Source organism: Poeciliopsis prolifica, unplaced genomic scaffold (assembly GCF_027474105.1).
Source record: "Poeciliopsis prolifica strain line A6 unplaced genomic scaffold, Auburn_PproV2 SCAFFOLD027, whole genome shotgun sequence".
NCBI classification, from domain to species: Eukaryota; Metazoa; Chordata; class Actinopteri; order Cyprinodontiformes; family Poeciliidae; genus Poeciliopsis; species Poeciliopsis prolifica.
The window spans coordinates 6,044,455-6,288,247 of record NW_026562402.1 but is presented as its reverse complement, the minus strand read 5'-3'; the positions used below and the strand labels follow the sequence as shown (position 1 = coordinate 6,288,247).

The window sequence follows — 243,793 nt, the reverse complement described above, 5'->3', positions numbered from 1 at the left end:
TTGGGTAGTTTTAGTGTCATCAGTGCTGTCCTGGCCTGCTGCTGTCTCCTGTCTGTTAGTGTGGTTAGGATGCAGCCATTTGTTGTGTTTCTGTCCACAGCCAGGCACGTTGCACACCCAGTTGCGCGTGCAAATCTCAGCACTGTGCCCAATCATGAAACAGTTTTGACACAGGTTTTTTTTCTTGAACAAACACCAGGCGCTCTGGCACCGTTAGTGATCGGAAGCCTGGGCACTGGTTTAAGAAATGCTGTTCTGAGCATTTAAGACATTTTAAATAAGCTGGCTGCTTGGTGCGTGTAGACTTACTTTCACAGACTGCAGCGGCTTTGACAGTGGTGGGGTAGCTTTGACGATGTTTCTTTGAGACTTTGGTAGGTGACGTAAAGTTGTTTGGTTTCTCATATTTCTTGAAGCCAATTAGCCCACCAAAGACTGGATCGGATCTCTTTTCAGCTTCTGTCTCCACAAAGTTCACGACGTCATTAAGTTTCGGTAGATGTCCTTCCTTTGTGATGTCGTAGTTTTTATTTAGCCACTTGGCCCTGAGATCTGATGGTAGCTTGCTAATTACCTCAAATAATGTGCGGCGGCCGCTGAGCTCTTCCTCACATTTCATGGCAGCAAGCGTGTCTTTACAGCCTCTCAGCAGGTCTGCAAAGTCTCTGAGTTGCATATTGTCTCTTATCTCTTTAAAGTTCAAAACCTTTTCAACCCAAGCTTGAGAAATGGAATGAAGATTTCCAATCTTGATTTTAGTCGGTCTAGTGCTTCTTTGAAACCTGCGTTGGGATCAGAATTGTATAGACAGTGACTAATAGCATCTCGAGCCTTCCCTTTTCTGTACTGGTGCAGACGAGTTAACTTTTCTTCAGCAGAAATGGACTCTTTGTCCACCATAGTGGTGAAAAGCCTCATGAACTTCCAATACTGAAGGGGTTCACCGTCAAACTTGATTAGATCAGTTGGTGGGAGCCTGAGAGTGTCAACTTGCGCTTGATAATGCTGCCTTAACTCTATCAGTTGTGAAATCGAATCATCTGCCATCTGAAATGGCGAGGGTTGTTGTGTAGTAGGAATTTTGCCAATTTTCGGCGTAGAATGGAGATCTGCTGTTAAAGCTTGCATCTTTTGCTGATTGTGTTGCATCTGTGCATCCAGCTCAGCTTTGTGATGTAGTCGCTGAAGTTCCAACTCAAATTCCTCTTTGTTACGTCTAAGCAACAGCTCAAAGTTTTCCTTCACTTTCTTTCTTAGGGCTTGGATTTTCTTTAGTTCTGCTGCTGCGGAATCTTCATCATTTATATCAGCTGGAGGCTCTCTGAACATGGCTTGTGTAGTAACATCCAGCTCATCATCAACATATGAATGCACACTAGCTCTATCTTCTTCTTTTTCTTGCAGCCAGGCTAGAGCTTCGTGACGCACATCGTGAATGTTCATTATAATAAGTCTCTCATAAGCATCAGACTCTTCTCTGTCGATGTCATCAGTGAGCCAAGAATGATAACATTTATGTACCTCCTGAAGATGTGCAAGGGCTAAGTCGAGGCTCTCTAGCACTGACTTCAATTCTTCTGGCTTGTTTTCTCTAATTTTTTCGTTCGCTGACGTCATCATCTTAGTTACGGCTGCTTTAGCTTGTCCTCTCTTCCTCTTTAGCGCAGCAATGTCTATTTCTCCCGCGGATTCTTTAGTTTCAGACATGATGCCACCGTGTTTAACTTTATGTTACAAAGAACATAAGGTAGTCGTTGTTTTTGTTGTTGTTATTTTATTGCCCCGTGCTTTTACACGGACATGCCGGTTAAACTGTAAATAAAAAATAAAACAATACATCAATATTTAGTAACATAACGAGAACTAATCTTCGACAGCTCACAACATTGATGTAACTCACCACGTTGGGCAACACTCATAAACGTCGATTAAATATCCGTTTGTAGTCAATAATACCGTTAGCTGCAGCTAACGGCGATCTCTGTGCCGTTGCTTTTCTGCCGTAAATTTCTTCTCTCACTTAACTGACGCGAAGCAACTACAGCGCCCTCTAACGGAACGGAGAAGGAGTGAATCCAACAATTACGTATCTTTAAACTTTAATTTAGGGGAAATCTGTAACGGTGCTGGGGCAACAGGGGAAACAGATCAGTTCGGTTTCAAAAAAAATTTGAAACGTTGGGCAAATTTGCTTTAACAGAATAGTTAACTTCTTAAATAAAAGTAATTTATAATGGCAATACTTTGAAGTAAATCAATCAGAGGATTTGTGTCCAGTATCAGCCATCCTGGTAGGAGGTAAAAAGTCGGCAAAAAGGAGGCGAGAAAGGGCATGAGAACTTCTTTAGGAACGGCGTCCATAACGATGGCAAATTCCCTATACTCGCTCAGACAGCTATCGTGACGCAGTTTAGAAAATCTGACAGGTAGCACAGATCGTCAGAGCCGGTTGTCATTATGACGCAATAAATGTTGGTGACGTAGAATTTCGAACAGTTTGTTCAGCATTCTGTTAAGCATTTCTCTCATTTGAAACTGAGCGACCGCTTTAGGAAGAACGTTTAAATCGTAAGAAAAATCGATAGTTTTACAGCGAGAATGGAAAGGAATCAGGTTTGTGAGGCTACAATTTCAAAAGAAACAGAAGAACGTTTATTGCAAAAGATTTTATACTTGGAGGAGAAAACTGAAAACTTGAACAGCTTGAGTTTAAGAAAGAGGAGCAAGTACATAGACACAAATTGATCAAAGACAAATTTAATACTGACAGAAAACATACAAATTTGCTTACAACACAACAAAATCGACTCAGACAGACAATTTGGCATCAGAATTTAAACAACACACAATGGACAAATCCACACAGACACAATTGAGACTTCACCCGAACACAAACTTTTAAAAGCAAACACCAGAAGGTCAAAAATTCAATCAAAAATACCATAGCTGAAAAAACATCGCAGTGTGAAACAGCTACATCTGAACGTAAGAGCTGGTGGAATATGTTCTGGATGGGCTGTTATTTGCTGGAAAACACACCCTGCTGGGTGTTGTTCAGGCTGCGATAACAGCAAAAGTGTTTGATTTGGCATACGAGTTCTATATGGAAAGAGAAGTTCCTTTCTAAGGAATAAACTGCTGGTTTCAACAGTGGACTGGGGGAAGGAACTCAGGCAACTAGTGGACTTCCACAGCGTCACGAGGAAGGTAGGTTTCTGGAGACCAGGGGGAAAAAAAGAATATGTTTTTCCAGTAATTAAAGATAATGGAAATATTGTAATAAACAATAAAAGTAAAGCTGAGTTATTAGCTAAAGCATTTGAAAAGATACATAGTACATAGGATTATTTAGCTAAATAAAGAAAAAAGAGGACGTTCATAATGATGTTTAGAGGATTTTATTGAAGTTTTTTTTGATAGAGTTAAATAATACACTGAAGAATTCCAGTAAATCAATTCCTTTACTCCAGTAAATCAACAGCAACATCAATAATATTGACTTTATTGATAGTTTTCTAAAAAGAACAGGTATTATGGGGAGATTATAATAGTTAAACGTCCTCCAATCTGGAAGGTGGCAGTCATGCACCTACAAGTTGTTTGCCAGCCGCCATAATAAAAGGAAAGAAGAAGAAGTGCGAGTTTTGGAAAAGGAAAGAATCCAAGTACTGCGCATGTCAGAAAAGCTTGTTGTCAGCGGTGGTGATGGAGATGAGATGGGAGTGCGATCCTTCATTAATACGGTAATGTTGCTGGTAAGATGTCTCCAAACCCCCAGCAGAAGGTCTTCATACGTCGAGCTGCGCGCTTACGAGTTGTGAATAAAGACAATCCGCACTGTTGGTCTTAATCGCATTTTAGCCGGTAAGTTTTCTGTACGTAATGTCAGACAAGATGACGTTTGCTGTGCTGTTAGATTAAACAATGTTGACACGTTTGAGTCAGCGAAAACGAGTCGTTTCTTGTGTTTAACAATGTTATCTATAGCTAGTCTGTGTTGCCTTCATGAAGAGAAAATTCTGCATGTAAATGTCACGTAAACTGGTTTTGGTATGCACCTGACAAGCTGGAGACTCTCCTGTCAACCCAAAAGTTGTCTCCCTTTTATATTTTCTAATATATTTACACAATTATGAAATTAGTTGAAATGTGTTAAATGTAAAATATAACATTTTATCAGATTATTTGAGCCCAACAGCATTGTTCAACCAGCTCTTACACGTTCAGCTTTACACTGTTTCTTTTGTTTATATTTTGGTAACTCCTTTGAACAACAATAAAAAAATTAAAAAAATCTCTTAGTTTTTATCAGAGGATGCCCAAGAAGACAGAATTCACTACGGTCACCTCTTCAAGTCATGAGGATAATTTTAGTGCCGAGGAGCTGATGGTGCATGCACCCACTGTCAGAGGCTGGAGATCCAGCAGGTAATTTAAACTAGATTAAACTCTTTTCAGAAACGTAGTTAATCTCTGATGCATTTTTCATTTCAGCACTCTAAACCATAAACCTTAGATTTTGATAGTGCAGTATGGGTTCAGAGACCTTGCTCATATTTTCCTCCCTGTGGAATAAAATTGGTCTTGGCCTGCCATATCAATCTACTATTAAAATGATGGTGTATTAAGTTTTATCATTACATATATTTCTTGATGGCAAATAAGAAATGTATTTTGTTGGTCTCTTGAAGAATAAAATCCTTTATGTCTATTATTTAAGATTTAGAACAATTAAAAATAGATTCTGAATTGAGTTGTCCTTACGTATGAAGAATGAAGAAAAACAGTAAACAAAATGAATATTTCTTGGACTCAATCCCATCCTGTTCTGGAAATTATGTTCAAATTTTTCATCAAAACTGCCCAATTTAGCTTTTTAAAATAATTTCAGTAAATCACTCTGCTCATTCTTTATCAGGTAAGACACTGTTGATGTTTTGCTTGATTTAGAAGAGGCTTAGCACAAGGAATGTGTCTGTTTTAATCTATGTTCATCACATCTGTGCCAGCCTTGAACTTCAGCAGCCGTCCATGCTGAATGGACGGCTTCTGAAACTCTTAATAAAGCTTTTTTTTTTTACATTCGTCTTAAGGCTGTTGCTTTTTCCATCGTTCCATTATTGCTATGAAATCCATCTCGGTGTTGCATACTGAAAATTCAAGATGATGATCGTTAAAGCTATCATATTACTTTGTTTTCTTAAAATCAGTGGTGGAGCCAGAGGGGTGGCCGGGGTGGCACTTGCCACCCCCAGCAGACCCCTGGCCACCCCTAGTGCCACCCCACTGGAAATGGTAATTTTAAAATATAATACTTATGAGATCGGCAAAGATTTGCCAGGAAAACTGTAATTTCCGACTGTCCCTGAAGGCAGCCCGATGCCCGACGCTGTTCATTGGTGGGTTAAACTGACATGTGGTTCCTGCTTGATCAAAAACACATCAACGGTTTTAGAGTTACACCATCCAGGAGTTCTGCAGGTATTTACAACATTTTACCGCTCAGCGGTAACCACTGTTACCTTCCTAATGAGAGGCCACACTTGTCATACATTTCTAAAAAGAAAAAAAAAAAAGGTTGCGCACCGCTGCGTAGTGCCTCGTTTATTATATTAGCCATGCTAGTGCTGATAGATCGTGTTTTAGACAGATTCTTTTAACATATGTTTTAGTGACATGCTGCCCTCTAATGTTTAACGGAACCCTTAAGATTAATTGATTGAAATCCTGGGTTAAAAATTCTCAATTATTTTGGTATTGCATCCCTAATTATGTATTTAACAAAATTGGTGGTTTAAAACTTGTTCTTCTAGCTGATTTCAATATTCATAAATTGCCAATTAAACTATCAGAGTTCCATAAACAAGTATTACTATACTGGAAAATGCTCTATGTACATAACTATTCGCCACACTCCTCTATCATATGGAATAACAGATTCATATTACATCGCGGTAAATCCTTATTTTACAAGGATTGGATGAAGAAGAATATTTGGTCCATTATACACTTAATGGATGCTAATGGTTGCATGTTAAACTATGAACAACTATGTGAACAATATCAATTCTTTCCCCCAAGAGCTGAATTTACCAAATTAGTTAGTCTTTCCGAAACAATTTATTAACCAAGTAAAAAATTTGATAACATATAATCCGATGACCCTACAATTACCCAATTTATTTATTAATGGAATCTCATTCACTGACCAAAAGTTTGATAACCACACAATTAGAAACTGTCTAAACAATACTTTGTTCCCTGGGAAAATAAATAGAAATAACATTCTTTGCAAGTTTGATAATAAATCAATTGAGAGGTTAAGATCCCTTTATCTTAAACTCCCTATTCAACCTAAAGCTAAAGAAACACACTTTAAAATTTTAAATGCAATTTACCCTTCAAAAGAATTATTAAAAAATCGATTTAATATTGATGACAATAAGTGCTCCTTTTGTGAACAAGATATTGAAACGATTGACCACATCTTCTATGAATGCAACTAAACCAAAACATTTTGGATTTGCTTAGAAAGATGGATCAGTTCCAAATTCACACTTCCTGAATCCTGTAGAACCTCAGTTGAATTGCTCGTTCATTTTGTCAGGCGAAACCCACCATGCATGAGTAGGTCGATCAGCTGTGCCGCTAGACGGATGGCCTGTTGAGGTGAGTCTGAGGATTTCAGGCAATCATCCACGTAGAAGTTTCTTTCTACAGTGGAGATGGTATCTGCATTGTACAGATGTGCGTGATCTGATGCACACTTCTTTAATGCAAAACTTGCTGCACTTGGAGACCACACTCCACCAAAAAGGTGGGATGACATCCGGTAAGTAACTACCTCATTATTAGGATTGTGGTCCTTCCACCAGAGGAACCTTAGCACATTTCTGTGTTCTGGAGTTACATGTATCTGATTGAACATGCCCTCAATGTCTGCCATTACAGCGACTGGACCTTGTCGGAAACGGATCAACACGTTTATTAATTTGTTTGTTAGATCTGGGCCCTGATGGACGACATCATTGAGAGATACTCCGTCATACTTTGCTGCGCAGTCAAAAACGACTCGCACCTTTTCAGGCTTGCGAGGATGAGTTACTGCGTGATGTGGGAGGTACCAAACTTTGCCCTCATTGTGATCAGGTGACAAAGCTGGGACTTCTTCTGCATATCCTTTATCAATAGTTGACTACATTGCTTTAACATACTTGTCTTTCAGGTTTGGGTCCTTTGTTAATCTGCGTTCCAGTAGTTGTAGTCTCTGTGTCGCTAAGTTGATATTGTTAGGCAGTGTCACTGCTTTGTTCTTAAAAGGTATGTCTAAGGTATAATGTGAGCCATCTTTGGTAACTGAGTTTTCCCACAGTTTAATCACCTTGTGGTCATTTATTGACAGATTTTTCTCTGGAGCAGGGTCGTCAATTTTCCAAAACCTTTCCACCTGTGTTTGTAGATTTTGATCTGACTTGAGGAAGTAAGTCTTAACCTTCCTAACTTCTTTGTGATCAATGGGACCATTAATGGCCCAGCCGAGAACTGTTCTGCTAGAGTAAGGGTCATTATCACCTCCTACGCGGTACTCTTCAGCTCTAAGGAGACGAGGAGCATCTTGTCCAATGACAAGGTGCACATCGTTGGACTTGATGCTGGGAATAGGGGTATCTGCTAGGTGATTCCATCTGGCTGCCTCGTCTGGTGTCGCGAGACAGCTAAGTCCAATGTTTAATTTCTTAAGTGTTCTCACCCATTAAGTGTGTAGGTGCTGCCATCGTGCAGAGAGTCAATCTCAAGATTGGCTTCCTCCTACTGTGTCAAGCTCTAACCTTGCAGGCTTGCCTTTGACCTTTAGCTTCTTGGTCAGCTCTTCTGACACTAAACTGGTGTTGGCGCCAGGATCGAGTAATGCATATGTAACAGAATTGATGTTTGTAGCTTTACCCCTAACGACCACAGGAACTATAGGTAAACAAACTTTACCATTTGCAGCTCCAGCAAATCCACATGTGACATTAGGTGATCTGTTAGGTTGCGTTCTTTGGGTAGTTTTAGTGTCATCAGTGCTGTCCTGGCCTGCTGCTGTCTCCTGTCTGTTAGTGTGGTTAGGATGCAGCCATTTGTTGTGTTTCTGTCCACAGCCAGGCACGTTGCACACCCAGTTGCGCGTGCAAATCTCAGCACTGTGCCCAATCATGAAACAGTTTTGACACAGGTTTTTTTTCTTGAACAAACACCAGGCGCTCTGGCACCGTTAGTGATCGGAAGCCTGGGCACTGGTTTAAGAAATGCTGTTCTGAGCATTTAAGACATTTTAAATAAGCTGGCTGCTTGGTGCGTGTAGACTTACTTTCACAGACTGCAGCGGCTTTGACAGTGGTGGGGTAGCTTTGACGATGTTTCTTTGAGACTTTGGTAGGTGACGTAAAGTTGTTTGGTTTCTCATATTTCTTGAAGCCAATTAGCCCACCAAAGACTGGATCGGATCTCTTTTCAGCTTCTGTCTCCACAAAGTTCACGACGTCATTAAGTTTCGGTAGATGTCCTTCCTTTGTGATGTCGTAGTTTTTATTTAGCCACTTGGCCCTGAGATCTGATGGTAGCTTGCTAATTACCTCAAATAATGTGCGGCGGCCGCTGAGCTCTTCCTCACATTTCATGGCAGCAAGCGTGTCTTTACAGCCTCTCAGCAGGTCTGCAAAGTCTCTGAGTTGCATATTGTCTCTTATCTCTTTAAAGTTCAAAACCTTTTCAACCCAAGCTTGAGAAATGGAATGAAGATTTCCAAATCTTGATTTTAGTCGGTCTAGTGCTTCTTTGAAACCTGCGTTGGGATCAGAATTGTATAGACAGTGACTAATAGCATCTCGAGCCTTCCCTTTTCTGTACTGGTGCAGACGAGTTAACTTTTCTTCAGCAGAAATGGACTCTTTGTCCACCATAGTGGTGAAAAGCCTCATGAACTTCCAATACTGAAGGGGTTCACCGTCAAACTTGATTAGATCAGTTGGTGGGAGCCTGAGAGTGTCAACTTGCGCTTGATAATGCTGCCTTAACTCTATCAGTTGTGAAATCGAATCATCTGCCATCTGAAATGGCGAGGGTTGTTGTGTAGTAGGAATTTTGCCAATTTTCGGCGTAGAATGGAGATCTGCTGTTAAAGCTTGCATCTTTTGCTGATTGTGTTGCATCTGTGCATCCAGCTCAGCTTTGTGATGTAGTCGCTGAAGTTCCAACTCAAATTCCTCTTTGTTACGTCTAAGCAACAGCTCAAAGTTTTCCTTCACTTTCTTTCTTAGGGCTTGGATTTTCTTTAGTTCTGCTGCTGCGGAATCTTCATCATTTATATCAGCTGGAGGCTCTCTGAACATGGCTTGTGTAGTAACATCCAGCTCATCATCAACATATGAATGCACACTAGCTCTATCTTCTTCTTTTTCTTGCAGCCAGGCTAGAGCTTCGTGACGCACATCGTGAATGTTCATTATAATAAGTCTCTCATAAGCATCAGACTCTTCTCTGTCGATGTCATCAGTGAGCCAAGAATGATAACATTTATGTACCTCCTGAAGATGTGCAAGGGCTAAGTCGAGGCTCTCTAGCACTGACTTCAATTCTTCTGGCTTGTTTTCTCTAATTTTTTTCGTTCGCTGACGTCATCATCTTAGTTACGGCTGCTTTAGCTTGTCCTCTCTTCCTCTTTAGCGCAGCAATGTCTATTTCTCCCGCGGATTCTTTAGTTTCAGACATGATGCCACCGTGTTTAACTTTATGTTACAAAGAACATAAGGTAGTCGTTGTTTTTGTTGTTGTTATTTTATTGCCGTGCTTTTACACGGACATGCCGGTTAAACTGTAAATAAAAAATAAAACAATACATCAATATTTAGTAACATAACGAGAACTAATCTTCGACAGCTCACAACATTGATGTAACTCACCACGTTGGCAACACTCATAAACGTCGATTAAATATCCGTTTGTAGTCAATAATACCGTTAGCTGCAGCTAACGGCGATCTCTGTGCCGTTGCTTTTCTGCCGTAAATTTCTTCTCTCACTTAACTGACGCGAAGCAACTACAGCGCCCTCTAACGGAACGGAGAAGGAGTGAATCCAACAATTACGTATCTTTAAACTTTAATTTAGGGGAAATCTGTAACGGTGCTGGGGCAACAGGGGAAACAGATCAGTTCGGTTTCAAAAAAAATTTGAAACGTTGGGCAAATTTGCTTTAACAGAATAGTTAACTTCTTAAATAAAAGTAATTTATAATGGCAATACTTTGAAGTAAATCAATCAGAGGATTTGTGTCCAGTATCAGCCATCCTGGTAGGAGGTAAGAAGTCGGCAAAAAGGAGGCGAGAAAGGGCATGAGAACTTCTTTAGGAACGGCGTCCATAACGATGGCAAATTCCCTATACTCGCTCAGACAGCTATCGTGACGCAGTTTAGAAAATCTGACAGGTAGCACAGATCGTCAGAGCCGGTTGTCATTATGACGCAATAAATGTTGGTGACGTAGAATTTCGAACAGTTTGTTCAGCATTCTGTTAAGCATTTCTCTCATTTGAAACTGAGCGACCGCTTTAGGAAGACACGTTTAAATCGTAAGAAAAATCGATAGTTTTACAGCGAGAATGGAAAGGAATCAGGTTTGTGAGGCTACAATTTCAAAAGAAACAGAAGAACGTTTATTGCAAAAGATTTTATACTTGGAGGAGAAAAACTGAAAACTTGAACAGCTTGAGTTTAAGAAAGAGGAGCAAGTACATAGACACAAATTGATCAAAGACAAATTTAATACTGACAGAAAACATACAAATCTGCTTACAACACAACAAAAATCGACTCAGACAGACAATTTGGCATCAGAATTTAAACAACACACAATGGACAAATCCACACAGACACAAATTGAGACTTCACCCGAAACACAAACTTTTAAAAGCAAACACCAGAAGGTCAAAAATTCAATCAAAAATACCAAAAATGTTGTAATCGAACGTGAGCTATCCAACGGCATAGCTGAAAAAACATCGCAGTGTGAAACAGCTACATCTGAACGTAAGAGCTGGTGGAATATGTGTCTGGATGGGCTGTTATTTGCTGGAAAACACACCCTGCTGGGTGTTGTTCAGGCTGCGATAACAGCAAAGTGTTTGATTTGGCATACGAGTTCTATATGGAAAGAGAAGTTCCTTTCTAAGGAATAAACTGCTGGTTTCAACAGTGGACTGGGGGAAGGAACTCAGGCAACTAGTGGACTTCCACAGCGTCACGAGGAAGGTAGGTTTCTGGAGACCAGGGGGAAAAAAAGAATATGTTTTTCCAGTAATTAAAGATAATGGAAATATTCTAATAAACAATAAAAGTAAAGCTGAGTTATTAGCTAAAGCATTTGAAAAGATACATAGTACATAGGATTATTTAGCTAAATAAAGAAAAAAGAGGACGTTCATAATGATGTTTAAGAGGATTTTATTGAAGTTTTTTTTGATAGAGTTAAATAATACACTGAAGAATTCCAGTAAATCAATTCCTTTACTCCAGTAAATCAACAGCAATCAATAATATTGACTTTATTGATAGTTTTCTAAAAAGAACAGGTATTATGGGGAGATTATAATAGTTAAACGTCCTCCAATCTGGAAGGTGGCAGTCATGCACCTACAAGTTGTTTGCCAGCCGCCATAATAAAAGGAAAGAAGAAGAAGTGCGAGTTTTGGAAAAGGGAAGAAGAATCCAAGTACTGCGCATGTCAGAAAAGCTTGTTGTCAGCGGTGGTGATGGAGATGAGATGGGAGTGCGATCCTTCATTAATACGGTAATGTTGCTGGTAAGATGTCTCCAAACCCCCAGCAGAAGGTCTTCATACGTCGAGCTGCGCGCTTACAACGAGTTGTGAATAAAGACTCGCCACTGTTGGTCTTAATCGCATTTTAGCCGGTAAGTTTTCTGTACGTAATGTCAGACAAGATGACGTTTGCTGTGCTGTTAGATTAAACAATGTTGACACATTTGAGTCAGCGAAAACGAGTCGTTTCTTGTGTTTAACAATGTTATCTATAGCTAGTCTGTTGCCTTCATGAAGAGAAAATTCTGCATGTAAATGTCACGTAAACTGGTTTTGGTATGCTCCTGACAAGCTGGAGACTCTCCTGTCAACCCAAAAGTTGTCTCCCTTTTATATTTTCTAATATATTTACACAATTATGAAATTAGTTGAAATGTGTTAAATGTAAAAATATAACATTTTATCAGATTATTTGAGCCCAACAGCATTGTTCAACCAGCTCTTACACGTTCAGCTTTACACTGTTTCTTTTGTTTATATTTTGGTAACTCCTTTGAACAACAATAAAAAAATTAAAAAAATCTCTTAGTTTTTATCAGAGGAATGCCCAAGAAGACAGAATTCACTACGGTCACCTCTTCAAGTCATGAGGATAATTTTAGTGCCGAGGAGCTGATGGTGCATGCACCCACTGTCAGAGGCTGGAGATCCAGCAGGTAATTTAAACTAGATTAAACTCTTTTCAGAAACGTAGTTAATCTCTGATGCATTTTTCATTTCAGCACTCTAAACCATAAACCTTAGATTTTGATAGTGCAGTATGGGTTCAGAGACCTTGCTCATATTTTCCTCCCTGTGGAATAAAATTGGTCTTGGCCTGCCATATCAATCTACTATTAAAATGATGGTGTATTAAGTTTTATCATTACATATTTCTTGATGGCAAATAAGAAATGTATTTTGTTGGTCTCTTGAAGAATAAAATCCTTTATGTCTATTATTTAAGATTTAGAACAATTAAAATAGATTCTGAATTGAGTTGTCCCTTACGTATGAAGAATGAAGAAAAACAGTAAACAAAATGAATATTTCTTGGACTCAATCCCATCCTGTTCTGGAAATTATGTTCAAATTTTTCATCAAAACTGCCCAATTTAGCTTTTTAAATAATTTCAGTAAATCACTCTGCTCATTCTTTATCAGGTAAGACACTGTTGATGTTTTGCTTGATTTAGAAGAGGCTTAGCACAAGGAATGTGTCTGTTTTAATCTATGTTCATCACATCTGTGCCAGCCTTGAACTTCAGCAGCCGTCCATGCTGAATGGACGGCTTCTGAAACTCTTAATAAAGCTTTTTTTTTTTTTACATTCGTCTTAAGGCTGTTGCTTTTTCCATCGTTCCATTATTGCTATGAAATCCATCTCGGTGTTGCATACTGAAAATTCAAGATGATGATCGTTAAAGCTATCATATTACTTTGTTTTCTTAAAATCAGTGGTGGAGCCAGAGGGGTGGCCGGGGTGGCACTTGCCACCCCCAGCAGACCCCTGGCCACCCCTAGTGCCACCCCACTGGAAATGGTAATTTTAAAATATAATACTTATGAGATCGGCAAAGATTTGCCAGGAAAACTGTAATTTCCGACTGTCCCTGAAGGCAGCCCGATGCCCGACGCTGTTCATTGGTGGGTTAAACTGACATGTGGTTCCTGCTTGATCAAAAACACATCAACGGTTTTAGAGTTACACCATCCAGGAGTTCTGCAGGTATTTACAACATTTTACCGCTCAGCGGTAACCACTGTTACCTTCCTAATGAGAGGCGACACTTGTCATACATTTCTAAAAAGAAAAAAAAAAAGGTTGTGCACCGCTGCATAGTGCCTCATTTATTATATTAGCCATGCTAGTGCTGATAGATCGTGTTTTAGACAGATTCTTTTAACATATGTTTTAGTGACATGCTGCCCTCTAATGTTTAACGGAACCCTTAAGATTAATTGATTGAAATCCTGGGTTAAAAATTCTCAATTATTTTGGTATTGCATCCCTAATTATGTATTTAACAAAATTGGTGGTTTAAAACTTGTTCTTCTAGCTGATTTCAATATTCATAAATTGCCAATTAAACTATCAGAGTTCCATAAACAAGTATTACTATACTGGAAAATGCTCTATGTACATAACTATTCGCCACACTCCTCTATCATATGGAATAACAGATTCATATTACATCGCGGTAAATCCTTATTTTACAAGGATTGGATGAAGAAGAATATTTGGTCCATTATACACTTAATGGATGCTAATGGTTGCATGTTAAACTATGAACAACTATGTGAACAATATCAATTCTTTCCCCCAAGAGCTGAATTTACCAAATTAGTTAATGCCTTTCCGAAACAATTTATTAACCAAGTAAAAAAGTTGATAACATATAATCCGACGACCCCACGATTACCCAATTTATTTATTAATGGAATCTCATTCACTGACCAAAAGTTTGATAACCACACAATTAGAAACTGTCTAAACAATACTTGTTCCCTGGGAAAATAAATAGAAATAACATTCTTTGCAAGTTTGATAATAAATCAATTGAGAGGTTAAGATCCCTTTATCTTAAACTCCCTATTCAACCTAAAGCTAAAGAAACACACTTTAAAATTTAAATGCAATTTACCCTTCAAAAGAATTATTAAAAATCGATTTAATATTGATGACAATAAGTGCTCCTTTTGTGAACAAGATATTGAAACGATTGACCACATCTTCTATGAATGCAACTAAACCAAAACATTTTGGATTTGCTTAGAAAGATGGATCAGTTCCAAATTCACACTTCCTGAATCCTGTAGAACCTCAGTTGAATTGCTCGTTCATTTTGTCAGGCGAAACCCACCATGCATGAGTAGGTCGATCAGCTGTGCCGCTAGACGGATGGCCTGTTGAGGTGAGTCTGAGGATTTCAGGCAATCATCCACGTAGAAGTTTCTTTCTACAGTGGAGATGGTATCTGCATTGTACAGATGTGCGTGATCTGATGCACACTTCTTTAATGCAAAACTTGCTGCACTTGGAGACCACACTCCACCAAAAGGTGGGATGATCCGGTAAGTAACTACCTCATTATTAGGATTGTGGTCCTTCCACCAGAGGAACCTTAGCACATTTCTGTGTTCTGGAGTTACATGTATCTGATTGAACATGCCCTCAATGTCTGCCATTACAGCGACTGGACCTTGTCGGAAACGGATCAACACGTTTATTAATTTGTTTGTTAGATCTGGGCCCTGATGGACGACATCATTGAGAGATACTCCGTCATACTTTGCTGCGCAGTCAAAAACGACTCACACCTTTTCAGGCTTGCGAGGATGAGTTACTGCGTGATGTGGGAGGTACCAAACTTTGCCCTCATTGTGATCAGGTGACAAAGCTGGGACTTCTTCTGCATATCCTTTATCAATAGTTGACTACATTGCTTTAACATACTTGTCTTTCAGGTTTGGGTCCTTTGTTAATCTGCGTTCCAGTAGTTGTAGTCTCTGTGTCGCTAAGTTGATATTGTTAGGCAGTGTCACTGCTTTGTTCTTAAAAGGTATGTCTAAGGTATAATGTGAGCCATCTTTGGTAACTGAGTTTTCCCACAGTTTAATCACCTTGTGGTCATTTATTGACAGATTTTTCTCTGGAGCAGGGTCGTCAATTTTCCAAAACCTTTCCACCTGTGTTTGTAGATTTTGATCTGACTTGAGGAAGTAAGTCTTAACCTTCCTAACTTCTTTGTGATCAATGGGACCATTAATGGCCCAGCCGAGAACTGTTCTGCTAGTAAGGGTCATTATCACCTCCTACGCGGTACTCTTCAGCTCTAAGGAGACGAGGAGCATCTTGTCCAATGACAAGGTGCACATCGTTGGACTTGATGCTGGGAATAGGGATATCTGCTAGGTGATTCCATCTGGCTGCCTCGTCTGGTGTCGCGAGACAGCTAAGTCCAATGTTTAATTTCTTAAGTGTTCTCACCATTAAGTGTGTAGGTGCTGCCATCGTGCAGAGAGTCAATCTCAAGATTGGCTTCCTCCTACTGTGTCAAGCTCTAACCTTGCAGGCTTGCCTTTGACCTTTAGCTTCTTGGTCAGCTCTTCTGACACTAAACTGGTGTTGGCGCCAGGATCGAGTAATGCATATGTAACAGAATTGATGTTTGTAGCTTTACCCCTAACGACCACAGGAACTATAGGTAAACAAACTTTACCATTTGCAGCTCCAGCAAATCCACATGTGACATTAGGTGATCTGTTAGGTTGCGTTCTTTGGGTAGTTTTAGTGTCATCAGTGCTGTCCTGGCCTGCTGCTGTCTCCTGTCTGTTAGTGTGGTTAGGATGCAGCATTTTGTTGTTTTCTGTCCACAGCCAGGCACGTTGCACACCCAGTTGCGCGTGCAAATCTCAGCACTGTGCCCAATCATGAAACAGTTTTGACACAGGTTTTTTTTCTTGAACAAACACCAGGCGCTCTGGCACCGTTAGTGATCGGAAGCCTGGGCACTGGTTTAAGAAATGCTGTTCTGAGCATTTAAGACATTTTAAATAAGCTGGCTGCTTGGTGCGTGTAGACTTACTTTCACAGACTGCAGCGGCTTTGACAGTGGTGGGGTAGCTTTGACGATGTTTCTTTGAGACTTTGGTAGGTGACGTAAAGTTGTTTGGTTTCTCATATTTCTTGAAGCCAATTAGCCCACCAAAGACTGGATCGGATCTCTTTTCAGCTTCTGTCTCCACAAAGTTCACGACGTCATTAAGTTTCGGTAGATGTCCTTCCTTTGTGATGTCGTAGTTTTTTATTTAGCCACTTGGCCCTGAGATCTGATGGTAGCTTGCTAATTACCTCAAATAATGTGCGGCGGGCCGCTGAGCTCTTCCTCACATTTCATGGCAGCAAGCGTGTCTTTACAGCCTCTCAGCAGGTCTGCAAAGTCTCTGAGTTGCATATTGTCTCTTATCTCTTTAAAGTTCAAAACCTTTTCAACCCAAGCTTGAGAAATGGAATGAAGATTTCCAAATCTTGATTTTAGTCGGTCTAGTGCTTCTTTGAAACCTGCGTTGGATCAGAATTGTATAGACAGTGACTAATAGCATCTCGAGCCTTCCCTTTTCTGTACTGGTGCAGACGAGTTAACTTTTCTTCAGCAGAAATGGACTCTTTGTCCACCATAGTGGTGAAAAGCCTCATGAACTTCCAATACTGAAGGGGTTCACCGTCAAACTTGATTAGATCAGTTGGTGGGCCTGAGAGTGTCAACTTGCGCTTGATAATGCTGCCTTAACTCTATCAGTTGTGAAATCGAATCATCTGCCATCTGAAATGGCGAGGGTTGTTGTGTAGTAGGAATTTTGCCAATTTTCGGCGTAGAATGGAGATCTGCTGTTAAAGCTTGCATCTTTTGCTGATTGTGTTGCATCTGTGCATCCAGCTCAGCTTTGTGATGTAGTCGCTGAAGTTCCAACTCAAATTCCTCTTTGTTACGTCTAAGCAACAGCTCAAAGTTTTCCTTCACTTTCTTTCTTAGGGCTTGGATTTTCTTTAGTTCTGCTGCTGCGGAATCTTCATCATTTATATCAGCTGGAGGCTCTCTGAACATGGCTTGTGTAGTAACATCCAGCTCATCATCAACATATGAATGCACACTAGCTCTATCTTCTTCTTTTTCTTGCAGCCAGGCTAGAGCTTCGTGACGCACATCGTGAATGTTCATTATAATAAGTCTCTCATAAGCATCAGACTCTTCTCTGTCGATGTCATCAGTGAGCCAAGAATGATAACATTTATGTACCTCCTGAAGATGTGCAAGGGCTAAGTCGAGGCTCTCTAGCACTGACTTCAATTCTTCTGGCTTGTTTTCTCTAATTTTTTCGTTCGCTGACGTCATCATCTTAGTTACGGCTGCTTTAGCTTGTCCTCTCTTCCTCTTTAGCGCAGCAATGTCTATTTCTCCCGCGGATTCTTTAGTTTCAGACATGATGCCACCGTGTTTAACTTTATGTTACAAAGAACATAAGGTAGTCGTTGTTTTTGTTGTTATTTTATTGCCCCGTGCTTTTACACGGACATGCCGGTTAAACTGTAAATAAAAAATAAAACAATACATCAATATTTAGTAACATAACGAGAACTAATCTTCGACAGCTCACAACATTGATGTAACTCACCACGTTGGGCAACACTCATAAACGTCGATTAAATATCCGTTTGTAGTCAATAATACCGTTAGCTGCAGCTAACGGCGATCTCTGTGCCGTTGCTTTTCTGCCGTAAATTTCTTCTCTCACTTAACTGACGCGAAGCAACTACAGCGCCCTCTAACGGAACGGAGAAGGAGTGAATCCAACAATTACGTATCTTTAAACTTTAATTTAGGGGAAATCTGTAACGGTGCTGGGGCAACAGGGGAAACAGATCAGTTCGGTTTCAAAAAAAATTTGAAACGTTGGGCAAATTTGCTTTAACAGAATAGTTAACTTCTTAAATAAAAGTAATTTATAATGGCAATACTTTGAAGTAAATCAATCAGAGGATTTGTGTCCAGTATCAGCCATCCTGGTAGGAGGTAAGAAGTCGGCAAAAAGGAGGCGAGAAAGGGCATGAGAACTTCTTTAGGAACGGCGTCCATAACGATGGCAAATTCCCTATACTCGCTCAGACAGCTATCGTGACGCAGTTTAGAAAATCTGACAGGTAGCACAGATCGTCAGAGCCGGTTGTCATTATGACGCAATAAATGTTGGTGACGTAGAATTTCGAACAGTTTGTTCAGCATTCTGTTAAGCATTTCTCTCATTTGAAACTGAGCGACCGCTTTAGGAAGACACGTTTAAATCGTAAGAAAAATCGATAGTTTTACAGCGAGAATGGAAAGGAATCAGGTTTGTGAGGCTACAATTTCAAAAGAAACAGAAGAACGTTTATTGCAAAAGATTTTATACTTGGAGGAGAAAAACTGAAAACTTGAACAGCTTGAGTTTAAGAAAGAGGAGCAAGTACATAGACACAAATTGATCAAAGACAAATTTAATACTGACAGAAAACATACAAATCTGCTTACAACACAACAAAAATCGACTCAGACAGACAATTTGGCATCAGAATTTAAACAACACACAATGGACAAATCCACACAGACACAAATTGAGACTTCACCCGAAACACAAACTTTTAAAAGCAAACACCAGAAGGTCAAAAATTCAATCAAAAATACCATAGCTGAAAAAACATCGCAGTGTGAAACAGCTACATCTGAACGTAAGAGCTGGTGGAATATGTGTCTGGATGGGCTGTTATTTGCTGGAAAACACACCCTGCTGGGTGTTGTTCAGGCTGCGATAACAGCAAAAGTGTTTGATTTGGCATACGAGTTCTATATGGAAAGAGAAGTTCCTTTCTAAGGAATAAACTGCTGGTTTCAACAGTGGACTGGGGGAAGGAACTCAGGCAACTAGTGGACTTCCACAGCGTCACGAGGAAGGTAGGTTTCTGGAGACCAGGGGGAAAAAAAGAATATGTTTTTCCAGTAATTAAAGATAATGGAAATATTCTAATAAACAATAAAAGTAAAGCTGAGTTATTAGCTAAAGCATTTGAAAAGATACATAGTACATAGGATTATTTAGCTAAATAAAGAAAAAAGAGGACGTTCATAATGATGTTTAAGAGGATTTTATTGAAGTTTTTTTTGATAGAGTTAAATAATACACTGAAGAATTCCAGTAAATCAATTCCTTTACTCCAGTAAATCAACAGCAACATCAATAATATTGACTTTATTGATAGTTTTCTAAAAAGAACAGGTATTATGGGGAGATTATAATAGTTAAACGTCCTCCAATCTGGAAGGTGGCAGTCATGCACCTACAAGTTGTTTGTCAGCCGCCATAATAAAAGGAAAGAAGAAGAAGTGCGAGTTTTGGAAAAGGGAAGAAGAATCCAAGTACTGCGCATGTCAGAAAAGCTTGTTGTCAGCGGTGGTGATGGAGATGAGATGGGAGTGCGATCCTTCATTAATACGGTAATGTTGCTGGTAAGATGTCTCCAAACCCCCAGCAGAAGGTCTTCATACGTCGAGCTGCGCGCTTACAACGAGTTGTGAATAAAGACTCGCCACTGTTGGTCTTAATCGCATTTTAGCCGGTAAGTTTTCTGTACGTAATGTCAGACAAGATGACGTTTGCTGTGCTGTTAGATTAAACAATGTTGACACGTTTGAGTCAGCGAAAACGAGTCGTTTCTTGTGTTTAACAATGTTATCTATAGCTAGTCTGTGTTGCCTTCATGAAGAGAAAATTCTGCATGTAAATGTCACGTAAACTGGTTTTGGTATGCACCTGACAAGCTGGAGACTCTCCTGTCAACCCAAAAGTTGTCTCCCTTTTATATTTTCTAATATATTTACACAATTATGAAATTAGTTGAAATGTGTTAAATGTAAAAATATAACATTTTATCAGATTATTTGAGCCCAACAGCATTGTTCAACCAGCTCTTACACGTTCAGCTTTACACTGTTTCTTTTGTTTATATTTTGGTAACTCCTGTGAACAACAATTAAAAAAAATAATTTCTTAGTTTTTATCAGAGGAATGCCCAAGAAGACAGAATTCACTACGGTCACCTCTTCAAGTCATGAGGATAATTTTAGTGCCGAGGAGCTGATGGTGCATGCACCCACTGTCAGAGGCTGGAGATCCAGCAGGTAATTTAAACTAGATTAAACTCTTTTCAGAAACGTAGTTAATCTCTGATGCATTTTTCATTTCAGCACTCTAAACCATAAACCTTAGATTTTGATAGTGCAGTATGGGTTCAGAGACCTTGCTCATATTTTCCTCCCTGTGGAATAAAATTGGTCTTGGCCTGCCATATCTATCTACTTTTAAAATGATGGCGTATTAAGTTTTATCATTACATATATTTCTTGATGCAAATAAGAAATGTATTTTGTTGGTCTCTTGATGAATAAAATCCTTTATGTCTATTATTTAAGATTTAGAACAATTAAAAATAGATTCTGAATTGAGTTGTCCCTTACGTATGAAGAGTGAAGAAAAACTGTAAACAAAATGAATATTTCTTGGACTCTTAATCCCATCCTGTTCTGGAAATTATGTTCAAATTTTTCATCAAAACTGCCCAATTTAGCTTTTTAAAATAATTTCAGTAAATCACTCTGCTCATTCTTTATCTTGTGTCTGTTTTAATCTATGTTCATCACATCTGTGCCAGCCTTGAACTTCAGCAGCCGTTCATGCTGAATGGACGGCTTCTGAAACTCTTAATGAAGCTTTTTTTTTTTACATTCGTCTTAAGGCTGTTGCTTTTTCCATCGTACCATTATTGGTATGAAATCTATCTCGGTGTTACATACTGAAAATTCAAGATGATGATCATTAAAGCTATCATATTACTTTGTTTTCTTAAAAATATGTTGACATATAGTTTCATTATTTACATAGTAGCATGTTGTTTTCTCAGATTATGCTTGAATCCACCTTTTCAACTGAGCCTAATATTTATATGTATCAAAATTTCTACAGGCTATGTTCGTATCCTCAGCACCTCACCCTCCAACTGGCGGAGAGATGTAGAATAAGAAAGTTGCAGTTGCTGGCTCACCAGTACATGATCCCAGCCAAGGTTGAATTTCATGTTGGTGACTGCGTGCCTGAAGCCAGCCCTCCAGGCTTCTCTGGACAGTTTCACAGACTTGGGTAAGACCGCAGACTTTACCGGGCTTAACTCTGACAAGTTTATTGATCATGCACAGTTTTTACACAATTTGGAAGATTCCTCAATTTTCCAAACCTTCTTTTATCATTCAGACCATTTTCATGTTGAAATGCCACAAATAAAATAAACACACTAAAACTGGTGATTTTTGGAATTTCTACCAACAAAATAAAAGGCACTAATGTCCATAAACTATCCTTTGAAGAATCTGCATTCATCACAGGTCACTTGTTTGGCAAATAAGTGTTAAATATTGTGCAATCGCTCTGATCTAATTTAGTCCAGATACAAAGAAACCTGTGAAATGGCTTTATCCCCACTCTGAAAATCAAGAGCCAGTTTCAGCACTGCATGGTTTCAGGGTTTACAGAAACAATTCCAGCAGTTCAACATGAATCATTTCTACCCAAAGTGTAATAAAAACTACATAAAATTAAGTTATGTCACACAGTTTATTATATAAAAACTGTGTGACCATTTAATCACAGTAAATGTGGATACTCACAGATGATGCACATCAGCATTACATGATGGTTACTCACTGGGATTGATAATGGATTTATTTATTGAATGCATGAGAACAAATTGATGAATTGACATTTGCATTCTCCAGCGCCTGTTCAAAGTATGATCTGAAATAGCAAAGTTGCGCTTTTTCAACAGGTATGTGTCTTTATCGGATAACGAGAAGACCGGCTTCAAAGCGCGGGAGCTGAAGTCGGTCCACGTTGACGCCGTCGGGACATATCTGAGAATAACCCTCCACAGGAACCATGCAAACCGTTACAATCGCTACAATCAGGTAATCTGTTGGGGCATTTCTCCCAGATCAGAAACAAAGCTACTGCGGTTGCTTCGGGTTGGTTTTCATTTGGTTCTCTGCTAGAGATAAAAATGTTTTTGCACATTTCCTTTTTTTAAAAAAATGACTTATTTACTGATCTTAACTGAGGCCTGCAGTATTTAAGATTTAGATTTTTTTTTAAACCTCAGTGATGAGTCAATGGAGTCATTTTGGGAGATGGAGTGATCCTGGGAGGATTCACTAGTTTTTTTTATGTTTCATCCCTTTGTGGAGAATGGTTCAATGTGTTTCATTTCAGGCCAAAATTTCCCAAAAAGGAATTTTTAATTCTTCTCAAACTAATGTCAGTAAATTTGACTTCTTCAGGTTGCGCTGGTTGCCATTAACGTTCTGGGAGATCCTTTGGATAGTATCACACATCCCACAGGGGTAAGTGAACAGTTTCTCTCTCTCTCTTCGCTGCATTTACATTTGCACAGCAGTAGGGGGGGATGTTGAGCTGACTTTGGACTCTTACCGTTGACTGGTTGTGCAGATTAAATAGATTTTTTCTTTTTATGCAACCACAGACCATACCTGAGACACATTTAAAATTTTAATTCTGCAATGTTAAGAAATCTTTCTTTTATACTTTATTGCATAACATTAACATAATGTTGGTCAGGTTAGCATTTTTCTTTTTTTAACTTAACAGCAGAAGCCATTAAGTTTGAGATATTCCTTTTTTGCTGAAGTAATGGCAGGTAATTGACAGAATACTGCAGGATGTTGGTGAAGGGGACTCACAAAATCAAGACTCGCACAACATATTCATATGAGTTATTAATTTAACATTTTGGCTCAATATTCAAAGTATTTATTGTCACATTGGTATAGGCATATATATTTAGTCAAGTCTCTGGGCCAACTAAACTCCATAAGTGCCCAAACTTATTTGTACAAGTGTTTATGTATGTCATCCATGTAGTAATGAGACACAAAGAGAGGGCACTATGTAATCAAACAGGAGACCTTCAGTTGGTGAGTGTAATCAGATAGTCCTGCAGATGGACGGCTCCTGGAGGAGCGAGACTGCCTTAAAACACACACGCGCACGTACATGCAATAACACACAGAAACGCAAGGAAAGCGTGGACTCCCCTTGCACAGATTCCAGTGAACAAGCCGTGCATTGTTGCTTCTCTAATCCGACTGAGCACCTTCATCACAGCAATGTTCTTGCCTGTTGGCCACAGCTGGTTCTCCTGGATCTGGTTTATGTTTGTTCTGGATGTTGAAACTGTGATGAAGATATGTAAAACAATGATTATTTATTTCTTGGTTAAACTAAATTTGATTAAGAGCATCTCATCTCTACCTTGTCTCATGTCAGCACTCCTTCTTTAAGAGTGTGTTAAAGCATCATTATTTACAAAATAATGCAAAGTTGGCACTGAGAGCAACTTTGCATTTAAAATGTTATTATTTACCAAATGACATTTCATTACAGTCTTTTTCTTTATGTTCCTTCACACAAAATAGTGGCCTTCAAAAACATGAAGTCCTACTCATAACTGTGCAGTGGAAGCAACAAATGCATTGTTTTCAAAATGTATTAAAAATGCATGTAAAGCAAGAAAGTGTCCCACTGCGTCAGTACTTTGTAAAATGTTTTTTGAAGTAGTTAGAGCATTTGAGTATGCATTGGGAATCAGATTTTCTCACATAGAGATTTATAATTTTCCCATTCAATATGCTCAGTCTGACTGCAACATCATGGTGTAACACGATCGCCAATTTTCAAGTAATTCAACAAATTTTCAATAGCATTTAGGACTGAACTTTAATACATAAATACACCTTATGTATTAAACCCTGACTTTGACACTCAGGGTTTGATCTTAACACTTTGTTGGATTAAATTATGGCTCTTTATAACAGGAAAAACAAACTTTAGCCCTGCACAATACAGAAATAAGTGTGCAGCCAATCCACTTGTGTAATTTGTCCATCTGTTTACCCCCAGCCAAGCAGAGACCAGCTGATTGAACTGTATCCCAACAGTACCCAGCAAGAAGCTGCCCTGGACATGACTTACATGGGGTGAGACTCGGCCGTTGAACCCTGGTTTCTTTGTCTTGTGACAATAACACAGTCCACCGAAACCATTCAGTCTGGGAGACAACCAGTAAGCCATTCAGTGTCGCATACATTTGAGGACAATGCAGGTAGTTTTTTTGTACGAGGAAACAAAATCCACATTTGAAATGTGGATATACAAACTTGTTAGCATTTTAATCTTTGTAAATGATGCAATTAGATTATTTTTACACACTCTGATCAAGACTTGTACAGGAACCTTCTGGTGATTGTGATAAAAATAAAGGACAGAAAAAATTGTAACGAGAAATCCTGTCAAATAGAGAACAATTTACTATGTTTATTACGTAATAGATGAAAAATGCATCCATCCATTTTCTGAACACCGTTGGCCCCAGTGGGGTCGGGAGGTGCTGGAGTCTATCTCCAGCAAACGTTTCGGGCGAGAGGCAGAGGTCACCATGGGCAGGTCACCAGTTTGTCGCAATTTGATAAATATGACTATTCATGGCCTTGTTGCATGTCTCTGACCATAAATTAATCTGTGTGGAGTTACCGATGCAATGTTGCCTGTGGAGATGCAACTTTTTATATAAGCGATCTCAGTCTTTTTTTTAACATTCTTTACCAAAGTGCTACCAAGAGATTAATTGATAATAATGTAAACTGAATTCCTACTCCAATCATGCATTTTCATGCTTTCTTTCACATTCAGCAAATGTTTATCAATCTCCCAATTTGATGATTTGGCCTTCGACATGTACCAGGATCCGGAGGTCGCTCACATCATACGTCTCTTGGACCAAAAGAAGCAAGCCGTTGTCCGACAGGAGGACTTTGAGGAGGCTAAGAAGTTGAAGCAAGCCATCGCAGACCTTCAGAAGGTAGATTCCAAAACATTTTATTCCTTTCACATTTGGGGATAAAGTAAAGGGAGACGAATACTTCTACTGCACTACGAAAATGTATTCGTAGTGCAGTCAGCACTAGACCTCGTTGGTGCAACTTATGTTGTTCTTGGACCAATAATAGAGTCCTAGTGTTACATTACACCACAGGTCCGAAAATTAAAACATGTTTTGAAGTAATAAACAAATTATTTATATCCACATATTACCAGCTTGACCTTTTCACGTTAACTATGTTTTGTCTCCTGAAAATCTCAATTATTCTGCAACTTTGTCTCTATTTGTAACAGAAGCTGTTAAACATTGTTCAGATACCTGCTACAGACCTTTGTGTTCAGCGTTACCATGCAGACCATGAATTCTTAACAAGCTCGACAGCTGCTGTCAGGATACCTGGGCAGTGTGTGTCCAACTCCCAGTTGAAAGACTGTTTGTAACCAGATAACACACAGTCTTACAAATGCTAGTCGCTTGTTAGCATGGCACGTTAGCATTGTGGACACAAGTTAGTCATGCTGAAAATCCCCTGTTGTCACACCCTCATGATGTCGGAGTTATCCAGTATGAAGAATCTGAGAATATATGAATAAAACACTCAACAAACTGACTCGCTCCGTTTTTATCCGTCATCAGAAATTCAGTTTATTATCACAAGGACACTTTTCAGAAATCAAATAATTACAAATAATTAGAAATGAATAAGAGTAGACGGGTGTTTTTCTGTCTCCAGGAGTGACAGTACTCCTAAAACCTCAGACATACTGAACTTTTTCTTCAGATGCATTTAGAACCGATCGCTCTTGCAGTGAGTGAGGCTTGAATGTAGACCTGTGAAGGCCGTGCTGGCTGGCACCTCGTTAGCAACTTTATTCACCTCGAAGGAATTTCCGTGCGCAGAAATTTCATGTCCAACTCACTGGAAGCTGTTGTCAAGTTTCCACACTCAAGGTTTTAATATCTGGCAGTCCTGCATTTTTTTTTTTTTTTTTCTGAACCAGGGCTGGAATATCATCTGAGGCATTTGAACTGGCCATGTTAAGAAACACTTACCATTAAATGTTTTGTAGAAATAAAACATTTCAATTTTAGCCACTGAGTTGTACTAATAAGCATTTAAGTTAGACATTAAAAAGACATAAGATACATCAGATAGCTTAGCACAATCTAATGACTTATTTCAATAATAAGTCATTATTATTGAAATAATAATGACTTGTTTCAATAACTCTATTAAACTCTATTAAAAACTATTCCCAGATTAAGTAAGAAGTAGAGCAAAACATACAATAAATGCTTTAGTGTCTATAAAACATTTACTCTGCATCTTTTTGTTTAGTTATTAATCAGGTCCAGAGGAAGGGTGCACCAGTACAAGATTCTCTAAATGTGATAGATGCCCTTCGTTAAAAACACCACAGTATCATGATGCATGCAAGAAACCCTCACATTTTGGAAATATTGTTTCATTTAAAAATGAGGAGAATCGTTATTGCTAGTGCAGCTAATATAGTGCTACACTGATGATTGCAGTTTTTATTAGTGGTATTTAAAACAAATTTATCTTGCTACAGCGTCTTAATGGGACATTTACTCAGTACTTTTGGGTTAAACGGTATAGGATTAATTATCCTTTTTATAATATAAGTTCAAGAAAATAGTTATCCAATAAAACCCCTAAACATGGGAAATCTGAAACCAATTTCATTATATAAAAAACAGGTTTCTTGATGAACTTTATAAACATGCTGGAAAAGATGCTTAGTCTCAGAATGGTTTGGGCTCTTCCAGGTTGGAGAGCGTTTGGCTCGATATGATGTGGAGAAGAAATGTGCGATTGAAAAGGAGAACTATGACCTGGCCAAGACGAAGAAGGAGCTCATGGACGAGTACAGGAAGAGCGTCTACCAACAGTTGGAAGTTCACAACCTGCTGGACATGACAATGGTCAGTCTTCAGCAATTAATCATCATGCTCCAGCTACAAAGTTTTTAGAGTTTCCATAAATGATTCTGTCCCTTTCATTGTGTGGTCAGATCACCAAGACCTCAAATTTGTCCTCAGCCCAACGTCCTCCACCTCTTTTGCCTTCTCCTGCTGATGGTTCAGCCCCCACCAAGCCCCCGTTGTCCACAAATGTCAGTAGGAAGGGGAAGAAACTAAACGTTCAAAATCAGCAAACAGTCACACAGTCTGCTGTACCCAAACCTAGCAGTCAGCCTGACAAATCTGTCAGCCCTGCTTCCCTCCCTGCTGTTAACGTAAGTATTTTTCCACATCAAAATTGTTGCTAATTAGCTTCTAGAAAAGAAAATCTTCTATGAAACTATTTCCTAAGAGGATCAGTGTTTTCTTTAGAATAATCCAGCGGTATTTTCTTCTTTACACACACATTCCTGTAAACATACCTAAGCTCGGAAGCACCTTTGAAACATGTTCCTGACTAAACCTGAGCAGTGTTTGAACCCAGAGCACACATGGAGATTATGACCAGCAGGGGCCTTTATGCTCTACTCACCGCCTACTAAGACCAGACCTACTTCAGGTTTGGGTTTCACTATTTAATTAAAAGCGTGCAACAGTTGGCTGACTCTGGCGGCTGCCAACCTGGCCTCAAGGCAGTGCTTTGGGACTTTTGTTAAGCAGTTGGGTGCCAGTTGGCCCAGAGGCACAAAACGCAGAACTTTCTGGCTAGAGCTTTGGTTTGTATCGAGGGAGGCAAGCGGTCATTGTTGTACGAATGTTGAATGAAACTGAATCTCTCCGGTGTTCAAATGCTAAAGTTGTTGTTTGCAGAGATTGCATTTTGACCTTTTAAGCCCCCACACAGACAGGCTTCTGAGAAATGCATTCGGTTTTAAAATATTTTCATTTTGTTGAAAATGAGTGACAAAAATCAAACAGTAAAATATTTTCAGGCATGACATTTCAGCTGAAATGTTTGTTTTTGCTTTTTGCTGACAGGTCATCGGTGTGCCTTATGACGAGAGGCCTCTGCCAGCACTTCAGCGAAAAGACAGGGCAGTGGAAAGCGTCCAGACGCCATCAGCGGGGAACTCCCCTAAATCTGACGTGCTAAGGTCTCCATGTGGCACTGACCTGAGTGGAGAGCCAGAGCCCCTGACTGAGAAGGCTCTGAGAGAGGCTGGCCTTCCTATTGAGGCCTTTGGAGAGAGTCTGGTGAGACTGTCATGAGTTCAGCCATGGGCAAGTTAGGCTGGGCTGATTTCAGTGACCCTTTTTAGTTTTAGCTGATGAGGAAAAACTTGCTTTGGTGTTTTTGAACCGTCTCCCAGAATGGCACCTTGAAAGAATATTCAGATTTTGAGCTTTTTATTGTTGAGAAAAGCTTAAGAAATAGTAGTTCTTACAAGGCTTCAGCTGGTTTTCGAAATCAGAATTAAGTTTTACGGTCAAAGTCTGTAGATGCCCAGGCTGATGCTGACATCAGCCCAATAATCATAAGACCTCTCCTGGAATCATTCATATGAAGCTCCCATTAAAATAGTACATCATAAAAGATGGGGAGCTTACTTATTAATGAGTAAATCTTTGAAACTTCTGTTTTGGTATTTTTAGGGTTTATGATCCTGAACATTTATTTAACCAGAAGATCAAGCTGGTTTAAAATCCAGCAATGTGATATGTAATTCTTTTGTTGTTTTTTTTTCCATTTTAAGGTTCTGATCCGTGGTGTATGTAGTGCATTATAATTTATGTGAGAACGATTTTTAAAAGGTGAAACATGAGAAAAATTTCAAAACGTTGGGTGCTATCATTGCTAAGTGTGCTTTCTGGAGTTTCCTCGTTTCCCATAAGCTGTATTTTTAAATCATCCCTCTGAAGAAATGTATTCAATTTAAAATTTAAGGGTACCGCTACAAGATGTGATCGACAAAAAGCATATATTTTATGGATAAGGTGCGGTGTATCTACAATATTAATGAGAAACATGCTTTCTCAGGTGGCTGGTGCGTACTCTAAGACCTGGTGCTACAGAGAAGACGCACTGCTTACTGTGCACAACAAACTGCTGGAAGTAAGCGCCACAGCGCCCAAAGACGAGCTGAGAAACTTGATAAGAGCGGCAGTCTTTCTGGTTAAGAAGGCCCTTCTGGATAAAGTTTCATCTGTGAGTCAATTTACTTGAAAGAAGATTGCTTTGATACAAAATGCAACTCTGTTAAAAGACAGTGGATCATTGAAAAGGCAGTATCTTAACAGGCAAATTTATTAATTTTTGCACAACAAAACAAAGTACCAATTTGTTAATTGGTAAACTAAGTGCCAGTTTACAACTAAATGGATATAACAATACTGAAACCAAAAACAATAATGCCACTTATTCAACATTAATTATTGTTAGGAATGGTCCTGCTAGCAAATTGGCCTTAGCAGCTCTAAGCAGGTTTCAAAGTTCCCCAAAAACCCGGTCAGAAGGTGAGCCTGCCAGCAGAGCACAGCAAAGGAAAACTGGATTCTGAAGCAGAGACCCCACCTCTGCTGTCTGCCATCTGTCTTTCCCCTCCCTCCTTTTCTAACCCCGCGTGGCAAAGATGAGAGGCGGCGGATCGGACATGCTCCACAAGCGACTGCTGGTGGATTTGATGGCCATAAAGCCTCTATATGATTCTAGATTGTGAGAGATTGACATAAAAATACTCTGATTGCCTCTGATTAGTTGTTTTCTATTTATCAAACACGCAAACAGAAAACAGAAAACAAACAGAACAATTGTTGGCCATATTTACATAAGATTGCAATATTTCCATACTAAAAAAGATAAACATAGTTGGATGTGTCTTCCTTGCTCTTCATGGCACCAGTGTAACCTTCCCTTGCTCACTTGGTTGTTTGTCACCTTCTTCACTAGTTTGACACAGAATAAAACTCTCTTCACAATGGGACTTCTAACTGTATGGAAGTGGCTCCACAGCTCCACCAGCAAGTCTGGTGGGGAAGCCCTGAGCGTGCCTGAAGGACCCGTTGCATACAGTTACTCATCACATCACGAGGTGGCTCTAAACATACGCATCGATTTAAAATATCATTAGAAATACATACTATTATTATTTTGGGTAAAATTCACATACACATACTTTTCTCTCTGTTACACGAGTATGAAGTGACTCAGATTTACTTTACAGTTTTTAAAGTAACATGTAGAATTTCAACGACTAAGAAATGACAACTACTTCGCTAATTGTTCTTTACAAATCTCATCCATTGCTCCATGTTTTTCTATAAAGTTCAAACTGCAGGCTCAGCATGAATATTAACTTCTCCATTTTGTGGGTTTCGACCATCAGAACCAACCGTTCCTTCAGCATCCGTGGATCAGGTTGAAACCATTTTTAAGTGGTTGCAGAATTTATAAAAATTATGTCAAAAGCTCTAAAAACAACAGGTTATTGTTGAAAACATCCTTGTGTATTAGTTGAAGTAGCTGCTTTTACCTTTATGCTAGGACTGGACAATAAATCAATAACAATACATATCGCGTCAGAAATGTGATCAATATCAGTCGATAATATGTCCAATAATTTCGCTGAACTTTGATTAAGAAACGCACTGCATTCTGGGGGATGTAGGCAGAGGACAGACAGTAGCCACTCAACGTCTCACAGCTTATAAACGTGGCATCAAATAACTAACTTGCTCTTTGTTTAGCAAAGAGCAACAACCTGATGAGTGACTTGAGCAGCTGCTGTTTCAGGTTTTGCCACCATGGCTCATAACAGCTTAAAAATAACTTAAAAAACAGCAGCGTGGAGTGAAAGCAGAAAGGAGAAAATGTGTAGAGCAACTCGAGAGGAAACTGTACAAAAACAGGAAGAGTCACATTGCCAATTTGGCAGTAGTTCAGGTTTTTAAGACAGAAAACTAATCAATAATTATTGATATCAACTAGGAAACACTTATTTCGTGGTATATTTTTCAGTTATATCATTCAGCCCCACTTTGCACTATAACCAATGTATTTCCTGTAAAATAGTGCCATGTTGCAGGATTAATGGCAGAGATGTGTGGGAAGTGTAGTTTTCATCGGGAAATAGTAGAATACAAACAGTGTTTTAAGAAATGCTGTTGAACATTCTGCAGTGTTTTTCCCAACCCAAGGTAAATTTTGCTAAATTTTTTTGCAATAAATTCCATAGCTTCCTGGTTTAAGTGTCACATTGATGCAAAAAGGCTTTGTGTGCTGTCAACATACTTTCTGTGCTACATGCAAAACATTTCGCACAGGCTGCTTCATTACAGCAGGAAATTTGACAAGCTTGACCTTTTATCCTTTCTGTGGAAGCTGATTCCAGTTTTTCATGTTGACGATAAGGGAAGTATAATTATAATTGCACTGATTTCTTTCACACTGATCCTGAAAACTCCTTTAAAGATCATTGAAAAGTCTTTCTCAAATGCACATTGGTGTCCCTGATTCTATTTGGTTGGCTATTTCTGTATAATACCTCAGTAATTTTTTAATTTCTAAATCTACAGTGTGAATCAACATTAATAAGCAGAGAAATATTAAATTTATAGTCATTATTTAAATGCTTAGTTGCCTTTTTTCTTTGTATTTTCTTTCCTTTTAAGCTTTTATTAAATAAATACCAAACACACCTGTAAAATATTTCACTTATTTCAAGTTAATGATTCCTTAAGATATGTAGTTTTACTTTGTTGCTACCAGGTGATTTTTAAAAATAGCTCACAAAGTTTTAAGTCTAACTTGTCTAGTTCCTACCTCAGGTTTTTCACGCCTCACTGAAGCTGCTCCAGTTGATGCTGAGCCAGCTGATCCCAGGTCTGGGCCTTGGCCGGGTCGAGGTGACCCACTGCTTGGAGCAGACCTTACCTAATTTGCTGGCGAGGACGGGAGACTCTCCTAACCGTCTACGGGTGGCTGCCATCGCCCTCATACAGGTAATGTGACACTTCAAGTGACGTGTTTGCTTAGTTCACAGAATGGGTTGGTGTTTTCCTTCTGTTGAGCCTGACTGCTCCGTATCTTTATTTTTCAAGCCCAAGTTGTTTTCTTGTACATCCATGTAAACCAAAGTCAAATGTCATATTTGTCATTTCCAGACAAATGACAAACACAAGGCATTTCCTTGTGCTTCCAGAACACAAATGCAAAATATAACCTGTGTGACTGATTGGCAGACATTCCACTTGCAGCTTGCTAATCATTGTTAGCTAAATCCGTTTCTCTTGAAGCAAAGGAAAACTGTGCGGCCCTTACTTCAGCCAGCATACTGGCAGTGCAGAGCAGCTTGAGAAATCTTTGTTCGCTCTACCATTTTTACTGAGCTCACATCAAAAATATTGAAATGCAGGAATAGCAGGAGATTTCTTTCAGTTGTACTTAAAACCTCAGTCTGCTGTTGCACTTACTACACCTTTGAGGAAGGGAGCTGTTAGTAATCTGATTTTACTGGGTTTTTATTCTGTAATTGACTCAACAGTCTTTTATACATTTATTTGTTTTTAATTTTGTTGAAATGAGAAAAAGTGTTCTTGTTTCTTTTTTCTTTTGTGTTGCTGGGAAGAGGCACGTTATGTGTGTGCGTTCTGGTTTGTTTGAGTCGTGAGTGTGTGGAACGAGTCGGTGCATTTCTTGATGTCAATCTGAAAGTCATTTTGTGACTCAAAAGCAGGCCTGAAGGTCTAAAGTAAGAGGAATCTCTGATCTTAATCTTGCTATGTATGTGGACAAACGGGATTGGATTGCTTTAAACGTGGCTGACAAGCTGCTTTCTATGCCCAGTTGATGCTTGTTTTCAATTGCCCAATATCCCAGCTCCTCCAGTGGGAAAGCAAAGAAGCTGGTGGGATGTGGGCAGAACTGCTTTTAGGTATGCATGATTGGAATCCCCAAAAACCACAATTAAAGTGTCAGTATAACAGTTTGAAGCTGGTTAATAGTACCAAACGGTTCCTTCAGGGCCCTCTGGGAGAAATCTCTGGAAGGAATGTAGACACCACCAGCATAGCTGTGAATTCTCGTGGCTAATGAAAGGACTGGCATTTCCCAATAGCTGCTGCTGTATCAACCGAGAGCTGTGACGACAGCGTGTTACAAATGTCCACCACCTATATTATTACTGGAACTCTCGTCTCTTTTGTCTTCACATAAAGACACTGGCCCATCAAGCCAGATCAGAGACACTGATGTTGTAGAGCCAGGTTTCAGTCAAGGCAAAAAACTTACACAAATTTTGTACTGTGTGTTTTTACTTTAGCATTATGACTTATTGACGAAGAATAAATGTTGGCAATGCAAAGCAATACTGTAACTGGTTTGTGAGGTTTCGCTTAAAGCCGCTCTCAGATCCCTGCCCTGTTGGAACATTTCTAAATGCTGCTATAATAGTTTCTGTCTGTCCTTCTTTAATAAGCTGGACATTTCCTATGTAATTTTACTGTATCCCATTTTCCACCACAGCAAAGGTGTATAATATTTCACAGACCAACGTGTTTCCCTTTGGTTTGTGAAACGGTTGGTGTGATCAAAATCTCTTCTCCAGACTACTGGCAGCTGTTCTGTATTCCTGCGCTGCTCTTGATTGAAATGCAAGTTATGCTTGGCATTGTTCAGGAGAAGATTTTGTCACTTTTCTCCTTCCATATTTGGAGAATCAGACTTTCAGTTGTTCAATACTTTCTGAAACACTTTGTACTTCATTGCAGTATATTTTGTTGGCATTGCGTATAAAATGTAAAAGTATGCTGCAGTGTGCTCCATATTCTACCAAAGACAAGACAACCACAGCATAGATGAACTTGGTTTTGCTTTTGTTACAGTATTTTTACTGTTGGTGAACACAGATTTTTGAGCAGTCGACGTATTGTTTAACAGGATTATTTGAGAGCTCATTTGAGGGTCATCACTGAATTTCAGAAATGTTATCAAAGCAGTAATCCAACACTAAGGCGCTTGTTCATTATGCTTGATTGTTAGGCTTGTCTAGGTTCTTATGTTGTACAACTACTGCACTCAGCAGCTCAAATTTGTCAAGCCTTATAACTTTGTTCAAACAGATAAAGATATTTCCAGTCTACTAATCACAACAATCCCCTTTTAAAAGTGTACAGTGAAGCTAAACAGGAGCTTTGTTTTTAGTGTTAAATTCTTTGAATTAAATATTGATCCATTGTGTTTTTCTATATATTGACTAAAACAAAAACAAACGTCTCAGTTCATTACTAGTGCCAACTGCCTGCTGTGCAGGATATCGAACCTTTTTGCCTCAGCTGGTTAATGAGTCAGGCTATCTGCTCAGGTAGAGCCAGCAGTCAGCTGCTTAACAAGCTCACCAACTTTATCTGTAAAAAAGGCGCAAAATTCATAACAATCTTTAGTTTCCATGTTGTACAACTACTGCACTGTTCATATTTTATCAGACTGTTCATATTTTATCAGACTGGAAAAAGCTACCGAACCGCCCAGATATTCCGTGTCTTTCCAATGCCGTGACTTGTCCTCCCGTGATGAGGTATGCCAATGATCTGGTCAGGAACAGAGCTTCAGGAAGCTGGTCAATGTAAGAGCCCATTCTTTTATCAGCAAGAGAAAATTTGCAGAATATGCAAAACTTAAACAAGAAAATCATGCTAGCATTCACATTTTTAAGCTAAATGATTAAAAAGTTGCTTTGCAAAACTGTATTGCTTTTTTTCAGATTTCAGTTTGTGTTAATCTAAAAAAAAAAAAAAGCTTACTGTAAGCATGATTAATTTCTTGCCTCAGTGTCTCCATCCTGTGCTTTGGCCTAATAAACAGTAAGAGGCAAAGAAGGAGGTGTAGTCATGGTCTCTAAACAAGCCTGAGGTTGTTTTCTCCATGACTCTCCACACTGCCTCCTTTAACTATAATTGGGATCTACTGGAACTGTGAGTTCATCAGAAAGCTGGATATAATTTTCTGTGCCAGGGTGAGACTTAAAAGTGTTTGTGCATGGAGAGACGGCGTGTTGTGTACAGTACAGAATGCTGTAAAAAAGTTTTTTTTATCCTGTTTCAGATTCATTTGGCACTGAAATGTTTCAGGTACTAAATAATCTGAGTTAAGAGAAAAGGCTAGCCAAGCTAATCTGGCTTTATGCAAAAACAAAAAGTGATTATCCCACTCATTATATCAGGATTTGTAATTGTGATTACCTGCATTTTTTGCAAAGGAGAGTTGAATGTTGTCATTTGCAAACAGGCCTGATTACTGTCAGACCACTAGAGTAAAGAAATTAGTTAAAACATTTCCAATAACCCTCTAAATTTTGGGCAATTATTCAGAGGACTGGCAAGAAAATAAATCTTGTTAAAAGTTTCATGACATTTCTAATATACTAATTTAATTCTACACAGTATATTAATACTAATGCAGCAATTCAGAAAAGGAACATTTTACAGACTGTAGTAATGTGATGGGCTGAGGCTGCTTTGTTTTAATTGATGATCATTAAATTTTGCTCCAGAAGATGATTGTCTATCCATTAGTTTGTGATCAAAAGTGCAAGCTCACATGGGTTATGCAGAAGGAAAGCAGTTTAATGTACACTACCTCTAAATGGCTAAAAAGAACAGAAAATCCTTGTTTTGGAGGGGCCTAGTTAAAGTTAGGACCTAAATTCTATTGAAATGCTATTTATACTGGTATTTATACTGAAAAGCCCTACAGTGTGATCGACTTAAAACCGTTCACTGAAAAATCCTCAGCAATATGAAAGATTTGTAGCCGTCATCAGGAATATTTGATGGCAAATATTCCTGTCAGGAGTGATTAATCTCATTATTAGATTTAAGAGCAGTTTCCTTTTTTCACATAGAACCAGCTATATGAAACAAGACACACAGCCTTTTTCAGGCACATAGCCTGAAAAAAGATGACTTAATAAATACTTGTCTTTATTAAGAGATTATCTTTTTCTCTTAATAAATGAAAAAAAATATATTTCACAACTTCTTTGTATTAATAACGGTAATAAAGTTTGTCTGATTATTTGAAATACTGAGGTGTGACAAAAGTGAAAAATAAATCTCTAAGGGAACAAATATATTTTTTATGGCACTGAATATTCTTGCCCCATGGGATTTGTGGCAGTGAACTCATTCAAGGGTGTGAGTGTAAGAGAGGGAGTTTCCTTTAGCTCAGCAGCTCACAGACATTACCAATCCTGACTGCTTTCTACACTGTGCTCCAAACTATGCAAATTGGAATTCAAGTGTCACAAAGACAATTTTTCTTTTGTTGTGCTATTAAATTTATAGATGGTATTGTGTGTCAGGGCTCTTTGAATCACTATAACAGTGACTAACCCCAGAGCTCAAAAGCAGAATCGGTCGCAGTGATCCCAGCTGCACATCTAATCCAAACTCTCTGCCTTGTCTTTAATGACACTTTAGCTGCAACTTCCCCTTTTCCTTCTCTGGGCAAAAAGGAGAAGTGTCTTCGTCTCTTCTGCTTTCTGTGACATGAACGGGGCTCCTCTGCAGGGGAAGACCTGCTCTTCTAGCAGTTGTCACTGTGTCCATCAACACCAAGAGGTACTTCTCACCTCTATTTCCTGTTATCCCCTTTGGCTCTGCTACATCCATGCAGGCTGGACCCCAGGGGACTGTGCTCTCGATGAACAAACCTTCCATCCGTTGCTCTACGTTCCCTGCGTACCGACCACATTCCTAACAGTCCCGCAGCTGCTAAAGGGACATCCAGAAGCTTGCTCAGTTCTTCATGGCTGCGTAGTACGCCTGAATCTCCGAGTGCCTTATGCACGCACCGTACTACTTCACTAGGACCACCATCCTTAGGTGTTTTTGTCCCACCTCGACTCCCGCAGAGACAATCTCTTGGTTGCTTGATGCGATTTTCATCCTTGCCCCTCTGTAGGGCTTCTTTTCAAGTGTGCGCCCTGTCGCTGCACCTCGAGTTTCAGGCAGAGCCTCAGTTCAGTTTTGCTTTCTTCTTCCAAAAGTTGTGATGAGCTGCTTGTTTTCCTCTTGCGCTGTCAAAGTGCTTTTCTCAGGTACTTGTGGCCTTGATTCCGTGTGATGACTTTACCCGGCTTTTTGTGTTGATGTCAGGTGCTGGTGTTCGTTCCTCTGTTGCTGGAGGTCTACTCGACGGCCGCAGCGGAGGATGTCGTGTACTTCCTCGTCATCGTCAGCTGATGATGCTTTTCTTTGGTTCTTGTGCATGCTTGCAGGCTGGTCTTTTTCTTGTCAGCAATACATCACAAAACACTCCAGCAAGAGTGAGCCAGCATTTCTTTGTCAGGAGTTGAAGTCTCAGTTCCTCATTCTTGGAACCAACTTCCCACTTGCTTCAGGTCTTGATTCACAGCAGCTGTGCAGAAAGCTGATGCAGTTCTGCTGAGTTCTCTTCATTTTCCAAGGGATCTGGGCAGCCGGCTTCCTCCAGCTTCAGATTCTCCTCCCCGAAGTGATCATCCGTCACTCAGTCTCTCTGTCGGTTCGAGTTGTCCTTTTGCAAAGCCCCCTTTAGCGCCTCAGGTGGGGATGCAAAATAGACGACTTTGCTGCTAGCTTCACTGTCTGGATCTGGTCACTTATCCTCAGTGACTCGGGTGAGTCCCAAGGATGTTGTTTTAGATTTGGGCTAAAGCAACTTATAAAACATTACCTAGTTTTCTTCCCCAGAATCAAACATCACAGCTATTTTACTACCATCAAAGAACTTTGAGGTGACTCATTAATTGAATGTCCACAACATCTTTTACATTTTCTTTATGCTAAATATTTTATCAGTAAAGCAATTTTGCAAGGGTCAGTACAGCTTAATCAAGTAGCAGAAATAATCAAATAAGTAAAATCAATCATCTAGCCTATCTTTCCCTAACGCTGATACTAAGAACTAAAAAGGGAACCTTTGTGAGACGGACGGAGTTTGGTGTTTCGAACCAGAACTGGCTTGGTGATGAAGAAGGTGTTGCAGGAGGAAGAGGTGGCTGATCAATGAAGGCAGGGATCTCTGTTGGTCTGATGAGCTGTCATCTCTGCCTCGATGGTGAGGTCACACAGGACTTGGGTCTTTATCTTTGCCTTGATCTTCATCTTTGTCTTTGGGGTCTGAACCCAGCCGATGAGAGAAGTGCGATTTGAAGCCACATGGTGCTGAGGGATTGGTCCCCATGCGCAGGACAGTCTTCGGCTCTGTGGCCCCGGCTCTTCTTCAGCTGCAGAGTTCTTTGTCCATCTCGGTCTTGACTCGAAACTGCCTGGAGGATCCAACCAAGGATTCCTCTTTTGCTCTCCCCTTATCAAAATAAGGGGAGATGCGCTTTCAGTGCATTTCCATTGGCTAACACTGTTGCTGGGCTTGCTTTATTGGGTAACTTGTTTGGACAGATGAACTCATGTCATCTGTTCATCCATCAGGCCAAAAGGTCTTAGAGCTCTTAGAGACCTTTTGTCCTGATGTCTTGGCTGATGTCTCAGGGTTACTCAACGTTCCTCCCAGTTTCTCTGACACGTTTAAGTTGTTCAACAATCTATGTCCTAATAAAGCATTGCTCATCTCTGCTTTTCCCGTTAGTCCCCATTTTACCCCTAACCTTTCACCTACTATCTACCTCCAACACATCATCAGTGATATTTAATAGCAGTTACATGTTTTACACCATTTCAAGTTCAATGTCAAAATCACATTCATAATCCTTTTAGTTTCTTAGATTTAGCATTAATTTATAATTTTATAATAACCACAACTTATTACTCTTTTATTATTTGATACCAAAGTTACAGTTACTTGTTTTATTTGTACATTTTTCCACAAGTGAGAGTGTAAATTTCGTATTGTTATAAGTAAACCAATATTAATATAAGTACTTTACTTTAAATCTTATCTAATTACTCAAAATGTTTAGATTTCATCCTTTAAAACTTTTATGCTTTTAAACAAGGACTGGTCTCACCTATTTTTATACTGCAAGCTGGAAACTTACTTCCTCTTTTTCCAGGAAACCTGCTCTTCCTGTCTCATCTTTCTCTCTGACTATGATTTCTTATGATTAGATAGAAAAAAAAAAGTATAATTAAAGCTAAGTTTGCAGGAGACAAAAACAAACACACACAACCAGATTTATTTTATTGCAGTCTGGCTCTACTGTTGAATCTAGATCTCACTTGTGTGACTAATTTTAAAGGTAACTTTATTTGTTGTTACTGTTAACTAAAATCTTCAGCATGGGGAAGTGGGATGATCTCGGATTTTCTTGACAACATGAAGATTGATTTTCAAACAGACTTGTTCACCGATGACTGCTGTGCAACCCTGGATGGTCCAGATGGTCCAGTAGTGGATTGGAGGTGGATGCCCACCATGTTCCAACACGGCTGTGATGTCAGCAAGGAGGTGGTGGAGTCATGCTATGGGCTGAAATCATGGGGAGAGAGAGAGAGGTCGTCCCCTTCAGAGTCCCTGAAGGTGTGAAAATGACCTCAGCAAAGTATATGGACTTTCTGACTGATCACTTTCTGTCATGGTTCAAAAAGAAGAGCTGTACCTTCAGTAGCAAACTCATCTTCATGCATGACTATGCACCATCTGATGCTGCAAGGAATACCACTGTGTCATTGGCTGCTATGGGCATAAAATCGAAGAAACTCATGGTGTGGTCACCATCCTATCATGGTGTGGTCACCATCCTATCCTCCTCTGACCTCTGACCCTATTGAGAACCTTCGGAGTTTCCTCAAGTAGAAGAGCTGAGGGTGGGATGCAGTTCATATCAAAACAGCAGCTCTGGGAAGGTTTTCTGACATCCTGCAAAGAAATTCAAGCAGAATCTTTCCACAAACTCACAAGTTCAATGGAAGCAAGAATTGTGCAGGTGATGTCAAAGAAGGTCCTATGTTAACATGTAACTCTGCCTGTTGAGATGTTTTGGTTGAAATAGCTTTTGATTTTAGCACATGTGAAAACGTAACATTGCACATTCAAAGAATGACCGTTTGCAGTTCTTTATAACCCATAAAATGTTTAGAAAATCTGCTGTGCATAATAATTTGGAACAGTACATTTTGAGTTTTTATTTTTGAAAAAAAAATACAGTTCTCATGGGGAGCTTTGTTCAGTAAAATTTGATTTATAGTGTAATGGTTGATGACTTGAAAATTATACTGGCCATCATTTGCATGGACCATTTAAAAAAATCTGACAAAATATCACTTGCATTACACGGTGTAGATTGGTTTCTGATTTCTCATTCAAACTTTATTTCTTTGATGGACAAACACAAAATTCACTATTTTTGTTTTATATTTCAAATACATGTAGATCTGTAGTCCTCAAAAGTGAGAGAGGGTTTTAGCAGAGCCTTGTTTTGCATATTACACTTGGATCATCTGCCACAACTTGTCAACTTACAGGATGGTTGTGTTGAAAGATAAATTGCTATGTGGCAACAAGCAGATATTTACCAGGAGCTTGCAGGCCACATTTTACCTGATAAAAATCTGTTGGTCTACAAACGCATCAACTAATGTCAACAGTGTAAATCTCATTCTTTCTCTTGTCTTTTGTTTAGGAAATTGCTGTTTTGAAGGATGTCAGAGCCCTTCAGATGATCCCCAGTGAACTAGTGAAACCTTTCAAATCCAACTTCCCCCCTCGTCTGGCTCAGAGTCGGGTTGAGCTGCTCGAGAAACTGCTTGTTGACCTGGGCATAAACAACTCTGGCTTCACCCTAGAAAATGTCATCACGGTAAAGAACCAAAATAATAATAATAGAAGTTTGTCTTATGTTTTGTTTTGAGTTTTTTTGTTTTATGCAATCTTGAATTATTTGAAGTGTCTGAAGTTTGACAGAGTATTCACAAAAAAAAAAAATCTCAACTGGAAATGACTTAAGTAGAGTCTGTTTTGCTTCCTTACATATACTAACAAACATCGGTTGTATGATAGCCTGTGATGATAGCTTCACAGATGGAAAGAAACTTTCTTCCCTTGTTTTGGAATGAATACTGAATGTGGTTCATACATTTATTTTAAGGACACATAAAAGCATCACTCTTACAGCATCTTGTCCCCAGTTATGTTCCTGTGCTAAGTCAATTCTAGTGTTTGCTTTGCATTGGTTCTTCACAGACCTCTTGCTCTGTCAAGCTTTTTCTTAATTTGTCATCAGTCCATTGCAGATCCCACGAAAAACACCACTGTGGTCAGGACTAGAGTCAGGTTCTTGGAGACCAACAACTAATCGAAAAAATGTGACCATTATGTTTAAACTATGACTTATATTAGTTATTTGTATTTTTTTTTCTAAAACCTTGCTGGCAGAGCGACTTTTTTTTGACTTTTTATTTTACCCAGACTTCCAGTAAACTCCTCTCAGCTGAGCCTATGTTGGCACAAGTGACACGCTTCGCTTCATTGGTTTCCAATGATGATCTAATCTTTTTACGTAGTTGTTTTAGCTCCAGCCCTTTCGGGACGATCCAAAAAGCTGCCCAGTCCTCTTTGGTCCACCAACGAAAGTCTCTGTAATCATGTTTGGCCCTCCTCTCGACCCTGCTTGACATTTGTCAGAGAGAGCAAATTGTTAGTTTTGTCATCTCAGTTTCAAGTTTGGGCATTCTTGGAACCAAACTCCTTTTCAGAGGAGGGGAGAGAATGTTTGCTTCGAAAACATTCTCTACCTAGATTGGGCTGTGCCGTATCCCACGGCTCATCTCCTCCTCTGACTAGATTTAGTGTTAGAAATAAGATTTATTTACCTTTAAAATGAACTGCTTGAGTTGACAATAAGTATTTCATTTTGATATTTTGAGATATGATAGGAGAAATGAAGTCTGGTTTTGTTGATTCTCACTGCTTTGGATGTCAACTTTATTAATTTTAGTGGGAATCAGCCATAATAATGGACGGAGTGAAAATGACACATAAAGGTTATTGAAGTATTTTATAATAGACATTGTTACTGATTCCAAACTCATAGAAAGGAATGACCCCATTAAATTGTTTATATAGAAAAGTATTTTTAAAATAAGGTTTTTTTTAAAGTCTAAAGTTTACAACTCAAGCCTGATGAACTGCATACATTGATCTATTTATTCTCTGAAATACGCACATAAACATATTTAACAGCGTCACATTTTCCTAACAACTCTCTCAGCTTGTGTGACGGGCACGCTGTGCTACTCTACAGCGGTATCTCAGTGATAGTTCAAACATTTTTTCTTTTTCCTGTTCTGTTACTGTGGCGATTTGCTCTAAGGCAGGGGGCCAGAGTCAAGAAAAGGGAATTTCCTGCAATTAAAAATGAGAACTGGTCAGCGGAGACAGCAGAGTAATGGTATGTTGTCCCTGAACCTGTTGAGCAAAGGATGGTTGGTCTTTTGACTCTGTTATCTCAGAGAAGAGAATCACAGCACTGAGGTAATACTGCCAGTGGGAACATTACCATTTGGACAGGAGCTCACTACTGAATGCATCCTGATATGTTGGCCTTTAGAAAAACAAAATTACTATATTTTATATTTTCTATGGACACAAGAAGTTTAAATTCTAAGTTTGTTTGTGTATCAAATAAACTTATACAAAAACACTTTAGCAAACCAATGTCTGTTTAGTGAAATCTTTGCAAACCATTTTTCTACAACGTTTAGGATCTGCAGCACAAGATTGAGTTTTGAAGGAAGGTAACTTGTAACTTCTTAAGAGATGAGTGTGAGTCTATGTTTGTTTTTTCTGTAATGGCTGGACGGGCATCGGGATTACATGTGATGGGCTTTACGTGGCCAACGAAAGCACCTCTGGCTTGTGATGTTACAAGAGTAAAGAGACCAGATGTGAAAGCACAGAGTCCCTGGAATGTTGCAGAGAAAACAGCATGAATCTCCATCTCAGGGCTCCAACCGTGTGCAGTATTGCACAGGAAACAACAGGGACAATTGTAGGGTGTCAGAGAACCCCCTGGGGTGGTTTCTGTTTGCAGCTGTAAGACTGTCAAACTACCTGGTACTGGCATGTTTAATCATGTCTTTACAATATGTGATTAGATCTATTTGCCTTTGCATTTTTGTAACAAAAAGAAGGGAAAGATAACAAGGACATTATTTATTTTTAGAAAACAACAAAAACATGTCTTATTTACTTGTGCTTTGCTCCCCAGTGTCACATCTCCACACTTCAGTTCCTTTTTTTTTATTCTTTGGACTAAAACTACAAAATGTATCTTATTTATTCCATTCACGTTGATGTAATTTCTCTTGTCACTTGTCAGTTTTGTACAGCGGCTTTGGAGCATAGTGCAAAAGGGGTTCGAGAGCTGGCAGTAAGCATCATCTTATCCTTGTATGAGCAGCACAGAGGAGATGTTCTCAGCTACCTTCCGCCTAATGATGCTTCCACACAGAAGAACTTCCTCTACAAAACCCTGTTTGATGGATTTGGGAAGATTGACGGAAAAACTGCGGAACTTCAGGCAAATGTTGAATTTATTTATGTATTTTACGTTTGATTTGTTCTTGGGTGTTTTTACTGTGGCTAACTTATTTGCATCAAACTGACAGACAAAGGCAGTATTCATTGTTGTAAACAGATAGTAGGCCAATAAAGCAGCTGCTAGATGGGCAGTGAAACTCTGAGACTCTTAGACATGCCAGATGGGAGTATTCTTATAATCTGAACTTGCAGGATGGGTTTTAGATGAGACTTCATCAAAAAGACAGATTAGAATTTCACAGACGGTGTAGATCATCTGACATATCTCACTGCGTTTCACCCTTTTTTGGTTAACAAATCAGCAAAAGATGAACGCATGCTAGTTCATCATGCGTTCTAATGTTCTTTGGAAGCTTTTATAACATCACTGTAATTTTTAGAAGGAACAATTACCCTGACTTTTTCTACACTAATACTGTGAACTTGTTGTGTAAACTGCAGTGATACGACAGGAATGGACTCTTTTAAGAACCATAGCTGTCTTGCATTTTGCATGCGCATTGTGACGCTGCTTTTGAGTTTAGTTTGAAGAATCTTTTAAAAGAGCATCATAAATATAGACTCAGCAGAACACAAGATTTGACGTGGGCATCATGTACTCAAATTGGCTAACGTTGTGCTGGTTTTCTCTCAGGGTTTGAAAACAGATGTCAGACAGCAGCCTGGACAAAAGGAGAAGAAAGAGATTCACTTCCTTCAAAAACAGCTGGCCGCCTTAAAAGACATCACAGTGGGTGGAGCTGTCATCAGTCTGCAGTTACATCAGCTCTCCCAACATTTGATAATTTCTGTTTATGACTTCAGTCACTTGGAAAGTGGCCACATGCTCTGACATGCTTTTGTTTCCTCTGATGTGTAGGAAAGGGAGAGCGAAGGCACCACAGATGAAACACCCAATCAAGAACAAGGCAAAGCTGGAAAACAGTCCCCAAAAGGTGCCAAAGCAAATGTATAGAAAATAATATTTATTTAAAACAACAAAAAGAATATTATATTCATCTCATAAAATTGCTATGGAATATTATAAGTGGGGTATGAACTTTAAAGAAGTGCATAAACATACAGATGTCAGTCTTTAATGGATGTTTTGTAAGTAGCTATTGTGTATTTTAATGAGCAAACATAAACGATTCATATTATAACTTGCCCTCACAACTTAACTTGCATGTTTATATAAACATAATGTACTATAAATAATGTTCACTTTTCTGTGTCTGATATTTTAACATGTATAGCTTAATTTCCTGCTAAGTCAGATTGCCACCGATTTTTTTTTTAATATCTATTAACAAGCTGAATAGAGTGAGCATTTTAATCAGATACCAAATATTTTTTTATTCTGCGCACATCTGCCACAAATAGAGAATTTACACAAGTGCTAGTCAAATGTCACATTCTAAAAGAAAACTTGAATCATTGCAGATGTAACACACAATTTTTTTTTTTTTTTTTTTTTTGCATGGATTAATTTGCAGGTGTCACAAAAGGGCACCAGAGTCAGACAGCTGACTGCGCCGACGTACAGGACTCCATTGAGTATCTGGATAAGTAAGTAATGTAAAACCCAGTGCAGGCTTGCAAAAAGCTAATTAAATTAAACTAATTTAAATGTGGTCGAGCGATAACGTTTGAAATCCATCCCATAACCTAAAGCTCAGTTCCTTTTGCTGCTGATTTGTTTTATGTAAATTCTCATTTTCACGTCACTGATATTGCACTACAACATCGTCTAATAGGATCTCTGTCTATTCTAGCATGTGCATTTTCTGTGGCAAAAAAGATGAATCGTTTACAGAGGATGGATTGGACCTTCACTACTGGAAACAGTGTCTGATGCTGCAGCGCTGCGATGAGTGTCGACAGGTACATCCATACGTTGGTGCTGTCCGACGTCCCATTGGTTTGGGGCTTGTTTTTACTAACCTTCCTCAAACTAAATCACTTGACAATCTGCTTTAGAGCCACCGTGTCCGTGTGTGTCGTGTTCACAGGTAGTAGAGATAGCCAGCCTCACAGAACACCTGCTGCGGGAATGTGAAAACAGGTCCAAGTTCAGCCAGTGTCCACGCTGCTCAGAGGCCGTGCCCACTCAGGATCTCACTGATCATGTTCAGGGTTCAAACTGTAACCGTAAGTTGTATTTCACCTGGATGGAAAGTCTAAATAATTAATCACTGATAATGATGTTTTGTAATATGTTGTTTGTTCTGGTTTTTATTTTTTTATTTTACTTTTATTAAAATATATAGGTAAAATGACTTTAGGAGAATTTGGGCTATTCATCAAAGACCCCCCAAAAATTGAGGATGAGGTTATGAATGTTTAATCCACATGTCATATGGCTTAACTCATGCATCTGGGACAGAAAACTGAATATAAATCCATCATAGCAATGACTAACAAACAAAAGGTAAAGCTAGAAATTGTCACAACGACGGCATGAATGATGTCTTAGTTCCATTAACATTAAACCATCATGTCAAGCTAGATAATTAGGTGGGCTATGTGCTTGTGTTCAGTGTGTAGTCAACTCCTTAGTGGACATTCTGCTTGTAGCTCGCCAACTGTGGTTTTAAAACTGCATGGAGGTGGTCGTTTAGTTTCCATACTGTAACTATTACAGTTTTTTATTTTCGCAGACTAATAAAAAGTAGAATTGGTTTCGAAGTTTCCACAGTTTGGACAGCTGCATACATTTCCTCAGTACTGGGTAGAACTGGCCTTCAGACTTGAGTCAAACATTCTGAAGTCTGAAAACTATATTTGAAAATATTTGCTTGCGGTTCGGCCCATTCCGTCCGACAGAACTGATGTCACTGGAGATTCATGCATTGATGGCTCGTTCTAGCAATAGAATTGCCAGAATTTTATTGCTCATCCGCAACAAGCAGATAAGCATGTTTGTGATGGATGCTCTAAAACTGCAAAAACAACCACAAGGTTGCAATGACATCACAATTCACTTTCCTAATGTCATACATTCCAACCCTAATGGTTTGTATTTACTCCAGTTACCAACTTCATTTAAACAAAATTACCTTTATTTATGCAGTTTTATTTTCTGTTTTTAACTATTTTCCAAAAATATCTGTTTTCTAGTGATGATTGATTCAACTCAATGAAGTTATTGTGTGTGCTTATTAAATTTATCCTTAGAATAATTATGTGTTAGCAGCTCCAACTTTGATGCAGAGTAGTTCTTCTAGTTATTGTCAGGTGAAATTATCTTTCAAAAGCCAATGTACTGCAATGAGTGGCATCAATAATTAATAGCAGTGATGTTGTCTGCTTTTTTTTTTTCAGTACAAACTGATTAAATTAGTGTTTTTAGCAGTTTAAATTTAGCAAATTCAGCAAATGTAATCATTAAATTAAATTTGTGTTCAGAGTTAAGTTCAACTCCATTCCCAGGCTTAAGAAAATATCCTTCAGTGGGTATTTTTCTTTTAAATTGTGGGGCATTTAACATGTGGTGTTTTTGTTCTCGCAGTTGTTTCAGGTACTGTCTCCGCCTCCAACCACTGTCCTTTGTGTCACAACAACTTTCCACCTGGAGAGGAGGTGAGATTTTTTTGAAGCAACTTAGTTATTCACCAATGAACAACAATGGCTTGAGCATTACTAAAATGAAACGGTGGTGTCATATAGCAAGATGTGTGTTTTTTTGTTTTTGTTTTTTTTTCCCTTCGCATCAAAACCCGTTGAAAAAAACTAGATACTCTACTTAGCACATAATAAATAGGCTTTAGGCAGCAACAGATGGTCAGGGTAAACAACTGGCTATTATCACACCCTTTGTTATTAGGGGTGTTTGTAATTCTCTCCTGGTAAAGAAAATACCATCGCACACTTTACATTTCCATTGCTTCCAAGAATCAATTTATAAAATGTGTGGTCTCCGCTGTCTATGAGCTAATTTAATCATGATTCCTTTGTAAATTAAAATAGGTTTGACTGCGTGTCATCTGGCCAATTATTTAATCTGAAGCAAGACAGAATAATTACAAATGTATGCTTTTTTGTTCTTAAAGCTGCAGTTATAAAAGACACTCACCAACATTAATAGCAGCAAGGTGAAATGTCACAGAAAGGTGTCAGATTTTGGACTTTCTTGAATCCAATTTTAAAGTGCTTGTAAAAATCTCCACAGTTTGTTGAGTGTTGATGTTTACACTTTCATCCTTTACAGTTTGTGGTGTATTGAGTTAAAAAGGGCCCTTAGGTCCACACAGTAGCAGAAGTGATATTTTGTTTTTGCACCTTGAGAGAGAGTCTGTGGAAATGTGGAATATGTTTGGGCCTTCATTTTTAATTGTTGTGATCATTATGCTTGATTGCTTCTGGCATTTTCTGGTAAGTTTGAATTACAAGATTTGAATTTCTGTTGTTGCTCCTAATCTATGGAACAATTTGCCTTTTCAGATTAGATCTGCTAGCAGCCTGGATCATTTTAAATCGCTTCTCAAAACTCATTTTTATTTGTTGGCTTTTAACTGAAGCAATTTTTTAATATTCTGTTTTTATCTATTTGTGTTACTGTTGTTCCTGTGCAGCAGGTTGTTTTAAAGTGCTATATAAATAAATTTGACATTGACATTGACAAGATGGATTTCTAAAGTTGTATTATGCAACAGCGCTACCAGGTTAGGAATAAATTAATCCAAACAGGAGGAGAAACTTTAGACTTTAGACTCCGTTATTGTCCATTTAAACTTACATAAAATGGAAATTTATCTTTGGCAATGGCACAAGAAACACACAACACAACACACATCACAGTCGCCACAAACCTGCATGCACAATGAACAATCAAGATCTGTAAAATAAAATCAAGTCATATTACTCTACTCATGTCATTCAGTTAAATATTAAAAACCATTTAAAATTTACTATAATACTGCTAAGAGAGCACACAGAACTTCTACACTGAGTCACAATGCACTGTTACTTTGTGAAATTTAAAATCGGTGGAATACTACTAGCAGACTTAGAGAACACATAATCTTATCTATTCTCAATTAATAATTAATATATTCAGATTTTTATTCAGAATATCCACAGCTGATGGAACAAATGATTGTTTGTAGCCATTCTTCCTTGCCATTGGGACTTTAAATCTACGTCCAGATGGCAGCAACTGGAGAGAACAATGAAGAGGATGAGTCGGGTCCAGATAGACTTGATGTGCCTTCTTTGTTAAGGCCCGCATGTGAAAGTTGCCGCTGTTTAAGTCCAATAATCTTTCCAGCCTGGTTGACAATCAGTCCCAGTTTGTTCTTTTGTTTGACAGAGAGGTACCCATACCATGACACGATGTTGAATGTCAGCACACTCTCGGTCAAGGACTTGTAAACCATGGACATAGTTCGCTGACTGGTGTTAATCAATCGATCAATCAAATTTTATTTGTATAGCACATTTCAGCTACAAGGCATTTCAAAGTGCTTTACATCATAAACACAAAACATAAAGTCATGTAAGTGTTTTTTTTTTTTAAGGCCCCTGAGTCTTCTCAGGAGAGCCACCTGTCTACCTGTCTACCTTTTTTAAATGTGTAATCCACATGGTCTTGAAACTGTAGGTGACTGTCTATGACTGTCCCAAGGTATTTAAACTGAGTCACCTGCTCCACCTCCTGACCCTTCATGCTGATTGGCCTGAAGGTGTGCCCCTGGTCTTTATTGCCTCCCTTCTTGTTGCTTCCGAGCCACATCTCCTTGGTTTTGGAGACATTAAGGTCCAGGAAGTTGCTGTCAAACCATGCAGATATGGTGTTAATATACTGCAGGTAGGGGCAGGTATCTGCTTCCCATAGGCAGGCAATTAGAGCCATGTCATCTGCATACCTGATCTGACGCTGACCTTCGACCCTGATCTGATGCTGACCCTCGACCCTGATCTGACGCTGACCTTCGACCTTTCTGCTCGTTATGATAAACATACATATCTATAATTCTTTCCTCTGAGCTTCTCGTGCCTCTGAGAAAAAACTCCTCACCTTCCAGCCTTGGATTATTTTGATTTACAGAAACGTTTGGGAATAATTTCCATTTCTTTACTAAATTTGTATATGCAACAGCGCTACCAGGTTAGGAATAAATTAATCCAAACAGGAGGAGAATAAAATAGATGTCTTGTCTTCGAATGTATTTATTTGGGTCGATGTTTGTTTTGTTCCTGTAGTGCACCAATGTAAAATCTAGAGTATTTCTAAGATGCTGAATAAAGTTAGATTAAATTTGTCACAAACAAATTTAAGACAAGCGGGGGGTTTTTTTGTTGTTGTTTTTTTGCTCATTAGGGAATGCTTCTCGTCCAAAAAAATACAAAAAGGTAAAATAGAGAAAAAAAGTAGAGCTGAAAATTCCTTTTGATATCTCACCTCTCATAACCTAAAAAGGGTTGCAGAACTTCACAGATTCTCTTTGCCTTGTCTGCGAGTGTGAACCCAATGAAAGAGGGCACTGTTGGTAAGAGAGAGGGCAACCAGTCAGACTTTGACTGGGCCTACAGTCACCTGTGGTGGTCCGGGTCAAGAGGGTTCCTGGTGCGGGAATAAACTCACTGTGCCACTTTTGTCCCTGCTCCAGGCCTGGAAGACTCACCTCATGGGCAGAGAGGGCTGTAAGCAAAACTCACGCAGGACTGCGGTGTCCCAAAGAACCCAGCCAGCACAAGGTGAGGCATTCATCTGCCTCCTGCCTGCATGGTGTAGGGTGCAAGAGGTATAGAGTTCACACTTGTCGGTAAAAGTTTAATGGTGCACCTTTTCCAGTACCATTTTCTCCCTCAACATTGACAATTGACACAATAGCAAGATTAGCTAATGAACCTTTCTGTCCAATGTTTTGTAGGAGTTCTTCGTTTTGTTGTCTTCATTGGCTCAGTGTCTGCTTGTTTTTTTTTATTTTATTTTGGGGGATTTGTAGGTACTTTTTCAACAAGCCTGGTGCAGACAGACCATTAGTGTTTCCCACTAGAAAACAAGCTGCAGATGCATGTTTCAGATTGAAAATGGGGCTGCATATAAACTAGTATTTCATAAGTTTTGTCTGGATTGTTTTGCCTTCTGTTATATCCTTACTGTTTTCATCAGTTTCCATATGAAAAATGCATGGTGCGATGAGTGCTACTACACCTTCTGCCAACACTAATAACAGCAAAGTGACATAATGAATTTTTTAATGTCAGCTCTGCACATCAGAGACCTGAATTTGCATCCATTCGGATTGAGCTTCAGAATGATCTTCCAGTGAACTCTGACCAGCTTCCTTGTACCTGCGGAAGAACAGCATTCTCACAGCATGATACCGCCATCACTATATTTTGCTGTTGAGATGGTGTGTTCAAGTGTTTTGCATGCAGGCCGTAGAGTTCGACTACAACACTTTCTTAAACTTGTTCTTTATGTAGTTTATCTGGACTTCTGTTGACTTTTCAACAATGGATTTATGGAGTGCATGACTAATAATTGTCCTCCCACCTGAGTTTTCTGGGACTCTTCACAGATAACCTTCTCTGCTTCTCTTATGGTAACTGCTATTTGGAGCTTTTGGGGGAAAATGGCAATGCTAAAAAAACAAAACAAAAAAAAAACAACACTGTGTTCTGATGACAAAGTGCAGACGTTTTTGTGCTTGTGTTATGTATACAAATCTTCTCATGTTATGTTTCATGGTGTGATAAAGTTCTGGAAAGAAACCGTTGAATGCTCCACAGAACAATTGCATTTCTGTTTTGCCATCATGAACTTTTACTTCATAGACGCTTCCTGCTTATAGTCCCATCATCAGGAATGCGGGCTGCATTCATTGGAGTCAACGTTGGTGAATTTCCCTTTTTATTGTAAATTTAAGGATGACATTTGTGGGTGTGTTTATTTTTCCAGGTAGGGCTGCTGGAGGAATAAAGCAGTCGTTGTTGGTCAGAGCCAGAACCAGAACTGGGCCCGGGGGCAGAGGCAGCCGGATCCCATCCCTGACACCCATGGCGAGGAGAAACGCTGCAGGAAAGCGCTGAAGCTGGTCGCTCCCAAACTCCATCATCCAAAGACAGTATATAACCAGAAGAAACAACTCCCCCTGCCCTCTCATTTGAGAGCTATTGACAAAGGGTGTGCACTCAAGTAGGTGGACACAAAACTGTGATTCACCATTAAGTCGATCTAGTTCAGCCTGTTGGGTTTGAAACAAAAGCTTATTTTGTGTAAGAATATCGGCTGACTCGCTGTCCTGTCCGGAAGTGAAACCTCTACCAGTAAACACCTGTGAGGCCAGTAAATATGAGCGCACTGTGTGCTTGTAAGTGATACGCCCCTACAAGGCTTCTCATCTCCTACAGTATTATATTTGTCAATGCTGTTCAAAGCCTTTATATGTTGCTTAAAGGGAAGTCTCACCATTCCTTACTGTGGAACTATCAATAATTTTAATCATAAAGATCACATTGGAAAATGAAGCCATGTTGAGGGTATGCTGATTTATATTCCCAGCGACTGGTTAAAATTCAAAAGTATGTGATGCAGCATTTCCAGTTATGCAGCCAGCTGCATCTTTTCAGTCCAACTTCTCTGCTCAGTCACTGCCTACATTTTACACAATGCAAGCATTCTGCTGGAAGCAAAGTTTCACCAAGCTGAGACAACACTGAACACATCAGTCTGACATCACCAATGACATGTCACGTCTGTTAACTGAATGCTCTGTGCAAAAACGCCTAGATGCCCATTACAGCAGTAAAAGCCCTTCAGTGATTTCTCTCTCCTATTTAAAGAAAAAAAAGTTTAACTGCATTGTGAACAGACATAATCTTATTTTATGTCTGTTTGGTTACACAGCAGAAAAATGAGAGATAGGATTGGTTTGCTTTTTCTCAAATTTTCTGCATATTTAAAAGCTTGCATACATGGAGATTGTCATGCCTTTAAACAATTTTGGAAAGCCCAGGTGCCAGGTTAGCCTCTACTTGAAGACACATCACTGTATTTATTGTATAAATTTTGCTACTTTCCTTGAGTGACATTATGGAAAAATCTAAAGGAACCAGCCAAGATACCAGAATTATTGATCAAATATTCAGAAGTATAAGCAACAAGGAAAGATCCACTCATCATACAGATCTAGAAGGATATAGCTCCTACTTTGGGATATTAGCAACAACCAACTCCAAGGTGAAGATGCTTGCTGAACCTGCTGAGAGTCTTTGTCCAGAGGCAAATGACACCTATACCAACACGGGTCGAAAGGTCACCTTGCAAGGCAGAGCCCATTCCTCCAAACTCAGCATAAACTACCAGATTACAGCTTGAAATTGGACTCCGAGAAAATAACGTTAGTCTCTGAAAACATCTTTGATGGTCAGATCAAAATGCAGTTGAAGTTTTTGGCTTCGGTGAAGATTCTAGGAAAAAGGGGGAAGCTGAGAACACTGTCCCTAATGTGAAGCACTTCACCAAATAAATGGCGTCATGAGAAATATAGAAGCGGTATTTTATTCGATCAACAAGGAAGTTCATGACTTTCCACAAAAGGGCCAACTGTTACAACTGTGGGGAGAGTTGAAAAGATGTGTGTGTGAGCAAAGCGACCTGCAAACCTCACTCGGTTAAACCAGCGGCGTCAGAAGAGCAGGTGAAATCTCCTGAGCCTTGTTGAAAAGAGATTCAATATTTTAACTAAATCCTGGAGCTTAAAAGGGAATTTTCTAAAGACTAAAGAAATTAATTTGAATATCAGAATTTAAGAAAAGTACCAAAAAACATCTTAAAATTCAATTAACCCAAATTCATTGAAATGGCATGTCTGAAGCATCCTAATCTGAGCTTTTGAAAATAGTTTCAAAGGTTTAATCATCTTAATGTGTGTAAACGTATGAATTTAAAGGAAATGGTCAAAGATTCCTCATTTAGCAAATAAAAATGCATTTAACTAATACAAATAGTGTTTCTAATTTTGACTGAAATTGTCAACACTTAAGTCCGATTAAATGTCTGCCCTCACCAGACAGTGAGGGCAAAAAGGTTAAATTTTTTTCATGCTGTCTATGCAAATACCTTATTTGAACTTTGGCGGAAACCGCTCTTCCGCACAAATCTAAGCCTCTATTTGCAAGCGTGTTAAAACAAGCAGAAGTAACAAGTTACTGGCTCTGTGGCAACAGATCTGACAGGCCTTTCTTCTTCAAGCCATTACAAAGCTGCCCAAGCTTTACTACCACCATCAGTGAGCCGTCTGCCCTCGCGTTCCCCAACTATGTCTTTCTTACACAGGGAATTAAGTAACACTTTGCCAAAGAAATTTTGTTACCAGTTGTTTTCCTGAAATTTCCGAATGACAATCTTGCAAATGAGTGTTCTGAACTAAACCTTAGCTGTAGAGGATATTAAATTAAAAATAATGAAACAAAGGAAGATTATTGCACCATTTAAGTCACACTACAAAGGTTAACAACTGCCTAGAGTATTTATTCAGCTATTATTTTAATGTGCAAATGTCTTTTGACAGTGCTAACTGAAACACATTAGGAAAATGTGACAGAATGGATTTGAATATGAAATAGTCAGAAACTTTTGATGTGTTCTTGAGCTCCAGCCTTTCGCACTTCATGAAGCTGTTCGTACAATGTCAAAGTTTAATGACAGAGCCACCACCGATCAGCTGCTGTTTTACAACACGCAGCATATTTAGTTTCTAACACGGCATGCTTTTGTGTGGACTTTAATATGCTGTCACATTATAACAGTTTTCCTGGTGCTTTCTGTGCACTGTAGTCAGTAATTCTTATGACATGTTTGCTCAATAGCTATTTTTCTATGGAAGTGTATGTGTGTGTGTGTGTGTGTATATAAAATAAAGCTGAATGACAAATAACCAAATGTCTCTGTGAATGTTCCGGTCGTTGGCTGCACCAAAATAAAGAAGAAAATAATCTTATTGTCTGTTGAGAATATAATGAGTTTAGTCAAATTACAGCTGGGTTGCTCTCCAAACATTTCTGTTAATCAAGTGATGACACCAGACATGCTACATTTCACAAAGTGACTTTGGGATTCCAGTTTTATTTTCACAGAGTACAAGAGCTATAAACATGAGTTCCTTTTTCTTTGGTCCTGAACTGAGGAGTGGTGGAAGGAGTTTTAACCTGCAAATTTAAACACTATTCCTCCAAAAGTCCAAAAAAAAAAAAAGCGTTGCCTCTGCTTTAGGACTTCAGGGTTTTAAATGGCACAGACTGAATTTGAAAATGTTCAAGTCTTATTAGTTGGAGCTTTAGTGGTTTTACAAATTACAAATCAACCAAAAGAGGTCCAACTCAAAGGTCCACGGTGTTCAGTCAGCCAGGTTTCACACAGTTTCATCTGACCTGCAGAGAACACCGACAGTTCCTCTCCACTCAGTCCGCTGAAGATCAAATACAGTCGGAATGATGAGAAAGAAAACTTCCGGACGATTTAGTTGATCGACTAAAAGTTTATCTCATAGCCTGCTGGCTATAAAGGTCCGTCGTGCGCAAACCAGATCCTTGTTGTGCACTGTGCTCCACATCCTGAGCAGCTCCTGCGCGCTCAGCTTGTGCACCACGATGAGGCTCTTGTAAAAGCACGGCTCCCTGTTCATGGAGCTCACCTTCTGTCTGGCGATGCCGAAGGTCCTGAAGCCCGAGTGGAACTCCGGAGCCACGTTCAGCCTCTTCAGACACATCCCCAAAAACACGTCGTCGATGGGGTACAGCTCCACGCCCTCCGAGGCCGTCAAGAGCCTCCTGGCCAGATGGGAGGACATCACGAACCCGCCACCCCCTACGTAGGGCGGGTACGGCTTGTCGTAGAGCTCTTTGGGTATGTAGTATTTGCTCTGGCGGTTCCGGATGGGGGTCGCCTTGGAGATCGTGTCCCCCACAAATAAGTCGGCGTCTTTGCCTTCCTCCACTTTGAAGCCGATGAACTCCAGCAGGTTGTAGGTGTTCACAAACACGTCGTCGTCTCCTTTGAATATGAACTGCACCCCGGGACAGTAGATGTTGAACCATTTGAGGAAATTCACCTCCTTCAAGGTCAGGTTGAAGAAGGTGTCCATGAAGTCCCACTGCAGGATGTCTTGGTAGATCTGGTCCTCGTACTCGATCAGTTTCTGGAGGTTCTTGGTGTCTTTACCTGTCGTCGGAGTTCCGAGTAGAAATAACGTTTTGATCTTCTTCCCGTTAACTGTGCCCTCCCTGCCCCAGGTTTTACGCACAGCTTCCCGCCGGTCGTGCTGCTCGATAACGGACTTGATCACCATGATGAGGTGCACCTGTCCGTCCGCGCATTTCTCCGGGTGGTTGATGAGCATGGGGAAGTACCTACAGTTTCTGTGCAGAACAAACTGGTGGAACCTCGGGTCCAGACGCTGGAACCAGTCCTGGCTCTTCACCAGCTCGTCCTCGCTGCAGTTAAGGACTCGTACTTCCCAGCTGCTCGGGGTCCCGTTGGACGCCCGCTGCGCGTCCACTCTGTTGCTTTGCGCCGCGGCATTTAGTCTCCAGAAGTTGGACTTCACCGGCGCCTGTCCTGGAGGGAAACAGTCCGAGCCGCACCAGCTCGCGTCCTGCACGCCTTTTTCCGACAGTTTCAGCTTGAGGATCATCAGAACAGACGCGAAAACAAGGCAGAGACTCAACAAGGACTTCACCAAACCTGCCCGCTTTCTCCGAAAGATGTGATCCATATCTGTCACCGTGGCGCCCCGGGACCCTCAGATGCTGCGCGTTTGGACTTCATGCTGTTTCTCAGCCGTGCGTCCTATTGGAAGCATCCACCGCCGTCCATCCTCATGCGCTCTTGCAGCAGAGTGAAGTAGTCCCTCTGTCAGCTCACGTGGACGGTTGTCACACATCAGTGTGGATTGTGGCTGGGTGGGAGGGGGGGAATAAAAAGATACACATGGCTCGCAGGCGCGCTCATGACCCTTTTGGTCTCCTAGCAGACTGGAGACCTGCTGGAGGACCGCCTCACCCAAATATCCCCCACCTCCCCGGGATCTGCCCTGAACCAGGGCAGATCATCATCAGGTGCCTGACACGTCATGTTGGTGTCTGTACTGGATTTATTTTCTACTGATCAGAAATGAGAAAGTCGGAACTGTTTTGTCGAACTGTAAAAGACAAGCAGAGCATCCTTAAAAGACTGTAGCTTACAGTTCTGATCATCGGTGAAGTGATGAAGTGCCTTAAAGAACATATTTATGCATTCTGACCAGTTCGGGTTCCGGAAACTGAGATTCTGCATAAATACAGACCGGATCATCTCGCAGCAGTTTGTGTGATCAAGCTGAGATTATTGATCTATAGATCCCTTTGATCTGCTGCCAGTTTGGTCTTTTTTTCTTTTCTTCCTGCGGCTGAATCCCTGGAGTCACTGGCCTGCAACACAATGAATCTGCGACTGACCAGATGATCTCTTGCACAGAGAGACAAGACTCCATTCCTTTCAGCTTCTGTGAATAGTAAAGAGTTTACATTTGTTTAAGGGACAACCTGTAAAACCTGCAAAAAAAAATGCAATTAAATCTATGTCTCTAGATTTAATTGCATATTTTGCATTGTTTTACACTAGACGAGCACACGCCATTTACCTTTCATTATTAATGTTTTTTTTTCCTTCTTTCTCGCAAGTCGTTCAATCTTTGTTTTGCTGTAGTGGTTAAGCTGTAAAATTAAACTATATTTCGTCTGAGGGTTTATTATGTGCTTGTCATTTCTTTGGGTTTGTTACTGAGAGAAGTATTGTGACATGTTGCGGCGCGGTGATCGGCGCTTCGTATTTCTGGTGTTTGAAATGTTGTATTTTGGTGCTTTTAAGTAACTGAAAACAGGTAGGTACTCCATGTATTAACTGGCAACCAAACGAAAACAAGCTGCAAGATTATCCTCTTGCCCCCTCTTGTGGACAAATATGTGAACTACATTGATCACGAGGCGTGATATTTTTTTCAACCTCAGGCTTCCTCGCAAACCACACGGTGACTTTTCCCACACACTTAGACCAAAGATAAAAAAGAAATTACCTCCACGTTAAGATTTCATTTCAACACATAATAATAATAATATGAATAGTTAGGGATAGTTACGTACTCAGTTGCAACTTGCAGATGTTTAGTTTAAGGATCGTCGAGATTACTTTGAAATAAGATGACACAATCTCATCTCGAAGTTTCAAACCAAAAGGCTGTCTGGTTTTTCTCTTTTTCAACAGGAAGACTTTGGAATCAGCTAATGCGCAGTTCAAATGCGCGTTTGTGTCATACTAAAAAACCTCCCTAACAGGGATAAATGTTCGTTCAGTATTCACAACCCGATGTAATATGTTTGTTTCATGTAGAAAGAGATTGACCCTCCCCACTGTAAACTCTTTGGTCGATAACGTTCAGGACTCATATTATTTATTTACATTAGCTTCGTCCGCAGACGCGGGCTGCGTTCCAACATTTTCACTTCACCTCTTCCTCTTTCTAGGATGTGACGTGGCTGGGGACACACTTATTTCTTCGGGCTGAATGAAGACTAAGTTAACATTTTGTTGATACTTCTCGCAACTACCCGAGTCATAGTCCGGAGGAAAGTCGCCAACCCTTCGTAGTGCACCTACCTAGTGAACGAGGGAAGAGATTTGGGACGCGGCCCGGGGGAGAGTACGCCGCAGTGCCAGGACAGGGACGCGATGACCTCAGCTTGAACCTGACAGCAGGAAATACACGGAGCAGGCGGCGGTTCACACGCAGACAGACGAGCGGCATTCAGCGACGGCGGCACAGGTTTTCAATTTCCACCGCCTAATAGTTGCTTATCGCTGTCATTTTTAGTCACGAAGCGAACAAAGAGCGAGATATTTGGAACCGAAGTGGCGCCGGCGGCGAGCGATGCACACGGTGAGAGCTAACCGAGTCAACCCGGGGACGTCGTGTTATGTAATTAAATAAAGTATTTGAGCTTTCAGCACGAGGGCGTAAAAGCAGAAAACAGTTTTTCGACGTGTGGTTTGGAGCGCACAGCGACTCTTTTCGGCTGTAAGCCGTCCTGTCCCGGTTGTTAGCCGGTTGATGGTCTTGCTAAGTTAGCAACGTTTCTGGACAAAAGGTGTCGAGATGGAGAAAATGTTTCGGCGTCCGGAGCCGCGACTGTCCTGTAATTTGAGACTTTGTCTGACATTTCTCGCTTTTTGTTGGTCAAGACGGGATGGGCGGGTGTCGTTGGGGCTCAGGAACAATCACTGTGGTTGTTTTTGTGATAAATATTGTAGGGAAAATACAGTTAAAGCCGTTCAGTTAGCGCGAGCTCTGCTCCTGCCTCTTGTTGCTTTAATCAGATAGTGGTGAAAATGTCACAGAGAAGTGGGACTTTTTTATTTCTAGTTTATGGAAGAACATAATATATTGTACTAAACAAAGCCTGCATTCTTTATCCATCTACTTTGTCCATCTGCAAATGTCACATTACCTTTGAAAAAAAAAAAAAAAAGCTGTCTTATCATTTTTTATAATTATCTACCAAGAAAAGTGTTATTTTGAAAGGTTAGTCCGTTTATTTCTGTTTTTGGTATTAAAATGAGAAAAACTTTTTTTTTTTTAATGTAAAATGTTTTCCTTAAATGGGATGTCTCATCCCATTTCTTCTATAGGATGAAACATATTTCTGGAATATATTTGGGATCATAATGTTGTATTTTTTTGTGTGAGCGAGAAGATTACAAGGGTTGGGAACTTCTGCTATAAATTTACCGGCAGATGGAAACCTTCAGCCTCACCAAGAGTTATACAACTGAAGTGTGTGTTGCTCTTCACCTGACAAAACGTCTTAAAACACTCGTCAGTGAAGTTTTACTTTGTTTTTGTTTCTATTGGACTCAGATGCTTGATGGTCTGAACAACTGGAGCTTTTGAAGCTTTCTAGTAGCTGCAGCAGTGGCGCTCGGTAGTCTCACGTTCTGGTTTTTGTTTCTTTTAAATCTCAGAGGAACCAGAGTTTGCTCAAAAATGTAAACACACTCGGAAGAACTCTTAAGGGCTGGATTCAAGTCTCGTTCTCCATATCTGAGACATCTACAGCACAACTCACTTTTATCCTGACTTTTACCCAGCCTGTAAAATCTATAAAGTGATCAGTTTGTGATGCTGAACATTAGATAAACATATCGCTTAAGATTAATTTACAGGCCGAGTCAGACGTCAATAATCTGAAGGTAATCTGAGTTGCCAGGGAGGCTTTGTGAAAACATTTCGCTGAATAACTTCAGCTCCCTGCGATCTGCTAGTGTTAGAGCAGCTGCACTGAAGCCAAAACATTTAACTAACTAGTTGCTACAATGATATGTGGTTACTGAGGAATGTTTTTATTTATGTATTTCTTTTTCCAGATGCCTAGTCAACTTGATAACATGACGTCTAGAAAAAGGAAGCGCAGCTCTGAGGTCAGAGCCTCTAGGAAGGTTGGTTTTGAGACCACAGCTTTTGATCTGATTGGTTTGTTTTTGTTTTAAGTATATTTATCAACCACTTGATCTTTCTGCATGTGCACATTCTGTCACAGGTTTCTGCTTTGGAGAAGAAAAACTGTAAAAGCCAGAAGATGCATTTGTCGCCAGAGGACAGTTCAGCGCTGAGAACATCCAGATCCACAGATAAACTGTCTCGTATCAGCTGCGAATGCCACGAGACTGCTAACAAGAGGAGGTGCCTGGGTTCACCCGAGCTCGAAGGTCAGGAGGGCAAAGAGAACGAGCTGAGGTCAGAGCAGGAGGTCAGCAGCTGCAAAGCTAACAGCGTCATGGAGGAGCAGGTTCCTGAATGTGTGGAACTTGAAAACAGTAGCAGAGTCTTATTCCCAGATGACGACAGTAATCAAATCCTTCCTGTGGAGCAGTTCTTCGGGAACTTGGATATTGTACAGGTTTGTGGTCTGCAAGTTGTGTAAGTTGCTATTATTACAAGTTAAAAAGCCCAAATGTGTCAGAAAAGGTCATGTTGAACAAGTCGTATCAGTTTGTTTTTGTGCTTACGCAATTTCTGTAGGGACTTACAAAGTTCAAAATTTAGTAATCATTCAATAACAATAAAGAAATTGAAGTCCTTAAATATGCCTAGATTTTTCAAGCAAGCATCAAATTGCCGTTATTAAGGAGATTTTATTTATTCTGTCAGATGTGTTGCATATTAAAAATGGAAAGCCACCTTTGTTTAAGATTTAAAATTTGTTCCTGTCAATTGAACATACAGTAGTTTGCTGTCCTGCTTAAACTGGGCCTTGGCCAAAACTCTTGTACGAATCTCTGTTTCTGCAGGACTTTCCTCAGAGATCACCTGCTACTTCTCCCAGCGCTCGAAGGAAGGAGAGGTTTCGGCATTACTACGCACAGGAAGACAGCGATGGCGAAGAGGTGAGCCACGGCGGCCTCCCACAAGACGACAGAGCCGGCACTTAGCGAAGAGCCGGTCAAAATGGAACAACATCCCAGCACTTTGGAACAAGCGACAACAAACTACCTGCTGATTCTGCATTCAGTCGGTCCTCTTCATCTGTCGAAGTCTCAGCGCCATCACTGATGCGAGGATAATGAAGGGTGGTTGGTGGTACTGGCTGTCAAATAAATACTTCATTGGCAGTGTTTCTAGCTGTGTTAAAGTGCGATTGTAAACACAGAAACGTTCTTCACTGACAGCATCCGGTTTGGTGCCGGATGTTTTTAAGCTGTTTTCTCACATGCCAACAATCAGTAAATAATTTTAATATGTAAGCAAACACACAAGTGCTTTTTGAAACCGTATTAAGATTTGCATATACTCTCATAAATCCTTGCTCGATTGTAGCTTACTTTCTTCAGAGCTCTCAGCGGCACTTCAGGAGATATTTTAAAAAGAACAAAATATAATGACAACAGATTGACTAGAAATGCATCATTCAGAATCTTCCTGCCAATTTCCAATTTTTGCAAAGCTCCAAGCTTAAGTTGAATGTTGATTGTAGCCAATTAAGTTTTCCCTCCAGGAGCTTTCAGAAGATCCATTTGTTGTCCTTCCATAAGCATCTTAAAATTGAAAGCGTAGAGTCTTCTTCTTTCTTAACTTCCATGCTGAAGTGTTATTGTAACACCTGGCCTGTTTTTTTTTTTGTCGCACTTATTGATGTGGTAAAAAAAAAAAAAAAGATTAAATTTGTCTGGTCAGAGCCAGTCAAATTGAAAATCTGCTGCTTCTCTTTTTGAGTATTGATTAGCTGATGCAAAATATCAATGTCAAGGTGCTCTGAATGACAATATTTCTGCTTCAGGCAGTGTACTTTAAATTCTGGATTGTGGAAGGGCTGAACACAAATCTGATACGGCATCGTTTTCCTATCATTTGAAATAAACTACTCACTTAAAAGTTGAATAGTTTCAACCCAGTCCTTTAACTTTCTACAGGCAGTTTGTATACGTGCTGTATACTGTACTGTCATTTCAGGATTGCTGTAATGTTACATAATCCTGCTGTATCATATCAGGATTCAATCACTTTAACCTTCACTCCAAGATGCCAAATATTGCTGAATTAAACTTAACATTTTAAGGGTGCTTGTATAACAAATTAGTTTATGGACTGATGAAAATGTCATTCAAATTACAGCAGATTGACAAATATGCAAACTTATAACTCCTCACAACTTAAATGTTATGAGGAAAGAAAGATGGAGAACACCCAAAGAGCAGATCTGTTTATTACAAGGTCAGAGATGAATGTCATATTCCAGCCATTTTTCACCAAGTGTCTAAAATCCATCCTTAAAGGTTTTTGGCAGCTTTGTAACATAATGTCTGTATGTAGATAAAAAAATGTATATATATATATATGTAGACACACACACCAGTGCAGCTAATTATTCTTTATATTCCTACTGTTTATAGTTGCTAAACTTATTAGATGACAAAGTTGATTTTTCTGCCTAAGAATCTGCAGTTTAACTAGATTTGAACAAACTTGATTGAGAAATATAACCTTAACAGGTTATCTGCAATTGCACTAGAACTATAGCCACAGGTTTTTGTATATAGCTGATTTATCTGACCACTTAACAGAAATATTGTATATTACTGCCTTATTTATGTAAAAATAATTAACATTTGTCTTCAGTGTGTAACTCAGACTGCTTGAATGTCTCATTATTTGGGCAACATTCTTAATCCATCCATATATTTGACATGATTGTGCCACACAATACAATAAAAAGCTTTTCATGATTTACAAAACTGTTTTGTTTCATTTTGTTCAATGAAAGACAAGTTATAAATTTTACAGCAAATAAAAACAAATTTAAAAAACATCAAAATAAAAATGTTTCAGGTTAAACGCTTTTTCTTCCCTTTTGTATCTCCTTTTGCTTTCCTTGCATTTTTACTAGTCCTGAACATCTTCTTGGTGTCACACGTCAGGTTGTGCACTCCCTTTTTGTGGCAGACGATGTGCACTAGCTTCAGGTTTTCCCTGGTGAACAGCATTTGGTAGAAGTAGTTCAAGTTTATGTCTGTAGTCTTACGAGTCTGCAGAGCCTCCAGCAGAGCGGGTATGATCGTTCTCTTCTTTTCAATCCTGCAGAAAAGGGGAAACAAAAAACATGTTTGATTGGCTGCTGTTTTTACTACTCCGGGAACAGGAAGTATCCACCTGTGATCAAGGTTCCAAGTGCTGAAGACGATCCTGCTCTCTCTGCTGCCGTACGGGTTGATTGAATGGAGCGAGTGGCACAATTTCTGCTCAAATGATCCCTGAGGAGACCACATAGAGGAAGAGTGAGGATTGTGCAAAGCAGTTCTAGGTCTTCAAAAAGTGGTTTGCTGTGCTTCTCACAATATATTTCTGTTCCTAATAAACAGAATCACAATTGTCTGATAATTGAAGCAGATGCTATTAGGTTGCAACTAAGCTGAAATTCCACCATACCTGACAAGTAAACCATCCTTCCTTAGTGCAGAGGCGCCCTGACTCCTTCTCTGTCCTATCGAAGTATTTACCGTTGTACTTGTCATTTTTCAGCATTTCACCCAGGCACTTTGATGTTTTTAAAAACTCCGCTTTCACTTTAGCTTTCTGTATGCCGTTGGTCGCATTGTCCACCTGAAAAATCGACACAGGAAATTGAAACGTTTAATTTGCGCAGGGAAACGTGCTGGGTCTCAGCGGGCCTCGGGTTCACCTCCTTCATGTAGCCCCGTATTCTGCTTTCACAGTTGTACTTCATGTAGGCAGACTTTGTTTTGAATCGCACATCAACACCTGGAATAGAGCCAAAACAATTCAAAGGGCTGTTAAGTTTAATACAACTTTGGAGAGAATCTTTCATTGAGAAGGTGTGTGTGGACATGTTGTTTTAACAGTCAAAAAGCATTAAGATTTGGCCTTTTCACAAACCATAAAATGTCAAGCCCTAAAAAACCCCCAAAATGAAGTTTAAGTTAAATAAATTTGTATTGCTCTACATCTTCTATGTCTAGAAAATTAAGCACATCAGATCAATAATCCTTAAAGCACACAAACATGTTCAGTCAAGTATGCTGATCAGATGAAAAGCTGGTTTTAGGCACTTACAGCTTCCAAGCAAAGTATTATGCATCTCACACAAATTCACTAGAAATCTTTAAAGATGTTCTGTTTAAAGTTTTTGATTAGTGCCAGTTCATTCTTGTTGGACGTTTAGAAAGTGGACTCACCCAACCACTAGTAAGTGTAGAAAAAAATCTACCTTATTATTTATATTTTGGGGAATATATACAATCTAAGTAATTGATTTATTGGTCTTAGTGTTGTGATGCAAAAAGTGGGAGAATCAACCAGCTTAATTTATTGTTAGACACTATGTACCAGTGAACCAGTCTTCATCCTCCTCTCTGCTCTCCAGATCTGATCTGTCCTCCAGGTTCTGCAGCAGGTCAGTAAGGACTTTGCGCCTCTTGAAAGATTTCTCGTCAGAGATAAGACCCTTCGCTGCTTCAATGAGACCGTCAGTGTGGCGATCGGTGTTCAGCAACCGACCAATGTCACAAACAACTAAAACAAACAGTGAAATGCTTAAAATAATAACACACACACACAAAAAATATTTTACAGATGATAAGGAAGAAAAGTACATTTTTATTTCACGTACCTCCACTCCATGTTTGATCCCTTGACAGAAGAACTAGTTCGCAGTTATCAGGCAGGGTGGGAAAGAACTCCTCCGTCACTATTGTCCCATCTTCATATAAACACACATGAGCACCAGAAAGTGGCAGCTGGGACGGTGAAGAACATGAAAACGTCACATTATTGTAAGCTCAACAAATACACAAACACATAATTAGGTCAGATCGGCTGCTTCACTCCAGACTTTAAACGTTGCACATGCAGACACAGACTTGAGAGTTTGTGCATGACAAGCTGATGCAGACAGCTTCATTGGAAAAAGTCCAATTTGCTGGTAAAGATGTGTAAAAAGCCAAATAAATGTGAGAATCTCGCACTGAAATGATCATCCCGAAAACAAGTTTGTCAGGGGAAGGCCACAAAGGGTCCCCAGAACTGTGATATTTCAATGCAACTTTGCAAAAATGATGATGTTATCAGATGTAGACTATTCCAGGCAAACGCACACAGAATAAAGAAACTGAAAGTAAATTAATCCTTTTATTCCAGCAGGAAAATCCTAACCTTGACATGCATTCAGTAGAAGAAAGGATAATTCACCAGTTTAATTCATACAGTACTTATAAATGTGTTTGCTACATTCAATTTGTTCGTGGATTACTAAAACGATCTTGTTTTCAATTAATCCCTAAATAAAACTGTCCAGCGTCCTCGTTTCCCTCTTCATTCTCGTGAGCTCAGAAAAAGCGGAACTGACAGCGACGAAAGTTTTTAAGTTACAAAAACATCCGGCTTACCTGTAACAGCTTGCAGCCCTTTTTAATCAGCTCCTTCACATCTTCAGAAGCAATGCCGTATTTTCTGTCCCCGCTGTGACCTCGAAGTTTAACAGGTTTGCTTTTCTTTAAGAGTCTGGACATTTCACTGTTTATACATACCGCTTCCTCTGTTTTTCTTCCTCTTGACGCTCAGTAGCGCGGCGGTAGTGATTTTATGCTGCCCTCTAGTGGTTATCTTTATACATTACGTCTATTGGTGACGTAGAAAGACAAAGTCAAAGACGTTCCTTAAACAGCTAATTTTGGATTTTTAAATAAAACGTATTTTTAATAAAACGTAATAAATTACGTTTTATTAATTTTAATAAATTGCGCAGCCACCTTTAAAATAAATAGATCAAATCATCAAATCAAATAAACTTACAATGTCCTGTTTCTTTTTGAGTATCTGCTCTATATGATTGTATTGAAATTACTTTTATTATAAAGTAGATTGAGACAATGACAAAACATGGTCTTATTTGGCGATATGTAAACAAACTGAACTTCATTGAACTGGAGCTCTTTAAACGCAACAATCAATTGTACTTTTACATAACTAAACTTGCACCTTCATTTAAATCTTCATTTAAATGTAAAATTTCAGCATTTTGAATCTTTTAACTTTTTTGTGCTAAAATGATCAGATCGAATTTAATATTAGTCTCATTTTCAATAAACTAATGTAAAAATCTTAGGACTATGGTACTATATTCAAGAAATTGCCTTAAAAAACTTTATTCTCATACATCATTGATATTATATTATAGGCAATGATATTTTGTCATATTTTCTCCAAATGTCGGAGAAAGGTGAAATACTGATAACTGTAAATTCACTTGTAAAATATGAGAACACATTATTACCATGGCAACTGACGCATCACGGTGGGCTCTACCAAAGAACAGGTTAAGACCGGCTAAACACCCCAATTGCGAAATAAAGTTTTTCGTGATCATTCACTCTTTGAAACACAGTTTGCTATATTATAGTATTTAAACTAATTAATATTAGGATAAAATAGTTTTTCTTATGAAGCAAGGCTTCTTTTTAAAATGCTTGTCTTGTTCCGCACCCCTCTAAAAAAGTATAGTACAGCCGGATTTCCAACATGGCGGCCGCCATGCATGTTTGAAAATCTGAAATGAAGAGAAATTATATTCTAAAGTAGAACCGCAGGTCAGTTAAATAATTTTTTGTTTTATGTTTTTTTTTGTTTTGTTTATATTGATAATGATATGGTGAAGGCAGAAGAGTGAAACAACATGGCTGACAGCTGGGAAGAATTGTTTCACAAGAACCGGTTGATTCCCCCGTCCAGCCAAACAGTCCGCCTGGCTGTGGAGAACCACCTCACCGCTAACCATGGCTTTCAGCTCAGCTTCAGCCGGCTTACCGTAGCGCATCTCCCGCAGGTAATCCCAAACATTAGTTGTCTGTGTCTGTATGTGGCAGAAATGTTCTGGAGTTTAAACCAGTGGTCTCAAGCTAGTCCTCAAAGGCCAGTGTCCTGCAACTTCTAGACGTTTCTCTTGCTTCAGCACATCTGGCTCTGATATTAGCTCATTAGTAGAAATTGATTGCATCCTAGCAAGGCAGGTTAGCCATGTAATTGTGTAGGACTAAAGTTGTAAAAGAACGAGGCATTCATTTGTGATATTCTGTTGTGAAGTCAAAGAAATAATAATACGTCGTTTTTTCTTTTTTAATAACAATCTTTAAAGTATTGTTTGCATGTATCCAGCCTAAGTTGGTGGTTTTAAAAGTCTACTTTTGAATTTGGCTGTGTATTTTCTTTTACTGATTTGCTTACTTAGAGACTGACTGTTTTGCCCATATTTGCAAAGTATTTTAAGCTCAGACCGGTTAGCGCATCCTGCCTTCTAATTGCATGTTCATATATTTTATTTACAATTTGCTTAACTTATTTGAGGCATCAAGAATAGCATTTAGTTGTCCATCTTCTTTTGTTGACCCACAGGATCTGTCAGCTGGGGAAGGTGTGGCCTACCAGCTGCAAGTGACCCTTTTTGATAGAAAACTCCAGCACTTTTTTGGAAAAACATGGAAGAGCTCATCCCAAAAGATGAAAAGCAACAAGATTTCCTTCAACGAGGTAACTTTTTGTCTTAACGCATTTCACTGAAATAACAACTGCAGCTGCAAAGTGCTAAGCACTTATAGGCTGCAAAGCTCTGAGGATCTGTAATGAATTCTTCTCATGTCGTCTTCATAAGCATTCAGTCAATGACTATTTGTTGAAATCAATCCCTATTCAAATGTTAATTGTGTTAATTGAGCACTGCCATTATTTAATTATTCCTCAAAACATTTAAAAATCAACTCTCTTTATATGAACACTTGTGACTGGATTGTGTTCTGCTGTGCTCTCCAGAGTGATATGAGCATAAACAAAACTAATCACAATAATTTGGCAATCACTTTGGTGATTACCAAACATTGAGCCCAGATGTATTGCACAACTTCCATATTTAAAACTTTCAGAAGGAAACAAAACCCAGATCTTTTAGCTGAAAACTGCATTTAACTTTTTTACCTTTCCTTTATTTGGGATTCTTTTGTTTCTGTTGAAATGGTGAATTGATATTTGTCCATCTGAGTTCATCTTAAAAATAAAAAAGACAGAACGGCACAGATTGTTGCAGCATAACTGATATAAATTGTCTCAAATGTTCCTGTTTAGCTTCTTTGGGTTCTGGAGAACATTGAAAAGTTTGGTTTTAGATACTTTCCTTCCTTCCTTGTAGAAACTCTTTTCTTCCACTTTATATCTTGGCTGTGCTATTAGATTTCTTTAGTGGTGTTTGGGATTATTCGGACACATGTATATTGAGTCAAACAATGTTTATAAATTGGTCCTTAATTATATGTTCATTGCTTCTTTGTGATGGACTAAATCTTTCCATGGTGTTCCCAGTGACAATCAAGTGTTTGTGTCCCAATATCCAAAATCTGAATGGTAAAACATAATTGCAACCAACCCATAGAAATGTGGGGGGTGAGGTTTCTTTTATTGTATTTTAATGTTGTATTAGCAGGGTAAAACCCATTAGGATGAAAAACTTATTTTGAGCCAGAAGGACAACTTCTGCTCTGTTACACTGATGATTAGTTGAATTGATTAATCAAATCATCACTTTGAACTTCGAGTTAGTGATGTGCTGATTATGCAGCTCAAAGGAGAGAATGTTTTCTTCATTATAATGACAAACACTCAAGATGGAAATGAGTTTTTCTACATCTTTCAGGTTTAAATTTAACCATAGCCACATCTTCAGGTCAGCCATGGTGCAGCTGACACTGATGACTTGTCTGTGCCGTGCTGGTGTTTTAAACTCGCTAACTTCAAAAACACCCAGCTTTAATCTTTGAGCCACCTCTTTGGCATCCCTCTGTTCATTCTCTGTAATTTCTCCGCCATCATTCTTTTGCTCCTTTGTACTCTGCAATCATCATTAGACAAAGGAAACGGAGAAACCATTTTTATGTCACACTATCTCATGTCCTCTCTGAAAGATGCGCTTTGATGATGAAATTCCTCAGAACTTATTGAAAGTGCTAAATAGGATGTTGTAAGAATCAAATATGTGAGATACAAAAACTAGTACCAGGTCGACTACAGAGAAATTAAACTTGTCTACAAGTCAGGATTCTTTATGGCACTCTGACTTATTTTACTCCACTGAACAAAAACCTGATGGTCAACAATGTTGTTTTTTGTCCTGCAATGAGCATTAACAAATTGATACTATTGTAAATTTCAAGCCAAACAAAAAAAAAAACAAAACCTTTTTATATTTTTTATGAGTTGTTAGATGGGGAACTTGAATTGTGTTGAATATTTTAGGGTGTCAAAAAGCCAATGTCTTCGTGGACTTTACCGTTTGCTTTGTAGTCCTTTTATCAACTTTTTAAATTTTTAAAAAGGTTTTATTGGCTCTAGTATACCGGTATTTTACTTGAATTGATAAGAAAATGGGTCATGAGAGAAAGGGAAAGGCATGTGGCAAAGGTCACCAGGCCTTGGTGACCTTTGAGCCTGCGACACCTGCCTGCGACACCTGTGTTGAGGAATAAAGCCTCAACGCGGAGGGTTTTGCTTAACCCCTTCGCCACCACAGCAACCCCTTTTATCAGGTTACCATTTATAAACAACAAACTGTTAAAAATGGTGGTACATTTAAGAGTTTTAGGTGAAAAAAGTAACAGCTTTAAAAAAACCGAAGTAAATGAAACTACCATTTTGGGTGACTTTTTGTTACTAGTATACTTTCATCATTGTATTTGTCAACCGCATTCAGTAAGATTGTGCTCAAATTTGTTCACAATTCACTCATATGGACACTGCCTCAAGTTCATCATTATATTTCATATTATACAAGTCATATTGGATATAACATGAACATTATGAACTGAAGTAGATTTTTTAAATTTATTTTTATGTTTTACTTGCATCCAATGTGCTGAATGTAGTAGTAAACTAACACCACATATTGCCCTTAACAGGCCATCCTCTGGTAAAACATGGTGGTACCGGCATCATGTTGTGGGGAGATTAAGAAGATGGAAGAAGCTAAATGTGGGGTCAGCCTGTAGGAAAACCTGTTAGACTTAATGTTCGAGTGGAGATTCAGCTTCTAACTGGACAATGATCCTTAACTTACAGCAAGGCTACTATGGAATATGTATGTCTCAGAATGGCCCAGTCAAAGTCCAGATGCAAGTCCAATAAAAAATAGTTTTTTAATGATGTTTTATCACTTTTAAATGCTTAAAGGATGTGTATTATAATTATTTTCTGTATTATTGCTATGCCTCCAGCATCACCATTGCTTTGAGCTTCATCTCTTTTTAGTGACCATTCTGCTCTCCACCACTTCATGATGACAACCAGCCAGTAGCAGATGCAAAATCCTTATTCAACTAGTGCAGTCAACACCACTTTTGTGTCTGCAATCTATTGCACAATCAATTTTTTTCCTCAAGTCACATGGCCCAGGAGGGTCACGAACCACAGTTTGAAGAGCCCTGGTCTAAACAGATCTGTTCTGTTTCATGTAGCATAAAGAACATTGATATAGTGTGGAATGGATCGATAATAGAACAGTGGCAGGTTGTCTAAAATGCCTTTGAAAAGTCATCTGCACACATCGCATCTTTGCCATAAAAGGAGGAAGAAGAGAAAAAGAAAATTCCCCTTTTTTACACAATACACATTTTTTTTTTAATGTCAACTGTCTGTTTTTCAGTGACATGCTACAAAGTAAATGTTTAGCTCTTTTGATAACGTATTCTTTTTTTTCTGTGACTGCAAAAAGCCAGTCAGATGCAGAATTGCAGTCTAACTGATGGCAGGATTTTGACATCTTGAAGTCGAATAAAGTTTGACATTGCCTGCCAGAGGGGTTATTTTTTACAGCCAACAAATATCAACAATAAAATGCAACATCGTGTAGTGTAGTTGAAAATTTATCCGAAGGCTTCATGTTGTTATATTTGAGCCGATCTCTGGGGAGCAGCTGGGTGCCCATGTTCTCCCGCAAACATCTAAATGTCTCTGTGAATCCAGGCTAGAGGCCAGTCACCCACTGCTTTATAAATGGATCGGAGCAACGATGAGCCTTCCCGTGGCTTCCAAATTTGAAACCTGCTGAGGGCGATACAAATTTGTCTCCTCACCTTGCAGCATGTTTCTGTGTAAAATACGCATCTTTTAGTGACAAAGAGAGTGTTGCAAAAATCTTTTAGCAGTGACATAAATGAGTCACAGCAATGGCACATTCTGATTTCCATTTTGCCACCATCAGTTTTCTTCATTTCTCCCCACCATCTGCTTGATGTTCTTTTGATCCAGCATTTTCGCTGTGCACGGCCTTACTTTGATCCACCACAATAGTCATAGCCGCCATAAAAATCCACTTGGTATCCCAATCAGAATCTAAATCCCATTATCCATCCAGGCTAATAATATAAACCACATCATATCCTATAAGGATGATAAAGTAGGTCTGGTCCTTTCTCTGCCACGCGGCGACAGCTGCAGCCGCTTTTTTCTTCTTCTTTTTATTAGATTTGGTGCGTTGCTTTCATGCTCATGCTCGTATTTATGAGTGGCAAATTGCTGTTTCATATCCAAATAATGTCAGTGGGGTGGGGATTCACTCCTAAGCTGCATTAGCACGTTGAAAATTGCACCTCCCTCCCCACTCAGGCCATGATGGATTGATTTTAATATCCACTGAAAGCAAAGATGTGCAGTGATTAAAGGCAGAAAGAGAGAGAGGGAGCTCCATTTTAATTTGGTTTCATTTTTTTGTACCTATTTTTTGTCCCTAAACAGAACTCATCACACCATTACAATGTTACATCACCTTTAATTAAATGTTTTTTTTTTTTTGTCTTTTAGTGACGTGCAGTTTATTTTTTAAGTAAACTGCATGGGCCTGTTTTTTATTTTGTTGGCCCCACATGCAGAAATCACAACCATTGACTGTAAAAGATCAACTCTTAGTTTAAAAAAAAATGGGAGGTTAATTTTTAACCTTCATTGTCTGTACTGTTTTAGGATTTTTGATACTGTAATGTTGCAAAATTTTCTGAATGCTCTCTTTTTAGGAGCAGTTACAGATTTTATAAAATTTGCTACAGATTTTATTATATCCTGACTCAGATCTTTTGGATGGTGGTTAAAATATCGCACTTCAGATTTGTCTTCTCTGCAGATTTGTCAGCAGAGGGCAATGTTGTGCTATCAATGTGCAGACAAGAGAAACAAGAGGAGGAAAGGGAGAAATGTGCATCATTTTTGCATTGTCTCTTTCTGTGATCACTCCATTTGAGCTCCCTAGCCTTTACAGGAAACCAGTGGTTTCTTCTCACATGTGCAACATTATCAGACCGACAGCTGGGCTTGGGAGGAAAAGGCCAAGCTCGGTTCATGACCAACACAAACCTCTGTTTATCTAGGTCTCCAAATGCTTCAAGTTAGGACGAGTACATCTAAAGGTTTATATTAAAGTTTTCTGTTAGAATATTGAAAGAAAAGCCTATGGTTATGCCTTTTAGCGACAACAGAAGACCTTCAGCAAGATGGAGTGCCATGTATTAGATACAGATGGTGATTAAAAACACTTAGCTTCACTTGCTTATGCATCAACATAACCGTCAGCCATCAGATAGCCTTATTACACGACTTCAAAGAAGTGAGAAGCAGAAGACAGAATCTTACCGATGGGGAAAGTATTTGCATCAGTCCTGCAATTTCTAATTTTGTTTCGTAAGGATTTTTTTTTTTATTACAAAAATGAGCTAGTTTAAAGTGGGGCTTCAGTCACAGTCGGGCTGTAAAGCATGAGTTTCCACTCTCTGAAAGCACGCAATATGTTGTCAAAATGAAGCTGCTGTTGCTGTAACAAAGCTCCAGTCAAAGAAGCTTTCATTCTTTCCATTTTTTTTCACCACCCTCTCTAAAAGCAAAGACATGTTCAGCTGAAGGAAAAAAGAAAATCTCTTTGAACTCAGCTGCATTTCTTTTTTGTGTGCGATATACTGTTTTGCAGTCTACCGTATTTTTTTTTTTTGCTCCTGTGTTTCACAGCTTGTCAAGCATGAACATTCAGCTGTTACATAGGAAGGAACTGTGGCCTTTGCTGCTGTGTTTAGGGAACAGGTGAATACCAAGTTCTTATGTAGGACCCCTGTTTCATTCCATTTTGGAAAGAATAGTCATTAGATAATATATAACCTTACTTGGCTGCAATTTTGTTTCATGGGTTAAAACTTTTCATTCTAGGTTTAATCTGGTTGTCCTGCAGCTAAGGGGATTTCTATCTCTGCAGTTGGACTCTGCTCTAAGATAATCTTTTGAATTTATTATTTTTAAGTTCAGTAGTCTACTTTTAAAATCTACAGACCTGGAGGCAAGAAACAAACATTTGCAATAAGGGGTTTGAAGAAGAAATAAACAGAATATTTTAGGAGGACACGCTTGTTTGTTTTCAATGTTAGATTTATACTTTTTTGGTTTTATTTCAGGTCTTTGTATGAAAACCGTCCACTCAAAGTCTTTTTGGGTATATCTGCACAGCTTTGTAGCCTGAACTTTACATCATTTTAACACATGAACATGTTTTCCATTCCATTTTAGTGTTACCTGTTTTGGCTCATTAGCTTGCTGGAAAAGGAACAATGTGACAATGGTTTTTTTTCCAGCTTTTTCTTTCAGTTTTACTGTTTTGCACCATCCAACATCCCATCAACCCCGACCAACTTTCCTCTCCATGCTGAAGAAATGTGGCCACCACAACATGTATGGGGAATGGTGTGTTCAGGGTGATGCACAACTACAGTTCTGCACTATGGCTAAATAATTTAGGTTTGGTCTCATCTTACCAGAGCACCCTCTTCTTCATGTTGGTTGTGAGAAATTGCAATCATGACTTCAATGGCTGTATTTCTTACCACTCCAAAGAGTGACGATAAATTTGTTGAGGACTTGCCTCCTAGCTGCTCCTTAAACAGTTACTTCCACCTCAGCTCTGAATCTGTGCAACTCCCCCAGAGTTACCATTGGGCCTCTTGGGTACTTCTCTGATGAATGGTCTCCACTCGTTGGTCAGTTTAAATTTACAATGCGCTTCTTTTTCGCAGTCAGAGGATGACGGCACATAATCCATTGGTTTGCATTGATCAGTTAGGGTGAAGCTGTGTGTGCAGTTGTTTTAATGTTGCAGTCACAACCTTTGGTTTAACTTTTGCTTACATTTTACATCCCATTGGTTCGTCAGCTCAGTGTTCTGTAATCACCACAGCAATGGAGATTTAATGAAAGGTTAGCCTATTCATTTAGTGTGGATTTTAAAAAATCGTGCATTTCTATTTGTCTGTCTTTTGTTTAAATGATCAAGCACGTTTGTATTATTGCTCAGTATTACTTCGAGCATTTGTGGGTGCATTACACCTGTTCTGTGAGTCAGTGTCGTATCTTTAAACCCCAGAGCTTTTTAACAGTCTCTTGTGTACCTTAAACCATGAATTGGAACCAATTTGTTTATCGGAAGTATGTGAAAGTCACAAAATTTTATTTGTGCCCTGAGACACAAGCATATTTTTTATTGCATTGCAGATTAACAAAAATAACTTCTCACACACTTACTGTCCACATCATTAGGCAGACCTTGTGGTACTGGCTAAGACCACTTTTTGTCTTCAAAACTGCCTTAAAGATGGAATGTTTTAACTTATTTAGCATCTTTAGTCTATATGATCATAACACTGGCTTTGTACACAAACTATACAGTGGAATTTCCAGCAGGTGAAAGTAGATGGCACTAATTAAAACATTCAAATCATTTTTCTAAGGTCAACTTCCAATCAAGACGGAAAAATAAGGAACAGATTTTTCTTATTAATAGATTTCATTCTTTATTCAGAGCTGCTAAGTGCTCAGATAAATGTCTGGCTGTAAATTATCAACCTAGATTGAATCAGAGTCTGATCTGTTCCCTTTCTCTTCCATTTCATGGCGCTTCTCCGAGCATGAAAACCCCTGTGCAAAAGGTCGTATGATTGATGGACAAAGGAGCCTCCGTAGCAACAGGACCCATCTCCAGCCTTCCTCTGTGCTTAATTCCTTCTCCCAACTGGCATTCCACACTAAAAGATATACACTTCAATTATACATGGGGACGATGGGGTTGAAGACTGCACGCCTTGCTTGAGAACTGATCAATATTTCAGTTCCGCGGGGACCAAACACATCGTGGTGCAGCTGCTGCTTAACAGCTTTACACAGTGGAGTGGCACATCCCCTAATACACAGCTATACACTGTGGGTGTGTGTATGCACAATCAAAGGAACTGAAGGGCCCACAAGAGCTACTGCTGAGGTGACGGAGAGAGATGAGAGCCTCAAGGAGGTTTTAGCTGTGTGTGTGTGTGTTCATTTTTAGTGTGTGTTGGGTATTCATACTTGCCTTGTATTTGACTGTTCTTTCTCCATGCCTGTCTTCTTCTCTTGCTGTCCCCTCTCCCTATCGCATCAACACGCAAACACTTGGATTCTAAAACACACATACAAGAGATCCACGCACAGCAAGCTCGTTCCAATATTTCTGCTATCAGCTCTCCCTGGGGTCTGCGCTGACTGTGTGTGGGCGTGTGTTGAGACTGAGGGGAAAGAAAAAGATTCTGCCTGTCTTGTACTTTGTTGTTCCTGGCTTTGACGTGTCAATTCCATCTTTGCCTCTTTGTGTCTGAAGTCTGGCACAGAGACACCGTTTTCTTTCCTTGTTGCCATCCTGCAGCATTTTGTTGCCCCTCCACTGTTCATCCAGCATCCAAAGACTGAAACATGTCACTCAGAGTTTAGCAAATGTCAGGAGACCTAAACCTCTGTTAGAGAAAAAATTTACCCAGCAAGCACTTAAATTTCTTGTTGGCAAAATTGTAGATGCTATCGAGTTTTGTTCGAATCAGATGGAGAGCTTTGGACAATAGGGGCACTGAAGAAAAAAATTCAATTTTTTTTTTTTTTGGTGTTGTTTACAGATTTCTTATATTTTGTATATTGTCATTTTCTGGAACAGAAGCCAGTTTTGATGTTTACAACTAGTAAGACTGTCAGTGTAACAAACTTGATTTAAGATAAAATCAGACATTTTGGCAACATCGCTCAAGTTTAGTGTTTTTTTTTTTCTTTGTATATCTGTGATTAGATTTGACCTCCTTTAAAACATTTACATTTCCCATATTGTGTAATTTATTTATTTTATTTTTTTAGAAAAGCCTCCATTGTTTTTCTCATGTGTGAGACATTTATTTGCATGCAATTGTGAGTTTTCATCCTCAGTCATTATTTTGAGTGTTGCGAAATACCCAGTCATTTCTATTGCTTCTTCTCCTCTTTATGTGCTACTTTGTGCTTGTGTGTATCTCCATAAATTTTAATCTCACCCATTGCAGAGTTCTGCATTCATTTTGAATGAATGCAGATCAGTGCAATATGTTACTAAATATTTTTGGATCTCTTGATTAATTTTGCATATAAATACTAATTCTATAATAATTTTCAAAAGGTTTAGCATTACTTTGCAGTTTTGGTTCCCATTTGTTTAAATTAACTGCTTTGACAATGGTCACAAAAACAGCTACAGTCAACCTCCTGCTGGGAGATATATGGAGTAATATTTCCATATGTTAAACCATGAGAAAATGATCATTTTTATATGAAACTCGGTGGAGTACAGTAAAAGACTTGTGGTGTTGACAAGAATCCCTCAAGGCATGAGCAAGTCTGAAGAGACTAAAACTTCTAATGTAGGAAAAGGCAAAAAAGCAAAATGACCAGCATCTGGATCTCTCATGTATTTGTATTTGCTGCATATCAATAATTTTCCAAGTGCTGCGTAACTATCTAGTGCATATAATGTTCACAGAAACCGTTGGATGGAAAAATCTTGTCTTGTTGGAATTCTTTTTTTTTTTTATTATTATTATTTTTATTCACCTGTCACACATACTGTATGCATACCAGTCTTATCTCTCTTGCTGCAATCCAGTGACATATTGGCCATAAGGGAGCCTGAAGCCTCAATTCTTGTCATTTTCTTAGCCTCTCTATCATCCACTCTGCCATCTCTCATCTCTACTGTGCTTGTGACTGTCACAAAATTTCACACCAAAAGGATTTGTGATACTGATACCCACTGGTTCTGTGCCTGTAAAATGACTCGCTGAATCTTTCCTCCTTTCTCTTTCACCTCCTCTATCTCTTTTCTCATCGTCATCCTGCTGCCAGACTTGTATCAGAGATCTTCATATATAGACTTTGATATCAAAGCATTGCAGCCAAGAAACTGCCAAAAGCATGTGCTTTCTTTCTGAATCTTTGATTTTAGCTGGATGACTTGAACACTTGACAGCAAAGTCCCATAGTATAGGCTTTTGAGATGCAGTGGACGTAACAGTTGTCTAGTCAAAACATGTCCAGAAGTAGAAGCTTTTTTTTTTTCACATTTGTGAAAATAATGTGCAGCAGTGTCAGTCTTGAGCTCTGGAATTTAGATATTGTATCACTACTTAATCCAAGCATGTAACTTACTTATGTTCAAGTCTCCAAGTCAATGAACAGTGTTGGTCAAATTCATGGTACCCCAAGTAAAAATAAAACAGCAATAAAATCAACCCAACTTTTTAAGCAGGAGCGTTTAAAGCCCCAGAAACACAAGTATTACTCTTGGAAAACATACCCATTTTGTAAAATGTTCCTTTAAGTCATCCATCACATAAAGAAGTGTTTATTACTAGACTGCACAGTCACTGCATTTAATTATATTTTCAAAATTACTGATATTTCTTGATTCTTTGTTTTGAACAAACAGTGGAGGTGATTGTAAAGTTAACAATCCTGACAGTATGAGCAATTTTTGGAAATTGGAATTTATTGTATGAATCAAACTTCTTAGTATAGAAAATTTATCATGATAAATGATACAATAAATGCCCACTGGTACCCCAGTCCCCACTATATCGAACAATATACAAATGGGCTTTTTACAAACACGTGTCCTTTGTTTCTTTTCAGCTTGTTAAAATCTAATGGTTCATATAAATACGTGGTTTGGCTTCTCTGCCACATTGCTCTAGAAATAATTTTTTAAAAATTTGTACAAACCTGCTCACTGTATGCTGTGGTATGATGAATATGAGTCCTTTTCTAGAGACTAGTGATGATTTTGGATTATGTATTTCCAGGTTGAGGGGCAAATTATACTTGAAAGGTTCCTAATCGATTCATTTGGCACCAAAAGACAAATGGTAAAGCAAATGAAGCTTTTATGGGTTAGGGCTGTATACCAAAAGCAAGTTCTAGGTCAGTGCAGGTGGTTGTTCCATTTCCCTAAAATCATTTTCTTAAAATCATCTTGGTCTGATATGAAATTCTAAAACGGCATTCTACCTTGAGAAAATTGATTATTTCAGTTAAGAGGCAGATTGGCATCCAGTTTAATGACTCAGAACTGTAATATTTTTTTCTTCGCTGTCGAAGGTACATACCCAAAGTAATTGAAAGACTTTTACTTGAGGTGTTTTGCTGTGCTTTAATTTTCCACAGTATTGCTTTCTCTAACTTCCATTCACCTCTTGCTTGTCATAGATAAGTTCTCTGTCACCCATAAATGAATCTTCTTAGCATAATGCTTCAAAAGCTGCTGACGGGTTGGTTGTTGACAGTGACTTCATATTACATTATTTTAATATCACCATATTGCTCCTCTTCCATCTTGACTTAAGTTACAGCTCTTGGATATTTACCCCTGCGAGAATCAAGTGCCGCTTTGTTGCTGCAAAGCATAACCTCTCATTAGGCCAGACATCTGCAGCCTGGTGTTGCTGCAGATGCAAGTTATTTCTCTAAATGACTTCTCCCAGAACTTCAGTGGCATTCAAGTAACAAGAGCTCACAGCATTGTCTTATTGTACAGATCTGTTAAAAACTTGTTTGTTTTGGTTGGGGAAACGTCATGAATATGGAGCTTTGCAGAAACAAACTGTCTTCTGTGTTTAGTACAAACCTAGAGGTGCAATTGAGTGCAAAATAGAACAACCTGTTCTCCTATTCCCTTAAAAATCACCTTATTATGTGGGACAAAAACCCAATTAATTGCATAACTATTGCCAAATTTTACCCCTTAATAGTATTGCATGTTTATGAAAAAAAAATAGACCAGTTGCTTAATTGTGCATAAAACATGAAAAGTCTTTTTAATTTGGATCATTGCAAAATGTATGAACATTTAAGTCAGGGAAAGCTGTCCTTCACAGTGCTTTGCAAAAGTGTTGATTGTGCTCTTTCACAGTTTATAGTGGTACATTACAACTATAAACTTCAGTGTATTTGAATGGAAATTTATGTGATCAACCAACAGAAGTAACTTATAGTTGTAAAGAGGAAGGTCAATGATGTGTGGTTTTCAAAATTGTTCACAAATAAAACTGTAGCGCTTCATGCACACTTTGTCAACCTTTTTCAGTCTGATTTCTAAATGACTTAAAATGCAACCAACTGCTTTCAGAATGCTTCTAAAAGATACTTGGAGGCAAATTATGTGCAATTTAATTGTCGTAAAACCCCATCTGTTTTGTGAAGCCCTGCGAGGTCATCATGAAGGCCCAAAAACACAGCAGGATACACAAGAAACACATGGATGATACTTTTTATACTCCAATCCATAATATGAACATGGAAAGAACATATCACCATTGCAAATCTAACAAGACATGGTCGTCCACCATAACTGATAGGCTTAGCATGGAGAGCAGTTATCCAGAAAGAAGGCAAGGAGGTGCCAAAATCTGCATCCTAAATAAGACAAAATATTACCTTTGGCCTGCATGTCCAACCAGAACTGTCCCAAATGTGCCAAGAGAAACTAACACTCTGTTCCTGACCTGGAAACGGGTTAGTTGATGGTCAAAATTGATGCTTTAGAGCAATATCTCTTTAGACTTTTCACAATGGCTCTTAAGAAACGGTGAACAGTTATAAAAGACCAACTGATGTTTTTGGTGATTGTTAAAATATGCTATTTTTAATAAGTGTGCAGCCTTCTTTTTGTTTTTTTTCCCTTTCTGTTTCTTTCATTAGGTCTGTAACTAATACTTATTTTAGTAAAGGATTATTCTATTAATTATTTTGACGATTAATTAAATAAAAAAATGGTGTTGAACTTTGTAACATCCATCTCTTTTTCCACTGAAAGGAAACATTTGTCACACTAGTCATCATATCATAATTTCTTTTTCTGAAATCTAGAATCTCAAGCAAATTAGTGTTAACAGAAATTTAATCCTCATCATTAAAGAACAAAAAAAAATCCACTGTTTGCTGAAAGTTTATTTAAGGTATAGCATAACTTCCCAGTGACCCTTTTGTGTGTTTTCCCCCTCTGCAAAAGAGTAGTTTTAGAGAAATATGGTCAACCTTAAAACTGCAATATATGCCTGAGCAGAACTGGTTATGAGAATTTCTTTCTCAGGTCCTGGCTCTGCCTCTGACACTAAATCAAATTTTAAGAATGGCCATAATTCTCAGCACAAATCTTTCATTTTTACAGAGTAGTCTGATCAGTTCAGGTCAGCTGTAATGAGCTGAATCATTTAGCATCAAAAGGAACTTTTCATATAAAGCAATTCTATCCTGTAGTCTTGATTATGTTAATTCAGAGCATATTCACTGAATGAGTAATCCTTTCTGTCCAGGCTGAACTTTCGTGGCTGGTTCTTGGTGTTCTAGCTTTCTCTGGACTGAAGAGCGATGAGACAAAGTTCACCAGTTATGTGGTGTTATATTATACAAATATTTAAAATATGCAGCATTATGTTATATGCCACACAAATCATTAACCTGAAAGCAAAGTACAACTTGCTTTAATCGTTTCATCATTTTTATTTTACTTTACTGACCATGAGCTTCTTTTTGTGAACATTTTCTGTAAATTGAACTGCATCTGTTTCCAGGCTTTTCCTGTTTTTAATTCTAGCCTTCTCCAGGCCACCCTTGCTCTTTCCACTTTCCATCTTCTAAACACAACTGGCCGAGTAAATGTCAAGGTGCCAGTTCTCCAAAATATCCGAAAGCTGCCAGCAGAGGAGGACATACATACAGGGACAGCGGGAGAAGCGTACATGATCGTACATGATGACTGCACACCAGCTCGAAAGAAATGCATGCAAAAAAAGAGGGAAAACGGCCTTTGTGGCCCAAGCATCAGACCAGCCCACTGGGAAATGTCCCGTTCTTCCCCGTTTGAATCCAGTCCTGTGTATTCGTAAAAGATGTAGTGGGACAGTGAAGGGAGCTCATTCTTTAGAGAAAAGAAGAGAAATCCTTTGTCACTTTCATTTTAGTTTATTGCTCCTATACAAACATTGACGTTATTACATATCTCTTCGATTGTATTCATAAATTTTCCGTATTATAAAAAACTTGATTTTTTTTTCTTTTTAATAAAACAGATCAATGACTGCAATGTTCCATTGTTCCTTAAATTTAGCCAGATATTGTCTTTTTAGCTTCCAACAATGAGAAGACAAAGGAGTTGTTTACGAGCCTTTTTCAACGTATTCTAAATACCCCCTAAGACCTTCAAACATTTGGCTTTTGTCCTCCGACAATCTGCTTTCATTACCAAGTCAAATGTCTCTGCATTGATTGGAGCAGTTTATCAGCTTCAGCCTGCATTGATGGAAAGCTGACACTTGGCTGAACACTTCCCACCGTTTTTTTATGATGAAATGGTTTGAGGAGAAGGCTTGATGCTTCATTTAGTGACTTATGTAGCTCAGTCAGATAAGATGCAAATCTCCAATCTTTCTGCAATAGCAGCATTTGAACACTGTGACTGAACTGAATGTGAGGTGGAGTCAATGAGTACCATAACAAAATTATACTTTTCTAAGCAGTGCCAAGAATATAAGAGCGCAATGTTGGGCATAAGACTGTTTTTACCCTTTCTGCTGTGTCCAAACAGGCTGGAGGCCATAATTTTATACTGAGAAAGTATATTTACTGATGGAACCCATTCAAGGTCAGACTAGTCTTACTAGATGATGTCTATAAAAGAAAAACAAAAAAAAAAAAATAGAAATAAAAAAAACAACTCCTGCAGTCTGTGTTATTTTACATGTGGGTTAAATGAACCTTTTTGCATCTGAAGTTACAGAATTTATTTCAGAGCAGCTCAGATCAACTTATTTTCTGACAATGGCATCATGTTATTGTTGGTGATTTAGAAAAATAACACGAGTTGTTCCCCGCAACCAGTGGATCAGAGAGAATTTATAGGTCTCCTTATGCTATTCAGGCCTTTGTGCTGTGTAAAACAGGGTGGCTGTGGCACAGGAAGGCTATTATTTCCAATTTGAGCACATCAGAGCCTGTATACAATTGCATCTACCTTGCGCAGACAACAAAAAGGCTCCCAAAAGGTACTACCATCTCTGAGCTTGTACAGAAATAGCAGGTCAATGCAACTCATCCACATCCTGAAAGAAAGATTTTGATTTCTGTTCCTTTAGGATGACATAAAAAATCATACTGATTTGTCCCAAACATCAAAACTCAAGAGTGCAACAGCTGTAATAAAGTTAGCTCATTCATCTTTCTAAGATAAGGATATTCTTTATTAAGTAGCAAGGTACATGACTAAAATGGAGATAAATCGATCCAGCAAGGTTGGTAATTTTTTTGTTTTTGTTTTTTTGCACATCTCAAATTAAATTCCTTACAGTTTTGTCACAACAGCTTTCAGGTTATTCTATTGTGAATCTGCAGTGTCCTTGGGATGTTAGGAATTGCGTTGCAAATGCTACACTGGTGTTATATTTTTTATTTTGAATGTCCCTGAACTGCTCGAGTGACAGCAACAGTTGATGCTTCCAGCCAAACAACGTACCCTGGGACAGTGCACCATCTGTCCTTGTTTATAGGTCATTCCCTGATGTGATTTTCAACATGCCGTTATTGGTCATTATTATTTTACATGTCGTCTTCATCATGCTTCTTTCATCAGTGTACTCAATCCCATTCAGGCTTAAAACAAAAAGTTTCTATGTGTGTCTGCATTCTTTTCCTTTATTCTTATTTGCCAGATCATAATTTGTTTTCTTTATTGCAAGGATGCAATATACCCTGCTCACATATAAAATCATGGGATTGTGTATTAGTGCCCTTAGCTAACACAGTCCTCCCTTCTGTGATGGCAGAAATAATGTAGATAAGGACATTAATATTTTAACACAACATATGTGGCCTTCCAGACCAAACCTTTTCCATCCCATTGTTCTCTATCACAAACACATGGCTAAAGATGTATTATGATGGACAACTAAAGGTGTTAATGAGCTGGCTCCAATGCAGAATGTGTGAGTTTTAAAAAGGAGAGAACCTGTGCGGTAATTGGAATATTTATTTGCTGGAAAACTAGGTCATAAATATACTTGAAATTCTTTAATGTTGGTTATTCTCAGTCCAGGAGTTTTTTTTTTTTTTTTTTAAGTGTTGTGAACAGGAATGACAAAAAAGTAAAAATACCTAAGAGACAAGCTCTTTTGTATGACAGCACATTTGAGCCTTTGTACAAATTAAAGAAAACATGAACTGTAAAAGGTGAAAACTAAACTGCAAAGCAGAACTGCAAAGTGAAATGGAAACCATGTATATGAACCTTAAAGTCTTGGAGGACTCGTCACTTTTTGTCCCAAATGAATTTACAATCTCAGAAAAAGTATTTTTACTTACTAAATTCTTACTTTACAATGTTGGTGAATATTTTACCTTCAATACTGTATGTCTATTGCCTTTCATTTTAAAAACTTTAATATTTACTGCAAATGTATGGCTTTTGTCTTTAAGATATGGGAAATTAATCTCAAAGCATTCTGAACGACTAAACACTGTAAGTCAGATCATTTCTTTTGGTGTTCCATGTGTTTATTTCTCAGGTTTTGTACCTGCATACGTCCTTGCTGTTGCCCAGCACTCTGGTCGTTGTGGAGCTGGTGTCGCTGTCAACCAAACCAGACGGCTCCTGTCTCTCTCTGGGGAGAGGCTTCTGCATTCTGGAGCTTTCTACCAACAGACCAGAGGGTCTAGGTACTAATGGAGACAGAAGGTGATTATTGAACTCTTAATTACCACATACATGGATTAATGAGCCTTCTCAATAGGACATAAAGGACAGGTGTATTTATAATGCAGGCGGTTGATGCTTTCTATTCAGCCAGGTTGTTTGGTCCTGTAATGTACATGTTTTTATTTATTGTAAAAAATAGTTCTAATATTTGAGTTTTTTTACAGCATCCACGGAAGAAATGCTATAATCGGTGTGGGGTTTAAAGCCACCTCAGTCTGCTCTGGTGTTGGACACTTTAATTAAATGTAGCTGGCATGATAACAGACACATTTAATATTGAAAAGGTTATAGACTCACAATATTAAAACATGACGTTAAACTGAAGCCTGTCTCCGAAAGTGCCACGTTGCTGCCAACAGGATGGAACGTCATATGGTAAGATGAAGCTATTATTATGAGTTATGAATATAAACGAATGCTTTGAGCTTTGGTGTCCTGTTTTGGCTGACAAAATGGATTTTAAAAGCATATGTAAGGTTCCCTCTGCACTTTTAAATAATTTATATGATTGCATTTTTGTTAACTGGTAGAAAACAATGGAAAAAAGTCACCTGTTATGAGCAACTGTAATCTCTTCAGAAATATGATTATTAATGGCTGCAAAGATTGCTGCTATATAATTTTCTATTCAGCATCTGGTTAGTGACTGATGCTGCAAGGCATCGCTGCAAGACACTGGAGAGGTTTAGAACCTCTTCCATTCAGATATCTGTGACTGAAGTCCAGTATTAATCTGTTCCAATTCACCACGTCAATTAATGAGAGCAACTGCATCTCATTGTGGGTTCCCCTTTAGAGTTTTAATTGGTGCTGAACTAAAGGCATATGTTTTAATGAATGTGAACTTCTTTTGATAATTAGCTCACAATCTAAAATCCTTAGACTAAAGCTAGATGTAGATGGCTCTACTTTAAAAAACAGAAAAATATATATTTTTATGTTCTTTGCCATTGGGACCAATTCAGATTATGGAAAGTAGGGAAACAGTCATACTTTTACCAATTAAAATGAATTAATTTTATTAAAATAAGTTAATTCAGGTATTCTTATACCTTCCATAGCAACTGGTGAATAAAATCAAGCACTTAGACTTTCTGCACAGACTGCTTCTACAAATCACTGAAAGCATGGGTTATACTCTCAGGAGCTCAGGGAAATCTAGTTTGGTACTTTGGTAGGATGTCACCTGTGAAATTGGTCCAGTCATTTAATTTTCTCACGACAAAATATTCCACATTGGGCTGTTCTAACAAAATAGAAGCAATTAGGAACAAGAGAGACTTAGCCATGAAGTGGTAGGCCATGAAGAATCACAGAGGCAACTCTTAGTTTTCCTAAAAAAATCGATCTTGTTCTTGTAAACCTAATATTGTGTATCATCTTTGTTGGTGATAGTTACAACCGTTAATAGTGTGAAAAATTGTGACCACAAAAATGATTAGTATCTTGTTGGAGAACCAGAATTCACCCTGATTTATTTTTCTCCTAGAAGTTTTGAAAGGAAGCAATAAGCCTTATGTCCTACTTTAAGCTTTTTACATGATTTTCATTGTCTTGCTGTCATTTTCCATGTTGGCTTTTGTTTATAACAGTATTTGATAGGTTTCTGCTTTTTTTAGTCCTTCCTGTCATTCTGCTGACTCTTCAGTCAGCCTCTCCAATAGATGAACTGACCCCAAATACCCCCTGTCAGATGGCAGTTGGTGAAAGCAGCTATCTCGCCGCAATCTATACTGCAACCTAAATTACCTTTGCATTGCAGCATGTAAAACTGATTTCTACCTTCTGCATGATAGCAGGTTTTGAGGAACATCTCAGTAACTGCAGTCCGGTTGGATTCCAAGAAGGTGGAAGGGTGTCTTTTTAGCAAGGCATCTTAATTAAGCGGAGTACTACCTCAACAGTAACTGTTTCTGGCTGAAAGCAGGCAGACTAAGACATAAGAAGCGCAACCTATCTGATTACTGGCAAATGTAATACTTTGATTTTCAGCTTTCCTAATGATGCAACCAGTGCAATGCCCTTAAAAACGGGTCAAGTGCTAAATTAAGCTTGTCAGATCTACTATGGCTTGCAGGCCTGCTTTTAAGATCTTTTCCACTTTATTTTATAGGCTGAATCTACACCGCGGATCACCACGAGGCCTCCTCCACCCCTCGCTGAAGGACTCAGTTGACTGTAAGAATAATTTGTCCACCATTTTTGTAGAGTAATACATGCAGTAATACATGCATCTATTTCTAAGGTGTTAATAGATGCCTTTGTTCCTTTGTTTTCTGAGGTGGAAAAAGACACATCCACATGATCTTTAGACATGTGATATGATTCAAAGTCAAGATATCAAATGTTTAGGACAGTAAATAAAAATCGCTTACTTTAAATCGACTTTTAAATGCTTATGCCTCTTGATCCACCATTTTTAGCTGTACTAGGCTTAGAGAAGTGCTCGCAGCCTGCCTCATCCAGAATTGGAAAGTTATTGTCAGACCTTTGGATGAGAGGTGATTTTCTTTTATCCTTGAAAATCTGATTCAGCTTAATTTAAATTTTGATATATTTTTTAAAACTACTTCGCTACTGCTGAGGCTCATGGTTGGTTTTGATATGTCTATGGTTGGCTTAAAACCAGGGCTATGAATTACAAAACACTGCTGTGCCTTACCGTGTGAAGAACATCTTGCCCAGTGAGAGCCAGAGTTCCTGTCTTGGCTATCATGTCACATGAATATTAGAAAGCTTGCTCTCAAACGGACTCTTATGCTCTCTGAATTATTCAATGTCAGCCTGTTGTTTAGTGGAATGCTGCTTCTCTGTTTACGAGTCATGTTGCTGGCATTCTTGTTTACCTTTTATATGGTTCAAACCCCTTTTTATCACTTTAACTTTCATCCACTGTGGCAAGGGTACATGCTTTTTATCTTTTCACTGTGAAATACTCGGGTGTGTGTCTTATGTTTAAAGACTGCATAATGTTAAAGTGAATAAGCGCCATCGTTACGGTGGTAATTTCCTTCCTGATTGTGTGAAAGAATTTTGAAGGGAAAAAAATCCCTTGGGGTCAGACGTTTTATTTACTTAGTTTGTAATAAGTTCAACATTATGCAAGAAGGAAAAGGACATTGTTAATGCTGCAGATACAGTCGAGGTTAAAAGTTGAATTTAATAAAAGTGACGCAATTATAAACATAAATTGTCATCCATCTCCTACCATAGTTCAATTTCAAGCATTCAGCATAATCATTATACTGCTGGAGTCTGTCACGTTGTCTGTATGAAAACCCATTGGTCAAGACATTATTTTTTACAGAGAGTATTGTAGTTTTACAGCATTCTTCATTCACTTGCATTCAGAATAACGCTCATTACTTTTAATGAGACCTTCTCTCTGACTTCATTTTAAATATTTGAAGTCATCGACAGACAAAAATAAATCTCATTCTAAAACCCCATCCGGACGAGTTCATGGACATTTGACAGAATGAAAAAGCAGAGTTAACTTTATATAGTTTATAGTTGCATGGAACAAACAAATATCCCTAATGCTATTTCCTTGTTCCTGACAGCTATTCATAGAATTTCCTCAGTTTATTAAATTTCTGCACCTTTCACATGGATTTCAACAATGAGTTGCACACCGATTAATCAGCTTTAAGTCCACTCTTAATATTTATAATTCCTGACACATGGTTGAATTTTTAATGATAAACCTCAACCTATTCATATGTGCAACTCATAAGGTGAACTGATTCATAACTTTACATTTTGATTATGTAGCTTCATGGTTTCTAAAACATATTTTTTGTTTTATTGCTTAAATTTGGATTAAAATCATTTCTGAATAATTACCATCATGTAACAACTACAAAGCGATAGATACATGATTGTATGTCTAAAGTGGAAAATCTCAAAATATTTTGTTTAAAAAAATCACTTATGACTACAATACTTATTTTTGAGATATGTTTTGTCGGCAGTCAGGAAATTATGACAAAACATGTTTTACTGGAAGAAAACTCCAGTGACATAAAACACTGATGCCAGTATCTCTGCCAAAGCACTAACTGATTGAAGTTTGTGTCGCCCATATGGCACCTTTCCTTTCCTCTTCAGATGGCAGCCTCCTGTCGTCACCATATTCTGTAGCGTGACTAAGTCTGAGATTCTCATCAAGGTTACTGCTATTGGCATAGCACCTCACAGTCTTCCTCCATGATTTGCAGAAAGCACTGGTCCTGGTTTATCAATTGGAAAAGTCTTTTAGCTCCTTTCAAAGAAGTTTGCAGGAACTAATAAAATTGAGTTGAGAACTGTCCAATGTATTATTATGCATTATATTGGAATCCATTGTCTTTGAGGAAAAACAAAACAAAACCCAGTGATCACTTAAAACTTTTGGTGACACCAAATCAAAGACAAACAAAAGTAGAATTGTTTAATATTGAAAGTGAAAGGATTTTTCTACACACAGTGTGGAGGGAATTCAAGTGATTCGAACTGTAGCCATGAGAAAACCAGTAATCAGTGAGGCTAATTGATTAGTTTGCAGGAAAGCATAAAGCCTGGACTCTAGCACAAGACATTATTTTCACACATGGATTAGCCGCAACAGAGTTCTGATCTTAAGCCCATTTAGATTCTATATGATGTTCTGGAGAAGGCTTTGCTCAGTGGTTGGACTCTCCCATCATCAATACAAGATCTTGGTGAAAAATTTATGCAACACTGGATGGAAATAAATCCTTTGACATTGCATAAGCTTATCGAAACAATGCCACAGCAGATAAGTGCTCTCATCAAAGTTAAAGGCGAGTGTGAAGCCTTTTTGCCTTTAGAGGCAACTTTTCTTTGGCCAGGCAGTGAACTTCAACTCAGAAATAAGAATCCTTTTTTGCCTTTCACAGTGGAAGTCAGCCCATCTCTTACACAAAATATAAACAACACTAATATAATTTGCAATAATAAGAGTAAGAGGCTTACTTACTGTTGCTGAAAAGTAGATTATGTATGAGGCTACTTTTCTGTTTTAGTCCCAACAATACTTTCAGACAATTTCCCCTAAAAGCACCCAGAAAATACCTGTAAAAAAAGTTTTTGTTAAAAGAAATATGTCTTGCTTTTTCTACACCGTGTTCCAAATTATTATGCAAGTGATATTTTGTCAGATTTTCTTAAATGGTCAATGCAAATGATAGTCAGTATTTACTTCCATATATTACAGTATAAATCAACTTTGACTGAACAAAGCTCCCCATCAGAACAATATTTTTTTCAAAAATAAACTCAAAATGCACAGCAATTTTCTAAGCATTTTATGGATTATAAAGAACTGCAAATGGTCATTCTTTGAATGTGCATTATTAAGTGGTCACATGTACTAAAATTAAAAGCTAGAGGTCAGAGAAGGATAGGATGGTGACCACACCATGAGTTTCTCCCCTTTTATGCCCATAGCAGCCAATGACACAGTGGTATTCCTTGCAGCATGAGATGGTGCATTGTCATGCATGAAGATGATTTTGCTACTGAAGGTACAGCTCTTCTTTTTGAACCATGACAGAAAGTGATCAGTCAGAAAGTCCATATACTTTGCTGAGGTCATTTTCACACCTTCAGGGACTCCGAAGGGACAGAGCAGCTCTCTCTCTCTCTCTCTCTCTCTCTCTCTCTCTCTCTCTCTCTCTCTCTCTCTCTCTTCATGATTTCAGCCCAAAGCATGACTCCACCACCTCCTTGCTGACGTCACAGCCATGTTGGGACGTGATGGTCATCCACCACCAATACACTACTGCGTCCATCTGGACCATCCAGGGTTGCACAGCAGTCATCAGTGAACAAGTCTGTTTGAAAATGAATCTTCACGTACTGCTGGGATCACTGCCACCGATTCTGCTTGTGCAGGTTCATGCACTGCAAGCCTCTGGAGGATCCTCCACCTCCAGGTTCTGGAGGCACCAGCAGTTTTGCTGCTTTGTAAGGGCATTTTAACAGCTGCTCTCTTAATCCCATGAATTTGTCTAACAGACCCTTCCTCTTTATGCCTTTATCTGTACAAACCCATCACACAATATCATCCATAAATTTAATAGCACAACAAAAAATTTAATCTTTATGACACTTAAATCCAATTTTTATAATAATTTGGAACATGGTGTATAAATTTCAAATTACTTGTTATACCTGCTCAATCTAAAGGATCAGGATCGTTATGTAGAAGCCACAAAAGGTTGAGCTTGCAATTATACCTTCAATGGTTTTTCAAATGTTTTTAGTTGTTTGTATAATTTAGAGAAAACCATGCTTGTTTCATCATGTTATGTAAATAACATTAAAAACACCCCTTTGAAGATTATGATTTAATCACAACAAGACACATTTTCTTTTCTTTTTTTTCCAATGAGATGAACATTTTGGAAAAAAAAAGCCCAGTAGCTTTTGTGTTGCATCTAATTTCATCATTAAGTAATAAGCCATCATGACTCTTGGGTCTGCTCTATGACCTTAAGGCAACACATGCATGTCTAACACTGTTAGCTTGATGTTCCTTGATGAGAAATTCTAATTTTCAGTCGGTTGATGTTCTCGTCCTTGTTTCTTATTGATATTTTTGTTTTATAGTGAAATAAAAAATTAAATATTTCAATTTATCTCAGAAGACTTGTTTTGAAGCGCTTTTTTTCAAAGGTACTTCCATAATAAAATTATCAGAGCAGTTTGCTTCATAAATTTGCAGTGGCTTTTATCTGAAGATAATACGAGATTACTTATTAAATGAACAATTGTTCATATCCCTTGAACAGTGTAAGGGATGTGAGTACTTTTGCAAGGCACTGTTTGTAGGAAGCTTTGTTGTTGAGAAATAGAAATGAAACATGTGTCTTACTCTTTAAATTTTGGTGCTTGTTTTCTTTACAAGGTCAGCTGTATTAGTCTGTCCACAGGAGATCTCTGGTTGGTCGGCATTTATCCACTGACTGCGGTAAAATGTAGCGTTTGTGTTTACAGCACACAAGAAAGTGCCACAACATTCAGCAAATCAGACAGAAAGAAAAGGTCAAAAAGGAGAATGTTTTGCCTCCTGGAAGGCAGTGTTATAACTTTTGCATAAGAAAATGTTCATGTTTTTTTTTCTCACTGTGAAACTAAGGGAAAGTAATTGATCTCAGTGAGTGCATGGTGTGTGCGCAAAGTGACAATGTAAAATGTTTTAAAATCAGGTTGTGCTGAATGAATTCACAAAGTAAAAACAATGTCACAGAACTCGATTGGAAACTAATGGCATAAACATAGAAATGCTGACAACACACTGATTCTAAAGCACACTTATCTCTTGAAAATATTCCCTTTCATAGACGGGGTAAGAGCAGAAACACAAAATGATAAAATGTCCAAATTCTCAGTAGTGAGTCAAAATGTAATTATTATTGTTTCTTAAATGTTATTACTTTAGATAATTCTATCTGTGCCAAAGGATTGAGCTGAAATACATCAACTTATCATAAACGCAGGGAGAACTGGCTGTTTGTGTTGATGCTGACAGATAAAGAAGCTTAAGTATAAAGATAGACTAATCCTGGCAGACAAATCAAAATTCTGTCCAGGTCTTCAGACAGAAAAGGAGGGAGGACAACAGAAAAGAAGTTGCATAAAGTTTATTGCATCCACGGATGCAAAAACAGGAAGGAGAAGAAAGTGCAAAAGGAGGCATAAACGCATTGGTTTGATCTGAGTTTCTCTTCTTACCAACTGGGAGGAAAGGAACAGAAAAAAGACTAAATCAGAAGGAAGGGGGGCAACTCTGGAGACCTCTTAATATTTTAAACAGATGGTAGTTTGTGTTCACATTAGCATATCTTTATCTTGTGCCATATCATTCACTTTGTGTGTAGAGGAAGAAAAGAGTGCTGTGACATGTTTTGTTTCTAGTGAACAGAAATGCTTCCTTGTAATAAAGATGAAGAAACACTTTGAATAAAAACCATGTTAAAGAAGCCATACATTTCTCTTCATCACCTGCACAAAACTTTCTACTTCTTCAGTGAACTTCAAAGGGATCTTTTACTTGTACGGCCTGAACAGCTATAGTTTTTGTTTTTGATTCTGTTAATAAGTATGATCTGTTTTGCTTTAGCCACACAGTATATATTTGTTGCCAACATAAAACATGTAATTTAATATTTAATTATTAATCATTGGTGATTTTAAATAAAAAGAAAACAGTTTTGTGCATAAATCCAACACAAATAGTATTGAAGAAAATGTTTATCAAAATGATTTACATTGGGAATAATTTGTTTTATCACAGTTTGAATGATATCAGAATGGAGTTTAGTGTGATTTGAGATGAAAGCCATCTTAAGGTTGAGTTTACAGTGAATAAATGTATTTCCTTCAGGAAAAGCTCTGGTATACTTTTTTTTTCTTTTAATGCTAATAAGCTCATATTAATGTATGCTTAATCTTACCTGAATTGCAAAAACACAGAGATGGCTTATAGAAAAGGACGCATTGCTGTGACTTTTGTTTCCTGGTGCAAATCAACATAAGCTGTTACTTTCTTTACTTTAACAAATCTTTGTTGAACGTTTACATACAGAGAGGCATGGTCCGATGGAGTTAAAATACTTCCCTGGTAGAAAATCTTAAAACTGTGAATGATCAGGATGGAATGAATTTTCTCTGCAGTGCAGATGTGGATTATTCATATGTTTTTTGAGCACTGTTAGACTCTGCAGTTCCATCTTGTGTGCTGTTGTACGATTTCCTCATCCCTTCAACATGAAGCGGGTAAAAGTATTGAATGACGTAACAGCAAAAAAGCATCGGTATGTTTTTGGACAGCTTGAGGTTCCTTAAATATATGTATATAGCTGAAACTGATGAATATAAATATTACTTCATGTCATGCTCACATGCTTTTTCTTCCGTTTTAGTGTTTTCCTAGAGTTACGATTTCTTTTATCCTCATTCTGAGGCATTTTTGTCCCCCAAGCCTTTCAGGTTCCCTTTTTTTTCATCTCTTGCCAAGTAGCTGCTCAACCAACTCTGAGGTACCACACCACTGGTACTGCTGTAAGGATATTTTGGAATAGTTTCCTAATATATGCACAGCATCTGACTGCAACATGAGCCTGATGCATAATAAATACCAAGACATAAATGATGAAAAAGAATCTGACACCTGGGCTCCATCTGTGTCAAGAAAGTTTTATGATTTTTCTTTTTTTTTTATTTCTTTTTTTTTTCTTTTTTCTTCATTCATCTTTGCTGTGTTATGGTAAAATATGGCTTTTCAATAAGAGCTGCTTCTGTGACTCAAAGTGTTTGCAGAAGAGGTTAAACTGTGCTGCAACCATGGAGGTTTCCATTTTCATTTTTAGAAGTAAGCACCTTTCTTGTTGTAAGTGAACTGCAAGAGAGAGTCGAAGCTTTTTGACAGAGATGAGTCACTAGCAGGGGGAAGGAGAACGCAGGGATCCAGTCCATCATCATCCTTCTCCCTCAGTCTCCCCCACAGTGACTTAAAATATCAAGGCAGTTGCTTTGTCCTCAAAATGGCCAAAGTATTGCCAACCTCTTTTTTTGTTGATAAGCTATTAAGTGTTCATGATTTTTCAGTCCGTTTGGTTATTTGAAAAAGGAGCAGGTTTATAAAGAAAAGATTAATCAATTTAACCTTGGACAGTTTCATATTTCTGAATGATATGTGTGATTCAGTTGTTCAACAAAATATAAATTAAAAAAACTCATTAATAAATGTAAATATATCTGTAGCATTGTTTATGCCGCTTCAGTACACATAATTATGGTTGATTTTGAAGTACAATTGTAGAAGAAGAATCACAATGCCTAACAGAAATTTTCTCTGGCAAATTGAATGCAAGATTTTTACACCAAGTCCAAAATTGGAGAAGCCTAAAGTCACAATGTCCTCTGTTGGATCTTCCTGTAATTTTATGTTGATCACAGCTTAAATCCTGGATTTCATCCTCCTGATGTTTGACATGCTTTACTGTGAGGTAATTGAGCAGCATTTGTGTGATGTTCAAATGTGTCTTGTTGCTTGATGTGGAATGCTGGAGACTATATATGGAGGAAAGGTTCTGCAAATCAGCAGTGCTTGTTCTTATTTGAATGTCAGACATTCATCATGTTAGTGGATGTTCATAGTGACAGTGCTATGTGTCGTTCTTAAACAAAATGCTGTAAAGCTGCAATTAACTGTTTGTATGGTCCCCATATACAGGTCTTCTTCAGATGTTTTTCTCGATGTAAGCTTTTCAATTACGACAGACGCTTTCTTCAAACAATCTGTTAGTCCAATAGTGCTTTTAGACAGTAAATGTTTACCACTCTATTGATCAACTGTGTATTTAGTTTGCAGAGGAGTGCAGCTAAAGGGAGTGGGAAATTGCATATAATAGAAAGAATGGGATGTGCCAAAATTAATGGGTCTCAAAGTGTTCAGTTGAAGTGGTAGTTTTTCAGCAGTGCTGACAGAAAAATAAAGCAATAACCAAGTTTCCGAAACGATTGGAAATCAAAATGGTGATCTCAGGTTGCAGCATCATTTCTGCATGTACAATGTTTCCCCTACCAGATTGCGCTGCACCAACTTGAGCCACTCATGAGAGTGAATGAAGCCTGGTCTGTCATAACCAGGGCTGTTCAAGGTCCAGTCATTAACCCTGCCACGGTGAAAGATTGTTATGCTGGTCAGGCTTGATCGAAGCCAACGTACGCCAGCGTATCAAACACTAGTACTTTCACCTTCCAAATAATCTGTGCTTTGTGTTGATGACAGGAGTTATGGGTTCCTACTTGTCTCTGAATGACCTCCGTGAAAGATGACAATGTCTAACTCATTGCTCATGTCTCGCGCCTCATCTATGCCACAGCGGTTCTTTGGGTTTCGAGCTGAATGGCTGTCATTTCAGTTTTAGTCTGTGAAAATGATGCCTGCAGCGGAGTGGAACATTGCAACTATGTCACAAACAGCCAAATGAAAGATTGAAAAATTGGGTGCACTTTGGACGCCATGTTGCCAGGTGACTTCCTTGCTTCTGGTGGGGATATTAGAACCTGACACTGAAAAGATGGATAACTTTTATTTGAATGGGCTGATGCTAATGGCCAGGTTGAAATATCATATTGAACTCGTTTGTATTCAGCAAAATGTTTTGGTTGCTTCTCATGAAATCATGCATTTTGTTGTCTTTTTGCAGATGGCAGCCTACTGAAGGTAATTGATGGTGCACATTTGGACTGTGTGATGAAAACACATCCTTCACTGAATTCTGCAGTGCATCTGCTTCCTGAGCATGCTCTTGTGTCTGGAGAGGACAACATACCTGGGCTCATTCCTTCTCCAACAGGTGAGCTTTTTGCATCTGGTAAAACATGAGGCTTCAGTTTAGGAGGATAAACTGTGATGGCATAATAATGAGTTTTAGGAAATGTATGTGGGAATTTTTCCATAATCTAAGAGCACACATTTTCAGTCTGAATGCAGGACTTTATGTCTTCTCAAAACTTGGAATGCTTGTACTTGAAACTTTTCCTCGCGCTCAGACTTGCACTCTGCTCAGAATCTATTCTCGAATTTGGAAAAGCTCCTATTATAGCTCCTATTATTCCTACTGCTACTGTAACAGTGCAATACATTGCTTTTCTCTGTGGCCTTTTGAAGAAAAACAAGCATAATAAGCTGATACATACTGGCTAATTAGTTTAGCATTCAGCCAACCAACATGCATTATGTTGCTCAACCTACATGTGGTTATTGGGTTGACAGGTTTGGTTTTGAAACAGTGTTAATGAGAAACATTGCTGGAAGGCCTTCAGTTTTCACATTATGCTTGCATGTGTTTTTCACTGTTGTAAATGTTTCAACCAGCTCAATTTGTTGAAAAGTGTAGTAGTTTTTTTGTCAGTGTTTTACCTGCATCATCTGAAATATTAAATTATCTGTGTATCACAATGAGAAAATATGTTATCTGGGCTTCCAGAAATACTCTAAAAATCTATTATTTTGAGCCTGTAAAATATGCCAGTATTTTTTGGCCTCACCAAATAAATTTGCTGGTGGCTTTCATTGCTTTAGTTTCTTATGGTGTCGGACAAATCAGTCAAGCAGATTCGTCTGGTGCTCATTATAAATGCCTGTGGATGCCGCTGCTGTTGGACACTCCTGTCTTGCTTTAACGTTTGGATTTCCCAGATCTGCATTACCAGATGAATTCTGGCTGGGTAATTACATTTAAATAGAAGAATAATATCACAACATTCAAGAGCAACCATTATCCAAACAGTTGACATAGTATTTTATCTTTTTTTTAATTTTTTTTTTTATTTTTATTTTTTTGCTTGCGTGAATAATCACACAGTGAACATTTATTAAAACATTCTTTACTCTGGTCTATTAAATGATTTTTACTATTGATAGCCATTCATAACTTGTTCATTTGTTGAACAATTATTTCTTTTGTTGAAAGACGTATTGAGACGATATTTTTTCAAATACCTTACTGTGGGAGCACAAATCCTGTGCTTTGATAGGATTTGTACCACTTAATTAACATAGTTATGATCACAAGTTGTTTTCTTAACAAAAATAAGAGTAATATTTGTGTTTTTATGAACTTCTCATTCCAAAATTACAGAAGTACAGATTTTGCAGCATTGCTCTTTGCGGCCTCAGCCAAACTGATGAACAAAGAAGTAAACTAACTAAATAGGTTCTTTTGAATTTAATCTAGTCATTTATGACTTGGCTTAATTTATCATATTTTGTGCATCAAGTGTAATCAATTATTGCATACAAAACTGCACACTCATCTTCCTCCAGCTGTCACAATAACATACAAGACATTCATCACAGTGGTCTTTTTTTAGAAACTTGGTTCCAGCATAAGTTGAAATGTCTGTAGTACTTAGAAAGTAAGTTTCTAAGGAGGAACGTAATGAAGTCTGACAGAGCAGAGCTATAATCATTGGGAGTCAGTGGGAGGTATGGTAGCAAACTAATCCTCTTCATGTTCTGGGGCTGTGAGCAGCAGAGACCTAAGCTGCCTTTTAAGACCACAGCCACCAGCTTCATATTCACACAGCATTCAGAATAAGTAGACTTTGTGCTTCAGAGTCGGCGGCTGCAATGAAACACTGGATGGAGGCATTACTCTTTAGCCAAATATAATAAACTTGCCTGCTTTTGTTGTGTCTGGAAGTCAGACTTTCAAACTTCATCTATTGGCTGAAATACTTCATTTAAATCAGTTAAATAAAGAAAATATTATAATATGGTCTCTTTTTGTTAAATTTTTATTATTAAAGCACTGATACTGAAATGATTAAACTACAACTCTTCCTCACTCGGTATCAATATCCAGACTAATGACTGTTGTTTACAGCATCCCCTGATTAGTCTCTGGTCAATAATGAACATGCTGAACAATTATCATATTCCAACAGAGGATTTCTTGGCACACAAATTATACACATACCTTCAGAAAATAATTATGTGACCTTGTTTGTCAGAATCAGTCACATTATGTTTATACTTCCAGTCATTCATAATGCTAGAATTTAATTTTGGTAAATTACATGTAATTTTCATGAATGTATAGATTGGCTAAAAACAAGTGATTCATTGCTTTATTTATATTGAGTTACATTTCTGTCATGCTAGACTTCATTATTATCACACCATCTAAGATGGTGTATTACCCTCCTTATCCGCCTCAAAGAGGAAACCCCTCTCCGCTCAAAGGGTTTTGAAGGTTATTGAAAAGAGTCATGTAAATATTGGGTACATTTGTGTGCGTGTATGTTGACGCCATACTCTCTCTGTTCTCAGGAGATGCTTTGCTGAGGCCTCAGCTGCTGAAGATGACGCCCTTCACCCTGGATAAACTGACCATTTCCCTCCAGCCTTCCCTGGAGAAGTTTGAGAGCCTTCTGTTGCAGCTCATCAATGCTGACTGCCAAAACACAGTAAGGCCAAGACTTCACAAGCAACACAATCATTTCAGTTCTCATATGCCTTTGACACATTTTGTGCAGCCATAATAAAGTTTCTTGCAATAGGTATGTAATCATCTTGGGGGATTTAAAAAGAAATAGAAATAAAATCTTGGAGGATGCTACAGCTTTCACAGCTGACTTGCTTTTACTACTGAATAGAAATTCAGTGAGAAAAACGAGCTCCAAGTACAGACTGAGAGATGCATTCTGGTTTATCTATACTCCTAAAGCAGTGTCTCTTTTACCTTATCTTACATCCTACAGCATTTTCATGGATATTATGCAAAATGTGTTTACAAGGGAGAACAAATTACCTCAACAAATAGTAAATATTCCTGTCGCTCTCCTATCTAGGTTCACATAGAATGCCTGAATATTATCTTGCATACAATTCATCACTCTGAGGTTAGTGTTTGCCTCACTTTTTAAAATTACAGATGGGCACAATGGCATTGACACACCTTTACCAATACTGCTTTCTGGAGCTTGATGATTTCCTTGATCCCACTTTTCATTTCCTTGGCATACAAGCACAGGCCCACTTTACAGCTGCCACTGCAATTTAGGCCATATCCTTTGCAAAGTAGATCGAGCTTATCCGTTTTCTTCCCTTTTTCTTGTCTATAGCAACCCTGATGGTTAACCTTATTTGACAGGTGCAGCTTTGGACTACCAAATATATGTAAAGTGGCTGCACACTATCTGTTCACTTGAGCTTAAATGAGATGTGTCCTTGGGAGGGATAGAATTGTTTTGACAACGCTGTCCGTCATTGTAACCGTCTCACTGCTGTTTGCTACTCCCGGGCTCGAATCCTCAAAGTCAAACGCAGGGCACCGCGAGTTGATTATGTTAAGCGTATAGTCAACACTGGACCACCACCTGATAAATTCATGCTTAGCATGTCAGAGATAATATTTTCTCCTTCAATTTTTCTTAAATGAAACTGGCCTTTGTCTTCCTATTTGCTTATTTTAATTCATGTCTCAAAATATTAAAGCTTCAAGTACCTTAACTCATGAAAGCCCTCAAATTCATCCTTGCTTATTCTCATCATGCCTTTTATTCCCCCATCATCTTACTACTTTTCTGTATAATAGGCTTCACTTTTCTGTAATCACATTCTTGTCTTTTTGACAAACCATTGAGTTTTGCCTATGAAGTTGACGCAGCTTCGCCATGCAGCTCAGCTAAATTAGGGCTAATAAGATGAAACTTTAGGAGTGTTTATATTTCAAAACAGGACTGCATAAAGAGCATTTTCCATCCCACATTAAAATCTGTTTAGGACATTTCTCTTTTTTTTTTCAGCTGGTTCAGTGTAAGGATAACCAAAGGTGCCCACACTACAACACTTAAAGATGGTCCAAGTGGACATTACTAGTTAATCGATTAGGACTACTTTTAATTTAGTTGACAATGAATTGGGTGCTTTCCTTCTCATGAAGGCATTGTCCATGCACTAGCAAAACTAACTAGCATGCAACCGCTAGGCGAACAACTTAGCCAGACCTTCAGAAGTCAGAGTCAGCAACACTGAAGTTCCTGATCAAATATGTGTTTACGTATGTTATCTTTTGGTTTGGTTTGATGCTCTGAAGCATTGAAGTGTGACAAACATGTAAAGGATAGGAAATCAGGAAGGGGACAAACATTTTCACACCACAATCTGTAAAAGCATTAATAAAATCTTGCATTTGATAAAAGATGATGATTACCTACTCTTTTGTACAAATATGTAGAATGTCTTTGCCCAAGTAATGTAGACGTTACTTTGAGTCATTAATGTGTTCATCAGCCTTTTGAGCTGTTGAACTTATTTTCAAACATTAAGCAATTCAACTTTTATTCTTGTGTATGCAGTCAAGTCTTTTTGTGGATATGTGTTTTACACTTTCCCTATGTCTAAGTGTAGACAATGAAAAGTCAAGTACAAGTTTCACTCTGTGAGCTAAGTGGCATGTTGGTGTGAATAATTTTCTCTTTTTGGTATTCACAACTCTTTCCTTCTTTATAGCTACTGCTGTATGACGGCATTCTCACGTCTATGAGAAGTGTTAATACATGCAGAAGTCAGCTTGATTACAGGTTTTAATTAAAGTGTGGGTGTGTGCCTGTGTGTATATGCGACAGAAATAGCTAGAGAAGGAAAAAGGGTGTGTGCTTGATATGTGTGTGACCTTTAAACGTGTGACTCCGCCTGGATTGTCATCAAGCTGTCTACAAAGTGATGCTGACACCTCACTCGTCAACTCAGTTTTCCTGTTGCTTGAGTGAATGTGCGTGCATGCAAGTGTTTGATACCAACGTATGTGCTTACTCTGGTTACAAGGGAGAAATGGGGCTGTGTGGTGAAAATGACCCTGGAAAAGGAGGCAGATGATTGGACAGCACAGCATCTGACAAATTGTTAGCTGTAGCTGTAACAGTTTTCACGTAATGTCCCTAGAAGTGTTGCTATTTTCAGCTCAATCGACCAATCCAGCCTCTTCTATGGTTCACTTTCCCATACGTTCCACACCCGAAGCTGACATGCAAGCAATCTGAACTACGTCCCACAGATTTATAGCACACCTTTGTGAGCCTTAGACTGAGTTAAACTGCTGTCCAGAACCTCTCCAAACACACCGTAACCTCTTGTTGAAAACACTGCCACGATTCATCTCCAGGGGCAAAGCCAGAGGGTTTATTACCTTCAATGACTTGTAGCGCAACTGCTAACCTTCTGCCTCAATAAAATCTATTTCTCTACATGAAAGCGCCAGAGATATTGTCAGAATATTTGTAACACCGCAGCTTTTGATCAGAGAGAACAGAAGTGGATGAAGAGGAGGAGGGGAGCAGGCAAGGACCAATGCCATGCTGCAGGCAGAACAAAACGCCTAAGGCTGATTTAATGAAACGAGAAAGAGTTTGGTAACAAAGCTCCAGGAAGTTTTCACTTGTACTGAAAGAGCAAAACTTGCTCCAAGTGGGATTGCCCCTGTGGATGTGCTACTACAAAAAAGACAAAGGAGGTTGAGCAGTTCTGAAATAGGAGGCGTGTCGCACATTGTTCTTTGAGGACGGTTTGGCCGCCGGCTGGTCACCACTATAACCAATGCAGTGTAAAACAAAATGGGGCTTAATGGCATGACTCACATCATACATTCATGGAATGCAGCTCTTTGTAATGACAGAAGATCCAGACATTGGTTGAAATAAACTTCAAACGATTATAGTCTCTGAGCCAGACAAGTCAGAGGATTCGGTGCAGGTGAGTGAGGAAAGATACATTTATCCACTTTTAACTATACAATACTGTTTCGACGATGGTGTAAGTTATATTATCTACAGTTTCTAAATATTTTGTTAGAATTTTTTTTAGGCATCTAAGAATCTACAGTTGTGATTAATGCAACATTTGGGTCAAGATTTGAATGCCATGACATCTATATGCATGAGCTGCTTCGAGGTTGACCCGGAGTGAATATCAACAGTTTTTACTCAAAACTTTAAAACAAAATAGTATGTTATCTAATTTTTTAAATTGAAACCAGAAAACTGACACAACAGTATAACATCAGTAATTGGTTGTAATGATGTTGTTTGGATTATCTTTTTATTGATTTGGTTTTGATTCATATAATTAAACAACACTACATAATGAGCATCTGCTAAATTTAGAAGTAGTTGTCAAGCCCTTATAGAGTCATATGTGTTTTTACTTTTTAAAGAGTAACACAAGTATTGTTGACATTAGCTCCAAGTCTTAGCACGCTATTAAATGGCAATTAAAAAACAGCCAATTCAGGAACAATTAATGCATGTTTAGCAATATTTGGTGTTTTTAAAGAGAGTTTTGAGTTATCACAGGTTTAATTTAATGACGATTCTACTGGGCAGATAAAAAATATCACTTTTACAAAACAAACATTTGTATTTAGAAATGGTAAACTTTCTTCCAATAATGTATTTTGAACCTTTTTAAAGAGATAAATATCTTTAACACATGCACCTTGGACCCACTGCTGGAAGTTTGTTTCTGTGTGGAACCAACTTTGCTGTGACCCGTTAGTCTCATGGTTGTGCAATTTTTACATATGCTGTGTATAGCAATACTGCTCAAGACAAATGGTCGGAAACTGAACGGGAAACAGACTGGCAGCAGCACGACTGTGTTTGACTTAATAATTTTGGGCTGGAATTGCGTGTTTCAGCAGCAGGACACAATGATTTATCAGTGAGAGCTCACAGCCAGTTAAAATTCGTTAAGGAGTGGGGGCAGTGGGAGGATGAGAGCAGCCTGCTAATGATGCTGCAACTGTTTCTTGCCATAGATGACTCATGCTCAATATGGGGGAGCTAATATCCAATGTGTGAGGAGCAACTCACTCTGTCTCTCACCAACTCACTCTCATTGTCATGGTGACGGTAAAGACCTTGGTCCGGATGAGCAAAAATCATTTTTTTAAGATATCGTTGGCTTCACAAGTGTTGTTTCTGAATTGATTAGCATGTGGAAGGAGGTATATTCACAGTCTGGCTTTTAGCCCAGATCGTGTGAGATCTACGATCGCTAAAAAAGAAAACAACAACAACAACAAAAAAGACAAAACAAGGAGCTGTTGCCCTTGTTTTTTCTTAGAGCTACTTGCCACTGTAAGATAACTACCTTGTTAATTGGGTTATGCAAAACTCATGTGGGGCATAATTTTACCGGCTTTGCTTATATTTTCTTGCTTTCTCTCTCACTCGCACATGCTCCTGACAGTTGCCATCTGCAGAGTTATTATTACTTTTTACCTTAGTCTACAAGATGATTTCAAAATCTGCTGACAAGAAAACTAATTGAAAAACTGACTTTAAATGGTAAATAGAACCATTTACTAAAAGCCCTTTTAGATTTTTCGCTGTTTCTTTCTTAATAAGCTTTGAAATATTGTTGCTTCGATCCATATCCACTCAATATCGATCCATTGTCTATACCTGCTTATCTGTCACAAATGAGATGTTAGTCCAGATTTCTTGCTGGTGCATGGACACTGTCAACTAAATTAAAAATATTCCTAATCAATTAACTAGTAATGTCCACTTAGACCATCTTTAAGTGTTGTAGTGTGGACACCTCTGATTATCCTTATCTAGCAACCTTAGAGCCGTAGGGAGTGGGTGAGTGAACTGGTTGGATGACAGCTAAACACCCCAACCCCACTTCGCCCAGCTCATGATGTCACAACGTTCATTCAGATGACACTAAATACTCCCACTTTTATTCTTATTGTGACTCTCAAGGACACTAACTTTTTCCACAATGATAGCTATGCACGAAGGCGAAACTGTCCAGAAATTAGCACAGATGCCTTTAATTATCCTCCCTTGTAATCTCATTTGTGGCTTGTGTAATGTTTATTGAACTGTGTTGATTCATGAATGCTAAACATTTTTAATAATCAAATTTGTACACTAGGTAGTTTAACACAGTTGGATTAGTTTGCTGCAGATCAAATTCTCCGGTCACATTTGATTTATTCCTCAAAGGCAGAAAGGTGTACGCTCAATATGCACTTTACTGGGAACACCTAGGCATGGCTTAGAATAAAAATCTCACCATATGATAGCATTGAGTAAAAATACATTTGTTCCAAGGCCTTAATAAACTTTTTTTTTAATGTGTAAAATAATCTAATTGCTTTTATATTGAACAAACAATTATATATCTATTATAATGCACAATGTCACAAGGCCCAAATCGGCTTTTTTGTAACTTGATGCTTCACATCAGTAGCCTGTGGAGCGACATGTGAAACCAGTTGAGCGTCTTTGGGTTTTGACCAGCAGATTGTTGTCTTTTACTGGGAAAAGAGAATTTTTTTCCCCAGTGAAAAATACTGGGGAAGTTACAACTTGTAGTATGTGTATTCTGAACACATTATGTATTTATATATGTAATGAGTTCTATTATATATATAAACAGTCGCACTCTCACACACACGTCTGTGTATATAAATAAATGGTAAGCATTTACATTTCTTTTAAATCATTTGGAAACTGAAAATCAACAAACCTTTAGGAAGACACGTTTTAGATTAAACAACCCAATGCATGTTAAAGATAAAATCTTCAACAAAAATTAGCATGAGTGCTGGAAAATTAAGAGTTATGATCATCCTACATGTCCCTCCAGGGACACCTTTCATCCACACACAGGTGTGGATGAAAGGCATGGATAATTAGGATAATGAACGTAATTCACAACCCACAGGCTGTAACAGTGCCAGTGGCCCTTGGAGATGCAGAGGGTCAAATTGCTCTTTTTGCCTTTATATGATTCCATGAAGGGTCTGATCAATTCTCCAAAACTGAAATGACATGAAATAGGTAGTGGAGCAAAAACAACACCTTTGTTGTAAGGTGACCGGTTTCTTTGTGTATACATTATAAATAATTCATTGACAGGACTTAAATATGATAATGTCTTACAGCCCAAACAATTCAGTTTAATTTAACTTTCCTGAAGGTGTCAAACATTTTGCAATCCTGACCCTTGTTCTCTGTTCTGAGTATTTAGGAGAACTTTCCAACTCATTTAATATTATTGCAATAAAGGTATTAGCTTTTCTGAAATTTTCCAAGAATGTACTTTAATTTATGTCAAATCTTTTTTTAAATTTTTTATAAACTCTAATTTCATTTTTCAGCAGGTCCATTACATTCCACGTGTCTCTCTCTAAAATAGTTTTGCTTACTTATATGTCGCCCTCACTTTTTTCCCCACCTGCCTCACTTAACAGTTGTAGCAGTAAATTGCATCTTAAACAAGCTTTGTTGGTAAGATGTAATCTCCTTATTCTGTTATGAAAGTGCCATTTGAAACTTTAGAGGACTTCAGTTTTTAAAACAAAAGTGGAACGATGTAAGAGACACAAACCCTTATAATCCACTGTTGCTCTTTACAGCCTGTAGTTCAGACACAATGTCTTTTTCTGGTGTTGTTCCAGCATATTTTCTTTCATATGTTTTTTTAATGGTTTTTGGCACTGGTGGCCTACATTCATTAGTAGCTTGACAGAAAAAACGGCAGAGAGAGAATGGAAGTACATCTAGTACATCCAGGGCCTGGAATCGACCCTTGAACAGCTGTGTTGTGGCCTGTAGCCTACATGTGGTGTACACTCTACCACTAATCCACCTGATGATGACATTAGTTTTGTTGAAGGAATATTTGTAGAAGGCATATTGCATGTATTAGAGTGAAACTTGCTGTCACTGCAGTATACAATCACGAGATTAGTGGTGTATTTAAATATTTATACATGTCTTTACTTTGTGTAACTAGACAAACAAAACAAACAAATTAATTAAGACTACCAGCAGTTGTGAACATATTGCCCCACCGTTCCTCCCAGTGTCTGTCACTCGAATCAATACGACAGTTTTGTATTGATTAACACCAAAGAATGACATCAGAATTTTGTTGCTGATTTTTGTGTATGTTGCTGATTTATATGAAGGCTGCATGTTTGTAAGAGCAAGTTAATATTAAAAAGCAAAGACAGTGATTACAGAGTTGATTTTTTTTTCTTTTTTTTATAGGTTGGTAAATAGCATGAATAGCATGAACTGGATGAGTAAATCATCAGTGACTGTGTATTCATAGATGAGTTGTTCTCAGCCTTTTTTCAGGTCATAGCCCTTTTTTCCCCAACAACATTTGTTCCCTTGCCAACGTATCCCCCAGGAGCACACTTGTAAAATAAGATGTGCATATCTTTGCATTCGCATATCTATGTGTGGACATTAGTACGTGAACGCCCATATGAGCAATAGCCAAAAAAGTTTTGTAAAGTTTTTCTTTCATACTTCTGGACTAAATGATCTTGATTTAGATGACCAGCTCTTTTGGAAAAGAGCTCCAACATGGCTTTTTTGTTGTTTGTGTCCCGGAAAATATTTTCTCTTGTTAAAGCCTCAAATCTCTTTAGTTCATTTTTGCAGGTGTTCTGTGTTTTGTCTTCAGCATCGCACTGCCTTTTGGTAAGCAAGCCAGGTTTAAGTTCAGCAAAACAAGTTTGAATTTCCTCCTAAATTATGTTGCAAGGCAGGACTTTCTCACTGCCTTGGTGTTTTGCAGCTTGAAACAAGAGACATGTTTTGACATTTAGAAAATAGTTTTCTATGTCATTCTACTTCCTCTGATAATATAAACACATCACTCGCAACACTCACACTGAAGAGTGTTGCTGTCGGATTCACCTGGGACTGCTTATGTGAGCTGCATTTTCTGAATGGAAAAACTGACTGGAGAAGTACTTTGATGAAGAGCCAAAACCACCAATGCTTGAATGCTTAGAACTACCGTAAATGGCTTAAAGTTAATTAATAAACACAGTGCAAAAGGTCTGAGCCCTACTGCGGAAAGCAATATCTAAACGTCAGCCAACATATATCAGCTTCTCAAGTTTCATTTCTGTTTGAATATTTTAGATATGCGCCTAGAAAAAGCATCTGTTATATGTTATATATCAATGACAAAAAAAAGTTGAGCAATTTAAGTTGTAGTTACTGACATATCAAACACATGAACAAAACCAAATTGGATAACAGGCTTGTGCCCCTCAATGAATATATTGAGGGGCACACCCATGATCCACTGGTGTATTCATCACTTTGAGAATTCCCTCTTCAGTGACTACAGAAATGGAGTATAATTTAACTTTGGGGCCATTTCATTGTTCCTGTAAGCTTCTTAGCCCTAAAATATTCATATTCCAGGCAGGGGAGGAAGAAATCTGTGATGACAAGAGGCAAGAAGGGGAAGAAAGAGGATAGTGTGCAAGATAGGTAGAGAGAGAGAGAAACTGACAGAGTGAGGAAAAAAGGAGCAATGAAATAAATGAAAAAGGAACTTTCAAGAAAGGATTGACAAAAGGAGTGGAAAACAGCATTTTAACTGATGCTGTCTTCTAAACAACTTTTTCCCTGTCTTTCTTTTATTTTTTCTCTGACACACTTCATGACAGACCTGTCCAACAAAAGACAAACCCATTTGCCTGTCATCCTTCACAGGCTGCAGTGAAGGGAAATAGTGAGCGCAGACAATCTGTGGAAATATACACCATCATTATGATGTGAATGTCACTGAAAGCAATTATTTACAAATATCCTGTCACACTTGTGCTGATAGCTGCAACTCTGTCACAGTGAGACTAAAGCCTGTATAACATCTTAACTCTATAATGCGTAGTTACATCAGCTGCATGATGCAAAAACACCACAATCTGACATAACAGTGGACAAGATGAGTTTTCCTTATTGTTCTGTACACAAGGTGTTCCATACCTTGTGTACAGAACAACTACTTAACCTATGCGTGGTACGATGTACATGTTTATATATCAATGACAAAAAAGAAAGCTACATTAAACAAGCAAAAGCATGTGCTTCAAAACATTTAATACTTGAAACCAAAGTCAAAATGATGTGGAGCTAATATTTTCAACTGACTTCTGCATTTTGTATTATTGGTTAATATAATTAGCCTGGCTAACATTGCCAAATGTTCACATCAGTATACATTTGTATACCCAAGAAAAGTAGATATTTTGTCTGACTGTAAGATTTCGATAGTCCTGCAAACGCGTCCAGTATAATTCAAAGCATTTTATATATATATACATATATATAAATAAAAATTTATAGCACTTTTATTTTATTCCTTCCGTCTTTTGTGCTTCCTCAAATACCTTGTGGATACTGAAAATGGCTAAGTTTCACTCTTACAGTAACAACTTCCACACAAAAAAATACTATTTGCTTATTTCTGGGTGGATCTTTATTATTTTATTTCAGTTTAGTTTATTCTGGTCGTATCAGATCAGTTGTATTGCTGAAAAGTTAACCTGCGCAGTTAAGTCTTTGAAGATGAATGTCTGTATGAAAACTGCTGCTTTATTGCTTTTATCAACACATTTGTACATCTGCATTAGAGGAGAAGCACTTCAAAGCCATATGAACAATCAGTTATCAATTTAAGTCTGAGATAACAGGCATGCAAAGAAAACTTGCATTATATGGAAAATATTTGCTATTGACCTTCCTGATTATACTAATATCTTTAAAATAAATGGTCATAGATTAGATTAGACAGTTAAACTCAACACATTTAATAATAATAATGATTGTATGACGGCAATCCAATGACAGTTTTCAGTTTACAGATCCTGGAGGCTCATACTAGATTCATTTTTTTTCTCCAAGTGGACCTGATATGTCATAAGTTTAATAGTAAATATTGTTTCAGTACTTTTTATGTGTTCAAATATGACCTTAATGACAGACCGATAAACTAAGTAAAATATGCTGATAAAAATCAGCTCAAAGATTTCAGTTATTCAAAGCAATGACGGGAATATGTACATCAGTTTGCAGAGAACTCATGATGTGGACTTTGTACACAATATTTACTTATTTAGGGTAACTATAATGTAACGATACCACCTGCAGTTTCTGATGCATCCTAACTCTTCTAACTCTGCGATTGATTGAGGCGTTAGCCTGTGTGAGCAAACTAAAACAGTTATATAATCTGCCCTAAAGTCAAATTACAGCCAGCATGATTCAAAATAGAATGCTGTTAATTTGATAAGCATATTGCAGTACTTGTCGAGCATAGTGACACAGAAAACCTCAAACACATAATAAAGGTAAAACAGTTGATAGTTTTGAATGTATATGTAACCAAAATAATCATTTATTGAAAGAAAATATCGCATTTGTGTTTAGGAATTGGGGTGTTTGTCTATTTTTATTTTTATTTTTTCAGACAGGATAAAAGGCTAGCATTTGACAGAAACCTTAATCTCCCATAACCAAACATAAAATGTCATAAGTTGTCGAGCTTTTGTGGAGCTTGGCTTTAGAAGAAATGAAAAATACAAACGGTGGGTAGGTTGTAAAAAGGATGAGATGAGGATAAAGTCAAGCGTTGCGTAGATGTAACCTGAGAAGAACAGTAAGTAGTTAGGCATGTGGGCTGTTTGGTATCCAGGCAAGCTCGGCTGCTGCTCCTGCTGTTGCTGCTTTAAAAGAAAACCCCCGACTGAATTGATATGCTAATTTGATTGAGAAGGTGTGGGTGGATATGGAGAAGGTTTTAAGCTGCGAGGGGGACCGAGAGCGAGAATGACAATGGAAAGAGAGAGGAAAGAGAAAAGGCGAGTGGGAGTAGGAGACATTATAGGGAGAAGAACACTGAAATGAAACAAATAGGAAGGAGTGGGAACGAGAGGCGAGCATATGGTGTCTTTGCATTTCAGGGTTAGACAGTTTGCAGTCAGTCAGTGGACTACTGTCAATCAGTTAACAAATAGCAGCAAGTATGTAGTCCCTTTCTACAATTACTTGATGCACATGCCTTTTCAGAATCAGATTGTGATTTACATGTGTTCTGTACACTTCAGCGATCGGCTGAAAGCATCAATGCAAGGAAAATACATCAATGGATGTTTAACTAGGCCTTCAGCAGCTGTTAAGGAGAATGACTGCTTAAAGGCTGTCTATACAGGTGAATTAAAATATATATATATTGAAAGGCTAATTAATTTTAGTAATTCAGTTCTGAAAGTAAAACACATTATTTGAGATCATTATGTAGTGAGAAAGTGTTACATTTATTTTTGGTAATTTAAATGATTATCACCCACAACTAATGAAATTGCATTTTTCAGTTCCTTGGAAATTAACGTGGCACAATATCAATCAAAGGGACTTTTAGTACATGAATGCAAACCTACTGAAAAATGTCCATGTGCTTTACCATGATTTGTGACATCGGTCCATTAAAGCATGGAGGCAATAATATTTGTAGCTAAGCTAATGGGTTGCGCTTCTCTACATTGTTGCTTCTACGATCTCTCACTTTCCTCTTGAACAATGCTGTGCATTTTTTAAAAATGTTAAACTATTTACAATAATTAAATATTTAATAGCATTCTCAGTCTCAATAAACAAATATTAAAATTTAAACATTTATAGTGCAGTCGTGAGCCTTAATACCTTTCAGTAAACATTCTTAATAGACATTTACATCTTTGTAAGAAATTTTACTTCATCTCTCAGCAAACCATTGCTATAACCAACTAATTCAACCTTTCAGCAACAGATTTTCTTGTCTATGGAAAGTCTGTTCTTAAAAATTGCTCGCTCCTCTATAATTGCGGCTCATGGAGTTCGAAAATTGCACAAGGCCCCTTGACTGCCAGTCTTGAGAGGAAGAAAACACAATAAGCCGACAGTAACATGAGGACATGATTGAACATGAAGTTTCTAGTGTTTTCAGTATGCCTCTTTAAAAAAAATAAGAGTTCAACTTTTTTCTTTTTTTTTGCTTTACTCACACCATCAGATACATACTTTTAAAAAGTTTTTTTGTTTGATTGTACCTGTGAATCTGATATTACAAAAGAAGGGATTAATGATATATATTTAGTTCTAGCAACAATTACAAGCTGCTGCTGTCTCTTCTCCTTTTACAGTATTTTCCAAAAAGCAAGATGAAGAGATTTGTCCGTTGCCTTAAAATCTGTGATGTTATAATGGTAACTCCTCATCATAAACACACCTGGTATTGCTTGTATTCTTTCATGTAAGTTTAAGAAATCCATGAATCTCCTCTGGCAGTCCTTTGTGGCGCCTAAACACTTACTCTCACTTAACGCCGCCTATTACCCTGGAGCTGCAGTCTCCCCCATACCTCGTTCACTCTGCTCCTCTAGACTAGCTGTAGCAGCAGTGAGCAAACATCTGGTGGAACTGCTCTTCTGCAGAGCTCTGCAGAGCTAACCCATACAAACTACTTTTCAGTCCAATGTTCCTAAGAGCAATTGTAAATTACATAATGGAGGAACATTGTTGTGATGAGGTGTTGAATATTACTGAAGGTAACAGTCATTTAATGGTGCTCTCAAATGGCACTCTGGAAAATACATAACATCCCCCACTTTAAATCTTTGTTAGTTGGAGTTTAGATCAAGGCTCTATCAAACTCTCCATTTTCTTTATGAGCATGAAATTGAACATTAGACAATAATATTGTTGAAATCAACAAGGTCATCCACATGCACTGTTCATGCGAACTGCTTTAGCTTTGTGTATGATAACCCCAATTTGATCTTCTCTGTTTCTTAGAAACAACCTGAACCAGAGGAAGCACAAAGAACAGTTGTCATTCAAGAACGGAGGCTTCATGTCGGTGTGCACAATGGCTGGTGTTTCCTTGATAAGCCCCAAGTGGTGGTCCTGGAGCCCATTGCGTCAGGAGTCAGAGGACAAACAGACAGCACCTCTAAGAAGAGCACGCTGCTCAAGGACAGGTGAGCAGAAGTTACAGGCATATGTTTTGTGGAGCTGTAAATGTAGGCTGCAGAGGATGGTGAAACTGAACTCTGATGTCGGACAAGATCTGCAGATGCGCAAAAATAGTTTTTGGAGTGCTTATTTCCATGGCATTTCATCAGCTTCTCCAAGCACTGTTCTTTTTGCTGATCGAGAAATGATTGAAAGTTTATCTAATAAAGTCAGCAAAAAAATATATATATATTTGAAGAAAGCTTGCTAGGCATTAATGTCATTTGAGTATAATACTGGCAGATATCAGGGTTAGGTACTATTCCTGGTGTCCATTTCTGCTCTCACTTCTCTGGATCTGCAGCACACACTATATTTTGCTCTACATGCTGTCCTTTGTTTGTGTAGATGGCTGGGACAATTTTTTTCTTTTTTGAATTTGAATTCAGAGAACAAATCAAACATTTGGACTGTATTTAGTAGATAGGTGACATCTAAAGGCAGCTGGTTGCACTGGATTTATTTTTTAGGGTTATCATGGTAAAGGAGGAAAAAAGCATGCCACATATATATTAAAAAAACATTTTGAGAACCATGAATAATTTTCTTCCCCTTCATAATAAGGTTCAGCTTTATGTTGAATCCCAACAAAACACACTGAAGTTTCTGATTATAACTTAACAAATTGTGGAAGAGGTATGAATACTTTTACAAAGCAAAGGTGGTATCACATTAATACAGAGCTGCTCATAGGTCACATTATTTTAATGCTTGTCTGTTTTAACCAGACTTGGACAGTTTTTAATGGTCACAAATTGAAGTGTATTATTGTCATGGTGAAAACTGTAAAGTCTTGCTGAAGTAGCAGTTTTTACTGCTGCCTTCTCTCAAACCCTGGGATGTCCTAAACAACTTTTGTTGCAGAGTTTAATGGCTAATAAAAACCTGCTGTTGCATCATTGCAGTCCGCCACTCCGTAACACTATTCTTTGCTGCATCCAGAGGCAACAATGGTAAAAGAAAACAAAGAAATGAATGATGAAATCCAGTCAGTAGAGTTTTGGTACATCCATTGGAACCAAACTAAGAACAAAATGTAAAAAAAAAATAATGCAAACAGATTGCGTTCCCCAGCTCAGATCAAATGTTTGGCAAATTCTTCAAATGTCTTCTTCTGGCATTCCAAATAAATTTGCATAAATGAAGTATCCTTCTGTTTATGCACTTCCTCCTCCTGCCTGTATTGCTCATTACCTGCACCTCCTCCACACAGTAGCTATATCATCTGTGTCAAGGGCGTAATTTAAGATATGATTTTTTTTTTCCTCTGGTGAATAATGCTGCAATTAGCAGTCAACTCCCAAGCAAAGTTAGTTAATATTGTTGAATTTATTCAGATTCTGATGTTTCAGAAAGTATTCAGTGTGTGAATGGAACAGCTTTATTTATTTATTTATTTATAGTTTTTTTACACCAATGTTTTCGGATAATTATGTAACAGTTCAGAAGAAATGCTTTGGCCTTTGAGTCTTATTGAGACCACAAAAAGAGTCATTGTCAACCTTTCCAAAGCGGGTGTTGTGATGTAAGGTCATCAATCCACTCAGTGAAAGAAAATCTCATCTCTGACAGTACAATAATTTCTGAAATCTTTTGGAGTATTTTCGGAGTAACTTTTTTTCTTTTAACTGAATTGGTCTTTAACTCTCCTCAACGCATCATGTTCCTATGTTTTTCAACGTGGAAACATGATGGCATGTTCCAAATAAGGTTAATAAACACACTTCTGAAAATTTGTTAAAAGATGGCTTAATGTTTACCTCCAGAGGTTTTACATGTTGATACTCAATATGGATGTTGCATATAAAATGCCTATTTTACTGCATTTCTTGTTTGCATGGAGAACAATTGTAATCTAATGGATCTCACCGGCATCCATTTATATGTCCTTCACACATTACAGCTTTCCAAAATTCTTCTATTTAATGTATGTAAAGCAAAGTATATTCATGTTTCATTCATCTCGATCTATTAAGACGTTAACATTTTCATGAGCTTAATCACAGTTTCTCATTTCAATTTCCAATGATTTTGTGCAGAATTACATTCATGTATAATGACCTGTTGACACAGGTTTGGCACGTGTGAATTTTATGCACTTTTCTGTAGGCTTCTCGGATTTGTGGCTGGATTTCTGCCAGCTGTCCAGAAACAGCACAACTCCTCTGTTACGTTTTGCATTACAGCTCACTTTGTTCAGAATACACCAATTGTCCCCAGAAACCCATAGTCGCTGCTCTGGTGACGGCACAAACCTCTTGGCTCACACAAATAGAAGTTCCAATTAATGAGTTGTGTGGGCGCATCAGCGAGCCATTAAGGAGCAGGTCTGAAATTTAAATTTTTTTTTTTTTTCAGAAATATTAGGAATATGTGTCATGACAGTCTATTAAATATTTTTATACTGTCTTGCACATTTTCCTACCCACAAATATTAATTTTTGTTTTACGTTTCTGCACTGCTTTTTTATGAAATGACACAAATGAAAATATTTCTGATTAGTATTCTACTTTGAAGCAGATTTGGAGGTGATGTGGAGGCTCTGGCTTTGGTTGCAAACATAAAGTTCGCAGCTGAAGCTCAAACAGTTCCTTTCCGATTTCTATACGATGCTCTAATTCTGCTATATATTTTTTGCTTGAAGTTTGTCCTTTCTTAATTATACCTACTGTGAATGGCGTTAGGAAATGTGGTTGTGCTGACAGCACTGTCTCCAAAATACCTAATTGGTTGAAAACATAACACTGTTCGCCCACATGCTGTCACTGGACAACCTTACTAGAAACCTCTGCATGCACCGAATGTGTGTTCTGACATTTTTCCACACATTCTTGTCAGTGTGAGTGCTCTTATTTAAGCTGTGCCTGTCAGGGTAATTGGCTGGGATATTTTATGCAGTTTTATAAAACAGTAATGCACAAAACAGTAACGTGAAGGATGAAATAATTCCATTTAAAAGGTGAGAAAACTGGAATGGCAAAATAGGCTAGGGAACTCAAAACATGACACAAATTCTTGAAAGTGGGTATCCACAACAAAATGTATTGTTTTTTTTTCTCTGTTGCATACCAGGCCCTTGGAGAAACTATGATTATGTGTGATGACACGGCTCTCTTAACATAACAAAAATGTATGTACAAACATTTAACTATACAACAAACTCATCAAGATGCTTACCCACAATCTGTGCCTGACGACTCGTGTTTTATGATCACAATAATCATCATCTCCTCCTTACGAAAAAATATTTTGTGCTTCTTTTTTTTTTTTTTTTTTTTTTTTCTTTTTGAAGAGGGGAATGTCTGTTGGAAATCTGGTTTGATATACCCCTATAGTGTAGGCAGTAATTATGGTGTTTTGACTCTCACTGGTGCTGTCAGTGATAGCTGACAGTCTGTCTGGCTTGTGTTATGCTGGATGGTTTTAGAAACTGGAGAAAAAGAAGGGGAAAACTGACTGCAGAGAGTCTGTGATGCGAAAGGAAGAAAAGGCACTCGGCCCCACCTCATGACACGCGAACGCTGCACAGTATGCTCCCGCCTCTGGTGTATGCAAACTGTGAATGACGAATACATAGAAAGCCATTTCATTTCTCACACAGGAGGCAAGTGCTTGCCAGGAAATATTTAGTAAGGGATTGTAAATCTTCCAACACATTGATTTTGTTTCACTTTTAATGGAAAATATAGCTATAGGAGGAGAAATATTAAAACCTTTCACATTTTGGAAAAGCATTGTAATTTCTTCATTACCGCCTTCACATTTTTCACGCCCACGTTATACATCAATATCTGTTTGCTTTCTCTTTAGCTTTGCAACATCATCACGTCCTCAGATGCTGGGCCTTCGCAGCAGCTTGGAGATCAAAATGGCCAACAATCAGGCTTTGGCAATCGTCTTTCAGCTAGAGTACGTCTTCTCCGCTCCTATTGGCCGAGAGACTATGGTAAGAGGGACACACATGTATTATAGAGTGGGTTAATCCTAAATCAGTTCCTGGCTTGGTATCAACTTCTTCTTGAAATGGGCCCCAGCCAGGAAGTTATCTTTATAGAAAACATCTTTACATGAATAAAAATGAGAGGAAAAAAAGCTGTCAAACACTCATTTCTTCCCGTCTTGCTGTTTGAGCTTCCTGTTCTTGCAGATACATATCAAGGAGTTTGAATCCAAACATTTTCTGTGTATGGTTTCAGCAATGGCCCCCAAGTCACCAACTATCTCTGAGCTATTATGATTGGAAGAGTAGACGACATGCTGGTGTTCTGTTATCAATCATTTATTGGTTTTATAGTACAAGTTTAGATTTCTGAGTTATAAACCAGATTGCAATATTTAACATAATGTCAGATACAACTCTTAGGAGGGGGGGGTCATTAAAAGCAGTGGGTCTCATTTTTAGATCATCCAGGTAAGAGACTTTCTTCTGCTAAGAACAGTCTGCTGGAAGCAGACTACATCCCAATCATATCCACATTAAGGCAGGAGCTCTCCAATTAGCCTCTTATATTTATTATATCTTTTTGCACTTCAGCTGCTGTGCCAGGAGGTCCTGTATAACCAAAAATATCTCAACAAGCAACTGAAACAAACAGTCGTGTTTTTGAAAATATAGGAAAAGAAATGATAAACACGAACTGCTCTATGATCAGGTTGCCTGCACATAGTGATTAGGATGCATAGTGCTCTACTTTAAAAAGGCCTCCAGCTAGGGCAGATAGACACACACCTCCATGTTGTGCATGAGAAACTAAAACTTTGACACTGTCAAATAGACTGATTTGACAAGAGAGGAAGAGGGAAAAAGTGTGTGCAGGGGTTGCTTTTCTTGATTCCTTTTGACTGCACTAATCATAGCAGAGTATTCATCCTGTGGTTCACATTGCAAACATTAAAATAAAAACACTATTACAGACATGGCAGAACACCAAAAATCCCTCATTGTACATGTGACAAACAAACTCTTATTCTAATTTAAAACCACAATATTCCAATTCTTCCCTGTATTTGTAATTTCTACTGCATAACTGTTGACTCTATTAAGTTAGATGCAGTTATTTTATGGATATTCATTTTTTTCTGCAGCGTTAAATGAAGCTGGAGCTTGCTCATGTTTAGGGTTTTTGGTCATATAAGTTCAACAAGCCAGTGATGGAGAGATCCACACTGGCGACATGTCTTGGTAAAACAAGTCGATACTAAACAGCTGCTCCCAGCATTACAAAATACACAAAAAGACTGTGGTAATTATGTGTGTGGGAGAGCCCTCAACACTTTGCACATTCTGCGGCTAAGCTCCTGCTATGTCACAGAGTACAACCCTGTATACAATGAAGGGTCAATAGGGCAGCAATTAACAGCAGCAGAAAAACAAGCAGTCACAATGTCACCTGAATGACATGGTACATCAGTATTAATATAATAACTCATGTCTTTTCTTACCATGGCAACCTGTTGACAGGCACTTTTCTGTGTGGGTATTTATATGGTTGTTTGTTTCATAAAATTTAAAATATCATGTGAGCCTGTTGACTCATAATGGATAATAATTAGACTAAGTGACATAGTTATACTGTTTAGCTTATTCTCGTCTGAGATACATAATAGAGTTTAAATAAGGAGTAAAGACATTGCTAGGTTCTGTGAATATCTAGTTTATTCCTAAGAAGATCATTAGGAATACTGATCAAGTCAGAATTAAAACACTGATTCAAAGTTGGCTAAGGAAATGTAGCTGGGTTTGAGGCTCAGTGACCATCGTTGGTGAAAGTAGAGAAGGATATAGATGTCTGCTCTAAAACTTACAGCAGTCCGTCAGTCAATGTTGAGAGATTTCACTCAAAAATGTTGCAGCTGGATATGAATCCAAAAGGAGAAAATTACCAGTCAACTCAAGTTATGCTGCCACAAGGTCCAAAACCCGTGACTGCACTGTTGGTTGTGAAATATCCTCTCCTGTTGCCACCAGTGACTTTTATGATGCTCATTAGCTTTACTGTGGGTGTTCATGGTCCGCATAGTTAAACAAGCACAGACTAACATTTTAGGCTTTTACAGGGACACTTCCGTTGCATCTAGCGTTTAAATTTTTATTTATTTATTTTTTACATACAATCACTTCATATAAAATATATTTATGCTTTTGCAGAAGCTTTTTTTCCCCACCATTTTTCTTATGTTCACCTATGTTCAGAAATTAGAATAATCCTGTTGGAACAATCTAGTTGTTCTCTGGATCATCTCAGAATAGCAACAGATCCTCACCCACTCGCTACTCCACCACATTCACCTTTTCTACCATTGAATTCTGAATGTTTGATGAAGTAAAAAATATTTTAAAGCGTGCAGAATACTCTCTGTTTGTGGCGATGTCGTGTGGACGTTTTTAGTGCGTGCTGATACATCGGCATTCAAGTTATCACGTGTTTCTCCGGATGTTGGTTGTTAACCAAAAAGGATTTTCTCTCGTGCTTCCTCCTAAAAGACAGACACGCAGCTGCCGAACTTCATCTTGCAGTAAGACTCCCATATGATAATATCGGCTGATGGCTACAGCTTTATGCTCTGTGACTTTGGCAGCCAAGAACAGCATGATGAGGCAGTGTACTTGTGCATGCACTGTCTCAGCTGTCAGAGATGCGACTCTTCAAAAGTGTTGAAGTGGTACTGAGTTAAGGTGTGCCTTCAGGGAAGTCAGTCGAGCTCTGCCAACTGGATTTCAGACCATTTGATGAAAGTAAATGTGGATGATCATGCTGGATAGTCGTCACAAACTTCAGTAAGACTTTTTGAACATTTCCAAGACTTGGAATTGTTCTCTCAGTTGTAAATCAAGCAGCAAATAAATGTTTTTTTCCCCTCTTTAGAAACCTCAGTTACTGACTTACTTGCTGATTTTTAGTACGTAGAAAACATCATGAAAATCCTTGATTAAGAGCACCAAGTAAAAAAGCCACATTTGGTGTTATTTGTGGATTTATGAGCTCTTCAAAAATGTTTTTGCTAAGAACAGTTCTATAACCAATGATGGTTGCAGCAAGAAGGGTTGAGATCATTCTGCCTCTGTTTGTCCCCAGGCTGTCCAAAAAAGTTAATTGTATTCCTGCATCTACAGACTTTTATAGGGGTAAGTCGGCTCCACAATTGAAGTGAGTGACATAGTGATGATGTTTTCATCAGCCAGCAGCAGAATGTTCAAACTTAACAAGAATCAGACATTACACTGATGAGAGAACTAAGAAGGTACAGGTACAGTTTAACTGTGAATGTCAGCCAACAACACGATTACTACACTGAATTCTTCAGCTTTTGTTTCTGTTGTTTAGAAAGGATGCAGTGGTGAACAATGACACAGGTTTTGTTCTGACATTGATGCAGCACTACATTACCTGTTATTCTGTTCTGCCACTATTGGGCTTTTTTTGTAAACCCTCAGCTTGTGGAATAACACGCTATTTACTTGGGCTTTGTCTAAGGTTGATGGGAGCTCAGGAATGACTTGTCGTTTGTAATTATTTGATGAAAATCTTTTGCAAAAGAGCCTATTGTTTTTTTGGTACCCCAAAAACCAAGATCAGACATTAGCACTTCAATAGACTTGGAGAAGCTAAAAGCTGGATGATATGGCCAAAAGATAAAATCTCAGATTGTTTTATACCAAATTTAGTTTCTGATTTTAATGAATTTATTTTTTCCTCACTTTTTTCCTTGAAATACAAATTATGGAAAATGTCTTGAAACTTGCTTTGTACTTTAATTCATGTAGTTTCATTTTTTTTGTGCCGCAAAACTATAACTGCAACAGAATTTTTGCCACAAAGTTTCTCTCTTCTTCACTGCTAAATCACAATCATTCCACTCTAAAGGTTGACAGATGTGCTCCCTCCTCCACACCGTGCAGGTCTCTTAGAGCAGACCCATGTCTGCCGGTCCACAGCGGTAGTTGATATGTTTTTTGGAGTTTGTAGCGATGTAAATAATGGGCCAACAAATGGATGCTGTCAATCAATACATGTGCTCAATACTTGACTCGTACTACCCCTGAAGTGAGAATGAAAAACAGACAAAAACCATGCAGAACTTTCTAATTGGCATGAATCCACAAGCCACTCTTGTGGAGAAGTGCCGACAATGTTCCAAAGACCAAGACTAAAAAAAAGGAGCAGTGTTTTGTCTGTTTTTGCTGCTGTTCTCTGGAACCAACTGGAGAGATGCAGAAACTGTTGCTGTTCCTTTAAATCAAATGTGAAAACACTGCATTTAGTACAGATTAAGATTCAAAACTATCAGTTCATTTTATTTTGCTTTTGCCGTTCATTTGTTGAAATCAGAATTTGAATACTTTTGTCTTTTCATATAATGCCTGAGTTTTTTAAAAATGTATTTTTCTTCACTTTACTTTTCTGTGAAGCACATTTATTGCCTTGTGCATGAATATTGTTATACAAATAAAAAAAAATCATGCCTTACCTTAGAAATGTGTGCATAAAGACATTTATTTAGGTCTCACAGTAAACTTTTGTACTTGCTTCTCCCATGCTGCTCTGGCTTTCTTTTTTTAACTTCAACACTAGATGGCGCTGTTTGGTGCAACATTGACAACCGTCTTGTGTTGAACTGTGGTGGCATGACAGGTGCGGTCTGCCTTGTTTTTGCTCTTTCCTCAGATTAAATAGACTTATGTCTTTTGATGTTTTCTGAGGGGGCTAAGGTGACTGCGAAGAGAGGAAAAGTAGTTTGCTGAAATCCCTTTTCACTCTCAAAACATTACCACTGCAATACAGAGGCAATCACCCTGTGCTCTCAGAGTGCCTGGATGCTTTGTCCGTGCTGTGTTGAAAGCCAGCCAGCCTCTCACTGTAAGGCAAAGCACAAGGATGGCCTCCTTTTTTTTTTTTTTTTTTTTAAATACAAAATTGTATTGCCATCGTTGCCTGAGGTTATGTAAAAAGAAACTCTTGTGGTGTCGTCATTTTTCTTCTTTCCCACTTAGCAATGTACAACCAGACTTTGCTGTTTGGTTGGTCCCTGTGTCATGTCTCCAAGTGTTGCCCTTGATCTTTCAATATCTTTACACTATACTTTTATTTCACATTCTTTGCAGTCATCAGAGGGATGAAGAATAACGATTTTAATGACGTAGTGAGAAAAAAAATGGAGGGTATATTCCTGATAGGCTGCTCTCCAACTGTGTCTGGGACTGATGAACTTCAAGTAATCAGCTTCTCTTGAGGTCAAACACACTAGGTCCACATCCTTCCTTTTACCTTCTCAGTGTAGCTCTACTTTGTGATTTGGTATTTAACTTTTTTTTTATTTTTCTTTCATCAGTGGTCCTATTGTACTTTGCTGCAGACAATTTGATTTGACATGATGGTTTGCACTCTTTGTCCTTCACTATTTGCTGCAGCACATTGTTCCACATTAGTTCACTGTCTGCATGAGAAGAGACCTGAAATAAGGGTTTACAGCAGTTTACCAACCGGATTAAACTACTGTAATGAACAGTGTCAACCTGAAACACACAAAGTGCTGCAGCATTTAGATGTTTCTTTGTCAACACATCTAAATCACACATGGTTGTTTAGCAGGACTCCGTACAACTTGAGTTGTTCAGAGTCAGGTGTAGAGGACGCATATCCAAACTCTACAGTACACCAGCCCTCGAGGACTGGAGTTTGACACCCCTGCTGTGGGATCTGAAGACAGCTTGAGGATGTGATATATCTATCTATGACAGACAGTCAGGATGACCAGCTTGCCTCTAGATTTAAGACAAAAAAACATTGGGGCTGCTGGAGTGCAAGATGTCAAATGACGCATCTTATTTTAGCCGTCAAAATGCAGTATTGCTGAAGTGCAACGAGACAGAACACATCACTGGACTTCAGACTTACTCTCTTCAGTAGCAGTGACACTTGAATAGAATAAAACCAAGGCGATGCTGAACGCCTTCGAAGTTTCGTTCAAAGACTTGCAATGGGAGATGTTCTCACACATTTTATGCAATGAACATTATATTGCCATTGTCGTACTTAACTTGATATCTACAGTGATTCTGTGATTCTTACCTTTTGCATAAAAGCTCACATGGTGAATAATCAGAGGTTAGATACAGCCTAGAAAGGAGTTTTTCTGTTTGGCTACATGACAAAACTCATGTAAGACGTTATATCTATTCATTCAGAAAATGACTTAAAGTTCTTCTTTCTGAAGGAGGTTCTGTAGGTATTGAGGCGTGGGGTGCTATCAAAGAAAATTATATCTTTTAGCACCTCTTGCACTTAGTTATTTACTCAAAAGTTTTTGTAAGAACCTTCTACAGTGTGACAAATTGTGAGAAGACTTGGATCACTGACAAGTGATGTTAGGAAATGGCAGTTTTCCTAATTATGTCCCGTCAGCATCAATTTATCCTCACCTTAACTTCATCTCAGGCATTTCTTCCCTGCTGCTTGCTGTTTACTGTCTCTCTGTAAGCTTGGCACTGTTCACCTACTGAGCCGTGCAATGCAGTCACATACTGTACAATTTAATACAGCACGATGGGGCATATTGTTGCCTGTCTTCTTCTGCTGACAAGCACTAGCTCATCACTAATGGGTGGGCTGGTCCAGGGGAAATTGAGGATGAAGGCGCTGACGGCCTGCATGACTTTGTCCTTTTCCAAAGAATCAATCTGTCACGAGGGTGAAGAAAGCAGCAGTCATCCAAAACACTGACATGAGGATTGAGTGATTGTTCTTTGGTCGAAGTCTTAAAAAAAAAAAGACACATAGAGGATAAATGGGTGAACAGAATCAAAGTTAAGGCTTTATCGAAAGGAAATAGTTGGATTCATGTTTCCAGTTACCCCAGAGATACTGCTAGATGTGAGTCACCTTCTTGAACGGTAATTGGCAACTCTCCCAAGCTGTTACATGATATCAAACCTAAATTACTATAAAAAGGGTGTTGACAGTTGTGATATGCGTCATGTACTGAAATAGGTTCTCCGTTTGTGTAACTGGGCCAGCACAGAACGGCTAATGAAAGCGTCGCCTACCTCACTTTTTCATGTTGTGCAACCTTTAACCCAGACTCAGCCTTGTGAGTGGCACAGTTGATTACCGAGCGTCTGAGGAAGTGTAACCATTAATGCTTGACCTTTAAACAAACTCACTGTTTTGCCCTTTACTGAGCTCTCATCTGGGTATATGCAGAGGCAGAACTGAATCTGGCAGCAGACTCTTTCTTTTCTCTGTACAAAGCATTCTACAGTATTATAGAGAAAACAACGTCGTCTGTAAGAGAAAAGGTCTGACTTGGGTGGCATTTATGATGTTGAGCAAAAAAAAATGGCCAGGAAAACTGTCAGATTGTGGTAGTATGGTTATTTCTTGAATGCATTTTGTTTATACAGGGTACTTTGTATAATTTTAATATTTTTTAAATGTAGCATAATATTTATTATAATGTGTGTTTTAAATTGGACGTGTTTGTTCTCATTACAAAACAATCCTAAATTGAAAAATCTTTTATCTCTTCTGTGTAAATCACAGAATGATCTAATGCCAAGGATTGATATGAGAGATTGCAGTAAATACAGTGACTTGATTCATCAAATTTTATTGAAAATATTTCACTAGATCTATTATAGGAACACAGCAGTCAGAGTGATTTGGATTTCTTCTGCGTTATAGCTGATTGTAGCCTCTTTGTAAGCTTTTTTTGCTTTACTTTTGGTTTGACTGTGTATATAATTTTATATCTTCAATATAATTAATATATCTGTTCTCGATTAACACAAGACTTGAATTTAAGACACCAGTTTAATTTTCAACATTGTGCATTTGTCATTTTTATGAATTATGCCTAAACAATCATGATGCTGTCCTCTACCAGTGAGGAAAATGTCAAAACTGTATTTCAAGAATCCCTCTATGTGCTTCATAAGTAGCGGAGACGAGAAAAAGAGAAAAATGAGGACTAAAATGTAGTTTTGCCTTTGGCCAACAGCTGAGGCTTATTAACAGAGGTGATAAGAGCTTATCAGACATTTTCAGTTTCCTATCTCCTTTATTGTATCTTGAGAGAGAGAGGCAGGGATGAGAGAGCATATTTCCTCAAAAGTGGACAATAAGGTCATTTATAGTGCAATAAACAGACAATAAACAATAATTTTATTAGTATCTTGATTTATAGTGCAGGTTACACTCAAAATAAAGCAACTGGTTGGCGTTTAGTCAACAAAATTTGTAATAAAAATAAGACCATTTCCAAGATATTTTATAATGCAGTCTCTGTTCTCATTTTAATGTTCAGATGAGCTTTGTAGATTATTTTTCTCATTTCTTGAGAGAGAGAGGCATAGGATCTAATGAACCTATGCAACAATACTTTTTTAAAATATTAATGGGTTCAGTTGCCACTAATTCTGCTCCAGCTCCTTCTAATTTTGAATGGATAAGAAAGTATTTTCCTCCCCACATATTTTAACTCATCATTTTGATGTCACAGACACGTTTCAAGGCCTAAAAGTTCTCCCACATAGATTACATCAGTAAACCCAAAAGTTATTTTTAAAAAGATGAGTAAAGTGTAAAGTGCCATATTACATTAATTAGGAAAAAAAGTTATCCAAATCAACTTGGTCAAATGTGGAAAAAGTAATTGCCCCCTGAAATTGCCCTGGTTGTTCACAACAACTGCAGAAACAACTTTCATCAACCGGTTATGATTATTAAACGGATGAAGAGAAATTATTCTCTTTCTTCACTGTGGAGGAGAGTTGTCTCACTCTTCTTCAAAAAATATTGTTAATGTAGTCACCTTGTAGCATTTTAAGCTGATCTGAGTTGTTATATAATTGTGGACTTTGGCTAGGCCACACGAAAACATTAATTACATTTTGTTGTCATTTAGAGTACTATCTGTACTCTGTTTTTCATCAAATGGACTTTAAAACGTTCTCAGGCCTTGTCTGTCAATAGGGTGTAATGGTACCTGTTGCTAGATTCGGAGGAGGGATTTCATCAAGTCAAACCTTGATGAAATCGGATCGATCATGTAAGCTTCAAAAGTTTAGTGATTGAACAAAATGTTCAGACATGCTCTAGGAACTCCTCACTTTCATTATCAGTCACCTTAAATAATAGGTAGGAAACTTTGAGTGTTTAATCAACGGACTCCCTGATTACTCCACCTAATTTCACTGCATTAAACTTCAATCACCAAAAATGGCAAAAATATATATATTTTGGACAGTAAAAATCTAATTTTAATGGGTTGTTTAGTGTAATATTTGCATAAGCTTATATTGTATTGGCTTAAAATAAATTTTTCCTATCATTCTACAACAGGCATCGACTGATAGCAGCCCAATACTTAACTAACTCAGCTGCTTTAAAGTACTTATTGCACTTCATTCAATAGTCTCCTTTAACATGACATTTAGTTCACAGAGCTGCTCAAATGTCCTGACAGCACATTGCCTAAAACATGCAGAACCTTAGATTGCATTTTTGATGAAATATCAAACTCAGACTGTTTAGTTTCCAGCATGGATAACATTAAAAAGATTTACTTGTGCTTTAGTATATCTGAAAGTTAATTTGAGTCATAAACAAGTTAATTTGTATATTTATTTATTTAGTGTAAGGATTTTAACTGAAACGAGAGTTGATATCAAGTTAATTTACATTGAGAAAAAGCCTTTTCCAAGTTGAGCTCTACACAGAAAAAAAATCCTCTTAATCATGTTTTTATTTCTCTATCTGAGATGTTAGTGCAAAGGAGATGGAAGAGAAACAGTATGTGGAGCAGAAGGTAGGAACATGGCTGGCAGCAGCAGGGTTTATTAAAGGTGTCAGTGTACAGCCTCTCCTTGGTGCCACGGAGACTCTTGTTTGGATTTTAATTGGCTCACAGGCGGTACATGTTGTATAGATTGTTGTGTGTTTTTCCCATGACTGCCCCTAAGTGGCTGGATGTGTGTCACTTGAAGGGTTGTGCTGTGTTTGGTAAATTAATGTGAATCTACCAAAGCTTTTAACAATCAAACACTCATTAAAATGTTTGTGCCACAATGACACTATCCCCAGAACACAAAAAAACACCCCATAATGTTTGGTGCTGCTAAGGTCAGTGGCGCTGCCTTCGTTGTTACACAGACATGAATCCTCCCACTAGTGTGAAGCTCACTTTTTAAGAAACCAGTTAAATATTTGTTTTTGTTCTGATATGAAATGTCATACAAATGTTAATTAAATGTTAATCAAATATCCTAAGAAAAATAATGTCATGAGGACTTAGAAGTGATATATACACGGCCTGATTGGTGGCCTTTTCTGGAGTTCATTCTTCCCTGGAGACGCCTTTTCCTTTCTCTCCATGAGAAGAGACGTTGAAGATGAGGCAAGGGAAGCTATGTGCCACAGACACATTATTTTGCCTGCCTAATTAAAATGAATGTCAGTTCTTCCCCCACCGAGAAGTGCATCAATCTCCCCCCCGCGATAGGCCCGGGGTGAGTCTTACCCTGTCAGTGCCTGCCAGCAGTGCCATCCTTTTCCAGATGGATGTGGCGCCCCGGCAACCGGAGAGGCGATTGGTGATGATGTTTGAACATCTAATCGTTGTCTTGTGAGTTCAAACTCAAACTTAGACCCCGTTGTTTATGTAAAGCAGCTTCAGCGAGGAAAGCAAGGGTTTGATTAAACACAGTTACCAAATGAGGTGCTAAGAGTCACTTTAAACCTGAAGCAGCTGTAGCAGGCCTATTTAAGTTATATATTTTTTATATACCCTCTTATATCTAGAGCAGAATGGCAAAGTCTTTGATGGTGCATGAAACAATCCATGTGTTCAAATATCTCTGCAGGACTATTTTTAGAGAAAGAAAATGAAGTGTCTTTACCTGGCAACAGTATTTGCACCGCTGGTAGTTATGAATTTACATATTATCACAAACTTATAGTGATCAACATTTTTATCACAATGTGAATGTGAAATGATTTGCCACTTTAATGAGGAATTAATAACCATCTGAACTTTATTGCTTTTATATTACAATACCAACATTTCTGAAAAAATGTAGATGGAAATGTGTCACTCCGATTGGTCTGCTATTGTAGATTGTTATATAAAAAAGACAGCAAAAAATAAACAGTGGCTTACATTCATCCCCATGAACATTTCCACATGGCAACTACAAAATGAAAGTTTTTATATTGGAATTATAGATAATTCTAACACAAAGTAGGAAATTCTTGTGGAAAGCAAATTTAACATTGGAAACTTTTAAACATTTTTCCAAACATGAATGCTGATTATTTATGGTTTCATCATAAAATGCTTCTAGCTATGTTGTAACATCCGTTACATATTTTGGTCAAGATGAAGCTATTAGGATTAAAAAATATTATTTTGATTTGCATTATTTTCAGTGAAGTGGGCTTCCTAATGCACTGATATTTAAGATATGGACAGTATGTTGAAATGAGTTGAATTTTGTCTTTAGATGTTCAAATGTGCATTGTTTTCCAACTAGTTTTTCAAAACAAAATAATGCAAAAAAAAATAAGATTTAATGGTCACCATTACATTGCAGCCGTTGCTGAAACAGTTTATGATCCTTTTCCTATTGGAAGCTGAAACAAAGACTCATTTTATTGTTCTAATTCATGTGACTGATTGTGGTTTATGTGATAATTATGTGATTGCAAAACATAATGGAATTTCTGGGTTTCCTAAAGTTTATCCCCTATAGAACAGGCATCTATTTTAGATTGCATGGCATTTTACTCAATTCTGAAATGTCAAACTGCCAGTGGTGATGTATGGGGAAAAAAACGTTGCATTAAACTTTATGTCAATCAGGCACTGGGTGGTATATCTTCCCCAATATTAAACCAAGAACAGGTGAAGCACATTAGATTAACTCAGCGACTCAGTGCTGGAAGCAGATTTTTCATCTGTTTAAAAGAAATTTAGTGTAATTATAGTGAATAGTCTCCTTGTAAAATTTTATTTGAGGTTTTTCAAATTGGGGTTCTTAAGTCAAAATACTCAATTTTTTAGAGTCTCTGCTAATTTTACAAAATAATATAACGACAGGGACTTAGTGCCTGAAGCCTGTAACATCACACTGTGATGTTTGAAAGGTCTTTACTAATGGTGCCTCTGGTTAGTTGCTCTTTGTTTGAGGATTCTTCTTTAGTTGCTTTCAGCAGGAAGAGTGTATCTTAGCTGGGTAAGAAGCAAATTATTATCTCAGCAATTGTAGATTTATTTTCTTCAAGTTGTTTTCTGACAAAATCTCCCCGCAGTATGTTGAGAATCATTGTTCATCTGTACTGTTAAGTGAAACTAAGTGCTGCCAAGTCGAATCCGCTGCATTTGATAAATGTGAACCGACAGGATGTCGCTCCAAACTTAAAAATTTACCCAGCTGCCTCTGCCTCCTGTCAAGTCTTTAATAAATGCTTTTGCCCTATTGCCACTGGGCAACATGGACACCCATGCCATCACAGATCATATTTCCAGTTTTGGACCTGGGTGCGAATTATGCAGAGACATGCACAATGCACATTTGGCATTTTTCCAAAGTCTGCTGTAAAAACACAGTCTGCAAAATTACTTTTTTTTTTGTTTGGACAGATAAAAATAAAGTATCAAGCATATGACTAAATTCAAAAATATTAACCCCAAAGGGAAATTAAATAAAATAAAGGCGGATTTAAAAAATCAAAATACAAAATGTGCAAAGCTGTACAGACCAAAAATAATAACAAATAAATATCCTTTCAAGCCATTCTTTTTCTGTAAGCAAGAGGAATATGTGAAGTGACTAAATAAAGAATCAAAAGGTTATGCAGACCAAAGACAGGATCTCTTTAGAAGTGCATTGGCTTTTTTATGTGTTGTACATATGGTTTGAAACAGAGAAGGCTTGGATTAATTAAAACTTAAACAGTGCCATCTCATACAATTTAATGTACTATCATGCAATATTTGCCTCAATCAATTTTGTTAGAATATGAGCAACCACTTACAGAAGTGATCTCAGTAAACCTGCCTGAGATGTGAACTCAGTAAACCTGCCTGAGATGTGAACCAAACCTTTAGCAAAATCTTTCATTTTCAGAATCAGCAGTTCTGAGAACTACATAAATACTTGCATTTCCTTTGATAGAGTACACAGAATTTGAATTCAAATGGAGCATGTGCATATATAAATGTGGCTATATTAAAATATCTGCAGTCGAAACCTTTTAAATTAACTATCTTGATGCATGTTCTCTCAGTCCTGTAAGGTTTCTCCTTCTGAAGTATAAGTAGAGGAGACTACGGGCCGGTTCTTGTCACAGGGTCTTGGCTGAAATAATGACTTGAGCAGCCCAACAGACTGCAGTAATGGTAATAACTGTCAGACTTTGTCTTCCACCAATGCTCACATCCTCCTAATTTAGGAATAATTCTTGCTGCACTCTAGAAAGCCCCAAGTCACTGAATATCTTTCCAATTTCTTTGAGTTTCTCCAAGGATATGTCTTTGCAAAGCGCTTTATCTCAGCTTATTGCAAGCTTTCTCTTTCTTACCCCCCTAAATCCGGACATATTCAAGGAAGTCAGGCAAGCCGTCACATATCAGGCTGCGTGGCTGTTTCTGATTGCTGATGTTTCAGTGGTGAATCAGGCTGGTGTAGTGGTTCTGCTTCCACCTTTTCTTGTCGGCCGGGAAAAGTTTTCCATCGTCTTTGATGTGCAGAACTTGTCCTCGGCAAACATCTTCTTAACGCCCTGTGGGAGTTAGATGATTACCCTTCCTGCTTCAGGTCATAGTGGTGGAGTCTTTGTTTCTTCCCTGTTAAATGCTTGAAACAGATAATTTCATTATTTGTCTGGAAACAATACAGCATTACTCTTCTAATCCATTTTGATGGTTTCTGCCCTTAGAAAATGTTTTGCTACATGGAGCAATTATGTGTGAAGTGACATTGCCTGTTATTGTTTTCAGTCGAACTTTATGAAAAAGTTTCCTCCCTTCTTGCTTGCGCCTTAGGCCTACGTTTTTAATTCTTTACTTCCAAGCACTCTGTGGAAACATGTGCCGGCTGTCTTTCTAACTCAAACTTAATGGCTTGTTTTGAATATAGCCTTTAACACTCAAATCAGCAGTGTGATCACACTTTGGGGAAATAACCCATGGATCATTCTGCCTGTTTGGACATAATGGCCAGCCTAACAACAAACTTTTAATTCAAAAAACAAAATCTCTGATTAATTCAAAAATTTTTTCATGCCCATAACACTCGAAGTGCAAAAAGTTATACTTCTTCTAAAATATAGTCATTGATTAAATGTCTCTTTGCTGTCCCCAGTCAGCATGCAATTGATTAAGACTCACTGTGCTACTGTGGAGCTCAGAATAAGTCAATTTTTCTGGCCTTTTTCTTTCTTTTTTACATTTATGTCTTTGATAAAAATCTTCAGCCTATGCATACATTGGCTAACTACCTCCTGCTGTGCTCTGATTTTACCACAAAGCTATTAAAAGTCTTGTACCTGCATATAAATAAAGTACATTGCTGTACTTTATTCAATAAGTTTTGTGACATTTTTATTGTTAGGGGTTCTGAGATGTAGAGATTAAAAGATGGATAATAGGACGTTTTTCACTTGCACTTCTGAATGGGGTTATTATAATCTTTGTTTTTATAAAACTTTGAGTCTCTGACATTCCCTTTCTCATGTTTTTTTTGCCAGCCCAAGCTGTCAACCCTCCATGCTGTTCATCTGTAGATCCTGCTCTCTCAAAGCACTTTTAAACACCACCACACTGAGATCATGACAGGGATTAATGCAGTTTTTACTTTCACAAGGAGCTGTTACATAATTCTTCCAGTTTCTTCAAATACAATGTTTGAGCCTTAAGAAATTGATACAAAAAAATCCACAGTGGCAAGAGAAGTACTACCTCTCTTACCCAGTTGTCCTAAGATTTTTCACATGGGGTAGCAAATCTGCCAACATGGTCTTGTTGAAAAAATTAGCTTTACAAAGTGAATAATGCACACACATTCTGATATCTATAGTATATCTTTTGATTTAAACATTTGTGAATTAATTTTTTGTTTTAGTTGTTAGTTGTCCTCATTTGTACTTACTGTGAGAACTTTTGAAGAAAAAGTCATTCATAGTTTCTCATGACGGGTAAGACTGAAAGTGTGTGATAAGAACTGAGTGTGGGGCAGATAAAAGGCTGCAAGCGTCCCAGCAGAAAAGGCCCCTTGATTGGTCTTTTGTCTCCTCTTTTCTCTCGAGCTCAAACGTCTCTGCTACCAAATCACTCCTGCAATAAATACAGTGAATAATGTAAGAAATTAGTGTTTTGTCATATGCTCAACACTCATTTTACTCTTTCAGTCGTGTTCCATTGGAATGCATATATTTTAGAGATGAAGTGTGTGCATGTGTGTGTGTGGTGAAGGCAGGCAAACAGGGTTTGAGCGAAGAAGAAAAAAATTCAATTAAATTTCCTTGCAATTTTTACCGGCTACTTTCTGGGCCACAAATAGACTTTTGGCTCATTGCATCATTTTATCATAACTTTGGAGCTGAAATAGTTTAATTTAATGTTTCACATAAAACATTTTGTTAATTTGACCTCATAAGATTGGAAAACGACAATGTCTTATCTGTTTAATGGCTGCCATGTAGTTCTGCGCTTCCAGTTTTTAGAAAATGCTATTATTATCTGTGCTTCTTGGGGATAAACTCGTAGTTGTAAGATGGCTACATGTCCGGGGAGATAGGTCCATAAAGCTTTTGCTCAGCTTTAGGAACCTCTTAAAACTTTAAAGCGGTCAATGCACATCGTGAGACAAATAGGTCCTTTTGTATTTGGGTCAAGCATAGCTATTGACTACATGTATATGACTAGTATAGCCACTTGTCTCAGAGCCACAAATCAAATACACAATGCAGCTGCTGTAATCTGAGATTGGTATATTCAAATAGAACTAAGGGAAGGACAACAACAGACATATGAAGTGTTAAAGGGTTTATATAAGGTGTTTGTTTACATAATAATAAAAAGCGAATATTCAGATCTCTTTAACCTTTAGATTTTGAGCGCTCCGTCCCTGCTGGAGTGCAGTATTTCTTGCACTGTTCAAAATGTCAGCTCCATTAACCTATCCGAGCACTCGACTTTGGGCTTTGTTAATTGGTCAGCAAGATTACTTTGCATAATGCAAAATAAATTGACATTTTGAATCTGCCCTCAGCAGAGATTGCACTTGTTAGTCTTTGCAACAACGAACAAAATGATTGTCGCTTTTGTTTAGCTCATAAAGACCTCTTGTGGCTAAATTAATTATAAGTGTTGTTGTCAAGCTGAAAGGATGATTTTTGAAAGGCGACAAAAGTTTCTGGAAATGAAAAAAATAAAAAAAACTTTAGAGGACTTACAGTACAAAGTATTTGCCCCTCTGCTGATTTTGGTATGCATACGTGTTTCAGATCATCAAACAGATTTTAATACTACAATAAGATTACCAACCTTAATACAAAAAAATTCCGCCTTAAGTCTTGAATCAACTTTGATTAACTACATTTTTGGCTTGATTTCACTAGTTTCAACCAGACTAGTTAAGCCAGTGACTGGCTTAACTCCAGAAAAGAACGACCTGGCCTGGTTACGTGGTAAATTAATTCTGACCTAAGCCAGTGAGTCAGAAATGTTGTTTAGCATTGAAAACAATGGGATAGGAATGATTGGCCTTGTGTTAGCAAACAGCTGATGGGAGCTTTCAGTCATCAGTAAGCCTCTTCTCAAACAACCATGTTCTTTTTGCAATTTAGTCCTCCCTGCAGTTTGTCTTGTGGTGTCATATGAAGCTCTAGCTCTCCTGCTCCCCTGCCGCGCACTGCCAGTGAAACACAGAACATCAGCTATGACTCTCCGGCTCACTAAGGGGATGTAAAGCTGTGTGGAGATGGATTAAATCAATCAGTGGAGGCAATATTGTTGCTTTCATTTGGCCTTCTTCACATGAAGCGCACTGGAAATCAACCATTGGAAGACATTTTTCTGACTCTGACATTATCTCTGACATTATTCTGAGATAAAGTTACTTTATCCTAACCTTGAGTTAAAGTACAGTGTTTTGAATTTCAATCAAAATGTGTAATTAACAAGTGAAATTTGTATTTTCATGATTATTTCGATTTTATTAGATGAACTAAACTTCCTAGCCTGCACTCTACTGCTTTATAACATTCCACTCATAGCTTGCTAAATGTAGTTTTACAACAACATCTCATTAAAAATGATCAATTACACTCTTTTAGCTTCTTCACAGTGTTCTCAGTTTAAAATTGTAATTTTCCTCTTAGTTCAAAGTAGTACAATCTCTTGTTATTTTACAATGTATGTTTTTCATTCCAAAGATCTGAGCTTTAGAAGTTGATAAATCATTTACTGTTGCAGTTTTTTTTCCCATAGTCACTCGGTAGAAATTGTTAAAATAGATTCTAAATTATTACCCGCACTTCTTGTTTTTCATAAAATACCTGGTTAAAGGTCCTGTATGACATTTATATTAAATATAGCATTTATATGAGTAATGATCCGCTGCATCGAATTTTTGTATGAGGCATACAAGTTGTGATTAGGGGAATTGTACTCCCTCAGCGAACCATAATATGCTGCGCTTTCTTCCAAATTAACAAGGACTTGCAGGTTGTACTGTAAGGGTAATATATACTGTCCCACATTTGATTGATTGTAATAGTTTAAGGCTCAGTTTTTTAATCAATTCGGCAAAATCTCATGTTTCTGCTGTGGGTGAGTTAAAGCACAAGACTTTTTCACCATTTTTTTATATGTTTGAAACAGAACAGCCCTGACTCTAAACCAGGTTTACACAGTGAAGCAGCCGACACCATGTGTAAAATAATGTATGATAACTCTGTCTTTATTTCAAGAGGTTATTTTTAAGGTAGTATATTTATTGGTTTAAATTGGGCTGCATGTTTTTGGGACAAAATGGCATTCCAATGTTATTGTGAACTATTGCAATGATTATTATTTATGTACATTTTTTTCTGTAAACTTAGTCTTTTCATCATAACAATGTCTAATCCAGGTCATTACGATCTGTTAGCCATCAGCATAAGGGACAGCAAAACTCCATCTTAGTGACCAAAACAGAGGTCAGTGTGTATGACTTACAGCAGTTTCAATCTAGCTCTGTTCAACACATTTATTGTGTGATATGACAATTTATGTACATTTCAGGGTAACACTTTATTTGACCAAGCTGTTATTAAATCATTTGACAGTGTAGTAAAGCTTAATGAAATCTTTATTGTTGGTCCTACTTGTTCTGCTTTATTTCAGATAGAGGGAAATATTATTTACTTTTTTGTTAAAGCTTTTGACAATGTAATAACATTTAAGCATTTAATAACATTATTATGACTACAATTATGACATATGATGATTCTTGGTTAATAACCAGTTGTCATAACAAAGACATTTTGAATTATGTCAACTTTGTATTAAAAGTGTCATGATTTACCGAATGACATTTTATGACAACAGTCATAAATATTGATGAAGACTTACTCATGTTCATTACAGGTGTCATGTTTATGACGGTGTCCTGACAGTCTGTTTCACACCCCGTCAAATAAGGCGTAACCACATTTCAGTTTATCTTCACACTCAGAAAGTCATTTTCTTCTGAAAACAATGCAGACAAAGTATAGACAACTTTTTGCCCATTCTAATATCCAAATTATAGTTTTTCCCTAGTGATAGGGTGTTTTTGGTAAGAATTCCTAATCCCACATTGTTAGACAAATACTATAATTCCTGGTGGAAGTTTAAGCAGAACTGGGCAAGCATCACAGTGGGAATTTTCTTTCTCTTCTCGTTTCTTTCTATTCTCGCAGCTGTCTGCTACCTCCACATCCCGAGCTGCCTTCTTGCAGTGCCTTCGTTGGGGGTTTTGGTGTCCCTTCCAGGAACTAGCTCACTGGAAAGGCAAAGAGGTGCAGCTTGTTCTGCAAGGAGGTGCAAAGCCGAATCCTCTCGGAGTGATGGTCTACAGCACAGAGGCGTCTGTCCAGACTCACAGCCCTGCTGCAGTCTCAGCACAGGTAACACAAAAGCTCAAAGGGAATGTGTTTGTTTGAGGAATAAATTATATCACTGTCTGAAAGCGTACAGAAAGGTGTTTAGACTAATTACTGTTCTTGGACGACTGCAAGATGGTGCTGTCTCTTTTGAAAGAAAAAGAAAAAAACACTTTCTTTTTTTGTGAATTGTCTGTATTGGCAAGTCTCAGCAAAGATGACGGCTTAAAGCTTTGCTCCAAATATTCTAATCACATTGACTAAAAATTGTCTGGAAGTTACTCCCTTTTCGGATGAGTGTTAAACAAAGAAAAAGTGTAAACATAATTGACACCAATGCTGTCAATTATCACATATTTGTAGTTGTTACTGTGTTTTCAAAGTACTTTTTGCACCGTCTTCTTTCCTCGTATGTTTGCTGTTTCACTGATTACAGCCCCTAAGTTGCTCCAGAATCGCTGCTGTTCCTTTTAACTGGAGTTAAAGGGTTCTTTTAACATTTCTTTTTTTTGGGCACTGACATGGCTTAAACTTTCTCCTCTTCAGGAACACTCGGAGGCAAAGGATGTGATAAGATTTTGGCTGTTTCCCAGCTTGGAAAAGAAGCCATCCACCCCTAGGGTATCTCTGAGGACTAAGCAGGAGGATGTGCCACGTCAGAGATCAACACCTTCACCAAGTAAATATCTTCATTTAATTCATGAGGACTTTTTAAGGTCACATTAATTGCTCTATAAGTAACAGGATAAACAAAGTGAGAAAACATTGTTTTCAAGAAAGTGAAATATTTCTTCCTCTTAAAGCTTGAACTTTTATTTTCATTCTAACTATTTAGTAAAATGCACCAATTAGAATTCTGCCACCATGTTGGATCTCCGTTTTTTGTATATTTACCGATTTGAAATATCGGTAAATATACCGATATATATATACATATATCGGTATAAATATATATATGACAACAGTAGTATAATCGGTATATATCGGCTTTTGACTGATTTGAACTGCTGTTATCAAGTTTAGCTGATTTTTCTTCAAGAATTATACTATATAAGAAAAGCATCAAAAATATTTCCTCCTTGTCTTCCTGCTATCATTGCTCATTAAAGAGGGTGACATTACATTTTTTAAGAGACAAAATCCTAAGAAGGATCACATTTCAAGCTATCTTCAGTATTTTTTTCATTTCTGGCTATGAGTATTCCCTTTAGGATTTTCTAAAGCATTCACAAATTCATTGTCAGTAATTAACATTTATTTTCTTAATGTATCTTTTATCTTGATTATAGAGCCATTTATTAGTATTTATATACAACCACCAGCCCTATTTAATTTGCAAAGTTAGTTTACTTCTAGGCAAGGGAGTCCTTCCCTCAATGTATCCCTCCTTCCCCCTCTTGGAAGCAGCAAGGCCACTGTGGTGACGTTCCTCAAAACCTCTAATCTGCCACTGAGTCCCTCATCTTATGGTTGGCCTACAACTCCACTTCCTTGGACCAGCTGGAAGTCTTCTGGAGGTTTTCTGCTGTGTAAATCCTCTGTTACAAGCTGGATGGCCGGTGCAGCCAGAGCCGGCAGCAGATGGAGGAGCGGTTCATTTGCCACCGCAGCAAGTTTTCAGGGCATCAGAGTAAAGCGCTACTGCTGTCACCAGCTGCAGTCCGAGGCTGTTGACGCAAAGTGCAGCCATGTACTGAAGAATTCACTGAAGTGGCAGCTGAACATTCTGATTTCTTATGAATTTCATTATTTTATTTTGACAATGCAACGCATTTGTTTGTTTATTTTTTACACAATTCAGATCTAAATGAATCGCAGTCAGTGCAAGGTGGACAAAAGATAACGAATTTCTCCCGCCTTGCAGAGCGCCGTCATTCTGCCGCGGCGAATTAAGCACGCTGGTTCCACAATATCCTTGCTAAATGAAGTTTTGAACCCCGAGCTTTAAAGAAGGCTCCTGCTAAAATCGAGCTCTGATTAAATATTCTGTGGTTGCTCATACCCGCGAATAAATGATGTGCCACTGTCTGCATGTCTTATCGAAGGCTGTACCGCTGATTTGTTGTGATTCTGACGGTGAATTGATTTAAAAGTGTGGTAACGCAGCCACTCAATCCCAGCGACGCATTAGGAACTCGAGTGAACCCTGGTTGGGTAATTGATTATTTCCCTCCTAATGAGACTGTTTACTTATCTCAGGAGAGAAGAATAACGCTGATCAGGTCTTGCGTCACAAGAGTGCAAAGAAGGCTTTTGGCTGCATCTATTGATGACATCTTAATCAGTGTTCAAGTGCTTTTACAGAGTTACAAAAGCGGACTGAAGACTTGGGCTTGTTTTCAAAGAAGAGTGATATGAATATTTCTTTTCATTTCAACATCTGATTGATGATGGCGATCTCTGATGGATTTATTCGTTCCTTTCTTTGATACACAGTCATCTTTTCGTACAATAAGACATCTCCCTCATCTCCGGTGACTATGGAGGTAGTGTTACCTTTAGTTTGGACTTATAATGTGTTTACTTCCTTTGTGGTCCTGAAATTGTGATCTTGTGGATTTGAATTCATTCTGTTTTCTTGTATAGGCAATTACATTAATTTGTCTCTGATGTTTTAACATGTGCAGATCCATTCAATATGATTATTGAAAAACACATTTATTTCAGGAATTGTATCACTAAGTAAAAAACAATATACACAGATGGATGTTTGAAAGCCTTTGATTCCCTTGTCACTTGCTGAAGAAAATCTTCTCCACAATGTTCCACTGTGGAGTTTTGTGGAGGGTACTGTACTAAATTATCTTCTTCCTTTACATAGTCTTTCCATGTAGGCCTTACTTGTCCTATTAACAAAGTGTCCCTACCCGAGCCGTGGATCCCTGCTGCTCCTCCAGATCGGAGGGATTCAAAGTCATAAAGGAGGTTTAAAGTGTTTCCCTGGTTCATCTTGGCCCTCTTTGTCGATTCTCAAAAAGTTGCTGCCTTTGCCCGTTCAGTCAAATTAGGTGAAAGGCACGATGAGGGTTATTGGCTGTTTTTTTAGGCCAAAGGTTTCCTCCAGATATGGGGAGTGAATAAGCCACACTGTCCATTAGACAGACTTTTTCACTTGAGCTCTAATTCTCTGCCGGTCCCTCAAAATTACTATCAGCTTCTTAGCAGCTTTTTTAATGAACCCTCAGTCTCTGCAGTTATGCCATTCTCTTTCCACAAAAAGTTCTTTACAAGTTAATATTTCTGTTTGAAAAATATAAAAGTTGAAAATCATTTATTCTTTCCTTCCAATTTGGGAAGGACAGGATATATGTGACAGACAATTTAGTGTCTTTTGCCTAATGTCCAGATGAATAAATTGAAATGTGTGATTATGACATGACAGAATGAAGATAGATTGAAGGGGTTTGTGTTTAAATGCATTCCTTGTATGTCCCCCTTGTGTTTCACTCGTATGCAGCCCACCTCTCTCGTAAAGCAAACAACTGTCCAACTCTGGGTGGAGAGCTGTTTGTTCAGCTGTCACGATGGCCACTCATTGATCCCAAACAAACGGCCAATTGCACATCAGTCCTGCTAACGAGGTGAATCAAATTCTCCACGGGCTCCAAAAGTATAACAGTGAGAAAACAGCAAGCCCCTAAAAAGAAAATGGTTGCCGGGGGGGTTGATGCCATAGCGAATTTGTGAGAGAAAGCCAGCCAGTCCCATAACATGTCCACTCTGTATGCATGCAGTCTGAACAGATGGGAGCTACAGCAAGACACCGCAGGCAACTGAAGCAATTTCCAAAAGGCCAGTGAAGCCCAGCATAAATAGAGAGGCAGAGTTGGAGAGGAGGACAAAGAGATGCTGGAACGCCTTTCAGTTCACCATTGCCATGGCTACCTACCAAAAAAAATCTCAAGGAAGCATTGTTGCTCTTTAAACTCAGCAAGCTGTCTAAATCTAACTCTGGCTCTTGGTCTGTGTGAAATTGGATAGATTTGTCATGTTTGAAAATAGTGAGGGATTCCAGTGTTCTGTGGAGTTATTTACTTTGCTCGGGTTATTCGGTTCCTAATGTCACAGTTTATTCACATTCCTCTGGATGCCAGATTGCTTCAAATCCAATCAGTAGAGAAGCAGTTTATATAAGATAACATTTTACAGTTACCCTCTCTTCCCTCTCACTAGCTCATATTCCATTAAATCTTTAACCAAACCATAAAATTACCTCCTTCGATGTACTCAGAGCATGCAGAAGATATTACGGCGTCATTATTTAAACTTGTTAACCTCTGAACTGTAGAAGCCGGTGTGTTGCCAGATAACTTGTAAATATAGACCTCTACAGGAATACAATATGAAAAGCATCGCTTTTCTAGGATTGAAGTTGGGAAGTTTGATTTGTTTAATTTTTTTTTTTAATTAATTTTTTTGTTTTTCAGGTCGAAAACAGGTCACTCCCATCTCTCCTCCTGAATCCCCTCGAGGCCCCGGGGTAAGACACCTCATTAGTCATTACAGTCTAGATGTTACGTGCTACGGAGTCGCATGATATACAGCATCTACCTAAATGCCAACTTTTTGCACATTTTTAAAAATAGAAATGCAGTACCTTAAAAGACTATTCAAACTCATTAAGTCAAAACAACAAATCTTTCTATATTTCAGTGGACTTTTATTTGATAGTCAAACACCAAGTAGTGTATGACTGTGAAGTGGAAGAAAAATTACTTGTGGTTTTCTTCTTCACAAATAAAAATATGCGTGTTGTGCAAAAAAGCAAAAAACTTTGAGTGAGTAATGTACTTTACACATGTTTTCAGTTTAGAACATAGTAAGTTTTTAAAGCGATAATGTCCTTGTTTATGGTGGATTATACATTTATATATATATATATATATATATATATATATATATATATATATATATATATATATATATATATAGATAGATAGATAGATAGATAGATAGATAGATAGATAGATAGATAGATAGATAGATATATATATATGGACGCAAAAGTTGGTGAGGCGGAAAATTGTCTGGCCTCGTCTTCTTGAAATAACCACAGACTCATCAGAGTTACCAGATGAAGCTATAATCTCATGCCATTCTTATAATGTTATGTGTGTGATATATATAATCTCAGTTGCAAAAGCACCTTGAAACAAATGGCTGTTTTCCACAAACTGAAATGTCAAGTCCTTTAACCACATGTCTAATGTTTTAGTGTTCAATTGATGTGACTTGGTGTATTAGAGCTGGAGCTTCTCTGAGTTGATATATTGGTTGTTTGTAATACACATTCAGGGTAAAGTTTTGGAGGCACCAACAAACTTGGCTGACCTTACATCATGTGAGCTCAAGGTACTCCAGAGCCTATGTGCCTGTATTGATCACAGCAGCATGACAGTTTCTCAGGAAGACGCACCTGAAGGCTTGAAGGTCACCCACAATATACAGAGGCTGTTGCACTGGCTGTTTATTACCCAGTATTTCCCCAGACTTCCTGCAGTCCTTTCATAATATTACTTGTTACATCTGGAGGTCAACATGGTATTTAAGGTCTGATTGAATCATGCAACTCACTGTTATGGTGGTGAATTATTGTATTTCTAAGGGAAAGTATTTTATTTAACATATACGTATGAGTCCTGCTGAACTAATGCTCCTTTGAATGGTCGTAAATTATATATAGCACTTGTATAACAACTGAGTGTAAATTATTATAACTGTACTTATAATCTAAACCTAACCAAGAGCCTTTTATTGCTAACCGTAACTATGTAGGTTGTACTTTTTACCTGAAATAATGCAGGAACTTATCAGATATCTTAAGAAAGCAGTGAAGGTATTTTTCATTAGTTTCAGCATCTCTGTTTTCAGCTCAAAAAGCACATGTCATGTTTTAAACATGACAGAGTTTAAAACCCCCCAACCCCTAGGTCTCCTTGTTCAACAATGTACTTTAGCCAAGACTTCTAAAATTATTTCTGCTTGGAGCCAGAAGCTTGTTGAGCAGCCTTTATGCAAGACTACAATTTCTTCTGTTTTTTTTTTCTTTTTCCATGTCATGCAGACAAGGATCATAAATCTAAGTTAACACACACTTACACTGTCTTGTTTGTCCTCAAATATAGCAGGTCAAACCTATAAATTTTGCTAAATGTCAGGATAAATGACTTATCTGTCCTGGGTTTCCCAACATTGTAAGCAGGAGGTAAAATTGAGAACAGGCTTGTTTACAAACATTTCTGTCTATTTTTTTTTCTTCACCTGTATGAGCACCCAGGAACATTTCAGATGTCAAAAAATTCAGCAGAGTTTTTCTGAACAACTCAGCAGCCATAGCAGAGGGGGAAATAACAGAAATGTGTGGGTGCATATCTGTTGGAGATGTTATTCCTGATGAACAACAGCAAAAAGTCTATTTGTGTCAGTCACAGAACACTTGAATCACCTCGGAAACCTTCCAAGGAGGGGGGAATTACTGATGATGATAATCACGCCTAGTTGCATCCAATCAGATTAAATGTCACATTAGCATCTGTGTATGTCAGAGGCTTCCCACAGGCAGCTAATATAGTACTGATCAATCCCTCTCTAACTTTGTAATGTATTTAATTGTTCTGTGATTATCCTTCCATGACATCGACTGCGAGTTCAAACGGTTTCTACTATCCAGTTCTGAGCAGGAACGTTACACTACCCATATGTACCCAACATATGTGTTGCTGATGTGTGTATATTGTGTGTCCTGGCTGATCTCAGCTGAGCTGCGGGGCGTAACCATCATCCTTCAGCCAGAGTGGAAGTGCCAATGGAGACTGGGAGTTGTGATAAATGGTGCTCTCTCTATGAGGATGAGGCTGAGGACACAGGCGTGCACACACAGTAACACAGTTGAGTCCAAGCGAAGAAGGGACGATATCAGCTCTGTTTCAATGCCGGCTCCCTGGGCAAGAAGTGGGTCAGTTTGTTGACTCGTTTTAAATTGAACCGGCGGGGGATGCGAGCCACAGCAGCGCTGCACCCCTGAACTCTACAAATCGACCTTATTTTGATTAAGCTGCCAGGGCGGTGGGATTCCACAAGTGAGCAGCTCCCAGGAGCCGAGAACAGACGTCTGTGGTCACTCTGGGCAGCTCTTAGTGGACAACATTAAGAAAAGGTGCTTCACTGAATATACTGCAAAATTTTAAGCTTAATCCCAAATGATTTATGCAAATGTACTGACTCAAATTATACTGGACAATAAAAAGATTATTTTCACTATTTTTCTTTCATCTCATTCCTGAACGTTCCCTTTTGCAGCAAACAGGATCCTTTTCAGTACATCACACTTTCAGGGGTTAGGGTTCAGCTGTTATTTCCCAAAAGAAGCAATTAAGCTTACCTCAATATAGAAATATAACATCATAAAAGAGAAAAAGTCAATTTAATAAGCTGCTAATACAAATTGCTGGAGGGGTGGGTAAAGAAACAAAGGAAGGAAAATTAGGGACCACTTCTGACAATTTCAGGATAATCGCACGCTGAATTCAAAAGCACCGTCATTAGTAGCCAGTCTTACAAAGAGTTAGCAAACCTTCAGTTTTATTCTGTTAAAAGTGCATCGGTGAAAAAATTGGCCTTGGGTGTCATTTAAAATGCTGCTCTTACCATTTTTAAGATGGGGCTGTTTATCAGTTGCATTGCATTGTATTTTTAGCGTAACTCTTTAATCCTTAAAACAAATTTTGTTTTTGTCTTTATATGGGAATAAAAAAAATAGAAACAAAATCTGTTAACAAAACTGCAATCTCTCAGGTAATGATGATATTGTTGCCAAAGTAACATATTTTTTCTCAGAATGAACTGAAATGAAAGTGAAGACTGTTTCAGAATCCTCTCTCCATACTAATGCGGTTTGGAATTATAAGGTGTGATTGCAATTTTTTTACAACACCATAATCCTATATTTGAGACATAATTAGCATAGGGTGCAATTAAAGCCAACTTTATTTGAACTCTAGGTTGTTTGTCTAGAAGGTTTGGTTTGTTTTGGGAGAGGGTTAGGGTTACGGTTAGGGTTAGCCTTTGATGCGGACCAAAAAAGTGAATTATGGTCTGTCTAAAAACCCAGGTCTCTGGTGCAGTGTGAATGCAGCAGACTGGAGACCGCTCCAAAAGCAGGAAGCGGGATACAGCTCAGGGCATTCTGGGTAAATACAACCAAAACAAACATTATAGTCTAGCTCTAGGGAGAATTAGCTTATAGTCTTTTATCAATAAAGAAAATAGAAATCCTACAACCTCTAAAATCTGCGGCTACTCTTTTTGTTTATATTTTGTGCTCATTTTTGTGTCATTTCCTTTAGTCGTTCTTGGTGCAGCGCCACGACAGTTCAGGAGGTGATCAGATTTTTCAATTGGTTTGGTTCCTGTGACAGTGCAGTGTGAAAGCAAACTGCGCCAGCTGAAAATGCAACAAATGTTGCAATTTTTATGCCCAATCAAACGTAGTCCACACATATATATTTTTGGGTAAATCAAGATGTGACGCAGCAATTATTAATTCCATCATTTCTTAATATCTAGATCCACTTCCAAGTAGTTTTTTCAGCAGAGAAAAAAAAAATCTTCCTTTTTAGTCTTCAGTCTGAAAGCTCAAAAACAGAATATTACATACTTTCTGTTCTGCAAATATATTTCTGATATCTGTTCTGATGTCCATCAGATAACTGAAACAGAAAAACTCTTTGTGAGGCTGAGCTGTTGATCACTGAAGTCACACTTCAGCCCAATTCAACATGAATTGGCTGCATTTTTTCCCACTTTTTCAAAAACCCTGACGTAGGAAGAGCAGCACAAAGATTTTCCCTTTTGTAACATTGCCTCCATCCTCTTCGACAGGGATCCGAAACGTTGATCAATCTGCACCATCCTCCGTTGATATGCCTCTTTAAACAAGCTGCATGCACATTGTCTTGTTTACTGGGATTGTAGAACCTGATGACTTTCTTCTTGCTTGCATAAATTATTGATCCTTGACACTCTCCATTTGCCACGGTGCTAAAGAGTTTGTGTTATTTATAGGCTGCATTCGGAAAGGCAGCGGCGTTTGTTTGCCTCTGTTGATGATTATTTCTCTCATGAGTTCTCACATTGGGCAGGCTTCAGGGTCGCGTTCGTGTTCTGCCAACCCAGGTGGTCTTGTAGTCAGTGGGCTGAAGGTGAAGCTGTGTTCTACTTTGATACTTGGCATGGGCTTGTTTGGCAACTGGCACTGACTCTGCAGCCTAATTTTAGCTCCTTTCCCTCACAGAGACTAGTTGTGCTGCTTCATCCTTTTTTGTAAACTAAAGATGAAAGCATGTAGCTTTTCTACGTTCAGAATAAAAATGTCTTTGCTTTTTAGCCTTTATTCTTCCATATAAAGGAGAGAGAATCTCACAGTTTCTGATCTATTTCATTTGTGGAGCTAAACTGTAATTTATAAGAGAAGATGAAGGCAAAAATCTTCTGTGAGCCAAAGCTCAAATTGTTTTTGTGCCTTTTGATGTTTGAAGCTCTTTCACTAACTTCCTCATAAATATAGAAGGGAAACTTTAAGTTTGGAATTGATTTTCTTCAATGTCCACATCTTACGAGGCCCGTTAGCTTTAAAGTTTTTTGTTAAAGCACTTTGAATGTATTTTTTTGTCACATTACAGCTACAAGTATCAATGTACTTTATTGGAATTTCAAGTGATAGTCATGAATAATTGTGACTAACAAGAAAACTTTTCAAAAATTATTAAAATAATTCATAAAAGAAATACATTTGTTCCAATGTTTTGAGTTATGTTTTTACCAGATTAGCATATTCAGACTGACATTTTATTGTCGAAGTGCTAAAAGTCCATCCATTAGATGGAAAACATCTGCTAATATACTTTGTCTAGTCTCTGAAAGGTAAATTTTAACTCTTCACTCTCCACTAATGTCTATTCTTCCAGGGCTCTTTTCTGTTTAGCACTGTTAATTTTCCAATCAACTCTGACCAGCTTTCCTGGCCCTGCTGAAGAAAACATCCCCACAGCATGATGCTGCCACCACATTATGTTCAGTCTAATACACTGATTTTTATTAAAAAAAGAAAAATAAGATCATGTATCTTATTTTTTACAATTCACAATTATCCAGTAGTTTTTGTTAGTCCAAAATATCCTCTATTATGAATATTTTCATAACATAATTACATTTTTTGACAACTTCATTTCTAAACCATTTAAATAATTTCAAACAAGAGGAGAATGAACTAAAGTAAGCGCTTGAAAACTAAAAAAAATGTTGTTTAATATAATGCATTAAACAACAACAAAAAAGTTTCAAGGTATATGAATGAATTTGCAAGCACAATGTAGAGCTTTTTTTAACTGTAGAGTACACTTGAAGATTTGCCCATAATATATATATATATATATATATATATATATATATATATATATATATATATATATATATATATATATATATATATATATATATATATATATAGTGGTGAGACAACAAATTTCATTTGTAGTTATTAAAAACTGAACATTTAGATTTTCATTTAAATCATTTTTCATTTTGTTTAACTCATGACGATGGGTTTTAGTAAAGCATAGCTGTCAAGAATAAACAGCGTTTTCGCCTTTCATGAACTTCACCATACTCCCCGTCCTGTGGACGCATACACTATGAGTGACATTGTAGGAAACTCCCTTTTTTACAGGAAGAAGGTCTGAAGGAAAACCAGACTCAGGATGGTCGGCCATCTGCCTAGATCGGTGGGGGGTGAGAAAACAGGAAGAGAACATAAACATGAAAACAATTTGACGCCAAGAATTTCATGAAGTAGGAAAACACATTGTATCCTTTTCCTAATGTTCTTCTCTCCTCACACTTGTATGTGAAATTGCCAGCCATTCTTACAAACAGCAACCCCTATGATTCGTACTCTGACTAGTCTCTAGGTTACTATAGCTCTTTTTTGTGTGTGTTTTTTTTATTGTTTGCTTTTGGACTCCCTCTTTGGATTTGCTTAAACCCTTCTTGTTATTTGCATGTCTACCTCTGAGATTTCCCACTGAAATCTTGATTTCATGCTACAGCCTCTTCCTCTTCCTCCCATGCAGATGTTCAGGAAAGAGGCAAATGAACACTGATGTGGCTCATTAAAACACCTGACCCAGAGGAAGTCATGGTGCTAGAGCTGGAACATTTGAGCACTCAGAACAAATTGTGAAAGCGTCTCAGTTTAGGGGTTAACACTCTCTCCAAATACTGCCTCTGTGACATTCTTTCTACTTTTCCCAAAGTGAAACTCTCTTTCCAGTATGTTCTGCAGGATGCCTGCCAGTGGTTTGAACTTCTTGAGCTTTTCAACCCGTTCTTGTTGGTCTTCCTCTGTTACGATGTGCTGTACCTGCATTCCTCTCAAATTATTCATCATCAATAACCCAGATCCTCCTGTCGGCCAGGACCCAGATCCTCCTGTCGGCCAGGACTCCTCTTGGGTCCTCTGTCCTGTCCTGTGCCAATGCTGACCAAGTAACAACTTCCCCATGTGAAAAATGAAACCAATATGGAAATGCCAGAAACTGCAGTTTCTTAAATGGACACTGGAGAAGGCCTAAGAACTCCCATTGGTCCCCCAGGTAGAAAAGTGACCAGCATTAGCGCAAAAATAAACATGTTTCTGCCCTGGTCAAATGAATCACTGTTTAGGGATGCACTGCACTGAGTGACAGGTGAGTTACCCAGTGGACGCAGCTGAGTTTTGTTTTCTCTCAACTCCAGCTGCAAAACCCAAACTAGTGCAGCCTGATTCTTGTGTAAATAGTTTTTAAACAGAAGCTTATCAGAAGGCATTGAGTTTTTATGTTCAGGTGTAAAATTAATTCTTGAAAAATCAATCTTTTACGATTCTTACATATTTCATAATATTTCATTGTTCTAGTTTTCCCAGTCTTTTTAAGCCAAGTATTAGTGTGCAAATAGGAAACTGTATTGACACACAGATGGCTAGATAGATGCTTTTTCCAGTATTTCCCTTATTTAGATTGAATGATTTCTTCTGATTACTGTGTGTACACGACAAATCTAAGTGCTTTAAGCCTCAATTTTTTGAAAGCAGTTTTGTAATGTTGTAGTTGGTTTACAAAAGAAAAATAATTACTTTAAAATTTGGTTATGTTTATTTTTTTTTCATCGACAATGTGTTTCTTGTGAAACGTATTATCACATTCTTAAAGTTCACTTCCTCTTGCTGGTTGTTCTAGTGGTTGAACACACCTTTTTAAATATTTTTTTCATCTCCAAAGTATTATTAGTCAGATTAATTTCTGTAATTTGTCAACTTAAGACTTGACACTTGCTTTGGAGTTGAGCGGAAACACTTGAGACTTGTGATTTGCAAAACAGTGACTTGGTCCCAGCTCTATTGAAATCCTTTATTATATAGTATTTCCCTCCATTAGATTATTTTTCAGACATACTTACAATGAAGAGAAATTTTACCAAGTTTTTGTGACTCCTTCAATGTCACTTTCTGGCAATTGTTTTTAACTATCAGCATTTATTTTCCAAGCACAGCATCAAATTAGCGCCTGAAAGCTGTGAATGCTGGTGTATTTACACCCAACTACGTCATGGGGGTGTCAGTTTGAGAGCTTAAAATTTGAGTAGCAATGTGTTTAATTTTTCACAAGCTTTACATTATGACGGCTTCTGTCAGTGGTGCCATAAGTTAGCACAGTAAAAATGCCTGTCTTCTATTTTTTGGCATGACACTCAGTGCTTTCTGAGAATTAGGTTGTACACTTAAGCTCAAACTTATTTCTGCCCCTTAAGTTAATTATAGAGTAAGTAAAATTTTTATTCTCAGTCAGACTCAAATCAGGATTCTGACTGGGTCAATCTAAAACGTCAGTATTGGTGAAATATTAAAGATTACTTTAAACCTAAATCTGCCGGGGGTATGAATATGTTGGGGGTTAGCTTTGTGTTTTGAGCGGTGCAATTTTAGAAACTCGCCCAGAGAACTGGACGCTTCCACTGGCGCCATTTAGAATTTGTTAGAAACACAAATTGGCTCAGCTTGGTAGCACTGCCTCTAAGAGAATGGGTTGAGTGGGGCATTTAGTTGTGGCATAGGTTTGACTGCCAAAGTTGTGAGCTCAGCCTGTGTGCCCTGACAGCCAAGCAGATCATCTGCTCATATTTTTGGCTTCATAGGATCTTCATGTCGCCATGTGTGTGAATGTGTGTGTGAGAGATCTTTTCATCCTTGGTCTGTCTTTCACACCCTCGATGTGCAGAGAGCGGTGACTCACTTGCATGTGTGTGTAAAATGGGTTTTGGATCAGCTGTACTTGCAGGGCCTGACTTGTGACATTCTCCTGGCCTTCACACTTTTGGCATTTTGAAACGTGTGGATGTTTTGACCATCATCTCGGTGACCAAAACAGCCCATTTTAGTCCTGTACGTCTCATGCCTGAAATGATTAATTCTCCAAATAAGAACAGAATATAAGCAGATCTTTATGTATATATTTAATTTATAAGATAAAATACAAAAAGGGAAAATATAAAAACATGATGGGAAGCCTCCGTCTGCACAGTCATGTTATCAAATTGTGGGCTGAGATTTAACAACTACTCGCACATCTTTAAAACTACGAATAGTAAAAAAATTGCTAACTTAACCTGGAGGTGGGGAAATCAAGAAAGGCTGAAAATAATAAATGCAAAAGTTATTGAGTAATAATGTTAGCAAACAATTGTGGCACAAGTTACTGTGGCACTCCTACAGTTCATTCAATGAAGTGAACAGCAGCAGTGTCCAAAAAAGATTCACCCCATGTCAAACTACTTTGTTTTAAAATCTCTATGTTTTTTTTTTTTTTATTAAAGGGCTTTTTAATACCAAATTCAAACGCTCTTTGTTTTTTTGTGTGTTTTTTTTAATTGGTTATTCATTCAATATGGTACCAAGGAAAAATCTAAATATCCCAAATTAAAATCCAGTGCAACCAACTGCATTAATAGTCACCTAATCAGAAAATAACGTCCAACTTTGAATCATTCAATCTCTACATAAACACAGCTGCTCAGACTATTCATACTTTAGAAAGGCACAACAAGCCCTGCAACATATCATCTGTTGTGATCTATTCTTTCCACTCAGTCTGTAATCGATGCCTGTTGTGCCTCTTCTATTGCTATTTATAGCCTATGTAGTATAATCTATAGAAGGCTATATTGTTAAATATATTTATGGGTTGGAATCCATTAATAGCACTGACTCTACAGTCTAACATTTTAACAGCTGTAGTGCACATTGATGATAAATCTGTGCTTCTTGTTTGGGCACATCCATGGCTCATAAAGCCTGATGGGGTCAACCATCAATATATCGAAGAGTTCACCATAATTTTCCCAAATCAGCATGTCCTATTATGCTTCTAAATGTGACCCTTACTGCTCATGGGCCCCAAGTAAAAATATTATCCCTCAAATTATAAAATCTTAAATTCAGAATTTTTTTCATCAGCATTAAACTGCATTTAATTACATCCTAAGTTTAACTTAACAATCGTAGCGATAATCTGAACACATTATAGAACTAGGTCAAGGGTCTGCAACCTTCAGCTCAGGAGTGGATCTGTGAACGTTTTATTTTTGTTTTTCAGCTTTTTCCTGCATTAATTGTATTTTCACAAATTCCACTAAAAATACCGGTAGTCTTTATTTACATCTATCTGTTGTTATTAGGCTGGAAAATATATGAAACATCATCTTCCCATATAAGCGAATGTAGCACACAGGAAGCATTTAAATTGATTACACTGAGAAGTTGAAAATATACAGTCATTAAAGCAGCTCTGAAAGTCACAGGCTGCTGTGGTTTGTCATTCTTTTCTATTTAAAGCATACCTGTCCTCAGCTTCCACTATCAGCAGCTCAGGTTCTGTGCTTCCTTCAAATGTGCTGTCAGAACACTTGTCTTGTTTTGCAGACAACATATGTCTAAGTGTGGCTGCAGGTTGCACCGATAATTTTTTAAAAAGGTGTTGAAGTTCTTGATGTTTTATTTGCAGCAGTATTGATTATGGGTGTTAGGCAAGTGAGCTAAAAGTCTGTTTAAACCTAGAGGAGTCTCCATGTGAAATGGAGAGGATGTGTGAACTCCTGTCAAACCCAATGTGGCCCATAAGAACATTCTCTGTGTTGTCAGCGATGGGCGTATTGCTAAGCAACAAGTTATAAAAATAAGTGTTCCCTTTAACTAGGCCGCTAGGGGAAGCTGTAAATGTTCTCACCGTGATGCAGCATCTTGTGTCAGTTCTGAAAGCTGTCCTTGTTAAATGGTAAATTCAGCCTTTGAAATTGTAGATTCCTTTGATATAAAGGTTACGGTTTAACCTATTTCCTCGCATAACAGTTTAGCAAAGCTTTTCGGACAGACTGATCAGTGCAATAATTCAGCTTACGAAAACATAAAAAAAATACTTGTAAACTTGCTAAGAGCCAAAATTGGATGGGAAATCACAGATTTTCCATCTAATTTTACATACAGTGCATATTTAAAATATACTTGTAAATGTAAGAGATTTAAATGTAGAACTTATAGTTTGCCTGCTTAATTCAGCAAAATATTTGTTCATTAACTTTATCTTTAACTTTTTTTCCTGATTTAGTAAAAGTTACCTTATCCAAAGCTTAAATAGTATATTTTTTTCTTGCCCACTGAATAGGCATGTATTGTCAAGTCCATAAATATTAGGTCAGAGAAAACTTTTAAATTTTGTTCTTAATCAACATCACAATGAATGTAAAATAATCAAACTAAGATGCAGTTGAAGAGCAGAGTTTATGCTTTTATTCTGTGGGTTAAATCAAAAAATTGTCTAAAAAATATGAGGAAATAAAACTTAACTTTATATGCAACATTTTCCTTTTCATTTGATTTAAATCAAATAATTCAATGTCAAAGAATCATTTCTAATACTTGGTTGAAAATCCTTGGTTGGAAATGAAAGCCTAAAGTCTTGGTCTTATAGAGGTCACTCCATGTCAAATTTCCTTCTGTTTAATGCCCTTCTCAGCTTTTACTGCTGTGGCTTTGAGTTGTTTGGACTAAGATCAAGTGACTGACTTGCTCTGTAAGCATATTCTACATTTTCGCTTCAACAAACTCCTGAGTTGCTTTGGCTGTGTGTTTCCGGTCATTTTCCATCTGAATCCTGAAACTCTGCCCAATCAATTTGACTCCATTTCGCTGGATTTAAGCAGACAGTACATCTCAAAATTCATTCAGCTCCTTCTGTCCAGTGTCACATCGTCAATAAACCAGTGAGCCAGGGCCAATGGCAGCAATGCACATTCAAGCCATTTCATTGCCTCTGCTGTAATAAAGTTTACTTTGGGTCATGACCTGTTCCACTCCTTCTCCATGCTATTTCTTGCCATCATTCTGGTAGATGTTGACCATGGTTTTATTTGTTCAAAGAATGTTCTGCCATGTTGGTTGGTGTTTTAAATGTTTTTTCTTAATAAAGTTCAATCTCGCCCTGATGTTCTTGAGGCTAAAGATTTGCTTGGATTTCTGTATTTACTTTCATTCAGTCTTCTCTCTTTTTTGTTAATTTAGCATATATTGATACACCTACATTCTGGTTGATCACTTTGTTGACTGTTGTGAGGAGTCCTTCTTGATAGAATTGTGTTTCATATTAAATAATGTTTTTCCAATCAGTAGATCAAATGGTCAACATTTAAATTCAGCCAGTAAGTTAGACAAAATTGCTTTGCAAAATAAAGTTTGGAGTGTCTTGTTTGCCTTAGTTTAGGAGTGCTTCTCCTGCTCTTCATACTCAAAGAGTGCATCTAAATAAGAAACTTAATGTTGCCATTTGCATTTGCAGCACCATTGACCACTTGGAAGAGGAGGAGTGGAAATATGCTGATAAAACAAGGACAATTAAAAAGCATCCACTTAAGCAATCAATTAAGATTCATTAGTAGCAAATATGAATCATGTAGACGACAAGTAGAGAGGCCATGGTGCTCTTTCGCTTTGTATCAAGCTTGAAGTATCCCCCATTAGTAATAATTGGTGCCACTTTTACATAATCTTTAAGTTGTGAAGGGGGAGAAAAAAAAAGAAGAAAAAAATGCTCTTTTTCACATGTCTTCAGTGTCAGAAGGGAGATGAAAAACAGTTTTAACCTCGGCGTGTTGGGAAAGGCAAGCTTGTGGGTGTGGAAGCAGGGGAGGGGGTCTGAGGGGCTTCTAAGTGTTAAAGAGTAATGGGCTGTTGTTGTGATCTGAGGGAGCACATGTCTCTCTGGCACAAAGCATATTTCTTACCACTGTTGTTGGTAATCCTAATAATAACAGCAAGTCGTTTGCATTGTTTCTCCGCAGCTCTCTCTGTCTCAGCTGGCAGCTACTTCACGCCACCCGACCATCAGCCACTCCAGCTCGGCGTTACCGTGGCAACAGTCATTTCCTTCTCTGCTCAATCCTTCCCCATTGGCATCAGCCCACCAGCTGTCACATGTCGTAAGATTTCCACCCCCGTTCCCTTACACACACACACGCACGCACGCCAACACGCAGTCGTGGTCTCGCGCTGAAACTTCACATACATGCCAAAGGAAACACACAAGCATTTAACAAAGACAAGCATTTACAGGTTTGACATTTCTACACAAAACACGCTAAACGGTTTGAATATCCTCAAGACAATGGAGGGAGTGATTGAGTTCAAGCACACAGAGCCTTGCTGAAGTGTTCACATGCCTTGACATTTTTCATATTTTGTCATGTTGCAACTGGAAACACAGCTTTTTTCTGTTTTCTAGGATGCTGTGTGACAGACCGCTATTACAGCTGCAAGTTTTTAGAGTACGTCTCTTGTGTCTTTGTGAATTGAGAAACTGAAAGTTTTGTCCATTATTCTTTGTAAAATAGCTCAAGATTAGTCAGACTGTATGAAGAGCATTTTTCATTTCACAGATTTTGACAGAGTTGTGCCACAAATCTCGTGATCTCAAGATTTACTCTCTTTTTCTGTTTTCAGCATTCGAGATGAATATTATTAGTTATGTAATTTTTTATTATCTTTATGTAAATTTTACCTTGCTATTTTGTGAGTTAATCTATAAATTCAAGCCGGTTTTGTGACATCGATAGATTTATTTCTGGGTGATCTAGGATAACTTAATGATGCACATTTAAAATGATGTTACAAACTACAATTCCTAACAAGCTCAATGAAATGAAGGGCATCCTGTTAATGCACTCAGCTCATATATTGTTGCAAAGCCGAGGTAGTCAGCTGCACTGTGTGGATTTTAATACCTCTGGTGAATAATTTACTGGAATGATGCAGGAGTAACCTGCTCCCTGCTGTTGTGGGTGTTTGCTGCTGAGAATTGGCTAGGACTCATTTTGCCTTTGAAAGCTGCCTTGTCTCTGCTAAATTAGACCATGTTCCCCCACAATGATGCACATATTTGGGAAGTGATGCAGAGCACGATGGAAACAGTGGTGCAATCTCACAAAGTGAGGAAAGATGAAGTAACCAGACACAGACATGGACACAAACACACTTATTCTAAACTGATTATTGAGAAATATATACATCTCTTTAACTTTTCACTTTTTTTTTCACATATACAAAAAGTCCACCATTTATCATTTTCCAAAAGTGTGCATTTTTGAATGAAAACAAAAAAACAACTGCTCTCTCACCTGGGTATATAGAGACAGAGAGACCTCATCTCAGGCGTGGGTCCTTATGTTACCTGGTCCTAGGATTGTGCTCTTCAGGACTGCAATGACAGATGTTTCTCCAGGTATTTGTTGGAGCTCCGATGACCACGGCCACCTCTGTTGCCTCCACTTGACAGCTTGTCCCCAAGCCTTGGCTGTTTCTCCAGTTTCTCCTTTTTTCTAATGTTTCCATCACTTGAATGACCACATGAATCACGACTGTCCGCTGCCGCGTATCAGTGATCACCTGGTTGGCCCATTGCCATTTTGTCCGTTTGTATCTGAAAGTCCTCAAGGGTCTTAGCTCGGTCATTCTCCACCACCTTGGGAGATGGTTTCCACTTTGACCTTGGGATCTCCAGTTCATATTCCACACAAATGTTTCTGTACCTGGCATCAGCCACTTGGTTATAGTGTTTCATGCTTTCCTTCCATGCTAGTATCTTACAGACTTCAACCTACAACCTTCTGTGAGATGTTTACATTTTTCTGGGGCTTCTTTGCACAGCCTGCATTTGATATCTTGGCTGGTGTTGTAGATCTCTGCTGCCTTTCAGTCTCTACCCATTGGTAGGATTTGGTCATATCAGTCACTTCAGCTATCGAGAGGTGGTACTTCCTAATCAGCAGTTCGTCTTCCCAGGATGGTTCTTTCAGCTTCTTCTCTTCCAGTTTTTATTGTCTGCAACATTCACCAAGCTCTTCATCCCTTGGGATCTTCCTGATGTATTCTTGGAACTTGGATATTTCATCCTGGATGATGACATTCACTTGACCTCTATATAAAGGGTACTATTAGTGGACTAGTGTAAACTAGGAAGCTAAGCATCTTGAGCTGTGGATGATCAGTCTATTATTCTATATGTAGCCCAACTGCATATCTATAAATACAAGGCTTGGCAAAGGGAGTATTAATTATAGAAGCATTAAATTAAGCAGACAAAGGCAGCTCTGGATCTTTTCACAGATCCTCTATTCATTTTGAATAAGTGGAAAACATGGTTTCGGGATAATTATTAATAGCTTCTTTCACAATACAAGCCTTTATGGAAGAGCAGCAAGAAGAAAACCACTGTTCGAAGAAAGCCAGCATCATCTGATTGAAAATGTAGAAAATCTTCCAGATTCATTCCCTGATGAGGTTTCAGAAACACCGACATCCCTCATATTAAGGCTGCAAAGCTGCATGGAGCTGAAGGCATAAAGTGTTGACATGAGTGAAGCAAATAGATGCTGATCCTTATATCCAACTGGATCAGTTGTTTGTCTTGTAAAGGAGGACAAATGTGTGCATAGATAAAGGACTAAAACAGACAGTTTGGGACTAAACAAAGGCAGGGGAATAAACCTGCTGGTAAAAACTGTCAAACTCAACATTTTTACAAAACGTATTCTGCTATCGATCCAGCTGTAGTGTCTTAACTAATGTTAAAAAATACTATCTGTAACAAAAAAAAAAGACAACAAAAACCCCAGACATTATCCAAAATAGTCACACTTTCATCTTGGCAGATAAAAGTTGGACTAGAAATTTAAGCTAGATAAGGTCTTCTGGCAGTCCTCCTCACAGCACGACTTGGTCTTTGTGAGCCAAATTCAATTGTATTTCTTTTTTTGCAATATTGTGTTCCTGATTATTCTCTTATCTTCAGCAAGACTCATTCGCAGTTCCTGGATTATTCAGGCAATATGATTCATAGCCTAAGCTGTATGGATTTCAAGCATAATGGATGGGAGAAACATAATAAAAGAGCTGCTGTCTAGTTAGAAAACCCATTTCAAGTTGTACTGCAACACAACACCGCCTTTGCTGTCTAAAGTGAATAGAAAGGAGGAAAAACAACATTTCTCATTGCAAGACGTTTTGTATCTATTAGATGAATTGCTAAGATAATATTTTGCTTTTGGTAAATTTCCTTGGACTGCTACAGTTATACCCCACTCATGCTATTATAAAATGCTAATTAAAAGAAATGGATGAATGAACAGAAGTTGATGCACCCAATGCCTTTTTCACTGTGAGGCACTATAGTTGGCCAAAAAACATATCTTGTTTAATTTTACTTGTTTATGACAAGCTGATTTTGTGTTTCCAGTGAGAATTTTGGTTTCTACATTAGAGGTAACCCAAAAGCTAATGGTTGATAAAGCTACTATTTGTCTTCATTATCTCTCTATAGATCATTCTTGATATGGCCCAAATTCCAGCTGTTTACCTATGGCAGTGGAAGAAGGATTAATGTTTGCACTAAAAAACAAACATTATTTCTTGTCTGTGAGCTCCCCTCTCACGTTGAGCTAAAAATCTATACAGGCTATGTATCTACATACATTATTAATGATTTATCATTTCTTAATTTGCGACAGAAGCACACACATATGAGATGTATTTAGGATAGCAATCCATAAATGTTCAATACTATTAAGTCATATTGAGAACTGAAGCTGTTGTTTTCCTGTACCAACACAATGGCAACAATGCAAGAAATCATTAAATGTTTTTAATATCTTAGCTGCTATGAATTGTATATAAAGTCAATTCAAAACTAAAGTGAACGCACAATTCTGACACCGCTATACAAAGGCAGCGGTAATTTATACATTGCTTGCATAAATTACATTTAAGAATATTTAATCAAAAAATAGTGTTCAGAAGGGAAAATATTCCCAGTAAAAGCTTAGTGTGACTTCCTTAAGTGGAGCACAAAATATACTGCCACTTATTATGCAGACAATTATTACAAAAAAGAAACATAAACCTTAATCATTTTAAGTCCTACATGTTACCTCAGAAGCTGTTGTGTAGACTCCCATTAATAATTTGTGTTTCTATTGTCCCCAGAAACAAGTAGGTTGGAGGTCAAAGGCTTGAGTGAAATGAGCATAATATAGAATGGACTTTTTACAGCATTTGTAATCATGAATATAAAGAAAAAAACGATGTTCTTCATATGGAATAATCCATTTAAATAGTCTGTCTAATTTATGTGATGGGTGTTTTTGCCAGGGCACCTGCTGTATGTTAAAGCCCCATTAAGATGTCTCTGTGAAACTGAGCAAGAGGCGATTAGTGGAGCTGACATTTTGCAGTGGAATTAGAAAATTGTGGAGACAAATATGAATTCTTCCTATGCACCCTCCACTAAAATAGAAGGCGTATACAAAAAAACATATAGTCCTTCCTCTGCTGTTGTAAAATTATGCTCTGAAACATACAGTACTTTGGAAAAGCTTCATTGTATTTTTGTGATAGATCAGTTCAAATTCTTCATAGTGATAAAGTGAAAGGGAAATAATTCAAGTTTTTTGTTGTTTTTTTTGGGGTTTTTTTTACAAACAAAAACGTGGCATGTACACTACTCATCTGCACTAAATCTATACTGGAATGTTAGACTATTGTTATTGGAGCTCACTCTGATTGTAATGATCAATTTCCAAATCTTGTCACATCTGAACTTTAACTGGGCCATTCTAACATCTTTCATCTAAACTCTTCCATCATAGCTCTGGTTGTAGGTTTGTTGTGCTCGGTGACCATTAGAGGTGTTTCCACTTCTACTGGTCTTTTGTTTCCAGTGTATTGATCTTCACCAACCTTCACAGTAACAATAACCAGTTTCTCTGTTGAAGGAAAAGATGCACAAGGCATAATGCTACCTATAGCTAATTGTTTTATATGTCGATTAGAAGCAAAGTTTTAGTCTCATTGATCCATATCACATTTTTTTATTTAATTTTTTTCAGCTAACTACAATGTATCTAATTACAAAAATGTGAAAACAAAGTATTAGTTTATTTCCACTCAACAATTCAACCCTTTGCTTTTACTATCACATACAATTTTAAAAAACATATACGAGTTTGACTTATTAATTGGAAGAAATGTGAGAACGTTCTAAGGCTATGAATACTTCTCCACCTTGGTTTGTAATATTTTAGTGAAACGTCTTTGAGTTCCTGAAAAATATTTGACGCAAATCCAGACTCACTAAACTGGAATTTTGGCAATGTAGAAGAAACATGCGAACATTCATATGAAGACACACGAATCTCAGCTGTATAGTTCAAAGTGATGTGCTGCAAGTAAAATTGGAATCTGACCAATAACTTTTAGGATGCAGCAAATATGATGAAACTGCTTCCTTTACTTCTGACATCCTGTGGTTTCCTCTAAGCTTCTTTTTCAGAAGAGATAAAATGTCAGACCACATTTTTTATTGTTGAATTTATTTGTTTCCTTTCAAAGACAAAAACGTAATTAAATACAATTAGAGGCACACAGAAATCAGCCTAACATTGGAATCAAACAATTATGCTTGATCGACTGAATTTTATGTTTTCCTTTTCATTAATTTATAAAAAAATCAGTAAACAGATAAACTAATAGAATGTAAAATTATGTTTTTTTTATTTATTTGAAATTCAGATTTTGATCAAGTTTTAATTTATTCATATTCTAACCTGCTGAATTTAAAATTACTACATCCAAGTAAGTAGAAGTACATCACATGTCCTTGGAATAAGAACATCAGGGTCAGTCAAAATCAAACTTTATAGAAAACTAGGAAAACCTTATTGCTGCATCTTCATTTGTTTATTCTAGATGATAATTAGAATCAGAGCAAACATTGATGAGGACCAAGTAAACCCAGACCAGAGTAAGCCCCTTACCGCCTTCTGTGACACGTGGCTGCTGTGGTTAAAAGATTCGTATTTCCACTGTAAGCTCAGGCAGTCAGAGCATCAGGGAATTTCCAGAATCAGTTTTGACAAATCCACTACAAGCTCTTTACTTATTGCCTCGTTCTTTTAATCCAGGCCTTCATAGCCCAATTTTACTTTCAATGAATCCAGTTGTCAGCTGTGTTTAGCAAAGTTGTCCTGGTTTTTATTTATCTTTTTTTGTGATTGTACTGCACTGAGTCATTTCTTTATGACTCATGTGACTTTGCCTACACTGTTGTGTGATTGGCTTGTAATTAGATAATAGAATTTGCTTTATGCCATTCTAAGTGATGAGTGTGAAAGTGAACTTAATTAATGGGGAATAGTCTGACTTATCAGTGCGGATAAACAGAGCTGGTTCCTGATTTTCTGCCATGCTGCGGCAGTTCTGCTGCATTAATCCTATTTATTGCATTATTTATAGATCCTTGTGTCTTTTTGTAGGCCTGCTTGGCTGTCAGCAACATCACCCACCTAGAGATGGACCTTCAGCGGGAAGGCGGCAAAATAACCTCCACGGACGAAGAAGGGGATCATCTTCAAGAGCTGCCCTTCACCCCTATCCATGCTCCTGTCATTACTCTGGGAGTGAATGTGCCGAGGTGAGGTGTTCATGTTGTGTGTCCCCGATTGTAGTGGGATTTAATGCCACTTAAATTCACCAGGCCAGTTTGGCTGACGGTGTCATCAACTGATTAAAATTCATTAAGGAATAGTTAAATATTCCAAATCAGCATCATGGAATGACACTAAACTCTATGCATGATAAATGCCAAATGACCAAAGACAAAAGCAATGTTCTGTCATTTTCACATAACCTGGATCTTCTGTTACTTGGTTTTGGTTTTGAGAGTTTTCCGTTTTTAAAGGACACATCTATTTCTTCCCAGCCATCCATGTTTGTTTACTCTGAGCTCATGTTCGGTCTCAAGAGATTTTTGAGTTTTCCCGTCTGACATCTGACTATTGGTGAGGGAAATAAGTTTGTGTGTGGTGTGTTGCTCCTGCCGTGTGGCTTGACACCACACAATGTCCAACCAAACCTGTTGTACCCAAGACTTTTTATCACCATGTGTGGAATCGATAAGGTCTTGAAAGTTTGCCAGCAATTTAAAAATTCTGCCATTTGAATCAGGCACAAGGCCAAGCATTTAGCCCTCAAATTCTCCAAGCTGGTCTGATGTGTAGTAAAGGATTAATGTGGGAAGATTCATCTCATGCCTACTGACAGGTGACAGCAGGATCATCAATATCTGTGTGTGAACTGTGAATTTGTTGAAAAACAAATTCTTAAAATTGGATATTTTCCCCCACTGGATAATTTTTATTTCAACTGAAAGTTAAGTATAACTTTCAATTGTTGATTGATAGATAAATAAATGAATTGATACATGAATAAATAAATAGGTTTGATTTGACATCAACTTCTTAAAAGTCTATTTTAATAAGTTTCTGTCAAATCAATCCTGCTGCAATAACAGATTATTGAATAACTCCTCCCACAAATTTATTACAGATGGCAATAAATGTGGTCAGTGCTGTAAAATAATGTGGAGAGCCTCCACCCTTCAGGCCATAGAAAATAGAAATCTTAAATAACCTTTTTAGCGAGTACTCAATTATGGAGGATCACGTTCGTCGTCATCTCTCAAACTCAGTGGAAATTAAACATTGTCCTCTGCAATCCAAGGCCAACTGCTGGTCCAAAACTAAACAAAAGTATTCTTCTCTTGATATTGTTGGCCTAATTATAGCTAATGCCTTTTTTGCCTCCTAATAAATATTTGTTATTCTTGGGTTATAATACATCTCTTTTTCCTCCTGGTTTTAATCTTTGCTACAGTTTCTGGAGTTCATCCATGTGAATCTTGTAGTTTCAGCTTCATATAGAAACATATTAGTTTTTAAAAAATATATTTCTGAATTTACCCCCCTATTTTATGTACTTTCCCCCCTCATATGTGAATACTTACAACAATTGTTTTTCTATGCTTGTTGAGTTAGTTTCCTGAAAGAGAAAGTACACTTTACAAATAATGAGCCTAGACACAGAGAAACAAAGCCTTGCATTGGTGAGCAGCATCTGTAAATAAGAAGCTGGCACTGAAACAATTTCCCAATCCCAGCATTTTGGATCCAGACACCATGTTGTTCAGTTCAGCGAGCTGAAACATTGTTGCCTATTCACTCAGAGCCAGAACATCTTTTTGACTGTTTACAGGCTGAAATGACCCACTTTTTGGAGAGGAACAATAAAGTCAAAAGAAGTTTAATCCAAGTTGCTCCACATATCAGATAGAGCCCCTTTTTGAAATAAAGATGACAGCCTGAATATTAATCCAGAGTGACTAAATTAAGAGAGAAGTTTTAAAAAATGGGAAAGTGACATAATGCATGAAATTGATGCAGCTGTGGAGAAAAACACAATTGATTCCCCTTGTCACTGCTGTCATCCTGATTAGTTTGATCAAGGCTTCTGTCTTTTGACATTTTTAATTACTGTCTCAACTATTTACCAAATGGACTCCGACCGTGTTAGTGCTATGACATTATTGCTCATTTCTTATGCCTGCACTTTAGCCAGCCATCTGTGTGCTGGATTTATCACAGCCATGGCATTCCAAGTCGGTGTTAAAAGTATAAGTTATGAATGTTACCATAGTTTTGCTGAAACAGGTGGCCACTATGATTAGTGATAACTGGCAATTATGCTTGAAAATCCTGAGGGAGCGTTTTGGCACCCACCCGGTCCCCCTGTGTTTCCTTCCCCTATAACTATTATCCTAGAGCTGCTGTTTGATGGATATTGCTGACATCCGTATGCTGTCTAATCATCGTTTCATCACATTTATGTTTAGTGCAGACGGATATTGCAACTCAAGTTTGGTTAAACGGGATGAAGTGACAAAGCTGACGTTATCGCTCAAACGATAAACATCTTGTATTAGAAAGGATGCGGGATAAAACGGTGAAAGGTCTGAATTGATAAACAGGTGTTGTATTTTACCCAGCTCTCGTCATTTTTCCTGTCTCATTTGAAGTAAATCACCTTAATGAGGCCTGTGCAGCAGGGAATCAACACATTACCTCCTGTTGTTTGTCAAGCGTCAAGAACACATTTGAAGATGTCTGTGTGCCATGCTCCAACAGATCTGACATTTTCCTTTGATGATTTTTCTCCAGCTCCTGCTCAGTCAGCTCCAGGAGCTCTCTGGCACACCTTTTCTCTGCCGGCTTTCCTGAAATCCTTGACTGCAGCGGGCAGGTGGCAGAAGTCCTGGACCCAACTGAACCTATGCCCTTCGATCCTCAGCGGGAGGAGGCTGACCTTTTACAGGGAAACCTGCTGGTGTTTGAGTTTCTGGCATTTACCAGGTGAGGTTTGCAGTGCTGTGTCACATACAGCAGCACTGATGATGCTGACTCTTACCAGCATCCTGTGTCCTCCTGAACTGTACAATACGCACACATTATTCTCTCCGTATTCAGCACACGGATTGAGATAGGTAAAAAAAAAAAAAAAAGTCAATTTTGTCACATTAGAAAAGCAACAAACTTGACAATAATTTAGAGTTTTATGTAACTAACCAACATCCTCCGCCCCCCCCCCCCCCACACACACACACACAAATTATGAAGTCAAATAAGAAACGACAGATGAAATTCACTTTTAAAGTCAGGGCGTAAAAGATTACCAAAGATATGGTTTTTACATATTTGTTAAAAGTATTATGTCATGACAGATAAACTGTGAAAAGATTGAGCTTCTCCACCTCTGCCCTGTGTTATTATTAATATCTGAAGAAATGCACCACTCCTGGTCAACCAATCAGAACCCAGAGGAGCATCTTGCTTTGAGTTATGAAGATGCTAAACATGGATGCAGACTTTATTGTTGTCAGCATATTAACAACTTAATCCTGGTCATTATCTGCCCTGGTTGTTGTTTGTCTTCCTGCTTCTGCATATCCGGGTGCAGAATAGTGACCTTTGTGGAGTATCGATGGCTTACAGGTCGGTTGAATGTGCCCTGGCCACACAGAAGCAGGTCATATATGGAAAAAATCTGATATTTATATAGTTTTTCTCTTCTCTCAAAAATCTATTTTCTATACCATAAGCATCCATAAAAATACCTCTTTAAACACAAAACAGGCAATGTAAATAAAAATAACAAGAAAGTAGGTACATTATTTTTGTAATGATGTAACACTCTACTGAGTCAATATACTTCTTCATACATTGATCACATCTTATATTTTATTATTTTCTTAAAAGTAAAAATTGATCTTCTCTCTTTGGTTTCTTCAGACGGATTGTTCCACAGATTTGTTCCATAAACAGAAATACAATATTCCATTTGTTTTGTTCTGACGTTGAGTTTTTCAAAACCCAAACAATTAGAGCACACATTTGTTTCCATCCTTTAAGCTATTGGGCTTTTATCTGCATTGAGGAATTGATATTGTAGCTGGACATTTGTTTGAAAGATAAGGATAATCCCTCACATCTTGCCTAAACACCTTAATATTTCTTTATATATTTATTTTGTCTTCTACAGAGAGACTTCAATTCACATAAGTCCTCCACAGTCCTGCCTGTCAATTACATACCCGTACATGGAATGTATGCTCTGTATTACAGAGGCGCCATATTTCCTGTCAACTCAGGCAGAAGAGCACCTCTGTCATTGTCCCATCAGAGAAACCTATGGAGTAGTCGTCCCATCTGACAGGGCTGACAGTGACAGGGGGCTGCTGAGAGATGTCAACAAAAGCCTTCACTCTTTGTGTAGTTCCATCAGCAGTCCTTTTCATTTGTCTTGGTTGTCACTGTCTCATCAGCGCACTGCTTTGACTCCTCGTACCAACCTCAAAACTGTGCACCTTTTCTCCGATTAGAGGCTTGATACATGAAACTATTTGCATTAGTTATTTGTGGATCTTTGGATTTATGCCGTTTCTGCTTGGAACAATTACAATCAGAACCTCTGACTGACACACTAACACGTGGATCATTGACATTACACCAGCCTCATATTCCCAAGTTAAATATTCAGATTGAGGGCTGAGTTTTATATGTCAAGTGCTTTATGTTTCTGCAGACTCTTTTGAGTCTGAAACTGCATGTTTAGGTCGATAAAATGTCTCAGCTTGCATGATTGATCACTCTGTCCAAAGTGCTTGTGGTGCATTCTTTAATGACATGTTGCTATGCACTATTATGGAAGTTTGGAGAGGAATGGCACACAAAGATCCCAAAGACTAATGAGGCATTTTTAGAGATTATGAACTCTTTTTTTTTTTTTTTTTGCTTTCTCTTAATAATTTTGATTATGGCATGTATTCATAATTGCATATTGATTTGTAACTACAATGTTAATGATGACTACAGTTTGAAAGTATTCAATTTCTTTCACCTTTTCTTTAAATTTCAACCTCAAACTTTCACATGTTTCACATGGTAAAAATGTGAGTAGTTTTATATGGTTGTGTTCTTTTGTAGCCTTTTACAATGTGAAATGTTGGAGTTCTGCAAATGCTTAGCCATCCGCTGTATTGCTGAGACTATTACAATTTGTTGCTTTTGTGCAAATTAAAACTCATGATAAAGTTTAACTTCCTAGCTTTAGTTTTACACTAGGACCAAAGCAAAATGCCTGTAAAAAGTATGACTAATGCAAAAAATGTTGAAGCTTGGTACAATACATTTCATAGATGTGTTATTTGGTATAAACCTATTGCATAGTTAAAAAAGAAAATACTATTTCTTTGTTGATGTGAGTGCAGTCGGGCTTGGATTCCATAAAGGCTCGCAATTTAATCACATCCTCACTGCAGGCAAGGTGAGAAATTTCAATTCTGGTATTGTTAAAGTATAACAGCAAATGTTTAAAGCCTGTGGGTAACTTACAATATTCTCACATAAAAAGCTGAAGATGGTGCAACAAAACACAGTATGGATTTCTATCTCAGATTTAATGACGCACTGGTAAGAAAGCTGATTGAATTCTTCAACTTCTTTTTCAAAGCATTCTGGAGTGCTACCTCAACCCACACACTCAAGCTTACAGTTAATTGCAGATCTCTGTGCTTCTCTGTTGAGTGGGGCAAGGGTGGGTTAGCTACCTCATAATTATGACAAACAGGTATGGCAGGCATTAGTTGTTACTGTGCAGCAGTATCACTGAGACAAGCTAGGACTCACTCTGCTGCCAAGCGTTGTTATTTTCTTCCTGTCTCAGGTTTTATGATTACGAATCGCATCGTTCAACAGGATGCATCTCCACTCTGAATCTGCTTTTACAATGGACCATGGCGTCCAATTTTTAACAGGCTGTCTTTGGATTAACTTCCACTTTAAACTGTGATGTTCTAACCGCCTGTTTATTTTCGGTGCTGCTCCCTGCTTTACTTTTTTCTTTTAAAAATAATTATTAAAGCTCAAATCTGTTTCTATTCATCAGCTGAAGCAGCTGAGCTTTTTTTTTTCCTGAGTGTATTTGTCTTTTTCAAGAATTCACTGCTTAAAGTTGCTTTTTGCAAGCTCACCGGGAGTCTTTTCAGGTGAAACTTAATATTGAAGTGTTGCATTGAAAATTTGCAACAGTGTGTGAAATTGCACTCAGAGGGAGGCGTTTGTGTGAAAAGCAATACAAACTGCTGGGATTTTCTTAGTCTCAAAGGCCTCTTTTTCCTAAATGTGATTCTTTCAAAACAAAAGAAGGATTTCATTTGTATGAACTTGAATGGAGGTACAGTTGTGCACAGGCTTCTGAACACTATTTCCTCTTTTCCGTTGCACAAAATATCCCTATAATAAGATTTTAAAGCCATTTTATTTAGTGTTTTTTCATCAGAACTCTCTTTTATAAATCATTTTCTGAAATACTGTTTACTCTGAGTAATATATGCTTTTTTTTTCTTTTTTACATAGTTTTTGTCAAAAAATAATTACTTTTTTTTCTATCTCAGGAATCCATCACATCTGATTACAATCTATTTTTACATATTTTAAAGTATTTTACATATTTGTGTTCTTTTTACAGAATACCAGGAGCAGGAGTTGAAGGCGACTGGCCTCGCAATGTCTATGTTACCTTCCAGTTTTATCGCTTTCCACCTGTCACCTCACAGCAACTTAAGCTGTTGACCAGCGATAAGGTTCGACCCAAAGCTAATGAGGCACTTCCTTGTGTCTTAGCCACTATCAACAAAGACGGATCTGTTAATGCTGGTGAGGATGAAATTCTGAAACTGTGATTTGTTGTTTACATGTATTTTTATGGAGGTCTTTCAGGTCAAGATTGGTGTTTTTGATTCAATAGTTTTTGTCAAAATATCTTTGTGTTTTTGTAATAGTGCTTTCCATGATGTAAGTACTGTCTTTTTTACCTTACCATCAAAAAGCTCCCTGTCCCTGCTCATAATAGGTCAAACCCTTTTGTAATCCCCGACAATGACTAAAAGATTACCATCTCCTCTTTCCTTGTTACCATTGTGCAACAATATCCTCGAACTGTAACGATGTTCAATGGTGCTTCGAGGTTATGCAATGCTCCAACACTTCTCCTTCAGTCAGCTGAGTGAAGTCTGAGTCTATTCATGTAGTAGCTAATGAAATGGAGGAGATATTACAGCTTCTGACAGAGCGTTATATTGAGCACACAAATGATCCTCCCCCACCCCTTTCCACATTACCCTCAAACTCATACACCTACCGATGTCTCCATTCCCAAGACACTCTCCAGTCCAGCTCTGTCAATATTTCCCTGTCTATTTATATTCAGCTGATCATCTGCAGACAAATCCTCGACTGCTGAACCTTTTCTTCCTTATCTTAGGAAAAAACCTCAAAGGTTATGATTTAACAAGATGCTAATTAGTTTTTTGTTTTCTCAGATGTCGATTTCTGATGTCTTTGTTCTTAGCTGCTTTATTTTATTGGCTGCAAAATTAACTTTTTATTTAAAAAATGCCTGAGCCTAAGTCTAATAGACTAATGCATATAAGAGTCTGTAAAATGGCAGAATAAAATAAAAATATTGCAATGCTCTTTATAGAGCTGATGCCTTTGAGTAAACCACACAAGCAACTGAGAAAAGAAGAATTCACAAAAACACATTATAGAAAATCTTCCACTCTTTAGTCTAAGTTTATTGATTTTTCCTGACTCGCTGCCAGAGGGATTTCTGCGTAAACCCAGTCCATCTGGAGTCCAGAGCTTTGTGTTCAGAGATACTGTCCCCTCTGGATATTGTTTGGAAAGCTGTCAGAATTGAATCGGACATCTAAAACAACTTTTAGTCATGTAAAGTTTTCAGAAAAAGAAAATAAAAAAACAAATTGGTAATTAAAAACTTTAAGCATTATCCCTAAATCATTTATATACTTGATCCCTAAATCACTTTTTGTTGTAGTGTATATAAATGTCCCAAATGAAGCTGCTGTACTTCACTGGTTATGATCTGGCAAATTTACACATTGGCAATATGATTGAGATTCTTCTTTGAGGCCTCTAATATTGAGTTTTTGATTTTGTATCGTTTGATGCAATGTCATCTGCTGTTGTTTCCAGGACCTTTTTACTGAGATCAAGTTTTTTTTTTTTTTTTTTTACAAGCATAAAACCTTTCATTCAGTCATTTGCTGACAGCAAACACAGACTGCTGCTGAAATGACTCCTTATTTGACAAGTCATCTACTGAACACAATATCAGTCATTATTCAGCATATTATATTATATAAAACCGTGTATGTTTTAATTATCTTTAAGAAAGTAACACAATAAATAACATAATTCATTTTCTCACTAATTTATCTCATTTATTCATGTTGAAATTTATGTGAAAGGTTCCGATTTAAAGTTAGGCTTATGGATAAAGACTTATATTTATAAACTAGACAATTCTGTGTTGTAGGTATACTACATTGCATGCACCACGGTTTGTGAACACCTGTGGAAGTCAGCGTCCAAAGACTGAATGCATTTCTTTCATGTGTTTCTATATGTGAAAGAGAAATATTTAGAGTGAGATGAGAAGAGAATCAGAGGAAAACCGGCTCAAACTTTTCTTCTTTTAGTTCTATGTTTAAAAACTTTTTAAGTTGAAATCACGTCAAACTCAAAAGTTGAAAAAAGAGAGAACATGACAGAAGTTTTCAAACTTCAAAATGTTTCCTAGAATTGAGGTGGTTCAACTTGGAGAAAGCAGGGATTTCAAACAAGGCAGCAAGTTGTTGACATGTTTCTGACTCCTTCATGGATTCAGATTAGAGATTAGAGTTGAGATATCAGCTCTTGTCTTTAAAATAGCTCTTACATTCTGGAGCATAGGATGAATCCTCAAATCATGTCCTGTGATTTGATACTATCAGTCGAAGTTGAAACAAAAATCAGCTTTGAAAAGACGATTTTATTTATTTTGAGAAAAAATCTATCCCAACCAATGTAACCCCTTTGTAAAAAAGTATTCACTCCCTTTGTCACGACATGAATGAACTATGATGAGCCACATTTATTTGGAAACCTGAATTTAATTTCCCAATACTTCCAAACTTGTTGAAACAAGAAAGTACTTAAAAGAACCAGACAACATGAAAGATCCCAAAAGGCAAAACAAGATGCTCCGACTTTAGGAAATTTAAGAAAGAATGAGAAACAAATTAGTTGATAACCAATCAAAATTGACATTGACTCACTCATACCACAATGGATATAAAAGTATTGCAGGTCTAGTTAATGTTATTGTTCATAATTGAACAACAATAAACCGAATGAGCAAAGGCTGGATGAATGCCAAGTTTACTTTTGAATTTCAAAGGCCTGTCGTACATTTACCAGTAAGTCTCCCCAAACTGTTGTGAAAATATAGACTGACAAAAATCTGACAATATCATTACATCTGGTGTGAATGCAGCACTGCGTCTCATAAAACCAGCATCATGCTGACAATTGAACACTGTTGTGATTGTGAGCTTAAAGCACGACAGAGTTAGGCAGTAAGTCAAAGCACACTGGCAAATCTAAACCCCTGAATAGCTGCAAAAAACCCCAACAAACATCATCATTTTGGTGTGGTCTAATCGAAGTCTTAATTTAAATCCAATTGAGATGCTATAAAATGACCATAAAGAGGTTGTTCATCCTCAAACCCTGCAGTGTGGCTGAATTTTAAATATTCTGCAAAGAGCAGAGGGCCAGAATTACTCCACAGCGATGTGAAACACTCATTGGCACTTATGATAAAAGTTTGATGGCCCGTGCTGCTGCTAAAGATGGCACAGCCAGTATTTAGCTTTAGGTGGCAACTCCTACTGGCCGGGTTGGTTTAGACAGTTTTTTGTCTTTCTAAATGAAATAATTTAAAAATAATTTTGTTTTTATTTTGGTTAACTTTATGTGATATAAAATTTGGTTTGATAATATGAGACACTTAAATGGCGACTATTTTGCAGCTTATCGCTTTTGCTTCCCTCAGTTTTTACTATGCTCCCTCAGAGCTGTTTAAAGTCTAAGTGGGTTAAAATGTTTGCAGCCACTTTGAGGACTAACAATCCCATTAGGGTGTTTGCCTGGCCAAAATAAAATAAGTCTTGTTGGTAGGTAATAAAAACATTGACCATTTAGGCTTCATGGTTATCAAGCTGACAATTAAAACGATTGATGCTTTTTAACTTCTCCTAGTCTGCATTCTTATTACTTTGGATTCATTTGGATCACAGGACACAATGTTAAATAAAAAAAATGCAACATCTGGAAATGACATTTTGTTTCAGTAACATATTATAAACTGTCCCCAGATAGACTGATGTATAAAGGGTTTTATTTCAGAGGTAGAAATAAAAGGATTCCTTAGCTTGTCCCACATAGCTGATTTTGTCTGATCTTGAAGGCGTGTTTGGGGCTTTTTGCTTCTTTCTTTTTTGTACCCTTGTGGGGAATTCAGATTGAAACAAAGCCAGCTTGAGCCACAGACAATGTACCAACGAAAGAGGCATTAAATGTAACCAGCTGGCCTTGTGGGTACATGTGTCGAAAATATAAAACACAATCAGATTTGTGTCACAGGGTAAATGAAAATCCACAACAGTATTTCCTATTTCTTAGGATTTGTAAAACTGTGAGATGTGTGTAAATATTCATTAGAAAGAAAAATTTGTTGCTAATTGAAACCAAACAATTAGCAACAATTGTTTGGCAATTAATTTCTATTTTCCTGACCTTTGGTGATGGCAAACATAGCTGTAAGAGACAAGTTTGTTTTGTCCTTCTTGTTGGAAAAACAAGATTTGTTTGGTCAAAGGGTAACTTTGACATCAGTAATAACTGATACCATCTAAAATGTTGTAAATGCCGCATATGGTTGCTTTTATGGTTCTGATTTCTATGTAAGCTTAAATCTGCCTCACCTTTGTAAAAGTGGAAATGTGATAAATCTTTAGTTGGAAGTACAATTGGGTGAGTCAGACCAGTTTTTAGTTTTAGCGTTCTTTCTATTTTTTCTTTGTCACAACAATTATTCAAAATGGTTATTTGGTTGCAAGAATTGAAAGCTTGATTTGTTGTTTGGCATTCACTCCACTAACTCAATACTTTAGCTCCTTCTGCAGGAATTACAGCATCAAGGCTCCTGTGTGATTCTTCTATGAATTGCCTTAGAACTTTTTGGATGCTGTTTAAAGCAAACCTGCTTCTTATTCTTCACACTGAATAATTCATCAGGGTTATTGATATATTAAAAAATTTAATCTCTGCCTAATTGTTTTTTGGGAGACTGAAGCATGTTGTGTTTCATTCAATAACTTGTTTGGAATTAATTTCTATTTTCCTGACCTTAAGTTAATGGCAAACATAGCTGTAAGAGACAAGATCTCTTGTGTGGTATTAAAAGGCCGGTCTGTTTGTTCTCAAATTGAAGCCAGTCTTGTCCAGTTTTGAAATATTTGACACCTAATAAAATCTAAAGGATTTTCTTTATTTACCTCAAACTATTCCGGCATTCTTGTCTCGTTTTGTTTGATTGAGTCTCATCTCTGAATTGATTATTATATAAATTAAGATCCATCTGATATCAAAGCCTTCTGTAGAAGTCGCATATTAATATCAAAACTTACGAATAGTGTAAAAAAATATTTTTTTGTTACTTATTTCATAAAATGACGCTCATATGTTGTGTAGAATAATTCTACATAGTGACAATTGTAACTAGAGCATAAACATTTAAATCTGAGAATGTTGATGTTTAAGAATTACCCAGTTAAAATCCAGACCAAAATCCATCTTACACACTTTAGGAAGGCTTGGAAATGTATTAAAATAGTCATTTCTACACTTTTTAAATCATAGCTACTGCTTTGTGTCTGCTATTGCATAAAATCTTAATAAAATACATCAAAAGTTGTGGTTTGAATGTGAAAAACTATTAGTTTTGTGTTTTCTGGTTCAGAAGTTACAGAATCCTTTTAGTGACATGCTAAATTAATTTGCTAAAACAAAAGAAAATAAATCAAAAGTTACTCTAATAAAGAGTTCAAAATAATTTTTTTCTAGGTTTTAACTTTTATCCAAGCCATTTTGAGTGTAATTTTCAAATATTTTCATATTTTTACAAATGAAATCCTAAAGCATACCAGTCCAAAGCAATAACACTCTAAAAAAGTACCTCTTGTTAAAGCTGTGTATACTTCTCCTTGCCTCTGTATGTTTCTAGGTTTAGCCTGGTCTTGCTTTATGCTGGAGCTTGCATCAGTCTCAAGAACTCTAAATACACACTCTGCATCCACACTATTTTCTTAGCCTGGAGCCTTCACCATCTTGTTAGGCTTGTTGATCCCCAGCAGTATTTTCAACCCAGGCAAGCGTGCTGTGCAAACACCAAACAGGCCATCCAGGTTAGGGGGACGTCTGCTGGGTGCCGCTCCTTGTCGGCAGACCTTGCTGCACACATGCAACCCCTTGGGCCAGATCTGTCAGCTCTTCCTGTTTCTGAGCAGAGACTCATCCTGTCTCACTCTCACGCTCTCCCTCTGCGATCTTATTACTACTCGTTTACAGCACACAAACCAAGAGCATGCTGGGAGAATTATTACTCCAAGTGGAGAGAGAGAGGTGCCAGGTGGTTTGGTGAGGAAAATGTGGATTGGAGGAGTGCTCTTGTGCACTGTTGGGTTATTACCAGCTGTATTTAGCTGCATCTAAACCCAACGTTTTGATCATTGAACTTCTTTTTCTTGATCATCACATGGTTGTGAGAGTGAAGTCACAAGATTTTACTTACCGGTATGTTAAATCAAACAAAATTATTTTGAGTTTAACCTCTTAATTCAACATTTACTGTCTAAAATGACCTAAATCAAGTCTTATTAGTCTGTTATTAGGGGACAGAACATAACTATAACTTTTGTTATTGTAGCTAAAAACCCAATGCTTCATGTGAATAATGTTGCACAGTCATGTTCACCACGGACATAATATTGATATTCTATTCTCTGACAAATTATACTATCTAAAAGGATATGGAGACTGTACCATTTTAGCTTCAACTCCAGAAAATGTTATCAATTTACATTTTCTAGTTTTATTTTGTGGTGTGTCTAGATTAAAAATAATAACTATTTCCTTGAAGACTTACTGAACCATTCTTTCTTGCACTTTAATACTGAGAAATTGGTTTCAGTGTGGCAAACTCTGTAGAGGAAGCCCTTCTGTCCCTCTTCCTCATGGGTTGTTATTATTACTCCCCTCTGTAGGAGTGAAGACATTTCAAGGCTCACAGCTGAACCGTAACCCACTAAATGTGCTCTGTAACAAGGGAGACATCGCTCTGCAGAAACACATGCAGCAGGGACCTTGCAGAGAGCTTTCTGAGGGCTCTGGAGAGAAACACTTCCTTTTCTTTTTGTAATTTTGTGGTTGAGAAGTAGAACATTCTTGAATACATGGGTTGTAGGTAAATACAAGAAAGTAAGTATCGAGAAACTTGTAAAGGAGAGTAAATTCTATCAATTTATTTGTTTTATTTTTATTTTTTTACATGCCTGGAAAAAAAAAGAAAATGAAAATGGTTGGAATTTTGATTATGTATCACCCAGGAAAGAGAACCTGCATCTCATCTCATATTAGACTTTATTTCCCAATAGGCACCTTTGCTACACTGACACTTATATTTTGTTTCACATAATCTTGCACAATACAAGTTTCAAGCATGAAAGCTCTGTCTTTATTAAGATCACTTTAAGTCTCATTATCATCATAAATAGAGTTGCAATTCCCATCCTGTGTTAGGGAGGGAAGTTGCTCTTAAGCAGGATTTTGCTAATATTAAGCAAAGACGAGATGATTTAAAGTTTATATTAGCAAACTGTCGGCGATGAGCAGGATTGTGAATTCCCTGGAGCAGATCTTTCCAACGGTGGTCCACTAATTCATATATAAGTATCTCATTGATACTAAATAAAACTAACTTTGTCCCCCCCGTAACAACTTCAACACAGAAGAGGAGTGCTCTTTTAAATGTAAATTAGTATTTCTCAAGTTTGTTGCATTCACCAAAAATCATCCCACACCAGTCACCAGATGTTTGTCTGTGCACCTCGAATCATAATTGTTGAGAACAAAAAGCTGCTGCAATGAATTTTGTGGACAGCAGCAGAAAGAAATCTTAATTTACGGAAATCACAAGACACTCAACCGAGTCGTATGAGACATTTTTAAGCTTTCATTGTTAGATTAGGTTAGTGGAAATCTACTGTTCTGAGATAACCAAGCAAAGCCCCTATGGAGATCTTTCCTGAATATGTAATTGTGAGGAATACAAACATAATAGTAAGAGGGAAAATAAACAAAGAATGAAAAATATTCTTTTGAGTTTGTGGAGGCTTCTTACCAAAGCTCCTCACTACATCACTTCTATGCAGCCGGTGGCTCCACTCTATTTTTATCCCCAGGGAGTAAAGGCAATGTCAAGGCTTTGATACAGGGCTGGAGGGAGGCTCTGGGCAAGAATCCTGATCGTCCAGTTACCTCCTAGCCTCTCGCTCAAACCTTTGATACAGTCGTGCATAATACTAACACACAGGTTAGTTTGGGGTTGAGGCGATATGCATCCTGTACCAGCTGAGCTTGTTGTCCATTATTGCATGTTGTTTTTTTTCCCCTGCTCCTCACAGTTTGCATCCAGGATTTTACTCTGAAGACATTGGAAGTGAACTGTTCTTTAGCTTTCTGAATGTGTGATTCTCAGTCTTGATGTTTAACACTTTGTGAGACAGAAAGGAAACTTTCATTTCTGAGTGATGAATATCTACTCGCCTTTGAAACATTCAGTTTAGATTTCTTAGATGAAGATACGGCTTAATCAAACAGTTTAAAAAGTCGCTGTTGAGGTTTTTCTGAAATTGTAAGCTGCTTTTGTCGTCTTGAAGTGTCGTACAATGTCAGCATGGCTGACATTGTGGAATGGCTTTTTGCTCTCAGGCTTCTGTTCTCAGTTATCAAACCTGGTGACTCTCAGTTGACAGCTATATTACCAGCTCAGTGGCATCCATAATGTTGACAGCTGAGTTGCCTCTTAATTTTTCTTTTCTCAAATTTAATGTCACCCTTGTGGGAGAAAAGGGGTAATATAAATATTTATGATCATGCATCAAATAGTTAGTGAGGGAGACTTCCAGGCTCACACATCCATGTCAACACTTTAGCCAAAAAGGTTCAGTAAACCCAGCAATACTGTGCAATTTTGATTAGTATTTGGTAGTGTGTCCTACAAACATACTGTATGTTGATAATTAGAAAAGAACACATGTTTTTCTGGGTCTTCAAATAATCTTTTATGAAGTGTTTTGTCTTCTTGTCAAGGTTCTCCAGGCCTGCAGATTCAGTTCAGAGTTGATGACGATTTCTTGAGGCCAAGAGAAAAGCGCTGGTTCCTCCGCCACCTGGCCCTCCATACCATGCACATCGATGTTTGGGACAGTGAGTCATTGCTCCTCATTGGTTCTACCGCAATAGAGCTCAAGGTAAATGACTGAAGGTTGGATTTCATACCGACATAGTTATGAGAGACACATTTATACATTTTGTGCAATCCAGTTTTAATGAACTAAAATAAATGACAAGAGGGTTGAATTTCTTTTTCTTAATCATCACATGGTTGTGAGAGTGAAGTCACAAGATTTTACTTACCGGTATGTTAAATCAAACAAAATGATTTTGAGCTTAACCTCTTAAGCATCCTGAAACACTAGTTTTAGTTTCTGTGCATATTTCTGAGACCATGTACATCAGGTGTGTCAAACTCATTTTCATTTTGGGCCAAATCAAGATCATGAAGGCTCTTAAAGGGCCGGTTGCACCAGAATGTGTTGCTGTTTCACCCTTGCTTCATCAATCTAGTTCCATCATCCATATTGAGAAGATTTTCTTTCTTTCATTGGTTGGTTTGTTTGTTGGTTAGTTCTTTCTTTGTTTCTGTCTTTTTAAATTTTCTTTCTCTTTCTTTCACATACTACATACAACTTTGATTCCTGTTCATTTGTACTTTTTCCCTCCCCAGTATTTGCTGCGTCAGGGAAAGCCCGCCGTCCAGGCTCTGCACGAGTTGGAGATCCTGACCACAGAGTATGTGGAAGAGGACACTTTACTGCCTGACGCAGATCAGCATCTGCGTTCAACATCCACCGCGATGACAGTTTACACCATTGTCAGAGGACGGCTCCACATACGAACGGGCTGCATAGGCAAGTACAGAAAAACTTTTACTTCCCATTCAGAACTCTGATTGTTGGTATAATCATTGACACCTTGACAACAAAATATCTACATCAAATGGGATTATTTTGTTATGTAATCAGTGGAAATTTTTATTTGGGCCCAAGTTGTCAAATCAAATGTAATATAATTTTGAAAAAAGTGCAAAAAAGTCTTCCTTGATTCCTTTTTAGTTGTTTTGTGATCGACTAAACATTGTATATTTTTTTAAAAACTAGTCAGGTTGAAGGGAAAGCGATGATTAATTTTAAATTTAGGAAGGAAATGTTGAGTTGGCCTGCTTGAATAAGGCAAACCAACTCAACACTCTTATCTCCCAGTGAAGATGACATTTTTTTAAATCACATCTCCACACTTTTTCAAGAGAAAACTTACAAACTGGTTTTGTTACTGGTAGACTTGGGAGAGCCTGTCCAGACAACCCAGAAGAGACTAATAAGGAAAGCTCAATACCCTTAGCCTCATAGTTTGGGATACGCCAGCAAACTTGGGGGCTAATCCACAAAGCAAGGCAGGGCCATACCCCACCTCTGCTCCCAGGCAGCTGCAGGGTTTAGTATCTCACTTTTGGACTTTTATTACTCCATATGAACTTTGAAAAATGTTTATATCACTCCCTAAGTTGTTTTGCTGTGAAAATCTGTAGTGGTTTTCTTCTTTGCTATTCAGATTCTGGTGCCAAGGTTGAGGGAAGTGGACTACAAATGTTCATTTTCTTATTTATTCATTTGTTTTTTTTCTGGCTGTGTGTAAAAAAATGCATATCATTCTCTGATCTCTGAATTTCTTCAAATTAGTTTATTTAAACTTTTAACTGAAAAAAAATCTAAATTTTACATTATTTCATAAAGCTATGTAATCAGTTTAAATTAGGTGAAAGCAGGACTGAGTCTGGCGATGCTATTTAAAAAAATGTTTTTACAAAACGTGTCCCACCTCACAAGATGGTCTAAATCAAACTATCCTAAAATGATTTGAGTGCAAGGATAACTTACTTGTATTTAATGTCGTCTGAATACAATTATATCACTCAACACAGATGTTGGTATCAGATATCGATGGGATTCAAATGAAATTCAAAGATGTAGCATCACAACTTCATCCTCAAATGTCATATCTGCCAACATCTTTGTGATTTAATTTTTTGTAAACATTACACTTTTATAACTTTATACGCGTTTAAGGATTTTTTTTCTTTCTTCTCATCTACTGCTATTGATGCAAATAATAATTAAGACAAAATTTTAGGGAGAAAACAAAACATCTAATCTCCCAGGCAGATGTTTCATTGTGGATTTATCCAACACTGACTTCTAAAGGAGACTAAGCCTTGTTCTGTCTCAAAGCAACACAGGAAAGAAACAGTTGTGTTTGATGGCTTTTGAGCAAACATCCTTGTTCATTACATCCCGAATCATCCTTTTACATCCAAAATGTGTGTGGGCATTAATTAATCAGGATATATTGTTTTTTTAGAGCTCGGGATTATGAAGGAATGTTGTCTGCTCTCTTTATTTGAGTGTATAGATTTGAAGAGATTTTAATCTCCACAACTGGGAGGACAGAGGTGTAGAAACTTGTAAAGCAAACGGTGCCAAAGCAAAAAAATATCTCACTCTGATAGTCCCTCTCTGTCTGGCAGCTGAACGCTTTTCCTTTCCCCTTGCACTCATCCAATTTGGGCCTGGCACGCCCCTGCAGCACAGCGGCAGCTGACGATAGCTTCCTTGTCATTAATCAACTGCTGAAACGATATTCCACCTCATAAACAAGGCGTCCTTTTTCAGGTTGAAGAAACCCTTCCTACTGGCTTTGTTGGAGCTTAATATGCCAGCAAGTTCTCATTGTGCTTATCAGTGAAAGCAGGTTAAGAGTGGGTCGGGTTATTGGTTGGGATAGGGAGACGGGTTTTTGTCTGACATGTAAATTCACATCAATGCTTAAGTATCCATCAGGGCGGCCTGGCCGACAGTCGGAATACATTTTGTGAGGGTATTGCTAGCGAGGTCTTTTATTTGTTCTTGCTTCCATCTGCTGCTGCCTTTTTCATATATTCACATCCGACTTCACTTTTCGTCAGTGCCTTTTCTGTTTTCTCCTGTTTCTTTTTCCCCTTCCACAATTTCTTCTTTCTTACTGGTTAATCCAGCTGTGAGATGCAAGCGTCACATTTTCTCAGTTTCTGTCTTCAAGCCATAATGAATCAGCCTGGTTATTGGTTTGAGAGTAAAGATTGTAAAGCCACAGATTGAGCAATTGAGTTATGAATATCAAACAATTTAAAGATCCCAAAAACTCATGGTCACACATAGATCGATGCAGACATAAATATTGCCTGGTGTTCTTCTACGTTTAAAACTTTCAATGTTGCTGTTTTTATTATGAGGTGTAAGGGATGTCATGCATTTCACATTTGTGTACATAAAACTCTCAGAAGGTTCTTTTGTTGCATGAGTCCCCTTTTAATCTTGTAAGTCTCAGCAAAATCCAAGGTAAGTAATTGCCTTCAGATATCAATTAAGTTGTCTATAAAACACTTTGTTTTTAAGTAAATCTTGATCATGTAAATTAAAATCTTCGGTCGTAGCTAAATGAAGAGGGAAAACATTTAAAACATTATACATTTTTTTAGAAGCACAATGAACACAAATCATCAATCTCAACCATTTTCTTGAGTTCAGTTGAAGGTTAAACAACTTCCAGATGGAATCAAAAAGTTGGACTGACCAAGCCGTGACTGATGACGTACAGATGGACCTTTGGGATTCCAGCTTAAACTGTGGGGTAAAGGTGCCTTTAAGGGGTTTATCTCTATTAATGCAACAAGGGAGGAGGTGTGTGTTTGGTAGAAAGATGTGCTAAGTCAGAATGGTGAGCTGAACGGCTTAATGGTATGTCATAAATTCCTGAATATGTCCTTGAGCGTTTTTAAGGTCCAGTATATAGAAAATGGTCCAATGTTCCTTCTGATAAACATCCCTGACATACTGAAGCTCGTTTTGATATGAGATATTTTCCAACAAATCAGCCTGCTTGATAACCTGCAGGGTTACTCAGCTTACTGCAGGAGCAGAGACCCCATTCCTCTCTGGCGCCCAACGCTGATGGCTCTGGGAGGCGTGATAAATGGTATGTAAGGAGACCCAGGTGTGGCCAGAGCTGATGGTTTGTCCTAAAAAACCAGCTAAAGCTGTCTTGTCTTTCAGAGGTGCTATTCTCAAATGGTCATTTGTTCAGGACTACAGCCAGCATGATTTTCTGCCGTTTCTCTTATTGATTAACTGTCTGTCATCATGACTGACAGGAATTTATTTTACATGACAGTGTAAAAAGATCTATTTAATTGCATACCTGCTTATTCATCTCTTGTTAAATTGACAGCAGACAGCAGGGCAGCTACCCTATCCCATGGCAAACAGGGATTTCACTGAAGCATAACATACGGTGCTGCCTAGTTTTCTTGCCATTATTAGCAGAAAAAAAAGTTGTAGACCAATACAGAGACATCTTTTAGATTTACTTTATGTTTTATTAAACACAGCTTCAGGTCAAAACCGGGTTTTTAAATCTTTCATTTGAAACAGGCAACATGCTGCAGCAGGGTGTGCCTTGTTACCTTGTAAACTCGGTGCATAAATTACACTCAAACACCCTGTGTTTTGGACATGACAAACTTAATTTAGCTATTTAGACTCTCCCAGTGAGCTAAAATAAAATGAACACACATAAGTAATGCACTCAAGTGACACAAAGATCAGAAAAAGGAGTGAACCTGTATATTAATTTATGAACATTGGCTAAAAACTGCCAGATGGTTTTGTATCATGTACAAAGAAACTTTAAATACCAAGTTAAAAATTCTTAGAAATGAACCCTGATCATTGCACTGCATATGTTAAATGTTTTTTCTTCATTCACCCACCTTAAATAAAGATGTTTAGTGGTATTTCAAGCACTATTTAGAGGCGGAACTGTCTTGATTGTCATGATGATGGAAAGAAAATGCAAAACACTTGACCTTCCTCACGCCACACAAAGACCATCATGTCATCCTGATAGTAAGTAAATGGAAATACTGATGCTGTTTTCTTCTTCACAGTTCTACAGTGTTAGAAAATTGTCCCAAAATAGAATATGCCACACTCGTCGTTAGCAAAATTTTTGTTTTTATTCACTTTGTTTCCAAAAGTTCCCGATTTAAGCTTTTTATTGCTTAAATTTGCAGTAAACACAACAATACAGATCTTGCTTAATTTAAATCAGACTTGAGAGAAATATTTTCCTTTGAAAAAAGAGAACTCAGCAGGAGAGCAGAGGCAATTAAATGCCTCATCTGTTGTTCGAATGAAATTAATGCAGTGTAAACATTAGATTTTTTTCAATTACTATTGGAGGCATTAAGGCCAGGATTAAAAAAAATATATATATATTTTAAAACTATACACATTAAATTACATAATCAACTTAATTTTTCTCTATGCTAACACGGTGCTGACTACATAGTAATATCTAATTTCCTGTTTTTCAGTCATGGACATTATCAGTCATGTTTTGTCTTTAATGCTTTAGGAATTTATCAGCAGCAGGCTGAATTAAAAACAAAAGGCGAATTCCTATGCACATCTTTTAATCACCATAAAGTAGAACTCACTCTTAATTAATAAAAAGAAAATGTTATAAATTGTCACATCCATTCAGTCACATTACAATGCAGTCATTTTTTTAAAGGTAAAGGACCCAAAAGTAGCTGAACTGAATAATAGAGCGATTAAGTCAGAAAGGCTTTGTTTTGTTGAAACGTCTGCTGTCTTTAGCAAACAAGAACGACTGCCAGACAATTGTCTGAGCAGACACAGCATGTTTAAGCTATGACAACTGCTGGCTTGCACTTTAAAACTAATTAATGAATCTACAAAACTGATTTTTATCCACAAAACCACAATAAAGGCTGAGACAAAAAGCAGACATATTTAATAAGAATGTTTGATGAACAGATTTGCATTTGTTCAAAGTAAAATTATCCTGACATATAAACAGCTTCAGGTGTAGAAAGTGAATAATTAGTAATCTTTCAATCCAGAATTTCATAAAGCCCAAAGGTTTTTAAGCGATAATGTTGACTCAACAGTGGCTCAATAAAAATGATTAATCTATCGTTAGTTTCTAGTCACATCTCTGTGTCCAACATGTTATCTAGGAACAATGATAGTTATTATCTACTCCCTTTTGTTTTCTCTGCATATATCAGGGTAAAGTTAAATCAACTGTTTGATCAGAAGTACATTAAAATGCATCAAATTTGTCCCATAAATGACCTCATGATGTTTCCTCTTTGGTGGATCATACACACATCCTAATCCTTTGTAATCTAACATCAGTCAGATATTCAGATCAAGCTTTCGCAATAAACACACAAACACAAACCACCATTACAGATCATTTTGTCTTTTCACAGCAAACATCTTAATCCTGCAACACCACAGGTTTTCCTCAGCGTGGTATCTGCATCACATTCTGTTGATTAACGCATTTCTCAGATCAGACTTACAGAATGGAAATATCCTTTATTGTCCCACAGTGAGGAAACGTTTGGTGTGACAGCAGCAAGCTGACTGGTAGTCGAAGCATGTACTGTATATTCACACAAAACTAAAGATGCAAAATCTATGAAAACAGAAGAATAACACATTGTATTGTCAGGATGAATTTAAAGCCCTAAATAGTGCTCATGTTATCAAAAAATTACATACTCTGATCAAAAGGTATATGCAAATTATTGTGTTTTTTTTTCTTCTCTTACTGGGTAACTTCATAAGTCTTAATGGTCTTTCTCTATGACTGTATAAAATATAAAGTTTGACAAAAACTGAAGAAAAAAAACTTTTGCAGTTGATTCAAAGTATCTTTTGTAAATATCCACTTTATATTCTTATGCGACTGATGAAATTACCATCATCTGATATGATAGCAGCTACAGCAAACGCATTTCTTTTGGTACCTAATCGTACATAATAATATGTATTTTTAAAGTACATGTTCTGCAGTTTAGCTGAATATCTACTTCTGTATCTGTCATGATAATCCTACACCTACATACATGTAATTTCAAAGCTTAAAAATAACTGACAACTGTACTTCCTGTGCTGTTTGACTGTACCTTTATAAAAACACAGGTTCAGCTCAACTTGTGACTTCAGCTGCTATATCTTAAACATACACTCAGGGGGAAATTGAGACATTTCTTCAGGTCATATTCCCAATACTTGACAGATGTAGGGACTGGTAAAGCAATGTTATTCTGTTTAGCCATTTTTTCTGTGCAAAAGTGACTGGTTGTTTAAATGTGAGAATGCTGGTACAGTTGTCAATAAAGTCCACTCAGAGCCTTATGGGATTGAGGAATAACAATGATCAAAATGACATGACAAATTCAGATCCTTGTTAGTTTGATTGTTTCTCATAAATGTTGGTAAAAATATATATTTTTATTAACAAATTTAATGCCAATTTCAACTGTAGGCACAGTTCATGTAGTTCTAAGAAAGGTCTGTGGGTCTTGTGGTAAACTCAGACTTTTGCATGTTATTTAAAGTCACTAAATGTACTTTCAGAAAATAGTCTGTGATTTTTAAAAATTGTTTATTTGTATGAAATAATATTGCTGACTCAGTTGAATCTGTGTTCTTTTTTTCAAAGTCAGATTTTCTCCACAACTGACACACAAAACGCGCAGAAGGACACACAAGCAGGAAGCGTATATCTGCTTTAGCACAGTGGAAATGGGCGATTAGAGCCTTCTGCAGACCTGACAGTGCTGCTCATCTGCAGCGACCTGATAAGCCCTGAAGAAACTGACTTTTGCAGCTGGAGAGAGTAGAATTTTTTTTTTCCCAAATACTGCCACAATTGGGACAAAATATCAGTGAAATTTACCTGGCTGTTACTTTGGCTATAGATGACGCTCCACATGAAGTATCTCTCCGTCATTAAAAGCCCTCACTGCTGGCACAATTACGCCAGACTATATCAGACTTACCTTTAGCCTTAAGGTGAGGCTGAATCTGCCTATTTTGAAAGGTCAGTGGCCTGGCACGGCGAAGCAGAAGAAATCGAATCCCGCAGGCTACTTTGAAACCCCCTTGGCGCTCACTCTCATTTGTTCTGGAGGCCAGCAAATCAGTGGCTTGTTATGGCCTTAACCTCATGAACTGCAAGCAGGGCAAATGAGGTGGGCAGGTCGGACTGTTGTCATGTTGCAGCATCAGGCAGTTGATAAATTTGATAGACTTCAACCTCCTGAATCTTTGTTCACAAATTTTCTTCTCTACACAGAATGTGCAACACTCTCTCTGTTGAAGTTTGATTTTCTGTGTTGAATATCATCTGGCGAGTCTTTTTGATTCAGTAATTGTGGATGAGTTATATGACTGAGAGCAAGACATCCATATTTGCATCGACATCTAAAAAATTTTGGTTCCTCATCATCACATTATTTTCATTACCTGCTTATAACACTGACTTATGTTTGATGTTGATGAAAATTAAACAAACAAACAAAAAACACCATAGATGTGATATCTTCACAGAAAGAATAACTGATGAATCTGTAACGAGGCACTGGGAATAAAATATTTGCTTTTGATTGGATGTACTCTCAGCATAAGTGATATGTTCACAGTAATATGTGAGGAATTATAACTCAGGCAAATGCAGCCGACTGAATGGTGTGGCCAGTGTCGGGTGATGGATGATGAGGAAAATGCTTTGGGATGGCAGACACCTCTCTCATTAATCTGCAGAACAGCACTGTCTGCCTCTGTTTGCATAGCAACACAGACTCCACATTATTCATTTAGCTGCTGCCTATTATCAGTTTGTTGATGAAAGGATTCTCCTTTGAAAGATTTGGAGGATGCTTTTGGCTTTTCCTCTGAAACTCCTGCGAGCTGATGTGTCAGTTCTGGACAGAAGAGGCAGATAATTGCTGCTCTCGCTACATTTCATACGAGATGAGAGTGCACCCTGAACGAGAATCTGCACAGCTCCTCAGAAGAATCTAAATTTGTTTCAGGTTTGCACCTCATTTTGGGCATACTATGATTTAGAGCCTGGAAACATTGAGGAAAAACTGAGTTCACTTCGATCAATTTTAACTTTTAGTTCTACCTTCTTTGTCCAGCAGCTGTAGATTAGATCTAATTTATTTCAAATTAAGCTCTTAGGCTTAAAATTGTGCGAAAATACTGATGCTGTATTTAACAATGGTGATTCAGAGTAGCTGATTGAGCCTTTGCAGTCATCATTCACATTGTTAAAGTGGGAATTTAATTTACAGTCAGCAAGCTGGGAAAGGTACCTCTGTTAATCAGCCCACTGCAGCCTCGCTAACTGAGTAAGTAAATGCTGACTTCTTATACTTGCAATACTCGATGGAGTGCAACTTGCAAGAACAGATGATACTCTCAATAAGATCTTAACAGCAATTACTAAGTTTTACATTACTGAGAGGTTTTGGTCTTTTGGTCTAGATTCATACTACAAATGGATCAGCTTCACATTCATGATGCAAATGTGGCATTCCATCACATCTCCAATGTGCATGTGGAATTGAGATGTGGTGACATTGGAGGCTGTTGGAGGACAGTGATCTAGAGGTCAGGTTCCAGAAACCAATTTGAGATGATTTCAGCTTTTGAGTGATGCTTTGTGCCACTCAAAGATGGGAACACCAGGAATATGAGAAGATGGACATAGTCAGCAACAATACGGTACAAAGTGTGCGGAGAAAACAATCTTTCACTCTATTACACTTTCACCACCACAGTCTGAACAATTTACAGAAGGCAGATTCTGAATCTACTGTCTAAATGTTGAAACTGAGATCAGGACCTGAGACACTTCCAATGTGTTACTGTCCAATTTAAGTAAACCTGTTTGAATTATAGCCTTAGTTCCCTGTTGTTTGTTAACAAGAGAGGTGCCTAGTGTGGTCTTCAGCTACTGTCACCTGCATGCTTCAAGGTTCACCAAGTTTCTATGTATTGGGTTGTAACAAAAAGTTATTTGCCTCTGTTGCTTTTGAACTAACTTGAAGCAGTCAGCCTATTCTGTAACCTCTGACATCAATAAGGCCTTCACACTACTGCTGCTGCTCTCTGGATATTTTCTGTTTTCCAGACTATTGTCTATAAATCCATGGTTCTTTGAGCACTTGATAAGCTGCGGATCTACTAGGATTTTCATAAACACATCTGTCTGGCTTTAAGTAAAATTAATTGGACCTCGTTTTTTATTTTAGTTGTAAAGGTTGTGAGAATCTGACACCTGATTGAAATGTTTTACTATTGTAGCTCAAGCAAATCTTAAACCTCTGGCACTATAAAAAGGTAAGTAGCTCTCATGTTGTCCAGAGACCAATACTTTTTCTAAGACAACATCTAGACTAATACTTTGGACAATAATTTATACCAAAGTCTGTAGTCTAATCATGCTGTTCTTCTAATATCGGCTCTGGAATCGAACTGGAAAACCCAGTCAGACTGGCTCATGTGACATTTAATATCTTTATGTTCAACACATCAAACAACATGAGTCATCGTTTTGCCAGTGTCATACCCAAGCCCAATGACAATTTCAAGCTCCAAATGACAACCGCAAACTTTTGGACTGTTTGAAAAAAGCGTTACCTTAAAGCTATTTTGAATAAATAACTCTTAAACCAATTTTTTTTTTGTTGTTTTTTTTACGTTGGATCATATTTTGGCTTATGTCAAAAACTTCATGCTGTTGTACAGATTCTAATTTTGTGGATGATTGTACCTCCATCACAGACTTACACCGATGGAGACCTAAGAATGCAGATCAAACATCAAGAGACAAATTTGTCTTAATAAAACTGAATTAGCTTTCTGTGTTGTCTTATAGACACGAGTCTCAGTGAAAAGAAGCAAGAAAACTTGCTGGGAAAACTGGGGCAACACATTCTTGTCAAACTAAACTATCTGAAATCAAACTGAGATAAGATCTATTTGTGGAGCCCCTGCTGGTGTCCTCAGGCAGATTCCAATGTTTTTTCTCTAAAGAATCAGCAGGATTTTTTACATATAAAACACTAATGAAACCGTGAGCATGGATTTAAAAAACCTAATGACTTTGATAACAGCTTCTTTTATACATTTTATATAAACAGTAAATTTCCCCAAATAATTAAGCAAAGTTGTTGCTGTTTTCTTCGCGTTTTTGTAGCTCTTATCACTTCTCAGTTTCTGCTTTCAGGTTTTTTGCTCTTCATCCTTACAGCATTTTTTGATGAAGCCTCCACAGGATCTCAGCAGGATTGAGATTAGAAAATTATGTTAGTCAACATCATTTGTCAGATGAGCCTACTTGTCTTTAAGGAACATGAGGTGTTAGGTTTTCTGTGGCACAAATGTATTTGACATAGTTAGTTTTTCTTCTTCATCAGTAGTTGATCATGTTTGTATACAACATTGTCTCTCACAGCTCAGATTATTACTCTCTCACCTGCATAATGATGATACAATGTTGCCTGTGATTTATGTCATTACATACATTTACACAAGCACAAAGATATTATTTTAAAAATATTTCAATTGTATTCCACTTTACATTTACACTCCACTATAGAGGCTGGATCTTAAGGTCCAGACAGTTGACTTTTAACGCGACAGGAATTTAAAAATGATTAATCTCTCATTTTCACAAAAGTGGCCTGACATTGGATTTGCGGCATTTCAAGTGTCTCCTGCTGCTTAAGAACAAACAATTTTTATTCGCTTCAACTTTAAATTTGAGGTTCATCAGAGTGTTAAAGGCTGGTATCACACACGTACAGTGATTACTTTGCCGTTTGTTTCCTGCAGGATGTCCAGCTGACCCTAGCAGGAAGAGAGCAGCGGACGGGATATCATCTTACTCTCACATCATCAGGCCTCGTGAAGTCACCACCGGCTTTAAAGGAGGAAGCCTGTCAACCCGAAACATCCTTCAACTTAACGGTCAGCACATTAAGCTTAGTATGTTTTAATGCCCCAACAAATTAGTTGCTGCCACTGGGGTACAAATGTTTAAAACGTCTTACAATGGATCATTTGGTTGCAGTAGCTTAATTTCAAGCTGTATTATTTTGAAAAATACAACCTAATAACATGTGATGACAGCATAAAGGAAGACATCTGTGACCATTCCTCTTTGCACTATCTCTCGGGATGGATTTAGTTCCTCTGTGTGCTTTGTTTTCTATGTCTCGCTCCTCATATTTTATATAATTGAATCAGGATTATTTTTTGGTCCATGTTTGTGCCGATTTTTCTGCTGAAAGACCAAATCAGCACTCATATTCAGGTTACTGGTAGAAGCAACTCAATTTCTCTTGCGAAATGACCCAATATTTTAAAGCATTCATAAAGTGATGCACGCTGACAATGTTGACAAGGTCATCTGGATGAAAATCAGGCCCACAGCATCACAAACCCTCCACCTTACTTAAGTCGGCATGACATACTTTTCATGCCGACTTAAGTATGTTGTGAAAAAACTAAGCATTAATCTGGTTTGACCAAAAAAAAAAAATGACGACAAGTGAAGTTACAATAGAGTTTATAGGAGTCATTAAATATTTTAATGGTGGGACAGGAAAGTGTTTTGTTGTTTCTTACATGACTCCCAAATATTGCTTACAATGCAGAAAAAAGTCCAATAGTTTAAAACCATGTCATCCTGTATTGCATCATTGGTCACTCAGGAAAGGTTTCTACAAATTCTGATCACCTTTAAAATATAGAAAGTGCAATTGAAAACATTTTCAGTAACATTTAGAGGCAATTCTGTCCCCTGTTCTTTTCTATTAATTTTATTAACAATAATCAGTTTGAATGTAGGACTTTTTCAGTTTTCAATGTAAAATTATGCTATTGCAGTAACAAGTGCATTTATTCCTAAACTTTTCCAAGAGTACTAACAATTTTGCTTACCTCAGAGTCAGGTTATTGCACATTGTATTTTCTCCACTCAGCTATCAGTGTGTGTCTGAGCCCTTGTTTGAGTGGAGCCTCTGCCACAGAGGAATTAGCGTCTTTTATTTGGGCGTTGACCGCGCCGCCACTGCGCTGATCGGCTCAGTCAGATGCATTTCACATTCTTTCTATTGGCTGCACCAGTGAACCACTCAATTTTCAGGCTAATTGAGCTTGCACAGGCATCTCTAGTGGTTAGCCACAATCCTGTTTGTGTTTTTTTTTTTTTTTACTGTGTGTGTCTGTGTGTGCAAGCATAGCCTTAGCAAAGGCACACAAACACTCAGGGGGAAACCAATTTTTCCCTCAATTAAGCGAGACATCATCAGTCAACTGGCTTGCTATTGGTAAATTTGCCTCAAATTTTAACTATTTCTGAAACACACACACTCACAGAGTCAGAGGTTTCACATAAGACATATAAAACAAGCATATAATTGCACAGTGTGATGCAAAATGCATCTGACAGGTATAGAATTGCAAACTGGCCTGCAGAAATGATGTGTCATTTCACAAGTATTTTAGCTTTATTCACTGTGACCAAAGCACTGATAAACAGTTATGCTGCTAAAAAGTTTGATGTGGCTCAGATTCTGTGAATAAAAACGGTTTTTCCAAATTGGTTCTTGGGCAGGTTCGCCTCACAATTGCTCTACACGCTGTGGCAATCAGTTACTCACACCTCTTGTTGCTATGCAAACACAGGCTGTTCACTATTTGCTCTGTTTCTTACATGTCTTCCCCACCACAGCGTACCCACGTATTGTCTCTCTTACATTTTCTCCTTCCTTCACTTTGGTGTGCCAGTTAAGAATACAGTGTGCCTAATTGCTTTCACTGGAGTCCAGTCACAGCAGCAAGACGGAGTGAGCAGAGCAGCTACACACCATAGGGTGGTGTACGTGTGTGTGTGTTTGTGTCACTCTGCTGCCCCACTTCTTCCTGCCGGTGGCTGTGAAGGATAGCCAGACACTATCAGGTTAGCCCACTGGCTCCCAGCCTGATACGGCTTTGATAATGAGACTTGGAAAAATGTCTAAGGATAAGGAGTCATACAAGTAGGGGGAGAAAAAGAGAAAAGAATAGCAGACATCAAAGAGTTTGGCTTGGAAGCTCACAACCTAGAAATATTCTTCACAGCGAAAGTTTTGTAATACCCCAAATTTATCCAGTATTAATTAAGTCCAATAAAAAAGATTAGCAATGTTTGTTTATTGGTTTTAAAATGTTCCATCCATTCTTCCAGTTTGTATCCCAACTTTGTTCTGTTTGAAATCATGTTGGTCTTGACTACACCCTGGATATGCAGTCATCTATTACTTGGTAAACTCTGTTTTCTGACTTGTGAGGGCAGTTTGGCAAAAACAACCAAAACAACAACAACCATGAAAAGCGTCTGAGGTGAGGGAGCAAGCTGGGATACCCAAAGAAAACCTCTGCACAAGTGAATGAAAACCTTATATAAACAGGCTGAAACAAGCTTGGAAACTTGAATACTTGAGAAAAAGCTGCTGCTTAAAGAAATATAACCTTCTTAGAGTGGGGTTCTGCAAGAAGACTACAAGTATTCAAAAATCCTACCTCTGGGGAACTTGCAGATCAGATATGAGTCAGATATGTCGCAATGAGAAATGGCTCTTATATAAATTAATCTTGTACTTCTGACAAAACACTACATTTCCTAGAAATCTACAAAAATTAAAAACAGCTAGACTCCTTTTGTGGAAGAATTACTGATATGTTTGTTTTGCTGTGACTGTTCATGTTCAAAGTGTTCCTTCAACTAGGCAAACACAAAACCTTTTCTGCTGCTAATTTTCTTCTTGTTAATTCATTTGGTTATCATAAATACTTATAGTTTGGTTAAACTAATCTATTCAGCATTTTACATAGTACAATATTGTGAAAGTTAACTTTAGAAGTCTTTTGCAAAATGGCAGATATGTAAAAAGAAAAAAGGCTCAAAGAAAGGATTCAAGCAAGTGACTTCAGTTTGTTAGTTGTATGTGGTGGAGCAGAAACTTCTGATCAGCTACAAGCAAAGTATGTAACATTAAAAAAATCCACTCCTAATGCACAAAATAATAGCAAATGCAGAAGCATTAAAAACTTTGTTCTATCTCTTGTACAAAACCAGACAGACCTGGGTTAATGCACAAGAAATGTAGATTCTCTGCAAGCTTGGTAATAGGGGGAGATCGTTTTTTTTTAAATCAACACTGCAGTTTAAGCTTTGTTTAAATACATTAATAATTTTGTGACTGGTCCACTTGACTAAATTAAAATAATTGATAACTACATAATCACTGGGGCAAAAGAAGACATCAGAGAATATTTTCACTTGAAAATTTGGAGATTATGGTCAAACTTTTTATTTCCGTTTTTATCTTTGTTTTTGTTTGTGTTCTTGTTATTTTTCTTCTAAAGTGTCATTTGGATGTGTTGAAAGGTGCTAACAAGAAAAATGCATCATAACGTGAGGAGAACAGATTCATCACATCGGCCTGTTTTTACTTGGCAGCAAGGAACACGGTGCACGAACACAGGCTGGATGGAGATCCGGTGCTGTTGAACAGAAACAGAATCGGTGCTCGGGACATCATCCCTGACGTACAAAACCTGAACACCGACAGCAGGCGGCGAAAGCTGGACTGCATGGCTGCAGTGCATCGACTAGAGGCTAAAGAGAACCCAAAAGCAGCTGATGTTATGGTAATGTCAGGCTTAGTGCTTATTCTGCTGGAATCTGTTAAATTGGAATACCTAGTTTTTACCTAGTTTTTATTCCAAACACTTGACACAGATGGAGAGTCTGCAGCAGTAAGGCTGCCTGCTAGGTTTGCAAAACATTCATCCAAACTGTACTGGGTTGTGAAGAAAGAATGCAATCAGTGGAGAAGCAGCGAAGTGTTAAAATATGTCTTGAAATAATCTCCGAAAGGTCATGGAGAAAATTATTGATTTAGTGCAACCTGAGCTGTACTGGTTGTACATTGGCCAGTGCTTCTACCACTAGTGATGACATTTTGCTCCACAAAGTCATTAAGTGAACACTCTGCTCTGAGAGTGTTAGAGCTATGAGCTGTTGCACAAGAACACGGCACAGACGGTCAAAACTGATCACAATACTGCTCTGGAAACTGTCATAGCAGTTCTCAGAGAACATTTTGGATGAAGACCGTGTATAACATAATGCCACTATAAAACATTTATCAGTCCTTTGGTGGTGTTTTTCTGGTGTCAGGGTTTAAATCCAGCAACTCGGTTGATCAGAGACCATCAACCCAGCGACGAGTACAGCAAGGCAGAGGGAATTGCGAACATGCTGAGCCAGGCCATCACCACACAGCACCTTCTCTATGCCAGCCTGGGCTCTGCTGAATACATGGAGTTTGTCCTGAAGAATCCCTTTAACGTGCCTCAGACCGTCACCATTCACAGCGACGACTCTGAGCTCAGGTGAGACTCTACCTTTATCTGCACCTTTATTAGGTTATTTTTGAGAAACCTAATCTTGCTTCAGAAAAAATAAAAGCAGAGGTTTTCTTAAAGAAATTAAAACATTTTATGGCCACAGCGTGATACTTCTAGACAGCTGTTAACACATAACTTTATGTGCTTAAATATTTACACTGCATCCAGAAAGTACTTCAAGTGCTTTGTTTTTACACATTTTATGTTACAGTTTTGCACACACATGAAACATCATTGGGGATCTTGCCGTCTTTGTAGTTCAATGCCACCAGGAAGCCTAAGAGATCAGTTTTGTTGTTGTTTCACCTTTTTTCGTACATAGAGACATCTTTTTTTATGTTTCAATGTGCTCTTGTTCATAACAAGAAAACTGTTGAACTTATCCTCACAGATATATTTTAGTAAACGGATGACGGATTAATCCATGTGTGCATTGTCTTTACCCACCTGAATTTCCAAGTTGTTTTTAACTTGTTTACTGACATGTCGAGCCACTTTTGTCATAGTCGCACGCAACTTTTATTTGTTGCTCCCAAGTCTTCTTAATTCATTAATTTGTAAATGTGGTGCTATGCTTGCTTAGTATGTGTTACCTCTTTTAAACTGGAAGGATGTTGTAAATTTATCGGTGGCTCTCCAATCTAACACACTAGGTGCGAACATGTGTTTTTTGTGCCGTATGTGTTTTCTGTTGTTAGATCGTAACAAGCCATGCTCCTACGTTAAGCTGTGTTCACACTTTGTGAATGTGTTTCCATTTGTGATGTTAAAGCTCATGAGCCTATTTGTGCTCTGTGTTGTGGAATAATGTATCCTCACACCTCGCACATTCCAGTGTTACAGACTGAGAAGTTGGCTCTTAATTGACAACTAAACATTTCAACCATTTTTTAAATTTCACTACTCTTATTATGCTACAAGTTAATACCATAGGGCAGCTAAACCTTGTGTAGATAAGGTAGACCCTTTACAAGTCAAAGAGGTCCAACTCATATCAATTTATATATAATCCCCTTCAGTCCAGAAACAGTTTAAATCTAACCAGAAAAAGGCACAGAGACAATGAGCCACTCTGTCTGTAATAGAGACAGTGAAAAAATGCATAAATGTACATAGTTTTGAAAGCAGATTTGCAGTTTCTTCAATGAACAGTTGCAGTCATACTCAAACGTCATAGCAAAATTATAAACACTTTCCACTTTCTCCAGAATAAAACCTTTCTACTGTTTGTGAGGTAATGTTTTGGAACCAACAGCGACCCACAATCAACACTTATACGATGATTACAGCTTTCATTTATTACTCAGCGTGGCATTAAAAGTGGTACTTTTCGGTTGTGTCGTCTGTTCTTCTGTCCTCATCCATTTCAATTGATACATTTTCTGGCCCGTTTTGTGTTTTCACATTCAGTGATGATGATTTTGGATTTAAAATTGAACACCTGTAGGATTCCAGTTATTTGGGACTCTCAAGAGATTTCTTTTTTCCTTAAACTTCAGGTGTACATGCTAAAGAACGTACATCTTTGCACCAGTGCACGTTCTTTTTGGTTTGTTTTTACTTTGTGCCTCTGGGCCGTACTTGTCATGAAGCTATGAACTGTGGGCAATTCCCTGAGGCAAAGTCTGCTGAAACGCAGACTCTCTGAAAATGTTACACCAGGGCTCAAAACGTCTCGGAGAGAGTCCCGATGCAGCTGATGATTTGACAGTGGGTCCTCACAGTATAAGCTGGAACCAGCTTCATAGTTTCCATGTCTCTATTTGGACATGAGCATCACAAAAAAATATGCATGCATATTTATTTGGACTATTCTTGAACAGTCCAAATAGAGGCTGATTATTTGGAGGTAAATTTCACATGTTTACATCAACAGTGATAAAGGAGATAATTTCAGTTTACAAGAATGTTTCTACATGGCACTACGCGTCAATGTTTTGCTCATTATTCACACTTGATGGGCTCTCAGACAATGAAGATTCTTTCGCCTTCAGAAACAAACATGTCCTTGACACAGATGTATCTGTAATCCTGGCAATATGCCAAATAACCCTTTAATCCAAACACAGCAGCCATTATTCCTGATGTTTGTGCTTGATTCTTTCCCTGTCTCCATGCCGTGCCTGTTTCTTTTCATTTAGCGTCATTGTTAATCCCCGCCTTCACAGAGTCTTTTGTTTTGGAGTCCGATCATGCCTGAGCTTTGGATTAACATATATCAGGTTGATCAACAAAGGCAGCAGCACACCATGGATAAATCATTATGGCATTAGCCCGGCCACTGGGCCTCCTCTAATTGAGAGTCATCAATCCCACTATCTGTCCTCTTACTGGCTTAGCACCCTCTTTGTTTATTTATTTCAGTGTGACAATTTGTACCAAATGCTTTCACCTTTACCAAGTGCTGGGATGTGTGAATGAAGAACAAAAGGTTTGCATTATTGGACATGTGTCTTTTGCAGTGTCTGGGTCTTATTAGTGAGACTTGTAGTTCCCTGAGTGCATTGTATATTTTATAACCTTATGATATTTACTTTACATTAGCAACTGTCCCACATGCTGAGCTTCAATGTGTCTTGGGTTATGCTACCCTAGAAGAGATTAAAGACAGGAATTCAAATAATAATTTTATTTAATGCTGTTTTGAGACTTGATAAAACTTGGAATGTTTTAGTTATGAATTTATTAGTTTTTTTTCACCCTGTCAAATAAAAAAAAATTGGAAAGATTTTAGTTTTAGTAACTCACTTGACTTTGAGTTGTGCAATAAACCCTAAATTGAAGAAGTTATTCACAAACTTTTAACCATCAGAAAAAACTATTTTCTACTTGTTAAAACCTTATGCAGATACGTTGAATAATTCAGACACAATCACTGACAAAAGTACCTTGAAATTGTGAGCAGATTAGGACACATAGCCATAGGTTACAGATAGTTATGGACCAGTTACTGTTACAGATTATTATAATGTTAATAAAATTGTGTAAAAAGTGACCCTCTCATTGTGTTACCTGACTGCAACTTCCTGATAGTACTATTAAAACCTTGTTTCTTGTCCGTCTGTATTAATTCACATTAGTCAAGTCATCAGTCAGAAAATGCGTCATGAAGAAGAAAAAAATATGTACAAAGGCATTGGACTTCAAGCTGCAGGACCAGCCAAACGATGGAAAAAAATGTGCAACTCATTGACCATAAAATGCTGTAATCGCTGACAGTTCTGTTACCACAGGTTTATCTGCTGATCATTTTAAAATATGTATCAATTTTGAAAATATTTTGGATAATCTTTGCAACATCCAAGACTAATTTAGAAAAAAAAATCCAGTTTAAAAGTACAAATGAGTTAAGATTCACAATAATGTTAAGATTCACAATAATTCTCAATATTTAACCCTCCTGTGGTCTTAGCGCAACGCTCAGTAGAAGCACAGCAAATGTCACAGTCAGACAGGGTGAAGCAGGGGGGTTCACACCGTCAATTTCCAAAACCACACAAAACATAAAATCTTGTAAAATTGCACTCAGAGTCGGTGTGACCCCACCGTACTGCGCACAGTGTGAAGAGCTTGTGGGGTCTAAATGATCTCATCTCTTAAGACCACTGGAGAGTTAAAAGCTTTGAGCAGCACTGGACTTGTTTAAGATATGGTGGAAGGAGAGATTTTTTTTGCAGATTTATTTTTCCTTTAATACCTAAATGAGAGTAATACCTCATTTTAGATTTCTCTTGATCTTTTCCAATAATTAAAAGTTGAATTCCATATACAAAATGATTTTTTTTTTTAAATGGAGCAAAATTGTCCATAAAGATCCATGAAGATTACATGTGCTAAATCTTTGCAAGTAGATGTATTCTCATGCCCGTTCCTAGCCTTTATCTAAAGCATTTACATCATAATCAGATTATTCATTTTTTACCCACTCAATGTAAAATTGCTCATTGAGGAGAAAATGTGGTGACATGTGACATTTATTGGTCTATTGTATAGTCCAAAGTCAAGGTCAACTTACCTAATGCATACAGCCACATTTCCAACCTGTTCTTGATATATTTAAAATGAATACTGTGTTCTGTCAAAAATACATACATATACTCTTAGACCAGGTTACTCCAAAACAAGAAAGATGGTCTAACACAGCAGATAAGGTTTGATAATAATGATGGTCAACTCTTGCCAATCTTACACAACTCCAGAAAGGTTTCAGGCAAAAAGACCTGCATTGTGAATTCAATTGTGGTCCATTCATCCATATTTCATCTGTTTTCTTCCCCATATCAGCAGGGAAGTAAAACTGTCTAAAACATCTGTGTTGGACTACATGCGCAGCAGCTTGGTCAAACCACCAAAGTTGCTCTGCTGTCGCTTCCTCATGAATATTTCAGTCGATGTTTGACACGTAGGTTTCTTGAGAACCTGAGGCGAGCTTTGGGTCAGGTCTTTGTTGTACAAAAACAAACCAGAAACAAGGCTGACCCTAACTCACAGTTCCAGCATCAGTCTTTGACGGCAGAGTACTTAGTGTAAGGCTGAGCTAGCCGTAGCTTTGATGTCAGCAGTTGTTTTCAAGCCCAGAGGCTCCTCCTGATGGACACGTTTGCTACCTGTTGCCATCTATTTTGTTGGGAATTTTGCACTTTACCTGACCGAGCTGATGGCTAGCAGATTGTGTGTTTCCTCCAAGCTCCTCTGCTTTTCTCCAATATATATTTTTTTCCTATGTTGTTTTCAGCTCTGCATTTCAGTCGTCTCATTCTTTGGTTTTTGGTTTCTCTTACTTTGCTGTTTTTACTTTTATTTAATAATTAATCGGCCAACAGTTTGCAATAAAAACTCGCAGGTGAAACAAAACCCATAAAAACCTCTTTGTTGTCTATGCCAAGGGCAAAATGTTTTATTCAGACCGCACTGTGGGACTATCCAGATACATTTCATAGAATTGACTGTAGCATCTTTGCCTAAAGTTGGCAGTGATGGAGCTCTAAAAAATTTAAAACTCTCAGTCTCCTATTGAGAAGAAATTTCCCCCTCCACTCCCATGGCTTCAAACCTTTGAAGTCTAAAGCAACCGTTCCCTGAATGCATTTGTGTGTGACAATTTTTGCATATAAAGAGAAAAAGAGGAGGGGAGATAAGACATTTCGTCTGTGGGAATGGGTTATCGCGTTCTGGTCGTTATTCCCTGGAAATCCATTTATTAAGGGACCCAACTGGGACAATTTCTGTCCTCTTTACACCTTTTCCATACACGCCGTCAATAATTTAAGGCAAATAAGTGTGGTGGAAGTGTAGCTGCTTGGTTCAGGAGTTTGGTGAAAGTTTACTCCTGACTGTTCAGGAGAGTGAGTGCTGGTTAGACTTCAGACTTAAGATTTCTCTTTATTTTTAAGATCTCGTGTCACCAGAAGTCTTTATTCATCCGTAGATTGACAATAAGATTGCCACAGAGAGAAAGGGATGACATGCAGCATGCTGAGGTCAGGAATCGAATCACTGAGGACAGTAGAGGTGTGCTTGCTCTACCCGTGAGCCACACGACGGCCTTCGATTAAGATTTTCTTCTTGGCTTTTAAAAATACAGGGTTGTACATTAACAAACCTCCCAACTCATAACTATGTATGAAATGGTTGGTTACCTTCATTTTAGGAGATTAAAAATAAAATGATTATTTTTATTAAATGTGCCTTTTTTTACACAAAGACACATTACAAACACAAACTTCAGTTTATTTTGTTTGAATCGTATGTGATAAAGGGACACAATGGTGTTTAAATGTGAACTAGGAGGAGTACTAGATGTTTTTTCAGAGATGGATTTTTTGCAAATCAAATTTAGTTTAGTTTATTTAGATTAGGCTTTATATCTGAATAAAGGCTTTTATTGGTATTCTGGTTTTCTTTTTGAATTATGCTTTTATTTTATGTAACTTTACAATCAACTTTGATATTTTTGTGGAAACAAAAATATGTTCAAAGACTTATACTTTTTATTTGAGCACTTAATGTTTAAGTATCACTTACTTAGTTTCATGTGAATGATATCTAACTATTCTTTCTAAAATGTTCAATTTGGTTTCTGATTTGTGTCCATTCCATCAGATCAGTTTATCATGAAGAAAACATTTTAAGATCATTTTTGAACAAAACCAGTTTGAACAACTTTGAAACATTGTGCATATTAAATACAAAATATAACAATTTTACAAGACTATTTTTCAGATGTCTTGAAATGCGTAGTAATATGTGATAGTCGTCTCACAACAGATTTGAAACTTTGATCTGATGCAAGTTTTGTCAAATTTGCAGAGGCTTCGATTTGCGGTTTCTAGTGCAGCAAAGTGATTGATTTTAATCTTATCTTTCACAGCAACTTTCTTTTTAAAACGAAAAAGTAAAAAACAAGATGAATCATGATTCGAAACCGCTTTTGGGCTTACATGAAAGCAAGATGGTTCTTTAATACATGATCATGGATTTTCTTACAAATTTATATTCCATTTATGACAAATCTTCAAATATGTTCTTTTAAATGTGTAGTGGACCCATTTTGCTGCTTTTTGGAGTTTCTCTCGAATCGCAGACACATTCCAGAGTTGAAGCATGTGCTGCTTTCTTCCATACCAGCCGTCCCTCTCGTCCATTTGGTCTTTCTATAGGAACCGAAATCAGATTTTTTTTTGGGTGTGTCTCTTCAGCTCGGTTTCCGTTTTTATCGCATAACAAGTCACATTGTGACCTTGAATGGCTTAAAAATATGTAAATCTGACTTTGATCACATTTCTGTCTTTTAATCTTTTCATCCAGTGTCATCACTGACACTGAGGAGTGGCGGTACTTCAAAGCAATAACGAAAACCTCGACCCCGGTGGAGGAGAACATGTTTCACGTGGAAGAAGCAGCTCCTGGTCCCAGGGTTTATCTCCGGCCGAAAGAAAGTGTCCACATTCCCCTGAAGTACCAGAGCTTCCTGTGCAACCACACCATATCTGTCCAGGTGAAGTTCAGATCAGAGGGTGACTTTGAATGAACTGTTGTTGTGATCTCTCTTTCTTTTCCCTTCTTACACATTTGAAAAGATTTTATTTCTATTTTTTTTAATCGTAGGAAACAGACCATGTGACAAAACTCAAAGGAACTTCTGAACACTAGTTCTTTTTTTTGTTTGTTTGTTTTTTTAATACTGATTCAAGTCGATTAACATCTTTTGAAATATGTTGGCGGTGAGCTCATCAAATATGTGTCTCAGCTGTGAAGAAGCCATGCAAATAAAATGTGGAGTGAGGCTAAGACTTGAGGAAAATGTCACCGCACCTCAGTGTTCAGTAATCACAGCTGATCTCTTTAAAGGACGCTCTGGCTTTCTCATTTTATTTCTTGTCGCAAATTTGGTTCAAAACAAGTGTCACTTACATCAGATGTTGTTTAATCCTCTATGGATTGCTGGTGGCTTGAAGCACTTCGTTGTCTGTTGCTACTATTTACAGTTTTCTTCCGGGATTTGTAAATGTTGTATTTCCTGAGAATAAATTGGTGTTTATATGTGGATGCTCGGTTTTGATAACGGTGTGTGTTTTTATCGAATCCTTACAGGGACCAAGCTTTCTGCCTACAGGCAAAGGTTCCCAGATGGCCAAGAAGACGCTGTCCAACATTATTAATGCCAAAATTATCAAGGTACACAGTGTCCCGTTACGCCTTGTACAATATTCCATGGATCTTTAACGAGTTTTATCTCCAGCTGCAGATTTTTAGTTATCTTGGATGTGCTTGTGTTTTCTCCTTTGAAAAACCTTTTATCTGAAACCTTTAATGTGAAGATACGTCTGAGGCTTCATCTCTTACATAATGTCTTAATGGTTTAGATATTGGAAAAGTGGATGAAGACACCTAATCTCAAACTACTGAATAGATTTTTGGATCTGAAGCTTTTATCAGTTAACTTTAAGCTTCGTCATAAAGTTCAGTCTTGTATGCACAAAAACCCACAGACAACTCCCTGAGGAATGCCAGGATGGAATTTCTTACTTTCTCATATTTTACACACATATGTCACTAAAAAAGGAAGTGAAAACTATTAACTAGCCTTACAAGACAAAAGAGTAAGACTGCGGGATTAAAATAACTTCTCTTTATTAGCCTCTAATCTAATTATCTATTGTTCTTGTGTCCACATATGTGCACATCACATTTTGGGTCCTCTAGTCCACAAAGTTTTGCTCTATACAGGGCCTGGTGTCCACATATGAGGTTATTATAGTGCCACATAGTGGTAGTGGTAGGGTACAACACATTACATGTTAGAGCCAAGATGGCTGATTACACCTCAAAATTCATATGGCAGCTTTTCATCCAAACTTTGCTCTGGTAAAAACATTAATCAAATTTATGGCTGATTTTTGTTCAGATATATATTAAAGTGTTAAGCTAGTATCTGTGGAGATTCACCATCCTGCTAAACATGACGATGTCCACAAATGTGGGCAATGACAATTAGTTTTGTAGAAAATGTTTTTGTGTTATCATAAATATCAACAAAATGTGAGAATGAAATTATATTTTTTAACAGATTTAAAAGGGTCTTAAAAGGCGTCACATTTGAGTTGATGGAACCTGCAGAAATCCTGTAAACTATTCCATTATAGCTTTGATTGCTTTCTGTGTCTTTGTCCTGATCCAGGATTCATATGACAACGTCTGTCGTAGTGTTAACACCTGCCTTCGAGTCCCTGCTGAAGAAAAGCATGATACTACCACTGCCATGTTTCACAGTGGAGATGGGTGTTAAGGGTGTTTATTTTCTTCCACACGGAGTCTCTCCATGTTTGTCTTCAGTCTCATATTAACACAGCCACAGCTGTTTACAAGCTGTTGCAATGTTTCTGATGATCCAGTACAAACAGAGAATTGATCCATGTATTTACGGAGCTTTGATCTTTCACAAACAGCATCTTCAAATATCCTTATCAACATGCGTTACACCATGATCCTCCTGGTGTTCATCTGCAGTATTTTGATTTGATCACATTACACAGAGTTGATAAATATGTTCCAGTCTGCAAAGTATTTGTACATCACTCCCGCCTCAGTCCCTTCCTCCAGTTTTTGTATTTTCTGAGTCGGTCAGCACTGCAAGTCAGAGCAAGCAAACAAACAAAGAAAAAAAAAATCATGTCAACAGGTCAAAGAGGTCAGGTCTGGATCAAATCTGTATCCCGCTAAAACTGACAAGTCCCAACAGCAGAGCTGTCAGTATGCCAGCTCTGGCCCCGCTGTCAGTCAGCATACATCGGCAGATATAGGCCACAACTCCAGGTCAGCATGTCACCGCAAAGCTGATACTCTCACGGTTTGGACAGCTGCTCTGCGTTCAGCAAGCAAATTGTTTGAAGTTAGCTTCCAGGACTGGAAATGTTCAGCTATCAGACTGCTGCTGGGGATGCCTTTGTATTGTATCAAAGTAAAGATTGAAAGTGCTGCTTTAAGTTTTTTTTTTTTTTTAAACATCACTTTTCAAAATTTTAATGTTTTGAACATTGAATTAGAATACTGAATAATTTAAAAAGTATGTTTTACATGTTTCTGAGTACAGTACACAAAAAGCATGAACATAAGGAGAGGAGCTAAGGTACAGTTTAGGAAAAAAGCTCTTAACCTGTGTCAAGATCTCACATTGCAATTAGCTTTTTACAGCTGTCTTTCTCACCAGTGATGCAACTTTCAATAAGCAGCCTAAAAGCTTCTTAAGTGGAGTCCCAATTTGGGATCCATCAGCTCCTCTCAGAAGCTCCTTAGCCTTTGGTAAATTCACCTAATTGATGTTCTGAGAGGGAGAGAAGGTTATCAAAGGATCCCCCTTTTCAGATTGTTGTCTCCGCAGTTTGTAATTTAATTAGGAACTTGAGTAAAGGGAGAAGTCAAGTCGAGGCTTCAGACACCAAGAAAAATGTGCAAGAAAACCTCCAAGTCTAACTTAAACCTTAAATGGACTGCAAAAAGAAAACCCAGAAAGCTTTAACGGACTCTGGAGAGGTGTTGTGCTGACCTCCGTGGATGAGTCAAAGAATCAGAAACATTCCTGACACTGTTCAGGGTTGCTTTGGTATGAATTTTATTTGCCTCTTTAGTGCTGTGGGAAAGCACAACGCATCCCAGTTTCTTTTTTTTTTTTTTTTTTCTTCTTCTTCTTGTCTCTACCCAAATTTAACTTCAAACAATGTTGTATTTGTGGTACTCATTAGAAATAATGGATTGTGGAAAAAAGTATTAGCCGCCTTATAGATTTTTTTTTTCTTTCTCTAATGAAACAATTAAATGTTTTGGGTGTAGGTTTGTTTACTACTTTGTTTGGAAAAGCACTTTATTTATTGAGGCGTGAGATAAAATTCAGCTGATCAAGTTAAGTTAAACTTGCTTATAAAACTATATGTACGCTATATTGTGAATAATTACAACAATTCCAAACTTAAAAGTGCAATTTGTCTATCAAGTTGAAAACATGTTTGATAGAGAGGATTTGTTGATTCCTAACTGTTCCTGTTCTCGCTTTAGGAATCCAGTTTGAACCTTTGGATAGAAAGTCTAAGAACCCTGATACAAACAGTCTGTGATATAAAACAGACCATTTGTAATAATATAAGTGATTAAACTTTAGTAAATACACGTCCTGATTAATGCACATCCTGCTGGCTACTTTCTGCAGCAGTCTTCAAAGCATTCTCCAATGGTCATCAGAGATTTAAATAATTAGACACAACTAATTTGTATTTTGGTGGACATCGTTCTTAATATGTTATGGTAGCACATGTGGAGAGGCAGAGATTCTCAGCTTGTTGACTTTCTTAGGAAATGGTTGTGATATCTATAGTTTTTTTTATGCCAGTTAATAAAAATAAGAAATTAGAAGATAAATTTCTCTGAACATCTAAAGAGCCCCAGTTTGGTTAAGGATCTCATAATTAAACAAGCTGGTGAACCTAAAGCTGTTGTCTCTAATTCTTGTCCATTCCTCACCAAAGCATGCCACATACAAATTTTCTTTAACTTTATTCTATATTTATTGCACATGCTTTTTGATATTACTGGAGATAGATTTATTTAGAATTACCTCTCATTCTCTCTTCCACAGAGAACAGCCCTTCATTAGTCGTTTTTTGTAGAAAATTCAATTTGACTCCAAGCCTGCAGTGCATCCCACTGATATTTCACCTCTTCCCTCCACAGGTTACATTCAGAGCAGAAGACGGCAAGCCAGTGGCCATCTGCCAGGTGAATGTGGAGCCAACGCCCCACGTTGTGGACCAGACTTTCCGACTTTACCACCCTGAACTTTGTTTCCTTAAAAAGGCCATCCGCCTGCCGCCGTGGGAAGGCTCAACAGGTTGTTAGGCTTCTTTCAGCCTGTCATCGATCTTTCCCTAAGCCACAATGTTCCTTTGTGCTGCACTGAATATATATATATAATAGATCTACTGGAGATAAATGTGTTTTTTTTATTTCAGTCACAGAGGAATTTAATTAGCATTATAGCTGTACCTGGGGAACCGGGCAGGAGATGGAAATGAAAAGATTTGAAAAGTTTGTGACGATAATCTAATTACTGGGACGTGTTCTTTTAAATGCTGATTAAATGCACCATATAACTGTGGCCTTTTCTTGTAAGTATTAACATTTTCTTTGTTTTCCTTGTTTGTGTGTCAACTAGCCGAAGACCCAAATTCCTGCTCTCATATTTCGGTGCACTGCAGTGACCCCAATATCATCTGCCAGACGAGGATGCTGGTGAGACATCATTACTTTCCTGCATGTTTCTGTTCTGACCACAAGTAACCCACAGTAACCTTTGCACATTGCTACTCTACTGATTAAAGAGGCGGAAAGCATTTTCTTGCAATTCCCAAGGCATGAGTTTTTATCCATACTTCCACCGGGACATCATGCCATACTGGAGACACACGTCATTGCTTTCTTAGTCATTTTACGTCTCCAGTTTAACATTTTTCTTAATTGCTGTTCTTGTTTAGGTTCCTGGACAGCCTCAGGATGTGTACTTAAAAGTACCAGGGAGTCCCAGTCCACACATAAAGATGTTCTTTGTCATGGTTTTCACGTATGTATTGTTTGCTGCCCACGCAGATTGTATACGGTGAATACAGACACACATATATATATATATATATATATATATATATATATATATATATATATATATATATATATATATATATATATATATATATATATATATATATTTTTTATTTTTTTATATGTTTCTCTTTTACCTGTTCCTTTTTGCTCACTATGCTGTTTATTTATTAATATTCCCTTATCAACCTTTGAGTATTTCAGAAAACAGCTGACGTTAAATTATGAATATATGGATCCTGCTCCATTTTCACCACTTCAGAAATATGTGCTAGTTTGTTGGTTGCAACAGAAACATTTAAAGAAATATAAATAGTTAAAATCTGAACGCATCTTGATGCAACTGCAAGGCAGTCTAGGTGTCTTCCTGCTTTGCACCAGTTTCTGTATCTGAAGAGATGCCAGACTTAATTCTTACATTATTCATTAATCAACTGTGTATTTAATGTATTAAGCCTTAGTGATTTAAAGTAGCATAATTATTCAGAGATTCAATTCTTTTTCCCCAAAAAATGGTGGAACCAATGATGCAGACTGTAGATGCTATTTTTAAATGTAGATGCATCATTTTGTACAGGAGCTACCAGCAGTGTTCACAAACTTCCACTTTATTTCACTCTGTAAGAGAGGCTCAGCTGGTAAAGCAAGCTCGTGGCGAGGATCCCAGTATTTCCTTTCCTTGCGCAGAAGTGTCCTTGGGTAAGACACTGAAGCCCAAGTCGGTCCTAATGGCAGGTGCACACTTCTCATCCCAGCTTTCTCATCTGCCTCTGTGACTTTGTGAGAAAAAGAGGGAAAAGACTGCCAATAAGTATAAATCCCTTGAAACACTTTAAGCCACTACTTAAACTAAGTGCTTTTCATTTTCCATCAAAGCTATACATATAGGCTGAATGGAGAATGGCAGTATTTGCAATATATGTCATGTCTAAGACATCAAATATTAAACTTACTAGCCACTGCTTTCAGTAGTTAACATTGTGATGTGAGTTTGGAACAATTAAAAGAAAGTTTGACTGGAAAACCCCAAATGCTCTTCTGTGTGTGCATCTGTTCACCATCTGAAGATATCACTGTTACTGATGTTCCATGAGCTCTTGAAAACTCACACTGCCTTATTTCTATTGCAAATGTCCCCAAAGGCTCCCCAAGTGCTGTTGTCTCAGAGCAGAACTGAGTAGGTGACTCCATTGCCTCCCACTCTCACAGCCATCTAGGACTCCTGAGACTCTGTTCCCTTTATCTCAGCTCTGATTGGCGATGATGTTTGTGCTTATTAAAATGCTCACAGCGCTGTTGATCAGCTCTTATGATTTCCAACCTCCAGCTGCACCTGTCGCATCTCCGGGGGAGCCTTAATTGTTCTCGACTGTGTGTGTTTCTTGTTTTTCCTTCGTTGACAGTGATAAGTGGAAGGCAGCGCCCTCTCAGATCTGGCAGATGTACGTGCATTTTCTGGAGCGGGTGGACGTCAGATGCGTGACCGGCCAGAGAACCTGTCAATCACTGGTTCTGAGGGGAAAACAGGCTGTTCGCAAGATCAAATGTTTCTTGTCACACCCCAAAGAAATTGAGGTACACTGTTTTAATTTGTAAAGGAATAAAGTGAATTTTTTGTGTCTTGATTTCAGCTGATAATTACAAAACATATGGATGACTTGGCTTCTACAAGTAGGTGACTACATTGTATGAACTCAAACTAAGTTAAATTGACTATAAATTAATAAATTAGGAAAGTTGTAAATAGAGATTCTGATACTCAATTTTGTGTTTTGTTATGATTTAATACATTTAATGCATATTACAGATTCCTGCTCTCATATTTCGGTGAATTAAAAACTAAAAGTTTTTAATTCAATATTTAATGTAGTTCTTATCTTAGTGTTGCAACTACAGTAATTACAAAAAAAAATACATAATCACTGTCAGCGTTCAGTTGTATTATTATTTCCCATTTTAATAATTACATAATAGGCCTCAAAGTGGTAATTTTATGCTTGTATTAACGTCATATGAAAGAGCTGCTAAATCTGTATAAAGATAGCTGAAACTAGGGAGGCTGGTAAAAGCACAAAGGTCTTCAGAGCATTACTGCAGCGTAAAAAAGACTGGTGCTCTGAAATATTTAACTTTATTGATGTGTAAATGTTTGTAAAAAGGTCTGAAGAGCTGTAAAAGCTAGCAATAAACTCCCTCCACAACAAGCTTTTCTGCCATGAACAAACTTTAATTATTCATGAGGAAAGGTGTATTCGTGTTTGTACATGAAAGATTGAGAAAAGTTACACAACATGATTTCAATTCAGTAGTAGTTTCTTATTTTAGTCCAAGAAAGCCCTGAAATTTGACGGTGAAATGTTTCAAGCTGTTTTTAACAGCTCTTATTAGACAATAGCACCATTAGCATCTGTAGCACGCACATATTTTTTGAACTGCAAATGTTTCTGCCTTGTGTGAAAGTGTGTCAACATTCTCCTGACGCGTCCAGACCTTACACTCGGCAGACAGAAGTTAAACATTCAAAATAATAAAACTAAGCCACTTTCTTGTTGGGGTTTGCTTTTCTGTTGCTGTTTAACTGAGATTTCACATGAGTTATTCTTACTGTCACGCTTACAAAATAACATTTTCCACGATATAAATATTTTTAAATGGAATAAATAACAAAAAACTGTCTTGTATTTATTTTTGACTTTTAAATAACTCCAAATATTTAAAAACATATTGGGTAAAATATGTTTACATATTGGGTCCGGATCAACGACTTCAGCCTGATATCTGGTCCAAGAATGACAATATCTGTGTCTTATTTTATACAGATATTGGAGCAGATTGTCCCCATCTTGTGTATCATCAGGCTCTATTCAGTATCCAAATTTTCCATGAGTTTCCTAACCTTGATGTGTGTCACAGTCATGTTTTGTTGCCAATTGGCGATCTGGTGCATACATAATATCTCTCTCTCTGCTCCAGTGGATGGCAACAGCTCTATTATTGGGTGCTCATGTTGCTCCTGCCATTATTGGCTGCATCATCCAGTCTGGAGAAGGTTAGTTGCTCTGGCTTTGCCATGTGCCAATTACTTGTCGAATAGGTTTTGGTCCCTTTGGGTCTAATTTAGGAGTCATCTAATTAGCTTAGGATGTGACTTTTTGGACAAATTATCCAAAGCACATTCATTTAAAACCACTAGAAATAGAATTCTCCATTTTGGAGAATGATTTTGCTCTGTTCCCTGATATTTCTTTATACAAAATAAAGCAAGTGGTTTGGACTATTTGACATTAAATGACTAATAAAATGAAATGAACTAATTTGTCAGTATTTTGTACCTCACAACACAACTTTAACCCTAAAGTAGTTAGAACATAATATGCTCACTTGCTGAAGTTAATGTGCTCATTTCAGCATTTTTAATTGAAAATTGTGTAAGATAAGTAGCTGAATCTTACAGCTACTTATCTTACATCAGTGGAAATTATTTCACACAATGCATGTTGAAAAAGATGACAAGGAAGGATTAGTCTGCAGTTGCAATAATTCAATACGCCATCTTAAAAGGAAAGTAGATCATTTTTGAAGGGATCTGATGTTAGAAAGTTGTGAAGTTACAGACACCCGCAGTAAACAATTTTCATGGCATTTTTACTTGTAAAATGAGAATAGCTGCTCACTGAGGCTAAAGCTACAGCTTCTATAAAACTGCACATAATTCTGGGATATTTTACCCTTTTTATTGCATTTCCAAACTGTTAATGAAAGAGACAAAATGTGGATTTTTTTCATTTAAATTTTAATTCTGGGACTGCATTTACATATATAAACTGTGATTTGCAACAGTTTAACTTGGAGAACAAAGTGTTGTGTCCTTTGTGCCACCTACTCTCATAAAAGCTATTCTGTCGCTCTGCATGTTATCCAAAGAACATTTTGCACCCAAACACCACTGCACCAACATTTCAGTTATTATGAGTTCTTTGTGCTTAGATGCATTGCTCAAAAACATGAAAATGTCACAGGACCTCTAATTTCTGAATATCATTCCTCTTTATGTTTGCTGTCTGTGCCTCTGTGTTGATTGGGCATAGCCAGCTGAAACCATACATGTCAAATGAGAAGCTGCAAGCTTTTCTCCTGCCAGATTTCTGTTCAGAATGAGGGATTTTTTTTTTTCCAAGTGCAGATCCAAAAATGATTTTCTGCTAATTGTTCTTTGAGCAGCACAACGCAGCACGGAGCAGAGGAGGAACAGCGGTTTCCTTTGCAATAACCCCTCGGTTCAGATTCAAGTCATTATCAAGAATGAAGTGTGCACTGACAGCGTGTGTCATTTCAATTTAGGTTTGTCTGCATTTTGCACTGATGTCAGATAAAAAATAAAAAAAAAGACTTGGTTATCTGAATACATAGAAATGTGCTCTGTGCACAGCATATTGCCCTTTATTTTCAATAGATGTTTTCTTCTTCATATCTGATAGCTAGAGCAGCCAGACAGTGCTTCTCAGTCAGAGTTATTTCATAATACTCACCCATATTCAAAGAAGGGGATGATGGACTGTCACGGTTTTCCTGCGCGCTCACTGTACGACCCAAACATGTTTACCCTGTAGAAATAGGGTACCGTCTGAGAAAGTGACAGATGTATTTTTCAAAGAGTTCACCGTATGCATCAGTGGCAGCTTTGATCTGGCTCTCAGCAGGCTTGGCTCACTGTGGAATGCACTGAAGGAGTTTTACAAAACAGGATAAAGCTCAGCTTCAGAGAATAGCTTTGCTTTTCTCCAAGCAGATTGAAAAACAGCGGCACAGTAGAGCTCAATCTCACATCCTTGTGTATGGCACTTTTTCCTCCTCTGCTTTCTCTGGATTCATTGTCTGCTCCCTTCTTGTTACCTTTTTCGCCACATCTTACTTTTCTCTGGCCCACTCTCAGTTAACTGGGCACCTTTATTTCTCTCTGACTCTTTTAAACTCCCTGTCTTATTAACCCTGTCTCTTTCCACCCCTTCGTCTTTGTCCTGTCACACTCTTTCTGTCACTTGTTCAATGGCTCTGCTTACCTTCACTGTGTCGTCGCCGTTCTCATAACCTAATCACCGGCATCTCATCACCTTGCTGCCAGGTCCAATCAACCTCTCCCTCCTTCACCTCTCTTGCAGGTGGACCCGCCCGGTGTGTTTGTTTTGCCTCCGGCCGCCGTGCAGGAGCTCCAGCTAAGAGTTCAGCCATGGCAGGCTGGCAGCCGCTTCCTGTATGTGAACGCTGTGGACGTGGATCAGCAAAGGCTGGTCGCCGCCTGGCTCCTGTGTCTCAGTGTCCACCGTCCTGTACTGTCAAAGGTGAAAGGATCTTTCTCTGAAAAGAAATTCTGTGTCTAGATATATAATGTGGAGGACTGAAATTGTTCAGTCAAATGTGGCTGCTAATCATGAAAATGACAAGACATAAAGACTTGAAATATGTGTAATGGAGGGTTAGGTTAGGGTAAAGGTTGTAAAATGCGTGACTGTTTTTTTTTTTGTATTTTTTCAAAATATATATATATATATATATATATATATATATATATTTTTTTTTTTTAATGCCTGGCTGCTATACAGCAGGATGGATGGGCTTTTCCCCCAACTGCCCCTTATAGTTACAGTTTTAATATTATTCAAGATAGCATTTAAATTTTATGTAAAACGTTATAAGTTTGATTTGGTGAAAGGTTCAGGTATGCTGTATCAGTTTTCTTTCCTATTTTCTCAGATATTAAATTAATGCCAAAAAGTCATTTCCAGATTTTTTTCAACTCATGAACAATGTTGTGTCTTATGATTGTTGCTCTTTCTTTGTAATTTCAAATGGACATTTAGAAACTTAAACTATTTCTTGTGCAGTTCTAATTTTTCAATGGTTATTGATGTTTTTTTGTTGTTTTTTTTTTATCTCGCTTATGGTTAGTATAGCTAACCATACTTTGCAAAGCAAGTGCACAATAAATTGTTTGTGTGCGGGTGTGTGCAGGCATTCGAAGTGTCCGTCCCAGCTGGTAATGGGCGTGGCAGCTCCAGAAAAATCACTTACACCAACCCTTACACCAGCACACGGACATTCCTGCTCCGCTCCGACCATCCTGACCTGCTCCAGTTCAGAGAGGACAAGTTCCAGGTGAGATAAGGCAGGAGGCATTACAGTTCTCTCCGCTTCATTAAGACTCAAATCAATACTTTGATTAACGCCTTGACCAAAGCTTGTCAGGTGTCCTCCACAGATAGTTTCTCTAGATTAAAGGATTAATCTTGTTAACATGGTGTGAATAATTTCTGCGCTGTTGATGATCCATGACATGCATGCACAGAAAGTGAAACATCAATCCTTTTTCCCCACCAGACGTCAAGCCATTAAGTTTGGCGACAAACTCTTGATTGATATAAACTGTAAGAGAGGCACGTCTGAGCTGTAGAAGAGCTAAAAGTGATGGTTTATTGGAGCCTCAAGCTGGAATCACAACCTGCCTCTCGTTCAACACCGCTGATTGGATATTTTATCTATCTGCACAAAATTAATCTTGTTAAAACCTTGAGAAGGGTTTAACCAGCGTATTGATTATATACAAAAAAATTCTTTAAACATTCACTGCTAAATAAATAAAACAACAGCCCCCACACACCCTGGGAAAGATGTGTAAACAGCCTTAAAATAAATGAATCTTTGTTACAGAAGTGGTAATATTGCACTGGTAAAATAAGCAATCCGAGCTTCGATTTGAGTATATTGATTGAGTAAGGAGGGGGGAAATTCATTATAAAACCTAATAGTTTTTTCCAATTCTCCAGTGCCACACTTTCTTTTAATTTTCAGTATTTTATTTTTTCAAACGCACTTAATCTTCCCCTACCACATTTTTAGAAAGTTAAAGCCAACACATTGATGGATCTATGGCTTTTTGTATTTGCACAATTTTTTCAGAAAAGTCAATCCAGTGTCCTGGGTCCTTGAGAAGATGATGTCTCTCTTTCTTTAGGTTACCACAGATTTTTTTTTTTCAATAGGACTTAGATCTGATAACTGAGATGGCTTTTAACGAACGTTCATTTCATGTCGGATAAACCACTTTTAATTTTTTAGGGTACTTCTTTTGTCTTTAGAGGCAGAATAATAATCCTTTTTCTCGGTTTAAAGCAATACTTTTATTTGAAACATTGATGAGGTTTTCAGTTATCAAAAGTGCAGAATGCTCTTAGTATCACAAGATTATTTTTTATCTTTTGTTTTATCTAATGGTTGCTGTACATCCTGGGTAAAGGTATTAGATCATCGTTTGTTGCAGTTTTTACCAGTGAGCTCTTTTTTTTTTACCTCAATTAACATCCATCCCCTTTGGTCGTCTTGCAGTTTCAATTGATTCAAACTTTTAAAATATGTGGAGCCTTTTGGATTTCATTTCTTTCTACATGAAGATCATCTTACATCTGTACGACTTGAATGATATGTTGTGATGTCGTTTTCATTTTGTAGAAAGAAAAAGGCCCTGGCTGTTTCACATCAAAATATATTTTTAAATCCTCTGGTCCACTTCAAATGTTAAGTATAACATATTGAATGAATAGCAGTAGGGATGTCTAGTACTAGACACCTTTATTAGGTGACAAATTTGTTTTATTTAGCGAAAACATTTTTCCCAACTTAATCAGTGTACTCAAACTAAAGATTTTTTTAGTATGACTTTTATATAAAAAGAGTTAATTTATGTAATCAACATGTTTAAAAGGAATGCCATTAATTTCAAAGAGTCTTACAGATATGTACATATGTCTTTGGCAGTGAATAACATTGTGTTGATTTCAACACATTTGTTGTTTGGGCCTCAGCTGTGACAAGTGTTGTGCTTGTTTGTTTTCAGATCAGAAGGAGGGGAATATTACAAAGCAGCTCTTTACGTTGCTTTGTTGTCGTGTGGTCAGCTGCAGCATCTCCTGCTGATTTATTCCCTCATCGAAATGAAAAAACAAACAAAAAAAAACATTTAGGTTGCTGGCGTCATTTCCTTATCCTTTGCTTAGGTTTGACAAAATAGCAAAACAAGCGAGACAAACACAATATGTGAGACGCAATAGGAGCCAGTTTGCACATAAACATTGAAGGAGTCTTGCTGTGTTTGGCCCGAAGACGGAGCATCATTATAAATGAGGTGGGCAGATTGAAAAGCAGCCTCTGTTTTTCCCACCTTCCTGGTGAATCTCCAGGTATCTCATGAAGGATCTGCTGTCCCTGTTGCCTCAAGCAAGCCAGAAGGTTCTCTTTTCTGTTTTATATAACAGTTTCAGAGAAACTGTAAATAACATAAAGTTGCAAGGAAAGTAAATGCTTTGTAAATTTAACATTTTGATTATTTAACTTTTTTTTTCTGAGGTTATGTAAAAGAAAAACGTGTAAGGACTGATAGAAATACCGTGAGAATATAAACAAAAAGATTAAATCATGACCTTGTAGGCTTTGAGCCCCGACAACAAAAACATCAGCACTTCCTCCCTTTAATTAGTGAGAACAATGAAAATTGCAGGCTGTGTGGACAAAACTGGTAATTTACACAAAAAAGGTAAGGACGGCAGTGTCAGAAAGTCATAACAACAGAGGAGCGATACTACTTTGTCTCTCCTTTCAGACATTGTTCATAAAATGAAATGTGAAAACTGTTGGAAAAACCAGTTCAGTCGTTTTTTGTAATAGAAACTGCTAATTTATATAAAGCTGTCTGTACAGCATCAGGTCCCATTTAACACATTGTAAACCTTATCCTGGGCTTTTATATATAAGCAGATTTTTTTGTGATGGTGGTCTCAGTTCAGTATATAACATGCAGCCTGTAAATTCTGGCCAGTTTTTCCTTATTGGGCTCTCTGGGTCTTATTTGCTTCACAGCGTTGGTAAATTCACAGCCAAAGATTCATGGCATCGAGCTCAAAGCTTCTGTCATTATCGAACACAGATATACTGGAACAGACCTCTGTAATAATATAAACAGAGCAGTATGAAACCAATTGCAATGCCTCATTATAAAGAGAGAACTCACAAGTCAAACCAGTACGCTCATTTGCAAGCTTTTCCTTTGTTAAGGCAAGAAATCCCAGCAAACTATACATACATATTTCTGGTTTGAAGTTTACACTCTGTACATCCAGCATTAATATTGTTGTATAATTTAAGAAACTCAATTGAACAGGTTTTTTTTTTTCAATAATTGGGTTCACAAGTCTCAATTTGTTTGGCTTTTCTCTTCATGCTGTGTCAAAATTATACACCCTGTACAACCAGAACCTCCAAGTAATTTTTGTATAAATGTCCCAATCAGTTATTCCTTTTGCTTTTTGTGGACACCTTTTTTTTTGTCTTCCTCCTGATCCAAGTCATCTTGGTATTTTCAGATACGGAGTCCTAATCTGACAGTTAAACTTTAATAAAATCAATAAAATATGTTCGCACAAAGCCTCAGTAGCTTTAAGGTGCAGTAACATAACACCATGTCTCATCAGCGTTGCGTTCTACTCACCAGCGTCTATAAATGCTGCAGGTTCTCTACCTGTCCAGACAGTGACAGTCGTCTCAGCTGGTGTTTGTGGAGGATGACTTTAGTCATTAGTTTTTTTAAGAAAGCACCTATAACCTTCTCAGCGCACTTAATACATTTTTTATTTGTTTCTGAAGATCTATCATACAGTTCGGTTTTAGCCGAAGAACTTTTCTCATATGACTTGTTCATTATTTGAATTGCAACACATTTTAATTCAGTTCCAGTTAAGCGATTTGCAGTATCTTTGTAAAGGTGAAGTGAAATAAATCTTCACATCTGATGATTCAGATTGATTCAGGACATCTGTATTTTCAACATGTACTGAAACAGAATCAAACAGATGGATTTTTTTGGAAGCCATTACTTTTCAATTATGATTTTTCAATTATACTTTTCAATTATGATTTTTCACTTGCCAAAAACATGACATGTAAAATTAGAATATTAACCAATTAAAGTGCAATTTATATTACAGAAATGTGAGTTGATGAAAAATGATTTGTTATCTTGTACTTTTAATATGACAAATGAGCCGAATCTGCAATCATATTTTACTGAATATTATAGCATACAGACTTACGGTTCAATGATACAGAGCTTGTGTTGTTTGAAATGACAAAGGACGATACAGTGAAGGTGTTTGCTTTGTTCACTGTGTTCAGATTGGCGGTGGAGAGAGTTACACGATCGGATTGCGATTCGCTCCCACCCAGAGTTCGGGCTCGGCGGAGATCCTGGTTTACGTCAATAACTCGGAGGAGAAAACCGAGGAAACATTCTGCGTCAAAGTCAACTATTCTTGAGCATCGGCCTGAAAATGCTGCTTGTAGTTGAGTAATGTTTTATCCCTCGGTCTGGTTTTATAAAACATTTGTTGATTAATATTTTGTTGTTGTGTCATTTTGTACAATTGATTACTGCGGCTGTACTAATACCAAATGAAAAAAAATATAAAATTACAAGAATAAAATTATAATATTACAAAAGGAAACTCATACAAGTATAAAGTCAGAATATTATGAGAATAAAGTCGAAATAATACAAGAATAAAGTTGTACTAATATTAGAATATTTCTAACTTTTATTTAACATTTATTTCAACATTTTGACATTTCTTGTATTTTAACTTTATTCTTGTCATTTCATTTTAATTTTTTTTAGCATAGCCCCAGTTATTTGTTGCAGTTTTGCACTTTGTAAATAATACATTTAAACTTTTGACTCAATTTGTTTGTTTGTAACCCAACAAAAGATTAACCCTAGCATTAACCTAGATAGCACCATGCTCACAGTTTCCTGCAGCTGCTGAGGTTCGTTCCCTGTTGTGAGCCATCCACAGAAATGTCCAGCAAATGCTTGACAGTTCAAACCAGCCGAATGCAACAGCAGGGCGAAAGCAGTAACATTTCATTCCCTCTAATTACCCAGTGAGCCCACTTGAATGCCACTTGATGGTTGGGTTTTCATCCAAGACAAGCCGGCGGTTCGACCTTCACGTCTCCCCACTTTTTAAGCAACTTATTCTCATCACCGGTGTTATAAGAAACTCTGCCGTAATGAGGTATGATTTTATTTAGCAAGGCGCACATCTCCACACAGCGCCCTCATTAACACAAGCACCCTTTTAAGCCCTCCACGCTCTCCCGCTGCTTGCTGCTCTCCGTGTTTCCCTGTTTGAGGAGCTGGGAGACTGAGAAAGAGAAGGCCATGCATATTGTGTTATATAACTCAGAGTTACACAATTCCTCCTCCTCAACCGCTACCACCGCCCCCCACGCTCTCCCTCCCCTGCTCGCTTTCAGTCTCATTAGAATGCAGGCTGCAAAATAAGCCTCGGCACAGCAGCAGCAGCAGCAGCAGAGACAAATAAAACAAAGATAGTCACTAAGCCCGGTTCATCGTATGGATGATGCCTTGTCTTTAGATGTTTCGCATTGACGTGAAAATAGGCAGACAGTTTTATTTATACTTTTGAACTTTCCTGTTGCAGTGTTCACAATGTTCTGGCCAGTTGTGCTCATCTTCATGTAAAGTCTTAAAGCTTTATGTGAAGGCCTATGTGCCCCTGTTCACGACGGACATGACGTGAATCGTTTCTTGCATAACCCCGTTTCTGCTTCTCAACAACGATATGTGTAAATTAACTCAGCTTCCTTCAAGATACATGCAAAAAATAAATACGTTTTCTCTTAGTCCTGTTCTTGGGCAAATGAAATAAAACTCACAACCTCTAGAGGGTCGCATAGATGAAGCCTTCAACATAACAGCTGTGTCCTTAAATATTATTCTATCAGTGACATCAAAGCAGTTTTTATTAGTGTATTACCAAATTACATCAATGTACAAAGACGTTTAAAGACAATTACATTTTCAGAAGCATTTATCGAATGCAGACAGCTATTTGTTAATATTTTACTTTGGGGTTTTGTACCTTCTGACTCAACCAGCCGTTTGAGAACATTAATAATCCTGATATGGCTGAACATGGAAATGACTTGAATGTCTCATTAAATATCAGCATATGTCACATTTCAAAATCTCTTTGGCAGGTTTTGAAATGACGTACGTTTAACCAAAAGTATACAGCATCTCCAACACATTAAACGGTCATTTATTAAACATTCATCAAATGGAAAAAAAAAAAGTCTGAATAATTGAGTCCATCTTTGAGTACATTTTCTAAGCTGAGAGCCAGATGTTTTATCTCATTTTTACAGTTCAACTCTTGAGATTTTCAAAAGGCTATCATCTTCTCCAAACCCAGAATGTTCCAAAGCAAAGGTTGAAGGCTCTTAAACGGCGGTGCCCAAAGTCGGTCCTGGAGGGCCGTCATCCTGCATTTTTTAGTTCCCTCCCTCGTCAGCATGTCAGTGTTCTTGTTAGGTCTTCTAACGAGCCACCATTTGATCCAGGCGCATTAATGTAGAGCACAGGTGTTTACATATCACTACAGTGAAAATGGCATCCTCTGCGTTTAATTTTACTCAACAGCATCATCTGCCTCATAGAAGACAGGTGCGTGCAAGTCTGGCGAAATCGCTAAGTGGAAAAGGAATGTTTTGTTTTTTGTGTGTGTTTCTGTCAGTCTGAATACTGTTCATAACATCTGGATCACTGAAACCGAGGTTTTGTCTGACAAAGAACCGTCAAATTATCATATTGTAAGTCTTGTTCCACTGCTTCTGTGTACAGGAGATTTTCAGCTCCCCCTCTTCCCATCTCGGTTGAGTTGCCCACAGTACCTCTGATGAGGAATGTGATGTTGGTTTGTCCAGGCTCTGCCTTGTGTGAAGCTCTTGCCTGCTGTGGTTGAAATATGTGGACTTTGCAGCAGTCCTAAGTGGGAGCCGAACGGTTGTTCTCCCAGCGAGGGGCAGAGTTGGTCTGACACCTTATTAGCGGTGCCAGACCAGTTGTTGTCGGTTCCTCCTGAAGAAGCGCTGACATCCACCACAACAGCTCCCATCGTCCGCTCACCTTGTTAGGGCGGTTCGACGGGACCTGTCTAGCTGTCCGTCGGAGAGGCTGCTCTGATATTGATGTCGGGGGCTGATTAGAGGAAATCCACAGCTACACGTTGCAATCTGTGTTTACGATCATCTTTTTTGTATGCAGCGGTGCCCAACCGCAGTCTTGCGAGTGGGTACATGTCTCTGAAAGCACACAGCAACATCACAGTGTATCAAAGAGAAGAAGTATGCAACCTAGCAACCAGCCCTCCTCCTCGTGTGCAGTACGCCGCTGGTTTGGATTGTCAGCGCGGCTGAAAGGAGACTTTATTAATGCTGCTGGGGAACACTTGAAACCTGAAGGACACATCACAGCTTATAAGGAGTTCTGACATTTTTGTCACTGACAAGTTTGAAGGAACATTCACAGCTCCGATGAAGTGTGAGAAGGAGCTGTTAATAAACTGCAATTCATTTACCTTGTTACCCGTCTCAGCAGGATCCTCTCCATCAACCACAACTGATCTGGATGAGGCAGCGCCGCCGTTCCTGTCACTTTATTTAGCATCAAAATTGATCTCAGTGGATGGCAGCCTTACATACACACACGCGCACACAGGAGATTTGCATTTCTTATCTAACCATCTTTCCTCTGAGGCAGTAAAAAATTTAAAAGGGAGGAATTATTTCTATTCTGATATTATCACAACAGAGAAGTAAAAGCAATAATCTTCTTAGCTCTGTTCTGTCCTTCATTTTGCTTCCTCCACGAATACAAAGTTGTCCTTTTTTTTTACTTAAGTACAAAAAAAATTGTACAAAATGTTTTATTTTTGCTTTTTTTTTTCTTTTGTAGCACTTAAATGTCTCAGATTGTCAAATCAACATTTGATCTGAGTAAATACAAACTGCAAACGTTTTCATGTTTTTTTGTACTTATTAAAAAAAAACTGGTCTTGCTCCAGTTGAATTTTTTTTACTCCTATTAAATCATCCATTCACATGTGATTCACAACATATTTATTTCTGCCACAACCACAGAATAAAAAAAAAAATCACTTCAATGACGACATGAAATACACTAAGATATATATAACAACAAACACTTCGTTTCCTGATCTTAAGTATGTCCATAACTGAATAAAAAACAATTAACATTTATACCACAAGACCAAAATAACATTGAAATGTAGTTATTTAAACCATTAACTGTGTAGTTAAATACTAAATGCCACATTTTTCAGATGTGTAAGAATAATCTTTGAAATCCATTTATCCTTCACTATTCCTGACAATTATTCACGTGATAAAGGAAGGAGAGGTTTGAAGGATATCAGGAGTTTTTTAACTCCAATTATTGCCTTAAGCTTTACGTTCAACACAATTACCTATAAAGAAATCTGTTTGCATGTAACGACTATTAGTTTTACTTCTAACTTGGGTCTGTGAGAGTTAATTGCAGGTTTTATTTTATTATTATGAAAATAAATTCAGCATAATGCTGCTAAGATTACAGTTTTTTACTCCAGTTTCTTTGCCTTGTAGAGTTAAAATGAATCCTTGTTTCTTCTCCTTGATTCAACTTTTTGGCTCATTTATGAAATGCTTAAGGTATTTTTGCAAATCACAAAACCTAGTGGCTCTAAATATCCAGGTTTTACCACAAAATTACATAGCAATTTAAATGTTATATTTTTGAAATCAAATTCTTCCCCAGGAGGAAATGTGTGTGAATGTGTGTGTAGGGGCTACCAGAAACTGCACCTGATATAAAATAATGTTTGGATTATTGATTCACTCTGACCGCAGAGTTAGTGATAATTCATATTTTATACTAATGAAGTGAATAAAAAAAATGTCTGTTTTCACTTTCTACGCTTTGTGTGTTTGGTTTTAACATCTATAATCTTCATCACCTACAAAACGATGCTCAGATGAGTAACGGGGCACTTTAAGGGAACCCACTGAATTTGATCATGGATCCCAGATGAGGTATTTTAATCAGTTTCGTCTCTACTGCAGATACATTTTCAGAGCTAATACAGCAAAATCACTCAGTCAGCATGTCATGTTGTGGCCTTTTTTGTGGTTGCACTGCATTATTTCCTCCTGCTCTGATGTTTGGTCCCTCTAAGAAACCTCCTTCATTTATGTTTCATCTACGTCAAACAAATATCTGGCTTGGCTTTGATGTATCAAATAAAACTCTAACATCTGATGCACCAGTAAAACTGGCAGCTCATTGAGCCGGTTGAGGGTTTTCTGTAGCAGCAGGGCAAACGACACACTGATGATACAGACCAGTCATTCACAGCTGAGTACTCTACAACAACTGGGAGGGATTTACATTCCAGTACAATCGTGACACCCAGTACATCAGTGCCAGTCATACATACTGATGCTGGCACAGTGAGCAGCAAACTTTAAACACCATTAGATGGAAGGAGAAGCTTTTGAAGCTGAACTTTTTTGGGCTGCTGCAGCGCCTCCTGCTGTGACAGTGCAGTGGGCCTCATGGAGGGCATTGGAAAATGAATTTTCTTCACTCAGTGCATTTGTGGGCAGGCTGCTCACTGCCCAGTGGGTTCAGGGGTCCGTCTCTGCAGACAGTAGAGGTCTCCATTACATGAGAACCATTAAAACTGCTCCTCGGGGTGTGTCGATATCCTATTGAAAATGTGGTAATAATTTATGTTTCTATATTTCTATTCTCACTCCACAATGAAGAAATGACCTAAAGTAGTGGATTTCATCTTTGTGTTCAGAATAAATTGTAATGCAGGGACATGATAGGATTGATTGTCTTCAATCTCGGATTGAAGACCAGGAAATATTTCTAGGGATGCTGTAGAAAAACTCCAACCTCAAAAATGTCCTTCTGGTCTTTATGAACCCGTAAATCATCGTTACATTTGCAATGGAGAGCTGATGATTATTTACCCATCAAACGGAGGAAGGAGAAGGTACGACACTAAAATCCTTCTTAGGTTTTAACACATTTGTAGCAAAACATGAAAACCATGTCGGATCACATTAACCGCTCCACAGAGTGAAACTAAAACTTAAAAATCGATGACGTTTCTAAATCTTCCTTATTCCTCTCTTATTAACTTTGATCAAGGTTATAAACTAAGACTAATCTGAAAGTGCAAATTAACTCAAGTTGAAAAAGGAAAGGTTGCAGGAGGTGAGTGGGACCAAAAGCTGTAACAGAAAGATGGAGATGGATTTCCTCCTCACCTCTCTTCCTTTATGGCCATAGTTTTGTTGGAGAGTAAAAACATCTTTTACCAGCTGATTGCTTTGGATGCTGGAAAACATAATTCATGTGGCCATAAAATGTGGCCCATGTTATGATAAACCAATATAACTGTGGGGGCCAGCACTCCCTTAAAGATTTTATGACTGACACAATTATGCAAAGTGCATAATGATGAGGTTTTAAAGACAATGCGTATTTTGGCTGCAGAGGTTGAAATATGCACATCTCCATACATCTATACAGAATTCAGACACAGTTTGGTGCACTGCTGCGGCAGCAAGACTGAAAAGGGTAGAAAGAATTAGATTCATTTGGTACTTTGGAGATGAAAATATGCTCTTTGTAATATTACTTTTTGGGAGTTGCAATGTAAAAGATCTCAAAGATCAACAGTAACTGAGTTTATGCAATTTTAACATCAGGGAATCTGAATTGTTAGAGAACATATCTTCTCCCAAAGTCAGTCATTCTCTTTTGACATGGGAAAAAATGTCTTGTTATAAGTGAAACACTTTTTCATAAATGTTAGAGTTATTTATCTTGCTGAAAAGTTGCTTGTGTCTAAGTTTCTCATTTCAAGTGTACCAAGACATTTTCGCTAGAAACTAGATCAATAGTTTTTTGTAAAATTTTCTGGCTTTGAAATGCAATTTTCAGCTTCAGACTATGCATTCAGAATTTGATGCTATCTTATTGGCACATCATTTGAAAAATGTACAGATTTAACAGAAATGAATAAAAAAAAATAAGTCCATTAAGTTTGTGAAAATAAAAAATCTTACAGACGACTTTTAAAGGGATTTTAGGCTTTGTGTATTCTGGAATTGTTTCAGCTCTTCACACATGTACCCTGGACTGAGTCGAGCTCAGTTGTCAAAGACTAACAAGGACACAACTATTTATAAAAAATCAACAGGAGTAAAGACTCATGTTTGCATAAAAAATAGATGAGCTACAGTCATCAATCTACAGTGGAGTTGTGCCAATGTTTTTAATGAGCACTGTACATTTAATGATTTGCTATGAAAGTAAAGCTTTAATAAGGCAGCCAAGTCCACAAGTGACGACTTGACTGAAGCACAAATACACAGAAATTCAGAAAGTGGCATAAATTTGCAGCTGAAATAAACCCCTGCCGTGACAAATCCCATGTTTGCTCTTTTTGCAAAGTGTCAGAGTAAATAAAACCCCTTGCAGACATAGAAAAAAAAGAAGCTTTCTTGTAATGTTAATGCACTGCTACTTTTTAGGTCATGAATTTTAAACATTTTAAATGTCAGACAATAATTGTTGCATGTACCAACGAGCGGCCTCCCTACTGAGTCTCTGTTTGGTAACCCCATTTTGGCAAACGGTCTCTGATCGTGTTCCCTCTGTTTTTTGTACATTTTGTATCTCTCACTTTTTGTGGATTTCGTCAACTTCTGAAATATGCTTAGGCGCTCATTTTCCTTTGCTACTTAATGAAGTCTTCCCAAAGCCAAAGTATTTATGTGTGTTTATTGACTTTGTGCATTTAAATTTAGCTAGGCTATAGTTAGAGGAATTCATCCCTTTCACTGCAACTTCATTATCCAAAACTATGTGCCAATCAAGAGTAAGGACTCTTGCAATGATTTTAAGTTGAAGTGATTCATAGGTTTGAAAACTCAGTAGCTGTAACATTCAATAAAATAACAGACCATTTTTCAGAAATGTAACGTGATTGTGTCTCGCTCAGCTCATTTCCAAATACCAAGCTCTCTAGTTTTTTTTTTTTTTTGGAAAGAAAGAGTTATTGTCTTCCAGCTGGAGTTTCTGCGATGTTGCTCTTGTTTCTGTAGATAATGGTTAAAACCGGTTTCCAGAACCACATAAAAATAAGCATGCTTGACCTCATTGTCTAATATTTAATCAGAATAATTAGGTCAGTAAGGTTTACCAGAAATCTTTATACTTCCCATAAGCCTCAATGATACAAAATTAAAGTGATGTTGCTCTCATCACAATCAATACATTTGTCTAGGGTTTGGTACAACTGTGTAAAACGGCTCAAACATTTTGGATCTCCTTCCTCAAGCTTCTCACACATCGGTTTGATCCAGTTTGGCCCATTCTGCTATAATCGAGTCAGGCTTGCAGGCTGCCTCACTCACAGAAACAGCTAAAGCTATAAATCAGGTCTTTGTGTAAAGGCCACTCTAAAGTATTGACTTTGTTGTCAATTAATCACTTTGTAACTAATTTGCTCTGGGATCACTATTTTTTCAGAAAATGGAATGTGTTTTTCCAAACCATTTGAAAACCAAATGTCTTTATTTTTGTTTGATATTTCGTTTGATAATACGAAGCAGGTAAAGGTGACATATACCTGAAACAGAAGAAATTTGTTAGCTGGCTAATAGTTTTGCACAGCACTGTGCACACAGAGAACCACAGGGAGAAACGTGGGTGTATTTACTCAAGGGATCGTCTCATGGAGGCTGGAGGCGTCGAGGACAAAACAACAACATTGCAATTTTTTTGTTTTGAAAAACTTTCCACCCCGTTGAGTTCAGGTGTTTTGTATGCAGCAGTTTGTTAATTGAATTTAAGATGAATGCTGAAATCAGCCTGCAAATCTTCTCATCGCTCGTGCCATTGAAGCAACCAGCAAATACGGTCAGATTTGTAACGTATCAATTGTACAGATGCGTCCACTCCATTGTCGGAAACCAGAGCACACGTAAAGAGGAAAAGACATTTACAGGAAAGGCGAGGTTCTTTCAACCTTCCACTTTTCCTTGCTGGGAAGTATCCACATAATTCATCCGGTGGCATAATAATGTTTCCGCAGCTTTTACTGTGATGGCAGTTCTGAGAGCCCATAAACAATCTAAACTATAAACCTAACCGTGCTTGATGGCAGCTCTGCCGGGGAATGAGATGCCTACAATTTGTTTGCTCAAACGTAAACGTTTACAGTGAGGGAAGTACTGCGAACAACTAGCAAAAACGGTTTAGTACATTTGAGACTTCTTTCTAGTGCGGGAACAACTATCGCCACCACGTTACAATTCTGCTGCCCCTGCTTTGCATTTTCCCTCAAACATGTTTGGTAAACTGAAGAACCTGATTTGGGGTTTTCAAGTGCACATTTACTGATTTACCTAACTGCTAAATGCAACTCTGGAGAAAGAAGTAGTGATTTTCTTACAAAAGAAAGACATTGACATCAAACCTGAGGACATTTTGACCTGTCACACCTTGAAACACATTCAAGCCATCAATTATGAGGTTCATTAGTAGTAACCTAGTAGTCCACACATCACTGTGGATGTATCCCCAGAAAGTCCCTGGCTGTGCCTTTACCTTCTTGTATTTAAAGTCAAAGTTTTCTGCGTCAGAGTTATGCAGAGATCCGTTTATATTTCTTATGATGAGCAACAATTGGAAGTTTTCCCTTAATCAAATTGCCTATAAAACAAACTAAATTACTGTTATTAACCTGCAGCTTCAATGTCAACTACAGAGGGCACTCCTGCTGACCTGAGTGCACTGCTTGGAAATACTGTAAATATTCATGAGTTAGCAGCCGGTCTCTGGGAGATAAATTGGGTCTTCACCTGTGTGTCCACCTTATCAAGCTAAGGGTCAATGCTCAGGCAATTTCTTAGGGGAGAGAGGCAGAAGCCTAAACTCTTTTTCTATTAAAACTAACTCTCAATCAGAAGCTTTTGCCCCTTTCTGAATGTCTGGCTGTCTGTGAGGTCTGATTATAGAGAGAATTAGAATCCTTCAAGTGTCTTTGCTGAGGCGGTCCTGCAGGACCCTCAGCTGTCAATAACAATCTGCTGTTGATGTGTTTGTCGGCCAGATGGGCTGGCTGTTTCTGCTTTTGTCAGAGATAATTTGACTCTGGGGATCAATCCACATCCTGCTCTTCCAAAGAAGACCAGAGAAGCATTAATAGAAGGGGGCGCGATATGACATAATTGCAGCTTTTGAGTTTTGCATCAGTTAAAGTTCAGAGAAGCCAGTCTTTTAAGTTTTCAAAAGTGATGTTCTGTCAAAGTTTCCATCAGTAATCACTTCTGTTCCCGTCGCAGACAGATATCATCTCAAAGGGCATTTGTAATCCAGTCACAGCTCTCATTTTAGCTGGTTTTGGAACTTGAAACAACTCAAACAGAAAGTGTGAAGAGATATTGGGTGCCACATGAGGCTGCAGTCCTCAGTGTAACTTTCCCCAGTGCATTTCCCGATCCCAGACCATTCCTTCCTCTTCTTGTCTTTGCTATTTTTTCTGTGCAGATCCTGTTGAATAAAGGACACTTGAGCCACAAAACCCTTTGTATTGGTGCTGCAGTTGTTGTTTGTCTGTAAAAAGTGAATTTGGGCTGTAGTTCATGTTAGGGACTTATTTACATTAATTTCGCTTAATTCTCTTGATTAAGTGATGATGTCTTATTTTTTGTGTTGAATTAACTCACTTAATTAACTTACTAACTTAATAAAAGGTAACTTTTTACTTAAGTTTTATTTTGGGACATTTATATCAAACTGCTGTGTAGGAAATTCTCCTCGTGTGAAGAGTGTTTGAGTCGAACCTGAATTGGGACTGAATTTGATTCATCTGCTTTTCTATCACAGTTTAGATACAAGGGTGCACCCAAAAGACTTGAAACTGAAAATTAGCACTTGGCTGAGTATTATTGCTATTTTATTTATTTCATTGTGTCTAATATTATTTTCATAAGTGTGAGTCTTGTACAACTTTTTGTCAAGTTAATGTTAGAGTTTACTAAAGCCAGTTTGGTTGCTTAAGTTCCTTTTACTGCCTTCGTGTCTCATTTAAATACCCCACTTTGCTCCTATAGCCAAACCTATTGATTTAATATATTTCATAATCTTCACTGCTGTGCTACACACACAACCCACATGAAGAGACCTTAGTCCTCGATGTCGGTTCGATTCCCTGCCTGATATTTGCTGGATGTCTGTTTTGTTCCTAACTTTCCCGTCAAACTACTTTCAATTAAAATAAATATAGTAAATTGGTTGCTACACGATTTTTCAACAAATGGCTCAGCCAACTAATTAAGCCATTTAGTTGTGTTGGATTGCAAGTATTTTGAACACAATTGCGTCTGACATGAAAACAAAGCATCGTCATAATACATGACTTTTATGGCTATCAAAGTAAAATGTGCTTTCACGCTGTTCTGCCCAGGGAGCTCGGCGTTAGCTTGGATCTTTTGAATCTGAAGGTGTTTTACTACGGCATCCCCCTGTCAATCTGTCTGATTCTCTTCTGGGATTATTCTGCGTAACTGCATCCTGCTTGAGGAAAACCAAACCAGCCTTTTTCATTTCACCTACTTAGGAATTAGGTAGTGTGCTTGGGGAGACACTCCCTCGACTTTCTGAATATTAATTCTTCCAACGCGGAGCCCTTGGTGACCATTTGACCATTTGATCAACAAGTCACATGTTAAGAAGTAGGGCAAGTGCGCAGGGGAGGGTGTTTCCCATCCAGCAACCTTTTAAACGGCACTCGCATCATTCTCGCACTTTGCTCTGTTAATGAAGATAAAAGTCAGAGTTTTATCTGTTTGCACAGTAGAGACTGCTGCTGCTCTGCTCTTGCTGCCCTGACTCCACAGAGACTGTATGTCCCACTTCTAGACAGAAAGCCAAACATTATTATTCACCCCCCACCAGTCAGCCTCCAGTGCCTGTGGTCAATGGAGGTTTATCCACCCTTCAGAGGGAAAGTGATCAGATGTGTGTGGACAAGCTCACAGTTCATAAAACAGCAGGATTCTCCACAGTGGAATCACACAAGCCATCTCCGGCTATCACAGTGCTCTGATGCAGTTCATGTTTTCATCTATTTATTTATTCATTCATTCCAGATTAGGATGACATAAAAACACATTCACATGTAGCCTCTCCGCACTATAAACATCTTCATTATTTTCTAACTTGGATTTAATGGAGAGTTTTAATGCCACATGGTCTAAATGCTAATTCAGTGGCTTTTTCAGATTAATGGAAAAATCTGAGAGAAAGACATAAAAGCCCACTTCCTAAAGGGTTCTCCAGTGGTCTAATGTTCCGCCTCCATAAAGCTGAAGGACTCGCAAGAGACAGATTAAAACCGAATGGTCAGAATCAAAGCGGCAATGTAGCAGCCATGTCCTCTTTTAGTTTGAAGGACCAGTGGATCTTCATTTCAAACTTAGCATGTCTTAGGAAGTTTCAAGAAAATGAAAGAGCCTGAAAACATCTGCTGTTGTTTCCTATCATTTTATTCTTAGCAAAAAAAAAAAAAAAAAATGTTAAAATAAAAATAAAAAATTGTTTATTTCTGTCTTTTTTTGTGTGGGATCCCAGCTTTTAAAGCAGACAGAAATCCACCGTGGACAACACCAGTGACTTTTTTTACACATCAGCTGAGTGGGTGCTTAAACACACTTCCTGTCTGTCACCTTCTTGTTCTACAGTGGAAGTGACTTCAAGGACTTTTAAAATAAGTATGTTATGATTGCGAGGTGGGAGATTGTGTGATGTGTTCAGGACTCTTGTGTTTCTCTTGGGCCCACTTGGCTGCTGCAGTGGTGCCAAAAGTCACAGAGCAGTAAAACCTTTTCAGATACACATATTGCTCCTGCTCCTAAGTGTGTCTGGGCAGTGAAGTAACCTGAAAAAAAAATACATTTTTCTATCATAAAATTTTTGCTCTCTGATGGAAATTTGGGATTAATTAGTTGGTGTGTTTGTGTACTTTTTATTTAGAAAAATAATATCATGGAAGTATCAAAAAATAGAAAGATTTTCTACTCTGACCTTAAGATCTGATGCTCCTCTATATAGGAAATATTGAAAGTCTTTGGATGCCCCTCACATCGTATAGTAACCTACTGTGCAAAACACTTTTATTTCTTCCAACAACTAAGTCAAAGCACGACTTTCCTGGCTGTGTAGCAGAACGTAGTACTGAATGGAAGCAGTTGAAAGTCTCACTTTTTGTTCCTAAGGGTTTAGGAATAAAACCCTTGCTTTACTACTGTAAAGCAGCTGTCAAAATGTGATTTTAAGGTGATTTGTCTGTCACACCATTCAAAACCCGAGTGTCTAAATTCGACTTTACATCATAATGTAAAGTCCCTTTAAGCAAATGCTGCCATGTAGTCATTGCATAGAAAGTTTAAACACTGATATCCCATCTGTCATTCACTCACCTAAGTCATTAAGAAAAAAAAACTTTCTGCTTAATACTATAAGTAAATAAGCAATAGGAGCATTTGAAAAGAATGGTTATTGATTTATTTAATAATGCGATTTCACATTGGACATCAGCAGTCTTTGTATACCCAGAGTGCTCATGAAAAGAAAACTAGTTTCCTTTTTCTTGTGTTTGAAAGCCACCACACATCCATTTGACAAATTCTGATTAGAAAAGTCTTTTATTTTCATGAAACGACCGGCATTCTCTCTTTGCTGGTACACGGCACTTTCTGTTTCATAATGGCTCTGTCAGAGTCTCGCATTGTGTCACAGAAATGTGATTAACAATTACTCAGCAGCTTTGAAAACAGTGGTACAGTAGATTGTGAGTTGTAAGGACTGTACAAATGGGTTTTTATTACAATAAATGTTTTAAAATATGAGGAACAAAACTGAACCATGATTTCTACAAAGATAAACTCTCCATCTACTTGAAGATACCGATTATCTGCCGTGCAAAGGTTTTTAGGTCAGATTTTTTTGTTTGTTTTGTTGTTTTCTTCTTGTCAGATGGAATATTGAACAATGTGATAACGGCAGGAAAAAAACTTGACCTTGGAAAGTCTGGAGAACTATTGATGACGGCCACTTGAGTGGATTGAAGAGGTGGAAGTGAAAAGAAAAAAAAAGAGAGAACTGAATCTCTACTGGGCTTCTCTGAACATTACATTTTACTCACAAATCAACATTTTACCTTGTAAATGCAGTATAAATAACGTTAGAAATTGAGGACAGAGAGCCTTTTGCCAGCCACTCCTGTAATGAGCAGCATTACAAGTCATTTAAAATTTTAGTGTAATTGATGCAGCGTATGACCAGACACCTGCCTCGAAGACATAAAGGTGTTACAGGCTATTACAGGCTCCTATAAGATCTTAAACGTGAAGAATTTAATGAGGAGTCATCATTAAACATCTGCAGGAAGTCCAGATGCATTAACAGGGTTCGGTTTGTCACTGCTGGAGCAGCTGCTGGATGATTAGCTATTGTGATTCCTCTCGTCTTTAATGTTCTCAGAGCCGCAAAGGAGATTAGGTTCATTTTGTGTATTAATATATATATGATTACGTTTGCATTGTTCTACACTCTGAATATGACGCAGTGTCATTAATGAGCAGAACTGGCTTCGTTTTATTGACTCAGACGTTCTTGGATCCCTGCTGCTTCTGTAAGGAAGATGCATCATTTTCTAATGCAAATCATTGAATAACAAACAGCAAAACCTGTGAATCATGTATCCAGCATTGTGACTGAAGTTTTAAAGCAGTCACAGTTTGAGTTTAAACCAAAGTACTAAATGGATCGACGCCAAGTTTAAAGCTCCCAGTTAAAGAGCACTCTCATCATAATGAAGTGCGTGGCTCTGATTCCAAAAATGCTAAAAGCAGCAATTATGAAGACAACCGGCAGTATATTGGCATGCTTATCCAACTCTGAATTAATTAATACTAATACATAGGCAGTTCTGATAAAAGAGTAGGCTGGGTGGTGGAGGGCAGCAGCTCAGCAGGAGTGATGTTTGAAGTTTGAGCAGAGAGTGTTTTCCATATTGTGGCTCTATGTGCCTGATGGATGAATCAGGTAGAGATTATGTCGACTGCATACCCACCATATCTTTAAATAGCAGCAGAAAGTCAAGTTGATGGAATAACATATGCAGGTTATATATTTGTTCAATACAAATTTTCAACTTAAGAAAATACAGTCTTGAGCAGAGATCGTTATTGTCTGGTCTTATTACCCATCCTAAGCTTTTGCAGTGAATTTTGCTCTGGTCAGATTTATGACGCCGGTTAGAAAAGTAGAAAGCATAAATCAGCAGTTTGAGTTTTAAAGAGAATATAAATAAACAGAAAAGGAAAAAGATAATGAGAAAAGGTGTTAATCAAACTGAAAATTCCTGGGGCCAAATATTTAACTCAGATGGATTTATGTAAAGCCAGTTATTTCTGATCCTGCCAGTTTAAAAGCACAATATCCTTCACTAAATGTTAAATCATTAATTAATTAAGGGCTTCATGTTTTCAAATTTACCTTTTTCCACTTGAGAAGTTATTCTCAGAGGAGCTGGGTCTGTTCCTGGTTGGACACCAGTCCTTATAGAGAACTTTAAAGAACTAAAAACTACAAGTTATAGATCTTTTTGATTCCACCTTTAAAAAAACCCCATAAATACAATAGATAGAAAAATCTGTAGGCTTATAGAAGCAAAAAATACCTAACTACTTAAAAGGGATTGTGTTGTTCTTGATGGTCAATCATGCAGATTAAACCTCTTACTATATTTCAGTCTTTGATCAGAAACCCTGTCAGAGGTCTTTTCTTTCAGGTGGAGGTGACTTAACTATTTTTTCTTACCCAGCAGAACAATCTATGGGATGTAATCCAAATCTAGCTAGTTAAAGCTTGTAACTAGCTAAGACTTTTAAATCCATCCTACAAACTGATTCAACACTATGTGTCATTTCTTTAAGCATCAGCTTTAATAACCGATTTTTAGCACTGAGAGTACACTGCTATAGTGTTTGTGCTTAGTCAGTGTCACAGCTTGGATTAATTATTAAAAACTGCTGTTACATGTCAAGTTTGGTGAAAGTAAAGTAATTGAACATAGCTAGTGAATCAACTGTTAGCTTCAATTTCTTCCACTAAATCATGTTTTCATTGTTACTTTTCCAAAACCACCTATATGCAGGCTGATAATTTAATAATTTATTGTTATAATTGTTTATAAACATGTTTTAGTCTCTTACTGATTGTGTACATAAAATAATTCATTCTCAAGATTGGCCGTTGCTCTGTCTTTAATTCCCTCTAGAATACCTCATTCATTAGCAATGCTCTTAGTTACTTCTCTGCCATTAGAAAAGACTTATAGTGCTATTACACAGAAAGTGTAAGCCTGACATAAATATCAAAGTATCCCTATAAATTGCATGTGGGCCAAATCTAGGCCAAACCCTCACACTACGAACATTTGGGAGAGGTGCAGCTAAAAATAAACAACTGATCTTGGTAAAAATAGACACCGCTCTGTCTCAAGGCTTAGATTAAATGATGCAGAGTTTCATATTTTACCCTCAGCTTAAGTTCACCCCAGAGTATTTTATCCCTTCAGCTTTAGGCCCCCTGCCACACACCCCCTCAATATCATTATTTGTTTATTCTCAATGTGGACACAATTGATCATTTATAACTAAAAGAATTGCACATTTATTCTGTGGGGACACTTTGCACTCGTTGGGCTATTATCTGCCGATTATAAAAACTAGGCCTTCAGCTCATTACATTTGATTTTCATCAACTTGAAAAATCTTCAATGAAAACAGTTGGAAATATCCATGGAAAAACATTACTGGATGCTGAGGTTTGGATCAGGTGACAGTACTTGTGTGGAGTTGCTAAATTGTATAAACTGACAAAAGAGCAACAATAAAAACAGGTTTTATTTTCATCCCCAGTGACTTGAAGGACATGAAACTACATCACTGCTGCGTTGCACATCGTACTCTTCAGTTTTATGGCCGTGGTGTTACTGTGCTGACTGGCCAGCATACCGGCTGGTGTTTTTACCTGCTGGTTGAACTTTCTTAACTGAATGAAATAAATGCTCATGCTACACACAAAGGTTTTAAAGGAATATTTTATATCACTAAAAGGCGTCGATGTGCAGCTCATGCAGTGTAAAGAGGCTAAATTAACTGGACCCGGTTCAAGCGTGTCGTTCTCTACTTTCCCATCCACCAACTTTCCGATAAAAGCTTGTTTCACAGAAAATCAGGAAAAGAATGAATCAATTTTTCTGACGCACCAAGACCTCGAGATTCCTGAAGCAGAGGGGAGCTCACAGATGTGCTGTCAGGTGATGTGTGAGTAAGTCAAACGTCATTCACAATGTTCAGTTCTTTTATTTTAAAGGGAACAAAGACACCAGCCAGGCTGGATGGAAACAAATTTACTCATTTTTCAGAAGACCTTGACACATGACATATGATGCCAAGAGATCCTTCAGTCACAGGAAGAGTCAAATGTTGAGCTTTCTATTATTTTATCTAATTTAGTGTGTTTGTATAAAACAAGAGGCTCAGCTTGTGTTATAAAATTTGTTTTGAAAGTGGAATTCATTTAATTAATATGTTGAATACGTTTCAATTTCTTTACCAGTAACTAAGTTTGTGGTTGGGTGAAAATTAGCATTCTTGGTTGATTTTACTTCCTCCAAGCAGTAAAAACATGAAATGAGTTCAGAACTATTATAAAAAACAAAAGTACGTGAGAGTCTAAACCTTGAAGGTTAGTGAAAATGTAGATTGCACTGCAGTAGAGTTAGCAAATAATGACAGATTGTGTGCTTCCTGTCTCAGCACAGCTGATAATAACTTATTGGTCATTAACAGGCTTTTACTAATGCCGTAATTATTTCTATCAGGAGAGTTAGAGCAGAGAGGAGAGACAGATTTAAATGCTTCATTAACAGCTCAAAATTAACATGACATTGACAGACATAAGTGGATAAACTTCTGACTGGAACTTTGGATAAAGTGGCTGCTTAATTACAAAACTTTATTGTATAAGTGAATATTCATGCATGTTATGATCTGCTGAATGTTCAATTAAATAATTATATTTTGTTCCTACTGAAGGTGAAACACATAAAATATCCGTCACTAAAATCCTCCCCTTATTATTTTTATTAGTCTTTAAATGCAGCAGATTTGCTGGGTGTCATATTTTCAGACTCACCATCCATCTTTTCCTTTGTGTTGAATATCACATAAATTCCTCAGGGAAATTTCTTTATAATTGAAATTAAGAATCAACTGTGACCTGAGAAAATCTTTTGTGGTCCTGATTTAATAATTCACATGCTGAATATGACAGATTTTGCATATAAATATTAAAGATAATAAAGGAAAGGATCATAGGTCGCCTCATATTTTAAGTTAAGAAGCGTGCCTCTGTTAATTATTTAACCAAACGTGGTACAGGACAGGTTTTACAGAGACGTTTTACTTGTCTTATATTCTACCTGCTATTATTGTCCCCCAACAACCTGGTAAAGACCTTTACTATAAATAAATCTTTAGTATGGAGACTTGAAGTCGGTCTCTTTGTCCCATTATATTCCACAAAAGCAAAAAAAAAGTTATAAATTAATGTCTTACACGCTAATTAACTTTTAAAAAAGCATCTAAAAGTTTAAAAATAAAAGTGCTGAAATTGTTTGTAGAGGACTGTGCTGAAATAACAAAAGTTAAACACTGTTGCCATGACTGCTTTCCAAAGTCCAAAACATGACAGAGTCCAGGAAGTAGTTGGGGTCACGCCCAGTGACCTCTGGAGATCAAACCCTCTCTGGTCCAGCAAAGCTCTATTCGAGTACTATTTAATATTTCTTAAGAGGTATTTAGAATAAATCATAAATTTGAGCATCTTTTTAAACTCCTCTTTGAAAGTTTCACATATTTTTTATTATTCCTAAATTAGAAAATATTTTTTTCCCCTCCTGCGGTACTGAAAGACTGACATGTTTCAAAGATGATTCACATCATTGAAGTGAGGCTTACCATTTCAATACTTAAACGCAAGGTTTTGTAACAGAACAACAATTATGATACCAGGATTTATTGTTAAGAAGTAATTATTTAAAAAAAAACATTTCCATTCTTTTGCAAAACATCTTTCTATTGCATCATCCAAAACTTTCATATCTGCATTGACTGCAACTCTAATAATATAAAGTCATTATGTCTCAGAATGAGAAGTTATGATTAAATGACATGATCCTCCTCTGAACATCACATACTATGCTTTATGTTCTAGTTGGTAGAGAGGATGATGATTCCAAAAAGATGTCAAACTTAAAAGTTTCAACCTGCAGCTGATGAATGCACCACTGGGAGTGCTGCAGAGAGTGACCAGCATTCCTTCCTAATGCACAAACACACATGGCAGGAAGTATACAGAAGTTTCAAATGATATTTTGGAAACATAATCCTCAATACTGCAGCTGCTGTGACTTTAATGCTATTTGTAAAACGGAGAGGAAAACAAAGTCCCATCGACAAACCCAAAGCCGGACTTGCTATCCATTATTCAGGAGGAAATGTGACTAATGCGGCGCTGAAACCAAGAAACTGCTCTGTTTCAGTATCACTTTGTCATGAGGAAAACAAGCTGGAGGGCATTTCAGTCCTCTATTATAGATCAGTTATACTGTGGTAATTTCTGTTAAAGATTACAAAGTGACTTTGAGCTGTTGGGGAGGAGAAAAAACACGCCGGCTAGATTGAATTTGCCTCTTTTCTTGGAGTCTATCAGCACTTTTAACCGCACCATTAACAGTGAATAATATTTTATTCATGAATCTGTTGTCCGATTCATTACGACTGTCTGGGTTGAAACGATCAATATCCGTGAGATGAATTTTGTCTGCCAAAGACTGGGATAACAATAAAACAGGAGCCTTGAGTTTATTGTTTATGTGCAGCGTGTTATCGTTAAACCTTTTCTTTTTATTATTGCAAAAGTGATACTATGGCTCCTCTTGGAAATGGTCCTAGATGTGCCGTTTAATATCTGCATTATGATTTTTGTTGTGGACTTTGTTAAAAGTTTCGATTTGGACTCCTTAGATCAATTTTACCTTGACTTTCCCAAATGTCATCCATTCAAGTTACCATTGCTATAAAGTTATCATGAGAACTTCATTGTAATGTAAATTTAGTTGAAGGGATATTAACACTTTTGCAAAGTACCGTAAATAACACTATTAGTGCAGCGGGTAGTGGAGGAGAACGACATAATTATTTCGCAGACTTCAGCACGCTCTGTGCCAGCTGAGGTGACACGAAACATGAACATTTTGGATCAAAGATTGAGCCGATGAATAAGAGCCAGCAGATATTACATGTAGGTCAGGAGAGTCCCATCGCTGCTGTCACAAATGTAGCATTAGTCTCCAAACTACAGCGAGCAGCAGATCAGAAACCACATCTGTAGATGTCAGAGAGGAGGCAGCGGGGAGAGACGATGCATGGCATCCATACAGTGTTTCACTGAAAGCACGGCTTATTCAGTAATCCAGAGCCAAAAACTCTGGCTGATTTTCTGATCTTTAAATCTGTTCCTTGAGACAAACATATTCAGTTGAAATACTTGAGAAATGTATGCGAACAGGAACAAGTGAGAAACAGCTCGTCTGTATTCTTTAAATCCTTTCAGTGTTTATGTCTTGTAAGTTGTCAGAACAGTCACTTCCTAACACTAACCTGACTTGGCTAATAATTGAACAATAAAGTACATTATCCTGTCTTAAAAATAACCTGACAGTGCAGATTAACAGCGGGAGCTCAGAGTCAGTTGTTCAGCGCTGCCCATCAGGATCCCCTCTTAGCATTACAAGAGGATAATAATCGAGTCAAACAGGGACAGGCAGTAAGATGAATGTTAAATGAGAAAATTGGAACAGCACTGCGGTGATCATCATGGATAAATAAAGTGACACTGTAACACACAGCTGTCTAAAGACTTGGATTTAGCTAACTCTGGTTCCTGCCCAGCAAAGCTCTCCCTTTCTGCAACACTGGGGTAAATGTGTGCTAAGATAATGTACAGTCATATAAAAAATAGGAAACACCTTAAATGAATTTGCTAAAAGCAAATCTTTCTTGTCTGATCTTAAAGCATATCTCTGCTGAGGAAAACGTTAGCAGGTCCAGCTGTAGCAGAACGTTTCCACACCATGACACATCCAGCTCCGTGCTTCTCAGCTGGTTGGTTCGTTTCCCAAATATTCTCTTGCTTTATGCCAAAAGAGTCTTCTTGTCATATTCACATATGTCTAACATAACTGAGGTTAGACAGATTTATCTATGGACTTTCTTTGTGAGCAAAAGCGTTGCTGCACACCTCCTAATGAACTTGCTTAGACAGATTTTAGTGTGTTGGCAGTTTTTCTGACTGGCCTCCACTTCTAATTTATTTCATGTACAGTGGAACAGCTGGTTTCAAGTTTTTCTTAAACATCTTCAAACCAAGAAACTGCGCAGATGCTAGTGCAAGATTCCTTCTGAGCAAATCACAGAGATTTTGGATCCTAAAATAGTTTTTACTCTCACTTCAGCAGCCAGGAGCACACCACACTAAATGAAGTTTGAAAAGGGTAAATCTGACTCTAAATGGTATTTTCTTCCATTTGTATTTCCTAACACTAAATTAATTTTTTGGCATTGTTTAAATTGACGAATTGATTATCCGTAGGTTAAAAGCTCTGAGGTCTTGAGGATCATTTTACAAAGATGTCAGACGATTCGGGGAAAGTTGTGATTTTCCCTGTAATGTTTAAGGAAGCAGTTCACATATTTGTACTCCATTTGCTATAACTATTAATTCAGTCTAAAGTGGAAATAAGTCTATTCCCAACACAGGAACTCCTACAACACGTCAGCTATCTTTTTTTCTTCAATTATTGTATTGTTGTGTAACAAATGTACTGTGACGAATAAAGGCTTGGCGGTTTTGTTTTGATGTTACAAACTCATATTGTTTCTCTTATTTGTGTCTCTGTTTTATTTATCTTCCACTCTCCTTTTAGTAATTATGAAAATTTATCTCAATAACACATTTTAAGTTCCCATATTCTCAGTATGTGCAGATGTGTAGAAGAAGTTTCCATTTAAGCCACTGGCTTTCTGTGCAATGCATGTTCTTTATGCGGTGTTCAGCGGTACGGAGGCCATAATACGGCCTCGTTCTGCGCTCATGTTTAATTCAGAAACACTTGGAGGAGTCCTGAAGACGGGGCAGAATTATGACATCAGTTTGTGCAGCAATGAATACCCATTTAGTTTTATGATTTCGAGTTGCCACGAGGCTCAGGCCACGCTTCTGTAAGTGCGTGTGTGCATGAAAATGACACTCTGGCTAAACTGCACTGAACAACATTCCTAACTTGCTGTTGTCTTCCGACAGGAGGTGCAGGAACATGGTGGCCTCCTGTGATGAAGTCGTAACAAGTGAAATGATTCCCCATGTTGTTGTTTTTTTCAGCTTGTAATTAAGCCTCCCACCATTACCCAGCAGGTGTGTCTGTAAAAGTATCACCCACCCGCTGGCATTAGAGCACAGCCTGAAGAAGCTGAATGTACCTCAGAGCCTAAAGGAGATGCACAGAATATATGATAAAGCCAAAGTTCTTTATTCTCCTCACTGAGGAGGAAACAGCAAAGAGTTGTAGTCACTTTTAGGGAGAGTGCAGACTAAAGATAACCAGCTGACACCAGGAAGGACAGTAACTTTTCATGATGTATTAAAACAACAGTGATAATAATAAGAGGTATGAAATACTTTGCATTTCTGGAATAATGTTCTTTACAGAGAGTAAAACTAAATTATTTGGACATCAAAACAGAAAACATATTTAGAAAAAAATCCATGCTTCGAACATCTCTCTGCTGAAGATGAAGTATGGTTTAAACTTCCAGTCTGATGTCAGGAGCTAGTAGATGGTTATAAGAAGCAGCTTCCTATGGCCGGACAATATGGCTGAAATACATATCAAAATATAAGGGTTTGCTATCAGTTGATATTGATAATTACTGATTAGTTTTTGCTGTTTAAAATAACTCAAGACCTTCCAAGATATTTTTGAGATATTTTCTGTTTAATCCACAGTTTCCTCTTGAGCTGCTGTACTCATATTGTCCTTTCACTGCGTGCTGTTTATTTTTTTATTTTTTAAGGACTTATGGGGCACAGAAAGATTAAACTAACGAGGTTAGATTTGACCAATAATCTGGAGATGATATATTTTTCTGGGTTTTTTTGTTGTTTTTTTACATTTTGTCACACGTACAAAATTATTGGTATTCTATGTGATACAACAGCACAAATTAGCAAAATAGAAAAGTTCAACAAAGTAGCAAATAACTGTGAAATGCAAGGAAAAAAAATAAGATGGTTTAGTAATGTTTTCAAAAATAAAAATCTGAAATGTTTTACCCGTTTGCATCCGGCCACCTGGGCGAATAATTTAATGAGCTGTATTTTTCTGCAGGTTCGGTTGTTACACAAACCGAAAAGAAAGATACAAACAAAAGACAGACATGTTTTTTTTCATTCCATGTCAGTCATGGTGTTACTTTGTGTGAAATCCAAAGAAATATGCCAAAGTTTGTGTATATATAATGTGTGACAAGAAGTTTAAAGATGACATAAATTTTAACCATATATAAGACTGAAACTTGTGGTGCGCAGGAGACCCTGATGTAAAGTCACTGCAGGCCGGAATCGCCTCCTATCCAAGTCCTTATTGCACAGTCATTTCTGCCGAGCCTCAGACTATTGTAGCTGTGCTTGTTCATCAGCATATTGTGCAATGGGTTTGATTGTCCGTTTATACTGAGCAGTCTGGGCCACATTCTTCTTCCTGCTATCAGCGCCGGAGCAGTCCTGCATACGCAGCACACAGCCAGCTCTCTTTTATCTGTTTATTTAGTTTTGCTTTTCTTTATTTATTTTTGCAAAACAGTGGCTAACTCTGAGCATATTCATGCAAGCCAAATCCATCCTTTCTAACCCCAAAACCACCATCAACACATGAAAACATAAAAATAACCAGCCCCGTTGGTTGCTTTTTGGTTTTTGTTTTTTTTGGAAACCTTGACATCTTCCTGGCTCATCTTACATGCCATACAGCGCTTTCACTCCCAAGAGATGCCGTTGCTGCTGTGATTAATATGCATCACGTGGCCTCATTTTGTTTTGGTGTCACAAAAGTAAACTGCTGGTCCGAATCAACAATCACAGACAGAAATGATTGATCTTCGTCATGCTCACTTTCTCCGTCCCGTTTATGACAAAGCGGGCGGCTCCGAATGGATCTGCCAGTCACCAGCAGTGAGCTGTGACAGTGCTTTTAATATTCATGCATCTTCCTGTAATGAGCCAGTCAAGTCAAATGCCAGAGTTTTGCAGAGCAGGCAGAATCCCACCTGTGATAAGCATCCAAATGGGAGAACACAAACAGACATGAATAAGGATGTTTGTTTTGTAGGATTCCTGTGCACAGCTTACATCGACACCTGCTGAACAACAGCCTCCAGTTGGAGAGAGCCTGGAGAAAGCAGCAGCAACGGCTGCAAACTGGGTCAAGACAGACAAAATACAGGTTTGTATGATCCAATTCATATGAGTCAATTCCTAATCAGGGAGATAAGGTGTCTGTCTGTCGGAATACTGCAGCATCTATAATCTGCTGATAATCCACTTTATCTGGCCCAGCACACTAGCCTGTTCTTTTATCTGCACCTTTCCATCATGTCTCCTATTGATTTACAGAAACAAATAGAGCTGGAGTGAAGTTTGTTCCCCTTCCTTGATGATGACAGAAAGCTTAGAGGAGGGTGGGAGCAGCTCCATCACAGCTGGGCGAACAGGTGGAGGGAGGACAGCCTGGAGATGCTCCAGCAGAGAGGACCTGAGCTACAGGCGGCCGGAGGGAGGCTGCTGCAGAACTAACCACAGCGTGCAACCACTGCGCTGCCTCTTATTGATACATATCAGAGGAAAATGTGTCGTAAAGCACATTTATTCAAAAGTGAGTAATATAGATTCCGCACACACAGAATGTAACATATCAAGTATTTGTTTCTGACAAACAAAAGCTGATGAAAATCCAAAATTCAGTTCCTGAGAAATTTAAAATATTATGCAAGACATTTTTGTTACAGAAATGTTATATTCTACGAAGGGAACGGGAAGGAGACTGACTCACAAGGAGGGAAAGTCGTTGAAAATATTGCACTCTCCTTGCGTTGATGGAAAATTGAGTGGAAGGAAAAAGTGGCACAAGGATCAGGGAAAAATGCTTAAGAGGATTGTGGATCAAATTGATTTGTGAGCGATTCACAAGGTGTGAACAGCAGCTGGAGTCAGTTTTCCAAAAGCCAACACTTTCAAGAGTTACAGACATGAACATTTCTTGAACCGTCACAGTTCAAGAGGCGACATTAGAATCGTCTTTCCTGGACTGAAACATAAAACATTTCAACCCTCATGATAAACTTTAAAATCAAGACATTTAAGCTCAGAATCCAAAAACCTAATAGACTGAAGTCTTTGATCCAAAGTCGATCAGAAGCTTCTGATCCTTGAGGAGATCAGAAAAATATTTTATACAGGTGTATAAACAGCACATTTATACACCTGCTGTTATTTTACTGTAAATTTGAGACTTTTTTTTTCTTTTTTCTACAGCGCAGACCACCTCAGGTTTACATGAGGGGGCCTGAGTTGACTCATTGTCTCAAAAGTAAAGAAGGCACACACTGATGTTTGGTTGATTCTAGCCTCAATCTGCCAAACCTGAGCATTAGACAACATAGAAGGGATTTCTGCAGTTAAAACAGAAGATCAGCACATAATGATTAAATTGAGCATTCTTCTTCAGAGACTGAAAAACCAGAGACTGAACAAACAAAACAGAGCCAATGTTACCTCAGTTGCTCTGAGATAGCACCTGCAACTAATTACGTTAATGAGCTACATAATTTTGGCATTATTTTCTCTCCGGCTACGTAGGATAGAATTTACATTTTTAAAAAGTCATCGACGGTGCCAGCTTTAACAAGCTGAAAAAAACCCTCACCATTCATTTAGATGTGAAGAGAAACAGGATCTGTGGTAGTGATGGACAAAGGAAGCCTCATGAAGCAATGAAGCCTCCCAGCCCTTTGCTTTGGCCAAAGGTTCATCACTCGATGCATTAGTTACATCTACTGCTGAAACTGTGACACCTTGTCACTCAGATAGAGACTTAAAAAATTAGTAAATGCAATATTGTCACCAAATTTTTGTCAAACTCGTGTTTAGTAACAGGAGAGTCGATTAAATCATATTATTTGTAATCAATCCTGGTATATGTTGACTGTCAGTGGCTGTTTTCTTTCGTCAACAATTGAGAAAACCGAAAAAAATCTTTACATTTTCATGAGTGATATCATCAAAATCATTAATACACATGAACTATGTTGGTCAAACTTTCTTTTATTTCGGTGCGATCAAATACAACGACCCATGAACCAGCGTGGCTCATCACGCTTTTATTTTGAAAACCGACACGCAAAATGAAGCAGTGGGGTCATGCGAGGCATCGTTTGTTGCCAGTCACGTGGTTTCCAGGAGGACGACACAAGCATCAAAGCGGAGCTTCATCTGACATACATAGTTCTGTGTGTGAAGTATAAAAATGATGAAAAGTGTATTCTGTCTTCAATATACTTTGATGTACTATGTAAAAATAACAACAAAGTGGAGAGTGTAACAAGCAGTCGGCAGGATAAAGGACGAACATCATTGTCTCACATCGTCGCCCAAATGAACTGCAGGTATCCAAAAACTTCTTCACTTTTCAAATGGGCACACATTTAATATTTTCTACTGTGTACCTTTTTAAAAGTGGAAAGTGAAAGAAAATTCACACACCATTTGTATCATGACACACAAGTGAGCTTTGAAGACTTTTCTATTCCAACCCATAAAACCGTTTTCAATTTCCTTTCACCTCCAGAAAGGCAAATTGTGAGACATTTTTATTCAACTTCTGCAATACATTTTAAAACGTCCACTTACTTAAAGAATTTATTGGAACATCAGCAATCTTCATCACGTTGCAGCATCGCTTGTTGCAGAATGTTGCACATTTATTTGAACCCATGCAAAGCTGCTTTTGACTCGCATTAACGTAAAAACCAGCATTTCTTTTGCATGTTTGCTTTGTGAGGGTTCGTGTTTTACTGACAGCTCCCTGCCTCTCTGTTGCTACTTTCCACGCAGTACGGGGAGCTAAGAACAGTTTGTATTCCAGCACTTCGTGTTGCTCTGACTGCATCCTTGACAGTAATTGTGCAGTCCATGGTGAGGCTGTCAGACTGCGATGTCTCCTTGAGGTGGAAGTAATTTTAAAGTCACTCCTACGAGGGCAAAAAGGCGAAAGAAAAATCATTGTCATGCAACGTTTCTGCCTCGAATCTGGTCAGTATCAGATAGCCTAAATGATAGCATGTATAACCTGTTATTGTCCAAAACCCCCCAAAAAACATTGATATTAAAGTTGCCCTTCAAGCCCTGAAAGTGACTCAGCTTGAAAATGTTCAAGTCAGTTTATTGTGTGCCCACACAAACTGTTTTTTTCTGCTATAGAGTGTAGCAATAATTGTATTACCATCCAAAAAAACAAAACAAAGCAAAAAATAGAAAGAACAATCACAGATACCCTCTGACTCTCTGAGAAGAGCGGCCATCCCGTCCAAAAACAACCAAGTATCTTTTTTGACAGTGGCAATCACAAAATCCTTTTCAGCTCTGCTTTGAGTGGGGAGCTATTGTCCAAAGCCTTCTCACCTTTTCCAACTCCATCTTTTGGTACGTCAGTGGCCATTTTTCTCAATTACCTTCTCCAAGTCAAACCTTTCACTTTCTTAAAGAGTCAGACAGAATTTCAGTCGAAAACAGCTTTTCGTGTAAGATGTCTCACTTAGTGGTTGACTTCATATTTGACAAACCTTTCATGTTGCCTTTAACTGTATTGATTCTACATAAAGTATAGGCAGTGGTGTAAAGTCTTCTGGAGTCTCGATTTGGTATAAATGTTAATTAGTTGGTCGCAAAAGCTGGTCCAACAACTGGTTACGACCAAAAAGCATGTGCTTAAAAGCCATGTCATGTATGGAATAATGTTCTCTTTGAAATACCAGCACATATTACACATTCCACATAAAAAAAACAGTGAATTATTTTGTCTTTCAGTAGGACAATTTTCTAAACATGTTCCCAAATTAACACAGGAATGGTTCACTGGAGTCAAATCCACCACACTCCCCAGGCGTCGACACACATGATGAGACAAACTATAAAAGAACAGTTACTGCATCTCTCCAAGCGGAATGTAAAATACACTTGCAAGACGAAATTTTAATTTTGTTAAATATCTCCGCTAATTTACTTGAACTTGTCTCTCTGCAGATTTGAGAACAGAATTCATCATAATTTTCAGCCGAGTGAGTACGCCATAAAACCTCGTAAATGAGGTATCGTTCTGTATAAGTGAGCTTGTAATATTGCATTTTTCTTCTTTTTCAGCTCAATATTCTAAGACAAAACGATTATAAAACTTTATGACTGTAATTTGGAAAATCACAAGCCTGCATTCGCTTTCCTGGTGGCCCCAAATGACCTGTCGTCTTAGATACACTCCCTACATGCTTCAAATTATCCTCAGACTTCCTATTGTAACTTTGATTTTGCAGATCTTGAATCCTAATTACTATCTTTGTGTGATTTAGACTTTTTAGGAGCACAATAATCCTCCCAACTCAGGTTGTGGGAACCAAATACTGAAAAAGGATGTGCATCGTTTTATTGCCTTGGAAATATTCTGCTTTTTATCATCATAGATTGTTTAAGGATATTATTTTTTATTTCCCAAGGGCACCTACTCACACTCATGTACTATTGGTAAATGGCACACATAGGAGAGCAGAAATTGGTATTATTGAAAATATCTTGGTGCAGAAAAGCCTTGTCCATTCAAAGCACAGCAAAATGGCTGCATTATGTCTCATTTACAAATGTTTATTTCCTGAATGATAGGAGCAGCTTTTGTCCATTTTTATACTGAGTTTGATAATAATAATAGAATTATACGAACAAAAATGCTGGAATGTATCACTGTGGTCAAAATTTTACATACACTAATAATAAGCATGAAAGCCATTATTCACTTTACTTTTTGACTTTGAACAATACACTTAAGGTGTTCTTTTTTAACAGGTTGACTCATGACACAACATGCAGTGATTTTTAAAAACAAGGCTTTGGTGGCACAGGTGTAAAGTTATTTTTGCAGTTTCTCTAATTGAACAAATGGCAAACTTCAACCTGCAGGCTGAAATGTTATTCACACTGTATAAATTAGAATATTATTAAATAGTTCATTTATTTTAGCAACTCAAATCCCTAAGTGAAAGACATTATGTTGATTAACTACACACAGACTGATGTTTTCAAGCCCTTTTTCTGTTAATTACAATGATTTTTCACTTACAGCTAATGGAAAAATGACATTTAAGATTTGAATATTACATCAGAAAAAAAATGTAAAAATCTTTTTCAATACAGAAAAGTGGACTTAATGAACAGTATGTTTAATTTCTACTTGGAGGTTATTTTTGCAAGGTGTTTTTAATTTGACATAAGAGCCTCGTCGCTCTGCATACTCTGGTTGAATATGACTGTTTACATACACACTCTCTAATATTCGGATTAATGTCCCGAAAAACAGAAGAGAATGACATGAATGTATTTTATAGCTATATGTATTTGTTAGTATGTGTTTGGGTTTCTTTGTATCACAGAGTTGTCTTGCATTGGCATCTGGCAGTTTAATTTGTTTAAATAAGAGTAAATATTCACACATATTTGCTCCGCAGAGGTCTGTGTGTAGTTGATACACTGGACATGGCCACACAAAGGTCAGTTTTTACAACCACATATGCATAACCAGTTTTGCATATAATCATTATCAACCCTACAGAGCTGATAATGTTGAGAGTCTGCAAAACTACTCATAGGTCCATTGTCATTTATTGCAGTTTTTTTCATTTTACTTTCACTATTCTTTCACGGATATGAGATTTATAGTAATCAGCTTTGTAACTGGCTGGTTTGCGGTTTAAGCTGCTGCTTTGTTCAGGTTTTTTGTCATTCAGCAATGTACCATCATCAGAGTATGAATGTGTGAATGAATCAGTGAATGACTGAATGTCATGTAAAGTGTAGAGTAAGTCCTCTTGTCTAGATAAAGCACTATAGCTACAAGAACAGGTCATTTACCATTTACAAACCATTTTGTCAAACGTAAACCACTAATCACTATTTCTCCTTTTTCTTTTCACACATTTGTCTAAATATGTTAATATAGCACAGAAAGTCACAACAAGATTTATGCTGAGTGAGTTTGAAAATTGTTACGTAATTGACCAACGTTAATAGAATAAAACTAATTTTCTGCTACACCCACATTCCCATAATTATCAACAAAGTGTCATCTTGAAATTGGAAAAAGGAATCTTGAAATAATATCTGTCTTCATAATCAGGGCAATACAGTGTATCTCCAACTGTGAAGTCAGGATGTTGTTTGAGGTTAGCTTTAGAGACACACGATTAAACTTGTCATACTGCTGGCATCTTGTATATGCTCATTTTCGCTCCTGCTGATGTTTTCATTTTACACTGGCACTACTATTACTGGCATAATTGCATCCTCGG

At 37.8% G+C, this 243,793-nt stretch overlaps 5 protein-coding genes across 12 annotated transcripts; 3 read left to right on the top strand and 2 right to left on the bottom strand.

The window, feature by feature from the left end:
• The first annotated feature begins 11,603 nt into the window (after positions 1 to 11,603).
• On the top strand, positions 11,604 to 54,709 carry cep104 (centrosomal protein 104). Of its 5 annotated transcripts, XM_055048672.1 has the most exons (23): positions 11,604 to 11,948; positions 19,270 to 19,325; positions 20,423 to 20,549; positions 21,391 to 21,564; positions 22,247 to 22,385; positions 22,755 to 22,817; positions 24,394 to 24,470; positions 25,183 to 25,351; positions 27,164 to 27,319; positions 27,409 to 27,633; positions 28,337 to 28,552; positions 29,337 to 29,504; positions 32,123 to 32,296; positions 40,915 to 41,091; positions 43,612 to 43,812; positions 44,467 to 44,562; positions 44,692 to 44,767; positions 45,308 to 45,380; positions 45,587 to 45,695; positions 45,824 to 45,962; positions 47,323 to 47,393; positions 50,423 to 50,510; positions 51,721 to 54,709. In XM_055048672.1, the coding sequence occupies exons 3-23, from the start codon at positions 20,437 to 20,439 to the stop codon at positions 51,849 to 51,851; spliced, it is 2,835 nt and encodes a 944-aa protein (XP_054904647.1). In that variant the 5' UTR covers positions 11,604 to 11,948; positions 19,270 to 19,325; positions 20,423 to 20,436; the 3' UTR covers positions 51,852 to 54,709. The 5 variants fall into 5 exon arrangements, with proteins under 5 accessions (XP_054904647.1, XP_054904646.1, XP_054904645.1 ...); XM_055048671.1 differs by lacking the exons at positions 11,604 to 11,948; positions 19,270 to 19,325 and adding an exon at positions 17,101 to 18,726; XM_055048670.1 differs by lacking the exon at positions 11,604 to 11,948 and having other exon boundaries at positions 17,101 to 19,987.
• A 106-nt stretch (positions 54,710 to 54,815) lies between these two features.
• b3gnt7l (UDP-GlcNAc:betaGal beta-1,3-N-acetylglucosaminyltransferase 7, like) lies at positions 54,816 to 57,483 on the bottom strand. The gene has a single exon (XM_055048675.1). It carries the CDS (start codon positions 56,534 to 56,536, stop codon positions 55,307 to 55,309), a length of 1,230 nt encoding a protein of 409 aa, XP_054904650.1. The 5' UTR covers positions 56,537 to 57,483; the 3' UTR covers positions 54,816 to 55,306.
• A 989-nt stretch (positions 57,484 to 58,472) lies between these two features.
• On the top strand, positions 58,473 to 63,084 carry cunh1orf174 (chromosome unknown C1orf174 homolog). Of its 2 annotated transcripts, none has more exons than XM_055048668.1 (4): positions 58,473 to 58,621; positions 60,220 to 60,291; positions 60,393 to 60,752; positions 61,144 to 63,084. In XM_055048668.1, the coding sequence occupies exons 2-4, from the start codon at positions 60,220 to 60,222 to the stop codon at positions 61,282 to 61,284; spliced, it is 573 nt and encodes a 190-aa protein (XP_054904643.1). In that variant the 5' UTR covers positions 58,473 to 58,621; the 3' UTR covers positions 61,285 to 63,084. The 2 variants fall into 2 exon arrangements, with proteins under 2 accessions (XP_054904643.1, XP_054904642.1); XM_055048667.1 differs by having other exon boundaries at positions 58,473 to 58,735.
• dffb (DNA fragmentation factor, beta polypeptide (caspase-activated DNase)) lies at positions 62,538 to 65,921 on the bottom strand. 2 transcript variants are annotated; one of them, XM_055048666.1, is made up of 7 exons: positions 65,752 to 65,921; positions 64,977 to 65,103; positions 64,694 to 64,879; positions 64,029 to 64,108; positions 63,776 to 63,949; positions 63,500 to 63,600; positions 62,538 to 63,424 (listed from the first exon to the last, which is right to left on the bottom strand). In XM_055048666.1, exons 1-7 carry the CDS (start codon positions 65,872 to 65,874, stop codon positions 63,175 to 63,177), a joined length of 1,041 nt encoding a protein of 346 aa, XP_054904641.1. In that variant the 5' UTR covers positions 65,875 to 65,921; the 3' UTR covers positions 62,538 to 63,174. The 2 variants fall into 2 exon arrangements, with proteins under 2 accessions (XP_054904641.1, XP_054904640.1); XM_055048665.1 differs by having other exon boundaries at positions 62,538 to 63,600.
• A 954-nt stretch (positions 65,922 to 66,875) lies between these two features.
• Positions 66,876 to 213,385, top strand: nphp4 (nephronophthisis 4). 2 transcript variants are annotated; one of them, XM_055048663.1, is made up of 30 exons: positions 66,876 to 66,951; positions 67,020 to 67,187; positions 67,754 to 67,888; positions 84,298 to 84,467; positions 86,602 to 86,666; positions 95,711 to 95,860; positions 98,341 to 98,477; positions 111,675 to 111,859; positions 115,705 to 115,840; positions 134,838 to 135,044; positions 135,567 to 135,699; positions 139,448 to 139,500; positions 152,445 to 152,582; positions 158,967 to 159,124; positions 161,706 to 161,897; positions 165,571 to 165,758; positions 174,381 to 174,541; positions 175,078 to 175,261; positions 186,176 to 186,310; positions 189,849 to 190,039; positions 190,572 to 190,786; positions 197,609 to 197,798; positions 198,395 to 198,478; positions 202,025 to 202,181; positions 202,506 to 202,582; positions 202,825 to 202,910; positions 204,349 to 204,520; positions 208,105 to 208,284; positions 208,955 to 209,098; positions 213,164 to 213,385. In XM_055048663.1, exons 2-30 carry the CDS (start codon positions 67,038 to 67,040, stop codon positions 213,302 to 213,304), a joined length of 4,314 nt encoding a protein of 1,437 aa, XP_054904638.1. In that variant the 5' UTR covers positions 66,876 to 66,951; positions 67,020 to 67,037; the 3' UTR covers positions 213,305 to 213,385. The 2 variants fall into 2 exon arrangements, with proteins under 2 accessions (XP_054904638.1, XP_054904639.1); XM_055048664.1 differs by lacking the exon at positions 152,445 to 152,582 and having other exon boundaries at positions 66,897 to 67,187.
• Positions 213,386 to 243,793: the final 30,408 nt, after the last annotated feature.

Bases quoted from the DNA above. Each gene is read 5' to 3' on its own strand.
- b3gnt7l (XM_055048675.1), bottom strand. From the start codon at position 56,536: ATGGATCACATCTTTCGGAGAAAGCGGGCAGGTTTGGTGAAGTCCTTG.
- nphp4 (XM_055048663.1), top strand. From the start codon at position 67,038: ATGGCTGACAGCTGGGAAGAATTGTTTCACAAGAACCGGTTGATTCCC. The intron at 139,501-152,444 runs GTAAGACACCTC...GTTTCTCCGCAG, and splicing joins AATCCCCTCGAGGCCCCGGG to CTCTCTCTGTCTCAGCTGGC. The intron at 152,583-158,966 runs GTAAGATTTCCA...GTCTTTTTGTAG, and splicing joins CCCACCAGCTGTCACATGTC to GCCTGCTTGGCTGTCAGCAA.
- cunh1orf174 (XM_055048667.1), top strand. The intron at 60,292-60,392 runs GTTGGTTTTGAG...ATTCTGTCACAG, and splicing joins AGGTCAGAGCCTCTAGGAAG to GTTTCTGCTTTGGAGAAGAA. The intron at 60,753-61,143 runs GTTTGTGGTCTG...CTGTTTCTGCAG, and splicing joins GGAACTTGGATATTGTACAG to GACTTTCCTCAGAGATCACC.
- cep104 (XM_055048672.1), top strand. From the start codon at position 20,437: ATGCCCAAGAAGACAGAATTCACTACGGTCACCTCTTCAAGTCATGAG. The intron at 25,352-27,163 runs GTAGATTCCAAA...GGGCTCTTCCAG, and splicing joins CCATCGCAGACCTTCAGAAG to GTTGGAGAGCGTTTGGCTCG. The intron at 43,813-44,466 runs GCAAATGTTGAA...GTTTTCTCTCAG, and splicing joins GAAAAACTGCGGAACTTCAG to GGTTTGAAAACAGATGTCAG.
- dffb (XM_055048665.1), bottom strand. From the start codon at position 65,874: ATGTCCAGACTCTTAAAGAAAAGCAAACCTGTTAAACTTCGAGGTCAC. The intron at 65,104-65,751 runs GTAAGCCGGATG...TCACCGTCCCAG, and splicing joins AGGGCTGCAAGCTGTTACAG to CTGCCACTTTCTGGTGCTCA. The intron at 63,601-63,775 runs GTATGGTGGAAT...TGGTCTCCTCAG, and splicing joins AAGGATGGTTTACTTGTCAG to GGATCATTTGAGCAGAAATT.